The sequence below is a fragment of the Tamandua tetradactyla genome, chromosome 24 (assembly GCF_023851605.1).
Source record: "Tamandua tetradactyla isolate mTamTet1 chromosome 24, mTamTet1.pri, whole genome shotgun sequence".
Classification (NCBI taxonomy): domain Eukaryota; kingdom Metazoa; phylum Chordata; class Mammalia; order Pilosa; family Myrmecophagidae; genus Tamandua; species Tamandua tetradactyla.
Window position 1 is genome coordinate 2,313,330 of NC_135350.1, and position 217,451 is coordinate 2,530,780.

Below are 217,451 nucleotides of genomic sequence, written 5' to 3' on the forward strand. Positions count from 1 at the left end.
TCATAGAATGAGTTAGGTAGCTTTCCCTCCTCTTCAATGTTTTTGAAGAATTTGGTCAGTATTGGTACTAATTCTTTCTTGAGTGCTTGGTAGAATTCACATGTGAAGCCGTCTAGTCCTGGACTTTTCTTTTTTGGGAGCTTCTTGATGACTGATTCAATCTCTTTACTTGTGGTTGGTCTGTTGACATCATCTATTTCTTCTCGAGTCAGTGTTGGTAGTTCATATCTTTCTAGGAAGTTGTCCATTTCACCTATGTTGTCTAGTTTATTAGCATATAGTTGCTCATAGTATCTTCTCACTACTTCCGTTATTTCTGTGGGGTCAGCAGTTATGTCTCCTCTTCCATTTCTGATTTAATTTATTTGCATCCTCTCTCTTTTTCTTTTTGTCAACCAAGCTAAAGGTACATCGATTTTATTGATTTTCTCAAAGAACCAACTTTTGGTTTGTTTTTTTTTTTATTGTTTTCATGTTCTCAATTTCATTTATTTCTGCTGTACTCTTCATTCCTTTTTTTGATTTGGGATTGGTTTGCTATTCTTTCTCTAAATCTTCCAAGTGAGCAGTTAATTCCTCAATTTTAGCTCTTTCTTTTGTTTTAATATAGGCATTTAAAGGAATAAATTTCCCTCTTAGCACTGCTTTTTCTGCATTCCATACATTTTGATATGTTGTGTTTTCATTTTCATTTGCCTTGAGTGATTTATGATTTCTCTTGCAATTTCTTCTTTGACACACTGGTTGTTTAAGAGTGTGTTATTTAACCTCCATATATTTGTGAATTTTCTGGCCCTCTATCTGTTGTTGATTTCCAACTTCATTCCATTATGATACGAGAAAGTGTTTCATATGATTTCAGCCTTTTAAAAATTATAGAGACTTGCTTTGTGACCCGGTGTATGGTCTATCCTTGAAAATAATCCATGAGTATCTAAGAAGAAGGTGTATCCTGCTGTTGTGGGGTGTAATGTTCTGTAAATGTCTGTTAAGTATAGTTCTTTTGTTGTACTATTCAAATTCTCTGCTTCTTTATTGACCCTCTGTCTAGATGCTCTATCCATTGATGAGAGTAGGGAATTGAGGTCTGCAACTATTATGGTAGAGGCTTCTATTTCTCCCTTCTGTGTTGTCAGTGTTTACCTCATGTACTTGAAGCACTCTGGCTCAGTGCGTACATATTTATGATTGTTATGTCTTGTTGAATTGTTCCTTTTATGAATACATATTGCCCTTCTTTATCTCTTTTACAGGTAGTACTTTCTTCTAGTATTTTGCCTTTTGGATTTTATATATCATATTTATTTTTTTTTTCTTTTTACTTACTTACTCATAGTCTTCATTTCTACACTCTTCTCCAGTGCTTTCTTTCCTGCTTTTTCCTATCTGCCTGTAGTGCTCCCTTTAGTATTTCTTACAGAGCTGGTCTTCTTGGTCACAAAGTTGCTCAGTGATTGTTTGTCTGAAAATATTTTAATCTCTCCATTATTTGTGAAGGACAATTTTGCTGGATATAGAATTCTTGTTTGGCAGTATTTCTCCTTTAGAATCTTAAATATATCATACCTCTGCCTTCTCACCTCCATGGTTTCTGCTGAGAAATCCACACATAGTCTTATTGGTCTTCCCTTGTATATGATGGATTGCTTTTCTCTTGCTACTTTCAAAATTCTCTGTTTTTCTTTGACATCTGGCAGTCTGATTAGTAAGGGTCTCAGAGTATGTCTATTTGGATCTGTAGTTATCAGTGATTATTTCCTCCATTAGTCTTTCCTCTCCTTTTCCCTTCTCTTCTTCTTCTGGAATACCCACAACATGGATATTCATGTGCTTCATGTTGTCATTCAATTCCCTGAGACCCTGCTCATATTTTTTCATTCTTTTCCCTATATTTTCTTTTGTGTGCCAGATTTCAGACTTCTAGTCCTCTAGTTCACTAATGCTTTCTTCTCCCTCTTCAAATCTATTGTTGTAGGTTTCCAGTGTTTTTTTTTTTCATTTCTTCTATTGTACCTTTCATTTCCGTAAGTTCTGCCATTTGTTTTTTCGAACTTTTGAGTTCTTCTTTTTGTTCACCCAATTTTTTTTATATCTTCCCTCAACTCATTGATTTGATTTTGGGTGATATTTTCCATGTCTGTTCAAACATTCTAAATTAGTTGTTTGAATTCCTGTATCTCATTTGAATTGTTGGTTTGCTGCTTTTACTGGGCCATACCTTCAATTTTCCTAGTATGACTCATTATTTTTTGCTTATGCCTAGGCATTTGATTTCCTTAATTAATTTATTCTGGAGATTGCTTTCACTCTTTTACCTAGGATTTTCTTGATGGATGGCTTTGTTCTCTATCTGTTCTTTGACATTTATTTCAACTTATTTTAGGCCTTATATTAGCTAGAGAAACAGAATCAGCAGGAGATATCCATAAATATAAAATTTATAAAAGTGTCTGTAGGGCAAGCCATGAGCTGGCAGCTCCAATGAAGGTCCTCAACAGATTCTCAGGAGAAACTAGCTAGGAAACTGTGGGGATATAAGAGTCCAAAATCCATAGGGCAGTCTGCGAGCTGGCAGCTCCAATGAAGGTCCTCATTGAACTCTCAGGAGAAGCTGGCTGGCAGAAGCAGGAAAAGTAGTTGTCTCTTCCAAATCCTCCTTAAAACTTTCCAGTGATTAGATTAAGCATCACTCATTGCAGAAGACACTTCCCTTAGCTGATTCACAATCAGCTGGAGGTGCAGCCAATATGGTCATGATTAAGTCCATGAAATGTCCTCACAGCAGCAGACAGGGCAGCACTTTTCTTACCAGACAACTGAGCCCCACCACCTGGCCAAGTTGACACATGAACCTGACCATCACAGTCCACCCCTTGTCAACTTGGCAGCTATACTCATCATCTTAAACCATATTTAATCTATAAATAGAAAACAATAGCAGACACATTTTCCTTACCTAACAATACTCAACTGTCCCACATAAACAGAAATGCTTAAATGTCTCCAGAATGGGGTGCAAGTCCTTAAACTTCTTAAACTTGATACCTTACAACTTAAATACTATATCATGAATAAAACAGCTTATGTCATATGATAAAGGGGATAAAATAAAGAGGAAAACAAAAGATATTTGATTTTGTACAAATACATAGATACTAATTAACAAGCAAGGAAGAAATATTCATACCATTACAGTACTTGTTTCTGTAACTGATCACGTGGTTGTAGTTCATATTTACCACTACCTTCTTCCACTACCCAGTCCATTTCCTTTACCCTCAGCAAACACCTCAGTTGGCCATGGTTATTTGCCTTGTGGGGTGACCCAAACCTTCATTCCTAAAGTTTTAGAGCCATTGGTAGTCCTGCATGGATTAGGTTGTTGCAGTTTTCCGTTGGTTTTTTTTATTCAATAAACATAATTAGCAGGTTTATTGAGATATATTAACACACCACACAATCCCTCTCAAGTATACAATGAATGGCAAACAATAACACAGCATGGTTGTTCATTCATCACCACAGTTAATTTTAGATCACTTTCATTAACCAAAAAAAAAAAATTCTATAGCCCTTATTTCCTCTTATTATTGACTCTTAGCATTGGTGTGGCACAGTTGTTACTGTTGACAATAGAATATTAAAATATTACTGTTAACTATAACCCATAGTTTGCAATAGTTGCATTTGTTCCACATGCCACTCAATTACTTCTTGCAATAGTGATGTACATTTGATCTAGTTCGTGGAAGAACATTTTTATATTTGTATTATTAGTCACAGTCATCATCCACCACAAGGATCACAGTATTATACAGTACCATGTTTTTTTCCTCTACTTTTCCTTCTGGTGTCATACATGACTCTAAATTTCCCATTTCAGCAACAAGCATATAATTTAGTGCTGTTAATTAAGCTCAACATAATGGGCTATTATCACCTCTATTAATTTCCAAACATTGAAATTCAACCTAGCTAAATATTATGAACACATTATGCATCTACTTTCCATTCTGTACCTTCATTCTATTTCCTGGAATCTATATGCTGGATTTTAACTTTATGAATTTACTTATTGTAGTGCATTCATATTAGTGAGATCATGTATTTGTCCTCTATGTGTGACTTATTTCACTCAAATTAATGTTGTCAAGGTTCATCCATATTACATGCTTCAGGACGTAATTCTATCTTACTGCAGAGTAATATTCAATCATATGTGTATACCACATATTGTTTATCCAGTCATTGGTTGACAAAGAAACTTGGGCTGCTTCCTTCTATTGGCAATTGTGAATGTGTGCTATGAAAATCAGTGTGCAAATGCCTCTTTGCATACCTCCTTTCAGTTCTTTTGAGTATATACCAAATATCAGGACTGAAGTTCTATACTTAGTTTCCTGAGGAACAGCCAAACTGTCATCCACAGTGGCTATACCATTTTATATTCCCATTAATAATGAATAAGTGTTCCTATTTCTTCACATCCTCACCAACACTTGTAGTTTTATATTTGTTTAATAGTGGCCATTTTGGTAGGTGTGACTTGATATCTGATTGTGGTTTTGATTCACATTTTCCTAAAAGCTACTAATGTTGAGCATCCTTCTTTGATAAACAGCATAGCTTCTTCATGTGTTTCCAGGAAATTGGAAATTTCAGCAACAAGCATATAATTTAGTGCTCTTAATTAAACTCAACATAATGGGCTACTATCACCTCTATTAATTTCTAAACATTGAAATTCAACCTAGCCAAATATTATGAACACATTATGCATCTGCTTTCCATTCCGTACCCTCATCTATTTCCTGGAATTGTCTCAAATTGTTGTCACAAAATTCTTCATAATATCCTTTTATTATCATTTTTATTTCTATGGGGTCTGTAGTAATGACCCCACTCTCAAATTTTTATTTTATCTATCTGTATCTTCATTTTTTTGTCAGCATACCTAAAGGATTGTCAATTTTACTTATCTCAAGGAAAAAAACTTGAGTTTTTGTTGATCCTCTCCATTCTATTTTCTCAATTTCACTTATTTCTCCTTTGTTATTTCTTTCCCTCTGCTTATTTTGGGATTAGTTTGCATCTCTTTTTCTTGTTCCTCCAGATTTGCAGTTCTCTAATTTAATTTCTTCCTTTTTAAATTTAGATATTTAGGGATATAAATTTCCATCTCAGCACCTTCTTCACTGCATCCCATAAGTTTTGATATGTTATCTTCTCATTTTCATACATCTCAAAATATTTGCTAATTTATATTGCAATTTCCTCTTTGAGCTTTGGTAAACAGTATGTTGTTTATAACATTCACATATTTGTGAATATTCCTGATCACCACCTGTTATTAATTTCCAGCTTCATTCCATTGTGATAACAGAAAGTAGTTTGAATGCTTTCAATATTTTTAAATTTATTGACACTTGTTTCTTGAGCTAATTTATGGTCTATCCTGGAGAATGATCTATGGGCATTTGAGAAGAAGGTATGTCCTGTTTAGAGGTGTAATGTTATGTAAATGACTGTTAGGTCTAGTTCATTTATCATGTTATTCATGTTCTTTGTTTCTTCACGATCCTCTCACTTGAGATATTTTATTCATGAAAGTGATGTATTGAAGCCTCCAAAAATTATTGTAAAGACTTTAATTCTCCCTTCAGTTTTACCAGTGTTTGCCTCTTGCATTTTGGGCCTCAATGGTTAGGTGCATAAATGTTTATGATTGTTTATTTCTTTTGGTGGATTGGCCTTTTTAATATAAAATGTTCTTCCTTGTCTCAGAAAATTTTTGTCCTTGAAGTCTATTTTGTCCACTATTGTATACCTACCTTAGCTATTTTTTTATTACTGCTTGCATGGAATAACTCTTCCAGCCTTTCATCTATTTGTATCCTTGGGTGTAAGGTGAGTCTGTTACAGGTAGCATATAAATAGATCATTTTTTTTTATCCATTTTACCAATCTATGTCTTTTGATTGGATAATTTAGTACATTAACAATGTTCTTACTCTTAAGGCAGTATTTACTTCACTCACCTTATCGTTTGGCTTTAAAATGTCCTATTACTTCTTTTTTGCTCTTTTCCATTGGTTTTAACCATGAGGCACGGTATTACTAAGAGATGCCCTAGGGGATCTCCTATATTCCAGGAAAACTCTTCTTTACTTCCATTGTGTAGAAACGGTCCTATTTCTCCCTAATAGGGTCAGTCACCCCAGCCAGTAACGTAATCCCCTTTTTAACTTGTTGATCCAGAGGCATGAGTAGCCCAATGTGACCAAGTGGCAGCCTTAGATTCCAGGTAAATGGAATCACTGTTGTTTCTCCTGGTGGAAGCACTCCCCATTTTGGAATTAAAACCTTGCAGACCAGCAGAGCAGGGACAGGAAGCAAAAAATGTCCAAGTGGATCACTAGAGGTAATAGTGAGTGGTGCCACTTCCTTTTCCACCTCTTGACTCCTGGCTATGGGAGAAATCGCACCATACAGTGGACACTGATTCAGAGAATACACAGCCTCCTGGAGAACATGACCTCATCCCTGCAATGTATTGCCACCTAGTTGGCACTGTAGTTGAGTTTTCAAAGGCCATTCCACCATTCAATCACCGATCAACCCAGCTGCTTCTGGATGATGGGGAACATGGTAACACAAGAATATTCCATGAGCATTTGCCCTTTCCTGCACTTCATTTGTAGTGAAGTTGGTTTCTTGATCAGAAGCAGTGCTGTGTGGAATATCATGCCAATGGATAAGGCATTCCATATATCCATGGATGGTACTTTTGACAGAAGCATTGCATGTAGGAAAAGCAAATCTATATCCAGAGTATGTCTATTACAGTTAGAATAAATTGCTGCCCCTTCCATGATTTAAGTGGTCCAATGTAATCAACTTGCCACCATATAGCTGGCTAGTCACCTCAGGAAATGGTTCCATATCGGGGGCTGAGTATAAGTCTCTGCTGCTGGCAGATTGGGCACTCAGCAGTGGCTGAAGCCAGCTCAGCCTTGGTGAGTGGAAGTCCATATTGCTGAGCCCATGCATAACCTCCATCCCTACCATCATGACCACGTTGTTCATGAGCCCATTGGGCAATGACAGGTTTTGCTGGTGAAAGAGGCTGACTTGTATCCACAGAATGGGCCATCTTATCCACTTGATTATTAAAACATTCCTCTGCTCTTCCTCTGAAGTCACCCTCTGGTGTGCATTCATGTGGAACACAAATATCTTCATGTTTTTAGCCCACTCAGAAAGGTCTATCCACATACCTCTTCCCCACTAATCTTCCCTCTTTCTCACTAATCTTCCAATCATGCTCTTTCCAAGTCCCTGACCATCTAGCCAAACCATTAGCAACAGTCCATGAGCCAATATACATATGCACCTCTGGTCAGTTCTCTTTCCAAGCAAAATGAACAACCAGGTGCACCACTCAAAGTTCCAACCACTGGGAAGATTTTCTCTCACCACTGTCCTTCACGGACATCCTGGAAATGGATTGTAGTGTTGTAGTTATCCACTTTCAGGTGGTATTTGCCTATCATGCAGAACCACCTGTAAACTAGGCCTGGATTTTCTCTTCCTCAATCAATTCACTATAAAGAACTCCCCAAGAAGCCATAGCTCTGGTCTGGGAAAGAGAAGGTAATATGGCAGGAGTGCAGACCATGGGCATTTGGGCTACTTCCTCATGTAACTTGCTTGTGCCTTCAGGACCTGCTCTGGCCCTATCTCACATATACCATTTCCATTTTATGATGGAGTGCTGCTGTACATGCCCAATTTCATGGCTTGATGGTCGGACAACACCCAGCTCATGATAGGCAGCTCAGGTCTCATGGTAACTTGGTGGCCCATGGTTAAGCGTTCAGTCTCTACTAAGGCCCAGTAGCAGGCCAAAAGCTGTTTCTCAAAAGGAGAGTAATTATCTGCAACAGATGGTAAGGCTTTGCTCCAAAATCCTAAGGACCTGCACTGTGATTCCCCTATAGGGGCCTACCAAAGGCTCCAAACAGCATCTCTACTTTCCACTGACACTGGAACACCATTGGATCTGCTGAGCTATATGGTCCAAGTTGCAGGGCAGCTTGCACAGCAGCCTGGACCTGTCACAGAGCCTCCTCTTGTCCAGGTCCCCACTCAAAATTAGCTGTTTTTCTGGCAACTCAGTAAATGGGCTGGAGTAGCACACCAAAAATGAGGAATGTGTTGTTGCTAAAATCCAAAGAGACCACTAGGTATTGTGCCTCCTTTTTGATTGTAGGAGGAGCCAGATGCAGGAACTTATCCTTCACCTTAAAAGGGATATATTGAAATGCCCCACACCACTGGACACCTAGAAATTTCACTGAGGTGGAAGGCCCCTATATTTTTCTTAGATTTATCTCCCATCCTCTGACACACAAATTCCTTACCAGTAAGTCTAGAGTAGTTGCTACTTCTTGCTCACTAGGTCCAATCAACATGGTATCATCAATATAATGAACCAATGTGATGTCTTGGGGAAGGAGAACCGATCAAGGTCCCTTTGGACATGATTTGGCATAGGGCTGGAGAGTTGATATATCCCTGAGGTAGGATAGTAGAAGTATATTGCTGATCTTGTCAGCTGAAAGCAAACTGTTTCTGGCGAGCTATTGAAAAAAAAGTGTTTGCCAGATCAATAGCTGTATACCAAGTACCAGGGGATGTGTTGATTTGCTCAAGCAATGATACCACATCCAGAATAACAGCTGCAATTGGAATCACCACCTGGTTGAGTTTATGGATAATCTACTGTCATCCTCCAAGGCCCATCTGTTTTCTGCACAGGCCAAATAGGAACACTGAATGGGGATGTGGTGGGAATCACCACCCCTGCATCCTTCATGTCCTTGAGAATGGCACTAATCATTGCAATCCCTCCAGGAATCTGGTATTGCTTCTGATTTACTATTTTGCTAGGTAGGGGCAATTTTAGCAGCTTCCACTTGGCCTTTCCTACTGTAATAGCTCTCACTCCATGAGTCAGAGAGCCAATCTGGGGATTCTGCCAGTTGTTCAGTATTTCTATTCCAATTATGCATTCCAGAACCAGGGAAATATATACAGAATGGGTCTGACGACACACTGGACCCACTTTGAGGCAGACCTGATCAAAAACTCCATTGATCACCTGAGCTCCATAAGCTCCCACTCTGACTGGTGAACCAGAGTAATGTTTTGGGTCCCCTAAAATTAATGTCACTTCTGAACCACTGTCTAATAATCCCCCAAATATCTTATCATTTCCTTTTCCCCAACACACAGTTACCCTGATAACAGGTCATAGGTCTCCTTAGGGAAAGCTTGGAAGATTAACAGTATAAATTTGTGGCAGTGTGACAGGATCCTCTCCCAAAGGGACCTGGCCTTCCCCTCATTCAAGGAGCTTTGGGTCTGTAAACTGTCTCAAGTCTGGAATTTGATTAAGAGGCTATGACTCCCTGTTTTTGTAATTCAAGTTAGACTTCTGTTCACTTAACCTAGAACTCTTCTGCTTATACAGCTCAAACAAGAGTTTAGTAGACTACCCATCTATTGTACTTCTAGGTACCCCATGATCTACTAGCCAATACCACAAGTTTCTGTCAGTCAGATTATTCTGATTCCTACTTTGAGTCTGCTGTCCATTATGATAGCCATGTCCACCTTGTCTCTTGCTGTTAAGTGCTGCCACCTGGCTTCTGCCAACTCGGGATCTGATCATCCCCATTGTGTTTAAGGATTGCAGCTCAGTGACAGCAGTTCCCACAGTAATATCTGACCTACAAGGGAAGAGTGACTACAGATCTTTTCAGGGATGATGGAGCTAGTCTCACAAATTTATTTCTCACAATTTTGGTAAAAAGTGCATTCTCTGGATATTCCTGGGTTGTATGAGCAGACTTTCCATTATAAATCCACTTTAACCTTCTAATCTTTCTAAGTCATTGGATCCCCTCATCTACATTATATCAGGCCAGTTCTGGCATTTCAGCCTCAGGTAATGTTTGCCACCTTTTGATCCATGTTTCAGCCAACCATCCAAACAAACTGTTAGGGCCTTTTCTAACCCCTCAAGCTATAACAGTGAAGGCAGAATCTCTGCTTGGTGGGCCCATATCAATAAATGAAGCCTGATCCAGCTTTATATATTCCTTCCACCATTATCCCTCACCCCTAAAATCCATTCCCACACATATTCCCCTGGTTTCTGTCTATACAAATTGGAAAGCTTACGCAGTTCTTTTGTAGTATAGTGTACCTCCTCATGGTTGACACTTTGTACCTCACCTTTTGGGGCCTGTTGGGACTTCAGTCTAGGTATAGGTCTGGAAGAAAAGAGGGGTGGTGGGGGTGGGTCATGTAAAGAATTAGAAGTGTCTTCCAAGCCTATTACTTCAGGTCATTCATTGAAGTTTCATCTGGTGAAACAGGATTAATCACTCCAGGTACAGAAGCAAGGACTGTTTCCCCTTTTACTAATTAAGTGCTTCACAAGCACTGAAGGGTTAATCCCCTCAGGTGGAGGTTGGGTGGCCAACTCCTCAGGGTAGGATGGAGGTGGGGTAGCTGTGTCCTCATGGCAGACTATTACAGGGTTATCTAGAAAAGATTCAGCATGATATAGGGTTTCAAGGTCTCCATAGTCATCATTATCAATAGCCATCCCGTTTTTCAAGGCCCACTCCTTTCCAATCAATGCCCTCACTTTAAAGGTAGACACCATGCACGGTTGAGATTTCAGTTTATGTTGTAAAGTTGCTACTCTAACAGTGAGACTCTGAGTCTGATTTTCAGAGATCTCAAGTCTGTGGCTACAGGAAATAAGATTTTCCTTCAGAGCACTCATAGAAACTTTTACATCTGTCATGCAGCATGTAAGCTTCTCATTTGAAGCCTTCAGCTCATCCCTTTCCCTCATCAATGTATCCAGAATATCTAACAACAACCAGCCAACCTCTTTATACCTCTTAATTTACAAAACTCTGTAAAGTGTCAAAAACATTTTCACCCAGAGCCTGGCCTCATGTAAGTGTACAATTAGCAGAATCAAATAGTGATATTTTGACTCTCTTTTGCCAGTTCACATCATGGACTGGCAGTGTCATCCTGGTCACAGGAAATAGATTCATTAGAGCCTTTGGGTTTAGTCAGAGTAGAAAATCAGTTGTAAAAACCCATTTTTAAGATTCTATTTCTTAGGAAGCACTCCCAGGCCAAGCTGTATTAGCTAGGGTTCTCTAGAGAAACAGAATCTGCAGGAGATATCTGTAAATATAAAAGTAAAAAGTGTCTCACATAACCATGAGAATATAAGAGTCCAATGTCTATAGGGCAGGCCACAATCTGGCAGCTCCAGTGAAGGTCCTCAGCGAAGTCTCAGGAGAGGCTGGCTGGCTGAAACAGGAAAAGTGATAGTCTCTTCTGAATTCTCCTTAAAAGCTTTCCAGTGATTAGATTAAGCATCACTCATTGCAAAATACCCTCACTTTATGCTGCTAATGCTGCTAATGTGGTCATGATTTAAGTCCATGAATGTCCCCATAGCAACAGACAGGTCAGCACTTTCCTGACCAGACAGCCAGGCACCACTACCTGGCCGAGTCAACACATGAACCTGACCATGACAGACGTCTAGCATAGGTTCTGTTTAACTGATCTGAATTTTTCAGTTCTTTTTTTTTTTCTTATGTTTCTTGTCCTGCCTATATGTAGCCTTTTTTTTTTCTTTGATGTGAGTCTCTTCAGATATTATATACAGTCAGATTTTCCCAGACTGTACTGGCCTCCTCTCAGGAGGAAAGAGTTGCCTGCATCAGTTTTCCCTGAGGGTAGACCTAGCAGGTTTTCAAACTTTCCTATGGAGCCTCTAGACTCTGTGCTTTTCCTATCCTGCCCAGCATGTGGTGATTTCCACCCATGGCTTCCCTCCAGCATAAAGTGATGTGATGCCTTTAACTTTAGCAGACACTCCCCTATGGGGGGTGTGATTGAGACAGAGGTGAGGTTGTAGGTTGGCTTTAATCCCTTCAGTTTTCCATCCCCTGGGGCATGAATTCCTTGGAGGGATTCCACTTGAGCTGGACCCCACCTTTCTTTTGGGGAAGGTACAGCCTTTAAGGAATTAACTCCTTTCACCTTACGAGTTACATTGTCTCTCAGACAAGCTTAATTCTGCCCTTGCCTGGGGCATTGCTGGAGCCTGAGAAGCTTCCAGTTCTATCTAATGAACTGTTAAGAAGTAGAAGAAAGCATGGGAGATGACCCCCAGGGATGAGCCTGGCCCTGGCATCATGGGATCAACAATGCCATCCTGACCAAAAGGGGGAAAAGAGGTGTTACAAATAAGGTATCAGTGGCTGAGAGAGTTCAAATAGATTTGAGAGGCTATACCGGAGGTCTCTGTTACACATGCTACAATTAAACATTGCTACGTATCATAACTTGCCAAACTGCAACCAAAACCATTCCTGCCAATCCTAAGGAACATCTAGGACACTATATAAGATTCTACAAAGTTTCCATGCACTATGGTAACTCTTCAAAACCTACAAACTCCAGATGGGTCCCTGGACCAGATAGGTCCTGAAATGCAGAGGGGCCAGCCCTTTCAGAACAGCAATTTGTTCCATGCTCCTATCCCATATGATCCACAGCCCCTTCCAACATGAAAAAATTAAAATGGGCACAGCCCAAATTCCCATAAAGAGTGGGAGAAAGATCAAAGGTGGTGGTGGAGTTATACAGAGAAAGTCAAGTTTAACAAATGAGTATGAGTATGGAATCACTATATTGATAATTTTTTTAGCCTCCACTACCTTAGAGAAGCCAGAAATAAAAATCTAAAATTTTGGAATTGCAACCCATTCTGAAATATGTTCTACAACTAACTATTGTGATGTAATTTGAAATTTATTGCTTTCATGTATGTATGTTATTTAAAGAGAAGGAAGAGTATAACAGAGAAGATAGGATTTAACAAATGAGTATGAGTGCTGAATCATATCGATATTTCTGTTGGTCTCCATTGTGTTGGAGCAGCTAAAAAAAGAAAAAGAAGTATCATGAAACTGTAGCCCATACCAAACTTTAAAATCTGTTATATAACCACTTGTTGACATGTACTTGGAAATTTATTGCTTTTCTATATATGTGTTATATTTCACAATAAAAAAAACATTAACAAAACAAAACAAAACACCTTTTCAGAGTTGTTCCCTGATCATCAGGTTGGTATGTGGCTCTCTGTATCTCCAGCTCTTCAGGCTATATGTGCCCCCTTTTCTTTTTTTTTTCTTTCTTTTTTTTTTTTTCACATGGGCAGGCACCGGGAATCAAACTCGGGTCCTCTGGCATGGCAGACAAGCATTCTTGCCTGGTGAGCCACCATGGCACGCCCAGTGCCCCCTTTTCTTGAGGTCCAGACCTTTTCCAGTATTTTGTCTGTCCAGCTCAGAAAGCCCCCTTTTTTTTCTGTTAGCCCCACTTTTCTCTGCTGGGGCAAAAACTCCTAGTACCTTTAGTGCTTATTCCAGGTTTATCTGAGCTGAGGACCTATTTTCAGTAGTTAGAATTTGTTAATCAATTCTGCAATTGGAGCTTGGATCAGCAAAACCTTTGCTGCTGGTAAACTCTGTTTCTTTTTGCCTTGGGGAATCAGCCTGCTGGTTCCCTTGGGGGAGGGGCACCAGCCTCCATGGCCTGCGAATTCACAGCTCTGTGTGGGGTCTCAGCCTGTCTACCTGGTCCAGCCTGGTGTATGCTGTGTGTCTGGTCACTGATGTGACTGCAGCAGATGTTCTGTACTGTTTCTGGTTATTTACTAGCTGCTCTGAAGGACAAACTAAATCCCACACTTCACAAAATTGCTATCTTCCCTTCCTTTATTAAAGCTCTTATCCCTCAGTCAGGTCTTGCTAGTATGTCCATCTTACAGATGGGTAACTATATGATGAAGTACCTCATCCTGGCCAGTGAGTAGCAGAACAAGGCTTTAATCACAGGCAGCTTTGATTCAGAGACCACCTTTTGAATCCTTATACTGATCTGACTCTTGGTGTAGGAAGAGATGAGGTCCCTCTGATTCACAGTTCCATTTACAGGAATTTATTCTAAGGAGAACTAATCAACCGTGTTGTTGCAAAGATTTTTATTGCAACTTGGATTATAGTAGTTAAAAATTTTAAGTATCCAAAGTGATACAGCATATTTTAGGTGTTAAGACTCCAAGGGTCCAGGAGTCAGATCTGGCCCAGATCCTGTCTCTCCCGCCTCCTATGACACCTTAGGCAAGCATGGACCTGCTTGCTCCAGTCCTTTTCTGTAACATTGATCTGTGAAATACAACCTACTTCGTGGGAACTGAAAATAGGATGAAGCTGTTTTCTGGATGACTAAGCTAAAGATGCGCTTGCATAAAAACTATCTTTGAAGTGCTCCAAATTTATGACAGTATAATTATACAAATAAATCTGAAAGGGATAAAGCCATGTTATGCTATTGACATGATGGATTCTATCTTTAAGAGGATATCAGATTATTTATTGATTAAACATGCTATTGGATGATACAAAACTTCATTTTCCATCTGTAGTTTTATATGGTACTATTATTCACTTTAGATACATTGCATAGGATGTGCCAACAATCATTTTTATAACCAAAAAAACCTGTAAGTCATAACACAGTAACTGTTAAACTACACCAAGGTTTCTGAAGACAGAAGGCTTCTCTGCCCACAAGCAGTCTTCTAAGATTGTAAATGAATTTTGAATGGAAACTGGCAGCACCATAAAGGAATTCTAACTTCATTCTGTTTATCAAGAGGGCTTCAGAGTAGACTAATTTTACATAGCATATTTTTAAAAAGGTACATTTATTCAGCATCATAATCAGACTACTACATTTAGCAATCAACAACATGAATGCAAAAAAAAAAACTACATTAAAATGCTTTGTTGGAATGCTTTATACTTTCTAAAGAACAGAAACTAAAATAACCTGTTATAAAAGTAGTCACAAATACAGTCCTCATGGTTTTTTATTTTTTGCACATATATGAGTATTGTATAAAGCATGTCTTCTATGTAGCAGCTAAGCCCTGCCACCACTGTGCTTGGCTGAGTTCACAAACCTGTTGTAACTTGTAGCTTTCCCATCACTGCATTAGCCCTCCTCTCCTGCTACACTTTGTTACCTGGTGTAATTAAAACATTTGGCCACTGCCATAGCTACTGCGGCTGCTGGAAGCACCACAGCCACCTTGGTTTCATGATTTGGCAAAATATTGGCCTCCACCACCATAACGGCCAGAGCTCTGCCTTCAAAGTTTCCCCCCTTCATGGGTCCAAAATTTGAAGGCTGATTGTTATAATTGCCAAAATCATTGTAGCTTCTGCCACCTCCAAAATTACATCCATCATTAACAAGTCCATTATAGTCATCCTCATTGCCACCATATGCACCACCACCTCGTATGCCACCATACCCACCACAACCACTGAAGTTTCTTCCACAATCAAAGTTGTAATTTCCAACAGAACAACTTCCACAACCACTACCAAAGTTTCCAGAACAACTTTGACCTCTTTGACTGAATGAAGCACTGCCCATCTCTTGCTTAGACAGGACTTTCCTTACCACAATTGGTCACTCAACTGTGGTATTTCTGAATGACAATCTTATCCACAGTCATGGTCATCAAAGGTTACAAAAGCAAAGGCTCTCTTCTTGCCACTGCTTTGGTCACCATCACTTCAATCACTTCAGTTTTCCCATACTGTTCAAAATAATCTCTTAGGTGATACTCTTCAGTGTCCTCTTCAATGCCACCAACAAAGATCCTTTTCACAGTTAAGGCTTTTTTGAGACAGCCTTCTTTGATTCTACAGCACTTCCATCCTCGGTGTGGCCTTGCATTCATGGCAGCATCCACCCCCTCCACAGTGGTGTAAGTGACAAACCCAAAGCCTCTGGAGCACTTGATGTCTGGATCTGTCATTACCACATAGTCCATGAGTGTTCCCCATTGCTCTAAATGGCTCCACAGACTCATCGGTTGTTTCAAAAGTTAACCCTCTGTGAAAGAGCTTTCACAGCTGGTCAGACTCTTTAGGGAGTGGCTGGAAAGACTGATGATGCTTACTCAGTGGTGTCCATGGGCAGAAAGGGTAAGCTAATGAACCTGTTTAGTGGCTTCAGTCTTGAGTGGATTGAAGTTTGGAAAACCTTGAGGGAAATTATAAGCAGTAAAAATTAAAAAATGATTTACAGCAATTCCGATGAGACAGGAAGTCTCCAGCCTACCTCTTTCTGAAAAACATCAGAAAATGCATTTTCCAAAGATCAACATTCTCTGGCTCTGGAGGAGGTTCTGCTGCTTGTGTCCACTGAGATAAGGCCTCCTACTGTCTGCTCTAACTCAGAGATGCAAGCTCACCAAGCATGCCTCTATTTTGTTGGTCCCAGGGATTATCCTATCTGCTTCTACATCACTTTAACATTGATGTAATTGTTGAAGTTTTTCCACCAGAGGCATAAGAGACACAGCTTTCATGGAACAATTTCTTAGACACGAGAGTGGCTTTGAATCCCACCTCTTCCACTGGTGGGAAGATTTAGTTCTCTATCTACTTGAGGAACAGAATGAAGGATCATGTTTTGAAACTGTTATTCTTACTGTAACTATGTTCTAATATTGTACTGTCTTTCTTTTGAAATTTGGAAGATAGGAGAAACTATGTTTCCAGTTCAATATTTGGAACAAAGCAATCTATTGAATCTTTTTTTTTACATGGGCAGGCACCGGGAATCGAACCTGGGTCCTCTGGTAAGGCAGGCAAGCGTTCTTGCCACTGAGCCACCATGGCCTGCCCTCTATTGAATCTTTACATAACCATTCTCATGAGAAAAAAAAATTGCTGCTTCTTGGCTCATTTAAAGAAACTCCATAATCTACAGAAATGTAGAACAATTAAATTATGACTGTTGCAATATGGTGGGGCTCATTTAAGATCAAAGTGCCAGTAAAAATTTTTGCTGCCCAGTAGATATTGGGAAACTATATTGGATGCCCCTGATGATCTGTAACACTGGCATGAGCATGTAGTAACAAGCACTACATTCTAGAACATACTGATCCTAGTTAGTATTTTTTGTCAACTTTTAAATGCAGGTTCTGCCTCCATAATCTTCCTGGGACAGATTCAACCCCCTCTGATGCCAACCCAGGCTTCCCTCTTGGTCCATGGCTAATTGGTTACTGGTTGTAGTAGCTGGTGAGAGATGAGAGGGAGATATATTTGTACAAAGTGTGCACCAGAAGAGAGAGCCAGAAAAATGCTCAATGTACATGAGGTAGGATGTTAACACATAGGATTTTTATTATTTAGGAAATACCACTACTACTAGAAAAGTAACACTGTCAGGATCCAGTCAGGGAAATGGGGCTCATGCCAGGTACCTCAATAGGGGAAATTTAATTTAGGAACATGTTATTTGTCCTGAAATCTTGGGGGCTCTGTGTATTTCTGTCCCACAGTGGCTTTACCATCAAGCTGTTTCATTCCACTAAGGAGGAATGAAGTAAACACAGATCATTTTTAATTGCTTCTTTTTTAGGAATATTATTTTCACATCCACTTGAAAAAAACACCTGTTTAACATGTTCATTCTAAAACCCTTTCCTTATTCACTTTACCTATGCAACTTTCATTCAGAAAAATACTCAATTGTAAAATCAATAATACACATTTTGGATTTTTTCTAACATAAAAATTTTAAATTCCAGTTATTTTACCACCCAGAGATAACACTTCTGAAATTTTGGTTTAAATGCTAATAAAAAAACTTACGCATGATCCTTATGTCTTGTCATCAGCTCTTTTTTTTCAGTGAACATATTTTGTTCTCTTCCTACTTGATTAAATATTCTTCAGAAAATTTCCCTTTGATTACTGGAATACATTCCATGGCTAATTTTTCCCCATTATTGAAGATTGAAATTATTTCCAATTCTTTATTTCAAATATAGCTATAACATAATATTCCTAAACATTTTCTGCATCTTTAATTAGTTCCAAACCTAAGAAAAAATCTTAATCTCTTTTTCTGTCTCTTTTTAATAATATTAGAGGTTGGGGACACAGCTCTCTAATCATAACTTATATACTAATGTGGTGGGTTAAATCTGTGTGAACCCCAGAAAAACTTGTTCTTAAATTTGATCCATCTGTGTGGATTGTAAGTGGAACCTTTAGATGAGGCTACATTAGTTAAGAGGTAATCCATCTCATTCAGGATGGCTCTTAATGCTATTACTGGACTCCTTTATAAGAGAATGGAAAGCAAACAGAGAGAAAGCCATGGACTCAAGAAGCTGAAATCCAAAATACCCAGGAAAGAAGGGAGAGACAAGAAGATTCCACCATGTGCCTCGCCATGTGGCAGAGAAGCCAGGGGTTCCCAGTAGCCAGTCTTCCAGAAGAAAGCATCACCTTGATGATGCATTGATTTGGATATTTACCCTGTCTCAAAGTAGTAAGCTAATAAATTCCCATTGTTTAAGCCAATCCATCTCATGGTATTTGCTGGAGCATCCTAGGAAATGAAAATAACTAATAATGTGGGGGAGGTCTGGGAGGATTTATGTACCCTAGAAAAGCCATGTTTTTATCCTAATCCCATTTTGTAAAGGCAGCCATTTCTTTTAATCCCTGTTCAGCATGTTGGAAACTTTAATTAGGTTATCTCCATGGAGACTTGATTAGGTGGAAATGTGTCTCTACCCACTCCAGGTGGGTCTTGATTACTTTCCCAGAATTCTTTAAAACAGGAAGCATTTTTGGAAAAGCTTTGAGATTCTGAGAGAGCAGAGAATGACAAGAGAGAAAGTCACAAGAGTTTGAGAGACAGAGTTCCTCAGCCTTTGGAGATGAAAGAGAATGCCCCTAGGGGAGCTTCATGAAACTAGAGGGCTGGAGAGGAAGCTAGCAGACACCATGTTCACCATGTGCCTTTCCACTTGAGGGAGAGACCCTGAACTTCACTGGCCTTCTTGAATCAAGCTTTCTTTCCCTGGATGCCTTAGATTGGACATTTCCATAGACTTGCTTTAACTGGGATATTTTCATGGCTTTAGAACTGTAAACTTGTAACTTATTAAATTCCCCTTTTTAAGAGCCATTCCATTTTTGGTATATTGCATTCTGGCAGCTAGCAAATTAGAACAATTTGACATCTTAAAGATAAAGGAAAATTGACTTTCAGAAAGATGGCAGAATAGGATAGGCTGAGTTCACCCCTGCTCAAAGGAACATCTAGAGAATTGACAGCACAGCAATTCTAAGGTACAAATGCCCTCAGAGTCATCTACACTAGATATAGAGGTCCTAGATGAAAAAGCTGAGGAACTGAGATACAGAGAACAGAAGACCATCTAGCTAGTGCAAAGAGCCTAAAGCACCTCTTTGCAAACAGAGGCCCGAAGGCTTCAGGAGTTCACAGACAGGGAGATGAGGATTAGGAAGTAAGCCAAGCCATGATCCTTGAATATGCCACACATCCGAGCCCTGCCTCCCACTAACCCCAATGACCTTTGTCCTGCCCCCTGTACCACAGGAACACCCATACCTCATCCCTGGGACCCATGCATCCTCACCCCACCCCATTGCCCTGCATGCAGACACATCCGTGCCCCACCCACCCCCATATCCACATACCTGCTCCTTATCCCTCAACCCCTGCATCCTGCCCCCAAACCATGCATGTGTGCACCCACATCCTGCCTACCAATAATCATGACACATGCCCCCACCCCCTGCACATGCACCCACATCCTGAGCCCCTGCACCTGACCTCTACTTCCTGAACCCCATGCCCTGCTACCCATGATCCCCAAGCTCCATGTGTACACAAGCACTCTGCCCATGTACCTGTCCCCATGCACCATTGCCATGCCCTTCTGCTTTCTGTGTCCTGCCCACACAAACACACACCACAACCCCCCATGCCCCAAGCACCCATAGAGCATGCCCACTCTGCCTCCTGTTCTGCCCTGCCTCCATGTTCCCCATGCCATGCCCTGCCTGTGTGCTTCAAGGTCTGCCTGAGCTGTACACCACCTTCACAGTCCCCACACTGCCTCCCACAGCCCCATACCCACCCCGTGCTCATAGGCACCAGGGTAGTGCTCCCACCCCACACCCTGTGCCCTGCCCAAGCCCATCCTGCACATACAAAACCTTAGTCTACTGAGGGAAATCAACTTCCAAAGTAACCCTATCAAGATAATTAAATGCTTGAAGGCAACAGAAAATCACAAAGCATATGAAGATGCAGACAAGTATAGCCCAGCCTATTGATCAAATTAAAACATCAGATGAAACACAGACTTTCAAACAACTAATCAAAGATGTTCACACAACACTATTGAATCAATTCAATGGGTTGGCTAATGACATAAAGGAGATTAGGAAGACAATAGAAGAGCATAAAGAGGAATTTGAAAGAATAAATAGAGAAATGGCAGATGTCACAGGGATGAAATACACTGTAGACCAATAAAGAAATAAACTAGAGACACACAACAGCAGATTTGAAGAGGCAGGAGAAAGAATAAGTGAAATAGAAGACAGGACAAGTGATTTCAAACACACAAAAGAACAAAGGGCAAAAAGATGAAAAAATTTGAACTGGATCTGAGGGAAATAATGGATAATGTGGAGTGCACAAATATAAGAATCATCAGGTCCCAGAAAGAAAAAAGGAGAGTGTGGTAGTTAGATTCAGTTGTCAACTTGGCCAGGTGAAAGCACCTAGTTCTGTTGCTGTGGACATGAGCCAATTGTAGGTGAATTTCATCTGTTGCTAATTACATCCGCAGTCGGCTAGGAGGCGTGTCTGCTGCAATGAGTGACGTTTAACTTAATTGGCTTGTGCTTAAATGAGAGAACGCAATGTAGCACAGTCTAGCAGCCTGGCATTCCTCATCTCAGCACTTGCAGCTCAGCTCGGGCCCTTGGAGATGGAGAAAGAAATCACCCCGGGCAAAGTTGTTGGAACCCAGGGGCCTGGAGAGAAGACCAGCAGAGACCATCCTGTGCCTTCCACGTAAGAAAGAACCTCAGTGGAAAGTTAGCTGCCTTTCCTCTGAAGAACCAACAAAATAAATCCCCTTTTATTAAAAGCCAATCCGTCTCTGGTGTGTTGTGTTCCGGCAGCTAGCAAACCAGAACAGAGAGTAAAAGGCAAGGAAGATTAGTTGAGGAGATAATGGGGGAAAACTTCCCAACACTGATAAAAGACATAAATATGGAAATCCAGGAGCCCAATGAACCACAAATAGAGTAAAAATCCAAATAAACCTACTCCAGGACACATACTAATCAGTCTGTCAAATGTTGAAGAGAAGCAGAAAATCCTGAAAGAAGCAAGAGAAAAGCTATATAGCATATACAAGGGAACCACATAACAGGCACATTGGAGGTGAGAAGGCAGTGGTATGATATATTTAAGATCCTGAAAGAAAAGACTTCCAGCCAAGAATTCTATACCCAGACATATCCTTTAAAAGTGAGGGAGAGATTGAAGTTTTTATAGACAAATGCTGAGAGAATTTGTCAACAAGAGACTGGCCTTACAAGAAATACTAAAGGACGTTCTATTAGCTGAAAAAAAAAAAAAAAAAGCCAGGAGAGAGCGGTCTGGAAGAGGGCACAGAATTGAAGAGTACCAGTAAGGGTAACTTAAAGGATAAAAAGAGACAGAGGGAAAAGAATATATGAATCTGACAAAATCAAAAAGATAAGATGGTGGATTCAAGAAAGGCCTTTACAGTAATAATTTAATGTTAATGGACTAAACTCACCAATTAAAAGATGTACATTGGCAGAATGGACTAAGAAATATGATCCATCTGTATGCTGCTGCTTACAAGAGACTCATTTTAGAACCAAGGATACAAGTAGATTGGAAGTGAAAGGATGGAAAAACATATTCCATGCAAGCTGTAACCAAAAGAAAGCAGGAGTAGCTATACTTATATCAGATAAAATAGTCTTTAAATGTATAGAAGCCATAAGAAAGTTGAGAGCATGGGTTATCTGGATGGAGCCTGTTGTAAAAGGTCTTAGATTATAGACCTTTATAGCAGTCACATCTATTCTGGAGTTGTAAATGTTATTTTTAAATTCTGAGGTACTGAGGTATTTGTGTATGACCTGGTCATTCCCCAAAGTTTCAGGTATTTATGTGACACCTGAGACTCAGAGTTAAAGCTCTTAAGCTATGAAAGTCAAAATTACCCCATATAGCAACTGTTAAAAAAGTTGAAAAAGTGGTCAGATTTGAACTAGTGATATGAAAGAAGCTGATCTGGATAAGGCTAAGGTAAATTATAACACAGGGTAAAGGATGATATGGTCTATATTTTAAAACTTCAACTTCTGTGTAAGATCAAAGGAAGAGATGTTTATTTGGTGCAAAATTTATATTTTGGATAGCATGTTATCTAATTTAACTTGTATGGTCAGTTTATTCTTACACCATAATCACCTGGAATCTTGAATAAAGCATGAGATCTAGTCGGTTTGTACATGTTAATGTGATTCCCTGATACACACCTGAGTAATTTGGACAGAGAATAAAAGAGTATTTGCAACGTTCCCTTGGAGGGGTGGGGAGAAAGGAGGAAATATTAAACTTCCCCATCTGGGGAGTTCCTGATATTCTTGCAAACAGTGGAGACAACCAGTTCAACAGGCTGAACCCTCAATCTTGGGGCTCTCCCCTATGAAACCTATTCCTGTAAATGAGAAGCTAAGCCTACTTATAATTATGCCTAGAAGTCACTCCAGAGAACCTCTTTTTTGCTCAGATGTGGCCTATGTCTTAAAGCCAATTCAGCAGGTAAACTCACTGCCCTTCCCCCCTATGTGGGACATGACTCCCAGGGGTGTAAATCTCCCTGGAAATGAGTGACAGAACTCATGATGAGCCAGGACCCAGCATTATGGGATTGAAAAAGCCTTTTTGACCAAAAGGGGGAAGAGAAAAATAAGACAAAATGAAGTGTCAGTGGCTGAGAAATTTCAAACAGTAGAGAGGTTATCCTGGTTATTCTTATGCATTACATAGATATCATTTTTTAGTTTATGGTGTATCAGAGTGGCTGAAGGGAAGTACCTGAAACTGTTGAGCTGTGTTCCAGTGGCCCTGATTCTTGAAGATGATTGTATAACTATACAGCTCTTACAATGTGACCTGTGAAAACCTTGTGTCTGATGCTCGTTTTATCCAGGGTATGGACAGATGAGTTAAAAAAAAAAAAAAGGATAAAAAGCAAATAAATAATAGGAGGGAGAAAGTATAAAAAGTTGGACAGATGGAAATATTAGTGGTCAATGAGAGAGAAGGGTAAGGGGTATGGGATGGATGAGTTTTTCTTTTTCTTTCTTTTCCTGGAATGATGCAAATGTTCTAAAAACAATCATGATGATGAATATGCAATATGATGACATTGTGAGCCATTAAACATATACTATGGATGGACTGTATGTGTGTGAAGATTTCTCAATAAAAGTATTTTTTAAAAACTGAAGGAGAGTTAGATGTTTCAACAATAATAGTTGGAGAGTTCAATACATCACTCTCTTATATAGGTAGAACAATCAGACAGAGGATCAACAAGGAAATAGAGAACTTAAGCAATTTGATAAATGAATTAGACCTAATATATATCATTAAGCTACAAAACACCAGGATATATATTCTCCTCTAAGGCTCATGAAATGTTCTCCAGGTTAGATCATATGCTGGGGCACAACACAGGTCTTTATTAATTTTAAAAGATTGGAATTATTCAGAATCCTTTCTCTGATCACAATGGAATGAAGCTAAAAATCAATAGCCACCAAAGAACCAGAACTTTCACAAATATGTGGGGATTAAGTAATGCACTCTTGAACAACCAGTGGGTTGGGTGCATGGGTGTTTCAGTGGTAGAATGCTCACCTTCCATGCAGAGACTCAGGTTCAATTCTCAGACCATGCACATAAAAAAAAAAAAAGAATAAAAAATTGTTAGAGAAGTTGGTAACTGTCTGGAGACAAATGAAAATAAGAATGTGACATATCAGAATTTATGGGATGTGAAAAAGGCAGTGCTGAGGAGAAATTTTATTGCCCTAAATGCCTAAATTTAAAAAGAGAAAGAGCAAAAATTGAGGACTTAACTGCTCACCTGGAGGAACTAGAGAATGAACAACAAACTAACGCCAAAGCAAACAGAAGAGGAGAAATAACAAATATTAAAGTAGAATTTGGGTGCATGGGTAGTTCAGTTGTAAAGCAGAATTAAATGAATTGGAGAGCAAAGAACAAAAGAAAGAATCATAAAAATTTTGACAAACTCAATAAAATCAATGGGCCCCTAGCCAGGCTGACAAAGAGGAAAAGAGAGAGGATGCAAATAAACAAAATCAGAAATGAGATGGGGTCATGATCTTGGACCCTGAAGAAATTTTTTTAAAAATCATAAGAAGATACTATGAACAATTATACATCAACAAACTAGACAACTTAGATGAAATGGACAAATTCCTAAAACCATACAAACAAGCTACACTGACCCAAGAAGAATTAGAAGATCTCAACAAACCAAATACAAGTAAAAAGAGTCAATCAGTCATCAAAAATACTCCTACATCTAGAAACCTACAACCTCAGATGGGTCCCTGGACCAGATAAGTTCTGAAACCTAGAGGCCCAGCCTCTCCAAAACATCAGATACTTGCATCTCCCTACCCCAATTATTGACAGACCCTTCTAACATGAAAAATTTAGAATGGCCATAGTCCAAGCACCCTAAAGAGATGGATAGAAAGATCAAAGGTGATGGTGGAGTTATACAACAGAGAAGATAGGATTTGACAAATGAATATGATTGCTGAATCATTAAATTGATGTATCTTTTAGTCTCCAGTATCTTAGAGCAACTAGAAGTAGAAACTTAAAATTGTGGAATTGTAAACCCATATCAAACTCTGAAATATGCTCTACAACTAACTGTGGTGCTGTACTTTGAAATTTATTGCTTTTTTGTATATATGTTATTTTTCACAAAATTTTTTTTAAAAAGTCAATTGTGATGATTAAAAAAATGCCTTCTAGCCTCCAATATTCTGGAGCAGCTAGAAGGAAAAATCTGAGAGGGATCATATGGTAGCCCATAACAAACTCTGGGATCTGTTCTGTAACTACTTATTGAAGAGTGCTTTGAAAACTATTGCTTTTTTATTTCTTTGCTTTGTATATATGTTTTATTATACAATAAAAAAGTTTTAAAAAAAGATAACATTTGTTCACTATTTCTTCCTAAATATCTCAGTATACTCCTTGATTACTTCTGTCTTTATTTGAATACTTAAAAGAAAGTGTTTTCAAGGTGGGTCTTTGTATAGCATATCTGTGGTCTTGCATGCCTGAATACATTTATATTATTTGAATAAATATTTGGCAAGATATAGAATACTAATTTAAAATTATTTTCCTTCAGTATTTTTAAATTATTACACTAAATTCCCTACCCTTTTCTCTATTTCAATAAATGATCTGATATCAAACAGAAAATATATATATTCCTACAAAGAAGAGCTCAGGGCCAGATGGCTTCACAAGGGAATTTTATCAAACATTCAAAAAAGAACTAACACCAATCCTGCTCAAACTTTTCCAAAAAGTTGAGGAACAAGGAACATTACCTAACTCATTTTATGAAGCTAACAAAACTCTAATTCCAAAACCGGGTAAATACACTTTAAGAAAGGAAAACAAAGGCCAATCTCCCTAATTGACATAGATGCTAAAGTTCTCAACAAAATATGAGTAAATTGAATCCAATGACACATTAAAAGAATTATACACCATGACCAGGTAGGGTTTATACCAGGAATGCAAGGGTGGTTCAACACAAGAAAATCAATCAGTGTAATACAGCACATTAACAAATCAAAAGGGAAAAATCACATGATTATTTCGATTGATGCTAAAAATGCACTCATCAAAATTCAACATGCTTTTCTGATAAAAACATTTCAAAAGGTAGAAATCAAAGGATACTTCCTCAATATAATAAAAGGCATATATGACGCCAGCATCAAACTCAATGATGAGAGACTGAAAGCTTTTCCCCTAAGATCAGGAATGAGACAAGGAAGCCCACTGTCACTACTATTATTCAACATTATACTAGAAGTTCTAGCTAGAGGTATTAAGCAGGGAAAAGAAATAAAAGGCATCCAAATCAGAAAGGAAGAAGTAAAACTTTCATTGTTTGCAGATGACATGATACTGTTCTTGGAAAATCCTCAGAAATCTATGACAACGTTTCTTGAGCTAATAAGCAAATTCAGCAAAGTGGCAGGATACAAGATTAGTGCAAAAAAAAAATCAGTAATGTTTCTATACACCAGCAATGACCTAACTAAGGAGTCAATTAAGGAAAAAATTTCATTCAAAATAGCCACTAAAAGAATCAAGTATGTAGGAATAAACTTAACTAGGAATATAAAGGACCTGTACAGGGAAAACTACATAATATTTCTGAAATAAATCAAAGAAGACCTAAATAGGTGGAAAGACATTCCCTACTCATCGATAAGAAGGTTAAATGTAGTTAAGATGTCAATTCTAATCAAATTGATCTACAAATTCAATGCAATATAAATCCAAATCCCAATAACCTACTTTGAAGACTTGGAAAAACTAGTTATCAAATTCATTTGGCAGGGAAAGAGAACTCAAATGCCTAAAAATATCCTAAAAAAGAAGAACAAAGTGGGAGGGTTAACACTTTCTGATCTTAAAGCTTATTATAAAGCCACAGTGTTCAAACAGAATGGCACTGCCACAAATTATTGACCAGTGGAATTGAATCAAGAGTGTGAAAATAGGCCACCAAGTCTAGGCTCAACTGATCTTTGACAAGTCTCCCAAATCCACTGAACTGGGACAAAGTAATCTTTTCAATAAAGGGATATGGGAGAACTGGATATCAATTACCAAAAATGAATGAGGACCCTTACCTTACACTCTGTACAAAAATTGTCTCAAAGTATATCAGAGACATTAATATAAGAACCAGTACCATAAATCTCCTAAAAGAAAATATAGGGAAACATCTTCAAGACCTAGTAATAGGAGGTAGCATCGTAAACCTTACACCCAAAGTATAAGATATGAAAGAAAAAGCAGTTAAATGGGAACTCCTCAAAATCAAATGCTTTTGCACCTTAAAAGTCTTTGTGAAAAAAGGTCAAGAGGCAGCCAACTCAACGGGAGAAAATATTTAAAAATAACATGTCAGGTAAAGGTTTGATATCCTGTATACATAAAGAAATCATATAACTCAACAACAAAAGAACAAACAACCTAATTATAAAATGGGCTAAAGATATGAATAGACAGTTTTCCAAAGAGCAAATGCAGATTACTATAAAAAAACACATGAAGAAATGCTCATTTTCACTGGCTATAAGGGAAATGTAGATCAAGACTACAATGAGATACCACCTCACACCTATAAGAATGGCTGCTATTAAACAAATAGGAAACTACAAATATTGGAGAGGATGTGGAGAAATTGGAACACTTATGCACTGCTGGTGGGAATGTATATTGGTATAGCTGCTATGGAAGACAGTTTGGCAGTTCCTTAGAAAACTAAATATTGAATTGTCCTATGACCTCGCAATAGCACTACTCAGCATATACCCAGAAGAGCTGAAAGCAGTGACACAAACAGACATTTGCACTGATGTTCATAGCAACATTATTCACAATTCTAAAATATGGAAACAAGCCCATCAACAGGGAAATGGATAAACAAAATGTGGTATACACGTATGATGGAATTTTATGCAGCAGTAAGACAAAATGACGTCCTGAAGCACATGACAAGATGGGTGAAACTTGGGTACATAATGCTGAGTGAAATAAGCCAAACACAAAACAATAGATACTGTATGATTCCACTTTTATGACCTTGGTAAAAGTAAACTCAGTGGATTATAATACAGAATATAGGGGACCTAGAGATACACAGATGCTAAAGTTGGGTAAATGGTTAGCTAATGAGGTTGAACTTAAATGTAAGGGAATGGATAGAAGTGAAGGCAGTCATTGGTGGGTCTATAAATAATATTACCATATCAAAGGTGAACATGATTGAAAGGAGTTGTATAGAGCCATGTATTCCACTGCTTAACTCAACAAATATAAATAAATTCTTGCGTGAACTACTTCAAAGGTATGAATCTTGTACAAATAGTTTATAATGTTGGGGTATAGGAAGGAAACTACTATTGTGTGCTATGCTCTATGTTTAACAGGAAAACATTAACAGTATCACAGCAATACCAGGGGTATTTTAGAGGTGACAAGGGGTAAATAATTGCAGGGGAAGGACAAGAGTTAAGTAGAGGTTTGGATTTTCTGTTTGATGAGGGTATGTTTATTGGTTATTTTTCTCTTGGGAGCAATGAAAACTGTCTAAAATTGAGAGTGTTAATGATTATGCCACTAGGTGAGGATAATGTGAGAAATGGACTGTTGACTTTGGACATTATACATGCCATCCAATGGATGGAGGTGGCTGAAGGATAAACTACTGAGAAGTAGAATGGCAAACTGTGTTGTATACGTATGATAGAATATTGTGCTGCTACAGAAAAGAAAGAAGTTGTGAGGCACGCAATGAAGGGAACAAATCTGGGGGTCATAATGTGATGCAAAATAAGCCAGAAACAAAAGAGCAAACATTGTATGGTCTCATTTAGAAAACATTTATAAGAAAATCGGGGCCTAGAATGTAAGCTCTTATACCAATCATATTTAGTCTGGGGCTGTAATTGTTATTTTGAGATTTTGAGAGGCTGTGCTATATATATATAACCTGGCATTTCCCTCGAACTTTGGGTACCTGTGTGACACCTAAGACTCAGAGTAGGAGTTCTGCAGGTCTGAAAGGCAGCATGGCCACATCCAACAACTGTTAAAGAAATTGAAAAAGAGATCAGACTTCAATGAGATAAGATTGAAGTCAATTGAGTCAGGACTAAGGTAAATCAGAATACAGGGTAAGGAGGACATTGTCTTTTAGAAGATCACCTAACCTACTCTGTGAGACCAAAGGAAGAGAGGTTTATTTTGTCCAAAACCTAAATTTTCTATAGCACATAATGTAACTCAACCTGTCTGAATAGATCATTTAAACAACCCAAATGCGTGGAGCCCAGAATGGGAATGAGGGCTTGTAGTTCTCTACAGCTTAATGTAATGCCCAGATACATCCCAGAGTATGTTGAACAAATGATTGAAAAGTATTGGCAAAGTCCCTGGAGAGACAGGAGAAAAAATATGAAACTATGAAACTTTACTGCCCGGGAAACTCCTGAAACTGTTCCTAAATTATTAGGGACGCCCATGTCAATAGGCCAAACCCTTGATTTTAAGGCTTGTTCTTGTGAAGCTTATTTATGTAGCAGAGAAGCTAAGCCTACCTATAGTTACACCTTAGAGTTGCTTCCAGAGGACCTTTTTGTTACTCTAATGTGGACTCTCTCTCTCTCTAAGCCCAGCTCTGCTACTGGGACACAACAGCTAGGGGTGAAATTCTTCCTGGCAACATGGGATATGACTCCCAGGGATGAGCCTGGCCTTGGTACCGTGGGATCAACAATGCCATCCTGACCAAAAAGGGGAAAAGAATTGTAACAAGTTATCAGTGGCTGAAGGAGTTCAAGCAGAGTCAAGAGGCTATTCTGGAGGCTACTCTTATGCAAGCTTCAGTTAGACATTGCTGTTTATCATGTTTTGCCAAATCCCAACCAAACACATTCCTGCCAACCCTAAAGAACACCTAGGGCTTTATCTGACATTCTACAGAATTTCCACGTACTATGATTACTTTCCAGAAACCTATAACCTCCAGATGAGTTCCTAGGCCAGATAAATCCTGAAACCCAGAGGGGTCAGCCTCTCCAGGTCATCATCTAGCTCTGTCCCCCTATCCCATATTATCGACATCTCTTTCTAACATGAAAAAATTAAAATGGACATAGCCCAAATACCCCGAAAGAGTGGGAGAAAGATCAAAGGAGAATGTGGAGTTATAACAGTGAAGATAGAGGATTTAACAAATGAGTATAAGTGCTGAATCATTATATTGATATTTTTTCAGTCTCCAGTATCTTGAAGCAGCTAGACCAAAAAACCTAAAACTGTGGAACTGTAACCCATACCAAACTCTGAAATCTGTTCTATAACTAACTGTTGCACTGTGGTTTGAAATTTATTGCTTTTTTTGTATATAATTTTTCACAATAAAAAAAGGAAAATTATAACTTTATATGAATAGATAAAAGAAATTATCCATGCTAGCAACTTCTAAAGAGCTTGATCATGTTCTTAAGGCCCTTAAATGGTCTCAAAAAAGGATCCACCTATCAGTTCATTTCTCTCTAAATGAGCCCAATTTTCTTTAGTATCAAAGTTCAGGAAAAAATTTTTATCATTTATATAGAACCTCCACTATTTTTAATATTATAATAAAAAAATCTTTCTGCTGTTTCTTGAATAAATTGCATTTCAATATTTTTCTATTTCTTTGAATAAGTTGCACTTCAGTTAAAAATAAACCTGGATATTTATCCTTGATCTTACCATTTCTAACAGAAAATTTATTCAGAGATGCCCAAATACGTAATTTCAAAAGAACTTTTAGGAATACTATTTGCTTATAAGAAAAGAACTTCCAATATTTCAAAAAGTAAGCCATATTTATTTAGTTTTATATTTCATAAATCATATATTGCCAAATAATATTGTGCTTCAATAAATAATTCATCAGATAAAATATGAACACTGTCTTTTCTAAGAGATGTACATGTGTATGTACGTGCATGTGCATGTTTATTAGTGATTAGATACGTAGAGTTTTTGAAGAGTCTGGTCATTAGAAATTGTTACCATGATCCTGAACTTATGTCAATTTCCAAAAGGAGGTTATAAGCCACAATAGTGAAGACCCTGAGCAAGCTGTTCTTCGCCCTGCTTTATTTTTTCTTCATAACATTTATCACTACTGGCTTATTATATATTTATGTGTCTTTAGTTTATTGTGTACCATCTTTCACTAGACAGTAAGCACCATGGGATGTAATTCACTGCTTTATTTAGAGCCTGGCAATAGTAGGTACTCAATAAATGTGTCAATTGAATGAAAGAATGAATGATTTGATAGAATAGAAGCAACATACAACAAAATATTGCAAATTCTGTAAATAGGCCCAAGCTAAATATCATGTGTGTCATATTTTTATTATATCTTTAAAAATTGAAGGTGTGAATGCAAACCATAACAAACTTTGAAAAAAAATTGAAGGTAATTACACACAGGAAAGAAATATGAATCTCAAAACTTATTTAAAAGAAGATCTTTTTTCCTTCCTGGTAAATTAAAGTGTGATGCTTTAAAAAATTATGAAGGAGACTAAGCTCTTTAAATCAAGTAGCATTACTGAAGATTTTAGAATGTGGTTAGTCTGACCTTTATGGAAAGTCATAAATATGTTTTTCATTTATGACAGGCTTAATTTGCTGTCCTCTTAATAAGTAAATTAAAACTACTGCACCATAAAAAGTATCTCCTGGCAGTGAATAATGTATAATTAAAATCTCCAAAATATAAAGAGTCACAATAATTCAAAGATTAATTTTTTAAGCCTTTCTAGAGAGATAAGCTTACAAAAAAATAAGAAGATGGCCAGAGTAAAGCTTTGCCTGGTTTTCTTCTCCAACAATTGTTAGGCCTATATAGAAACACATTTGTCACAGTGTTTAACATAAGTTCCCAAAGCTCAGTGATGGAAGGGAATAGAATAGATTTTAAGCAAATGTTTATTAAAATATACAACTGTGTTCATTGTTGATTATTGGACCTCCAAAGCAAACAAATTTAAACACTCAATAATAGGAATAACTATTTCTGTTTTTGTTTATCATTTATAAAAGAAGTACAAATGAGTTTGGAAACAATAGACAAAGAATCATCAACCACAATTGGCCCTACAACTGAAGTGGTATTTTATGTATCACTGAGAGGTGAACCAGTTGCTATACTCATGCCCTTGAATATTATCTTTTCCACTCTAGCCCTCCTTTTCCAGACCCCTTTTTCTACCTTTCTCACCAAAGTCACACCACATACTTGAACATATGCACCCTTCTGTCTTTGATATAAAGAAATTGCCCTAAAGCTTATTGATGGCAAATTATCTTTATGAAAATACCTATCCATAAATATTTCATTAGAACAATTAGAACCATAGCTGCTCATTGGCACTTCATGCCATATGAATAAAAAAATAATTTCCTCACCATGTTCTAAAATACCTGCCTTAAAAGAAAGAAATTATTTTTGCCTCTCCTGCAGACAACAGAGTATTTGTAATACTGTGAGAGTAGGAAGAGGCATACTGTTTTAGATGCAAGCATCAAAATCAATTCTGACAAAATCAAGCAAATAAAAACATCTGTTGAAATGACAGCAGATAACTCACAAAATGGGTAGCTCATTAGAAAAATAGATTCAGAAATGGATAGAACCTACAAAGCAGCTCTAGGGTGAGGGGATTCAGGCTATAGGCACTCCTAGAATCTCTCCCTGTGTTCCAACTGGTATGCGTGAGCTGCCAGCCATCTTTCCTATCTCTGTTTCAGATGTTTAAGATTCAAAATCCCAGGAAAAAGACAACCTGATTTGGCCTTGTGTATCAATTAAAGTGACCAATGCTCCAAAATACAGTGGTTTGTGAATTCTTATTGTCATGGTTAGGGACAGGTGTCAACTTGGCCAAGTTGTGGTACCTGTTTATCTGATTGGGCAAGTGCTGGCCTGTCTGTTGCAATGAGGACATTTCATAGGATTAGGTCATGATCATGTCAGCTGCATCCACAGCTGATTCCATTTGTAATCAGCCAAAGGGGAGTGCCTTCTGCAATTAGTGATGCTAAATCTAATCATGGGAAGCCCTTTAAGGAGGACTCAGAGGAGACAGGTTCCATTCCTGCTTTGGCTGGTGAGCCTCTCCTGTGGAGTTCATCCAGGTCATCCGTCAGAGTCATCGGCTTCGCAGCCTGCCCTGTGGATTTTGGACTCTGTGTTCCTATGGTCACATGAGACACTTTCATAAATTTTATATTTGCAAGTGTTCCCTGTTGATTCTGTTTCTCTAGAGAACCCTAACTAATACATCTTGGTACCAGGAGTGGTTCTTAAGAAACAGAATCTTAAAAATGGGTTTTTATGAATGGTTTTCTACTCTGACTGGACTCAGAGACACTAAGGACTCTGATTCCCACAATCAGAATGACACTCCCAATTCATGGAGTGAGTTGGCAAAGGAGATAGTCAAAATATCATCATTCGATTCTCCTAATGCTTCGCTTGTATGAAGCCAGACTATGGGGGATAATGTTTTTGACACCTTTACAGAGTTTTGTAGAAATAAGAGTTATAGAGATGTTGGTTGGTTGTTGTTAGATACACTGGCTACATTAAGGGGTGAAAGGGATGGGCTTAAGGCTTCAAACGAGAAGCTTAAGCGCCGTCTGAAAGATGTAGACATTTCTATGAGTATCCTGAAGGAAAATCTTATTTCCTGTAGCCGTAGACTTGAGATCTCTGAAAATCAGACTCAGAATCTTATTGTTAGAGTAGCAACTTTACAACGTAAACTGAAATCTCAGTCTTGCATGGTGTCTGCCATCAAAGTGAGGGCATTGATTGGAAAGGAGTGGGACCCTGAAAAATGGGATGGTGACATATGTATTGATAATGATGTTGGGGGTGAGGTTGAAACCCTAGACCATGCTGAACCTTCTCTAGATAACCCTGTAATAGTCTGCCCGGAGGACATAGCCACCCCACCTCCAGCCTGCCTTGAGGAATTGGCCACCCAACCTCCTCCTGGAGGGATTAGCCCTAGAGTTATTAATCTTGTTTCACCAGATGAAACTGCAAATGAAGGCCCTAAAGCAAATGGCCTGGAAGATATTTCTAATTCTTTTCATAACCCACCCCCACAACCCCTCATTTCTTCTAGACCTATAACTAGACTAAAGTCCCAACAGGCCCCTAAAGGTGAGGTACAAAGTATCACACATGAGGAGGTACATAATACTCCAAAAGAACTGTGTGAGTTTTCCAATTTATATAGACAGAAATCAGGGGAATATGTGTGGCAATGGATTTTAAGAGTGTGGGATAATGGTGGGAGGAATATAAGGCTGGATCAGGCTGAATTTATTGATATGGGCCCACTAAGCAGAGATTCTGCATTCAATGTTATAGCTAGAGCAGTTAGAAAAGGTGTTAACAGCTTGTTTGGGTGGTTGGTTGAAACATGGATCAAAAGGTGGCCAACATTACCTGAGGTTGAAATGCCAGAACTGCCCTGGTATAATGTAGATGAGGGGATCCAGAGGCTTAGAGAGATTGGGATGTTAGAGTGGATTTATCATGCAAAGCCTGCTCTTACACCCCAGGAATGTCCAGAGGATGCACCTTTTACCAGAACAGTGAGAAATAAGTTTGTGAGACTAGCACCATCATCCCTCAAGAGCTCTGTGGTTGCACTTCTCTGTAGGTCAGATATTACTGTAGGAACTGCTGTCACTGAGCTGGAATCCTTAAACACAGTGGGGATGACAGGATCCCGAGTTGGCAGAAGCCAGGTGGCAGCACTTAATCGCCAAAGACAGGGTAGACGTGGCTATTATAATAGACAACAAACTCAAAGGAGGCATCAAAATTATATAACATGTAGAGATTTGTGGCATTGGCTAGTAAATCATGGGGTACCTAGAAATACAATAGAAGGGCAATCTACTAAATTCTTGTTGGAGCTGTATAAACAAAAGAGTTCTAGGTCAAGTGAACAGAAGTCTAACCTGAATTACAAAAACACAGAGTCACAGCCCCTTAATCAATTTCCAGATTTGAAACAGTTTACAGACCCAGAGCCCCTTGAATGAAGGGGAGGCCAGGTCCCTATGGGGGAGAAACCTGTTACACTGCCACAAATTTATACTGTTAATCTTCCTCTAAGTCTTCCCCAAGGAGACCAACGGCCTTTTACCAGGGTAACTGTGCATTGGGGAAAAGGAAATGATCAGATATTTCGGGGATTATTAGACACTTGTTCAGAAGTGACATTAATTCCAGGGGACCCAAAACGTCACTCTGGACCATCAGTCAGAGTGGGGGCTTATGGAGGCCAGGTGATCAATGGAGTTTTAGCTCAGGTCCATCTCACAGTGGGTCCAGTGGGCCCCCGGACCCATCCTGTAGTTATTTCCCCAGTTCTGGAATGTATAATTGGCATAGACATACTGAGAAACTGGCAGAATCCCCACGTTGGTTCTCTAACTCGTGCAGTGAGGGCTATTATGGTGGGAAAGGCCAAGTGGAAGCCACTAGAACTGCCCCTACCAAGCAAAATAATAAATCAGAAGCAATACCGTATTCCTGGAGGGATTGCAGAGATTACTGCCACTCTTAAGGACTTGAAAGATGCAGGGGTGGTGATTCCCACCACATCCCCCTTCAACTCTCCTATTTGGCCTGTGCGGAAAACAGATGGGTCTTGGAGAATGACAGTGGATTATCGTAAACTCAACCAGGTGGTAACTCCAATTGCAGCTGCTGTTCCAGATGTAGTATCATTGCTTGAGCAAATCAATACATCCCCTGGTACCTGGTATGCAGCTATTGATCTGGCAAATGCTTTTTTCTCAATAGCTATTAGTAAGGACCACCAGAAACAGTTCACTTTCAGCTGGTAAGGTCAGCAATATACTTTCACTGTCCTACCTCAGGGGTATATCAACTCTCCAGCCCTATGTCATAATCTTGTTCGCAGAGACCTTTATCATTTCTGCCTCCCAGAAGACATCACACTGCTCCATTATATTGATGATATCATGTTGATTGGACCTAGTGAGCAAGAAGTAGCAACTACTCTAGATTTACTGGTAAGGCATTCGCGTGTCAGAGGATGGGAGATAAATCCAACAAAAATACAGGGGCCTTCCACCTCAGTAAAATTTCTAGGTGTCCAGTGGTGTGGGGTATGTCGAGATATCCCTTCTAAGGTGAAGGATAAACTGCTGCATCTGGCCCCTCCCACAACCAAAAAAGAGGCACAATGCCTAGTTGGTCTTTTTGGATTTTGGTGACAACATATTCCAAATTCCAAATTTCATTTGGGTGTGCTACTCCGGCCCATTTATCAAGTGACCAGAAAAGCTGCTAATTTTGAGTGGGGACCTGGACAAGAGGAGGCTCTGCGACAGGTCCAGGCTGCTGTACAAGCTGCTCTGCCACTTGGGCCGTATGATCCAGCAGATCCAGTGGTACTGGAAGTGTCAGTGGCAAATAGAGATGCTGTCTGGAGCCTTTGGCAGGCCCCTATAGGAGAATCACAACGCAGACCCTTAGGATTTTGGAGCAAAGCCTTACCATCTGCTGCAGATAACTACTCTCCTTTTGAGAAACAGCTTTTGGCCTGCCACTGGGCCTTAGTAGAGACTGAACGCTTAACCATGGGCCACCAAGTTACCATGAGACCTGAGTTGCCTATCATGAGTTGGGTGCTGTCTGACCCACCAAGCCATAAAGTTGGGCGTGCACAGCAGCACTCTATTGTAAAATGGAAATGGTATATACGAGATAGAGCCAGAGCAGGTCCTGAAGGCACAAGTAAGTTACATGAGGAAGTGGCCCAAATGCCCATGGTTTCCACTCCTGCTGCCACATTACCTTCTCTTTCCCAGACCAGAGCTATGGCCTCTTGGGGAGTTCCTTACAGTGAATTGACTGAGGAAGAAAAAATTCGGGCCTAGTTTACAGATGGTTCAGCACAATATTCAGGTACCACCCGAAAGTGGACAGCTGCAGCATTACAACCCCTTTCTGGGGTGTCCTTGAAGGACAGTGGTGAGGGGAAATCCTCCCAGTGGGCAGAACTTCAAGCAGTGCACCTGGTTGTTCATTTTGCTTGGAAGGAAAACTGGCCAGAGGTGCGTTTGTATACTGACTCATGGGCTGTTGCTAATGGTTTGGCTGGATGGTCAGGAACTTGGAAAGACCATAATTGGAAAATTGGTTACAAAGAGGTCTGGGGAAGAAGTATGTGGATAGACCTTTCTTAGTGGGCTAAAAACATGAACATATTTGTATTCCATGTGAATGCACACCAGAGGGTGACTTCAGCAGAGGAAGATTTTAATAATCAAGTGGATAAGATGACCCGTTCTGTGGATACCAGTCAGCCTCTTTCCCCAGCAACTCCTGTCATTGCCCAATGGGCTCATGAACAAAGTGGTCATGGTGGTAGGGATGGAGGTTATGCATGGGCTCAGCAACATGGACTTCCACTCACCAAGGCTGACCTGGCTACAGCCACTGCTGAGTGCCCAATCTGCCAGCAGCAGAGACCCACACTCAGCCCCCGATATGGCACCATTCCCCGAGGCGACCAGCCAGCTACATGGTGGCAGGTTGATTACGTTGGACCACTCCCTTCATGGAAGGGGCAGCGATTTGTTCTAACTGGAATAGACACATACTCTGGATATGGGCTTGCTTTCCCTGCACTCAATGCTTCCGCCAAAACTACCATCCGTGGGCTTACAGAATGCCTTATCCATCGTCATGGTATTCCACATAGCATTGCTTCGGATCAAGGAACACACTTCACAGCAAATGAAGTGCGGGAATGGGCACATGCTCATGGAATTCTCTGGTCTTACCATGTTCCCCATCATCTAGAAGCAGCTGTATTGATAGAATGGGGGAATGGCCTTTTCAAAACTCAATTATGGTGCCAACTAGGTGGCAAAAACTTGAAAGGCTGGGGTAATGTTCTCCAGGAAGCTGTGTATGCTCTGAATCAGCATCTGCTGTATGGTGCTGTTTCTCCCATAGCCAGGATCCATGGGTCCAGGAACCAAGGGGTGGAAATGGGTGTGGTGCCACTCACTATTACCCCTAGTGATCCACTAGGAAAATCTTTGCTTCCTGTCCCTGCTACCCTGAGTTCTGCTGGTCTACAGGTTTTAGTTCCAAAATGGGGTGTGCTTTCTTCAGGAGAAACAACAGTGATACCACTGAACTGGAAGTTAAGATTGCCACCTGGCCACTTTGGGCTACTTATGCCTCTGGATCAACATGTCAAGAAGGGGATTACATTATTGTCTGGGGTAATTGACCCTGACTATCAGAAGGAAGTAGGACTGCAACTACATAATGGAGGTAAAGAAGAGTTTTCTTGGAATATAGGAGATACCCTGGGGCGTCTATTAGTACTACCATGCCCTGTGATTAAAATCAATGGAAAACTGCAACAACACAATCCAGGCAGGAATACTAATGGCTCTGAAACTTCAGGAATGAAGGTTTGGGTCACCCCACCAGGCAAAGAACCACAGCCAGCTGAAGTGCTTGCTGAGGGGAAAGGGAACATGGAATGGGTAGTGGAAGAAGGTAGTGATAAATATGAACTTTGACCACGTGATCAGTTACAGAAACGAGGACTGTAATGCTGTTTTGTTTGTGTTATACTATTTAAGTTGTAAGATATAAAGTTTAAGAATGAATGTTGCCCAAGGATTTGCACCCTATTCTGGAGAGATTTAATGTGTTTCTCCTGCATATAATGAGTTATATGCAGGACAGTTGTGTATTGTCAGGTAAAAGAAAAAAAATATGTGCTTATTTGTTTTCATTTGGAAATTAAGTATGGTCTAAGGTGATAAATATATAGGTGCCAAGTTGACAAGGGGTGGACTGTCATGGTTAGGGACAGGTGTCAACTTGGCCAAGCTGTGGTACCTGTTTATCTGATTGGGCAAGTGTAGGCTTGTCTGTTGCAATGAGGACATTTCATAGGATTAGGTCATGATCACGTCAGCTGCATGCACAGCTGATTCCATTTGTAATCAGCCAAAGGGGAGTGTCTTCTGCAATTAGTGATGCTAAATCTAATCATGGGAAGCCTTTTAAGGAGGGCTCAGAGGAGACAGGCTCCATTCCTGCTTTGGCTGGTGAGCCTTTCCTATGGAGTTCATCCAGGTCATCCGTCAGAGTCATCGGCTTCGCAGTCTGCCCTGTGGATTTTGGACTCTGTGTTCCTATGGTCACGTGAGACACTTTTGTAAATTTTATATTTGCAAGTGTTCCCTGTTGATTCTGTTTCTCTAGAGAACCCTAACTAATACACTTATGAATTTCCAGAGTAGCTTTTGCTCTTCTTGAGCTGACAGGGTGCTTTTCTAACTTGTCCTTTTACTGAGGTTTATCTTCAGCTTTGGGCAAGAATTGCAGCACCAGCCTAAAGGCCTATTTGGGTATTAAATCCCAAAACCTGGGCGGGTCAGGGTGGATCAGCAGGCAGAGCTTGCCTGCCATGCCAGAGACCCAGGTTTGATTCCCGGTGTCTGCCCATGCAGGAAAAACAAAACAAAACAAAAAACACCTGTTCTAGTTTGCTAGCTGCTAGAATGCAACACACCAGAGATGGACTGGCTTTTAATAAAAGGGGAATCATGTAGTTAAAAATGTATAGTTCTTCAGAGGAAAGGCAGTTAACTTTCATCTGAGGTTCTTTCTTACACGGGAAGGCACAGGGTGATCTCTGCTGGCCTTCTTTCCAGGCCTCTGGGTTCCAACAACTTTCCCCAGGGTGACATTTTGCATTTCCAAAGGCCTGGGCCAGGCTGCGAATGCTGAGATGAGGTATGCTGAGCTGTTTGGGCTGTGCTATGTTGCGCTCTCCCATTTAAACTTCCAGCCAATTAAATCAAACATCATTCATTGCAGCAGGCACACCTCCTAGCTGACTACAGATGTAATCAGTAAGATGAGGTTCACATGTCATTGGCTCATGTCCACAGCAATAGAAGTAGGCACCTTCACCTGGCCAAGTTGACACCTGAACCTAACTACCACAACACCCAAAACCTTTGTGCATTGTATCATCTTCCCCACAAAGACGTGTTGGAATCCTAACCCTTGGTCCTATGGACAGTAGCTCATATGTAAACAAGATATAAGATGAGACCAAACTGAATCAGAGTGAGCCTTATTCTAATATGACTGCAGACCTTAAAAGTAGGGGAATTTGGACATGGTAATAGGAGTGAGGGGGAAATAGTAAGAGACAGCTCCCCATGTCATTGAGGAGAGACTGAGATGGACAGCAGCAAGCCGCCACAGGAACACTATAGAATTTGATGAAAGCACAACCTGCCAATACCTTCCTTTTGGACTTCTAGCTTCCCAAACTGTGAGATAATACATTTCTGTTTTAAGCGAACCAGTCTGTGGTATTTGTTCTACCAGCCTGGTAAATTACAGCATCCCTTATTCACTGAATCCAACGAAGCCTTCAGCAGTTTCAAAATACAGTAAACTTTTAGCAGTGTTTATCCCTCTCATTTGCAATTTCCTCTTAATTTGTTGATCCTTGGAGATTTCTCTAATTTTCTTCTAAGCTCATCTATGCACTTAAAAGGACATTTGTTATATTCTATCCAAATAGATAAATGCCTTAATGTTTTGTAGTAGGATGGTTTTAAGATCACCTAGAGCTTATGGATATGGAAATCCTCCACAACCTTCAAGCACTTACTCAAAAAAAAAAATTCTAAGTACTTGACATATGTTAAGCGCTGCACTAGGTCAAGAGATAGATCTCTTACTCTCCTTTAAGAGCTTATAATATAAATGCCTGCCCTTCGCTTTTTTTTTTTTTTGGCCTGTTCTACTATTCCCAAATAGGCATCTTAAAAGACTACTATTTCATGGTGACACCTCTGCCTAGGATTCACTTTCTCCATTTTCTCACCTATTTCTATCTTGCACATCTTTCCTTCATCCAGAGTTTCTTGAGTGTATGCAAACATACCAGGCACTCAGCTAGGTTCCAGGGATGTAAAGACAAGCTAAAACCCTTGCTTTCAACAAACTGACAGCTATTTAAGCCCCAATTATGCCACCTCTCTACCTAGCTTTCCTTAATTCCCCAGACAGAATTTAAACATTTCTTCTTCTGCACTCTCACAGCATTTTGTTTATACCTTTTCATTCAGTACTCCCTTGCTGTTATTTGTTTTATTTAGAACAATTATGAAAAAAATCTTATTTGCCTTAACAGATCATATGAGATGTGACCCAAAAGAAGAAATCCACTCATGAGTCTTAATGAACCACATTGGGGTTAGATCTCTATGACCTGTGGGTCCCTTGGGATTTAGTTTTGAGAAAGCTCAAGCAATTCTAAATTTCTCTGCATAAGAAAGGGGTGGTAATTGGGATTTAAAAGCTGCATAGGGAGGCTTCCATGTCAAGATGGCGGCTTAACAACGTGCGTGTTTTAGTTCGTCCTCCAGAACAACTGTTAAATAACCAGAAACAGTACAGAACAGCTCCTGGGGCCATGTCAGTGACCAGACACACAGCGTACCCCAGTCTGGACCAGCTGGACCGGCTGCGAGCACCCCCCAAAACCGTGAGTTCCCAAAGCTGTGGCGGCCAGTGCCCCTCCCCCACAGGCCACCTCCCAGAGGGGAAAGGAAAGGACTTTACCAGCAGCAGTGACTGGGCACAATCAAATGCCAATTGTGGAACTAATTAACAAATTCTGACTACTAAAAATAGGCCCCCAGCTTAGGTGAACCAGATCAAAGCGGAGGTTGCTCATTTTTGCCCCGGCACCAAGGGGGCAGGACTGACAGAAAAAGGGGGAAAAAAAAGAAGGAAACAGGTATTTGTGGCTGTGTATCTACAAAGGCTTGACTGCCTCTGGATACAGCGGCAGAACTTTTCAGGCTGCAACTGCCCCAGGCATAGGCAGAAGTGAGCTCTTTTGGGGGCTTATCTGGAGCCTGTGTCTTCCCCAGGGGAGGGGTGAAGCCCCACCCAGGTGGAATCCCTCCATCAAGGAATTCAGACACCAGGGCTTGGTAATTTGAAGCCATTAAAACCAGCCTACAACCTCTCCCCTGTCTCCACCACGCCCCCAGCAGGGAGAGTCTGCCAAAGTTAAAGGTACTGCATCATCTTATGCTGGTGGGACCTGCAGTCAGACAAGCGCCACATACTGGGCAGCATAAGAAAAACAGAGTCCAGAGACTTCACAGGAATCTCTTTCAACCTGCTGGGTCTCATGCTCAGGGAAAACCGACGCAGGTGACTGTTTCCTCCTGATAGGAGGCCAGTTTGGTCTGGGAAAACCTGGCTGGGGTATATAATATCTAAGCAGACCCTCCTAAGTGTGTGTGTGTGGGAAGGCGCCACACAAGCAGGGCAAGAAACAAGAAAACAAGAACTGAAAAATTCTCCTCTGTTAAACAAAACTTAAGCTAAATGTTCAGATAAAGCTGAACAGAATGTCAAAGATAGACAACAAATTCATCCAGCAAGAAAACCCTAGATAAAAGAAGTGAAAGCAATCTCCAGAATAAACTAATTAAGGTAATTAAATGCCTAGATGCCAGCAAAAAATAACAAATCACACTAAGGAAATTGAAGATATGGCCCAGTCAAAGGAACAAACCAACAATTCAAATGACATACAGGAGCTGAAACAACTAATTCAGAATATACGAACAGACATGGAAAACCTCATCAAAAACCAAATCAAGGAATTGAGGGAGGATATAAAAAAGGCAAGGAAGGAACAAAAAGAAGAAACTGAAAGTCTGAAAAACAAATCACAGAACTTATGGGAATGAAGGACACAGTAGAAGAGATGAAAAAAACAATGGAAATCCACAATGGTAGATTTCGAGAGGCAGAACATAGGATTAATGAACCAGAGAACAGAATATCTGAAATCCAACAAGAAACAGAAACTGTAAGAAAAAAAATGGAAAAATATGAGCAGGGACTCAGGGAATTGAAAGACAATATGAAGCGCATGAATATATGTGTTGTGGGTGTCCCAGAAGGAGAGGAGAATGGAAAGGGAGGAGAAAGACTAATGGAGGAAATTATCACTGAAAATTTCCCAACTCTTATGAAAGACTTAAGATTCCAGATCCAAGAGGTGCAGCATACCCCAAAGAGAACAGATCCAAATAGACATACTCCAAGACATTTAATAATCAGAATGTCCAAGGTCAAAGAGAAAGAGAGGATCTTGAAAGCAGCAAGAGAAAAGCAATCCATCACATACAAGGGAAGCCCAATAAGACTATGCGCAGATCTCTCAGCAGAAACCATGGAGGCGAGAAGACAGTGGGATAATATATTTAAATTATTAAAAGTGAAAAACTGCCAACCAAGAATTCTATATCCAGAAAAATTGTCCTTCAAAAATGAGGGAGAGATTAAAACATTTTCAGACAAAAAATCACTGAGAGAATTTGTGACCAAGAGACCAGCTCTGCAAGAAATACTAAAGGGAACACTAGAGACAGATATGAAGACAGAAGAGAGAGGTGTGGAGAAGAGTGTAGAAAGGGAGACTATGAGTAAAGGTAAAAGGAAGGAAAATTAGATATGACATATAAAATCCAGAAGGCAAAATAGTAGAAGAAAGTACTACCCATACAGTAATAACACTGAATGTTAGTGGATTAAACTCTCCAATCAAAAGACATAGTCTGACAGAATAGTTTAAAAAACAGGACCCATGTATATGCTGTCTCTACTCAAAGGTCATGAGGCCAAGGACACAAATGGACATTTACATGTTTATAGCAGCATTATTAACAATTACCAAGTGATGGAAACAGCCAAAATGTCCATCAACAGACAGTTGACTAAACAAACTGTGACATTTACATAAGATGGAATATTATGCAGCTGTAAGACAGAATAAAGTTATGAAGTATGTAACAACATGAATGGACCTTAAGGACATTATGCTGAGTGTGATTAGCCAGAAACAAAAGGATAAATACTGTATGGTCTCACTGACATGAACTGACGTTAGTGAATAAACTTAGAATATTTCCTTGGTAACAGAGACCATCAGGAGATAGAAATAGGGTGAGATATTGGGCGATTGGAGCTGAAGGGATACAGATTGTGCAACAGGACTGAATATAAAATCTCAGATATGGACAGCACAATACTACCTAACAGTAAAATAAATTTAGTTTGAAATGCTAGTGGTAAATGAAAGCGAGCAGTAAGGGGTATGGTATGTATAATATTTTTTTCTCTGTTATCATTTTATTTCTTTTTCTGTTGTCTTTTTATTTCTTTTTCTAAATTGATGCAAATGTTCTAAGAAATGATGAATATGCAACTATGTGATGATATTAAGAATTACCGATTGTATATGTAGAATGGAATGATCTCTTAATGTTTTGTTTGTTAATTTTTTTAATTAATAAAAAAAGTTTAAAAAAAAAGCTGCATAGGAAAAGGAACAAGAGAGGTCCATCTTTGGACTGGTTTGGAAGAGATTAGGAAACAAATACCTAACAGGAGAGCTAAATAAACATTTTTTATGCCCACACCTTCTCCAACTAGACTACGCTGGAAGCTCCATGAAGATAGGAACCCATTTCCCTTGTATTCACTTGTATTCATCTTTTCATCTTCCAAGTGCCTAGAATTATGTCCTCCCTACAGCAGGTTCTCAATAGTTGTTTGTTTAACTCAGACATAACAAGAGAACCATATCATTCAACCAGGGCCAGAGTTATACAAGCTTCAAGGTCTTGCAGATAATTCAGTGCAACTCCTTCACTTGGCACCACAGGAAATGGAGGACAAAACAGAATAAATAGCATGCCCCACACCATTGGGTTTATTAACAGATGGCAAATTAATGATCAAACTTTTTAATATGCTGCCTTACTTTCACTGTTTCTTGAGTAGGTCTTCTTCCAGCCCAGTTTAAACCTTTTGCACTAGCATTTCCCTTTGATTGGCATGGTCTACACCAAGTATTTAAACTCCTTTTGTCTTTTACGCTCAATTCCTGAGGAAACCTTTATTGATAACCAAGTCTAAAGTCATCTTTAGCTACCTTCTATTACATCACCATTTATTCTTCTCAGCCATTATTCATTTGTGATATTTTATTTCATTTGTGTGTTCCCCTCCCCTCCCCACCACACACACACACACTCACAAGCACCTGTGCCCATGCTCATATTAGAATGTAATCTCCATAATAGCAGAAACCCTCTCTGTCATGTCTAACCACTGTATCCTCAAAGCCTAGACTAGTCCCTGGACCAAACATCAATGATGCTCAAGAGAAATTATTTATTGACTTCTCTAGGATGTTGCAAAGGTTACTATTTTGAAAAGGAATTATTGATCAAAAATTTGTTATGCCCTTCCCCTGGAATGTAATTAAGAAAGGAAAAATTCATAAAATTTTTTAAATTTTAAAATGGTGATAACCAAAATCATTACTATCAAGTGTGCTTCATTAACATGCTAAGATTGAGAGGTAAATGTCATGACATGATCATGTGTTATATGCTAACTTTATAATATATTGGCAACTGTTTATTTATTTATCCTTCTGTGGTACTTAGATTCAGTTGTCAACTTGGCCAGGTGAAGGCACCTAGTTCTGTTGTTGTGGACATGAGCCAATGGTACGTGAACCTCATCTGTTGCTCATTACATCTGCAGTCGGCTAGGAGGCATACCTGCTGCAATGAATGATGTTTGACTTAATTGGCTGGTGTTTAAATGAGAGAGCACAATGTTGCACAGCCTAAGCAGCTCAGCACAACTCATCTCAGCACTCACATTCTCGGCCCAGGCCTTTGGAGATGCAGAAAGAAACCACCCAGGGGAAAGTTGTTGGAACCCAGAGGCCTGGAGAGAAGGCCAGCAGAGATCACCCTGTGCCTTCCCGTGTAAGAAAGAACCTCAGTTGAAAGTTAGCTGCCTTTCCTCTGAAGAAATAATGAAATAAATCCCCTTTTATTAAAAGTCAGTCCATCTCTGGTGTGTTGCACTCTGGCAGCTAGCAAACTAGAACACCTTCTATTGGGTTGTTTGTTTTTTTTTTTTGAGACTAATGGATTTTTGGAGTACAAATATACACTATTCATATAAAGGAGAAGGAATGTTGCACTAAAATAAATATTGAACTGAGAGTCTGACATCTTTATTTCTAGCCGTATCTTTACTACAATATAAGTGTATAGATTTGAAATCATTTAACTTGTTTGTACCTCAATTTCATTATTTGTAAAATGATGTGATTATACTGGATAATTTATCAAATTCTTTTCCAGCAATCAAATCTACAGTTCTATAATTTTGAACCCAATTTTACTGGTTTAGAAAGAAATGTGTGCAATTGTTAGATCTTCATAATAAGGTTTTTCTATTCTTTATAAATGCCAAGTTCTTAAGTGAGTCATTAATCATACAGTTATAATATTGTACTAGTAATTTGATTATGTAGTCTCTCCTAGGTTTCTATTTTATAATGGAGTTTCAAGAATTGAACTACATAGAATTTGCCCTAACCTTAGGCAAGATGAGTAGTTGACTCTCTTTAAATGTTTGCTAAATTTCTATGTTGAATCTACTATGGAGAAAGGAAAGATAATATAGCAACCCCCAATCATTTTTAAGAAGAAAAATAAAACTGGATCTAGGAAAGTAAAGGACATGATTGAAAAGGGTAAATAATGCATTTGACAAATTTAAAGCTACTGTACTTAATCAGGAGTCATCAAGAGTCAACAGTTTATAAATCAACCTCATTGTTTATGCTGAGTATTGTCAAAAATCTAGCTGCCTCATTTTAAAATCACCAACATGATAAATTAAAATATACAAATAATTTAATCAGAAAAAGAAATATTTTCAGAGCCCATGATATTTATAAAATAAATCTTATGCAAATCAGTAATTGCATTAGAACATAAAGTCAAGAATCCAGTATAAAGAGTAACAGCTAAAGGAAAATGCTGATTTATTTTAACAAATCCTTAGGGATCTTGAGTGTCATATACTTGAAGAAATTGCTTTAGAAAGTTTAGCTACCTACATTGTCTCACCTTCCTGACTTGTCACAGTCCTTATTATACACATACACCCAAAAAAGTAAAAATATTTTTACTATATTTAGAGTAAAAATTTAGGAAATATATTAGGAAAACTGTGCCTGAGCTATAAAGAGGAAAATGTTTCATCTCTTCAGGCATTCAAATGGGAAAAGACAAACGGTAATAACCCAATAGACAGCTTTGCTCATTAAGAACATTTTAGGTTTTGATTGATTCTGTGAGGTATAATGCTTTGATTTATTTCCATTTAAATTGCCATTTATGGACATTTGAATGATGATTAAATGGCTCCTGTGGATGTAATTTATTTGATTTGATTTTGGTGCCATTTCTCTATAGGAATAAAACTAGCATAAAGGGAGTCTCTAAAGAGGCATCAGAGACCTCAGTACTGGTCAACCATTTGGCATCTTTCTAATTATCTTTTCTTTTCTGTAATTTAGAATATTTAATCCATTGGACTCTCCAGTGAGACTCCGGGGTATCCTCTACTGTAAAATATTTGTGGCAGACTTACTCTATACAATTTATTTTGTATGATATAATGAAAAGACTGAGGAAAAGGGATTTGTTAACTTACTGTACATTCACTGCATAGTCAAATCTTACCTATTCAGTGGCTGATTCTCCCACTTGGAGATTATACTAGTATTTTGTTTCTATTCTGTTGCAGGCTACTCATTTCACTGATTATTACCATGTCTGTCAAGAGTGGTTGGACAATGTGATTGTGAAAATCTTGTGTCTGATGCTCCTTTTTTCCAGGGCATGGACAGATGAGTACAAAAACATGGATAATAAATAAATAAATAATAGGGGGGAAACAGGGTAAAATGAATTGGAAATTCTAGTGGTCAATGAGAGGGAGGGATGAAGGACTTGGGATGTATGAGTTTTTTCTTTTTTCTTTTTATTTCTGTTTCTGGAGTAATGCAGATGTTCTAAAAATGATCATGGTGATGAATACACAACTATGTGATAATATTGTAGCTACTGATTGTACACCATGTATGGACTATATGTGTGTGAAGATTTGTCAATAAAAATATGTTTTTTAAAAAAAAGTGGTTTGAAGATGGCATAAAGCAGGAGGATCATGTTGTTCGTCATTTTGCTATTTCTTGGCAGATTTTAATAAAATCTTCAATGAAAGAGGAGATTGAAGCTTGTGTGTAATTAGATTATCAATGGATTTTGGTGTTCCATTTTCTATATTATTCTCTCTCCCAAGGATAATTAAAAGTTGTCTATGCATGTTTTGAAAATCTTAAGGTAAGAATGAGAACATGGTTATGCACATTAAACATTTTGTAGGTATCATTCTACAAAAAAAGTCTACTAATTTACATGTCCCGTTAATGGTATATGAAAGTTCCTTCCCTTCCAAACTTCACCAAGCAACACTGTATTTTTTCTCCAGTCAGATTGTTGAAAAAATTGTCCTTAACTATTGACTGTTTTAAGGACTCCATATTTTAGAAATAGTTACATAAATACATCCAGACATTTCCATGTAAAGAGATAAATTCCACAGAAGAGGAGTTTGGGGGGAAGGTTAGAGGGAGAGGGATATTAAATAATACAAATATGGGATATTAAATATTACTCTAACATTATGAAATGTTTCTTTGAAATTTATTATAGGTAGAAACTTCTGTTCAGAAGTTGAAAAATAAGTAAAGAGACTATGATTTCACATTTGCTACAAATATTTAATATTAGTTTATAACCTTATATTAGCTAGGATTCTCTAGAGAAACAGAATCAACAGGAAATATCTGTAGATATAAAATTCATAAAAGTGTCTCACACAACCATAGAATGTAGAGTCCAAAATCTGTAGGGCAGGCTGTGAAGCTGATGACTCCAATGAAGGGTCTGGATGAACTCCATAGGAGAGGCTTGCTGGCTAAAACAGGAAGAAGCTGTCTCTTCTGAATCCTCCTTAAAAGCCTTCCAGTGATTAGATTAAATGTCACTCATTGCAGGAGACACTCCCCTTAGCTGATTACAAATGGAATCAGCTGTGGATGCAGCCCATGTGATCATGATTTAATTCTATGAAATGTCCTCATATAACAGACAGGCCAGCACTTGCCCAAGCAGACAAACAGGTACCACCACCTGGCCAAGTTGACACATGAACTTGACCATGACAAACCTTATGGTAGTTATATTGTTATTTCAATATTAAATACCACTAGTAGCTAGTACAGTAAAACCATTTAGACATATTCCAGGCATATAAATTAATTAGTTAGAAAATTAAATAAGATGTAGCATCTTATGTCATAAAACAAGGGTAAGGAATATACCAAAAGCTTTCTTACATATTACCACCAGTAGTTTATTTTTTCTCCACTATTCAGTCCTCTTTTCCCAGAATCATTTCCTTTGGGATTATTTAAAATAGAGAAAATTGGGGGAATGATCAGAATCTTCAACAATGGGAGATTGTAACTGAATATTAAGCAGCCATTAAAATGGAAGTTTCGTGAAAACTGTAATTGTAAGGAAAATATTCAATACAATGATAAAATGAGTGAAAAAGTTAGAGAACAAAACAGCAAACACAGTATGATTTCAATTTTCGCTCTCGCCCACTGGGGGAAGAGAGAAATGAGGGAAATAGAAGAAAAGAGATGGAGAGGAGAAATTGAAAGATACGCTTATTTAACACATCAAAAAAGGAGTAAAAGGAAATCAAATCAACAAAATGCTAACAATTATTTCTAGTCCGTGGCATATGAGAATTTTAATTTTCTAAGCTTTTCTTTATGTTTGGTGTTTTCTACAATGATAGTTTCTTTTAATTTTTGTTAATAAAAGAAATACAAATATACTTATATCTGTATTCATGCATCTATGTTCTGTAGAAATTTGATTATGCTATCTCTCCACAAAATTAGTATTTCATTAGAGAAGGGACTCTTGCTTATTCAGTTTTGTATTCCCTACACATAGTGCTTAACAAATGTTTCTTAAATTTCAAACTGTATAAAGCAAGAAACAAAACAGAACAACAACAAAAAAATCCCATGATACAATGAACCCATGACTGAGTATGCTCATCCTCTTGATTTCCAAATTTAAACATTTCCCATACTTGTTATTTGTCTATTTATCTAATCTGTCAATCTGTCATCTATTTATCTGTCTCACTCTACATGTATCTATCCATCTATCTACCTACTGTATTATTTAGCACCCGCAAATGCTTCTGACTGTATATTTCCTACAGAAGAATACTATTCTACATATACAAAAATAATGTGACCTTATCACAATCAAGAAAATTAACGTTGATGTAGTGATGTTGTAGATTATACCACCCATATTAAAATTTCCAAAATCACCCAATAATAACATATGGCTTAAAAAAAATCCAAGACCCAAAGAAGGATCAGGCATTGCAATTACTTGATGAGTTTTTCTTATTCTAGAAATGTTCTTTTTTTTTTTCCTTGACTTTCATTTAACTGATATTTTTCTTTTGAAGCATCCAGGCCAGGTGTTGACAGAATGTCCCCCAGTTTCATTTTGTCTTATTGTTTCCTCATGATTAAGAATCAGTTTAAGCATTTTGATAAGAATATTACAAAGATGGTCTAATGTCGTTTTCAAATGCAGTTTGTTCCATTATACTTATTTTCTTATCTTCTGATGTGTGTGCTGGTTTGAAGCTGTATGTGCCCCAGAAGGGATCAGGTTCTTGGAGCTGGTCCACTGTGTGAGTGCACACCTATTGCAGGTGGGACCTCTGACGAGGTTGCTTCAGTTGAGGAGTGCCCAGGGCGGGTCTTAATCCTCATACTGGAGTCCTTTTTAAGAGGATAAAATTCAGAGAAACTCACAGAATAAAAACTCCAGAGAAGCTGAGAGAGGAAGACACTGAAGCCGGAAGCTGGTGGGAACAACCGGGAGAGAAGGGTGAGACCAGCAGATGTCCCCATTTGCCTGGCCCTGTGACAGGGGAGCTGAGGATTGCTGGTAGCTGCTCTTCAGGGAGACAGTATTGTCCTGTTGATGCATAAATTTGGATATTTTTCATGGCCTCAGAACTGCAAACTTGTAAGTGAATAAATACCCTTTGTAAACACTAGTCCATTTCATGTATATTGCATTTTGTCAGCTTTTGCAAACCAAAACAACACGTATTTAAAGTGCTATAATTCCTTCCAACCACCATCATAGTTGTGTCCCACAACTCTGGTTAAGAAAACATTTCATTCAGCCTAAATTTCAACTTCCATTTTGGGTTCCTCTTTAACTCATAAATTATGTACATATGTGTTTTGACATTCCAAACAAATAATTTCCCCCTTTAGTGTCTTATTGTTATTTTTAAATTTGTATTTTGAAATAATTGGAATTATTGGAAATATACTTAAAAGTTGCAGAAATGGTACAAAAAGCTCCCAAATAACCTTCACCTAGATTATCTAATTAACATTAAAGAATGATTTAAGAAACAAATCACACCACCCTCCCCCTGTCTACATGGGACATGACTCCCAAGGGTGTGGACCTCCCTGGCAACGTGGGACCAAAATCCTAGAATGAGCTGAGATTCAGCATCAAGGGATTGAGAAAAACTTCTCCACCCAGAGGGGGAAGAGTGAAATGAGACAAAGTGTCAATGGCTGAGAGATTCCAAATAGAGTTGAGAGGTTATCCTGGAGGTTATTCTTACCCATTAAGTAGATATCACCTTGTTATACAAGATGTAATGGAGAGGCTGGAGGGAACTGCATGAAAATGTAGAGCTGTGTTCCAGTAGCCATGTTTCTTGAAGATGATTATATAATGATATAGCTTTCACAATGTGACTGTGTGATGGTGAAAACCTTGTGTCTAATGCTCCTTTTATCTACCTTGTCAACAGATGAGTAGAACATATGGAATAAAAATAAATAATAGGCGGAACAAATGTTAAAATAAATTTAGTTTGAAATGCTAGTGATCAATGAAAGGAAGGGGTAAGCGGTGTAGTATGTATAATTTTTTTCTGTTTTTGTTTTATTTCTTTTTCTGAATAGATGCAAATATTCCAAGAAATGAGCATGATGATGAATATGCAACTATGTGATGATGTCGTGAATTACTGATTATATATGTAGAACAGAATGATCAAAATAAGAATGTTTGCATTTGTTTGGGTGTTTTTGTGATATTAAAAAGTTTTTTTTAATTAAAAAAAGTAAGAAAAAAATCACAGACATGATACCTTATTACTCCTTAATATTTCAGAGTGTATTTCCTAAATATAATGACACTCTCCTACATAGCCATTCTCCAACTATCAGAATCATTGTTTCAATATTACCATGTGTTCTGGTTTGAAAGGATTTATGTGCCATAGAAAAGCCATGCTTTAATCCTTATCAGTCTTGTGAGAGCAATGGTTTCTTCTAATCCATACTCAGTGCTACAGGCTGGAAACTTGATTAGGTCATATCCACAGAGATGTGACTTGATCAAGTGTGGGTATTAAACTTGATTAGATGGAGACATGTCTCCAACCATTCTACGTGAGTCTTGATTAGTTTACTGGAATCCTATAAAAAAGGAGATATTTCAGAGAGAATTCCTTTTGAGAATGAGGAGAGAGCTGCCGAACCACGACAAGATAAGAGATCTACAGCCTTTGGAGATGAAGAAGGAAAGAGCGAGCCTCCCAGGGGCTTCATGAGCAAGAGGCCTGGAAAGAAAGTGAGCAGATGCCACCATGTTCGCCATGTGCCCTTCCAACTGACAGAGAAATGCTGACCGTCATTTGCCTTCTTGAACCAGGGTTATCTGTCCCTGGATGCCTTAATTTGGACATTTTTATGGACTTGCTTTAATTGGAACATTGTCATAGCCCTAGAACTAGCAACTTATTAAATCCCCCTTTTCAAAAGCCATTCCAATTCTGGTATATTGCATTCCAGCAGCTAGCAAACTAGAACTCCAACTAATCCACTGACCCCATTCGTACTATACCGATTGTCCCACAATGTCCTTTATAGAGTCACATGTCGCATTTAGTTAATATGTGGTTTTTTAAAAAATCGTTTCCTTCTGAAACATTTCCTCAATCTTTCTCTGTCTTTCATGACCTTGTAACTTTTGTGAAGAGTTATTTTACAGAGATCCCCCATTTTGTTAGTGTTTTCTTATCATTTGTGCATTTTGGCAGAAATTTCACATCAGTGTTGTGCTCTTCTCAATGCATCATATTAAGACACACAAAATAATGATTTGCCCCATATCTGATGATAGTGGTGTAGCCCAGGTTTCTCCACTTTAAAATTAATTAATGAGGATGTTGTCCTTCTTAGTAATTAACAAGATGCTCTGAGACTATGTAAATATCCTATTCCTCCTCATGCTTCCATCCATCACTTTTAGCATTTTTACAATTATACCTACTTGGGTAAGTTATTACTGTAATGGTGATGTTTTAGTTCCATAATTATTTCTAGACTTTTGAAGTGACATTTTACTCTAGAGATTACCCTTTGTGGTAGATTGAATCATGTCCCCACAAAGACAAGTTCAAATCCCAATCCCTGCTCCTGTGGGTGAAAATATTATCTTCAAGTACTGACTAATTAACATAATTAATTAATATTATTATAGATTTATAAATACCTACTTTCCTTAAAGGGTTTTAATCCATTATCATTGCTATTTGTCATTTGATCTCACTTTCCAGCACCATGTCTTATAGTTCCTTCTCCTGCCTCAAGCATGTCTCCAAGTCTCCTAGCTGTAGTGGAAGGCTCATTTCCTTCTGCACTAGGTGAGGTGCTGGAGAGACAGGAGAGCTGTAGTCTGTCTTATATCATCTGTCATACATCAGCTTCTCAGAAAAACTGAAATCAGACCTCACTTCCAGATCATCATTTATTTTACTACTCAAATTGTCTTTTACTTGGCCAGTGGAGCCCTTCCAATCTAGTTCCTGTGTTCTTTTGATATGCCCCCATTATTCTTTACCCCTTCTTTGCTTTCTGGTGCAATAAAATGTTCCTGCCCCCATCCTGGAATCAGCCATTTCTCTCAGGAGAACCTGCTTCCTTTTAGTGGAGAATGAATTTTAGAAAACTAGATATGTGCTTATTTCTAAAGGGATTTCTTCACTTCGGGGACCTCTCCATGGACAGAGTTAGGACATATACACATGTGTCTATGGATGTATAGCTATATATATGTACAACTACAGATACATTTATCCCTGTTTATATAATTATGTCTGTGTCTAGCTATTATTTGTCTGCCTATCTATTGAACTATTTATTTAAAACTGCAAGTTTAAATATTCAATCAGAGTGCTAATTATTTAGGCATTTCCTCTTTCCATATTTGTATTCCTCTTTCCTTGCTCCCATTATCTTCAGTTCTCTCTGTATGTAACCAGATCTTTGGACCATGCTACCTGAAAGTCAGCTTGATGAATGGAATAGAGGAAGAAAAAAGGAGGAAAATGGAGGAAGAAAGAAGGAGGAAAGGACAATTAGAAAGCTTGGCTTCAGACATTTCAAGATTTCCCTATTGGCGGGGGGCACTTGGAAAAATGCAGCTATTAAAGGGGAAGAGGAACATGGATTAAGTTTTCTCATTAGGTTAAGATGGTGTCTGCCAGATTTTTCCGATTCTAAAGGGACCATTTTACTGGGTAATCAATCAGAAACATGTGGCTAATTCTTTGATTCTGTGAATGTCCTGTTCCCCAACAATATCTTAACTGCCATCCATTGATGATCTTTTCCTGAATGGCTGCAAAATGGCAATTTACTAATTCTATCATTTCCTTCTGCCTTTATTACCTGACATTCTTCTGTGAAGGGAGCCTCTCTTTCTCCCATCCATCCTTTTCTTTAAGTATCACTATAAATTCATGTATTTTTTTCCACCACCAGAGCAATTTATTTCTTCAAAAGTGCAATTTGACAGTTTATTTTCAATGAGATAGGCTTGGTTGGATGATATAAACATGATACATTCCTTGAAAGAAAGCAACTGTGCTATCAGATATTTTACAAAATACTTTGGTAACATTTTCTCAGCCTCGTGTCAACACTTTTTTAATTTTTTTTTTTTACTTTTTTATTGTATAATATAACATATATACAAAACAAAGAAAGAAAAAAACATAGTTTTCAAAGCACTCTTCAACAAATAGTCACAGGACAGATCCCAGAGTCTGTCATAGGCTACCATGTGATCCTCTCAGATTTTTCCCTTTAGCCGCTCCAGAATATAGGAGGCCAGAAGGCACAAACATTCCTTCCGTCATCACAATCTAGTCTTTCCTCCTCCCTTCTGTAAAAAATAACATACATACAAGTGTCATAGTCAGGCTCATGTGTCATCTTGGCCAGGTGGTGGTGTCTTGTCATCTGGTCAGGCAAGTGCTGGCCTGTCTGTTGTTATGAGGACATTACATGGACTTAAATTATGAGCACATCAGCTGTCCACAGCTGATTGCATTTGTAATCAGCTAAGGGGGGTGTCTTCTGAAATGAGTGACACTTAATCTAATCACTGGAAGGCTTTTAAGGGGGTTCGGCAGCCAACCTCTCCTGTGGAGTTCATCCAGACCTGTCATCGCAGTTGCCAGCTTCATAGCCTGTCCTATGGACACTTTCATTCTTGTGGTTGCCCAACCAGCCTCTCCTGAGAGTTCATTGTGGAACTTCATTGGTGTTACGAGCTTGCAGCCTGCCCTACAGACCTTGGACTCTTATTCCCATGGTTATGTGAGACACTTTTATAAATTTTATATCTATGGATATCTTCTGCTGATTCTGTTTCTCTAGAGAATGCTAACTATTACACTGGGTCATAGGGCAACTCAGTATTTAGTTTTCCAAGGAACCACAAAAATATCTTCCATAGTGGCTGTACTATTTATACATTCCCACCAGCAGTACCTAAGTGTCCCAATTTCTTCACATCCTCTCCAACATTTATAGTTTCCTATTTGTTTAATAGCAGTCATTCTTATGTGTGAGGTGGTATCTCATTGAGTTCTTGATCTGCATTTCCCTTATAGCCAATGAAAATGAGGATCTCTTCATGTGCTTTTGAGCCATCTGTATTTGCTCTTCAGAAAAATGTCTATTCATATCTTTAGCCCATTTTATAATTGGGTTGTTTATTCTTTTCTTGTCGAGTTGTATGATTTCTTTGTGTATACAGGATATCAAACATTTGTCTGAAATGTGATTTCCAAATATTTCCTCCCATTGAGTTGGCTGCCTCTTGACCTCCTTTTCCACAAAGTCTTTTGACTTTGTGTAGAAGCATTTGATTTTGAGGAGCAACCATTTATCTATTTTTTCTTTTGTTGCTTGTGCTTTGGGTGTAAAGTTTAGGAAGCTACCTCCTATTACTAGGTCTTGAAGATGTTTCCCTACATTTTCTTCTAGAAGCTTTATGGTGCTAGTTCTTATACTTAGGTGTTTGATCCACTTTGAGTTAACTTTTGTACAGAGTGTAAGATAGGGATCCTCTTTCATTCTTTTGGCTATCGATATCCAGTTCTTCCATGCCCAATTATTGAAAAGACTATTTCATCCCAGTTCAGTGGATTTGGGGGCCTGGTAAGAAATCAGTTGATTATAGATTTCATGGTCTATTTCTGCACTCTTGAATTGATTCCATTGGTCAATACTTCTGTCTTTGTTGCAGTACTGTGCTGTTTTGAGCACTGTGACTTTATAATAGGTTTTAAAGTCAGGGAGTATTAATCCTCCCACTTAGTCCTTCTTTTTTAGGATGCTTTTTGCTATTCGTGGTCTCCTTCCCTTCTGGATGAACTAACTTTTCCAAGTCTCCAAAGTAGGTTGTTGGAATTTTGATTGGTACTGTGTTGAATATGTAGATCAATTGGGGGAGAATTGACATCTTAACTATATTTAGCCTTCTTACCCATGAGCAGGGAATTTCTTTCCATCTATTTGTATCTTTGATTTCTTTTAGCAATATTATGTAGTTTTCTGTGTATAAGTCTTTTATGTCCCCAGTTAAGTTCATTCCTAACTTAAGTTTCTATTTTGAATGAAATTTTAGTTACTATTTGGAATGGAATTTTTTCCTTAACTGACTCCTCAGTTAGGTCATTGCTTGTGTATAGAAACATTGTTGATTTTTGCACATTAATTTTATATCCCACCACCTTGCTGAATTTGTTTATTAGCTCAAGTAACTTTGCTGTAGATTTCTCAGGATCTTCCAAGTATAGTATAATGTCACCTGCAAATAATGAAAATTTTACTTCTTCCTTTCCAATTTGGATGCCTTTTATTTCTTTGTCCTGCCTGATTGCTCTAGCTAGAACTTCTAGCACAATGTTGAATAATAGTGGTGACAGTTGTCATCCTAGTCTCATTCCTGATCTTAGGCAGAAAGCTTTCAGTCTCTCTCCATTGAGTACAACACTGGCTTTTGGTTCTTCATATATTCCCTTTATCATATTGAGGTAGTTACCACTAATTTCTATCTTTTGAAGTGTTTTTATCAGAAAAAAGATGTTGAATTTTGTTGAATGCTTTTTCAACATCAATCAAGATGATCATGTGATTTTTTCCCTTTTGATTTATTACTGTACTGTATTACATTAATTGATTTTCTTGTGTCAAACTATCCTTGTATTCCTTGTATAAACCCCATTTTGTCATGGTGTATAATTCTTTTAATGCGTTGTTGGATTTGGCTGGCTAATATTTTGCCAAGAATTTTTGCATCTATGTTCATTAGGGAGATTGGCCTGTAGTTTTTCTTTCTTGTAGCATCTTTACCCAGTTTGGGTATTTAAAGGATATTAGCTTCATAAAATGAGTTAGGTAGAGTTCCTTTTTTCCTCAAATTTTTGGAAAAGCTTAAGCAGGATTGGTGTTAGTTCTACTTTGGAATGTTTGATAAACTTCCCCTGTGAAACCATCTGGCCCTGGTCTTTTCTTTGTAGGAATATTTTTGATGACTGATTGAATTTCTTTACTTGTGATTGACTTGTTGAGATTTTCTATTTCTTCCTCAGTTAGTGTAGCTTGTTTCTGTGTTTCCAGGAATTTGTTTCTGTGTTTCCAGGAATTTGTCCATTTCATTGAAGTTGTCTAGTTTGTTGGCATATAGTTGTTCATAGTATCCTCTTATGATTTCTTTTGTTCCTGGGGTCTGTGGTAACGCATCCCTTCTCATTTCTGTTTTTGTTTATTTGTATCCTCTCTCTTTTTACCTTTGTCAGTCTTGCCAGTGGCCCATCAATTTTATTGATTTTCTCAAAGAACTAGCTTTTGGTTTTATTGATTCTTTCTATTGTTATTTTGTTCTCCCATTCATTTATCTCTGCTTTAATCTTTATTTCTTGTCTTCTATTTGCTTTGGGGTTAGTTTGCTGTTCTTTCTCAAGTTCCTTCAGTTGAGCTGTTAAGTACTCATGTTTGCTCTTTCTCATTTTTACAACATAGACATTTAAGGCAATAAATTTCTCTCTCAGCACAGCCTTTGCCTCATCCCATAAGTTGTCATGGTGTATTCTCATTTTCATTCATTTCCAGATAACTGCTGATTTCTCTAGCAATTTCTTCTTTGACCCACTGGTTGTTTAAAAGTGTATTTACTCTCCAAATATTTGTGAATGTTCTCATTCTTTAGTGGTTATTGAACTCTGGCTTCATTCCATTGTGATCATAGAAAACGCTTTAAATAATTATGATGTTTTAAAATTTATAAAGACCTGTTTTGTGTCCCAGCATATGATCTATCCTGGAGAATGTTCCATAAGCACTAGAGAAAAATACATATCCTTGTGTTTTAGGGTGCAATGACCTATATATGTCTGCTAGGTCTAATTCATTTATTAAGTTGTTTAACTTCCCTATTTCCTTGTTGATCTTCTATCTTGTTCTACTTATAGAGGAGAGTGATGTTTTGAAGTCTACTACTATTATTGTTGAAACATCTATCACTCCCTTCAGTTTTGCCAAAGTCTGTCTCATGTACTTTGAGCTCCTTAATTGGGAGCATAAACATTTATGATTGTTTTATCTTCTTGGTGAATTGAACCTTTATTTAGTGTATGGTGTCCTTCTTTGCCTCTTATGATGTCTTTACATTTAAAGGCTATTTTATCTGATATAGTATAACTACTCCTGCTTTCTTTTGGTTACAACTTTCATGGAAAATCTTTTTTCCATCCTTTCACTTTCAGTCTATTTGTATCTTTGTGTTTAAAATGAGTCTCTTTTAAGCAGCATATAGCTGGATTATGTTTCTTAATCCATTTTGCCATTCTGTATCTTTTAATTGGTAAATTTAGTCCATTAACATTCGAAGTTATTACTGAAAAGGCATTTCTTGAATCTACCATCTTATCTTTTTTTATTTTAGTTGTCAGATCTATATATTCTTTTCCCTCTTTCTCTTTGTATTAGTTAAATTACTCTTAGTGGTGTTCTTCAATTCTGAGCCCTCCTCTAGACCTCACTCTCCTGTCTTTTTTCTTCAGCTGGAAGAACTCCTTTTAGTATTTCTTGTAGGGCCAGTCGCTTGTTGACAAATTCTTTCAGGACTTCTTTGTCTCTGAAAACTTTAATCTCTCCCTCAGTTTTGAAGGACAATTTGGCTGGGTACAGAATTCTTGGCTGGAAGTCTTTCTCTTTCAGGATCTTGAATATATCATATCACTGCCATCTCGCTTCCAGGATGTTAGTTGAGTGTGAATTGGTTTCCTTTGTATGTGGTAGATTGTTTTTCTATTGCCCATTTTAGGATTTTCTGCTTCTCTCCAACATTTGACAGACTGATTAGTATGTGTCTTGGGGAAGGTCTATTTGGAATTATTCTGTTTGGAGTTCTTTGAGCTTCTTTGACTTGTATATTTATGTCCTTTATAAGGGTTGGGAAATTTTCTCCCATTATATTCTCAACTACTCTTCCTAGCCCTTTACTCCTCTCTCCTCCTTCTGGAACACCAATGATTCTTATATTTGTGTGCGTTGTTTTGTCCATCACTTCCCTGAGATCCAATTCAAATTTTTCCATCTTTTTTTGCTATTTGCTGGTTTGAGTGTTTGATATCAGTTATCCTGCCCTCTAGTTCATGTATTCTTTCTCCTGCCTCTTCAGATCTGCTGTTGTGTTTCTCTTGTTTGTTTTTTATTGGGTCAGCAGAATCTTTAATCTCTGTGATATCTGCTATTTTTCTATTTATTCTTTCAAATTCTTCTATGCTCTTCTAGTGTTTTCTTTTACATATATATTTTTTCTCTTTTTTCTCTAGTGTCTTCTTGATCTCCTTTATATCATTAGCTATCCCGCTTCTTTTATTTAGTAGAGTTACATGAACATCTTTGATTAGTTACTCCAACGTCTGTGTCTTCTCTGGTGTTTTAATTTGATTGTTAGACTAGGCTATATCTGTCTGCATTGTGATATGCTTAGTGATCTGCTGTTTTTGTCACATGTAAATATCTTGATTTTTTACTTTGGAAGTTGATTTCCCTCAATAGTCTAAAGCCTTGTGTTTACGGGATGGATGTGTAACAGAATGCAGGGTAAGAGGTGGGGCATAGCAGTGCAGTGATGCATTGCAGCGCAGATATAGGTGCAGGTTGGGGATGTTATGCCTGTGCTTGTGAATGTGGGTACCAGTGACTGGGGAGGATGTAGCTGTGTGGGTGCACCAGTCTGGGGTGTAACCCTGGTGTGTGCTGGTCTAGGATGTGGGCCATGTATTTCTTTTTAAATTAAATATTCTATAATACAGTTTATTTTGTTACTATCAAATTCAAACTTTGTCAGTAGATGCTCCTTCAATCTAACTTGTGTGTCCTTTTCAAATGCCCTTACATTATTTGAGCACTTCCTTATTGTCTGGCACCGTAAAATATTTCTTTTTTTCACTTCAAAGTATTTTGAAGTACTTGTACTCTCCTAATTTTCACAAACCTTCATTTAATTCTCACAACTATATTGTTATCATACCCATTTTAAAGATGAAGTAAATGAGGGTCATAATAATAGTATTTATATGACAAGGCAAGGTGGATCAAATGCAATAATGTAAGTCAAAGTCCTCTGCATGATTATTCTGTAAACCTATAACTTCTCTAATAAAATACTATCCTAGATAAAATGCACTGTATATGTATGTATGTCACCATGACCTATAGTCACTCTATTTATTTACTCAATCAATGACCACTTATGAAATATCTACTAAGAATCATCTGCTATGTTAGATGTTAAGTATAAAATTCAATAATGTATATAAAAATACCAGTTTTTAAAATATCATATTCACATATTTAGGTGTTTATAAATACTTGGAAAAAAATTTTTGGAGTGTCATACAATGGAAATATGTAAGCTACATATGTAGTTTTGAATTTCCCAAGAGATACATTAGAAAAGTGAAAAAAAATGAAAATTAATTTAATGATATATTTTATTTTACCGAACATATTTAAAATATTACCATTACAACATGTAAATATAAAGCAATTATCAATGATATTAATAGAAAGTCTTCAAAATCCATTGTGTATTTTGCACTTATCGCATCTCAACTAGGACAAGCTACACCCTAAGTGCACAACAGTCACATGTGTCTAGTGGCATCTGTGTTGACTGAACACCTGAGGTCTAGAAAAGTGCAGAAGAATCTCCTGGGAGACAGGAGAGTGAGAGAGATTTACTTTTTTCTATGCATAATTTTGTACTTTTGATTTTTGTATTTGTTATATACACAGAGAAATATGAAAAAAGTAAATCGGTAAAATAAAAGCATCACATTTTTATGCATGTGTGTATGTGTGGGTTCTTCCGAGTTAATAGTTCTTAACCAGGGGCACTTTCGGCCCCCTGGGAACGTTTGGTATTGTCTGGAGATATTGTGGTGTGTGTGTGTGTGTGTGTGTGTGTGTGTGTGAGAGAGAGAGAGAGAGAGGGAGAGGGAGAGAGCTACTGGCATCTAGTGGATAGAGGCCGGGCATGTGGCTGTACATCCTACAATGCACTCTGTAAAAAAGAGTGATCTGGTCAAAAAATGTCAGTAGTGCTGAGGCCAAGAAGCGCTATTCTATGTATTCAAAAAGTAGAAATTTCAATGTCTCCTAGTTATGAGGCACTGTGCAAAGCCCTGGCTATGGATGGAGGGACCACACAACCCCATATCCCAGTGGCTCATAGTCTAGTGAAGGAGAGAGATGGGAGCAAATAATTGCAGGAATACAATAAATTCTAGAGTAGAGCATCGACAAGGCATTAAGGAAGAGCTAAAGAATCTATAAACATATTAAATAACTAGAAAGCCACTATTTTGGTACAACATCAATTTCAGAAGTTATTCTGAATCCTCCAGGTTGGGGATCTGACACTTTATTCAAAGCTGTACTGTCCCTGTGTACCAATATACTGTTAATAAATGAGATACTTGACAGGGGCCCTTAATTTGGTTACAACAACTGTTAACTCTATTTCCGAGCCAAGTTGCACATTTTGGAACTTTAAATGAACTCAGTGATGTATCTTAGAAAGAATGTATAGGTCGTGACTAATGTTGTTGCTGTCTGAGAGAGACGGCTGTCTTTTATAAGTACAACGGTCCAAAGGATTATCATGTTTTGCATATTTTCCCCCACAGATATCTCCCTTTTCTGACAGGCTTATAAGTTCACTCTTTTTCATCACCAATCAGAGAAGCTAGACAAAGTTCAGATTTCAAAATCCATTAGCTTTGTTTAGGTTTTTAATAACCTCAATGCTCTCCTATTTTTGCTTTTTGAGCTTAGTTTTTCAGCAGTGAGCTCTTACAGTGCTGTATCAGTCTTTTTGAGGATTAGCAGACATCTCTTAAGGCAGCCCAGGGCAGTGGTTAGCGCACAAGTACTTTAGCATCTGCTAAGGCCTTGCTTTGAATTTCACATTCACCTCTGAACATAAAGTTTCTTATCTCTGAACCTCAGGAGTCTTATGTAGAATGTCTGTGTTGCAGGGGTTACAAGGTTGATTAAATAAGATAACATATATTAAGTACATCTATCATTTGCAGTATTTAATCAAGTGATGGGGACAGTTATTATCTAAATGGCACAAAACAAAAGCAGATTCTTAAGCCACCAGTCTGAATAGTGCTCGAGATTTTTTACATTAGTATCTTTTTGTCAGTGCTCTTCTAAAAAAAAAAAAGGAGTGATTTCATTTTATTTCACACCTTTGTTAATTAAATGGAGAAACTTGAGTACTGTTCTGGCATTGTGACTTGAGTTATTTCACATTTGTGTTTGTGATTCATTTCCAAATGCCTCTCTCCACTGTGCTGTTAGCTCTTGTCTTTTGACGTTTGTAGACTATGCATCTTCCCAGCTAAATTCACATTCTTTACTTAAAACCCAACCGGGATTTTTTTCTGAAATTTTCCCTTGCACCCTCGTTACCACACCAACTAAACTTCACTAGCTAGTAACCTAAATCTCTTTAGCAACAAGATGATCCTCAATAGCCTGAAGAAATAAACTGCCTTCTACAAAGCTCATTTATAGACTAAAACAAAAGGCTTCTTCTTGATTGTAATATCAACAGACCAAGTGATTGTAATGTCACTGTGGCCAAAATGCAGCTGGATTTTTGTGGGCCTTCTAGAAAAGTTGAAATGAAATCTTACGGTTACACCACACACATTTTATAATTTAAATCTTGAAGTTTTTTTTTAACTCAAAAACTGAAGTAGTAAATTTCATTATGTTTTTGTGGAAAGATATACTGTAGTAAATACTGTTCTAGAAACTCTCATATTTCTTTTCTACCCTGTGAAAAAAATATCCATTTACTATTAACTTAAAAATGCAATTTTTTGCTAATGTCTTAAGATGTTGATGTTTTATACCTGCCTATTGCAATGATACTACAATGATAAGATTAAAGATTAGAGAAGTTTAAATAACAAAGAATGTTGTCTTTGTTAAGATCAATATTAGTAGAAATAATGTGAGTAGAATCATGCATAAATAAAACGCAAACTATTTATTTCACGGTCTAATGACGTCAGAAGATGATTATGGCTCCAAACCATCAAGGGAAATGAAGGAACTCCAAGATTAGTAGGGGTTTTTTTTTGTAGTAGGGAAGACCTGATGTCTCTCTTTCCCTTAGTCTTACAGAGGAAGATGAGAAACAGATCCAGGGCCCCTTTCATCTTTTTTTCCTCCTGTTTTTCCCTTTATTCTATCCCTCAGGGGAAAATTTTAGAGAAGGCCTGTCCATTACACAATAGATTTCAAAAGAAGGATTTTTTTTTCTTTAATTATAGGGCATGCATATGGAAAAGAAAAATAGAAAGAGGGAGAACAGTTCCAGGCTGAGTAAACTGCAGAAAAGAAAACTTCACTGAAGTAAATGGGCGTGGGAGGAAACAAAGAGAGCATTCAAGAAAAAAAGTGACTGGAAAAAAATGAGGGCAGAACAATGGGGGAATGAAGATGCTTGGGAATCATCATAGACATTCAAAGCATCCAAGGGATACTTTCTTTTTTCCCCAAAAGGAAGTGCTCAAGTTGATTCTTGATATCAAGTTCTGAAAGCTGTGGGAGAATGTCGTTGGCCATATACCCAGAAGGATTTGAGCCACTTGGCAAGCTTCTCATCAGAAGCATCTGTCTCAACCTGTTACTCACCTTCACGTCTTTCCTGGTCTAGAATTTACATCTCTCATTCCTTTGGGTGACACACCAAGGTGGATGTTTGTTTTAAAAAGTCACAGTTAAGATTCTCAGGGATAGGGAATAGGCCTGGAGGGTTCTTTTAGTCTAATCACAAAGGAATTTATAAAATTAACTTGAAATACCAAGAGCCTGATAGGGTCCGTGAGGAGGTGTTTGTGGTGAGGGAACAGCAGGGAAAGCTTGTAGCCCAGTCGGTACATTCCTTCTGGGTCTGAAGGGGAGCAGGTCTGGGACGGAATTTGGGAGGTGTGCTGGGGAGGGGAAAAGCGTGTCTGAAGTGAAGACTATGGAAAAGCAAGGAGTACAGATTTCTTTTTTTACGTAGTGATTTTACATAGGCCTTGCCTTGTTTTGTTGCCTGTAGATAGCCAAAACTGGAATGGACCTGGATGGGGGCTCCTCCCTGCCTTGTGCAGGCTGGAATGAAAAGGTACAGATATTATATGGCTGCTCTTTATAAGATCCATTGGAAGAAACAAATGACCCTTTTGAAGGTCTTCACCTAAGCTTTGGGCTAATACCTTAAGGGACTACATGCTCACTGAATGGGCTCTGAAAACTGAGTGGGATCAAAATTGATTGGTTCAAACTCGAGGGTGATCATTTAGATTAGGGTTTTCTAGTGTTTGAAACTTAAGGCAAAGTGTTGTGGAATTCAGAAAGATAGTCTTTATTTTTGACAATGAGGGCAGTTTTTAAAAAATATTCTTATTGAGAAATCTTAACACACAAACGTTCTATACATGGTTTACAATCAGTGGCTCACAATATCATCACATAGTTGTGTTTTCATCATCATGATCATTTTTTTTAGAACATTTGCATCACTCCAGAAATAGAGAGAAAAAAAGAAAAAAAAAACTTATAGATCCCATACCCCTTACCTCTCCATCTCACTGATCACTAGTATTTCCATCTATCCAAATTACTTTACCCTTTGACCCCCTATTATTTATTTGTTTTTTATACATATTTTTTACTCATCTGTCCATGTCTTGAAGAAAAAGACCATCAGACACAAGTTTTTCACAATCACATAGTCACATTTTAAAAGCTTTATCATTACACAGTTGTCTTCAAGAATCAAGGCTACTGGAACACAGCTCAACAGTTTTAGGAACTTCCCTCCAGCCACTCCAATACACCATAAACTAAAAAGGGATATCTATATAATGCATAAGAATAACCTCCAGGATAACCTCTCAACTCTGTTTGAAATTTCTTAGCCAGTGAAACTTCATTTTGTCTCATTTTCTCACTTTCCCCTTTTGGCCAAGAAGGCTTTCTCAATTCCTTGATGCAGGGACCCAGCTCATCCCGGGAGTCCTGTCCCACATTGCCAGTGAAATTTATACCCCTGGGAGTCATGTCCTATGTGAGGGGGAGAACAGTGAGTTCACCTGCTGAGTTGGCCTAGAGAGAGAACCCACATCTGAGCAACAAAAGAGGTTCTCTAGGGGTCAGAGGGCAATTCTTTTAATTCCCCATTATGAGCTGGAGTCCTCTGGAAGAATTTTCATAAGAAAAAAAAATATGGGCCTTGATGAATTGGTAAGATTTAGATAGATGGAAAAGAGAAGGAAGACAGTCATTGGTTCATTCATTTATTCTTTCAAGAAATATTTACAGAGCATCTATGAGCATTGTGCAAACACCAGGAATTCAGTGTGAACAGAAGTGGGTAAGATCGCTGCACTAAGGAAGTTTACCTTCTAGAGAGCAGAGTCAGACAATAAACGTGTAAAGGACCAAGGTCATTTCATATATTGGTAAGTGACACGAAGGAAAGGAAAAGTCTAATGGGTTAGAGAGAGGTCTGAGGTGAGGTTGGTGGCCAGTGTTTTAGCTAGGGAGTGGAGAGGCCACCTAAGGAGGTGATACTTGATGAGATATAAGAGATGGAGAGCTGGGCATTAGCAGAGCCGTGGAAGAGTGCGCTTAGCAGAGGGAGTGGCAAGCACACTCCTCCTATTGCAAGGAGAAGTTTAAAGCACAAGTAACCTTGATAAATTGGAGGAATAAAATAGGCAACAACAAAATACAATGTGACCAAAGAAAAGTAAACATAAGACAGAAGGTTTAAGACAAAGTCGTCAGAGTGGGCCACAAAGAAACTCTTTAATTGCAAGAAGAATTTAAAGAGAAGATTAAAGGAGGAGACAGCTGTGATCTAGAGAAGATTCTGAATAAGGCAGAGTCCCTTAAACCAGCATTGCTCTGTGCTGAAGTGGACAAGGAGGACGACTTTAGGGTATAGCACCTCCATTAATAGTAAAGGCAGAAGTTAGAATGTGGGTGGCACCCCACATGCTTCAGTTAAAAATAGATTAGAAAAAAAATAGATTAGAGGCAAAACCTGTATGGGCAGTGATCTGTCTTAACTGCAATGTTGTGGTTGCCACAGTTAATGTTTGAAACCCAGAAGAAAATGGGGGTGATTATTTTCATTAAAAAAAAATTTAGATACATAGCAGATAAAACTCAACAGCCCAACAAAGTGTCTTACAGTTTTAAAAAGTAAAAAAAAAAAAAAAAAGTTAAAACTCTTGCATGGCCACAAGCAAAAGTGTCTGTATAATAATTTATTCCTTTGGTGTATGTAACATTTCATTTGTTTTGTGTTTCAAAGGCTTAACAACAAGGTTAGTTTGATCTAAATTCCTTTGACTACAAATTTAAGGACAAGGAAGGTTCACTTCCTCCCCAAAGAGGTTGAGATTTAAATTTTTAAATACATGTTATTTACTGAACTTCATAGCCCCAATTAAAACACCAAGGTTTTTTTTAAAGGTTAACATGTTCTCAAGTTTCTATAACAACTTTTCCTGAACAGTTCCACATCACACTGAATTATGAAACTGCTTTTTGATGCATGCTTTGGTTGTGAAAAAAATCTTTTGCCCCCCTAATCATATTTAGCAAATATTTGGTATTTTGTACACTTTGGCACGACATCCATCCAAAGTGGCGATGTCATCCATAGATGCAGCTCAGGCAGTAGCAAAGGACTGAGCTGTTAAATGACAGGGTAGAATTTGAGATATTCACTGGTTGCCAATCTGTGTGCTGTCCACAATACAACACAGTATTCCCCTATTTAAATGCCTCAGTGACAATACAAAGAAAAAATTATTTACTAGTGTTAAAAAAAGAATTAGTAAATTCGGCTTAGGAATGGTCACCATAATTAAAACATCCCTCTCTCCTGTTGGGTCAGTTAACCATAAACCTGCAAAGGAAACCGGTTAACTTCCAAAGAGTGTGGTGGAGGGGCCCTGGGGCATGAAAGGGGAATAAAGTAGTTTGCAGCTAATTCTAACATTTCTGGGAGCCTTATAAATGTTATTCATCTGAGGTCGAAGAAAAGAAATTTCTTCTAAGGCCATTGGCCTGTTATTATTCAGAAATTCATGCAGAATCCTAAGCTGAGCCATATTAGAAATTTCAGAAACAAGCAATCTTTGTTTTCCCTTTCTTACCAACAAAATAATCAGTGATGGGTAGGAGCTCTTTCAGGTCACACTTATGGATCACTATTGTCTCTTGGCAGAGATTATGTTTGTTCTTAAGAATCAACCGTTTGTTACCACAGAGGGCAATGTTTAGCTGGCTCTTGGGCAGGCTAAATTTAACTGTTTTATTTTATTTTTTACAGAAGTTGTGGATTTAAAGAGAAATAAGGCATAAAATCCAGGATTCTCACATACCACCCCACCACCAGCAATTTGCTTTGGTGTGGAACATTTGTTACAATTTATAATCATGCATTTTTATAAGTGTACTATTAATTAAGGGCCAAAGTTTAACGAAGAGTTCACTATTCATAGTGTAGTCCCATGGATTTTAAAAAATTGCATTCTGTTATCCTATATACAATCTAACATTTCCCCTTTTAATCATATTCAGATATGTATTTCCATACTGATAATTGCCTTCACAAAACTGTGCTACCATTATCACCATCCATTAACAAAACATTTCCATCATTCCCAATAAGGAACCCTGTATATTCTAAGCCTTGATTTCCCATTCCCTATCTCCACCCCATCTCCTGGTAGCCTATATTCTGGATTCTGACTCTGATAAGTTTTATGATTCTCATTGTTTCAAATCAGTGAGCTAATATAATATTTGTCCTTGTGTGTCTGGCTTATTTCATTCAATATGATGTCTTTAAGGGTCACCCATGTTGTCGGTTGTATCTGGACTTCACTCCTTCTTAGAGTTGACTAATATTCCATTGTATGCATACAGCACATTTTATTTATCCATTTGTAGGATGATGCACACTTGGGTTGTGTCTATCTTTTGGCAATTGTGGATAATACCACTGTGAACATCAGTATGTAAAAAACTGTGCTAGTCCCTGCTTTCAATTCTTTTGGATATATATCCAGTAGAGGGATTGTCAGGTCATATTGTAGTTCTATTTATCTTTCTGAGTTACCACCAGATTGTCTTCCACCACAGCTACACCAATTTACATTCCCATCAGCAACAAATGAGTGTTACAGTTTTTCCACAACTTTTCTAAAACTTGCTATTTTCTTTTTTTTTTCTTTAATAGCAGCCATTCTGATGGATGTGAAATGGTATCTCACTGTGGTTTTGATTTTCATTTCACTGATGGCTAATAATGTTGAGCATCATTCTGGACATTTGTATTATCTTCTTTGAAGAAACATCTATTCAAGTATTTTGCCCATTTTTTAATTAGGTTGTTTGTCTTTTTGTTGTTAAGTTGAAGGTTTTCTTTATATATAGTGGGTATTAATCCTTTATTGCATATGTGGTTTCCAAATATTTTAATATTTTCTCCCATTGTGTAGGTTGCCTTTTTATTTTCATGATAAAGTCCTTTGAGGAATAAAAGATTTTTGTTTTGATGAAGTACCATTTATCTATTTTATCGTTTGTTGCTTGTGTTCTGGGTGTAAAGTCTAATAAGCAACTGCCTAACACAAGATCCTAAAGATACTTCCCTATATTTTCTCCTAGGAGTTTATTAGTTCTAGCTCCAAATATGTATTTATGTCTTTGGTACATTTTGAGTTGATTTTTGTATATGGTATGAGGTAAGGGCCCTCTTTCTTTCTTTTATTTTTACAAATGGAGATCCATTTTCCCCAGTTCCATTTGTTGAAGAGGTTGTTCTTTCCTAATTGAGTGGTCTTTGCCGCCTTGTCAAAAATCAGTTGACTATAAATGTGAGGGTTGATTTCTGAGCTCTTAATTCTATTCTATTAGTCTATATTTCTTGTGCTAGAAATATGCTCTTTTTGTTGATATGGCTTTGAAATAAGTTTTAAGCTCTGGAAGTGAGTCACCCAACTTCCTTACTCTTTTACAAGATGGCTTTAGTTATTTGGGACCCCTTACTCTTCCATATGACTTTGATAATTGGCTTTTCCATTTCTGCAAAAAGGTTGTTAGAATTTGTATTTGGATTACATTGTATTATACATTGCTTTGGGTAATACTGACATTTTAAAATATTTAGTCTTCCAAACCATGACCACAGAATATCCTTCCATTTATTTAAGCAATGTTTTATAGTCTTCTGTGTAGGAATCCTTCACAGCCTTGGTTGGACTTATTCCTAGATATTTGATTCTTTTAGTTGCTTTTGTAAATGGAATTCTAAAAAATTTCTTCTTCCAAATATTCATTGCTTATGTATAGGAAAACTACAGTCTTTTGGGTGTTGATCATATACCCTGCTACTTTGTTGAATTCATTTATTAGTTCTAGGAGCTTTGTTGTGAATTTTTCAAGATTTTACAAATGTGGGTCATATTATCTGCAAATAAGGAAAATTTTACTTCTTTCTTTCGAATTTGTCCTTTTGTTTCTTTTTCATGCCTCATTTCTCTGACTATAGCTTCCAGTACAATGGTGGATAGCAAGGATGACAGTGGGCATCCTTGTCTTGTTCCTGATCTTAGGGAGAAAGTTTTCAGCTTTCACCATTTAATGGGATGTTAGCTGAGGACTTTTAAAATGTGCCCTTTGTGATGTTGAGGAAATTTTTCCCTCTAGTCCTAGTGTTTTGTGCATTTTTATCAAGAAAGGACACTGGATTTTGTTAAATACATTTTGTGCATCAATTGAGATAAACATATATATATTTTTTCCTTCATTCTGTTAATGTGGTATATTGCATTAATTGATTTTCTATGTTGAATCAACGTTGCATACCAGGGATAAATCCCACTTGATCATGGCTTATAATTATTTTAATATGCTGTTGGATTCAGTTTGCTAGTATTTTGTTAAGGATTTTTTGCCTCTATATTCATAAGAGATATTGGTCTATAGTTTTCTTTTCTTGTGGTATTTTATCCAGCTTTTGGTATCAGGGTGATATTGGCCTCATAGAATTTTGGGAATGTTTTGGAAGAGTTTGAGCAGAATTGGAGTTAAGTCTTCTTGGAATGTTGGCACAGTTCCTCTATGAAGCCATCTGGTCCTGGGCTTTTCTTTATTGGGAGGTTTTTGATGACTGATTCGATTTCTTTACTGTAATTGGTTTGTTGGGATCTTCTGTTTCTTTTTTAGTCAATACAAGTAGTTTGTGTGTTTCTAAGAATTTGTCCATTTTAACTAGGTTATCTTATTTATTGGCATACAATTGTCATAGTATCCACTTATAATCCTTTTTTTATTTTAGTAGGGTTGATAGTAATGTCTCCCTTTCATTTCTGATTTTTGTTATTTATATCCTCTCTGTTTCTGTGAGTCTAGTTAAAGGTTTGCAGATTTTATTGATCTTTCCAAAGGACTAACTTTTGGTTTTGCTGATTCTCTGTATTGTTTTTGTTTGTTTTCTATGTCATTTATCTCCACTCTAATCTTTGTTATTTCCTTCCTTCTGCTTGTCTTTGGTTTAGTTTTTTTCTTCTTTTTTCTAGTTCTTCTGGTTTTGAGGTTAGGCCTCTAATTTGACTAACTATTCTTAATCCTGAAATTTCATCAAAACACACCCAAGACCTACCTCTCCTACCTCCTTCTCAGAAGACAGACTAGTGACCCAGTCTGTGGCCAAATCCATGTGAAAGCACAGAAGTCATAGGGAAGTCCTAAAGTTCTTTTCCCTTCTTCTCATCTTAACTTCAGATTTCCCATTTTGCACATATATATATATAGTGATTACAGTATTTTATTTAATATATGTATTATAATAAGCCCAATATCTCAGCTTGTAAATCAAAGCACATTATATTCACCATGTACAAAAGTGAGCTCAACATTTTTCTCTTCCCAAGCCAAATTGCTCATACTCTTTAGTCCATTGTGTAAGTGATTGAAATTACCACATAACTATCATCGTCACCAAATTAGAAACTTAGAAAAATTAGTATCTTTACTCAGGTATTTGCATCCATTGTATTTGTGAGAAAATTTTGTCAGTATCTCACAAAAAAGCATGTCCAAAATCTCATAACTTCTCTGTCAACTCTGCCACCAATATCATTGTATTTATCTTTTAATAATAAAAATAATAGCAATTATTATTACTTTAATGAAAGTCACAAATTTATCCATTTATCTGGAACTTACTATATACCAGACACCATTATTGCATTATTTCATTTAATCATCAAATTATTAGGCCTATGGTAAGTATTATCATTACCATCATTTTATAGATGAGAAAGCTGAACTAAAAGAAGTGAAGTAACTTGCCAATATATCAAGCAATAAGAAGCAAAGCCAAGTTTTGAACAGGAACTTGTTCTGAGTCACCTGCTGAGTCTGGGCTCTTAACAACTACATCCCATTTACAGTTACAGTTCCACAATTTTAGGTTTTTACTTCTAGCTGCTCTAAAATACTGGAGACTAAAAGTGATATCAATTTAATAATTCAACATTCAAATTCAATTGAATATGAATATCTTCTGTGTACATATCTTCTCTGTATAACCCCACCATCACCTTTGATCTTTACATCCCTCTCTTTAGGGGTGTTTGGGCTATGGCAATTCTAAATTTTTGATATTAGAAGGGTCTGTCACTAATATGGGGTAGGGAGATGGAACTATCTGATATTCTGGAGAGTCTGGGCCCTCTAGGTTTCAGGAATTACTTGGACCAGGGACCCATCTGGAGGTTATAGGCTTCTGGAAAGTTACTCCAGTGCATGGAATCCTGTGGAATCTTATATATTGCTCTAGGTGTTGTTTAGAATTGGCTGGAATGGTCTTGGTTGGGGGTTGGCAGGTTATGATAGCAGCAATGTCTAACTGAAGTTTGCATAAGAGTAACCTCCAGAGTAGCCTCTCAACTCCATTTAAACTCTCTCTGCACTGATACTTTATTAATTACGCTTCTTTTCCCCCTTTTTGTCAGAATATAATTATTGATCCCACAGTGCCAGGTCTGGATTCATTCCTGGGAGTTCTCTCACATGTCACCAGGGAGACTTTCACCCCTGGATGTCATGTCCCATGTAGGGGGGAGGGCAATGATTTCACTTACAGAGCTGGGCTTAGACAGACTGAGGCCACCTCTGAGCAACAACAGAGGTCCTCCAGAAGTAATTCTTTGGCATGCCTATAAGTAGGCTAAGCTTCTCCGCTACCTGCATAAGCTTCACAAGAGTAAGCCTCATGATTGAGGCCATGGCCTATTGATTTATGTGTCCCTAGAGTTTGACACATTATTAGGGGATTCCATGATGGTAAAGTTTAATAGTTCCATATCCTTTCTCCCATCCCTCAGGGGACTTTGCCAATACTTTCTGATAATCTTCTTGATATACTAGCATATATCCAGGCATTATAATAATCTATACAGGATTAAAGGACCTCTTTCTTATTTTGTGCTCTGTGTTTCAATTGTTCAAATGAGTTATCCAGATAGGTTCAATTAGATTATGCACTACAGAAATTTCAGTTCTAGACCAAATAAACCTTTTTTTCATTGGTCTCAAAGAGTACGTGTATTCTAAAATATAGACACTGTCTTCCTTATCCCTATGTTCTAAATTACTTTAACCCCAACCTGTTTGGCTTCATTCTTATCTCTAAATATCAGGTTATATATATAAAACAGCCTCTCAAAAATCCTAAAATAATAATCACCACTCCAGACTTAATGTGTCTGCTCTAAAAGCTTACAGTCTAGGCCACTGTTTTCTTATAAGCATTTTCTAAAGATGATCATACCAATCCTGTTCTTTTGTTTCTGGCTTATATTGTCTCACCAAATGTCCCACATGTTCATTTACATCATTGCATGCCTCAAGACTTTGCTCCTTTTTGTAGCAGCAGAACCTTCGTTCATAAGCATAAGCCATCATTCCCCAATCTACTTCTCCATCAGTGCATCCTTTAGCCAACATTATGCTGTTCATAAAAGTGGAATCATACAGTATTTATTTTTTTGTGTCTGGCTAATTTCACTCAGCATTATGTCCTCAAGGCTCATCCATCTTTTCATGTGCTTCAGGATGTCATTTTGTTTTACTCTTGCATATATTCCATCATATGTATATATCACATTTTGTGATCCACTTGTCCGTTGATGGGCATTTGGTTTGTTTCCAACTTTTGGTTATTGTGAATAATGCTTCTATGAATATCAGTGTGCAAATGTCTGTTTGTGTCATTGCTTTCAGCTCTTCTGGGTATATATCAAATAGTGCTATTGCTAGGTCAGAGGGCAACTCAATATTTAGTGTCCTAAGGAACCATCAAATAGTATTCCATAGTGGTTGCACCCTCATACATTCCCACCCGCAGTGCATAAGTGTTGCAGTTTCTCCACATTCTCTGCAACATTTGTAGTTTCCTGTTTGCTTAATAGCAGCCATTCTTATAGGTGTAAGGTGGTATCTCATTGTAGTCTTGAGCTGCATTTACCTTATAGCTAATGAAAATGAGCATCTCTTCATGTGCTTTTCAGCCATCTTTATTTGCTCTTCAGAAAAATGCCTATTCATGTTTTTAGCCCATTTTATAATGGAGTTGTTTGTTCTTTTGTTGTTGAGTTGTAGATATAGGAAAAAAACCTTTGTCTCATATGTGACTTCCAAATATTTACTCCCATTGAGTTGGCTGACTCTTCACCTTCTTGACAAAGTCTTTTGAGGTGCAGAAGCATTTGATTTTGAGAAGTTCCCATTTATTTATTTTTTCTTTTGTTGCTTGTACTTTGGGTGTAAAGATTAGGAAACTACCTCCTATTACTAGATCTTGAAGATGTTTCCCTATATTTTCTTCTTGAAGCTTTATGATGCTAGTTCTTATATTTAGCTGTTTGATCCACTTTGACTTAATTTTTGTGTAGTGTGTAAGATAGGGGTCCTCTTTCATTCTTTTGGCTATTGATATCCACTTCTTCCATGCCCAATTATTGAAAAGACTATTTTGTCCCAGTTCACAGGACAGGATTTGGGGGCCTTGTCAAAAATAAGTTGACCATAGATTTAGTGATCTATTTCTGCACTCTTGTGTTGATTCCATTGGTAAATGCTTCTATCTTTGTGCCAGTACCATGCTGTTTTGACCACTGTGGCTTTATAATAGGTTTTAAAGTCAGATATGAGTTGTACGATGCTGACTACCAGTTTTTCATATATTCCCTTTATGATATTGAGGTAGTTTTCTTTGATTCCAATCTTTTATAGTGTTTTTATCAGAAAAAGACGTTGAATTTTGTCAAATGTTTTTCAAAATCAATCAAGATGATCATGTGATTTTTCCCTTTCAATTTGTTAATGTGCTGTATAACATTAATTGATTTTCTTGCATTGAACCATTCTTTAATGTCCTGTTGGATTTGATTTGCTAATATTTTATTGAGAATTTTTGCATCTATTTTCATTAGGAAGACTGGCCTGCAGTTTTCCTTTCTTATAATCTTTACCCAGTTTTGATATTAAAATGATATTAGATTCATAAAATGAGTTAGGTAGAGTTCCTTTTTCCTCAATTTTTTGAAAATGTTTGAGCAGGATTGGTGTTTGTTCTTTGTGAAATGTTAGACAAAATTCCCTGTGAGGCCTTTCTTCCTGGGCTCTTTTTGTAGGAAGATTTTTGATCACTGATTGAATCTCTTTACTTGTGATTGATTTGTTGAGATCTTCTATTCCTTCTTGAGTCAGTGTAGCTTGTTAGTGTGTCTCCAGGAATTTTTCCATTTCATCTAAGATGTCCTAGGTTTTTGGTGTATAGTTGTTCATAGTATCCTCTTATGATTTCTTTTACTCCTTTAGGGTCTGTGGTAATGCACCCCTTCTCATTACTCATTTTGTTTATTTGCATCTTCTCTCTTTTTTTCTTTGTCAGTCTTGCTAGTGGCCCATCAATTTTATTGATTTTCTTACAAAAGAACCAACTTTTGGTTTTATTGATTGTTTCTATTGTTCTTTTGTTTTCTCATTCTTTTTTTTTTTTTTTTTTTTTTTTTTTACATGGGCAGGCACCAGGAATTGAACCCAGGTCCTCGGGCATGGCAGGCAAGCATTCTTACCTGCTGAGCCACCATGGCCCGCCCTGTTTTCTCATTCATTTATCTCTGCTTTAATCTTTCTTATTTCTCTTCTCATATTTACTTTGGCATTAGGTTGTTGTCCTTTCTCAATTTCCTCCAGGTGAGCAGTTAAGTCTTCAAGTTTTGCTCTTTCTTGTTTATTACTATAGGCATTTAGGGTAATAAATTTCCCTCTCAGCTCAGCCTTTGCTGCATACCATAAGTTCGGATAAGTTGTATCCTCATTTTCATTCATCTGCAATAGCTACTGATTTCTCTAGCAATTTCTTCGTTGACCCTCTGGTTGTTTAAGAGTGTCTTGTTTATCTTCTTATATTTGTGAATGTTCTCATTTTGTAGTGGTCATTGAGATCCAGTTTCATCCCATTGTGATCAGAAAAAGTACTTTGAATAATTTCAATGTTTTTAAATTTATAAAGACCTGTTTTGTGCCCCAGCATATGATCTATCCTGGAGAATATTCCATGAGCACTAGAGAAAAAAAAAAATAACCTTGTGCTTTGGGTTGCAATGCTCTATATATGTCTGCTAGGTCTAATTCATTTATCAAGTTATTCAACTTTCCTGTTTCCTTGTTGATCTTCTGTCTCATTGTTCTATCTATAGAAGAGAGTGATGTTTTGAAGTCTCCTACTACTATTGTTGAAACATCTATCACTCTGTTCTAGTTTGCTAGCTGCCAGAATGCAATATACCAGAAACAGAATGGCTTTTAAAAAGGGGAATTTAATCAGATGCTAGTTTACAGTTCTAAGGCTGAAAATATGTCCCAATTAAAACAAGTCTATAGAAATGTCCAACCTAAGGCATCCAGGGAAAGATACCTTGGTTCAAGAAGGTCGATGAAGTTCAGGGTTTCTCTCTTAAGTGGAAGGGCACATGGCAAGCACAGAGTTTCTCTTTCATCTGGAAAAGCACACGGTGAACATGGTCAGCGTTCCTCTCTCATCTGGAAGGACACAAGGCGAACACGGCATCATCTGCTAGCTTCTTCTCTCCTGGCTTCTGGTTTCATGAAGCTCCCCAAGAGGCATTTTCTTTCTTCATCTCCAAAGGTCTCTGGCTCATGGACTCTCTACTTCATGGTGCTGCAGCATTCTCTGCTCTCTCCGAATCTCTCATTCTCCAAATGTTTCCTCGTATAGGATTTCAGAAACTAATCAAGACCCACCCAAATGGGTGAGGGCATGTCATCACCTAACCCAGCTTAACAACAGCAATCTGTAATTGATCTAATTACAGATTCAAACATGCGATATTGAATAGGGATAATTCTGCCTTTATGAAATGGGATTTAGATTATAACATGGCTTTTCTAGGGGACATACATCCTTTCAAACCAGCACACACTCCCTTCAGTTTTGCCAATGTCTATCTCATGTACTTTAGAGCTCCTTGACTGGGAGCATAAACATTTATGATTGTTATACCTTCTTAGTGAATTGACCCTTTAATTAATCTATAGTGTCCTTCTTTGTCTCTTATGATGTCTTTACATTTAAACTCTATTTTGTCCGATATTAGTATAGCTATTCCTGCTTTCTTTTGGTTACAACTTGCGTGGAAAATCTTTTTCCATCCTTTTACTCTCAATCTATTTGTATTCTTATGTCTAAGATGTGTCCCTTGAAGCGGCATATAGCTGGATTATGTTTCTTAATCCATTCTGCATCTTTTAATTGGTAAATTTAGTCCATTAGCATTCAAAGTTATTACTGAAAAGGCATTCCTTAAATCGACCATTGTATCTTTTTTTGTTTTATTTGTCTGATCTATATATCATTTTCCCACTTTCTCTTTGTATTCGTTAAATTAAACTTAGTGGTACTGTACAATTCTGTGCCCTCCTCCAGATCTCCGTCTCCTGTCTTTTTTCTTCAGCTGGCAGAACTCCTTTTAGTATTTCTTGTAGAGCCGGTCTCTTGTTGACAAATTCTTTCAGGACTTCTTTGTAAAAACTTTAATCTCTCCCTCAGTTTTGAAGGACAATTTGGCTCTGTACAGAATTCTTGGCTGGAAGTCTTTCTCTTTCAGGATCTTGAATATATCATACCACTGCCTTCTCACCTCCAGGGTGCTAGTTGAGTAGTCTGAACTCAGTGTTATTTGGTTTCCCTTGCATGTAGTAGATTGTTTTCTACTGCCCATTTTAGGATTTTCTGCTTCTCTTCAACATTTAACAGACTGAGTAGTATGTGTCTTGGGGAAGTCCTATTTGGATTTATTCTTTTTGGAGTTCACTGGATTTCTTTAACTTATATATTTATATACTTTATGAGGATTGGGAAGGTTTCCCCCATTATATCCTCAACTACTCTTCCTAGCCCTTTACTCCTCTCTTCTCCTTCTGGGACACCAATGATTCTTATATTTGTGCACTTTGTTTTATCTATCACTTCCCTGAGATCCAATTCAACTTTTTCCATCTTTTTAGCCATTTGCTGTTTTGCATCTTTGAATTCAGTTATCCTGTCCTCTAAATTACTTATTCTTTCTTCTGTTTCTTCAAATCTGGTGTTGTGTGCCTCTAGTATGTTTTTCATTTGGTCAACAGAGTCTTTAATCTATGTGATATCCATTATTTTTCTATTTATTCTTTCAAAGTCCTCTTTATGCTCTTCTACTGTCTTCCTGATCTCCTTTGTGTCATTTGCTATCCCTCCTACTTTATTGAGTAGAGTTGTATGAACAACTTTGATTAGTTGTTCCAATGTCTGTGTCTCCTCTGGTGTTTAATTTGGTTATTAAGCAGGGCTATATCTGTCTGCATTGTGATATGCTTAGTGATCTTCTGCTGTCTTTGTCACATATAAATATCTCTATTGATTTATTTTGGGAGTTGATTTCTTTCAGTAGTCTAAGGCCTTGTATTTGTGGGATGGTTGTACAGCAGGGAGCAGGGCATGGGGTGGAGCACTCAGTGCAGTGATTGTTTCAGGGCAGGTATGGGCACAGGTGGGGATGTTACACTGGTCCTTGTGGAAGTGGGCGCCCAGTGGCCAGGGAGAATATAGCTGTGTGGGTGCCCCAGTTTGGGGGACGTAACCCTGGTGTGCACTGATTTAAGGCATGGGGCTCTTTGTGTGCATGCATAGAGCTGGGGCAGCAGGTCAGGTTATCCCTTCATGGATTAAGAGCTAATGTGACCTGCCTGCGCAGGTCAGCAGTTTCTCAGAGCTGGGAAGTGTGGCTGAGTGCTGTGCACATGTGCAGTTCTAGGACTGCTGTAAACTGTGGTTCCCAGAGCTGCATGACGTGATTGGGGGCTGTGTACATGCACCATTCTAGGAGTGCTGTAAACTGAGGTGCAGAGTTTGGGGCGGGGTTGGGGATGAGGCTGTGTGACTCTTTGGGCAGGGGCAGCCTGGGTATGGAGGTCAGTGCCTGCAGCCTTTATGCACCGGCCACAGCCTGCAGGGAACAGGGAGTGGGGAGATAGTGCTCAGGAGGGGTGCAAGAGAGTTGGGTTGGGCTATACTTGGGGTGAGGTGTGATGCAGGTACGTGTGTTGGGGGTGGTGGGGTGGGGGCACCTGGAGCATGGGAAATGGGAGTGGGTGATAGGGTTCAGGTGCGTGGGGTATGAGGTGAGTCGTGGGTCATGGGGCTGCACTGGTGGGAGTAGCACACTGAAGGAACGCAGCCTGGCTTGCTTCCTAGTCCCTGGCTCCCATCCGTGCACTCCTGCGGGCTCTGCGCCTCCACGCCAGGCTCCAACTTTCTGTCTCTCAGTTCCTTGGCCTCTGCAACCAGGGCTGCAGCATGTGGTGCAGAAGGCTCTCCCAGGTCAGCCGCACTCCCGAATTGCCACCTCAGTTGCCCTCCTGTCCCTTCCTCTAACTTCTCCATGGAGCAGGGTTAATCTCTAGCTAGTCTATTCAGCCATCTTCCCAGAAGTTGCTCCCCTTTAATTCTTATAATTATCTTTGGACACTTAGAAAAGTTAATTAACTCACCCAAATGGTCAAATTGATAAGCTAATGCGATGGATTTGAACCTAAGCACCCTGAGCCAATAGCCTGTGTTGGTAATTGTCAAATTATACCACTGAATTTTTAAAGAATTATTCTTATTGACCAATCTTCACACACATATAGTCCATACATGGTGTACAATCAATGGCTCACAATATCATCACATAGTTGTGTATTCAATGCTATGATCATTTTGAGAACATTTTCATCACTCCAGAAGAATAAAAACAAAATAGAAAAAAATCATACATAGCTACCAATTTCTTTTACCCTTATGCCCCCTATTATTTATTTAATTTTTATCTATATATTTTTACTCATCTGTCCAAACCCTGGATAAAAGGAACATCAGACACAAAGTTTTCACAATCACAAGTCACATTATTAAAGTCATAGCTTTGTACAATTGTCTTCAAGAATCAAGCTCAACAGTTTCAGGTATTTCCTTCCGGCCACTCCAAAACACCGTAAACTAAAAAGGGGATATCTATATAACACTTAAGAATAACTTCCAGGATAATCTTTCAACTCTGTTTGAAATCTCTCAGCCACTGGCACTTTACTTTACCTCATTTCTCTCTTCTTGCTTTTGGTCAAGAAGGCTTTCTCAATCCCATGATGCTGGGTCCCAGCTCATCCCAGGACTTCTGGTCCACATTGCCAGGGAGAGTTACACCCCTGGGAGTCATGGCCCACATAGGAGGGAACCATGAAAATGTGCATATGTGATGACTTCACAGTCAAGTTAGGTGTTCAGCTCAGTGTCAAGGGGTGACATCTCATTGGCTGTAATATTTCCATTTGGATGTCCACATTTCCATCTGGATATCACATTTCACTGACCTATTTTCTGACAAAGATAAAAACAAAATGTACTGGGAAGATACACATTTGTTGTAAAATAAAATATCCTAAGTGGGCTCAGTTTTCTTTATTTTGCTTAACATTTACCATAAAAATTTCGCTTTGCGGAGAAAACAATAATCTGTATTTTACTACAGTCTTTGCATTTATTTCCTGTCAACCATCTCACAAATGTAAGCTGCTGACCATCAAGAGGTAGGGGATAGATCAGTAAAAATTAGTTATTAAGAAGGTTGCAATAGGTAATGATGATCTGGTAATGAATAGGATCTAATACGTCCCTCAAGGAGCTTACTTAACAGTCCATGCAAATCCATCTGACCACTTGAGAAAAATTCTCCTTCATAAATTCTTACTTCATAGAGTAAGCTTGTGCTCAGGTGTGAAATTCAGTCTCTAAGGACCTGAATATTTCAAGTACTAGTTTTCTAGTTTTTATGGCTACAGTGCTACAATTCAGTAAAACCTCCTTCCAGTCTTCAGTATGAAATATTTTGCAGGTTAATGAAGTCTACAAAGATTTTTGCCTTTGAGAAATGATGAACTGAGCATCTGTATTGAAATATATAGTTGAAAATAACAATTAGGAGCATTCTGTCAAAAGTTTTTGATAATTAGGGTAATTCTGGTAGAAGTAAAACTTTCTTGCTTTCTTCTATAATGTAGTATAATGTACATTTACTAACTGTATAGATTTAAGGAAGTTGATTGAACTCTCTAAGTCCCAGTTTATTATTATTATTATTTCTGTAAGATAATAATGCCTATATCATAGGATTTGCAGAGGATTAATCACTTCATATTAAATGAGTGATTGATAATGTGTCAAGTACAGGTGCTTGAACAGAGCAAATGCTCAATTAATATCAGCTTATTATTTTACCTTAACTGTCGAGACAGTCACTGTAACCCTGCCTCTGCCATCTAAGTTTTATGCTGCAAAAACAAGCTTTGAATATGACCTAAGCTTTTAAAGGCAGACAAATTTGAAGGAATGAGGATGCATTTAGAAATCTGATATGTATTCATTATGTACAATCATTCACTATTTTCATTTATTAGATTTAAGGTTTACAATTCTTCTTTATGTTTTTTTCATGACTGTTAGTTCATCTAAAGTTTGATTTGGCATTCACAGTACAATTCAGTTTGGAACAAAACATGTTAAGTACTTAGTGATGTACACAAAAAGAGAAAGCAATCTTGGATTCATTCTTTGGAAATGAAAAACAGGCAACTGAGAACATTTTCCATTACTCTAGAGTTATTTAACTTTATGTATAATAAAGTATAGATAATTAAAGTTTCCTTTGAAATATAGTAGTGTTAAAAACCATTTCTTTTTTCAACTTTATACTTTTCTAAAATACCGAAGCCATTCAGTTTCTCCCCTGAATATAACACCAGTTCATTTTTGCTGATTTAAATATAGTAATTTATTTTCCGTTCAGCATTGTTATTAAGACTGCTTAATATCTTGCAACTTCATGGGCGCTGTAGGCTAGAGAGAAGCTATATATATGAAAGGGAAATCCTTGCAATCTCCTGTATTTGTGAGACAAATGCACTGTGATTGTCTGAGTACCCTGATTGATTCTATATTTATGTAACTTATTCTAACCACTAAGGACACTTTAAAAAAATGGTTTCACTTCAAGTCAACTTCAGATATTTTTGCAGTCTGTGTAAATTGCAATTCTTCTGGTTCAAGGCCTGTGAAATTGTTAATACTGACCTATTTTCTGACAAAGATAAAAACAAAATGTACTGGGAAGATACACATTTGTTGTAAAATAAAATATCCTAAATGGGCTCAGTTTTCTTTGTTTTGCTTAACATTTACCATAAAAATTTCGCTTTGCAGAGAAAACAATAATCTGTATTTTACTACAATCTATGCATTTATTTCCTGTCAACCATGTCACAAATGCAAGCTGCTGACCATCAAGAGGTAGGGGATAGATCAGTAAAAATTAGGTATTAAGAAGGTTGTACTAGGTAATGATGATCTGGTAATGGATAAGATCTAATACGTCCCTCAAGGAGCTTACTTACAGTCCATACAAATCCATCTAACCACTTGAGAAAAATTCTCCTTCATAATGAAAAAGTCAGTCCATATTCAAGTGGTCAAAATGGCTGCTACTAACTGGGTGTATAATGAATGCAGTTTACTCTGTGCTCTCTCTCTCTCTCTCTTTTTAATGATCTTTATCAAATATATTTTGAAAACAAAATAAGAAAGAAAATTGCAAAGTACAAAGCTATAGCTTTCAGAAAGTATTATATATCCTAGTTGAAGCTGAAGATCATGGCATTATCTTCTTAAAACTCGTTATTTTCAAGTTTTGTGTTGATTTTTGGTGTTTAAACATTTTAAGCTCTTCACCTCAAGACATTTATTTCATAACAGGTCTCTTCCTTCTGCTTTAATAATTATATGCCTGTTACGTGAATTAAATTCCAAAAGTTAAGATCTTTCATAGTTATTGTTGATGCTTTGAAATAATTTATTTGAAATTATGAAGGCAAGCATTCTATAAGACACGTACATTACATTAACAGCCATTCTTTGACAGTACAAAACCTTACAAGTTTCCTATTTTTAGACTCCTAGATGGAACCCAGTATCTTCCATGAACTTTCTTTGTTCAGGCTCAGCTGTGTTCTCAAAATAAGTAATGTTATGTGCCAACTACCTTCTTTCTTCTTGAACTGCCTGACTAGCCATGTTTCATCTTTCTAATGACCATTTGATAACAAAGAACATTAAATCATACATAGAGGTTTCCACATTGGGTAGAGGATTCTAAGTCTTCTAAAAATAAAGACTAGTCTAGGGTAGCATCATATTTTTAATGCACTCAGTTTTTTTTATTACACAACTCAGCTATAAATACTGCCAATGAGTCTCTGTTTCAAAACTGTATCTATCTTTCAGTACCAAAATGAGAGCATATGTCTTTCACAGTGTAACTGTTTTATGACTGTGGGGAGTGGGGAAAAATTGTTTCCTATTCCAGCTCTATCAGCAAAAAATTGTTTCCTATTCCAGCTCTATCAGCAAAGTTTGTTTCTAGATACAATAGCTGTATCATACATGAATATAAGGTTTTTGATGCTTTAGAGTTTTTTTTTTGTTGTTGTTGGGGTGGGAGTGGATTGGAAAGCAATAGAAACTTGTGTAGCTTAATTTCTTGGACAGGAAACTTACTGTTGCATTACCAAAAGTGGGATTTGTTTGTTTTATAGATAGTGAGTACAATTTAATGGATAACGTTTTGTAGTCTTCGCATTAAATTGAGCTATGGCTGTTTTCATTCTGTTTCATGTTTCTTTGTCTTCAGCATTACTTTAAAGGGGACCAGGCTTATAAGTGATATAATTTCAGGAGGCATCTTTCTTATGCAAACCCCTCTTCCCCTGGGACTCAGTTCAAAGATTGCCAGAAACCCCATAATTCCTCTGTCCATTCCAAGCATTCTTTGTCTCTATTACAATGTTAATAACTCAAGGCTAGTTGATACATTGTTTATAAGGCAACTGGTACATGGGGAGCCTTCTACTAGGAGTCTGGATACCTGAATTCATTGATCAAATCTTTTTTCTTCTTGCAAGTAGACAAATAACAGAACAGGACTGTATCTGCAATTGTGGGTAAATGGAAGCTCTTTTGCTTAGAGCCAACTGCTTTATTTAAAATAATTATGTAGATGACAATGCACTCTCTCTCAAGATCTTAGCATTTGAGCAAAACATAGAGCCACACTACAAATACAGTATCTGTTTAAACTCTCTGTTGTTAGAGAAATGTAGCAGATTATCACTGCAGCTGCCAGTGTCCAGGATGGTGGGCAATGATCCCTGCCTCCTGGTACAGTCCCCTCTTACATAGTACCAGGGCTGGTTTACAATGTGAGCAAGAGACTACGGTAGAAGTGGTGGCAAATAGCTTCCAGGACTAAGTTCTAAAAGATATTGTTGCTTCTGTCTTTCATGGCCACTTTCTTGCTCTCTTGGATCATTTGCTCTACGGGAAGCCAGTGCCACATTGTAAGCAGCACTCTGGAGAGGTTCATGTGGCAAGGAAAAGAGAATTCTCTTGCCAAGAGCTGTAATGAGTTAGCCCTCAGGTGACTGCATGACCATCTGTATATATGTATATTGGCTTTAAATTTTTTTATTGTGAAATATAACATATATACAAAAAGCACTAAATTTCCAAGAACATTTTAACAAGTACTTATAGAACAGATTTTAAAGTTTGGTATGGGTTACAGTTCCATGAAATTTTTTTTTGTTGTTGTTCTAGCTGCTCGAAGACACTGGAGACCAACAGAAATATCAATATAATGATTCAGCACTCATACTCATTTGTTAAGCCTGACCTTCTTTGTATAACTCCACCATCACTTTTGATCTTTCTCCCACTCTTTAAGGGTATTTGGGCTATGCCCATTCTAGCTTTTTCATGTTGGAAGGGGCTGTTGATAATATGGGGCTAGGAGATGGAACTTGCTGGTGTTCTGGAAAGGCTGGCCCCTCTGCATTTCAGGACTTATCTGGTCCAAGGACCCATCTGGAGGTTGTAGGTTTTGGAGAGTTACCCTAGTGCATGGAACCTTTGTAGACTCTTATATAATGCCCTAGGGATTCTTTAGGATTGGCTGGAATAGTTTTGGTTGGGGTTGGGCAAGTTAGACAGGTAGTAATGTCTAACTCAGGCATGCATAAGAGTGACCTTCAGAGTAGCTTCTCAACTCTATTTGAACTCTCTCAGTCATGGATACCTTATTTGTTACATTTCTTTTCTTTCTTTTGGTCAGGATTGCATTGTTGATCCCAAGGTGCCAGGGCCAGGCTCATCTCTGGGGGTCATCTCCTGTGCCACTAGGGGGACTTGCAACTGCGGACCATCAATATCTTGATTGCTATTTCGTGAGAAACCTTGAGCAAGAACCATCCTGCTAAGCCATGTTCTGATTCCTGACCCTCAGAAAATGTGTGAGATAAGTGTTTGCTGTTATAAGCCACTAAGTTGTGGGGGAATTTGTTTTGTGGCTATAGCTAAGTACTATATTTATGCACAGACATAGTCCTATTTATCATTAAGTGGTATATGTCTGGAATTTATAGTCTGGAATACCCTGGAATCTTCATGAAATACACCATAACTTATCTTGCAATTCCTACCATTTAAGAAAGTAGAAACTAGGTGTGGTAGACTCCTCAAATGCTTACAAAATCCAGGCAAATGAGGGCCTTGGTGAAATTAGGACAGCTTTCTAGGTCTAAGGGGGATTTGGGTTCTGATGTTGCTGGATTTTTAAAAATTTTTCAACGGGCAGTAAATATGAGTTGATCACTTCCTAAGCATCCATTACACCTCATATAATTAGTCCGAGTTAATCATAGTAAGTATGTCTTTCCTGCCAGGGAATGTATCAGGAACAAGCATGTGACCCAATTCCGGCTAATGAGGTGTGGGGAGAAATCTCCTTTTCCAAAAGGTTTCTTTGTTTCTACAAGAGGTAGAAACAGAAACCTCTACAAGAGGTACAGAATGAATAAATCTCTTTTTTTCCTATAAGTAGGGCTCTATATACATATGGTGCCCTGCCCTGTGCTGGAGCCTAAACATTAAGACGATGCCAAAGGATAAGCAGAGATGGAAAGAGTCTAGAACCTTGATAGTATGTTTAAATTCTAATGCAAGCAACCCTGGGAAACTTGGTACTTCCTGTTGTGTGAGATAAGACATTCCTTTAAAATTATTTTTCATTTTAGGGCAGTTTGAGTTGACATTTCTTTTACTTGCAGCCAAAAGCATTCTAACAGACATAGAGGGAAGCTGGTGATCCATAATTTTATTGCAAGCTCATGATTTTTAAATAATAGCATGAAATTCAATTTTCAAATGATTCCGTGTCACACAAAATATATCTGGACTGCATGTCCATCTTGTTAGCTGCTAGTTTGTGATCTCATTTATTTATAAACACCTACTCCACCATATTGTAACAAAATAACACAGGCTCATTCCTATTTTATTGAAGGCCTCATTTCTCAATGACTGTCTATTGGCTGCCATTTAAGGGGCAGTCACTGCAGAGTGCATGATTCCTTCCACGGAGGAGTTGATAATGAGACAACTCTGGAGCAGTATGATCAGCTTGATGGTGGAAGTTTGGTGTATACAGTATGCCAGGCTTACACAGATTTTGAGAACAGAATTTGATTAGAGAAGGTTTCACAGCTTGAATAGAACTTTAAAGTATGGAGAATTTTGTCAAGCTACAAGAGCTTTAGTTGACTTTGTGCTCATTGTATAAAAGTCACATGCTATGTGGCTGTGATAAAGCAGATGCAATCATAGTGTGGTATCAGAAGCACAGGTGACACCTTTTTTCTGTACTGGTCAAATAATATCTGAGTTTAGTTATTAATTTATGAGCTACAGTTTAAAAATGAGGATATTGTCACTCTTGGGTTCAAGCAAAGTAGGGGTCCCATCATAAGGCATGAAAATAAGAAATGGTAGAAGGAACGATGGGTATATTTAGTTTGGAAAGAGAAAAAAAGCCCTGATATTGTCTTCACATAAATAATAGTCTTTAAATCAGTGTTTAGCACTTATAATATTTCTAATTTTTACAACTTTGCAAAGTAGAATTGTTATCTCCATATTATAGGCAGGAAAGTAAGGAGGTTAGCAGTGACGGGCAGACAACAGGGAATCCAGTATTCCTAAATCTTATGTCCATACTGTATCCACCAACCCCAGCCCATCCCCAGCCAATGAGTTCCCCAGGGGACATTTATGTGTAGATGCAAAGCTCTTACAATTAGTTGGGGCTTTGCTCCTAAACCCCAAAGTAATTTCCTAATAGCTAAGCCAAACCGGCTGAGCTGCTTCTCTTATTCCCTTTTAACCTCAATCCAAAAGACATGCCAAGAAAATGGAGGGACAATGGAGCACTGATTATTTATGATCATGCAGACTTATTTAAAGCTCTCCCAATAATGCTACCAAGGGACCCTAGCAATGTGGGCAGGTATAGTTCCTGGATCTGGGGCTCCAAATCAGCACATCTTCTTTCTCTTGAGATTGGATGGAAGGAAGTAGGGGGAGAAAGGAGCATTCGGCATTCCCTGAAAGCCACAAAATAATAAATAATTTAACAGGAACAGGAACGTAGGTCTACTGAATTCCAAAACCGTTACCCTCCAATCCCACCCTCCATCAATAAGATCGCAACCAGAACCACAGCCAGATTGCTTCTAGATCAGTGGGAGGGAAGATTTTTCCAAATATTAGGATAAAGATGGAGTGTGTTGGCTCCTAAGTAGGATGTTCACCACTGTGGTAAAATACGTTCCTAATCTTAATTCATTACTGTGGGTGTGAACTCATTTATTTAAATAAGACCTTTGGATAAGGTTATTTTTAGTTAATATGTGGCCAACTGAATTTGGATGGGTCTTAATCCTACTACCAGAGGCTTTACAGAGAAGGTCACAGAGGAAAACACAAGAAGAGCAGAAGTTAGAAGTCAATGGAACCTTAAAGAGAACGTAGAAGATGTCACCATGTGAGTTGCCACCTGTGCCGGTTTGAATCCCATGTACCCTAGAAAAGCCAAGTTCTTTAATCCTCATTCAGTATTGCTGGGTAGGATTTTCTTTTTTTATTGTTTCCATGAAGATGTGTCTCTACCCATTCAAGGTGGGTTTGCTCACTGAAACCCTTTAAGAGGAAACCATTTTGAAAAAAGCTTTAGAGCCCACACCGCTGGAGACCTTTGGAGATGAAGAAGGAAAATGCCCGCGGGGTAGTTTCATGAAACAAGAAGCCTGGAGAGAAACCTAGCAGATGTCACCATATTCACCATGTCCTTTTCCAGTGGAGAGAGAAACCTTGAACATCATCAGCCTTCTTGAACCAAGGTATCTTCTCCTGGATGCCTTAGATTGGACATTTCTATGATCTTGCTTTAATTCGGACATTTTCACAGCTTTAGGACATGTAAATTTGCAACTTAATAAATTTCCTCTTTTAAAAGCCATTTTGTTTCTAGTATGTTGCATCCCGGCAGCTTGCAAACTAGAGCACCATGTGACAGAAATCCAAGGACCAAACGATTGCTGGCAGCTAACCACTGTCTTGGGAGAGAAAACATCTCCTTGCTGACACCTCAGTTTTGCACTTCTAGCCTCAAAAGTATAAGCCAGTAAATTTCCATTGTGTAGGTCAACCCATTGTATGGTATTTGTGTTAGCAGATACACCCACCAATAGGTTTCAAGAAATAGTTTTAGGTGTATTTGTCAGGAAGTTCTGGAAAGGATTCTTGCATTTGAACAACAATTGGACTTCTAAATCCTTTTCAACACTTAGTCTGTGATTCCAGGATCCCTGGCAAGCAGTTCTACTGCTGCTTCTCTTTCAATCTGTCTGCTCTTTTTCACATATGGCCTCAGCCCACTTGCAACTAGAAGGTTGAGGGGTTTGAAAACCATTCATTATATTTAGGCAAACTTCTTCAGAAAAGTGTTCTAACTCAAAAGACTTAGCATTTCTTTGGTTTTCGAAAATAAAACTGTTGGGAGATAGAGAAGAGAGGTTAAAAAGCTCAAGTGAGCAGAGCTAGAGCATCCCCATAATTGTCATCAGCCTCAGAGGGGAAATGATTAAGGTGCAGTCAGGGGCAGAAGTGTGACAGGGAGGGAATCTGAACATATTCCTTGCTTCATTGAGGCAGATTTTTACAGAGTAACTTAGGGTGAGGGGCCAGGAAGTCAAATGCAGTTATTGAGACGCCACCACAAGGGGCATTTAATGAGCTCTCTGCTCAACAGCATGCATGCGCTGACTGGGTTATCTTCACTGGCCTGTAATACAAGTCCTATTACTGCCCCCGCATCACGAAAGACGAGCCTTTGACTTAGTGAGGCTAGGAAACTTGTCTAAGATCCCACAGTTGGTAAGAGCCAGGGCCTTGTCTTGAATACCTATTTGATTGCAAGACCAAATGTACTGAGTTAAGTTGAATTTTAAAAAATAAATTCCAAGTAAAAAAAAATTTGTTTTATAAAAATTCAATCTTGAACAGTGAGAAAAATGAGGTCACGTGACTTTTATGAACATGATGGATGCCATGAGTTGCATAGAGCTATTCTTCCCCCCTTGGACACCTTGTATAAGGCTGACAGCCCATATAAGGGCTGTTGCAATGGGCGGTCCTGGGATGTCTTCAAGGTTGGGCTTGGGCAGAGAGGAGTGCGACTTTAAGCTTTACCTTCACTGCCAGAAATCTCTGCTCATAGGGGTCTCTGGGCCTGAATCACTGTTCAGTTCATTTAGCAATTCATCATTTATTTTTCTAGGTCTTTCTCTTATATTTTCTTAAACTTTTAATTAAGTATCTGTTATAAGTTGAATTAGGTCAAAAAGATACGTCCGAGTCCTAACCTTCAGTACCTGTGAAAGTGACCTTGTTTGGAAATAGGGCCTTTGCAGATGCAATCAAGTTAGGATGACGCCATATTAGATTAGGATGGTGCTAATCCAGTGACTGGTGTCCTTATAAGAAGAGAGATATTTGGACACTGAGCAGACACACACACAGGCAGAGGAGAACTTCATTTGAAGACAGAGGCAGAGATTGGAGTGATGCATCTATGAGCCAAGGAATACCAAGAATTGTCAGCAGCCACTCTCTAAAATCCTGAAAATGTCTTGTAATTTTGAATCTCCCACAGTCTCTTGGCAGGTCTTCATAATATTTTATTTTTTTTCCTTTGATGTGAAAAAGCAATATTCAGTGTTCTTTTAATGATTTTTTCTTTTTGCACTCGGATTTGTAAAAGTAAATACAGCTTTTATACCATCTGTTTAAAAGTTTGTAGCTTTTCCAAATGCAGGCTGTGTCCAAATTGTAAATGGGCTCTTTCCAGAAGTTAACTTGTAAAAATTTTTTTTGGAACACTAAAAATAGTATCATACATGTTGGTTGTATTTCAAAATCAAGCTACATTAGGGCTAGTCAGTCCATGTGCACGTGAAATGCAATTAGCCTCTAAACCCATAGAAAATGAAGTGCTCATATATAACACAGTTGCCATGGGAAAGTGCAGATATGCAGATATATGCATACCCCACCTCCGTTCCCAAGACCACCAGCTCCCCCTGCTCTGATATGTGTACAAGACTCCCCTCTTCACTTCCCTAAGCGCCAGGTTGTTCTGGGTCTAGAATCTACCAGAACAGGCTGTGAGGTTGAGGGAGCCGAGCTCTTGGGTCCCAAATCAATAAGGTTGCTTGAGAGAATGGAAGGTTCTGGAGATGACAAGGAGGATATGGAGGCCTCCTTGGGACTTCCAAGTGTTGTGATAGGGAGTGATTGAAGATGTAATTTCCTTCTTTCTCTTCCTTTTCCTTGTTCCTTTGTTGCTGCTGAAGGAAGAAAAAGTCAAATAAAGAATCAGCAGGTATGATAAGAGGAAGTTGTCTCCACTTTTTCTTTGATTTGGATATCTGTGATAGAGGTTGATAAGAGTCTGAGAAGAGAGCTGCTGCTAGATGGGGGCCAAGTCCAGGCAGAAGAAGAGGATTTCTCTTTGAACCCAACCCCTCACCCACCGCCACCACACTATGATGTGAGGGGGGTGAGAGGGAAATGATTTTAGGAATTGGATATGGGAAGGGAAGTCCTAAACATTTGTATTTTAGCAGCAGCAAAGAGAAATGAAAGAAGAGAAAGAACGAAAATATTAGCAGGGCAGGGAAGAAGTAATATGTAAAGAACAGGTCTGTTTAAATCATACTTTGTGAAATAAGAGAGCGAAAACTGAATTGAAGCCCCCCCCAAATGATAGCCAATGAAATAAATGCCATTTTATTTTTTAAGAAAGGTATGTCCTAAAACTTCAGTGATCAAATCCAGATGTGGAATTTTCTGTGGCTAACTCAACGTTGTACATATTAACTTCATGGTCTGTTAAATGTAAGTAGGCCTGAGAGAATCTCCAGCTTCTCTTAGGTGCTGGGAGTTGGAGGAGGGGCCGGACTGCCTAGGGGACTCTCCTCTCTTAACTTGGTTCCGACAGTCTTTCTTGGAGGTGCAGATGTAGGAAGTGCAAAGGTGACTGGTGTGGCAGCCAGTCAGGGAAGGGAGAAAAGCGAGGTCCAAGGAAGCTGGCCAGAATCCCACGATGTCCTTTCTCTGGGCCACCAAGTGCCTATCACTCCCTAGGCCTCAGGAAACTCCTAACAACTGCAACCTTAATTCCAACTTTGGATATAAAGTAAGACAGAAGGGATAATTGGAAAGGACAAGGGCTGACTCCTATTAAAATTGCCACCTGTTGAACCATGACTCTGTGAATGGTGAGGTCTGGAGACCCTTAAATAGACCTCCCCTAAATATATATTTTATCCTTCACTCCCTTCCAAAAGTACAGTTATAACTATAATTTTGGAGCTGGTTAAGTAATATCAAAAAACAAAGTAGGGGATAAAAGCTTCTTGAATTATTTGACATTCCTGGAATCCTAACATCATTCATTCTACCCAATTGTCTCTGGTCAAATCAAGTATTTCATTAATAGCAGTGAAGAAAAAAAAATGTAACAAAAAGAAAGAAAGAAAAACCAATGAAGATGATGCATGAAAGTTAAACAAAGATGGATTATTTGAAGCTAGATGTAGGGAATTAATTCAATTCCTAATAGAAATGTAGCATTAACAATAAACTTCAAATTTTACTCCAGTTTTCTTTGGGGTAGATTAGATTATGGAACAGTATTCCTGCCCCCCCCCGACCCCCCACCCGCACCCTCCAGCGAAATGTACTTACAAACTTCTTTATGGACTTCCTTTTCCTTGTTTAACTTTAGTGACATAAACAGAGCAAATGAAAGGGGAAATCTTTAAAAAATTTCCAACTCCAGTGACCTTTTAAATCTGAAGCCAAATGTTTTGGGGGGAGGTGGGGGTGAGGGGTGGGGGTGGTGTTGAAAGGGCCATACTAAGCCAAGGTCAAGCCTATGGTGACACCTCAAAATTGTGGCCAGGCAGAGTCCACTTTAGAGAGGCAAGCAGGTAAGCTCAACTCTGTCCCTTTCCCCGGCAGGAGCGAGGCAGGTGTGCGAGGTGGCTAGGACAGAGACTGGGACAGATGAAGTCTTCTCTGGTTAGAGAGGAAATCTGGTATTAAGAGGGCCTCGCTGAATCCCAATAATAACCAAACAACTGGTGCTGTCCGGGGCAGGAAAGTGGGAGGCAGGAAGCAGAAAGGCTCATGCTCCAAGCCCTGAGTTGGTTCAGGAATTTAATCTCAGCAAATATTTATTGGAGCTGAATAAGTGTCAGGCACCGTGTTAAGCACCAGGATATAAAGCTGAGTGAAAAGCAGTGTTGTCCTTGAGGAATCCAAGTTCAGCAAAACGGCTCGAACATTCCGCATGGCATTGGATAACGTTCATCCTCGGAGTTGCCATCCACATCCATCCATACTTTTTAAAAGATTCTTTAAAAAAGAAAAGCAGATGAGGGCCGCGATGGAAAGGGGTGCGGGGTGTGGGTGAAGAAGAGAAGGCTGCCCTGACTGCTGCCAGCCGCCGGGCTGTGGTGACACTGCCTGCTGGCAAGGGGCCTGCAATACCGGTCCCTGCTTTGGCACGCTCGGGCTTGGCTCGGGCACAGCGAGGTCGCGGCCGTTCCCGCAGCTGGCCCGGCCGAAGGGCTGGGAGCCGGGAGCCGGCCGCGCCGACTTCCCGCTGCGCCGCGAGGCTGCGCACCCGGCGCCCACGGCCAGGGGGCAGTTTCCCGGCTTGTGCTCCGGCCGGCTCCCCCGGCTCAGACACTCCCACCAGCGGGTCGGGTCAGCGGGTTCTCGTTCCCCGATCCTCTCCCCCACGCGGGTGTCAGCCGAACTCAGGATCGCACCTCTCCAGACGGCTCCGGGCTGCCCAGACGGCCAACGCCCCTGGAGCCGCGAGCAGAGGCGCGGCGCGGAACCTGCGGCCGGAGGCGAAGGGGAGGAGGTCCGCGCGCGGGGGCGGGAGGGGCTGGAGTGGGGGACTCGAGGGACGCTGCAGCCCCGCCCCGCCCCCTCCTCTCTCGGGTTTAGGACCCGAGGAGCTGGGGAGCATGGACCAGGTATCGCGGTGCTGGCACCATGACGCTCACGCGCTTGGTGGTAGCTCTGATTTTAGGGGCGATCCCCGAAGTGACCAGCAGTGATCCGGTCCTCATTTACTCCCGCCGCCACCGCCATCCGTCCCCTCCGGGAACCCCGCACCCTTATTATGTCCCGGCGCGGCGGCGGCAGGAGCAGCGGACGCCTCCGCAGCCCCCTGTCCCCGGCGTCCCGCGTCTCCTGCCCGCGCCCCATGCCCAGCGCCTGCGCGTCCTCCACGCGGGGCACACGGTTCGGCGGCATCCCGGTGGCTGCCCCGCGGGAGAGCTGTGGGTCAACGTGACGGACTTCGGCGCCGCTTGTCTGCGCTGGGCAGAGGTACCCCCCTTCCTGGAGCGGTCACCCCCGGCAGGCTGGGCTCAATTGCGAGGTCAGCGCCACAACTTTTGCCGGAGTCCAGACGGCGCGGGCAGACCCTGGTGCTTCCACGGAACCGCCCACGGCACGGCGGACTGGGGCTACTGCGGCTGCACACCCAGTAAGTGACCTGGCGGCCGCCCCTGCAATCCGGACTGGCCGGAGCCAGCCTGGCCTGGGGCGGGCGTAGGTGTCTCTTGGAGGGGGTGGGCTGCGGGTTTGCAGGGAAGGATGTGGTGATGGGCTGCCGCCGAGTTACCAGCAGAATACACTGGTGCCGTGAGTGTCACTGAGCACGGAGTGTTTTGTGGGTGAAGGTTGTCAGGGGTGATGGTTTCTATGCAAGTTGCTGCGAGCTAGGTTCCTCTGTCTTCTGGCCACTGTGTATGCGCGCGCGCTTTTTGGGTGAGTGTGCGCTGAATAGCTTGTCTTGGGAGTGTAACCATATTTCCATAAAAGAGACAAAGCAAAGAAAGAGGTAAAATTGATAATTACGCGTTTTGGAAAGGGTAATACCAAATTTACTGCGACAATCAATAACCACACCCCTCTCCCATAGACCCCACTTTGGAAAAATGTAAAGTTTTGTCTTAATCCCACCTTTGACCTTTCTTTGAAGAAATACCGCAAAAGTTGCCTTAAAAAAAAGTTTTGTAAAATTAAATATTTTAAGAGACCCTGAGCTAAACCACAATTTGTCAAAATGATGTTCGCCTTCTGGGGCGGGTTCTAGTACACATCATCAACAAGTGAAGAAAAGAGAGAAAGGGAAAATAGGTGAACTAGGGAAACAAATTGATATAATCAAGAGCAGTTTTCTAGAACTTCAGCAATTAGCCTTATAGGTTTTATATATAAGGAAGGCCGGATTAGCTACTAACATCAGGAGAAAAAGTTGGTAAGACGCTCTCGTTTTTTGGTAATAATAATAATAATTTTAATTGCCATGGATAATCTGTCTTTTAACAATGCCTCATTTTGAATTGTTGGGGTTTTGTTTAATATCAGAGTTTTTTCTTTTATTTTCACAATTGGGGAAGAAAAACTAGGTCTTTCAGAGTTTGAATGTCCCTTAAAAGGTTTTGGACAGTTTTCCATCCAAGCAGTGGGGTGGGGGTTCCTGAATTGAAATCCTGGAACATACTGGTCTTGGTACCTTTTAGGAGGCTAGCTTTCACTATGGCATTCGTTTCCTACAGAAATTGTATTCATCTTTGCCTTCAGTTGCATTAGTGCTTTGGGTTAAAGGAAAGTGATAGGAAGGTTAAGACAAATTATTCTTCATCCTAGAGAATGAAGTCATCGCTACATTCATGTTTCATGGACAGAATGCCAATGTGGCTATAAAAAATTTGAGGTGACATCAAGCAAAAGAGCCCTTGCATTGTCTTATTATTTACTGTAGGAGATTATTTGTAACAAAATCTCATGTTTGGCAAACATTTGTCTTTTTTTTCATTTATTCTTAGTTTTATAAGTGGATAAGGGTGCAAAAATTAGGGAATAAATGTGTGGAAAATAATATATAAATCTTCCTTAATATATATGAGCACATATTTTTAAAAAAAGAATGGAATTGAAAGTTAAAATTATTTTCAGTGATCTATTGCTCTCTTTCTGACACAAAACTCTTTAAAGCTTTTATTTTAAATGCGAAATGGTTTGCCCTTGAATTTCCACCCACACCCGTTAGTTGAATAGACATTTAAACCAAACAGCAGCACAGACTCTTTACAATGCCTTTGTGTTGATAGCTCACTCACCAGCCATAACCCCAAACACTGCCTTTTCGTTTTGCTTACTTCCTGAAGTAAAATGATTGAGCACAACAGAAACAAAAAGAAACCACCCAAGTTGGAAGATAAATACACTTCCCGCCACCCCAACAACAATAAAAAGAGATTGTAATAATTGAATTATTTTCAGAGACTTAGTTCTGATATCCAAAGCCTCCCACTTCATCTGTCATTTACCCTTCAGGTGCTGGTTACACAAAACCCACACTTTCAGAATGACGGGTGTGTTCTGAATCTTAAGGCTTTCCTGACACACATTTCAGTTAGGTGTGTGAGCTAGACACATCATTGGATGGCAAAAAGAGTTTTAGAAAACACTGGGGTCAGTTTTGGCTCCACTGTTAACTATGCAGTGTTGGTTAAGACTCGGAGCTCTTAGAGATTGTGCTTCTTATCTGAAGAAAAGCGTGTTTGGAATAGATTAATGCGAAGGAACTTTCCAGCTCTGAGCATGCACACAAAATGCCCTGGCATGCTCAGGACTTACTGAGCATTCATTCTGTGCCAGATGCCCGGCTAAGCACTTTAAGTGTGTTTTCTCATTTAATTCTCAAAAAAAACTTCATAAGATATTTCCTGTTTTACAGATGAAGATACCAGAAGGCATATGATAGAAGTGAAAGAGAAAATAAGGTTAAATATGCACATGCATTTTCACTTTACAGTTCATTTTGCACTAGTTCCTTGCACTTATTCACACTTATAGAAATATCTGTGCTGTCTAGTGATCCTCTTTGTGCAGCTTGTAGACTAGTTTAAAATGAAGAGAGAAAGGGAATTATGTTTGGTCCGATGCAAAGGATTTCCAGTCTTTTATGATCTTAAAATCTTCAGTATGTTTTTTCCTTCATGAAAAAACAATGACAAAAGAAAACAAGAATGTATGGGAATGAGATCCCTCCTTTAAAAATAAAATGGCAACCAGTATTTTAGAGCAGCTATAGGTAAAAACCTGAAATTGTAACCTATGTCAAAGTCTGAAATATGTTCTACAACTAATTGTGGTGCTGTGCTTGGAAATTTATAGCTTTTTTGTATATATGTCATTGTTCACAAAAAAAAGAAGGAAATAAAAGTCGATTGTGATGATAAAAAAGTTTTTAAGCCCTTTACCCTTCTATATTCTGGAGCAGTTAGAAGGAAAATATGAGAGGATCGTATGGTAGCCCATGACAAACTCTGGGATCTGTCCTGTAACCACTTTCTAGAGAATGCTTTAAAAACTATTGCTTTTTATTTCTTTGCTTTGTATATATGTTATACTATACAATTAAAAAGGTTTAAATAAATAAATAAATACTTTCAAATAAAAAAATAAATAAAGCGGCAGCAAGAGTCATGTATCAAGAAAAATGGGGAAGTTGGTGCCTTCACTGTAGAGAGTAAGTTGAAGCCAAGCTGAAGAGGCAGGGAGGGGACAAATGAGGCAGTCTTAGAGCCAGGCCCCTCAGGTGAGTCTCGGCAGGGTGTGGGCTGGGTGAGACCTGTAGAGGGTGCAATGATTCAAATGTCTGGGAGGGGAAGGGTGATGCTTGGGTCCTAATTGCATGAGACTTGCAAATTAATACAGAAGAAGTGTTCAAGGTCACTGGAACACCCCAAATCAGCCCAGGGAGATGGTTCTCAAAGTGAGCAGCAGATTGACCTGGCGACTTGGTAAAATGCAGGCTACATAACTTTCTTTTTGGGCTTGGGAATGTGCACTTCCATCGAGCAGACAAGGTGATACACTGATGACGCTCAGCCACAGTCAGGGAGAAACCACGGGAAGGTATCAAAACCCACCCAGAATGGGTGGTGGTGGGTGGTGATGTAGACTAACTGAGCTCACCATCCTGTGACTTAACCCTGCTCGGTTTAGGAGCAGGCCTAAGCCATGCTGATGCTAACTTTGTGTGCGTTTTTAGAAAGTGGCACGACTGATTTTTGTATCTTCATTGTGAGATAATAACAACGTGGCTCACCAGAATGTGAGTGTTAAGTAAATGAGCCAGGTTATTCTCATACTTCTACAACCGGAATTAACAGGCAACTTGATTGCCCCCATCCTGTGAAAGAATAGTTTGCAGTGTACTTTTTCGAGCTCCTTAGTGAAAGGGGAAAATCACTTTCCCAAACTTTGGTTGACCTGTCAGTTAGGCCACATGCTTGATGCTGACTTGTACTAGGAGTTCCTCTTTGTTACAAGCAGCCAAGGGGAGATCAACCTTTAAGGCTGGTGACTGATGGGTAAAAGTGGTAGAATAAATGATAATTTACTAATGATTGTGATTGTGCTAGAGAGAATGATTCATGGAGCTGACTTCTTGTCATGTCACATTAACCTGTTTTTTTACCTTCCCAACCCAAAACCTCTATGTTGAAGTAGAGAAAGTGAACATATGGGCGGAGTACTCGTTTACAGGTTGTAATCTTTGAAGTTCATCTGTTGTTTGAAGGGACTGTTAATTAAAAAGTTGGCTGAAAGCTGTCCCATTTTTTTTTCAGTGCTACATCTTGAGTCTGTATGGCAGGTGCTTAAAAGCATTTATTAGACAATACCAGTTTTGATACATTTCCTGGCTGGATTTTAAATATTGAGCTCAATCTGCTTTTCAGGCAAAGGCAGATGTAAAATAATTTTGATTTGGGGTGTTATCTGGTTCTTCTCTAGTGTGGAGATTCTTTTTTAACTGGAAAATGAGATATTCAGTTACAATAAACTTTTTTTTTGAGTTATTATTCCGGGGTATAAACATATGTGGTTACTGCTCTTTTGTGTGTTAAGACAACCTTTGCAAAAGTAATTTGATTTATAACTGTGTGGGAAAATCTGAACATCAAACAGTAAGGGAAGTGGCACCTTCATTTAGTGGCTATTACCCTCTCACTAAAGTGAAAATTGGAAAGATTTTATATATATATAATGGAAAAATGCTTATGATAATGTTAAGGGGGAGAGATGGACCTCGACTTTATATACATTTTGACTAACTGCAAAAATACAGATGCTTATGGAAAATTTGGAGGAGGAAACAAATGATGATGCTGTGCTTGCCTCATGGGTATGGCTGGGATCAGTTAGGATGGTTTTGCCAGCAAAAAACAGAGGACCCCCTTCAAAATGACTGAAACAGTAAGGAGATGCGTTATCTATGTTACAAGACGTTCCTCCAGCATGGTACAAAAGGGCTCCAGCTTCACTTCTCTGCCACTCTCATGGCTCCTCTACCTCTCTCTGAGTGTGGCTTTTTTCCTTAGCTTGGTGGCATGGTGGCTGGAGCTGCTCCAGGCTTCACAGGGAGCTAGAACAACACGCAGGGAGTGAGAGGGCCTCTCATCATGTACGTCACTTTGGAAGGGCGAGGGAACCTCCCCAGAATTTCTCACCCACACTTCCTTCCACATTTTACTGGTCGAGACTAGATCATGTGTCCCTTCCATGTGCCTCTTTTTTCCTTTAAACTCGATTACCATAATTGGCTAGATGAAGCAGGGTGAACCTCTAAATCAGTGTGGATTCTACTGGCCAGAAGGAAGAGGGCTAGTTGCTGAGAAGAACCAACTAAGCAAAGGAGTATGATTGGAGTTGGTCCTTATATTTGGGAAACATAATGCAATTAAAAAAGTAGTAATAAATAATTTGAAAAGTTGTACTGTAAAATGCTATGTTCAATTTTTTAGCCATATCTAAATGAATAACAATTAGACCCTGGCTTGATTGGTAAAACATGTTTTCTTGTTTTAAGATGTTATTTGCATGACTGGCAAATTTACCTCTGATATAAATAATTCCATAATTGTTTAGAATAGTTCAGTTGTTAAGTAAACATGGTTTTAATTCTATTTTTAAGTTGTCTTTTTTTTAAACTTGTTAAGAAAGCAGTCCTCTGAAAGTTCTCGCTTTAGTCTGCATGGTAAGAGGAGCTTGATTTAGCACCAAATGAACAATTGATCTAAACTCTGGTCTATGTGATTGATACGCTGTTGTCAGAAAACCAGGAAATGCTTATTTTGTCTCTAGCATAGCAGTCTACCTCTTCCAGGGCAGTCTCTTCTCCCCTTCTACTTCTTTCAGCAAATCAGCATAACAATATTAGTAAAAAGTTTATTATATGCAAAGTAGTAAAGTAATGGGATTGTTCCTCCTACAGTTCACACATGAAAATTTAGACTCAATACCATTTTTTTTTTGCGTGGGTAGGTACCGGGAATCAAACCCAGGTTTCCCCGCATGGCAGGCAAGGAATCTGCCTGCTGAACCACTGTGGCCCCACCCTAGCCTCAGCACTTTTTATTTGATTTATCAGAAGGAACATAGAATAAAAAATGCTGATTCTAGCACAAGGCAAGGATATATTTCATTCATTTATTTAAAGTTTATTGAGTTTACACTAGATACAGGAATTATAAAGATGAATAAAAATTACTTATGTCTTCTGGCTGAGGACACCCACTTTTCCTTTGATACCTACCTTCTGGGAGACAGATAAGAGGATTATTATTAGTGTAGTTTAATTTCATCGCTCAGTGCTGTATCATAAAGCAGGAATACTATACCATTTTCTTATTGCACATAGTTAAGGGACCCACAATTTGTGAAATTTTCTACTAAGGATAAATGCATACATTATGAGTATACCATAACTTAACCATAGATAGAGGCTGCGTCTTTTGCATAATATTATATAACTGTTAAAACCAGGAAATAATTTATAAGATTTATATATTTCTAATAAGTACAATGTAAATAGGTAAAATTTCTTATTCAGAGGATGCCCTCTCATTTAGAACCAGACCACTTCAGATTTTTCTCATCAATAAAGGTATACACATGACTAATAAATGAACAATAAATATGAATTATAGATGTGAACTAATGGAGGCAAATAGAGTTCAATTGGATGTTGGTTCAGGAAAATGATCTGTATATTTTAAGATTATTTGATTTCGTTTTGCTCTGGGATGATTTGAATAAAATCTATTTTACAATGCTAGAAGAAGTTTAAGTTATAGGTAAATATAATTATAGATAAAAATAGTAAAACTTCGTCCTGTCAAATAGGGTGTAGAAGTAAAATAACTTCAAAATTAATTAGTAGTCACTACTTTACTTGAAAAATTCAAATAAAATCTCCTCAAATCAATTGTTCTCAGAAATTGTGATTTTTGGGGGATATATTTCATAATTAAGATAAGAAATGGTTACTTAGTATATTTTCTCATAATGTTGCATCTGGTATAAGACATAACGTTATGTTTAATTTACTTGTCAGATATGTATGCTAAAGTATGCAACATGTAATGGATTACTTTCTATTCTTCTTGAATAGTTTATAAGCTAAAATTTCTATAATACTAACAGTTTTAAAGTGTCCTTTTTATGTACTTAATATTTTATTTTTAAAAATAATTTTTGATAGGTTATCGTAAAACTAAAACCAACATGAGAGATCTGTAATATATCAGAAAAGAAAGGTTTCTTTAGTGATTCATTTATTTGTCCATCCATCCTTCTACTCTGCAGTGTGATGGAGCTAGCCTGCAGTAGCTTATGAAAGCTGACTTAAATTTTTAGGGAATTTGTGAACTGGCTGTTAAATACAACAATATTAAAATTCAATTATTTAAATTGGCAATTAAAAACAAAGGAAGGGCGGGCCACTGTGGCTCAGCAGGCAAGAGTTCTCCCTTGCTATGCCGGAGACCCAGGTTCAATTCCGGGTACCTGTCCATGCAAAAAAAATTAAAAATAAAAAAAAAGGTACAAACACTCAAAAATTCATTAACTTCTAATTATTTTACTATGTATTACTATTATTTCTGTATCTGAGTTTATATACATCTATTTTATCTGTATGGTGGAAACACTATGCAATGGAATGCTGCTGGACCTCTTTCCTATATTTGGCATTCAGTTGAATATTATTACTTTAGTGGCTGAGTTAGTCATGGTAGGAATATTTATAGCACAGATGTAAGTGCTACAATTTAGAGCCCTTCTTCACACCCCTGCTTGGAGAGCTGGTTCTTAATGCTTACCAGCGCACCACTGCTTCCACCCTGAGCATTAACTGTGGGCCATAAAGTGTAGTTTTTGTCAAGAATATGAACAGTGATGTTACATTTTTGGCTTACAGCATGCGTTATTTCTATCCACCACCACAACAGAAATATCTGAAATTATTTTGTGCATCACTCATTAAAAGATGAGAAAGAATTAGTGTCTTTTTTTCACTCCATCAGATAAACTGTGATTCTAAAAAATTAAGATTAATTGTTAGCAATTCTATTCAGAAAATACTCCTGTGGTGGGTCTTAGCTTTTACTGTTTTTTTTTCTTTCTCTTCGAATAACTGAATACAATTTTCTCAGGACAATTTAATAGTTAACTAAATGGGCATGTCTTTCATTTACTTTATGTTGGAATAAGTTGGATTCCCTTGATCCATTTGGTTCTTTTGCTAATTTTAAAAAATTTTTTATTTGTTTATTTTTAACTTTTTTATTGTATAACATAACATATATACAAAGGAAAGAAAGAAGAAAGCATTAGTTTTTGACGTACTCTTCAACAAGTAGTTATAGGACAGAGCCCAGAGTTTGTCATGGGCTACCAAACCATCCTCTCAGATTTTCCTTCTAGCTGTTTCAGAACATTGGAGGCTAGAAGAAATATATGTATTTTTTATCATCACTTTTTTTTTTCTTTTTTGTGAAAAATGACATAAATACAAAAAAGCAATAACTTTCAAAGCAGAGCACAACAATTAGTTGTTGAACAGATTTCAGAATTTGGTATGAGTTGTAATTCCACAATTTTAGGTTTTTGCTTCTAGCTACTCTAAAATACTGGAGACGAAAAGACGATATCAGTTTAGTGATTCAGCAATAATACTCGTTTGTTAAACCCTACCTTCTCTTTATAACTTCACCAGCACCTTTGGTCTTTCTCCCACTCTTTAGGGGTATTTGGGCTATGTCCATTCTAACTTTTTCATGTTGGAAGGGGCAGTCAATAATATGGAATAGGAGAATGAAACTAGTTGATGTTCTAGAGAGGTTGTCCCCTCTAAGTTTTCAGGACTTATCTGGTCCAGGGACCCATCCGGAGGTTTCTGGAAAGTTACTCTAGTGCGTGGGACTCGTGTGGAATCTTATATATTGCCCTATGTGTTCTTTAGGATTGGCTGGAATGGTATTGATTGGGGTTTGGCAAGTTATGACGGGTACCAAGGTCTAACTGAAGCTTGCATAAAAATGACCTCCAGACTCTCTCAACCACTGACACCTTGTTTGTTACACTTCTTTTCCCCCTTTTAGTCAGGATGGAATTATTGATCCCACCATGCCAGGGCCAGACTCATCCCTGGGAGTATCTCCCACCTCGCCAAGGAGACTTTCACCCCTGGATGTCATGTTCCATGTAGGGGGAGGGCAATGAGTTCACTTGCAGGGTTGGACTTAGAGAAAGAGACTTCATCTGAGCAACAAAAAAGGTCCTCCAGAGGTGACTCTTAGGCATGCCTATAGGCAGGCTAAACTTATCCATTATATACATAAACTTCCCAAGAGCAAGACATACGATTAAGGGCCTGGCCTGCTGATTTGGGTGTCCCTAATGTTTGGCACAGTATCTGGGGGTTCCCTGGTGGTGAAGTTTAATAATATCATGATTTTTCTCCCATTCCTCAAGGGACTTTGCCAATACTTTTTGACTATCTGCTTAATACACTCTGGGATGTATCCAGACATTACATTAAGCTCTACAGGATTCAAGGCCCTCATTCTTACTCTGGGCTCACTGGGTTTGGATTATTTAAATGATCCATCCAGGCAGGTTGAGTTAGATCATGTGCTACAGAAAACTTAGGTTCTGAACATAGTAAGACTTTCTTCCTTTGGTCTCAGAGTAGGTGAAGTTTTAAAATACAGGCAATGTCTTCCTTACCCCTGTGTTCTGAATCATCTTAATCCTGACCTGACTAGCTTTGCTCTCATCTCTAAATCCCGGGTTATACATATATAAAACAGCCCTTCAAAATCCGGAAATAACAATCGCCACTCGGAGCTAAATGTGACTGCTGTAAGAGCTCATAGTCTAGGTCCCAATTTTCTTATAAGTATTTTCTAAAAGAGATCCTGCGGTATTTGCTCTTTTGTTTCTGTGAATGAAATGTCCCACATGTTCATCCACATTATGGCATGCCTCACAACCTCGTTTCTTTTTGTAGCACAGCATGTTCAATCATATGTTTACACCCTCGTTTGCCAATACTACTTCTCAGTCAGTACATCTTTCAGCCACCTCCTTCTTTTTTGCTTTAGTATATTTTAAACAAAATATTTAAACTAGAATAGTTTCCATCAAATTGGAACTTGAGTATCTCTAAGATGGTGCAGCTCTACATCCATTGGGGGTGGTAGAGGCATTGACTTAGATAATGAAGAGCATCTCAAGTGCTTGGCTGGAGTAGGAGTGTGTAACGGAAGGAGGGATCAGTTCTTGATAACAAATGATTGTGACAGTTGAGCAATATTTGCCAAAAGAAAGAATCTGGACTAGAACTTATCTGCAGCATTTAATTACTAATTAAATTTAGTGGTTTAATAGAAATTTGTTCATCTGGCTTTGACCTCTGTGGGTTTATTTAGTGTTTCATTCTGTTTCTCTTTCATTGAGCTAAGGAGACTTCCTCTTCCCCACTTTGTAATTTTGCATCTATGTATTTGTACAAAAGTAATATCCTCCAACAAATTTGTACAGCGTGGAATGAATCAGCTGCAATTGTACGATCAGCTTGAAACGCAGGATCACCAGAAGGTCACTTGCCTGCTGTTCTGCTGTGTACAGAACTTCTTCAGGCTTCTTTAAGCTTCTGTTCACATAAAATGTCTGCTAGATGAGTTGCAATATTTCAGCTATGTTAAGCCAGCATGGCATAACATAAAATAATATCTGAATTTTTTAGTGTTGCTTGCCATGTTGCCTATCTCCGTGTGGGTTTGGAGGCAGTGGAAGGGGCAGGAATCTGTGAGCTAGTTGGTCTGGGCTTTGCAACTGTCCACTTGCTTTGGCCCGCAGCTTCCTGATCCATTAACGAAGGGAAATGAATTACAGTGAAGAACTCTAATTTATTTTAGAATTCTGAATTTAAAATGAACAAATTTTAAATTACCTACCCCTTCAATGACTCATGCCAATTTTCCTCTCTTGATTAAGAGCAGTACAATATTTTGCTCCATTTATTATTGTCCAATTATTATTGTCAAACTTTGAATTTGTTGGAAGAAATAAGGTATATTTTTCTTAAAAAATTAAAATTTAAAAACTTAAAATGGAAAATAATAATGGTAGATGACTAGGTCATTGCAAATGAAATTATGGGACTATTTGCGAATCTATTATTTTTGGAAAATTATTTTCAAGCCATATATAAAAACTTTGAGATATGCAAAATACTCCAGAATTTTTTTGTAGGATTTATGTTTCATTACTTATGAAATGAAGACCATCATCGGGGACTTTTAACAGAATTTTGTGAAATTTTTAAGTTGCCCAAGTTTGATTTAATCTCTGCTTAAGTGTCTCAATTGCTGCTCGCTCTCCCCCCGCTCCCACAGCCCCCCTAAACCTGCTCTGCAAACCACTCCCATTGATAAAAGGTATGTAGGGTCATCCATGCTTAGGGCATAAGACTTAAAATGTTACCTTTTTCAGGGGTGCTTGAATTTAAATGTTGGCTCTTTTAAAGACTGAAAAGAATGACTCAAATGCTCAACTATTGGCAGCTTACTGGGTGTGGTAGATAAGGGGAAGCAAATTTCCAGGGAGATTCATTATACTAAACCACTCTACCCCATGGCAATTTTTGTAAGACTAACATTAGGCAATGTTTGCAAACTGAAACCTTTTTGAAATTATGGTCATAGCCTTTAGAATTTTCAAGACTATAGTTTGAGGTTAACAGAGGGAAAAAGCACATTACTCACCCCCCTTTTTTTTCTAGTGGATGAACAAATCAAATAGAAGGAAGATAAAATACAGCAAATCATAGTTATTTTATTAGCAGAACGTTGAACTTTTGTTTCTATTGTTTCTTTTCTATTATCTCATTTGAAAATGGAAGATAATATGTAAGTGATAAGAACTCCATATATGATGTAATCTAATATTTGGGATGTAACATCAGACATGAGTCATCGCCTTCAATATTTCCGTATAAAATTTATAATTGTCTGTTTGCTTAGATAAAAAAAGTATAATTAGTATTGATATCTGGATGTTAATTTTTAAAAAAGCTTGTTAAATCTTCATTTAAAGAAAGAAGCGCATGCTGTGGACAATGCAAGATGAATCAATCTCAGCGGCTCTCTGACTTAAATGTAAATATCATATTAACTGAGAATGGGATCAGTATGCTCAAATGATTTTATGCTCTTAAAAGCTCTGGGGATTCTTTTCCACTTTAGGGTCCATGCAACTTTGCAGTGGCAAAATGAATTTGACTTCAACTTCTGTGTGAGACCAAAGGGAGAGATATTTTTTTTAGTGGAAATTTATATTTTGGGGAGTACATTATCCAATTTAACTTGTATGGTCAGTTTATTTGAACACCATAATTACATGGAATCTTGAATAGGGCGTGTGTTGGTTTTGAAGGATTATGTGCCCTAGAAAAGCCATGTTTCAATCCTGATACATTTGGTGGAGGTAGCAGTTTCTTTTAATCCCTATTCAGCACTGTAGAAACTTGATCAGATTATCTCCATAGAGATGTGACATGCCCAATTGTGGGTATTGACATTTGGTCAGAGAAGATGTGACTTCACTCGTCCCAGGTGGGTCTTGATTAGTTTCCTGGAATCCTTTAAGAAGGAACCATTTTGGAAAACTCTTCAGGACCATGAGAATTATGAGAGCCCCCACAGCCAGGGACCTTTGGAGATGAAGATACGCCCCTGGGGGGGTGTCATGAAACCAGAAGCCTGGAGAGGAAGCGAGCAGATGTTGCCATGTTTGCCATGTTTGCTGTATGCCTTTCCAGCTGAGAGAGAAACCCTGAACTTGGGTGAAGGTAACCTTTTGTTGGTGCCTTTATTCGGACATTTTTATAAACTTTCTTTAATTGTGATATTTTCATGGCCTTAGAACTGTAAAGTTGCAATTTAATAAATTCCTCCTTTTAAAAGCCTATGTGTTTCTGATATATCACATTCTGGCAGCTAGCAAACTAGAACACATACGGTCCATAAATGGTATACAATCGATGGCTCATAATGTCATCACATAGTTGTGTATTCATCACTATGATTATTTTTAGAGCAGTTGCATCACTCCAGAAGAAGAAATAAAAAAGAAAGAGAAAAAACTCATACATCCCGTACCCCTTAGGGCCGCTCTCTCTCATTGACCACTGCTATTTCAATCTACCCAATTTATTTTACCCTTTATCCTCCCTATCATTTATCGATTTTTTTATCCCTATTTTTTTTACTCATGTGTCCATACCCTGGATAAAAGGAGCATCAGACACAAGGTTTTCACAATCACATAGTCATATTGTAAAAGCTATATAGTTATACAACCATCTTCAGGAATCAAGGCTACTGGAATACAGCTCAACAGTTTCAAGTACTTCCCTCTAGCACTCCAATATACCAGAAACTAAGAAAAGATGTCTTTATAGTGCCTAAGAATAACCTCCAGGATAACCTCTCAACTCTGTTTAAAATCTCTTAGACACTGAAACTTTATTTTGTCTCATTTCTCTCTTCCCCCTTTTGGTCAAGAATCTTTCTCAGACCCATGGTGCCAGGTCCCGGCTCATCCCTAGGTTCTGTCCTATGTTGCCAGGGAGGTTTACACCCCTGGGAGTCATGTTCCACATAGGGGGAAAAGTCAGTGAGTTCCATAGGGGTGAGCCCCAAGATTGAGGGCTCAGAATATTGGATGGGTTGTCCCCACTGCTTGTGAGAATATCAGGAATTCCCCAGATGGGGAAGTTGAATATTTCCTCCTTTCTCCCCAGTCCCCCAAGGGGACTTTGTAAATACTTTTTTAATCACTACCTGTTATGGTCAGGTTCATGTGTCAACTTGGCCAAGTGGTGGTTGGGCAAGTGCTGGCTTGTCTGTTGTGATGAGGACATTTCATAGAATTAAATCATGAGCATGTCAGCTGCATCCACAGCTGATTCCATTTGTAATCAGCCAAAGGGGCGTGTCTTCTGCAATGAGTGGTGCTTAATCTAATCGCTGAAGGCCTTATAAGGAGGATTCAGAAGAGACAGGCTCTTCCTGTTTCGGCTGGTGAGCTTCTCCTGTGGTGTTTGTCCAGACCCTCCATCGGAATCGTCAGCTCCACAGTCTACTCTGCGGATTTTGAACTCTGCCTTCCTGTGGTCACTTGAGACACTTTTATAAATTTTATATTTGCGGGTATTCCCTGTTGATTCTGTTTCTCTAGAGAACCCTAACTAATACACTGCCCAAATTACTCTGGGATATATCAGGTATCACATTAACCTGGACAAAGCAACAAAATGTCACGCCCTACTCAAGATTCTATGTACTTAACGGTGTTCAACTAAACTGACCATACAGGTTAAATTAGGTAATGCACTACCCAAAATACAAATTTTGCACCAAAGAAACATCTTTCCCTTTGGTCTCACACAGAAGTTGAAGTTTTAAAATATGGTTCATATCATCCTTTACTCTGTATTCTTATTTACCTTAATCCTATCCAGATCAGCTTCATTCATATCTCTAGTGAAGTTTGATCCCATTTTCAACAGTTCCTGTATAGGGTAATGCTGACTTTCAGAGCTTCAGAGCTCTAACTCAGTCTCAGGTATCACATATATACCCAAAGTTTCAGGGAATGACCAGGTTATATACAAACAGCTCAGTATCTTAGAATTTAGAAATAACCCAACTCCTGAATATATGTGACTGCTGTAATAGTTTATAATCTACGACCCTTTACAATAAGCCCCAACCTGGTAACCCATGCTCTCAGCTTTAGTTCACTGAGTTTCGTATATGCTGCCACCTTGTTTTTAACTTTTTACTTTTAGCTATCCACAAATTCCATTATGTGTGAGTGTGTGTGTATGTGTGTGTGTAAAGGAGGCGATGTTTCCTTGTGCTCTCATCCTGAGATAGGTAAGAGGTGTTGTCTTGGGTCTCAGCTTTCTGCACTGAGGAGGTCCTGGGGAGACGGCAGCTCCCATCAACTCAGCAGTGCCCTGCCGTCCTCACAGGCTGGCATGACGGCCAGAGGCCCTCCGTAACTGTGGGCATTCCATTTAAGAATGCGTCAGGGTCATTGTGTCCTGACCTCTGTCAGTTCTCACCCCTGTGTACTTTGTGCCATGTTTCTTCAGCCGTGGAAGGCTTCGTTTTGGTGCAGTTTCATTGCTGTTCTCATTGTCCTGCCTTGGCTTCTGATTTATTTATATTTTCTAATTGTACATACCATGATTTTTCTGGTTTTCGTCACCAGAGATCTTTAGAATACATGGAAAAATATCTTGTGATTAAAAAAATGTATATCTAAAAGCTTGAAAAAAGTTTGTAATTTACAACACCAGTGAATGGTAAAATTTGATATGATGATATAAATGAAGATTTTAGACAAATCCAGTCAAAGCAGTAAAAATTTTAATTTGCCTTCTTTCTTTCTTGCCACTGAGGTGGTAAGAAATGGGTATTTGATAAAGACCTTAAAGGCATACATTTTGTTCAAATTATCAGATTATTTGATGCTATTAAAACAGCAAATAGTTTGTGTAAAATGATATTAGTAATTTTTTAAATAATGAGAGTTAGTATAAATCAGGATTAAAAAAGTAGTAAGGCCAGAACCCATAAAGTTTATGGAATTTCAGTTACTGATTTGACAATGAATATTTTGCCTTGCAAGAAGCCATTGGCAGGTGGGCAGATCACAAAGAACATTGATTTGATGCCTTTTCTCTTGAGGACAAGTAGATAAAACAAATTTGTATCTGGTGTCAGTGTCTTTCTTTATATGCATCCCTGCAGGTGCTTTTATTACCCCTGAAATCAGGAAAGAATACGTTTTTCTTTGAGACCCAGACATAAAGAGAATAAGAATAATATCATGGAGATGTGAACTATAGTGATGAAAGAATATAAGCTATTATTCTGCAAACATAAACTTCAGAGAAGTTGATCTTTTTGCTTAGATCATCTCTTAGTTGTTCATTTAAAAACTGTACAATAACACCAGGGCAACTCAGCTTAACTGCTGTTAGGGTATTCACATTTTAGATAGGCCTCAAATACTTAACTGTATGCTTGGTGGAAACTGTAGCATGCAAACAATTCTAGAAATTACCATGTTAATCAGATAAGCATGTAATCCTTTGTATTTAATATCAATTTGTATACCTTAGAGTTTACTTATAAAATAGGTGTATTAGATGAGCCGAAAATAAAGCCCATCTGAATATTATGCTAATATTTGGTTTTGACGTCTTACTAGCAAATAATATATATGAGGTTTGAGAAATTGTAAATCAATGACTTCTCTTGACATTGTCTTGCTTAGATGTAGTGATAATCATTTAAAAAATGCTAGCCTAGAATATTGGAGTCAGAAAGAATTTCCAAGTATCTTCAATTTTTTCACATTAGAAAACAGAGTCTTAGAGAGACTTAGGGGAGTTGCAGATGATGTAGATGAGAATCTAAGCTTCATTGGGTCTCCTGTTGCACTTCTTCCAAAGTCCCCCTGGACTCTCCTTTTATATATGAAACACTTGCCCATTTTCCTCTAAAAATAGCCAGGTAGTAAAGGCATTTACATATCAATAGTTCATAAAGATTGATCAAAAGTTTACAATAGGTAATCAACCCACATCTAGTCTGGCATTTCCATGTCCTTGACATTTATGTGATCTAGCCTTTCTTTTCTTCCATGTCCATCTTGGTTGATTTCTTCTATTTTTTTTAAGTCCAAATGATTTGATAAAAATATTTCACCTACATTTCTAAACCTGATAGTGATCGTTCTACTTTCAGTGGAAAAGGGATAGAAAAACAAACACTGTTTTCTGGACTGGGCCTTATTCCCATTTATTGGAACAATATCTGTTGCCAAGGAGTTGAAGAAAATATACTGTTTTGTGAAAAAGACATCTGGCAGGGTGGGGTGTATCCTCAGAAGATGGTAGCTACTGTCACGTGTAGTTTTCCCATGGTGGAAAAAAAAAAAAGATTCAGATGTTTAGCCTTCCCTGTGTTTTAAACATAGCTCCAGATGATAAAACTGCCTTAGTTAAATCATTTCCTGGAAGAGTTTAAAAATGACATAAGCCTGAATTACTAAACTCCACATTGTATTTAAATAAATTCAATGAGTGTGTCTAACATCATGAATGCCGTTTGATTTTCAGATAGTTTCTTCTTTTAAAAATATCCCTATTTAATATAATTTGCATATAGAAGTATATTCTGTATATATAATATATCATATCCTACTGTATTAGAAATACATATTTTGTGATGGAAACTCGTGATGGAATCAAGATGAAAAGTCATCTGAAACCAAATATTAAATATAACTATGATAGAATATTTTCACTTTGTTGAAGGGAATTTTTTTTAATTTTTTTTTATTAATCAAAAAAAAGAAAAGAAATTAACACAACATTTAGAAATCATTCCATTCTGCACATGCACTCAGTAATTCTTAGTTTCATCACATAGATGTATGATCATCATTTCTTAGTACATTTGCATCGATTTAGGAAAAGAACAGCAAAACAGCAGAAAAAGATATAGAATGTTAATATAGAGAAGAGAATTAAAATAATAATACTAATAAAAGAAATATATATATATAAAAAAGGAAAAAGAGAAAAACAAAAACAAAAGATACAAACAAACAAACAAACAAAAAACTATATTTCAGGTGCAGCTTCATTAAGTGTTCCAACATAGTTACATTACACTTAGGTATTATTGTGCTGTCCATTTTTGAGTTTTTGTATCTAGTCCTGTTGCACAGTCTGTATCCCTTCAGCTCCAATTACCCATTATCTTACCCTGTTTCTAACTCCTGCTGGTCTCTGCCACCAATGATATATTCCAAGCTGATTCTCGAAAGTCGGTTCACATAAGTAGGACCATACAGTATTTGTCCTTTAGTTCCCGGCTAGACTCACTCAGCATAATGTTCTCTAGGTCCATCCATGTTATTACATGCTTCATAAGTTTAGTCTGTCTTAAAGCTGCATAATATTCCATCGTAGGTATACGCCACAGTTTGTTTAGCCACTCGTCTGTTGATGGACATTTTGGCTGTTTCCATCTCTTTGCAATTGTAGATAATGCTGCTATAAACACTGGTGTGCAAATGTTCGTCTGTGTCTTTGCCCTTAAGTCCTTTGAGTAGATACCTAGCAGTGGTATTGCTGGGTCGTAATCCATTCTGCCATTCTATGTCTTTTGATTGGGAAATTCAGTCCATTAACTTTTAGTGTTATTACTGTTTGGATAATATTTTCCTCTACCATTTTGGCTTTTGTATTATATATATCATATCTGATTTTCCTTCTTTCTACACTTTACTCCATACCTCTCTCTTCTGTCTTTTCGTATCTGACTCTAGTGCTCCCTTTAGTATTTCTTGCAGAGCTGGTCTCTTGGTCACAAATTCTCTCAGTGACTTTTTGTCTATAAATGTTTTAATTTCTCCTTCATTTTTGAAGGACAATTTTGCTGGATATAGAAGTCTTGGTTGGCAGTTTTTCTCTTTTAGTAATTTAAATATATCATCCCACTGTCTTCTAGCTTCCATGGTTTCTGCTGAGAAATCTACACATAGTCTTATTTGGTTTCCCTTGTATGTGACGGATTGTTTTTCTCTTGCTGCTTTCAAGATCCTCTCTTTCTCTTTGACCTCTGACATTCTAAGTAGTAAGTGTCTTGGAGAACGCCTATTTGGGTCTATTCTCTTTGGGGTGCGCTGCACTTCTTGGATCTGTAAATTTAGGTCTTTCATAAGAGTTGGGAAATTTTCAGTGATAATTTCTTCCATTAGTTTTTCTCCTCCTTTTCCCTTCTCTTCTCCTTCTGGGACACCCACAACACGTATATTTGTGCGCTCCATATTGTCATTCAGTTCCTTGATCCCCTGCTCAAGTTTTTCCATTCTTTTCCCTATAGTTTCTGTTTCTTTTTGGAATTCAGATGTTCCATCCTCCAGTTCACTAATTGTAGCTTCTGTCTCTTTAGATCTACCATTGTAGGTATCCATTGTTTTTTCCATTTTTTCTTCTTTGTCCTTCACTCCCATAAGTTCTGTGATTTGTTTTTTCAGATTTTCTATTTCTTCTTTTTGTTCAGCCCATGTCTTCTTCATGTCCTCCCTCAATTTATTGATTTGGTTTTTGAAGAGTTTTTCCATTTCTGTTCGTATATTCAGCATTAGTTGTCTCAGCTCCTGTATCTCATTTGAACTATTGGTTTGTTCCTTTGACTGGGCAATATCTTCAATTTTCCGAGCGTGATCCGTTATCTTCTGCTGGCATCTGGGCATTTAATCAGATTTCCCTGGGTTTGGGACCCAGCTGGTTGAAAGGTTTTTCTGTGAAATCTCTGGGCTCTGTTTTTCTTTTCCTGCCCAGTAGGTGGCGCTCGTGGTGCTCGTCTGTCTGCGGGGCCCACCAGTAAAAGATGCTGTGGCTCCTTTAACTTGCCAATCCGAATCTCGCAGTCGGCCCGGGAAACCGCGCATGGGGGGGGCTGGCCGGCCGCCCCGGCTTGGGGGAGTGCCAGTCCAAATTGCCCAGCTGGCCCGAGACGCCAAGCGTGGCGGGAGGGCCCCGCTATCCAACGTTCCCAGTTAGACCGGGGAGCCACGTGCGTGGAGGGGACCCCAGTCGCCCCAGCCGGGAAAACGCGTGCCCCTCGAGTATCTCAACACAGCCGATTCTCCCTGCCCGTTCAGCTGTTCCAGAATGGGGTACGCTGTCTTTTTGGTCTCTGTCATGGCTCCGGGAGCTGTTTCGTATTGTTTCTGTTTCTTTAGTTGCTTTTCTGGAGGAGGAACTAAGACCCGCGCGTCTTACTAAGCCGCCATCTTCTCCGGAAGTAGTGTTGAAGGGAATTTAATCATGATATCTACATCTTTCTTTGAGTTGTAGGTAGCATATTCCCTAGACATGGGCTGCTCCCTTGGGTAAGGACTTCTTCCAAGCACGAAATACTTCAGGATGTGGCGATTAGTAGTATGATTTCAATGTGTATAAATATATCTATGTTCATGCGAATGTGGGTAGAAAAGGGAATAACTGCCTTTCAGAATTGCTGGTGGGTTTTTGGTGGATCATGATATATTTTAATGTGTGACTCCAACTTGAGATACCCCATTCTCTTGGTACTCTTTTTTTTTTTGCATTTTCTTTTGGGGTAGAAACATTACCAGATGTCACAGGGGGGTGGTTTCTGTTTGATTCCGAGTAAAGAAGAGGAATAGAAAAGATCCTACTACAAAACATGCAGGGACCCAGCTTAGAGTCATTCCTGTAAATTGGCTGCAGAAGCAAATGGAGGTGATGTGCAGATGGGTTCTGTTGGGAAGCTCAACATGGCGGAGGGGCATGTCAAAGCTTGATGTAAATTTTTCCTTTTCTTCTTTTAATTCTCCATGGTTGGGTGAAACTGCTTTTGCCAGGTATGTGTTTATGAAAGGCTGCTTCAAGGATGATGTAACTTGGGTCCAATAAACTGAACTGCTTTTTTTGAGATTACTGGTTTTCCACTGTGTGCAACTTGATTAATAGGATACCTGACATTTTCAAATGATGACATATATAAAATCTTGAAAACCATTTTTTTCTTTCAGGATATTTATCTATTTTCTTTTCTCCTTTTACTCTCTATAATCTATTCATCTGTTTTTGCTCTGGTTGCAAAGATCATTTTAAAGTAGTTGTAAACACATAGGAAGATTGAGATCAATTAGGAGTGAAAATGAAAAATAAATTCCCTCATGGTAAATGAAATGAGGACATGAAATCAAATATCTCAAACCAATATTGAGTCTACTTTAAGGCTGGGGAAGACCTTTAACACATTCTTTTAGTTTAAGAATTCCATTTAGTATTTTTTCATCAACTACTTGTTGCTTTTCCAACACTTACAAAGAAGATCTTATACAACTGTTGGATATATATACTAGCAACAATCTAAATGAAAAAGTCTGGAGAGCTTTATTTATTTACAAGTAAAACATAAGTCAACAGAGAGACTGAGTTTCCAAGAAGGCCAAGATAATCTTATTTTATACTGCACTGACAGAAATACAGTGTTAGCAGAAAGAAGATGATGGGCCCCTTTCTGACTTACCATGGTCGGAACACATTTGGAGTTACAACTTGATTTAAAAGGACAGTGACATTATCCAGAAGAGCATAACCAATCAGTATGGGGGTGAAGAGTAACCAACTTAAGGCCCTTGTATGTTTTTTCCTATCATTTTCTCTGTACTTTCCAAGCTTTTTTTGAGGGGGTGGTGGTGCATGGTCCAAGAATTAAACCCGGTCTCCTGCATGTAAGGCGAGCATTCTACTGCTGAACCACCCTTGCACCCTTTCCAAGCTTTTTAAAGGAAAAATAAATGTAAGTCAAAAATTGATTGTTTCCATCATTCATCTGTTAGTTACTATAAGAAACTGATACACAATATTGGGAAGAACAATTATATTTATTCACTCTGTACTTATCCTACTGCAACTCTTAAGTGTTAATTGATTTATGTAAGTAAATTATGTTAAAAGTGGCAGAAAGCAAAATATGGAAATATTCACTGATCTGGGTCTTTGTAGCAAAACTCAAGTATGATAATTGAATATAAGTGCAGCTATCCAAATACAATTTACCCGTGACCACTTACACTATGAAAGAATTAGAAGCATATTGCATGTGGATAAGTGATTAGTTTTTGGCAAAAGGTTGCAGTAAGCTTCCTAATAAGGACCCGTGCACACCCTTTATTTCAGAAAAATTGGGCAGCCTTACTGATTCCCAGACCTCTTCAGCTTTGTGCATATGCTTTCGTACACACTGCTCATGTGGCCTGAATTGCAGTCTCCCCATCTCTAACTTTCAAAATTCTATCCCTCGATCACGAACTGCTTTTTGTAGATTAGTCAGATGTCTGTTTCAACCTGATTAATAAGATGTCTGACATTTTCAAGGGGTGAGTAAGTAAAATCTGCTCTTCAGATAGCAGCTTTTTCATAAGGGGTTCCCTGATAATCACCCCCAACTGGGGGTAAGTGCGTTCTCTTCCAGAGCCCTGTAGGGTTTTCTGATAATCTCTAGTCTGCACTCATTTCACCCATGTCTTTAGGTTGTAAACTTCTTGAGGGCAGGATCTGTTTAGGGCCCCTCTGGACACTCTGCAGCACCTAGTGCAACACCCTATACACAGCAGATAACTAATCTTTGTTAAACAGAATGGAATGAATGAACATGTCTAATTATTTTTCCTAGTTTGGGATATTCTTTGTTTAGCTAGCACTTGCCCGTGCATTCAGGCAGTCAACAAATATTTATTGCATACTTTCTATATGGTAGGCACTGTTCCAGGTCTGTGAATATAGAGGTGAAAGCGAAAGACAGTGTTTCTGTCCTCAATTCCAGCTGGGACGAAGTAGACAATTGGCAGTTTTAGGTACGATTGAACACTATGGGGAAGACAATTAGGCAATGCAGTAGAAAGTGCCTTGAGATGCTATTTTAGCTAAAGTAGCCTGGGCAGGCTTCCTGAAGAAGGGACATTTCAGAGTTGAGAACTCCGTTGAGAAGGTGGCAGGCATGTAGAGATCTGTGGGAGCATTATTCCAAGCAGAAGGAACAGCAAGTACAAGGGCCCTGAGGTAAGAATCAACTTGGAGTGTTTATGGACTAGAAGGAAGACGGCAATGCAGCTGTGGCCTAGCGAAGGAGGCCAGAGGTGGGGAGAGAAATTCAGAGATGTCATGACTAGATCGGGATATTGTAGACTGTGATAAGAAATTTGCAATAGGAAGTCTTTGGTGGTTCTTCATAGAAGAAGTGGATGTGAACTGATTCATACCTAAATGAATCTGCAGTACTGTTTTTGAAGGTATGGCCAGGATATTCACCAACCTGGAATAATGAATTATAATGACTTCTGTAAATATAAAAATAATTCTGGACTGAAAATAAGTGTTACAGATATAAATGCCATTATTAATAGTTGCATGTTGGTAATGCTTAAGTTACTGTAAATAAAAAAGAAGACAATGTTACCACCATAGTAGTATAACATGTTTCTGGTAAACTGCAGCTTTTCAGTGTATCTTCTCTGGATTCTGAGGTTTTTGGGAGAAAAGTAGATGTAGACCACTCCTATTTAATGTAATTTGTGTGAATGTAATTTATTCGGAGTGTTTTAATAGATCAAGATTCCCATATTTATATATTAGAGATATATATGGGTGTGTCTATATCACTGAAGTGGCTTAATAAATATTGTTTAGTTATTGAAAATGGCAAAAAAATAGAACCTACCTAATTTTCTTCCTCAATTTAAATGCATAGGTTTAGTTTGTTTTCACCTTCACCTTCCCCAGGTCCGACGTTGCCCGTGGTGCGCCTTGCCGGGGGACGCAGTGCCTCTGAAGGCCGAGTGGAGCTCTACCATGCCGGGCAGTGGGGAACCGTCTGTGATGACCAGTGGGATGATGCAGATGCAGAAGTGATCTGCAGGCAGCTTGGCCTGAGGTTTGCTTTGTTTTTCACATCTATTATTTCCATAACCGAAGGCAGGTGTTATTTGTTTAAATTGCACATTTCCTTGAACAACTAGAAAAAGTCACCTTTTGATCTCTGTACCAGGCTGTAGGCTCCCTATAGAGAGTTTATGTGTACTCCATAGGTCTAACCTGTTTAGTATCAGAAATATATTGATTTTATATTCCTAAGACTCTAAGTCTTTTACTGGTTTTCATGAGTAGCCTTTATCTTCCTCGCTGGTAACGATCAGTACTGGGGAACCGCAGTGACTTAAACAAGGTCATATGATGAAGCACTAGTGGAGTTAGGCTGTAATAGAAGCTTAACTCCTCTCTCCCAAACACTGCCTAAACTTTTGAACTTTGCTTTCTTATTTGTTAGGCATGTGCTAGAATAAAGGCTGCATAAGGGAAATACTTCTCATGTACGGTATGGAAATGAAGCACGTGCAATAAAACTGCAGCATGTAATTCACCATTCCCTGTTGCCTCGGTTGAGATTATTCTGAAATATTATACCATAATTAGGGATCTTCTAGTTTTTGTTTTTGGCACTGGCAAAAGTGTCTTTAAAATTATATTAAGGGGTCTTTTAAAAGTTAATATTTTACTTTAAATTTGAAAAAAATGTTCTATTTAGCATTTTGAGGGGGAGCTGCAGAGACCTCTTGAGATTAAAGCTCTTCTGTCCATTATCATTTTGTTCAATTAAGCATAATCCTTGACACTGGAACCTGATTTATGAAACTCAAATCTCATATACTCATTTTCTTTTTTTGCAATTGATTTCCTCTCTTTTTCAAAACTGTTTCTGTTGAAGTGCTTTAAAATGAACTGCAGACATTTTAACATTTTACCTTTAAGCACTTCAGTGCTCATCTCTTAAAAATGACAATATTGTCCGAAACAGCCAAATTATCATGATCACAACTAATATAATTGAAAATTATTCTTAACATTGTTGAGTATTCCATTATATTCAAATTTCCATAATTGTCCTCACATTGTCCTTTACAGCTGATTTGAATAAGCAGAATTTAGTCCAGGACCTTGCAATGCATTTGAATGTCATGTGCCTTAAGTTTTTCTTCATCTAGAGCAGACTCTTTTTTTCTTGAAGACACTGACTTATTGAAGAGACCAGGATAGTTGCTCTGGCGAATGTCCCGCCTTCTGGGTTTGTTTCATTTCTTCCTGCTGGTGTCATTTAGTTTACTCTTCTGGTTCTCGTGATTCCTGAAATTGGAGGTGAGGTCCAAAGGCTTGATTAGTTGAAAGTAAACATTTTGGCTGGAAATCGTCACAGGTGATATGTTCTCATCTGGCATCTCATCAGGAGCCAGAGAATACCTCTGTTTCTATCTACCCCCTGTGAGTCTAAGATTGAGCCCTGGGCTATGGCGGTGTCAGCCTATTTCTTCCATTGTAAAGTTACAATTCCCCCTGTAACTGATTCTGTGACCTGACTGCTAATGCGCGGTTCATGTCTGGGACAGAAGCAAGTGTAGCAAATCCTGTGTCTGCTGGACTTAATTACCTTGCGATGGTAGGTAATTTTTTTGCTACCATCATCTTCGTCAGACAGGACAGAAACAGGGCCGATCAGTTCCTTTCGAGAAAACTGTAATTAATTAAAGTTTTGAGTTGAGATTTTTAAATGTTCTGATTAGGTATTAATTTCAAGACCAATTTTCCTCAAATTGCCAGGGGTTGCTGCTGTAGTCAGCACAGCAGAAGTTACAAGCATGGATTCTGTATTCAGAATGACTGGATTTGAATCCTACTTCTGGACTTGAGGAAAGTTATAGAACATCTCTTAGTCATCGTTTCCTCCTCTAGAGGGTATTTTCTAATTTATAGGGTCTAGTGTTTATAAAGCAGTTAGCTCATATTGTTAAGTATACAATAAACAATAGGTAACAAGGCCAGTCTAATTAGGGACTATTGTTTTTGAAAGATATAGTTAAACATTCGAAGTAAACTGAGCATTTAATGGAAAGATCATCAAACTCTATTCATCTATCCCAGAACTTCTGTTTAGTTAGCTGTATCTACGAATTTCATCTTTTTAAAACACTCTAATAAACGTTCATGTCTGTTCACTGGTTTAGCAACTATATGTTCAATGGTGTGTTAAATAATTTCGATGTTAATTACTAAGGCACTTATGCGTTTGCCAAAAATTATGTTAGGCTATAGTAGTGGCATATTTAATATTGCCACTTGCAGTATATAGATTACTCTAAATTTAAATTTAAGCCAAATCTGTTTATTGTTATTAATATAATTCTATAAGAAAAGGAAAACTTTTGCTGTTTAGAAAAATGCATAGAAAATGTAAATGATACACTGTAGATAATTGAATTACATTTGCAGTTGTAGAAGTGATTCCAAAAATTCATGTTGTAATGTAGAGTTCTTTCTTATGGTCAAAGTTTTTTTTCACTTATAGAAAGTTATTAAACCAAAAGCTATGTTGACAAACAATATTATGTAGAAAGCATATAGAGATAAAGTCATAAGAAAGACTACATTAGTGGTGAATACATGCTTAGGTTATGCAAAAGTATTGCGTCCTTCTCAAACATTAGCTCATTGGGATCATTTACATGAGAGGATTAATGCTTGGAAAAGTGAGTAAAGGAATAATATCTCTAAAAGTACAGGCAGCAAAGTTCCCCCAGAAGCCTATGCAACAACTAACATTTCAACTTTGTAGAGATTTGGTTTTTTACAAGTACTCTGATGCTTTGAGCTGACATTGTTCATTTACGTTTCTTTCACTTGATTTTATAGTTCTCTCATAAGTTTGCATTGGAACAATATTCTGCAACTCCTTTTCCTTTATAATTTGTTTTGCTCACTTAAAGGCTAAGTACTTTCAGATGAAAGTAATAGCATATGGTTGATAGCAGACAGCATAATTGTTGTCTCAATTTATGATTTGTTTTTAAGTAAATTTCATCTCAGTTGTATTTGCTTTGTTGAATTCCCGGAGGGAAACTACATCATGCTTCCTTGGAGTGGTGCTTACAGTTTCTTTGTGAGATGCTGTCTTTTTTGACCCTTCTCTTTTAATGATGTCTAGATTTTGGTAGCTGGCAGACTTCCTCAGTACAAAAGGAATTACTGTACTTATGGAGCTTAAATCTGATTAGTCCAGAATGTGGAGAAAGATGAGGGAAAGAAAAGAAGGCCAGATGCTACAAAATTAGATAACTTGAGAATGCATATGCACCCAGTGAAATTTCTGGTGTAGATATTTTAATAAGAATTTCTTTTTGTGTGCATAACATTAAAAGCATTTTCCTATGTCTTTCACAGCTCTTGTAACCATTACTGTAACACTGTATTATATTGTGTGGATGTGCCATAGTTTCCATAGAAACTTTTAAATTCTGGAACTTTTTCCACCTTAGTTTCTTTTTTTAATGTAAAATTATCGTAATAGAACCATATTCTTGAGGGGTAGAATAAAAATTCTTAAAACTGCTTCTTTACTCTTATTTACTGTTTATTTAAAGTTTTAAAAGATGTTTCATTAACTTTATGATCAAGACAACCTGGAATCTCTGAACTGGAAAGAGACTTTAATAGAGAAAGTTACTCCCAGTGAGAATACCCGGTGCCTCTGAAGTCACAGTTAGGGAGAGGCAGTCTTGAGGTTCATGGTTTCTAAGTTAAGGTTTTTTCTTTCATGTTATGCTACTAAAAACTAGGCAGGGGTCAGTGCAACAGTGGCTCAGCAGGCAGACTTCTCGCCTGCCATGCCGGAGACCTGGGTTTGATTCCCAGTGCCTGCCCATGCAAAAAAAAAATAGGCAGGTGTTAATACATACATAGGGGTTGAGAGAAATGGGGAGGCCGAGAAAGAAAGTTAATTTTAGGGAGTAAATGATAATGACCATGTTTTAGATAGACTGGATTTCAGGGGCTATAGAACATCAATTCAAATGCCCCAGGATGCTGTAAGGTAGTGAAGTGTTTCAGTACTTAGCTTTACCACCTAATAGCCTCACAATCTTGGGCAAATTATTTAACTGCTGGACCTCAATTTTCTCATTTGTAAACTGGGATAATAATATCATGGGGTAATAGGGAGGATTAGACCAGTGTTTTCATATGGTAAATGTATGATATACATTAAATATCACTGTCAGAGATAGAGGGCATTGTTTTATAGAAAAAAAACTAGGATATCGATCATTAAAAATGAGTTTTTCTTCCATAGTTTACAAATGTCACAAATAGATTTGCAGTTAAAAAAAACCATTCTTTTAAAACCTAACAAATAATTTTCTTGCACAGTATAGCTGCCTAGCAGTATTGTGTGTCAACCTCAAAGTCGAGGCTAAGTTTGGGGATCAAGTTAGTCAGATGGTGCTATTTATTCAGCCTTTCTGAAAATTAACAACAGCAACTTTAAACCAGTACAGTTGGTTTAGCTAAACTGGCTTAAGAATGTTTTGAGAAAGGATTCGACAAATATCAATTCAGTAAGTGTTTATCGAGGACTGTTATTATGTAGGTCAAATAACAGTACACAGAAAATAACAACTCAATTTATTATGTCAGAGCAATCCCACTCCAGGATTTCATCTGGGACAGAACAGTAAGAAAGTAGGCCAGCACTGGAGCTATTGCAGCAGCTGAACTGTCAGGGCTGGGGTGGGTAGATAAATTTCCATAATGAAAGGTCGAAGAACCCATAGCGTTATCTGATTCTGAATTCTCATAGCACTTACTTTGACTTACTTTTTTTTTTTAGTTAAATGTTGCTTTTCGCAGTTGTAAAATCTCTTTAAGAATAAGGTCATCAGTTTCCTTGGGATTCTCCTGAAAGCCCAGTGCAGTCCAGGGCACCAGGGTGTATTACCAACTGGCTGAAGGAATGGGGATAAGTATTAATAATTTTAAAATTTACTCTTGATTTTCATAACTCAAAAATTGGCCTAGAAAACCTAGCTTGTCTTACATCATAATTGGCTGGGTAATGTTTTTATTCTTAAGTTTGTTCTATTAGTTTTTAAATTGCAGATCATTTCATTTTTATTGAACATTTTGTGCAATCATTAAAATATTTATGAAACAATGGGAAAAATACAAAAATGTGTAAGGAAGAAAATGAAACAGCTGGTGGTGTTTGGAGAGTGCATTTCCACAGCTTCTACCCTCCCATCCTGTATTCTTCCTCAAGGAAGGCACACGATTCAGACAATTAATCAGGCCTTTTGCTTTTTCCTAGAACCTGTGTCACATGGTCATTGACATATTTGTAACACAGTATGTTTCAGTGCCCTGACCTCAGCTTATCTGGGGTCACTCCCAAACAGTGGATGATTTTAGGGTTTTTCCTTTGTGGGATTGGGGATAGTATAGTTTATCTTCAACCACAGAAGTGCACTTAAAGGGCAGGGAGTGTCTGTCCCATTTCCCCCATCCTCCTGGCATGTGGCTTAATCCAGAACTTCTCCCTCCGTACCCCCAAATCCCTTGGCAGTGCAAGATGACGAGGCGCCCCACCCTCACCCCTGGAGGGGCGAGGCAGGTGAGGAGTGCTGGGTGGCGGGGCAGCAGGCAGAGGCCAAGTACTCATAGTTCCCCCATTCCCAGCCCTGATTACCCTGTGCCCAGGCCATGAGGGAGGGCAGGGGTCAACTCTAGGGTTTCTGGTGGTGGTGACGGCTCTTCCCCCACTCAGGAACCTCAAGGTGAGCTCCCCACACCTTTTCCCTGGTACTCATAAACCGTGCAGTCTGGGAAGGAGAGGACCTCAGCACTCCACCCGCCCAAGGCGTCTTCCCATGTGATACGGAGGAATGGGGAAGAGGTGGTCTTTTGCCTGCAGAAAATGGGTAGGGAATGAGTGGTTATAAAGGGAGGGAAGAGGGGAGAACTGAGCCCACCTGTGGGAGGTCCCGAGGGTAGGTTCAGCTCTTGTCTGTCCCCACCCCATCTCCTCCCTCAGGCCCAGAATAACTGAGAAGTTAGTACGGGAGGTGAGGAGCCTTGGGAGAGCTGAGCCTGCTGCTGGGAAGCCGGGCGGAGGGAGGCCGGGGACTGGCTCATGTCCCGTCACTCAAGCTCTGACCTTCCAGAACAAGTTGAATCTGAGGAACACACAGGGAAAGCGCCTTAGCCTCCATAGTCTATGAAAATGGTTCCAGTCTGCTGAATCTGAAAATACGGTAGGTAAAAATCCGCACATGGTGTCTGAATTTGACCACTAGTGGAGTTTGTCATGTGTCCAGGGGTCATGGGTAATTACTAGTCAGTGAACAGTTTGACCCTTCAATTGCCCTATATTTTTAAATTGCTTGTTTTGCCTTTCATTATAATAACAATATTATTGTTAATAATTTCAAGGAATTTGGGGGGTTGCTATTATGTATCACAAATATTCCTTTCAGCCTGTTGGCTTATCTTTTGACTCTGATTATGGTGTATTTTGCTGTCAGTAGTTTTAAATTTGTATGTGGTTAAGTGTCACTTTTTTTTTTTGCTTGACCTCAGAATTTCCTTTCTTGCTCAGGAAATCCTCCTTATCCCAAGATTATAAGAACTATGTTCCTATTATTTTATCCTAATAACTTTTTCGTTTTGTCTTTCTTTCCTCTTCCTTTCCTCCCTCCTTCTTCCTTCCTTTTCTCCCTCCCGTCTTTCAATATTTAGGTCTTCAAACCATCTGGAATTTATTTTATTTCTGTTATGAGCTTAGGACCAAACTTTGAATTCCCACATTGGTCCCCATTTCCCTATAGCACCTAATCCCAGTGCAATGAATTTGAGCCCATTGAAATGTTCTTTGATAGATATTTCTCTTCCCTGGCACTCATCCCAGGGCAGAGATCCAGGGAGGCTGTTACCCTGCTTTTCTCTAAAGCTTCTTAACTGGCTGCTCCATGACCTGCATCAGCCATCTTCGCTCCTCCAGCTTTCCTCCTCCTCTAACTCTCAGTGTTATCTAACTCAGTTTTTATTTTTGCTTTCATTAATCTCTTTCCTGTAGAGTAGGGGTTGTCAAACTTTTTCTGTAAAGAACCAGACTGAACATTTTAGACTTTGCAACTATTCAACTCTGCCACTGCAGCGCAAGAGGAGCCTCAGACAATAGGTAAGGAATGAGTAGGCTTTTTTTCCAGTAAAACTTAATTTCTGAAGAATGGAATTTGAATTTCATATGATTTTCATGTCCCAAACTGTGTTCTTCTTTTGAGTTCGTCAACTATTGAAAACGGTAAAAACCATTCTTAACTCACAGGCTACATAAAAAAGGTGGTTGGGGGCAGTGTGACGGTGTCTCAGTGGCAGAATTGTCGATTGCCATGCCAGGGACCTGGGTTCGATTCCCAGTGCCTGCCCACACAAACAAGCAAACAAACAAACAAACAAAAATGGTGGCCGGCATTGCCCACCCCCCTACGTGGTACATGACATCCAGACATGAAAGTCTCCCTGGCAACGTGGGAGATGATGCCCAAGGACGACTCCAGACCCGGCACCGTGAGATCAACAATTCCATCCTGACCAAATGGGGGGAAAGAAGTGTAATTAATGAAGTATCAGTGGCAGAGAGAGTTCAAATAGAGTTGAGAGGCTACTCTGGAGGTTGCTCTTATGCAAGCTTCAGGTAGACATTTCTGCCTGTCATAACTTGCCAACCCCCAACCAGGACCATTCCAGCCAATCCTAAAGAAAACCTAAGGCAATTTAAAAGATTCTACAAGGTTTCCAGGCGCTAGAATAACTTTCCAGAAACCTACAACCTCCAGATGGGTCCCTGGTCCAGATAAGTCCCGACACTGAGCCCAGCCTCTCCAGAACATCAGATAGTTCTATCTCCTTACCTGATATTAGTGACAGACCTTTCCAATATCAAAAATTTAGAATTGCCATAGCCCAGACAACCCCAGTGAGAGGTATGGAAAGATCAAAGGTGATGGTGGAATTATACAGAGCAGATAGGACTTAACAAATGAATATGAATGCTGAATCATTAAATTGATATCTTTTAGTCTCCAGTATCTTAGAGCAGCTAGAAGTAAAAATCTTAAATTGTGAAATTGTAACCCACGTCAAACTCTGAAATATATTCTACATCTAATTGTGGTGTTGTGCTTTGAAATTTATGGCTTTTTGTGTATATGTTATTGTTCACAAAAAAAGAAGGAAAAAAGTCGATTGTGATGATAAAAAAGTATTTAAGCACCCTAACATTCTATAATCTGGAGTAGCTAGAAAGAAAAATATGAAAGAATCGTATGGTAGCCCATGACAGACTCTAGGATCTGTCCTGGAACCAATTTTTGAAGAGTGCTTTGAAAATTATTGCTTTTTTATTTCTTTGCTTTGTATATATGTTATACTATACAATAAAAAAAGTTTAAAAAAAAAAAGGTACCTGAAGGTAGATTTGCCATAGATTTGCCCACTGGTTGATGGTTTGTTGACCTCTGCACTAGAGTAGGGGCTGCTTTAAAAGGCTGCTTCTCTCCCACCTTAGATTCTCCCTTTAAAAAGGAGCCACTGATCTAAGGCACACAGTTCCAAGCATTTCCCTTCTTTTTTAAGCCAACATTTGCATAAAGATTAACATATTTGAAACAACATATTTTAATTATTCAAGCCCCCCAAAGTCTGGGAATTACTCGCAGCCAGTACATAACTAGAGTTTTATTCTCTGTGGATTTTAAACAGTTCTCTTGTTCAATTTAGTGTAAATGTTGTATGAAAATATTTTCTTTGGGAGTATTCCACTGTGTCATCTTTAAAACATTTAAATTTCTTCGTAGTCGGTACACTGCTATTGTAAGATCATTTTGGCTTAAAATGTTTTTCTAGGAATGTAAATGCTTCCATTACAAAATAAAAGTTTGTTTTAGCCACTACTGTGTTTAATTTTCTATAAAATATTATGTATGCATTGACCCATTCGAAAATGTTTGCCTCTCATTATCTGATTATGTCCTTGCCAGAAGAATCAGAAGTTGAGTAGTTTAAGTCATAACTTAAACTTTTGGGCCATCTTCTTATAATCCTTAAATAAATAAATAAAAACACATTTGTCTAATGTCTTATAGGCTACAAATTACTTCCATAATATTCTCATAAAATTTCTTTCAATAAATAATTTAATACAAATTAACAAACAAAAGAATCAGCAACCTGTAAGAATTTAAATGACTTCTTTTTAACCACTGCCCCAGACCACCTCTCAGGGAATGGGGGAAGCTGAAAACTGTGGTGGTGATTTTGACTAAATACCAAGTGGTCTTTAGATAAACTGCTTGGCAGGAAAGATGTGTCCTTCATTCACTGTCAAATGTGGGGTGGGCTGGAGTGGGGTTTGGGGGACAACCCCTTTTAACAGTGCCAAAAAAGGGAAAGGGAACTTACTTTTACTGAGCTCCTACTTTGCATCAGAGTTTTAAGTTTTACAATCCTGAAGGTAGCCATTATCAACTTGTTGTTCAGACCAAGCATCTTAGGCCTGGAAGATTTTCGTAGCTTCCCCATGGTAACACGGCTTGTTAAAGGCAGAGTTCAGGTTTGAACCCGAAGACCTGTTTCCATAGCTTCCTCTTCAAGGATTCAGCTTGAAGAGGATAAACTTTAGGCATGGTCAGTAATATATGCACTATTTTTATTTTTATTTATTTTTATATGAACTATTTAAACACGTCTATTGTACTAGGCATATGGAGACACATTTTGAAACAACGGAAAACTTTGTTTTAAAACTTCTTGTTAAAAATAAAATAAATAAATAAAAAATAAATTTAAAAAGTCTTGTTAGTTAGGCATTTGTGACCTCTCCAGAGGACTGGAAATTGGCTTTCTGTCTTGTCATCATATTTCCATAGCAAAAAATTCATTCGCGATTTTGACAATATCATTTGTTTTAAGATTCTTTGTTTTTTTTTTTTTCTTTCATGTTTGTCTTATTACTTTGGTGCTACAAATACCAGATAGCGATTCAAGTGTCAGAATTCTAGGTTTCAAAATTTTAACTCCACCAAAATATTTTCCTTGAGCAATCTGCTTTTCCTTTCCTCTCATCTCCACACCTTCTCCGACACACATTCCTTATTCTTCCTCTTGGCACAGTCTTTGAATCTTAAACAGAAAGTGAGTCTGGTGATAACAGAACATTCCCTAAGTATTTGCTTTAATGGTATTTAAAGAGGTATTTATCTTTCAGTTGTTTTGACTTTTTCAGATGTGTATTCTCTTAAAAGAAACATCCATATTGTTTAGTAAAATCAGTCAAATGAGCTCTTTTCATCATCACAAAGTTGACATACAGTACTACCATTAATGGGATATATAACCATTTAGCAAACTAACTTTTCTCCAATGTATTTTGGTTGTAAAAACTTCGAGATAGTTTTAGTGTTATTAGAAAAGGACCACTAAAATAATCAGTAGAAAATAGATACAATAACAGTGAAAACCAAGCAAGCTATCTGTCATCTATCTATGACCTACCTACTATCTGTCTACAAACTAAAAAGCTAAAAGGGGCTGAATATGCAGTTTCTGAGGTCATTAATCATTTTGACAAGTGGTCATGAATTTCTTCAACAAAATCAGGGTTTTTAGAATACAGTATGAGTTTGAATTGTGAGAGATATAAATTTGGCACAAATGAAAGATCCCAATGAAGAGATACTTTAGCTGGAAATAGATTCAATTATGAGTAGCAGAGAACTCAAGATAACAACAGCTTAAACAAGACAGAAGTATATTTTTCAAGAAAAGAGATCAGAGGTAGCCAACCTAAGGCTGGTAGGGCAGTTTTTCAGTCATCAGGATACTAGAGCCTTACTTGTTGGCAGTTCTACCATACTTAACAAGGCGCCTGGTGACCCAAGACAGCTTCTTAAGCTCCAGCCAGTCAGCAGGAAGGAGGTAGTGGAACAAGGTCACTTCCTGAAAGTGTTACATTACACGTTAGCCTTCATTTCACTGGTCAAAACTCAGTCATCTGGAAAGAGGGGAAGCTGGGAAATGTAGCTTTTGCTGTGGGTAATCACTGCCCTCCTAACAATGTGAGGCTCCATTATTTATGAAGAAAGGAAGGTTACCTAATGGGGTATAGGTAGCAGCCTCTGGAACATGTTTAACAGCTGGACATACCCAACGAAACAAACAACAAAAGAAATACAGAAAGTATGCATGGTTTATGGAGTGAGTTGATAAGGGAAAGTGTGGATTAATCATAACTATGTCTTTATCAGGGGCAAAGGAAACTAGCCAGACCAACCTTTGATGTCTAATACAGAAATCTTATGCTCTTATGTTTTGTTCAGTGGTATCGCCAAAGCATGGAACCAGGCATATTTTGGGGAAGGATCTGGTCCAGTAATGTTGGACGAAGTACGCTGTACCGGGAATGAGCTTTCTATTGAGCAGTGTCCAAAGAGTTCCTGGGGAGAACATAATTGTGGCCATAAAGAAGATGCTGGAGTGTCCTGTACCCCTCTAACAGGTGAGGATTTCACCCAATTAGTATGCCAACCCTTGTCCCCAGCATCACTTGAGCTTGCCACATCTGCCATGTTCTTCAATGTAGCTAATATTATTAAATGAACTTATCAACAAAGTCCCCAAAGAAAACAAACAAAAATATTCTAACCCAAATTGGAAATTAAAATGCAGTATCTGGATTCAACAATTCAGAAATATTTCTGAATTTTTCATTTTAAGTCTATCTAGTCCTGTAATGTTAGAACAGAAAATATGATTTTGTTGTAATATATAATACTCAATATTCAAAATCAGTGTATAATAGTAAATTTCAGATGGTAAGTGTTATAATGATATAGTCAATTTGTCTGTTAACTTGTATTGGCTCTCAGAATGTGTTTATAATTAGTAAAACTGGATTGATGGGATCATTGATTAAAACACACTTAAAAAGTATTTTTTAAAATCATTTTTAAATTTTTTAAAAAATATAACAACAAACAAATGCAAACATTCTTAATTTATGATCATTCCATTCTACATATATAATCAGTAATTCACAATATCATCACATAGTTGCATATTCATCATCATGATCATTTCTTTAGAACATCTGCATCAATTCAGAAAAATAAATAAAAAGACAATAGAAAAAAAAATCATACATACCATACCCCTTACCCCTACCTTTCATTGATCACTAGCATTTCAATCTAAATTTATTTTAACATTTTTCCCCCTATTATTTATTTTTATTCCATGTGTTTTACTTGTCTGTTGATAAGGTAGATAAAAGGAGCATCAGACACAAGGTTTTCACAATCACACAGTCACATTGTGAAAGCTATATCATTATGCAACCATCTTCAAGAAACATGGCTATTGGAACACAGCTTTACATTTTCAGGCAGTTCTCTCCAACCTCTCCATTACATCTTGGCTAGCATGGTGATGTCTACTTAATGCATAAGAATAACCTCCAGGATAACCTCTTGACACTGTTTGGAATCTCTCAGCCATTGACATTTTATTTTATCTTATTTCTCTCTTCCCCTTTTTGGTAGAGAATATTTTCTCAATCCCTTGATGCCGAGTCTCAGCTCATTCTAGGGGGTTCCCAATCCCTTGATGCTAAATCTCAGCTCAATCTAGGATTTCTGTCCCATGTTGCCAGGAAGGTCCACACCCCTGGGAGTCATTCCCAAGTAGACAGGGGGAAGGCAGTGAGTTTGCTTGCTGTGTTGGCTGGAGAGAGAGAGAGGCCACATCTGAGCAACAAAAGAGTTCTCTTGGGGGTGACTCTTAGGCCTAATTTTAAGTAGACTTCACCTATCCTTTTTGGGGTTAAGTTTCATATGAACAAATCCCAAGATTGGGGGCTCAGCCTATAGCTTTGGTTGCCCGCACTGCTTATGAGAATATCAAGAATTCAAATTGGGAAAGTTGAATTTTCCCCTGTTCTCACCATTCCCCGAAGGGGACTTTGCATATACGTTTTTATTCACTGTTCAAGTCACTGTGATTTATCAGGACATCACTCTGGACAAACCAACAAAATCTCATGCCCTACTCAAGGTTCCATGCACTTATGGTATTCAATTAATCTGTCTACATAAATTATATTAGGAAATGCACTGGTCAAAATATAAATTTTGTACCAAATAAACATTTTTTGTAAAGCATACTTTTAAGAGATCAAGTTAACTTTGCTGCTATCCCAAATCAGAGCATGCCTGTCAAAATGTCATGTGTTATAAGAGAGCATATGGGAATGCATGTACACATTTGGGGAGAGAAAGAGCACAATGATCAGGCAAGTGAAATTTGGGGTCACAAATCCATTGCTTCCATAGTAAAAAGAACTTGAAAAAAATTGTTGATTTAATTTGTTCCCTAAAATAAAGAACAAAGAAAAAACCTCCTTGAGCCTACCAAGTATTGACTTGATGTCCTGTTCACTTATTTCAAACCATGTTGCTACTTTTACTAACAAAGCAATAAATTTATATTTACTATTAATAACAATTCATAAGACAATTTTTTAATAGTGGAGAAAGCTTTGGGCCAGGAAAGAAGACGTGGCTTCTTGATCCCCAGTCCCTTGTTAGGACACATAATTTAAGCCAGGCTCATCTTCTTGAGCTTCTGTTTCATTCTTTTTCCAATGTGGATAACAATACTTGCTCTATCGGCCTTGTAGTATTACTGTGATGGTCGAATAGGATAATATGGATAACAGTGATTTGCAAACTATAAAGTATGATCTAATAATTGGTCTGTTTTAGCAAAGAGACCTGCATTAGTTTTAAAAGAGATTTATGAAAAGTTTGACTTTCACCCAAGATCATTTACATGTCTCACTGGAGGGTGTTTGGATTATTTTGCATTGACATGCTAAGTGACTCTTCAGCCACAATAGCTTTTTTCTGTCTTCATATTTCAGTATTTTTCATTTGCAGCTAAAATTTTGAACTATTTCTGTTACTATGCTTTCTTAGTCTTAAAATTTAAATGATCAACATTGTTCAGAATTGAAGAGATTGAAGATACATGAATTTCTGAAATATTGTTGAATCCAGAGAAATGTGGATTTTTTTAAACAATGTTGCAGTGCATTTTTTCTACTCAGAAAAAGGGAGTACAAACAAAACAGAAATAATATATTAGAACAGATATGCATTATGCCAAACTTCAGAACAATTCAATGACCTCAGGACTTCGTAAAGCACAGTCCTAATATAAGTTTAATAAAAGACCTAGAGAGAGGCCTGATTTTGGTGGTGATATTTCTGGTGAAATGGAAATGCTGTTTTGACTTTCTGTGAGAACTGGGTTGCTTATCTCTCTAAGATGGGGTACTTTTTCATCCCAGATGGGGCGCTCAGACTTACAGGTGGAAAGGAAAGCTGTGAGGGTCGTCTGGAAGTGTACTACAGGGGACAGTGGGGCACTGTCTGTGACGACGGCTGGACTGAACTGAATACGTACGTCGTTTGCCGACTGCTGGGATTTAAGTAAGATCTGTTTCTCTTATTGAGGCAGCTAAATTATATTTTTTTAAAGTCTCATTTTGTAATCCCTACTTGTAATTTTCTGATTTCTATATTTTAAATACAAGTTATCTGTCATCTATTTACCTATATGCTATTTACTATCAACCACCTACCTACCTGTCTTCTATATCTACTCATCTAATCTCCGTGTTTCTATCTATGTATCTTATGTATCTGTCTCTGGCAATGCAACAATAAAAAACAATAATATATTCTAAGATGATGAGTAAGCATCTCTTGCTGTTTTTCTCATTTACCTTTTTTTCTGCCACCACCCTTCTTGAATAATTGATGGAAGCTGTGAGTGACTTCTAGGTCCCTTGTGTCTTTTCAAGTAAGACTGTATACTTTGAATACTGGATTTTATTCTGATGTATCACTACTATTGGCTATTGTTAGTTCTGACATCATTATTTCTAAAATTGCAAAGAAGTCCAGTGTTAAATGCTTTGGTGTTACATTATTGCCTCTCTCAGAATGTGGTTATAATTATCACTTTTATTTGAGAAAAACAGCCCTCTTGTCATGAGATGACCTTCAGAACTCACCCTTGACCTCACTCTCTTAAAGCTGAGTACCACCCTTTGGGAAATATATTTCTTGTCATACACATAATGCATTCCAGAGTAAAGACTTAAGTTGGTCGACGTGACTGCAAATGATGTCTTTGAGTTAATATTTAAATGAGGCCCATGAATGCCCATTCTTTTTTGCTTTCCATATTTCTGTCATGCTTGAAGTAAATGTCTCATACTTTAAAATGATTGGCACAATTATTCCATTTCAGCTTGAGGTAGGGTTAATTGCAAGCATTCACTCGACCTTAAACTTGTACCTTTAATTCATGCTAGACAATGTCTTTGTTTTACACTTACTTTTAAATTTATAAAAGTAATATAAAACAGATAAAGTTTGGAAAAGAGAAAAAAATTACCTACAGCTTTTCCAATCTTACATCATCACTATTATATTTTGTGTATATAATTTTATATCAGCTTTGGTAGTGGACATGTTAATTTTTGTATTCTGCTTTTTTCATATTGCTATTTAGTCATAATTTTTAATGATAAATAATTGTTATTGAGTGTGTAGACAATAATTTACTTAATTCTTAGGTTAGTTTAATTTTTTCCTTTTGTAACTCAAGAGATCATATACAGTTGCACATAATTTCCTAATATTTTGAATTTTCTTTGGCAATGTAATTATTACAATTATTGGGTCAAGGAATATGACATAATAGCTAAATAGATATGGACATTTAAAAATAATAATTATTTAATAGATGCTGTCTCATCTTCAGGTAAATCCTTGAACGATAAATGTATCCTGTTTCACAGATTTAGAGCTTTGTAAATCATATTATTTATTATTTATGTTTATACTTCCTTCCTTATTAATGAAAACAATTAAGTGACACTTACTTTTTATCCATTTTTTATTTAAAAAATACGCTGTTTTTCTTGCATATAGAGTATCAGAACTTAGTGTTCTAAAATTGTTCTTAATAATATGTGTTAAATATTCTAACTAATTGTTTTAGACAGCTGTATAAGCATGTGCTACATTTACTCTTGGTTTACAGAGGAATGTCTGAAAAAGAGTGTTCTTTCAGTATGAGAAAGAGGGTAAACTTTTAGTTTCTTTGTACAAATGAATTTCCAAAGTAAAATAACTTCCTGTTTATCTGTTATATGGTTGATATGGACAGATTGATAATCAGGTTGATGCCTTTTGTGGAAAAATGGTGTAAATTGAAAATGATAGCAATATGGGATTTAGGTTAATTGCTTTTCTATTTAAAAAAGCCTTCAAATGATTAACTAAAAGTTGCATTTTTTTGCATTGTTTTATTAAAATGTTTATCTTGTTAAAAATTATTTAATTTAAAATAAATAAGTGATCAGGAAAACAATTAGGAAAATTCATGCCAGATATTAACATCTCTTTACATTGTTAGTACAGAAATGATAGCATCCATTGAGGGAAATGATTGATGTAAGATTTATGAGTAAGAGAGAAATGTTTTAGAACTGAAATTCACTTCAAAAAGGACCTTTTAGTTCAGTGATTTCTGGAGTTTTGGATTTTACTTTTGAAAAAAGAAGACAAAATTGGGTGGAAGATGAAAGAAATTACAGACCACTTAGTTAACAATTTTTTATTTTGCAGATCTTTTCTATTTCTACACCATATACGTCTATTATATTTACATTTAGAGTTTTTTTGTAGACAGTTTTACAAAGTTAATTGGGACCCAAATATACTTGAACTTACATAATCTTATGAAAAGCTAAGAAATTGTCATTTTTTCATTTTGATAGGTTGAAATCCAAATTTTGTGGTGGATTGGGTGCAGTGCTTGAGGAATCACTAAACTAATACACTTTTTTTTTATTTTTTATTTTGGAGACGTGGATACCAATAAGGCTTAGAAAAGCAGTTAAAGCCAAATGCACACAAGTTGTTCATCAGAGGCAAACACAAAATGAGTTTTCTTGCTTTCTGGTTCACTGTGTTCCTTCCATGGCACTATATCAATAACCAGGAATTCCAGGTTATCTTTTTCTGCATTCTCTTCGGTAGACATGTTAAATTATAGACCATACACAGAAGTAAATGAGGAAAAAGCCTTAAGTATCCATCTGCCACCCACTAAATCAATAAAAATTGTTAAGATGATCAAAATATGAGATGAAGTGAACAGTGCTCTTAGAACTGAGTCCTCAACACAGGCGAAAGAATATTTACTTATCCTTTGAAGTCATGACTCTTAGATTGTTTGCTTTATGTTCTGTGGTTCTTAAAGCAAAAGACAGCAATCCTATGCAAAATGTTTATTTTATTGCCACAGATATGGCAAACAAATTTCTGCAATCCATTTTGAAGAAAGCACAGGGCCCATATGGTTGGATGACATCAGCTGCTCCGGAAAGGAAACCAGCTTCCTTCAGTGTTCCCGGCCACCGTGGGGAAGGCACGACTGCAGCCATCGGGAGGATGTGGGTGTCGCTTGCTACCCTGGCAGAGGTGGACGCAGATTCTCCATGGGTGAGAACTTACCCCAGCCCTTGAGTAACCATAACTCAGTAGCTGCTGCTCCTTCCATCACTGCTGGTCTGGGGACTGAAGCGTATCTCATCTTGGCTTGGTAGAAGTGTATTTCCCATAATTCTAATTCTCAGTAGTCATATGCACAGAAAAATAGCCTTTTGTGACCCTAAATAAATAAATTTCACCAATGTTATGAAATTCACTCAAGATTTGTCTTCTTACCCGGAGGCCTAAGTTTCTCACGTAAAACGTTTATAATCCTGTGCATCTGAAATGTGAAATAAGAAGCTGCAGTGTCCATTCCCCTATTTCTTGGTCGCCCATACTGATTCCTATTTACCTTGGATTCTAATAAGCATTAGGAACAGAATTAAAAATAATACACAGCCATACCTCTTCCCCTTTGATTCATTTCTTCTTTAATCCTGAGACCCTGTCATTCATTGCTCCCAGTTATGCCTTGTCTTGTCCTGAGCTCTTTCATGTTTTCAGGGGGCTCCTGAATGGCTCTTTCATTGTTATCAGTAATAGCCAACCCATCTTTATAAGACATCCTATTATGTTTGAAAGCCATCGCCTTTGGACTTGTAGTCTGATAAAAGAGAACTGGCCCCTCTCACAGACTTGAAATATTTACAGATTAAGATCTTGTGAGCACAGGGCAACTAAACATCCTTTATAAACAGCATTTCAAGAGGAGGGCAGAATAAATATGAATGAAAAATATAGAGATAAATATTCAAAAGACTTGTCAGGAGGCTACTATACCTCTGTTATATATCTATATATGTATTAATTTATGATTAGGTGCTGATGAGTTGAAATCACCACAGGTTCTCCTCACTTTTGACCCCAGAGTTGAGTCAACCCCTCTTGCAGCTTCCTACTTTAAGACAGTGAAGCCAAAATCTTCAGGTTATAATAATAACAAAACTTTTTGAATCTCACCGTTGAATGCTAACGATGTAGCATACATTAAATTTGTCAAAGCATATGTTTGCCAAAGCCTGGTCCTCTAAACTGTGAGATCACACATTCCATCAAGGAGAGATACAGTGTTCACTTCATACCTTTCAGGTCACATTTCCAATTTTTTTGTCTTTTCATTTGTCCACCTTCTCCTGGCTCCCCTTCTTCTTATGGAGAATGTGCCATCCTCCCAGGGTTGTGTGATCAATGATTGCACACGTTTTGCTAGACGTGGATCTTCTCAGCCCCAGATGGCAGGTATTTGGGAAACTATTCAGATGTGCTTTTTTAGCAAAATGCTGTGATCTTATCCTCTGAAGGCCTGTGTGGTTAGATAATACCTGCATGGTTAGGACAGCTAATCTTTTCAGTCATCCTGAAAGTGTTTTTAATTCTAGGACCCTGGATGTATTTTTTTAATTGAAAATGCTGAGAGCAATAATTAATAAAATATATGATCATTATTAAAATTCTCTTTGGTTCTAATCTTAGTAATGTATCTATTAACTGGAGTCCTTTGTCCAAAGAACATTATATCTGAGCCAAATACCCTTTTGGGATAGAATCATATTAACATTTCTTCATTCAAAGAGATAATTACTTTCCCACTTACCAAAAAGTGCTGGATATTTAAAAGAGGAGATCATGGAATAGTGATATAAACAATGACATTTAAGAAACAATGGAGAGGTCTTATTGCTTTGGCAGTACGGTAATGAGCTGTTGGGCTATGATTATTTTTAGCTATTTGAACTATCACTTAAGAACATTAACTTAAAATGTGAACAAAACTGTTCTCAAAACATTTGTTGCAGCTCACTAGACACTTTCTGTATTTGGATCTGGGTAGATGGAATGCTCAAGAGAAATACTCTATATCAGTAAAAGTAATCCTAGTAAGAACACAGCTAATGTCTGTGTGAAATTGGGGGAAATTTCTGGAATGATAATTATGCTGATTTCTCATTTTAATATACCATTAATTCTAAGGTTCAAAGTTAGACCTAAGAGATTTCTTTTATAGTAAACTTGTCTCATAGCCAATTTTATGGTATAAACTTAGACTTTTATTATTTAGGCTAGATTTTAATAGCTTTCTAGGAAATTATTATTTTTGAAAGATATATGAGATCAAAGAAAAAACTAAATTAAGAAAGTTCTAATAGAAATCAAAGTTTGTGATGTATAATTAAAGATGCCATATACCTATGGGACTGCTTAATTTTCCCAAACACTTTACATGTTTTTTAAGATTTTAGAAATAATGATAAGATTCCCAGGCAATGCACCCCCCCAAAAAATCTAGAAGTAAAGAATGTTTCATATCATTACAACAATAACAACAAAACCAAACGGTGGGATGGTGTAGACAGATGGCTTTTTAGACAGAATGGCTTTTGTCATTCAACTGTCTTTTAAGCATGGAAAAGCCAATGGTTTTGTAAAATGAGTGTCTAAAATTTGGTTCAGAAATAGTTTATGAATTGTGTTTAAAAAATTTTTTTTCCTGGTGTGTGGTCCAGGAATCGAACCCAGGTCTCCTGCATGAAAGGCGAGCATTCTACCACGGAGCCACCTGTGCAGTATGAATTGTGTTTTAAAAACATACACTGGGGCTTTACATTTACATGAACTAGGCATTTTCTAAAAAAAATAATTTTAATAGAATTCTTATTTTTATGGTTCATGAACAAGTAACATAAAACTGCTAGAATGGAACATGAAGATCTAATTCAATGTGCGTATATTTTCTTAATTTGGGGCCAAAGATCCCAAAATGTAAAAATTGAAAACCTTGAGAAAATAGTTTCATTTGTTTGAATTTGGCTTTTGGGGTTACTTTTTTTTTTGTCTTTTAAAGAACCCTAAAATTTCAGAATACAGTAATAAGAATTATAAAGTTTCAAATACAATATATTTTGACATAACTAATATGAAGCAGTGTATAGGCTAGGTATCCAATAGCTATTTGTTGATTGAATGAACTCTACAAATGCAAGTAGCATGTTGCTCAGAAAGGGGATGAAAGAGGAAGGCACATGAACCTGATTTTGGCAGCTGTTGTTTCGAGCAGTCCAACTCTGGGACATCCGTCTCTACTTTGCGCTGGCGAAGCTACTACCCTGCCTGTCCACGAGAGGAGCATCATCAGGGACAGAAGCCAGGGATGGAGACGTAAAAATGGATCAGAGGAATAAAAGCAGGATGTGTCTGTCTTACTAACAAGATTTTCTTTCACTTAACAAATGCCAATCCAGTAACTTCAATTTGTCAATAGGGTTGAGTTAACATTTATCAGATGATGTTTTGTTTTGTAGCTGCCTACTTCCACCTCTTTAGTGGCTCAGGAGGCTTGGTTCTCCTGATATTTCACCAGTGCCCCATTACATCCCTGAAGTCCTTACCACTAAGTCTTGGGGACCCTGCAGTTCAGATCCTTCGGTATCTAGGAAATCACAGTGCACAAGCTGCAGTCAGGGCTTCCAGTTAAACAACATCACATCTATTAATGTTGATAGAGAGATGGGGCATGTTACAAATCACTTCATTTAAATAGTTGAAGTAAAACTCAATTTACAGATCAGTTTCTCAACTTTTAAGTTTTAGTAATTTTTGTGGTTTAAGCACTTCCTTTGCAATTGGTAGTAAATGGGAAGTTTTAAATGGAAACTATCCCTGTTGGGTGCCTTTCCTTTTTTTAAAATTCTTCTTCCTTCACAGACATTAGACCATTTCAGTTACCTGTAACAGGCCCAGGATATATAATTTTATTCTTTTCTTGAACTTTTACTTTGGAGTATCAATACTTGGTTATGTTCACAGATAAATAAATAGGCATAAAACAAAAGTAAATGTAAGTTGATGTTATTTTGCTATTTAGAAGTTAGTTAATAAAGTAATCCACACTTTTAAAGTGCTATGAGACTCATTCATTCATTCATTCTTTGTTCACCAGCATTCATTCTTTATTCATTCAACAAACTATCACATGTCCTCTATATGCCGGGCACTATTCCGAGTGCTGGGGATAAAAGTTAAGCATGATGAGCACGTTGATCTCAAGGCTTCAAAAGATACAGTAAAAGTGGATATAATACTTTATTGACATCTCTTCTCTCTCTCAAAAGCAGTACTTTCCTGCTGTTATAAAAGTAATTGTATTTTCTGAAGTCTTTTTTGCTTTAACATCATTTCAATCATTTAACTTTTCGAATACTTTGAATTGTGACTTAGGTTTTCCCATCAGACTGATGGATGGAGAAAATAAGAAAGAAGGACGAGTGGAAGTTTTTATCAATGGCCAGTGGGGAACAATTTGCGATGATGGCTGGTCTGATAAGAATGCAGCTGTGATCTGTCGACAACTTGGCTACAAGTAAGGAAAACCTAATTGGTTAGGATGGTTCCTTGATAAACATTACTGATTTTTTAGGCTTCTTCTAATGAGCTACTTTAAACCTATAATTAATTTCTATTATTTAATTAAAATAATAGCAGCAGCATGCTCATTTGATTAAGAATTATAGAGAAGTACTAAGTAGAGTGTGTTTAAGGTTTTCCATCTTCTTATAAGAAATATGCATTATATTACATGAGAAATCTGATAACAAACTAGTCTAATAACTCTGACTGTACAAAATGTTGCTTCCTTTAGCCAAAGGCATTCATTTGTTTTTGGTGATTCATCTTATGCCATTGTAACCTTGTGAAGGACTCTTTAGTTATTGAAATTATATCTATGCTTCTGTTCACTGTCTGAGCATATGAAAGAAATAGAATGGGAAATTTAGATGGGCATAAGTTTTTAGAATTGAAATACAATTTATTATCAAGGAATTTGAAAGCCACTGCTCATATACCATGTGTTCCAGGAACTTCTTTAGTCCTTATGAATCAGATGGGCCTAGGTACGAGGAAAGCCATTGGACATCCATGAATTTTCATTTGATTTCCTCACAACTTATTACGTCAGGTTACCTGTCTTCTAACTCTTGGAAATAGTGAATTGTGAAGCTGTCCATGAGCATTCCCAATTCTTTCCCCACATCAGACAAATTGGAAAGGTCAAACTGTAGGACAAAAATAAAATATATTAAAGAATTGAGGAGAATCTCAAAAATCTGTTGAGAGTGAGTAATCGGCTTCAATGGCATATCAATCATTTTTTCCTCCCTTCCTTCCTTTCTCTCTCTCTCTCTCTCTCTCTCTCTCTTTTTTTGGCTTTCAACTTGATTGAAAAGAACAAGAGTTAAATTTTTTTTTAAATATTTAATCATTTTTCCCCTGAAAATTCTTTTGTAATTGATTTGATTTGTAAATTTGAGAAGGCTTGAAACAGGGTGGGAGAAACTTGCAGATAATATGTTTCAGGCTTCTGTCCTTTTTGTTTCCTGGCTTGGATTTTGAGCACTTCATTTGGGTGTGCCTTAACTTAGAACCACGTCCATCAGCAGGAGAACCCCCTCCTCAGATGTATTGCTTGTGTTACATGAATGATGATAGCTCTAGTAGCCCTCTGGTGTTCAGTTGAAGATGCTGAGGCTGTGGTCTTCCACCTCCTGAAGACCATGGCATGGCCAAGCACTGATCTCTGGGTCCCCTCTTTGGTGAATTTGGATCTCTGGGTCCCCTCTTTGAGCTGCTGTTTCATCCCACCTTGACCATGGAAGGCCGCAGCCATTGTTTCAACCATACCCCCAACAGGAAAGGAGGTAAAGGAGGTTTAAAGACTCAGTGCATCCTTAGGGTGCACTGGGGGAACAGTTTGCAGAAGGGCACCATCTGCTGGGCAGGCCAGGGAAGTGCAGCTTTGGGGACTTGTCAAAAAGACTTTTGGGACCTTTCCTGACCCTCTCCCCAAGCTCTTTAGAGATGGTCTGTATCTTCTTCTTGGGTCTCTGGCCCTGTTTTGGTGGGAAACATTGGGAACATTCTCTCCTCCCAGAATTTGCCCTCCAGGCAAAAGCACTTAGAGATCATGATAGGAATGTAAAAAACCAGAGGTACAAAACAGGAACAAACAGAATAGATCAAGATTCAGAGAAGGAACAGAGGAAAGAAAGCTTTCCCTGAGGGTGAAACAATTAAACAAATACTGCAATCTTAAAAATTGTACTGCATAGTCAGGATGAGAATAAGATGAAGAGGAGCTGAAAAAAATCTTATCAGTTAAACATGGGCTATATTAAAGGTCTAAAATAAGTTGAACCGAAGTATCAAAGAAGAGCCTTAGCTCAAAGCCAATCAACAATAAAACCCAACTCAAGAGACAGAAACTAAACTTCAGACTAAACTCATCAAGATTATCAGATGCCTAGACATCAGCAAAAAAATAACAAGCCATTCTAAGAAACAGGAAGATATGGCCCAAAGGAACAAATTAAAACTTTGGAGAAGACACAGAATTTGGAACAAATAATCACAGATATTCAAACAAATGCCCTAAAGCAACTCAAGGATGAAGGAAAATATGGCTAAAGAGAGAAAAGATATTAAGAAAACACCGGGTAAGTATTAAGAATCTGAAAGTATGAAAGTTGAAAGTATGAAAACAAACATAACAGAAATTATGGGAATGAAAGGTACAATAGAAGAGATTTAAAATACACTCGAGGCATACAACAACGAATTTGAACAGGCGGAAGAAAGAATCAGCAAACTAGAAGATAGGACAGTTGGAATCTTACAGATGGAAGAACAGATAGAGAAAAGAATGGAGACATTGAGCAGGGCCTCAGGGATCTGAATGACAGCAAAGAGTTCACAAAAGTGTCGCTGGTGTCCAGAAGGAGGAAAGAAGGGAAAAGGGCCAGAAAGAATGTTTGAGGAAATAACCGCCCCAGATTTCTCAACTCTTATGACAGACATAAATATACGTGAAGCTCAACGTACTCCAAACAGAATAAATCCTAATAGATCTACTCTGAGACACATACTAATCAGATTAACAAATGCCACAGATAAAGAGGAATTCTGAAAGTAGCAAGAGAAAAGCAATTTGTCACATACAAGGAAACTGCATGTAAGATTAAGGGCCAGTTTCTTATCAGAAACTGAAGAAGCAAGAAGGCAGTGATTTATTATATTTAGGTACTGAAAGAGAAAAACTGCCAGCCAAGAATTCTTTATCCAGCAAAACAGTCTTTTAAAAATGAGGGAGAGTTTAAAATATTCACAGATAAAAAGAAATTGAGAGAAGTCATCAATAAGAGACCTGACCTACAAGAAATACTAAAGAGAATTCTGCAGGCTGAAAGGAAGATGTAGGAGAGAGAGGCTTGGAGTAGAGTGTAGAAATGAAGATTATCAGTAAGAATAACTAAAAGGGTAAAATGAGAGACCAAATAAGATATGATATATAAAAGCCAAAGGATAAAATGGTTGGCAGAAGTACTGCCTTTACAGTAATAAAATTGAATAATTGGCAGAAATGGATAAAAAAATGTATGCTCCAAATATATGCTGTCTACAAGAGACTCAACTTAGACAAAAAGACATAAGTTGAAAGTGAAAGGCTGGAAAACAGTATTCCACACAAACAGTAATAAAAAACAAGCTTGGGTAGCTATATTAATAGCAGACAAAATAAACTTTAAGTGCAAAACTGTTATAAATTCTGCCGGTTTGAAGAAAAACCACATCCTTTAATCCTTATTCAGTATTGCTGGGTGGGATCTTTTTGAATATCCATGGAGATGTGATCCACCCAGTTGTGGGTGGTAACTTTTGATTAGGTGGTTTCCATGGAGATGTGTCTCCACCCACTCAAGGTGGGGTTGCTTGCTGGAGTCCTTTAAGAGGGAAACATTTTGAAAAGAACTTTAGAACTAGGAGAGCCCACGCAGCCAGAGACCTTTGGGGAAGAAAGAAAATGCCCCTGGGGAAGCCATTGAGGAAGCTGGTGGAGAAAGCTGGCAGATGTCTCCAAGTGCCTCTCCAGCTCACAGAGGGGTTCCAGACCCACTGGTTTTTCTTGAATCAAAGTATCTTTTCCTGGATACCTTAGTTTGGACATTTTCACAGCCTTAGAACTGTAGACTTAAAACTTAATAAATTCCCCCTTTAAAAAGCCATTCCATTTCTGATATATTGCATTCTGGCAGCTTTTACAAACTAGACAAGAAACTAAGAAGGACATTATATATTAATAAAAGGGGCAATGTACCAAGAAAAAATAACAATCATACATGTTTGCACCTAACTATGGTGCCCCTAAGTAAATGAGGTAAACACTGGCAAAACTGTAGGGAGAAATAGACATCTCTACCAAAATATTTGGAGATTTCAATACACCAGTCTTATCAATAGATAGACCATCTATACAGGGGGTCAATGAAGAAACAAATAACTTGAATAATACCATAAATGAGCTAATGCTAATAAACACATACAGAACATTGCACCCTAAAACAACAGGATATAGACTCTTAAGTGCTTATGAATGGTTCTTGAGGTTAGACCACATGTTCTAACACAAAACAAGTGTCAATAAATTTAAAATGATTGAACTTATACAAAGCACGTTCTCTGACCATAATGGGATGAAACTGGAAATCAGTAACAGACAGAAGTGGAAAATCCACAAATATATAGAGGGTTAAACAACATGCTCTTAAACAATCAGTGGGTCAAAGAAAAAAATGCAAGAGAAATTACTAAATACCTTGAGACAAATGAAAATTAGAACACAACATATCAAAATTATAGGATGCAGCAAAGGCAGTGCTGTGAAGGAAATTTTACAGCCCTAAACACCTACATTAAAAAAGAGGAAGGGGGGTACAAGTGTAGTTCAGTGGTAGAATTCTAGCCTGCCGTGTGGGAAATCTGGGTTCGATTCCTGGCCCATGCACTTCCCAAACAAACAAGCAAACAGAGGAAAAACCAAACAACAACAACAAAATTCACAAACGGTGCTTCAATAAGGGGATACTCACATAGAAAAAGAATGAAATGTGACCCCCCACCATACGGCATACAAAGAAAAGAAAAAGAAAAAAAAAAAGGAGACAAAATCAAAGATCTAACAGCACACCTACAGGAAGTAGAAAAAGAACAGCAAACCAATTCCAGAGCAAGCAGAAGGAAAGAAACAAGGAAGATAAGAATAGAAATAAATGAAATTGACAATAAAAAAAAACCAGAAAGAAGTAAAAAAACCAAAAGTTGGTGCTTTGAGAAGATCAATAAAATTAAACTTTTAGCTAGACTGAAAAGGAAGGAAAGAGAAAAGATGCAAATAAAATCAGAAATGAGAGTGCGAACATTATTATTACCCCACAGAAATAAAAAGCTACCATGAATGACTGTATGCCAGTAAATTAGACAACTTAGATGCAATGGAAAAATTCCTAAAAACACACACAAAAAAGCGTCTAGAAGAAATGAAAGCCCTCCACAGATTAATTACAAGTAAAAAGATTGAATTGGTCATCAAAACCCTCTCCACACACAAAAAGCCCACAACCAGATGGCTTCACAGGTGAATTCTATCAGTCATTCCAAGAATACCAATGCTTCTCAGTCTCTTTCAAAGAATTGAACAAGGAACACTATCTAACTCATTTTATGAGACCAACATTACCCTAGAACCAAAGCCAGGTAAAATTACTACAAGAACAGAAAATTACAGACCAATTTCTCTAATGATTATAGATGAAAAAATCCTCAACAAAATACTTGCAAATTGAATCCAACAACACATTAAAATAATTATACACCATGATCAAGGTGTTTTATCCCAGGTATGCAAGGGTGGTTCAATAGAAGAAAATCAATTAATGTAACACAACACATTAACAAATCAAATGGGAAAAACCATATGGTTATCTCTATTAACACAGAAAAGACATTTGACAAGATCCAGCATCCTTTCACAATAAAAACACTTAGAACCTAGAAATAGAAGGAAATTTCCCCAACATAATAAAGGTCATATATGAGAAACCAGCAGCTAACATTGTATTCAATGATGAAAGACTGAAAGTTTTCCCTCTAAGAGCTGGAACAAGACTACCTTCTGTCACCACTGTTGTTCAACAGTGTGCTAGAAGTTCTAGCATAAGGAGTTAGGCAAGAAAAAGAAATAAAAGACATCAAAATTGGAAAGGAAGAAGTAAAACTTTCACTATTTGCAGATGACATGATCATAAATGTAGAAAGTCCTGAAAAATCTACAGCAAAGCTATTAGAGCTAATAAACAAGTTCAGCAAAGTGACAGGATATGAAATTAACACATAAATGTCAGTAGGGTTTCTACACACTAAAATCTGAGGAAATCAAGAAAAAAATCCATTTGCAATAGCAATTAAAATAATCAAATATCTAGGAATAAATGTAACCAGGATGTAAAGGATTTCTGTGCAGAAAAATATAAAACATTTCTGCAATAAATCAAAGAATATTTAAATAGATGGAAGGACATTTCATGTTCATAGATTGAAAGACTTGAGTATTTTTTAAAATGTCAGTTTCCATCCAAAGTGTTTTACAGATTCAATGCAAAACCAATCAAAATTCCAACAGGCTACTTCACATAAGTGGAAAGACCAATCATCAAATTTATTTGGAAGGATAAAATATCCTGAATAGCCAAAAACATCTTGAAAATGAGGAACAAAGTTGGAGGACTCTTATTTCCTGATGTTAGAGCATATTACAATGCTCCAGTTGTAAAAATAGCATACCATTGGCCTAAAGATAGATATATTGACCAACGGAATAGAATTGAGGGTGTAGAAATAGACCCTTGCATCACTGTCCAATGGATATTTTAAAAGGTTGCTATGACCACTCAACTGAGACAGAATAGTCTCTTCAACAAATGTTACTGGGAGAACTGGATATCTGTATGCGAAAGAATGAGAGAGGACCCCTATCTCACACCTTATAAAAAATTAACTCGAAATGGATCAAAGACCTAAATATAAGAAATAGGACCATAAAACTCTCAAAGGAAATTTAAGGAAGAATCTTCAAGATCTTGTGGTAGGCAATAGTATCTCAGATTTTGCAGCCAAAGTACAAGCAACCAAAGAAAACTAAATAAGTAAATGAGAACTCCTCAAAATCATACTTCAAACTTGAGTATTTGGCTTGGGGCAAGATGGTGGTTTAGTGAGGTGTGGAATTTAGTTTGTCCTCCAGAGAGGCTAGTAAATAGCCAGGAACTATGCAGAACAACTGCTGGGGCCACATCAGTGACAGGACACATAGTATACACCAATCTGGACAAGCTGGACCAGCTGAAACCACACACAGAACTGAAAGTCTCCCAAGCCACAGATGCCAGCGCCCCTTCCCCATGGGCATAGCAGCCTGCTTCCCCCAGGGGAAAGGAAACAGACTTTACTAGCAGCAAGGGCTTAGCTCAGCTAAGCGCCATTTGTGGAATTAATTAACAAATTCTGACTACTGAAAATAGGCTCCCAGCTCAGATAAACCTGGAATAAACAGTAAAGGATACTAGGAGTTTTTGCTCTAGCAGGGAGGGGGCAGGACTGATTGAAAAAAACAAAACAAAAGAGAAGCTTTTTGAGTCAGAGGGCACAAAATACTTGAAAAGGGCTGACCCTAGAAAAAGGGGCACATATAGCCTCATGATAAATAAAGTCATGTACCAACTTAAGATCTTGATTGACAAATCCGATGAGCTGGCATCCTGCTCTGAAATGGATTTTTTGGGGGGGTTTGTTTCTGCTTCTTAACAGCTCATTAAATAGAACTGGAAGCTTCTCAGGCTCCAGCAGTGCCCCAGGCAAGGGTAGAATTAAGCTTGTCTGAGAGACAAAGTAACTAGTCAGGTGAAAGAAGTTAATTCCCTAAAGGCTGTACCTTCCCCAAGAGAAAGGTGGGGTCCAGCTCAAGTGGAATGCATCCCTTGAAGGATTCAGACCCCAGGGACTGGAAAACTGAAGCAATTAAAGCCAGCCTACAACCTCACCTCTGTCTTGACAACACCCCCAGTAGGGAGAGTCTACTGGAGTTAAAGGTGCTGCATCACTTTATGCTGGTGGGATCCACAGACAGACAAGCACTACATGCTGGGCAGGATGGGAAAAGCACAGAGTCTAGAGGCTTCATAGGAAAGTCTGTCAATCTGCTGGCTCTCACTCTCAGGGAAAACTGATGCAGGTGACTCTTTCCTGCTGAGAGGAGGCCAGTCTGGTCTGGGAAAATCTGATTGGAGTCTATAATACCTAAGCAGAGCCTTCTTAAAAAGTAAAGGCTCCATATAGTCAGAACAAGAAACAGAAAATAAGAACTGAAAAATTCTGATCAGTTAAATGGAACCTATGCTAGAGGTCTAGAATAAGTTGAACTGAATGTCAAAGAGCAGATAGAGGACAAAGTCATCCAGCAAGAAAGTCCAGGTGAAAGAGTGAAAACAATCTCCAGAATAAACTAATCAAGGAAATCAAATGCCTAGAGATGCCAGCAAAAAATAATGAGTTAAATTAGGAAAATTGAAGATATGACCCAGTAAAAGGAACAAACCAATAATTCAAGTGAGATATAGGAGTTAAAATAACTAATTCAGGATGTTGAAACAGACATGGAAAATCTCATCAAAAATCAAATCAATGTGTTGAGGGGGGATATAAAGCAGGCATTGGGAGGGTACTTCCAGGTTGAGATGGCTGCTTAACAATGTGTGCGTTTTAGTTCGTCCTCCGGAACAACTACTACATAACCAGAAACAGTACAGAACAGCTCCTGGGGCCATGTCAGTGACCAGACACACAACATACCCCAGTCTGGACCAGCTGGACCGGCTGCAAGCACCCCCCAGAACTGTGAGTTCCCAAAGCTGCGGTGGCCAGCACCCCTCCCCCACAGGCCACTTCCCAGAGGGGAAAGGAAAGGACTTTACCAGCAGCAGGGACTGGGCACAATCAAACGCCAATTGTGGAACTAATTAACAAATTCTGAATACTAAAAATAGGCCCCCAGCTTAGGTGAACCTGATCAAAGCAGAGGTTGCTCATTTTTGCCCCGGCGCCAAGGGGCAGTACTGACAGAAAAAGGGGGAAAAAAAGAAGGAAACAGAGGTTTTTGTGGCTGTGTATCTACAAAGGCTTAACTGCCTCTGGATACAGCGGCAGGACTTTTCAGGCTGCAACTGCCCCAGGCATAGGCAGAAGTGAGCTCTTTTGGGGGCTTGTCTGGAGCCTGTACCTTCCCCAGGGGAGGGGTGAAGCCCAACTCAGGTGGAATCCCTCCATCAAGGAATTCAGACACCAGGTCTTGGTAATTTGAAGCCATTAAAACCAGCCTACAACCTCTCCTCTGTCTCCACCACGCCCCCAGCAGGGAGAGTCTGCCAAAGTTAAAGGTACTGCATCATCTTATGCTGGTGGGACCTGCAGTCAGACAAGCGCCACATACTGGGCAGGATAAGAAAAACAGAGTCCAGAGACTTCACAGAAATGTCTTTCAACCTGTTGGGTCTCACCCTGAGGGAAAACTGACACAGGTGACTCTTTCCTCTTGATAGGAGGCCAGTTTGGTCTGGGAAAATCTGACTGGGGTCTATAATATCTAAGTAGACCCTCCTAAGTGTGTGTGTGGGGGAAGGCACCACACAAGCAGGGCAAGAAACAAGAAAACAAGAACTGAAAAATTCTCCTCTGTTAAACAAAACTTAAGCTAAAGGTCCAGATAAAGCTGAACGGAATGTCAAAGAACAGATAGACAACAAATTCATCCAGCAAGAAAACCCTAGATAAAAGAAGTGAAAGCAATCTCCAGAATAAACTAATTGAGGTAATTAAATGCCTAGATGCCAGCAAAAAATAACAAATCACACTAGGAAAGTTGAAGATATGGCCCAGTCAAAGGAACAAACCAACAATTCAAATGACATACAGGAGCTAAAACAATTAATTCAGGATGTACGAACAGACATGGAAAACCTCATCAGAAACCAAATCAATGAATTGAGGGAGGATATAAAGAAGGCAAGGAAAGAACAAAAAGAAGAAACTGAAAGTCTGAAAAAACAAATCACAGAGCTTATGGGAATGAAAGACACAGAAGAAGAAATGAAAAAAAAACAATGGAAACCTACAATGGTAGACTTCGAGAGACAGAACATAGGATTTCAAAACTGGAGGACAGAACATCTGAAATCCAACAAGAAACAGAAACTATAGGGGAAAAAATGAAAAAATATGAGCAGGGACTCAGGGAATTGAAAGACAATAAGAAGCACGCAAATATACATGTTGTGGGTGTCCCAGAAGGAGAAGAGAAGGGAAAAGGAGGAGAAAAACTAATGGAGGAAATTATCACCGAAAATTTCCCAACTCTTATGAAAGACTTAAAATTACAGATCCAAGAAGTGCAGTGTACCCCAAAGAGAATAGATCCAAATAGACATACTCCAAGACGTTTAATAATCAGAATGTCAGAGGTCAAAGAGAAAGAGAGGATCTTGAAAACAGCAAGAGAAAAGCAATCCGTCACATACAAGGGAAGCCCAATAAGAGTATGCGCAGATCTCTCAGCAGAAACCATGGAGGCGAGAAGACAGAGGGATAATATATTTAAACTATTAAAAGAGAAAAACTGCCGACCAAGAATTCTATATCCAGCAAAACTGTCCTTCAAAAATGAGGGAGAAATTAAACATTTTCAGACAAAAAATCACTGAGAGAATTTGTGACCAAGAGACCAGCTCTGCAAGAAATACTAAAGGGAACACTAGACAGATACAAAGACAGAAGAGAGAGGTGTGGAGAAGAGTGTAGAAAGGAAGACTATGAGTAAAGGTAAAAAGAGGGAAAATTAGATATGACATACAAAATCCAGAAAGCAAAATAGTAGAAGAAAGTACTACCCATGCAGTAATAACACTGAATGTTAATGGATTAAACTTTCCAATCAAAAGACATAGTCTGGCAGAATGGATTAAAAAACAGGACCCATCTATATACTGTCTCTACTCAAAGGACACGAGGCCAAGGACACAAATGGACATTTACACACCAATATTTATAGCAGCATTATTAACAATTGCCAAGAGATGGAAACAGCCAAAATGTCCATCAACAGACAGTTGACTACATTTACATAAGATGGAATGTTATGTAGCTGTAAGACAGAATAAAGTTATGAAGTATGTAACAACATGAATTTACCTTGAGGACATTATGCTGGGTGTGATTAACCAGAAACAAAAGGACAAAAGTACTGTATGGTCTCACTGATGTGAACTGGCATTAGTGAATAAACTTGAAATATTTCCTTGGTAACAGAGACCATCAGGAGATGGAGATAGGGTGAGATATTGGGTGATTGGAGCTGAAGGGATACAGATTGTGCAACAGGACTGAATATAAAAACTCAGAAATGGACAGCACAATACTACCTAACTGTAATGTAATTATGTTAAAACACTGAATGAAGCTGCATGTGAGAATGATAGAGGGAGGAGGACTGGGGACATAGATGAAATCAGGAAGAAAGATAGATGGTAAAGATCAAGATGGTATAATCTAGGAATGCCTAGAGTGTATAATGATGGTGAAATGTACAATGTACAAATTTTAAAAATGGTTTGCATGAGGAAGAACAAAGGAATGACATCATTGCAGGGTGCTGAAAATAGATGATAATACTTTAAAATGTATGTCACCTTATGTGTAAGACCAAAGCAAAAAATGTTTATTTGTTACATAATTTAGATTTTGACTAGAGCATTTCCTAATATAACTCATGTAGATAGTTTGATTGAATGTCATAAGTACTTGGAATCTCAGGTAGGACATGAGATTTTGTTGGTTTGTCCAGAGTGATGATCATTGACTGGTAAAGTATTTGCAAGCCCCCTTCGGGGAATGGTGAGAGTGGGGAGAAATTCAACTTCCCCAAATATTCTCACAAGCAGTGTGGACAACCAAAGCTATAGACTGAGCCCCCAGTCTTGGGGTTTGTTCATATGAAACTTAACTCCACAAAGGATAGGTCAAGTATACTTAAAATTTAGGCCTAAGAGTCACCCCCAAGAGAGCCTCTTTTGTTGCTCAGATGTGGCCTCTTTCTCCAGCCAACATGACGAGCAGTCTCACCACCCTTCCCCTATCTGCGTGGAACATGACTCCCAGGGATGTGGACCTCCCTGGCAACGTGGGACAGATATCCTGGAATGAGCTGAGACTCAGTATCAAGGGACTGAGAAAAACCCTAGAATGAGCTGAGAATTAACATCAAGGGATTGAGAGAACCTTCTTGACCAAAGGGGGAAGAGTGAAATGAGACTAAGTGTCAATGGCTGAGAGATTCCAAACAGAGTTGAGAGGTTATCCTGGAGGTTATTCTTATGCATTAAGTAGATATCACCTTGTTGTTCAAGATGTAGTGGAGAGGCTGGAGGGAACTGCCTGCAGGTTTGGAGCTGTGTTCCAGTAGCCATGTTTCTTGATGATGACTGAACAGTGATATAGCTTTCACAATGAGACTCTGTGAATATGAAAACCTTGTGTCTGATGCTCCTTTTAGCTACTATATCAACAGAAGAGTAGAACATATGGAATAAAAATAAATAATGGGGGGAACAAATGTTAAAATAAATTTTGTTTGAAATGCTAGTGGTAAATGAAAGCGAGGGGTAAGGGGTATGGTATGTATAATCTTTTTTTTTTCTGTTATCGTTTTATTTCTTTTTCTGTTGTCTTTTTATTTCTTTTTCTAAATCGATGCAAATGTTCTAAGAAATGATGAATATGCAAGTATGTGATGATATTAAGAATTACTGATTGTATATGTAGAGTGGATATCTTAATGTTTTGCATGTTAAGTTTTTTAATTAATAAAAAAAGTTAAAAAAAAGAAAAAGAAACAAAAAAAATGACCTTCACACTAAGAAAAAAAAAAAAAAGAAGGCATTGGGTGAACAAAACGAATAAATCAAAAGTTTGAATAAACAAATTACAGAACTTATGGAAGGCACAGTAGAAGAGATGAAAAAAAAAACAATGGAAACCTACAAGAATAGATCTGAAGAGGCAGAGAAAGTATTAGTGAACTAGAGGACCATACATCTGAAATCCGACACACAACAGAAAATGTAGGGAAAAATATGGAAAAATATGAGCAAGGTCTCAGGGAATTGAATGACAACGTGAAGTGCATGGATATATGTGTTCTGGTTGTCCCAAAAGAAGAGAAGGGAAAAGAAGGAGAAAGAATGTTCTTGTTTGTTAGCTGCTGGAATATAATATACCAGAAATGGAATGGCTTTTAAAAAGGGGAATTTAATAAGTTGCAAGTTAACAGTTTTCAGGCCATGGAAATATCCCAGTTAAAGCAAGTCTATAGATTTGTCCAATCTAAGGCATCCAGGGAAAGATGCCTTGATTCAAGAAGGCTGATGAAGTTCAGGGTTTCTCTCTCAAGTGGAAAGGCACATGGCAAACATGGTCAAGGTTTCTGTCTTGACTTGAAGGGCATATGGTGAACATGGCGTCGTCATCTAGCTTCCTCTCCAGCTCCCTGGTAGGTGTTTTCCTTCTTCATCTCCAAAAGTCACTGGCTGGTGGACTTTGCTTCATGGTTCTGCAGTGTTCTGTGTTGTGGGTTTCCCATGGCTCTTTCTTCTTTGTTCTTTCTGAATCTTCTGCCTTCTCCAAAATACTTTTATGGGATTCCAGTAAACTAATCAAGACCCATCTGGAATGGGTAGATACATGTCTCCACCCAATCCAGTTTAACACCCACTCTTGAGTGAGTCACGTCTCCATGGAGATAATCTAATTAAAGTTCCCAACATACAGTACTGAATAGGGATTAGAAGAAACAGCTGCCTTTATAAAATGGGATTAGGATAAAAACATGGCTTTTCTAAGGTACAGTCATCCTTTCAAACTGGCTCAAAGACCAATGGAGGAAATTATTACTGAAAATTTTTTTTGAAACACATAAGATTACAGATCCAAGAAGTTCAGTGTATTCCAAACAGAATAGAGCCAAATAGACATACTCCAAGATACTTACTAACAAACTGTCAGATGTCAAAGAGAAATAGAGAATTTTGAAAGGAGCAAGAGAAAGTTCATCACATACAAGAGAAGCCCAATAAGACTATGTTTGGATTTCTCAGCAGAAACCATGGAGGCAAGAAGGCAGTGGTATGTCATATTTAAGATTCTAAAAGAGAAAAACTGCCAACCAAGAATTCCATATTCAGCAAAATTGTCCTTCAAAAATGAAGGGGTGATTAAAACATTTTCAGACAAACAATCACTGAGAGAATTTGTGACCAAGAGACCAGCTCTGCAAGAAATACTAAAGGGAACACATCAGGAAGATAGGAAAAGGCAGGAAAGAGAGGTGTGGAGAAGAGTGTAGGAATGAAGACTATCAGTAAAGGTAAAAAGAGAAAAAAACAGATATGACATATAAAATCCAAAAGGCAGGGGTATGTGAGGGTAGCTCAGTAGAAGAATTCTTGCCTGCCATTTGGGAGACCTGGGTTGATTCCCAGCCCATGCACTTCCCAAAAAAACAAACAAAAGCCAAAATTCAACAAATGGTGCTCCAATAAAGGGATACTCATACAGAAAAAGAATGAAATATGACCCCTTATGCAGCATACAAAGGCCAAAAAAAAAAAAAATTCCAAAAGGCAAAATGATAGAAGCATGGCCTTTGCAGTAATAGCATTAAATGTTAATGGATTAAACTACCCAATCAAAAGACAAACTGATAGACTGCATTAAGAAAACAGGACCCATCTATATGCTGTCTATAGGAGACGCATTTTAATTGTCATTTTTTTTCTTTTTTGCATGGGCAGGCACCAGGAATAGAACCCTGGTCTCTGACATGGCAGGTGAGACCTCTGCCACTGTACTGCCATTGCCTACCCTACAGGAGACTCATTTTAAACTCAAGGACAAAAATAGGTTGAAAGTGAAAGGTTGGGAAAAGATATTTCATGAAAAGAACAAAAAGAAAAGAGCAGAAGTAGCTATACTAATATCTGACAAATTAGACTTCAAATGTAAAATAATTAAAAGAAATAAAGAAGGACACTATGTATTAATAAAAGGAACAATTCAACCAGAAGACATAGCAATCATATATATTTGTGCACCGACCCAGAGTGCTCCAAGATACATGAGGCAAACACTGAAAAGAGAAATAGACCCATCTACCATAATAGTTGGACACTTCAATTCCCGACTCTCATCAATGAATGGAACATCTAGAGGATCAATAAAGAAATGGAATTTGAATAATACAATAAATGAACTAGACTTAACAGACATTTATAGAACATTACACCCCAAAACATCAGAATACATATTTTTCTCAAGTGCTCTTGGATCATTCTGAAGGATAGACCATATGCTGGGTCACAAAGCAAGTCTTGATACATTTAAAAAGATTGAAATCATACAAAACACTTTTTTGGATCATAAAGGAATGAAGTTGGAAATAATAACAGGCAAAGTGCCAGAAAATTCACGAATATATGGAGGCTCAACAACACACTCTAACAACCAGTGGGTGAAGAAAGAAATTACAAGAGAAATCAGTAAATATCTTGAGGCAAATGAAAATGAAAACACAACATTTGAAAATTTATGGGATACATAAAGGCAGTGCTAAGAGGGAAATTTATTTCCTCAAATGCCTATATCACAAAGAAGAAAGAGCAAAAATTATGGAATTAAGGGTTCACTTGGAAGAACTAGGGAAAGAACACCAAACTAACCCCAAAGCAAACAAAAGGAAAGAAATAATGAAGATTAGAGCAGAAATAAATGAAATTGAGAACATGAAAACAATTGAGAAATCAACAAAACCAGAAGTTGGTTCTGTGAGAAAATCAATAAAATTGATGGACTCTTAGCTAGGTTGACAAAAAGAAGAGATGTAAATAAATAAAATCAAATATGGAAGAGCAGACATAATTACTGACTAGGCAAAAATAAAGGAGGCAATGCCAGGATACTATGAGCAGCTATATGCTAATAAACTAGACATCATAGATGAAATGGAAAAATTCCTAGAAAGGCATGAGCCACTAACATTGACTCAAGAAGAAATAGATGACCTCAACAAACCAATCACAAGTCAAGAGATTGAATCAATCATCAGGAAGCCCCCCAAAAAGAAAAGTCCAGGACCAGATGGCTTCACATGTAAATTCTACCAAGCATTCAAGAAAGAATTAGTACCAATCCTGCTCAAACTCTTCAAAAAAACTGAAGAGGAGGAAAGGCTACCTAACTCATTCTATGACGCCAACATCATCCTTATACCAAAGCCAGACAATAACACCACAAGAGAAGAAAATTACAGACCAACTTCTCTAATGAATACAGATGCAAAAATCCTCAACAAAATTATTGCAAATCATATCCAGCAGCACATTTACAGAATTATATACTATGACCAAGTGAGATTTATTCCAGGTGTGCAAGGATGGTTCAGCAGAAAAAAATCAATTAATGTAATACCACCATATCAACAAGTCACAGCAGAAAAACCACATGTTCATCTCAATTGATTCAGAAAAGGCATTTGACAAAATTCAACATCCTTTCTTGGTGAAAACACTTCAAAGGAGAGGAAGAGAGGGAACTTCCTCAACATAATAAAGGGGATATATGAAAAACCCATAGCTAACATTATCCTTGATGGGGAAGGATGGCACGCTTTCCCCCTAAGATCAGGAACTGTCACCATTGCTGTTCAACACTGTGCTGGGAGTTCTAGCCAGAGCCATTAGACAAGAAAAAGAAATAAAAGCCGTCTGAAATAGAAAAGAAGAAGTAAAACTCTCACTGTTAGCAGATGATATGATACAATATGTTGAAAATCCCCAAAAATCCACAACAAAGCTAATAAAGCTAATAAATGAGTACAGCGAAGGGGCAGGGTATAAGGTCAACATCCAAAAATCAGAAGTGTTTCTATACACTAGTAATGTGCAATCTGAGGAAGAAATTAAGAAAAAAATTCCATTTACAATTGCAACCAAAAGAACAAAATATTTAGGAATAAATTTGACTAAGGATACAAAAGATCAGAAAACTACAAGAAATTGCTAAAGCAATCATGGAAGACCTAAATAAATGGAAGGGCATACCATGTTCATGGATTGGCCGTCTAAATGTAGTTAAGATGTCAATTCTACAAAAATTGATTTATTGATTCAATGCAATGCCAATTAAAATCCCAAAACCTGACTTTGCAGAAGTAGAACAAACAATAACCAAAGTTGTTTGGAAGGGCAGGAAGTGCCCCGAATAGCTAAAAATATCTTGAGAAAGAAAAATGAAGTGGGACGTCTCACACCCCTGACTTTAAAGCTTATTATAAAGCTACTGTGGTCAAAACAGCATGGTATTGGCATAAGGATGGATGTACTGACCAGTGGAATTGAATAGAGTGTTCAGATATAGACCCTCTCATTTATGGCTAATTGATCTTTGATAAGGCAGTCAAGTCAATTCATCTGGGACAGAGCAGCCTTTTCAATAAATGTTGCTTGGAGAACTGAATATCCATATGCAAAAGGATGAAAGAGGATCCATATCACACAGCCTATACCAATATTAACTCAAAATGGATCAAAGACCTAAACACTAGAGCTAAGACCATAGAACTTTTATAAGAAAATGTAGGGAAATATTTAATAAAACTTGCCATTGGAGGTGGTTTCCTATAGCTCTTAAACCCAAAGCATGAACATTGAAGAAAGAAAGAAATAGATAAATGGGAACTCCTCAAAATTAAACACTTTTGTGCATCAAAGAAGTTTGTCAAGAAAGTAAAAGGGCAGCCTGTGCAATGTGAGACAGTATTTGGAAACCACATATCAGGTACGGGTTTAGTATCCAGAATATATAGATTCTTCAACTCAACAACAAACAGACAAACACCCAATTAAAAAAATGAACAAAAGACATGAACAGACATTCCTCAGAAGAAGAAATACAAATGGCTAAAAGGCACATGTAAAGATGCTCAACTTCACTGGCTATTAGGACAATACAAATCAAATCCACGCTGAGATATCATTTAACTCCACTAGAATGGCCTTTATAAAAAACAACAACAACAACAAAAAACCCAGAAAATGACAAGTGCTGGAATGGATGTGGAGAAAGAGGCACATTTATCCACTGTTGGTGGGAATGTAAAATGGTACAACCGCTATGGAAGGCCGTTTGGTGGTTCCTCAGGAAGCTAAATATAGAATTGCCATATGGTCCAGCAATCTCATTGCTAGGTATCTAGTTAGAGGACATGAGGGCAAGGACACAAATGGACATTTGCACACCAACATTTATAGCAGCATTCTTTATAATTGCCAAGAGATGGAAATACCCAAATGACCATCAACGGATGAGTGGCTCAACAAGCTGCGATATATACATATGAAGAAATATCACGCAGCTGTAAGACAGAATAAAGTCATGAAGCATGTAACAACATAGATGGATCTTGAGGATATTATGCTGAGTGAATTTAGCCAGAAACAAAAGGCAAGTACTGTATGGTCTCACTGATAGGAACTAACAATGAGTGAAGTTGGGGAATTGAAGTTAAGAACACAGGTTATCAGGAGATAGAAATAGGGTAGAGATTGGGTAATTGGTGCTGAAGGAATACAGATTGTGCAACAGGACTGATTGTAGAAATTCAGAAATGGATAGCACAGTACTACCTGATTGTAGCACAATAATGTATGTACACTGAAAGAAACAGAATGTGAGTATGATAAAGGGAGAAGGGCTTGGGGCATGTATGAAACCAGAAGGAAAGGTAGAGGATAAAGACTAAGATGGTATAATTTAGAAATGCCTACAGTATACAATGATCGTGATTAAATGTACAAATTTAAAAGGTTTTTGCATGAAGAAGAACAAAGGAATGCCAGTATTACAGGGTGTTGAAAATAGGTGTTATATAGGAAAAGTACAATTCATGTAAGCTAGGAACTATAGTCAACAGTAACATTGTAATATGCTTCCACTGAATGTAACAAAGGCATTATGCCAAAACTAAATGTCAACAGGCGGGGGGGATGGAAAGGGGTATAGATGTGGAGAAATAGTAACACTCATTCACTGCTAGTGGGAATGTAAATAGTACAGCTGCTGTGGAAGACGGTTTGATACTTCCTTGGGAAGCTAAGTACAGAGTTGCCTTATGACCTGGCAATCCTGCTTTTTGGGATATACCCAGAATTTCTGAAAAGAGTGATGTGAACGGACGTTTTTACACTGATGTTATAGTGGCATTATTCACAATTGCCAAAAGATGGAAGCAATGGAAGTGTCCAACACCCGATGAATGAATAAACAAAATGTGGTGTATGATGGAATATTATTCGGCAGCAAGAAGGAATGAATTCCTGAAGTATGTGACAACATGGAAGAACCTTGAGGACTTTAGATTGAGTGAAATAAGCCAGACACTCGAGGACAAATATTACACGATCTCACTGATATGAACTAATGATAATGGGCAAACTTACAAAGTTAGAATCTAGAATATAGGTTGCCAGGTGATAAAATGGGGGTAGGGAATGTGGATTTGATGCTTAATTTGTGCAGAATTTCTATTTAGATCAATTATAAATATTCAGATAGTGGTGATGGTAGCTCATTATTTTTACTGCAATTAACATCACTGAATTGTGTTTGTGAGTGCGGTTGAAGGGGATGGTTTTGGGTTGTGTATTACTAGAAGGAAAATTAGAAGTGAAAATATGGGACCATATAACAGTGAACCCTGTTATGGGTGGCAGGATATGGTTAATAGTGCAAATATAAGTATACTTTCATCAATTATAACAAATATGTTGACAAGGTGTTAATAATAGAGTGATATATGGGGGACAATATACTTAAACTATGAACCATAGTTAACAATAATATTTACTGTTCTTCTATCAATTGCAACAAAGGTGCTACAGTAATATAAAAGGTCAACAGTAGGGAGAATATGGGAATGTTGTATTTTTTACATGACTTTTCTATAAACCTATAATTTTTCTAATTAGAAAAAAAACAATAATTTTAAAAATTATGCTAAGTGAAAGAAACTAGACATAAAATATTATATATTGTATGATTCCACTTATATAAAACATAAAAAAATAAATTTATAAAGACTGAATTAAATTGGTGGCTTTGTAGGGTTGGGGAAAGGTAGAGGGATTGAGTAGGGACTGCTAAGGGATGCGGGGTTTTTCTTTTGGGAGTAATAAAATGTTCTAAAATTGATGTGGTAATGAATGTACAACTTGGTGATCATACTAAAAGTCATGAGTTGTACACTTTGGATGAATTGGTAAGGTATCTGAATATATCTCAAAAAATTGCTTTAAGAAATGGCCTGATTTATTTAATAGGAATTCCAGAGATCTGTCCCCCAGCCAGCTATATCATGTTTAAAGATTAGTCTTTGGAAACATCGAGAATCAAAATAGCATTTTCATAATGGGTAGAACAGAAAAGAATTAAAACCAGAAAATATGAATGGTAGCTAATGCAGATACACTTAAAGTGCACAGAAAAATAAAAGGCATTATTTGATGATGTATTTCCTAATGTCTGACAAAATCGAGCATATAAACATTGTTTTTAGAGAGTTGAGGGAGAAGGTATTGTAATCAGTTAAATTCCTTTAGATAGATTAAAGAGCTGTGATGGAAATGCCATTGTATTTGAACTTTGTGTGACATTTGTATTTGTTTCAGTATGACATTATTTTTGAACTGCATATTTATCAGAGCAGTATGCCTTAAAAGGAATTCAAAAATTATTTACTCCCACTAGTTTAGCAGATATTTAAATTAAGCATATTTAATTTTTATCTTACATTTAAGTAGCCGCAAAGAACTTAGTTTCTGGCATATTTGTATATGACATTTCAAAATAAAACAGTTACATCCCTCTTAATTATAACCAGTGGAATATAAATATCATAGTGGTTTGATACTTTCACCATCATTCACTTGAAAAATACACGAACGAGTTCTTCTTTGACCTTCAGAAATTTTACATAGTTCATTTTTCTCCTTGAAATTGTAGAATACATTTTTTTTGCCGTAGAATCCTGATGTAATATACTATTATGCTTAAAGTGTATGTGTATGGATAAAGAGAGAGAAATTAAATTCTTCTATCAAGTTCCTCCCTGGATTTTACAATTTATCATGAATAACAGATTGAAAAACAATAACAAAAAATAAAATTTGAGAAATAATTGTAAAGAATAGAAAATAATAGTTTACCCAAAACTCTCACTTCTTAAGTAGACAGATGGGTTGGGTTCACGGTGGTTGGACTAATGAGGCTTCCCTGATATATATTTAAAATTATTCTTTTGGCCATGCTACAGGCTTTTAAACCTTGGAGCCATGTACTGTGGTAGGATTGGGGATGAGTATGAGATAAGACTTTCTTCTGTGTAGGGGGAGAAGGAACATTTGAAGGAAACTTGATCTCGATTTCACCAGGATCAGTTTTCAGATGCAATCCACACGAAATCTGAAGGTCTGAGAACTGGTTCCCTTAGAGTCCGTGTACTTCTTGGAAAGTTGCCATCTCTTCCCAGAAGTTTACCCAGTTTAAAGACGAATGTATTAGAGCTTATGTCGCATTGAAATCTCACCTACCAATTACTGGATAGCTGTGGCCAAGTAGGAAGTCTCTTCCTTTTACTTATCTTTATCATGTACTTTTATTAGTTAAAATAGTCTCTGCTTATTTATTTATTAAAAATGGTGCCTTCTTTTTAGTTTGTAACTGAAAAATTATTACTAAGTCATCCTTTTGTTTTATTAATTAGTCTATTTTCATTTTTGTATGGTGAAATATAGCATATATAGAAAAAAGCAATAAATTAAAGTACATTTTAGCAAGTAGTTTTAGAACAGATTTCAAAGTATGCTGTGGGTTACAGTTCTACAATTTCAGGTGTTTCCTTCTAGCTGCTCTAAGACGCAGGAAACTAAAAAGAAATATCAGTATAATGATTCTGTAGTCATACTCAATTATTAAACTCTATCTTCCTTGATAACAACTTCTTTGATCATTCTCCCACTCTTTAGGGATATTTGGGCAATGCCACTGTAACTTCTTCATGCTGAAAAGGAATATCAACATTATGAGGTGGAGGGATACAATTGGTTGATGTTCTTGGAGAGACTGGTAACTACGGTTTTAGGGCTTATGTGACCTAGGGACTATATTGGGGTTATAGGTTTCTGAAAAATAAACTAGTGAGTGAAATATTTATAGAGTCTTAGATAGAGTCCTGAGTATTCTTTAGGGTTTACAGGAATACTGTTTGTTGGGCTTGGCTTATTATCATGGCAATTAGTAATATTTAGCTGAAGCTTGCGTAAGAGTAACCTCCAGAATAACCTCTTGGATCTATTTGAAATCTCTTAGTCCCTGATCTCTTACTTTGTTACATTCAGATATGCATTGTCACTCCCATGGTACCAGGGCCAGGCTCATCCCTGGGAGTCATGTCCCACATGGGGGGAAATGTAATGATTTTACTTACAGAGCTGGGCATTGAGAGAGAGAAGCCACATTGAGCAACAAAAGAGGTTCTCTGGTAGTAACTGTTAGGAATCATTACAGGTAGGCTTAGGTTCTCCATTACAGATTTAAGTTTCATAAGAGCAAGCCTCAAGATTAAGGGCTTGTGAAGTTGAGAGCATGTGTTATCAGGTTGGGGCCTATTGTAAAGGGTCCTAGATTGTAAGCTGTTACAGAAGTCACATATATTCAGGAGAAGTAACTGTTATTTCTAAATTCTGAAATACTGAGCAGTTTGTATATAACCTGGCCATTCCCAGAAACTTTGGGTATTTATGTGACACCCAAGACTCAGAGTTAGAGCTCTGATGCTATGAAAGAAAGTCAGCAGTACCCACATAGGAACTGTTTAAAAAGTTGGAAAAGGAATCAGACTTCGACTGGAGATACGAATGAAGCTGATCTGGATAGGACTAAGGTACATTAGGATACAGGGTAAAGGATGATATGGTCCATATTTTAAAACTTCAACTTCTGTTTGAAACCAAAAGGAGAGATGTTTATTTGGTACAAAATATATATTTTGAGTAGTGCATTTCCTAATTTAACTTGTATGGTCAATTTAATGGATCACCATAAGTACATGGAATCTTGAATAGGGTATGAGCTTTTGTTGCTTTGTCCAGGTTAGTGTGATGCCCCGATGTGTCCCACAGTAATTTGGGTAATGAATAAAGAAGTGTTTGCAAAGTCCCTTGTGGTACTAGGGAGAAAGCAGGAAATATTCAACTTCCTAATTTGGGGAATTCCTGATATTCTCGCAAGCAGTGGGGACAACCAAATCAATAGACTGAGCCCTCAATCTTGGGGTTCACTGCTATGGAACTTATTCCTGCAAAGGATAGACTAAGCTGACTTAAAATTAGGCCTAAGAGTCACCCCCAGTGAACCTCTTTTGTTGCTCAGATGTGGCCTCTCTCTCTCTAAGCCAATTCAGCAGGTGAACTCACTGATTTCCCCTCTACATGGGACATGACTCCCAGGGGTATAAATTTCCCTGGCAATGTGGGACAGAACTGGGATGAACTGGGACCCAGAATCATGGGACTGAGAAAGCGTTCTTGACCAAAAGGGGGAAGAGAGAAATGAGACAAAATAAATTTTCAGTGGCTGAGAGATTTCAAACAGAGTTAGGAGGTTATCCTAGAGATTCTTCTTATGCATTATATAGATATCCCCTTTTAGTTCATGGTATATTGGAGCGGCTAGAGGGAAGTAATTGAAACTGTTGTCCTGTGTTCCAGTAGCCTTGATTCTTGAAGATGACTGTATAACAATATGACATTTACAGTGTGACTGTGTGATTGTGGAAACCTTATGTCTGATGCCCCCTTTATGCAGACTATGGACAGATAAGTAAAAAAAAAATGTATAAAATAAATAAATAATGGGGGGATAATAAGGGGATAAACCCTTATTTTAATAAGGGTTAAAATAAATTGAGTAGATGGAAATACCAGTATCAATGAGAGGGAGGGGTAAGGGGTATGCGATGTATGAGCTTTCTCTTTTTTCTTTTTATTTCTTTTAGAATGATACAAATTTTCTAAAAAATGATCATGATGATGAATACACAACTATGTGATGATACTGTGAGCCATTGATTGTACACCATGTAGGGACTATATGTGTGTGAAGATTGGTCAATAAAAATATTTAGGGAAAAAAAAGATCATAGGCTTAGCCTGTTAAGTTGGGGAGTCTCTAATGTTTGAGAGAGTATCAGGGATTTCCCAGGTGGGAAAGTTTTTTTCTTAATACAGCTTTATTGAGATACATTCACACCATACAGACCATCTGAAGTATATGATCATTGGCTCACAGTATCATCATGTAGTTGTGCATATATCCCCATGATCAATTTTGGAACATTTTCATTACTCCAGAAAGGAAATAAAAATAAAAAATAAAACCCAAATCCTCCTGTACCCCTTATCTCTCCCTCCCCATGTACTGATAGTATTGGTGTGGTACATTTGTTAACTGTTAATGAAAGAATATTAAACTATTACTGCTAACCACAGTCTGTAGTTTGCAATCGGTACATTTTTCCCCATGTATCCATCTGTTATTTTTTTTTTAACATTTGTTCCCCTTTTATTTATTTGTTTTCAATCCATATGTTTTACTCATCTGTCCATATCATATATAAAAGGAGCATCACACACAAGGTTTTCACAATCACATAGTCGTATTGTGAAAGCTCTATCATTATACAGTCATCTTCAAGAAACATGGCTACTGGAACACACCTCTACAGTTTCAGGTACTTTCCTCTAGCCTCTCTAATACACCTTAGACTAAAAAGGGGATATCTATATAATGTGTAACAATAACCTCCAGGATAATCTCTCGACTCTGAAATATCTCAGCCACTGACATTTTATTTTGTCTCATTTCTGTCCTCCCCTTTCGGTCGAGAAGGTTTTCTCAATCTCTTGATGCTGAGTCCCAGCTCATTCTAGGATTTCTGTCCTATGTTGTCAGGGAGGTTTACACCCCGAGAGTCATGTCCCATGAAGAGAGGGGGAGGGTAGTGAGTTTGCTTGCAGTGTTGGCTGAGAGAGAGATTGGCCACATCTAAGCAACAAAAGAGGTTTTCTGCGGGTGACTCTCAGGCCTAATTTTCAGTAGGCTTAGCCTATTCTTTGCGGGGATAAGTTTCATATGAACAAAACCCAAGATTGAGGGCTTGGCCTACTGAATTGGTTGTCTGCTTGCAAGAATATCAGGAATTCTCCAAATGAAGAAGTTGAATTTTCCCCCTTTCTCAACATTCCCCCAAGGGGACTTTGCAATTACTTTTTATTTATTTATTTATTAAACATAACGACAAACATTCTTACCATATAATTATTCCATTCTTGATATATAATCAGTAACTCACAATATCATCACATAGTTGTATATTCACCATCATGATCATTTCTTAGAACATTTGCATCAATTCAGAAAAAGAAATAAAAAGAAATAAACAGAAAAAAATTCATACATACCAGATGGGAAAGTTTAATGGCTCCATATATTTTTTCTCTAATCCCTCAAGGACTTTGCCAGTAGTTTTTAATGATCTGCCTAACATACTCTAGAATGTATCTGGGTATTAAATTAGCTGTACAGAATTGCAAGACCGCATTCCCAATTCTAGGTACCATGCATGGGTTTAGGTTATTTAACTGAACTGGCCAGACAGGTAAAGTTAGATTAACAGAAAAATTAGGTTTTGGACAAAATAAACCTCTCTTCCTTTGGGTTTCATATAGTAGGTGAAGTTCTAAAGTACAGACAAAATCATCCTTTACCCTGTATTCTGATTTACCTTAGTCCCGACCTGGTCAGCTTTGTTCTTATCTCTAACTGAATCCTGATTTGTTTTTTGGTTTCTTTAACAGTTGTTGTATGTAGCAATGCTGACTGTCAGAGCCGTAGAACTCTAGCTCTGAATCTTAGGTCTCACACAGGTACCCACAATTTCAGGTAAGTACCAGGTTATGCACATATAGCACAGCGTCTCAGGACTTAGAAATAACTTATAAAGCTCTGGAATAAATGTGACTGCTATAAGAGTTTACAATCTAGGCCCGATTTTATTATGAGTATTTTCTAAAAGAGATTATACAATATCTGCCCTTTTGATTCTGTCTTGTTTTGCTCAACATAATGTCCTTGTGGTTGATTCACCTTGTTGCATGCTTCTGTTCCTTTCTGTAGCTTTACAATAGTCCATCATATGTTGTATGCTTACTTTTACCTGACAAATTTTGTGCTACGTTTATCATGCTATGCCTGTGTAACCTTCTGGATTTTGATTTGCAAGATTAATCCAATTTTCTATTTTCTTTCCTTTCTCTAGTGGAAATAGAAAGTTCAGTATTCTATGATCACTTTACTAGTAGTTTTCTTTATATATATATATATATATATATATTTACCTTTTTATTGTATATAATATATCTACAAAGCAAAGAAATTAAAAGGCAATAGTTTTCAAAGTGCTCTTCCAACAAATGGTTCCAGGACAGATCCCAGAGTTTGTCATGGGCTACCATTGAATCCTCTCATAGTTTTCCTTCTAGGTGCTCCAGAATATAGGAGGTTAGAGGGCTTAAATATTTTTTTATCATCAGAATTGACTTTTTTTTTTTTAACTTTTTTTATTGTATAATATAACATGTATACAAAGCAAAGAAATAAAAAAGTTATAGTTTTCAAAACACTCTTCAAAAAGTGGCTACAAGACAGATCCCAGAGTTTGTCATGGGCTACCATATGATCCTCTCATATTTTCCTTCTAGCTGTTTCAGAATATAGGAACTAGAGGGCTTCAATATTTTTTTATCATCACAGTCAACATTTTTCCTTCATTTTTGTGAAAAATAATATACATACAAAAAAGTTATAAATTTCAAGGCACAGCACCACAATTAGATGTAGAACGTATTTCAGACTTTGATATGGGTTACAATTTCACAATTTTGGGTTTTTACTTCTAGCTGGTCTAAAATACTGGAGACTAAACGATATCAACTTAGTGATTTAGCATTCTTATTCATTTATTAAATCTATCTTCTTTGTATAACTCCAGCATAAACTTTGATCTTTCCATCCCTCTCTTTAGGGGTGTTTGGGCTATGGCAATTCTAAATTTTTGATATTGGAAGGGTCCGTCACTAATGTGGGGTAGGGAGATGGAACTATCTAACGTACTGGAGAGGTTGGGCTAGGTTTCAGGACTTATCTGGACTAGGTACCCATCTGGAGGTTGTAGGTTTCTGGCAAGTTACTCTAGTGCCTGGAACCCTTGTGAAATCTTATAAATTGCCCTAGGCATTTTTTAGGATTGGCTGGAATGGTCCCAGTTTGGGGTTGGCAGGTTATGATAGGGAGCAAGGTCTAACTGAAGCTTGCATAATAGCAACCTCCAAAATAGCCTCTCGACTCTATCTGAATTCTCTCTGCCACTGATACTTTATTAATTACACTTCTTTTCCCCCATTTGGTCAGGATGGAATTGTTGATCCCACAGTGCCAGGTCTGGATTCATCCCTGGCAGTCATCTCCCATGTTGCCAGGGAGACTTTCACCCCTGGATGTCATGTCCCACATAGTGGGGAGGGCAGTGATTTCACTTACAGAGTTAGGCTTAGAGAGACTGAGACCACACCTGAGCAACAACAGAGGTCCTCCAGAAGTAACTCTTAGACATGCCTATAGGTAGGCTAAGCTTATATACTACTACATAAGCTTTGCAAGAGTAAGCCTCGTGATCGAGGGCATGGCCTATTGATTTGGGTGTCCCTAAAGTTTGACACAGTATCAGGGGATTCCCTGATTGTAAGGTTTAATAGTTCCATAGTCATTCTCCCTTCCTCAGGGGACTTTGCTAATGCTTTTTGATTATCTGCCTAATATACTCTAGATGTTTCCAGGCATTACAATAATCTATACAAGATTAAAAGACCTCTTTCTCATTCTGTGCTCTGTGTTTCAGTTGTTCAAATGAGCTATACAGGTAGGCTGAATTAGATTATGCACCACAGAAAATTTCTCTTCCAGATCCAATAAGACTTTCTTCCATTGGTCTCAAAGAGTATGTGTGGTTCTGAAATATAGACACTATCTTCCTTACCCCTATGCTCTGAATTACTTTAACCCCAACCTTTGGCTTCATTCTTATCTCTAAATATTAGGTTATATATACAAAACAGTCTCTCAAAATCCAGAAATAATAATCACTCTGCTCTAAAAGCTTACAGTTTAGGCCCCTGTTTTTTATAAGCATTTTTCAGAGGTGACCATACTATTCCTGTTCTTTTGTTTCTGGCTTATTTTGTCTCACCGATGTCCCACATGTTCATTCACATCATTGCATGCCTCATGACTTTTTTCCTATTTGCAGCAGCACATCCTTTGTTCATAAGTATACACCATCGTACGCTAGTCTACTTCTCTGTCAGTGCATCCTTCAGCCACTTGTGTTCCTTGGGAATCATGTAGATGGTCCAAAGTCCACAGTCCATCAACATTCTCAATTTTAGATAAATTTCATTGTTCCCAAGAGAAAGAAAACCAATAAACACACCCACGCCAAATAGGAAGTCTAAACCTCCTCTTAACTCTTGTCCCTCCCCCCAGTTTTAGCTCTGCTGTTGCTGTGGTAGTTCTGATGGTTTCCTTTTGAACATAGTTCATAGAATGCAATAGCAGTTTTCCCCCATACCCTGAACTTAAACACTCTTTCTACAAGAATCATATCTTTGAAGTAATTCTTGTGAGAACTAATTCATATTTCTAGTGTTAATCAGTGGGGCACATAGGTCTATACAACCCCTTTCAATCTTGTTCATCTTCTATGTGGTAACATTACTTATAGACCCACTGGGAAACCACCTTCACTCCTATCTATTCCCTTAATTTGGAGTTCAACCTCATCAGCTAAGGGTTCACCCATCTCTAGCTGCTATGTATCTCTAAGTCCCCTATATTCTGTATTATAAGCCTCTGATTATACCTTTATGCTAGTCATAAAAGTGGAATCATACAGGATAGCCTTTTGTGCCTGGCTAACTTCACTCAGCATTATGTCTTCATGGCTCATCTGTTTTGACATGTGCTTCAGGACATCATTTTGTCTTACTGCTGCATAATATTCCATCATATGTATATACCACGTTTTGTTGATCCACTTTTCTGTTGATGGGCATTTGGTTTGTTTCCATCTTTTGGCGATTGTGAATAATGCAGCTATGAACATCAGTGTGAAAATGTCTGTTTGTGTCATTGCTTTCAGTTCTTCTGGGTGTATACCAAGTAGTGCTATTGCTGGGTCATAGGGCAACTTGATATTTAATTTCCTAAGGAACTGCCGAACAGTCTTCCATAGTGGCTGCACCATTATACATTCCCACCAGCAGTGTATAAGTATCCCAGTTTCTCCACATCTTCTCTAACATTTATAGTTTCCTGTTTGTTAATAGGAGCCATTCTTTTAGGTGTGAGGTGGTATCTCATTGTAGTTTTGATCTGCATTTCCCTTACAACCAATGAAAATGAGCATTTTTTGTGTGCTTTTAGCCATCTGTATTTGCTCTTCAGAAGAATGCCTATCCATATCTTTTGCCCATTTTATAATTGGGTTGTTTGTTCTTTTGTTGTTGAGTTGTATGATTTCTTTGTACAAACAGTAAATCAAATCTTTGTCTGATATGTGATTTTCAAACATTTTATCTTATTGATTTGGCTGCTTCTTCACCTTTTGAACAAAGTCTTTTGAGGTTCAGAAGCATTTGATTTTGAGAAATTTCCATTTATTTATTTTTTCTTTTGTTGTTTGTGCTTTGGGTGTAAAGTTTAGGAAGCTACCTCCTATTACTAGGTCTTGAAGATGTTTCCCTACATTTTCTTCTAGAAGCTTTATGGTGCTAGTTCTTATATTTAAGTGTTTGATCCATTTTGAATTAATTTTTGTGTAGGGAGTAAGATAGAGGTCCTCCTTCATTCTGTTGGCTATTGATACCCAGTTCTTGCATGCCTAATTACTGAAAAGACTATTTTGTCCCGGTTCAGAGGATTTGGGGGCCTTGTAAAAAATCTGTTGATCATAGATTTGGTGGTCTATTTCTGTACTCTCGATTAGATTCCATTGGTCAGTGCTTCTGTCTTTGTGCCAGTACCATGCTGTTTTGACCACTGTTGCTTTATAATAGGTTTTAAAGTCAGTGAGTGTTAATCCTCCCCTTTCATTCTTCTTTTTTAGGATGCTTTTAGTTATTCAAGGTCTCTTTCCCTTCCAGATGAATTTGGTAGTTAGCTTTTTCAAATCTTCAAAGTATGTTGCTGGAATTTTGATTGGTACTGTGTTGAATCTGTAGATCAATTTGTGCAGAATAGACATCTTAATTATATTCAGCCTTCCTAGCCATTAGCAGGGAATGTCTTTCCACCTATTTAGATCTCTTTTTATTTCTTTTAGCAATGTTATGTAGCTTTCTGTGTACATGTCCTTTACATCCCTAGTTAAGGTCATTCCTAAGTACTTGATTCTTTTAGTTGCTATTTTAAATGGATTTTTTTTTCCTTAACTGACTTCTCAGCTAGGTCATTTCTTGTGTATAGAAATGTTACTGAGTTCTGCGAATTAATTTTATATCACAACACCTTGCTGAATTTGTTTATTAGCTCAAGTAACTTTGGGATGTATGGTATCATATCATCTGCAGATAATGAGAGTTTTACTTCTTTCCAATTTGGATGCCTTTTATTCCTTTGTCCTGCCTGATTGCTCTAGCTGGAACTCCTAGCACAATGTTGAATAATAGTGGTGACAGTGAGCAATGTTGTCTTGTACCTGATCTTATGGGAAAGCTGTCAGCCTTTCTCCATTGTGTATGATGCTGGCTAATTTTTTTTCATATATTCTCTTTATCATATTGAGGTAGTTTCTTTTGTTTCCTATCTTTTGGAGTGTTATTATCAGAAAAGGATGCTGAATTTTGTCGAATGCTTTTTCATCATCAATAGAGATGATCATGTGATTTTTCCCTTTCGATTTGTTAATGTGCTGTATTACATTAATTGTTTTTCTTGTGTCAAACCATCCTTGCATTCCTGGTATAAATCCATTTGATCATGGTGTATAATTCTTTTAATGTGTTGTTGGATTCAATTTGCTAATGTTTTATTGGGAATTTTTGCATCTATTTTCATTAGGGAGATTGGCCTGTAGTTTTTCTTTCTTATAGTATCTTTACCTTGTTTTGGTATTATAATGATATTAGCTTCATAAAATGAGTTAGGTAGAGTTCCCTTTTCTTCAATTTTCTGGAAAAGTTTGAGCAAAATAGGTGTTAGTTCTTTTTGGAATGTTTGATAAACATCTGTCCTGTGGAGCCATCTGTCCCTGGGCTTTTCTTTGTAGGAAGCTTTCTGATGACTGATCGAATCTCTTTACTTGTGATTGGCTTATTGAGATCTTCTATTTCTTCCTGAGTCAGTGTAACTTGTTTGTGCATCTCCAGGAATTTATCCATTTTATCTAAGTTGTCTAGCTTTTTGGCATATAGATTTTCATAGTATCCTCTTATGATTTCTTTTATTTCTTCAGGGTCTATGGTAACAACTCTCTTCTCATTTCTGATTTTGTTTATTTGCATCCTCTCTCTTTTTTTCTTTGTCAGTTTTGCTAGTGGCCCATCATTTTATTGATTTTCTCAAAGAACCAATTTTCAGTTTTATTGATTCTTTCTGTTGTTCTTTTGTTCTCCCATTCTTTTATCTCTTCTTTAATCTTTCCTATTTCTCTTCTATTTGCTTTGGGATTAGTTTGCTGTTTTTTCTCAATTTCCTCCAGGTATGCTGTTAAGTCCTTGATTTTTGGTCTTCTTATTTTTTAATATAGGCGATTTAGGGCCATAAATTTCCCTCTCAGCACAGCCTTTGCCACACCCCATAAGTTCTGATATGTTGTATTCTCATTTTCATTCATCTCCAGATAGCTACTGATTTCTCTAGCACTTTGACCCACTGGTAAGAGTGTTATTTAATCTCCATATATTTGTGAATGTTCTTATTCTTCGGTGGAATTGAGATCCAGCTTCATTCCATTGTGATCATAGAAAGTGCTTTGAATTCCGGGTAGATGGTGGCTTAACAACGTGCGCGTTTTAGTTCGTCCTCCAGAACAACTACTAAATAACCAGAAACAGTACAGAACAGCTCCTGGGGCCACATCAGTGACCAGACACACAGCATACCCCAGTCTGGACCAGCTGGACCGGCTGCGAGCACCCCCCCGAACTGTAAGTTCCCAAAGCTACTGTGGTGGCCAGTGCCCCTCCCCCACAGGCCGCTTCCCAGAGGGGAAAGGAAAGGACTTTACCAGCAAGCAGCAGGGACTGGGCACAATCAAACGCCAGTTGTGGAACTAATTAACAAATTCTGACTACTAAAAATAGGCCCTCAGCTTAGGTGAACCTGATCAAAGCAGAGATTGCTCATTTTTGCCCCGGCACCAAGGGGGCAGTACTGACAGAAAAAGGGGAGAAAAAAAAAAGAAGGAAACAGTGGTTTTTGTGGCTGTGTATCTACAAAGGCTTGACTGCCTCTGGATACAGCAGCAGGCCTTTTCAGGCTGCAACTGCCCCAGGCATAGGCAGAAGTGAGCTCTTTTGGGGGCTTGTCTGGAGCCTGTACCTTCCCCAGGGGAGGGGTGAAGCCCAACTCAGGTGGAATCCCTCCATCAAGGAATTCAGACACCAGGGCTTGGTAATTTGAAGCCATTAAAACCAGCCTACAACCTCTTCTCTGTCTCCACCACGCCCCCAGCAGGGAGAGTCTGCCAAAGTTAAAGGTACCGCATCATCTTATGCTAGTGGGACCTGCAGTCAGACAAGCGCCACACACAGGGCAGGATAAGAAAAACAGAGTCCAGAGACTTCACAGGAAAGTCTTTCAACCTGCTGGGTCTCACCCTCAGGGAAAACCCACGCAGGTGACTCTTTCCTCCTGATAGGAAGCCAGTTTGGTCTGGGAAAACCTGGCTGGGGTATATAATATCTAAGTAGACCCTCCTAAGTGTGTGTGTGTGGGAAGGCGCCACACAAGCAGGGCAAGAAACAAGAAAACAAGAACTGAAAAATTCTCCTCTGTTAAACAAAACTTAAGCTAAAGGTCCAGATAAAGCTGAACGGAATGTCAAAAAACAGATAGACAACAAATTCATCCAGCAAGAAAACCCTAGATAAAAGAAGTGAAAGCAATCTCCAGAATAAACTAATGTCTAGACACCAGCAAAAAATAACAAATCACACTAGGAAAATTGAAGATATGGCCCAATCAAAGGAACAAACCAACAATTCAAATGACATACAGGAGCTGAAACAATTAATTCAGAATATATGAACAGACATGGAAAACCTCATCAAAAACCAAATCAATGAATTGAGGTAGGATATAAAAGAAGGCAAGGAAAGAACAAAAAGAAGAAACTGAAAGTCTGAGAAAATAAATCACAGAACTTATGGGAATGAAAGACACAGTAGAAGAGATGAAAAAAACAATGGAAACTTACAATGGTAGATTTCAAGAGACAGAACATAGGATTTCAAAACTGGAGGACAGAACATCTGAAATCCAACAAGAAACAGAAACTATAGGGAAAAAAAAGAAAAATATGAGCAGGGACTCAGGGAATTGAAAGACAATATGAAGCGCATGAATATACGTGTTGTGGGTGTCCCGGAAGGAGAAGAGAAGGGAAAAGGAGGAGAAAAACTAATGGAGGAAATTATCACTGAAAATTTCCCAACTCTTATGAAAGACTTAAAATTACAGATCCAAGAAGTGCAGTGCACCCCAAAGAGAATAGATCCAAATAGACACACTCCAAGACATTTAATAATCAGAATGTCAGAAGTCAAAGAGAAAGAGAGGATCTTGAAAGCAGCAAGAGAAAGGCAATCCATCACATACAAGGGAAGCCCAATAAGACTATGCGCAGATCTCTCAGCAGAAACCATGGAGGTGAGAAGACAGTAGGATGATATATTTAAACTATTAAAAGAGAAAAACTGCCCAACCAAGAATTCTGTATCCAGCAAAACTGTCCTTCAAAAATGAGGGAGAAATTAAAACATTTTCAGATAAAAAAATCACTGAGAGAATTTGTGACCAAGAGACCAGCTCTGCAAAAAATACTAAAGGGAACACTAGAGACAGACACGAAGACAGAAGAGAGAGGTGTGGAGAAGAGTGTAGAAAGGAAGACTATGAGTAAAGGTAAAAAGAAGGAAAATTAGATATGACATATAAAATCCAGAAGGCAAAATAGTAGAAGAAAGTACTACCCATGCAGTAATAACACTGAATGTTAATGGATTAAACTTTCCAATCAAAAGACATAGTCTGGCAGAATGGATTAAAAAACAGGACCCATATATATGCTGTCTCTACTCAAAGGACACGAGGCCAAGGACACAAATGGACATTTACACACCAATGTTTATAGCAGCATTATTAACAATTACCAAGAGATGGAAACAGCCAAAATGTCCATCAACAGACAGTTGGCTAAACAAACTGGGACATTTACATAAGATGGAATATTATGCAGCTCTAAGAAAGAATAAAGTAACAACATGAATGGACCTTCAGGACATTATGCTGAGTGAGATTAGCCAGAAACAAAAGGACAAATACTGTATGGTCTCACTGATATGAACTGACATTAGTGAATAAACTTGGAATATTTCCTTGGTAACAGAGACCATCAGGAGATAGAAATAGGATGAGATATTGGGTAATTGGAGCTGAAGGGATACAGACTGTGCAACAGGACTGAATATAAAAACTCAGAAATGGACAGCACAATACTACCTAACTGTAATGTAATTATGTTAAAACACTGAATGAAGCTGCATGTGAGAATGATAGAGGGAGGAGGGCTGGGGACATAAATGAAATCAGGAAGAAAGATAGATGGTAAAGATCGAGATGGTATAATCTAGGAATGCCTAGAGTGTATAATAATAGTGAAATGTACAATGTACAAATTTTAAAAATGTTTTTGCATGAGGAAGAACAAAGGAATGTCATTATTGCAGGATGCTGAAAATAGATGATAATCAATACTTTAAAATGTCACCTTATGTGTGAGATTAAAGCAAAAAATGTTTATTTGTTACAAAATTTAGATTTTGACTAGAGCATTTCCTAATATAACTCATGTAGATAGTTTGATTGAATGTCATAAGTATTTGGAATCTCAGGTAGGACATGAGATTTTGTTGGTTTGTCCAGAGTGATGCCCCGATGAATCCCAGAGTGATTTGATCAGTGACTGGAAAAGTATTTGCAAGCCCCCTTCCGGGAATGGTGAGAGTGGGGAGAAATTCAACTTCCCCAAGTCGAATTCTTGATATTCTCACAAGCAATGTGGAACCAAAGCTATAGGCTGAGCCCCCAGTCTTGGGGTTTGTTCATATGAAACTTAACCCCACAAAGGATAGGTCAAGTCTACTTAAAATTTAGGCCTAAGAGTCACCCCCAAGAGAGCCTCTTTTGTTGCTCAGATGTGGCCCCTCTCTCCAGCCAACACAACAAGCAGACTTACCACCCTCCCCCTGTCTACATGGGACATGACTCCCAGGGGTGTGGACCTTCCTGGCAACGTGGGACAGAAATCCTGGAATGAGCTGAGACTCAGCATCAAGGGACTGAGAAAAACCCTAGAATGAGCTGAAAATTAACATCAAGGGATTGAGAGAACCTTCTTGACCAAAGGGGGAAGAGTGAAATGAGACTAAGTGTCAATGGCTGAGAGATTCCAAACAGAGTTGAGAGGTTATCCTGGAGGTTATTCTTATGCATTAAGTAGATATCACCTCGTTGTTCAAGATGTAGTGGAGAGGCTGGAGGGAACTGCCTGAAAATGTAGAGCTGTGTTCCAGTAGCCATGTTTCTTGATGATGATTAAACAATGATATAGCTTTCACGATGAGACTCTGTGAATGTGAAAACTTTGTGTCTGATGCTCCTTTTAGCTACTATATCAACAGAAGAGTAGAACATATGGAATAAAAATAAATAATAGGGGGAACAAATGTTAAAATAAATTTATTTTGAAATGCTAGTGGTAAATGAATGCGAGGGGTAAGGGGTATGGTATGTATAATCTTTTTTTTTCTCTGTTATCGTTTTATTTCCTTTTCTGTTGTCTTTTTATTTCTTTTTCTAAATCGATGCAAATGTTCTAAGAAATGATGAATATGCACGTATGTGATGATATTAAGAATTACTGATTGTATATGTAGAATGGAATGATCTCTTAATGTTTTGTTTGTTAATTTTTTTTAATTAATAAAAAAAGTTAAAAAAAAAAGAAAAGAAAGTGCTTTGAATAATTCCAGTGTTTTGAAACTTATAAAGACCTGTTTTGTGCCTCAGCATATGATTTATCCTGGAGAATGTTCCATGAGCACTTGAGAAGAATGTATATCCCTGTGCTTTGGGGTGTAATGATCTGTATATTTTCTGTTAGGTCTAATTCATTTACCAAGTTATTTAACTTCTCTTTTTCCTTGTTGATCTTATGTCTGGTTGTTCTATCTATAGAGTAGAGTGGTGTATTGAAGTCTCCTAATATTACTGTTGACACATCTATCACTCCCTTCAGTTTTCCAATGTCTGTTTCATGTACTTTGGCGCTCCTTGATTGGGAGCATAAACATTTATGATTGTTATGTCTTCTTGCTGAATTGACCCTTTAATTAGTATATAGTGTCCTTCTTTGTCTCTTATGTCTTTACATTTAAAATCTACTTTGTCTGATATTAGTATAGCTACTCCTGCTTTCTTTTGGTTACAACTTGTGTGGAAAATCTTTTTCCATCCTTTCACTTTCAATCAATTTCTATCCTTGCATCTAAAATGTGTCTCTTGTAAGCAACATATAGCTAGATTATGTTTCTTAGTTCATTATGCCATTCTATATCTTTTAATTGGTATGTTTAGTCCATTAACATTCATAGTTATTATTGAAAAAGTATTTCTAGATTCCACCATGTCATCTTTTAAATTTTATTTTTCAGATCTATATATTCTTTTCCTCTCTCTCTTTGTATTCTTTAAATCCTTAGTGGTACTCTTCAATTCTGTGCCCTCCTCCGGAACTCCCTCTCCTGCCTTTTTTTTCAGCTGCAGAACTTTTAGTATTTTTTATATGGCTGGTCTCTTGTTGACAAATTCTTTCGGGACTTCTTTGTCTGTGAAACTTTAATCTGTCTCTCAGTTTTGAAGGACAATTTGGCTGGATACAGAATTCTTCACTGGAAGTCTTTCTCTTTCAAGATCTTGAATATATCATACCACTGCCTTCTCACCTCCAGGGTGTTAGTTGAGTAGTCTGAACTCAGTCTTATTTGATTTCCCTTGTATGTAGTAGATTGTTTTCCTTTTGCCACTTTCAGGATTTTCTGCTACTCTTCAACATTTGACATTTAATCAGTATTAGTATGTGCTTTACGAAGGCTTATTTAGATTTATTCTGTTTGAAGTTCATTGAGCTTCTTTGACTTGTATATTTGTGCCCTTTATGTGGTTTGGGAAGTTTTCCTCCTTTATATCTTCAACTACTCTTCCCGGTCCTTTATTCCTCTCTTCTCCTTCTGGGACACCAATGGTTCTTATATTTGGGTGCTTTGTTTTGCCTATCATTTTCTTGAGATCCAATTCAACTTTTTTCCATCTTTTTTGCCATTTGCTGTTTTGCATCTTCGAAGTCAGTTATCATGTTCTCTATATCACTTAGTCTTTCTTTTGTCTCTTCAAATCTGGTGTTGTGTGCCTCTAGCATGTTTTTTATTTGGTCAACAGAGTCTTTAATCTGCATATTATCCACTGTTTTTCTATTTATTCTTTCAAATTCTACTTCATGCTCTTCTACTGTCTTCTCGATCTCCTTTATGTCATTAGCTATCCCACTTATTTTATTAAGTAGAGCTGTATGAACATCTTTGATTAGTTGTTCCAGTGTCTGTGTCTCCTCTGGTGTTTTAATTTGGTCATTAGATGGGACTATATCTGTCTGCATTTGATATGCTTAGTGATCTGCTGTCTTTGTCGCATGTAAATATCTTGATTGATTTACTTTGTGAGTTGATTTCTTTCAGTAGTCTAAGGCCTTATGTATGCAAGATGGTTGTGTAGCAGGGAGCCGGGTATGGGGTGGGGCCCTAAGTGCAGTGATTTGTTTCAGGGCAGTATAGGCAGAAGTGTACCAGTTTGGGGGGCTTAACCCTGGTGTGCCCTGGTCTAAGGCATAGGGCCCTTTGTGTGCATGCATAGAGCTGCATCAGCAGGTAGGCATTATACCTTCATGGACGGGGCAGATTTGACCTGGCTGCGCAGGTTGGCACTTTCTCAGAGCTGGGAATTGAGGCCAAGGACTGTGTACATGTGTGGTTCTAGGACTGCTGTAAAGTGCCATTCCCAGAGCTGAATGATGTGACGGGGGCCCATGTGCATGCACAGGCCTGGGTGTGCCATAAATGGATGCACAGAGCTCAGTGTGGGGTGGAATGAGGCTGTGTGATATGATGGGCAGTTAGTGCCCATGGCCTTTATGCACTGGCAACAGCCTGCAGGGAACAAAGAGGGGGAGGTAGTGCTCAGGAGCGGTGCAGTAGAGGTGAGCTGGGCTGCACTTGGGGTGGGGGTGTGGGGCAGGTACATGCACTGGGGGCTGGTGGAGTGGGGGTGCCCGGAGTGTGGGGAATGTGAGTGGGTGATGGGGTTCAGGTGTGTGGGGTGTAGGGTGAGTTGCCGGTCATGGGGCTGTGCTGGTGAGGGTAGCGTGCCCAGGGAACATGGCCTGGCTTACTTCCTAGTCCAGGATCCCATCTGTGCACTCCATGGGCTCCACGCCTCTGCGCCAGGCTCCAGCTTTGTGCCTCTCAGTTCCTTGACCTTTGCAACCCGGGGTGCCCTAAGTGGTGCAGAAGGCTCTCCCAGGTCAGCTGCACTCCTGAATCACAATCTTACTTGCCCACCTGTTCCTTCTCTAACTTTTCCATGGAGCAGGGCTAATCTTGAGCTGCTTTGTTTGGCCATCTTCCTGGAAGTCCAATTTTGTTTATAGTTTTAATTAAAATACTAAAGTTTTCATTTTCTTACTATTTGAAAAATTGTTGTTACTTTTCTTTCCTAAAGAAGACCAAGACATTTGGCATATGGTTATTTACTGATTACCTTTACCCATCCACATATCTAGGACTGATGAGAATCATCTGGAATTTTGGTTACAGAATGCTATTAATTTTTTTATTTTCTTTAAATTATGCCTGTTTGAATTTCAGAACATCTTACTTTATTATCCTTTATTGTCAGCACCTATTTCCAATTTTTAAAAAATAATAATAAAATAAATAATCTCTGAAATTCTGACAAAGAAAAAGGAGAAAACTACAAATAAACATTAGAAAGAGAAAAGGAATATAAATACAAGTATAAAGAAGATTTTAAAAACTGTAGAAGAATACTATGAAGTATGTTTACCAACAAATTTTGAAATGTAGATGAAATGGACAATTATCAAGAAAACTATATTGTCAACAAAAAATATAATTTTCAAAATTGATGCAAGAGATAGAAAACCCAAGTAGATCAGTGACCATGGAAGAAATGACTCTGGATGTTTTGCTGAAAATTTTTTATCTAACTTCAAGACACAGATAATTTCTGAGTTACATAAATTTATGCACTGTGAAGAAATAGATGGAAATCATTCCATTCATTTTATGAGGCTAATGTAATTTTGATTTTGAAACTAGACAAGATAAGTACATAAAAAAGAAAAAATATGCCTCAGTTGCATGAATCTATATGCGAAAATTGTAAAAACATTATCAAATTAAGTCAGTGTATTAAAAAAACAATGTACTAAAAACAATTTCAGTTTATTGCAGGAATGCAAGAGTGGCTCAGACCTTTAATTAATGTAATTCAGCCTGTCATCTATAAATGAAAACAAATGCAGTCATCTCAATAATGTTGAAAAGTTGTATGATAAAATTACTTCTTCCTCATGTCTTCTAGGGAAATGGGAATAAAATAAAATTACCTTAATTTCATACCAGAAATAAACATCAAGTAGGAGTAAACAAGTATGTCTTTTGTTATTGCAGTGTCTCAGTACTGTCAGGAGATCCTGATCATCTTTAAGAATTGAGATTCAGTATTGAAATGAAAAAATCTGAATTTATATATGAATAATATGATTTTCTCCCTAGAAAACCTGAGATAATTACCTGGAATGGCATTATAATTAGCATTTACTATTGTAACAAGAGAACAGTAAATATTTTTAAAAATCAACAGTGTTCCTATATGCTAGGTAGAAAATAAAAAAGAAAATAACTCATTTATAGAAGCTGCAAAAGCTAAAAAAAAAAATCTAGGAATAAATGGCACATGAATTGACACCTATGTTAAAAAAGTAAATCTTTACTAAAGCTTGAAGACCTTTTAAGTGAAGAGACATTTCACAATCCTGAATGGAAAGACAGAATACAATTGAATCTATATATTAAATATTGTTCTAATGAAAATCTTTCTTTTCTTGATTTGGGTTGGGAGTGGAGAGGGGTACTTAACTTCCAAATTCATCTGAAATGAAAAACGTGATACTGGCACAGAAACAGGCAAAAAGGTCACTAACAGTAGCTACAGCACTGGATCTCAATTTTGGTTGCACGTTTAAAACACTTGGAGACTTAAAAAAAAATTCCCCATGCCTGGTCCCACTCTCATGGATTCTATTTTAATTGATCTGAAGTGGCACTCAGGCTCGCTATATATTTAAAAGCTCCCAGAGATAATTCTAATGTATAGCCAAGATAGGAAATTGCTGAACTGTGGAGATCAGTAAATGGGCAGTGTACATATAGCATGATAGGTAAGTAAATTTAAAAATCATTTCAAAGTAGCAGGAAAAGTTATTGGGACAATTGAAAATCACTTCAGGGACAAAATAAAGTTAGAGCCCTCATTAACACTAAACTGAGATAAATTCCATGTGGATCATGAGTGATATATAAAATAAAACAGAAAAATTAAATAAATATTTCTTTAAATGGTTACGTTTTAATTATACAAATTTTTAAATGCAAACTTGCTTTCCAAAAACTTGCCCTGTATTTCGCAATATATACTAAAAATCTTAAAAAATGTTTATACCTTTTGGTCAAAAATTCCATTTCTCAGAAGAAATCTAAGCAGTCCACAAAGATTTATCTATAAGGATATATATATGCGTGTGTGTGTAAAAAATATTAAAACTTTAAAACAATCTAAGTGTGCAACACTGGGAAGATAAATTATGATTTTCTACACCAAAGTTTCATGCAGAACTACCTAATCAAAATCACCTGGGTTTTTTTAAAAAGTAGAGTCTTAATTCTCACCTCTTATCCACTTACTGAAAACCAACACAAGTGGCTTTTAATCACTCTGAAGTTTGAGATTCACTAATCTATACAGTGATGGTTTTTTTTTTTAACCATTAAACATCTTGGTTAACCATTTCATACATACTACGATGGCTTTCATTTTTTTAAAAAAAAAAGGAAAATAACAAGTGTTACAAAGGATGTGGTAAATAGGAAGCCTCATGCATTGCTGGTGGGAATGTAAAATCATGGAAAAGCTATGTGAAAGCAGCTCAGCAGTTCCTCAGAAAGCTGAGATAGAATTACCATATGAGCTGGCAATGCCACTTGTAGGTATGTATTCAAAAGAATTAAAAGCAAGGATGTGGATAGATATTTGCACACTGACGTTCATAGCGACATTACTCACAATTGCCGAAAGGTGGAAGCAACCCAAGTGTCCATCAACAGATGAATGGATCGACAAAACGTGGTATGTACATACAGTGGAATATTATTCAGCTGTAAAAAGGAATACAGCAACATACGACCACATGGATGAACCTTGATGGCATCATGTTGCATGAAATAAGCCAGACACAAAGCACAAATATTATCTGATTTCAGCTATATGAAATATTTAGAATAAGCAAGTACATAGTGAGAGATGGTCAAAAGTAAGTTAGTGGGGGCAGGAGCGTGTGTGTGTGTGTGTGTGTGTGTGTGTGTGTGTGTGTGTGTTCGTGGAGGAGGATTAGGGACTTATTGCTTAATGGATGCAGAGTTTCAGTTTGGGATGATAGAAGAGTAAAACAATATATTGTAAATGTAATTAATATCACTGAATTTCTGTTGTTATCACAATAAAATTTCTAAAAAAAATCACAGTATTTTCCCCATAAATATACATTGGAAAGAAATGTACCCAAATGCCAGTCCAAATGCTAGCACAAAAAATGCTAGTGTGGTATTGGTTTTTTGGTACTTTCTTTTTCATTTTATAAATTTGATACAATAAATATTTATTATTTATATAATCATTAAATGAGTTTTATATAAACAAGATTTACTTCTAAGAGTATCTTTAGAGTGAGCTGCTTGGGGACAGCAGTCTGTGATTGTAAACATTTTTAATGGGATAAATCTCATTTTTGTTTGCAATTATGTCTAAGCAGCAGTTACCATTGCAGAGGTAATAACTAGATTTATTTGTGAAATCAAATACAAGTGCTGCCATATACAAGCATCTGAAACTAGATCTCATTGCTGAAATGTAATGATTTAATCTCAAAATTTTCTTGGCAATATTATACCATATCTTTAAGAGGGTATAAAATGCTAAGGTGAATATTTTCCTACTTAATCTAGAGTTTAGGACTATCATGAGTTTTCTACATACCATTAAACATGACTTTCTTAGTACAAGCTAAATAAGCTGTGTTGGGTGTGAAAACAAGGGAGATATGGTATAATTACTTCTCTTATTTAGTTCCTTAATGTTTTTCAGGGGACAGTCATTAAAAGATTTTTTAACACATACAGATGCTAATTTTAATATACGAAAGTTAAATAATATGACAGAATAAGAGTACATGCTGTAATTTCTTCAGATGTATGATTGCCTGAGTCTCCACATCCTCAGGAATGCTCTGTTTCCAGGGGTCCCGCTAGAGCGAGAACCATGGCTTATTTTGGGGAAGGAAAAGGACCCATACACATGGATAACGTGAAGTGCACAGGAATCGAGAGGTCCCTGGCTGACTGTATTAAACAAGATATTGGAAGACATAACTGCCGCCACAGTGAAGATGCAGGCGTTATTTGTGATTATTTTGGCAAGAAAGCATCAGGTAACAGTAATAAAGGTAAGTCACCTGCTGGAGCCTTATACAAGTCAAAGAATACTATTTGTCAGTTCACTATCGAGCGGTATTTTGAGAACAAAAATTCCACAAACTAGAACTTATACACTCCCTTGTTCCTTGTGTTATTTTATTTTATTTTTTACATGGGCAGGCACCGGGAATCAAACCCGGGTCCTCTGGCATGGCAGGTGAGCATTCTTGCCTGCTGAGCCACCATGGCCCACCCTCCTTGTGTTATTTTAAAGGCATTGGTTCTTGACAAACTTGCCTAGGTGGGGCTTACAGTGAAGGCAAGGTTTAGGGGCAGGATTCCTATAAATCCATCCCTTCTCTAAATATAATAAAAACTGCCAGATTTGTTGCTATCCTTGAAGAATCAGAATTGAGATTTACATCATAAAAAGAAAGAAAGAAATGAAAATATAAAGACTAATCATAGGAAGGCACTTCTTACACTCCTAACATTTTTAAGCAACAGGGTTATTTTAAGGAATGGATTGCAAAAATAAAATGATCTTTGTAAATTTTAATCTCTGAAATCTAAAAAAAAAAATAGAGAAATGAGAAGTAGTCTGCTGGTAGAGTACAGTAAATAGATGTTTCATACCTTGAAAAACAGAATAGTTCTTAAAAGTTCTGGGTAAAGTTAAATTTTAGTAAAGAAATACTTCCTTAATTGAATGAGGGGTAGAACTAGCTATTTTGGAGAAATTTGTGGTCCTATTTTATGAAAAGAACTATCAATCTTTATTTATCTGGATTGAAAAGTCATGTTTTTAATACGTTAGGTTTTCTTAAAATCAGGTACATCTATATTTGAAGGTTTTTTTCTAACGTCTGTCAGTGATGGCCAAAGACAATAGAGGTATGCCTATATGCTTTTCACTTTATTGCACTTTGCAGATAATTGCATTTTTTACAAATTGAAGGTTTGTGGCAATCATGCATCGTGCAGGTCTGTCAGTGCCGTTTTTCCAACAGGTGCTCACTTTTGTTTCTGTTTGTCACATTTTGGTAATTCTTGCTATATTATTAACTTTTTCATTATCATTATATCTATTACGGTGATGTGTGATCCATGATCTCTGATGTTACTATTGTAATTATTTTGGGATGCCATGAACCATGCCCATATAAGATGGCAAGCTTAGTTGACAGATGTGTGTGTTTTGACTGCTCCTGCCATTTTCCCTGTCTCTCTTCATGTCCTTGGGCTCCCCATTCTCTGGAGGGTGAGACACACGATATTGAAATTAGGTCAGTTTATAACCCTACACTGGTCTCTGTGTTCAAGTGAAATGAAGAGTTGCCCATCTCTCACTTTGAATCAAAAGCTAGAGGTGAATAAGCTTAGTGAAAGAGGCATGCCGAAAGCTGGGAAAGGCAAAGGCTAGGTCTTTTGGGCTAAGCAGTTAGCCAAGTTGTGAACTCAAAGGAAAAGTTCTTGAATGAAATTAAAAGTGTATCCCGGTGAACACTTGAATGATAAAGCAGAAAAGCCTTATGGTTGATATGGAGAAAATTTTGATGGTCTGGATAGAAGATCAAACCAGTCACAACATTCTCTTAAACCAAAGTTTAATGCCGAACAAGGCTATAACTTTCTTCAGTTCTGTGAAGGCTGAGAGAGGTGAGGAAGCAGCAGAAGAGAAGTCTGAAGCTAGCAGAGGTTGATTCATGAGGCTTAAAGAAAGAAACCATCTCCATAACATAAAAGAGCAAGGTGAAGTGGCAAGTGCTCATGTAGAAGCTGCAGCAAGTAATCCAGAAGATCGAGCTAAGAAAATTGATGAAGGTGGCTACACTGAACAACAGGTTTTCAGTGGTGATGAAAAAACCTTATATTGAAGGAAGATGCCATCTAGGACTTTTCATAGTCAATACTTGTCTTCAAAGTTTCAACGGGCAGGTGACTCTCTTGTTAGGGGCTAATGCAGCTTGTGACTTCAAGTAGAAGGCAATGCTCATTTACCATTTCACAAATCTTAGGGCCCTTAAGCATTACACTAAATCTACTCTGCCTGTGCTCTATACATGGAACAACAAAGCTTGGATGACAGCACATCTGTTCACAACATAATTTACTAAGTCCACTATTGAGACCTACTGCTGAGAAAAAAGATTCCTTTCAAAAGATTACTGTTCATTGACAATGCACCTGGTCACCCAGTTGCCCTGATTGAGATGCACAAAGAGATGAATGTTATTTTCATGCCTCTTACACAGCATCCTTTCTGCAGACACTGGATCAAGAAATAATTTTGACTTTCAAGTCTTATTATCTGAGAAATACATTGCTTAAGGCTTTAGCTTCCATTGAGAGTGACTGATTCCTCTAATAGATGGGAGCAAAGTCAATTCCAAACCCGGAAAGGATTTGGAATCCTGTCTAGATGATGCCATTAAGAACATTTGTGATTCATGAGAGGAGGTCGAAGAAATCAACATCTACAGAAGTTTGGAAGAAGTTGATTCCACTTCTCACAGATGACTTTGAGGGGTTCAAGACTTCAGTGGGGAAAGTAACTGCAGATGTGGTAGAAATAGCAAGTGGGCTAGAAGTAGAAGTAGAGCTTGGAGACGGACAGAATTGCTGCAATCTTCTTATGGATGAGCAAAGATAGTGGTTTTTAGAGAAACTACTCCTGGTGAAGATGCTGTGAACGTTGTTGAAATAACAACAAAGGATTACGATGTTACATTAACTTAGTTGATAAAACAGCACCAGGGTTTGAGAGGAGTGACTCCAATTTTGAAAGAAGTTCTACTGTGGGTAAAATGTTATCAAACCGCATTTCATGCCACTGGGAAAATTTTCATGAAAGGAAGAGTTGATAGATGCAGCAAACTTCATCGTGTGTCTTATAACAAGAAATTGCCACACCACCCCAACTTTCAGCAACCACCACCCTGATCAGTCAATAGCCATCAACAGCAAGGCAAGACCCTCCACTAGCAAAAGGATTACGACTCACTGGATGCTCAGATGATTATTGTTTAGCAATAAAATATTTTTAAGTTAAGGTATGTGCATATATTAGCAATTTAATGCTATTGTGCACTTAATAGACTACAGTATAGTGTAAATATAACTTTTACATGCACTGAGAAACTAAAAAATTCATGTGACTTGCCCTTTTGCAATATTCACTTTATTGCAGTCGCCTGGAACCGAATCTGCAATCTCTCTGAGGTATGCCTGCACAGTAAATGGACTGGAGGTTGCTAATATGATTCTGCACTCTTTGAAGGGCTTATGGGTGTGGAGAGGAATATTTAAAACTCTTTGTGTTTTGTTTTACTTTCTATGCCCTAAATACATAAAATGCATAAAAATGTGGTAAGCCAATTTTTCCTAAATATGGATTACCACTTAATTTATTAAATCATCTTCGATTATTTAAACTGCAGTTACAAAATGAATATTACTAATTCTTTGGATTATATCCAGTGTCTTAAGCAGTAAAAAGAAAACCATAAAAATTCAATACTTCTACAGATTTTACTACACTGTTATGTAAACCTGTTCTAAATTATGAAATACCATGGGTTTACTTCTTCTTTTATTTCTTCATTTTTAGATGCCTTCCTAAAGTTGTAGCTGTACTTATTCTGTTATCTTTTTAAGGTTACAGCAGTGTTACCATACTTCAAAAAGATTTCAGTCTTAGATCAGTTAAGCTACAGAATCTGGCCAATTAACCTGTTGATTTTGTATTGAGTATCAGGACTGGCGGGTGACTTCTATAAGATGATTCAAACTTGAGTCATCTGATGGGATACTTTTATAAACTATTTTCATTTTGCTTTTTAATTTTTTATTATAATAGTGAATTTTATGGCTTTAAATGGTAGTTTTAGTATCTTGCAATCTGGCACTCTGCCCCAGAATGATGTAAACTTTAAATTTTGCCTGCTCCCTATTACATCACTTCTTGTCCTAGAGTTGGTTTGGAGTATTATTGGAAACGTATGTCTTTCTCATAGCTTATAATTTGTCGTGCCATCTAGAGGTCTCCTCTCCTAAGAGATGAGAGTTAAAAAAAACTTCACATCATGTCTCGGAGACCATTGGCAAATTCATCATCTTGTTACACATTGTTGAACTTCTTTTCCTTTCAAGAAATAACTAGCATTGATTTGCCCATTGGACTCCTTTCCACCTGGCTATTATGAGATCATTTGTGCTGATTAGGTCATCTGTTCTTGGTACAATCCCCACCCTTTCTTCTCATACGGATTGGAAAAAAAATAGTATGTATATCCATACATTATTATGCACATATACTTACACAAAGAAATAAGATGTCCCATCTGAATTACTGAAATTATTTTTAAGACTAGTCATCTCATTATATTCACCCTTCTTTTGTACACCCCACCTTTTCACATATTTTTTATTTAGCACTTCTCTTTTGTATGTCTTTACAATTTCATTCCATTCACAAGATCAACTTATTTATGCTGCCTCTTATGTTCCATTAACTCTGGGATCTTTGAAAGCAACCTTTTTCCCCAGTAACAGGATACTTCAGATCCACTTAAATTTTACCCTGCTCTGGTGTATGGGATTTATTACTGAAAGAAAAGTAGATTTCTTTCATTTCAGAGGAATGTGAGAAACTAAATCTGTACATTGTGCTACACAGTGGGTAAAAGTGCTGTTGCTGTTGGGCCACTTCTAGTAATAGAATTAGAAAAATTTAGATATATTTTAGACCGTGAACTCCCATTAATGTTACTAATTCACGTACTTTATTTTCTTACGTTAGGATGTTTTTGGACCACCAAGATATTCTATCACATTAGAGTTGCAGGATCATTTATTGGTGAGACAGTTTTCACCAAGAATTTAGAATCAGAATACCTTAGAGGAAGTTAAGAATCTTTACATTTTTTTTTTATTTTTATTTTTTAAATAAGGGGTTTAGGAGGAGAGGGGTTTCTTGGTGGTGAAAAACTTGGGGACCAGTAATTCTTAACATCATCACATAGATGCATGATCATCATTTCTTAGTACATTTGCATTGATTTAGGACAAGAACTAGCAAAACAACAGAAAAAGATATAGAATGTTAATATAGAGAAAAAAATAAAAATAATAATAATAGTAAAAAAAAGACACAAACAAACAAACAAACAGACAAACCAAAAAATAAATAAATAAATAAAAAACTTGGGAACCCCTGGAATAGTTCATTCTTATGGACCAAATTAATGGTATTAAATTGTAAACCATACACCTTCTCGCATTGTTAATAAACAGAGAGGTAAGTATGATTAGTTGTTTTCACATTTATTTACATATTTATTTTCAAGAAATTCCTATGGTATTATCAAGAGTAAGTATTTCTGGTTAGCATGAGATAACTAAAATTATTTTAAGACTTGATATAGTCTATCAAAGAGCAAAGTGATTTGGTATTTGAGTTAACCTGTGCAACCTCATGAAGAGAAATCTAGAGTTTTAGTTCATGCTGGAACTTAAAGTATTGGAGGATGCCTATTTCAACCTTCCTAGAACCCTGGAGGTTCTTTCAGTTCTTCCTTCTCCATGAGATTGTCCTCAGTCACCAACGGAAGTGATTATTCTCTTCTTGGAACGCCAGTGCTGATGATTTGAACTATTTATTTGGCATTAAGTATACAATATTTGTATTTGTGGATATATGTAGGTATGTACAACTTTGCCCTCACCCCCTACTTCTTGAGATGTATCTCTGGACAAGGGGGGCTTGTATCTTCACTGCTTGTACTGGGACAGTCACATTTCCACTTTTGTGGTGCTTTCTCTGGTTCCTAGTTAGAATGTCCACTGTTCTGTAACTCATTCGATTCTTAGGAGGTTTTGCAAGCATAATTCTTCTTAATGGAGAGTAAACGAGCATTCAGTTATGCACAGGGGTCTTTTGTGCAACAAAGACAAAAATCTATGTAGGGACGCAACCTTTCAGGTGCCCGGGAGCTTCCGCTGGGTCAGCGCCGTCAGGGTCCCGCCGCGGCGCTTGGTCGTAGCCACGTGGTCAGTTGTGCACCCCAGCGGCCGAGCTCCCTTCCGTGTCCTCTGGTTGGTCCTGGAGGATCTGGGCGCTGCCCCGATGGGGACCCCTGCCGGATGCTCATCCGCCGAGCGGGTGGTGTCGTGAGGGACCTGCGGCCAGGTGGTGCGGGACTTCCGTCGCGGCTCCAAGCAGCTGGGCATCCCTACAGCTAACTTACCTGAACAGGTAGTCGATAATCTTTCAGCTGATCTAGTCACTGGCATTTATTGTGGTTGGGCCAGCATTGGAAGTGGAAATGTCCATAAGATGGTGGTGAGCATAGGATGGAACCCATACTATGAGAGTAGAAAAAGTCCATGAAAACTCACATCATATATACCTTCAAAGACTTCTATGGGGAAATGCTCAATGTGGCCATCTTTGGCTACCTCAAGGCCAGAGAGAAGAACTTTGATTCTTTAGAATTACGTATTTCAGCAATTCAGGGTGATATTGATGAAGCTTAGAAACAACCAAAATTACCAGAACACTAGAAAGTAAAAGAAGACACTTTCTTCTGGGTTCCTAATAGCAAAATGATAAATGGCCACTGCTGAGAAAACTTTTCATTTATTCATTCACTGTTTCCTTGTATTTCACTGCTCATAACTACACAGTCTCATGCTGGTGATATTTTAAAAATCAATCTTTTGCCTGCAGCTGTGAATTAGTTTAAACAGTACAATGTGATTACTGTATTTATGCTTCAGCTGTTTAATTAAACCCATCATGCCACAGTAATAAAAAGATTTCATTTAAAATTCAAGATTGTTTTTATGTAATTTGTTAATTAAAAACTCGAAGCATTCTAAAATGTACCACTTAGAAAGGTCTTAAATTTCTTATGATGGAAATAAAACATATATATAATGGGTAAAAAGTTTGAGATGAGGCATGATTCTTAAAATACCAGTATGTATAAAGGTACTGGTATAGCGTGTGCTGCTAAACAGAGAGGCTTGTAGAAATGCATTAAAGAGAGGTCTGGTAGTCTATTATAAGCCTAAGAGGGAAAAATCCAGACTTTGTATTTTTTCTAATTATATATTGATTTTTTTTACATTAATATAGTTTATTATAGACATGAAGACTCGTGAAATTTCATTTCAGTCATTTCCTTCATGAGGTGAAATCATTGTACTCTCTGTTCCATTCCATTTGAACCTGTCGTAATTCTAAATGGTCTTACTCCTTCCATTATTTTATTTTTTAATAAAATAAAAGAAAAAGAAAAATCTGTAGTTTTCAAATCTGTAGTTCTCATTTTTTGTGTTGGATAACATTTTTCTCCTTAAGAGAAGATACTCCTGTTCTTCAGCATTTTTTTTTGATGGTTCTTTTTTCCTTAAAACAGTTATCAGTGTCGAGTTTTTCATTTTGTTTCTTTCCATTTAGATCAGCTTACAACTGTACACTCACAGAAGACTGAATCTACATTTACCATTCCATCCTTTCACTCTATGAGCAGTGATGACCACACATATCTGCATTGTGCTTTTAGGAAAAAAAACTTCTGTAGTTTCTTCAAAGTTTAGTTGAACATATAGCAGTTCATTTATATATACCATTTTTTATGCCAGTTTCTTCAAGAACACAAAATTCTTGGGACTCCTCTCCCCTGGAAATATTTAAGAGTCAGTTCAACTATGAAATAAATCTTTTTCATGTAATTACGAGCCTGAAAAAAATCTAAACTCTGTAGTTTGTATGTTCGATGCTAGACTAATGAATGTCTGGGTGAAAAGCATATAGTTTTCTTTATCTCATACATTTTCCTTCCTGCTAACTATGTGATTTTTGGCTGTTTGAGTCTTTGTTTATATAGGGAGAAATTTGAAATTGATATTTGGGAAGTTAAGGTTACAAATTGCTTTGGGCCTCTGAAATACTATGTTGTATCATTTTTCACTTGAGCCCTGGATTTGTTGGAAAGGAGGAGCAGGATATAGAAGGTAATTTTAAAAGATGAAACAACTCATTATAAATAAGTTTCCCTGATCTGCATAAATGAATTAGAATAAAGTAAATAGAAAAACATCTAAAGTCACATTGGATTATTGGGAAAAATGGATAAATTCATTTGGTTCTATTTTACTTGATGGTGCGTGACTTTGTGGCAAACCGTGTGTGGCATTTTCCATTTATTTATAAAAATATTTAGAAAATGTAATTTAATGTTAGAAATAAAATACTTGAACAACAACAAAAAGATATGTAAAATATAGGTGTCTTGCTCATGAAATCTCAACTATAGGAGAGCCAAGACAGGTACATAATTATTTGTAACACCAGGCAGAATAAAGGAAAGTGATATGGGGGCATAAAGGATAAAGAGTTTGCATCCTCTTGGAATCAGGTAAAGTTTCCTAATGGAGTAGGCATTTGAAATAATGCTTTAAGGAGAGATGGAATTTTGTCAGGTAGAGCAGAGGGGCTGGAAAATATGCCAAGCATAAAGAGCAGCACCAACAAAGGTGTGGAATTAAGAACACGCTGGGAAAAGGTATTCAGCTTGGTGAAATATGGGTGTGATTAAACAGGATTTGTGAGGCACTATGCTTTATGCTTTATATATATTATCTCTTTGGTTCTCCAGACATCCATGAAAAATGGGTATTATACCTGTGTTGAGGAAACTGTAATGCAAAATGTTAGCAACTTGACCAGTGTCACCCAACTACCAAGTGGCAGAGCTGGTATTGGGACCCAAGCGGCTTGGCCGCAATGTCCTAAATGGTGGCCTTTTCTCTTAGCAAAGCCTGCAAAGGAGTTTGGGGCTTATTATGAAGGTTCTTGAAGACCAGGCTCTGCAGATACAAAATTATACTCACTCCTGAAGTCCCCGGTTCACCGCCTCCCTTCATCAGTCATTCCTCTGAGCTGCACACAATATTACCCCTACTTCCTACAACACAGTTAGGCATTTAATTATCAACTAGTTTACACTGTCCTTTACTAGTTTGATTTGTATGCATACTGTCCCTGTGCTGGTTTGAAAGGAAGTATGCCCCCTAAGAAAAGCCATGTTTTAATATAAATCCCATTTCTTAAAGGTAGAATAATCTCTATTCAATACTGTATGTTTGAAACTGCAATGAGATTATCTCCCTGGATGATGTGATTTAGTCAAGAGTGGTTGTTAAACTGGATTAGGGGATGACATGTCTCCACCCATTTGAGTGGGTCTTGATTAGTTTCTGAAGTCCTATAAAAGAGGAAACATTATGGAGAATGAGAGATTCAGAGAGATTCCGAGAGAGCAACACTACAAGGCAGAGAGTCCACCAGCCAGCCACCTTTGGAGATGAAGAAGGAAAACGCCTCCCAGGAAGCTTCATGAAATAGGAAGCCAGGAGAGAAATCTAGCAGATGACGCCGTGTTCGCCATGTGCCCTTCCAGCTGAGAGAGAAGCCCTGACTGTGTTCGCCATGTGCCTTCTCACTTGAGAGAGAAACCCTGAACTTCATCGGCCTTCTTGAACCAAGGTATCTTTCCCTAGATGCCTTTGATTGGACATTTCTTTAGACTTGTTTTAATTGGGACATTTTCTCGGCCTTAGAACTGTAAACTAGCAACTCATTAAATTCCCCTTTTTAAAAGCCATTCCGTTCCTGGTATATTGCCTTCCAGCAGCTAGCAAACTAGAACAGTCCCCCTAAATAGAGTTTAGATTTTCTGAAAGCCTGTGCAAAGCTGAGCACTTGGTAGATATTTGGTAAATACATGGCTTGTGAAATATGTGAAAATTTCCATGATGATGGAATTTCACTGTATTTCCTAGCAGAAGTAAGTCCTTAGGCAAGCATATGAGATTGTCTGGATACTTACATATAAAAAAGTATTTTGTATGTGCTTGACAGAATACTGTTATCTTGGGAAGTTTGACTACACACCCGAAATTATAGTTTGCCTCTTAAATTTTCTCAGCAAACCCTTCCCGTGTATTAATGCACTATGCAAGTAAATACAAATGCAGATTCGACTTCTCTCTTGGGAATGTGCTTTGCTCCTTTGTTTACATCTTTATATGTGGCTTGGAATGGCATGTATGAAAAGCGAGTAATTTAGACAATTACTGTCTTTACAGTTCTCTTGTTTGGATTAATGTCCCTGAACTCCAAAGTAGCCTCTGTAATCAGCAGAGAAGGAGATACAAGGATTCACAAGGAGGACATACTGGACAGGCCAGCTATTCAGCAGCCCATGAAACTTTCTCAGAGCTGAACGAAAGGAAGCTTCCTAAAGTTTCTCAATTGCTTGCAAATTATTGCCGCCTTGGTTAAATGAGGCAACGACTTTTCATTTTTATTATAAGAAAACTATCATAATTTGCAGAGCAATGGCCCTTTAAATTAGAGGCGGGAGAAGCAGGAAGATGTGCAGACGTTCTCACTGTTCTGTCAGCAGTGTGACGGTCTAATGTGACGGTGTGGTCACTGACCTGTCTCTGCTCTAGGCCCCCTTTCTTCCGCCTGTGGTCTGAGATTGCTGCGTCGGAGGCAGAAGAGGATTGTTGGTGGGAGAAATTCTTTAAGGTAAAAGGTTTTTCAAAAGAGATTTTCCATATTATAGAATTATTTGTATATATTTATATGTATCTGGGTTGCAAACTGGGCATTTTCTACTATCAGTGAGGGATTTATTTTAAACATTTTATTTTCTAAATTAATGATAAATTCCATGGAAAATTTCATGGTCCCTTGACCTACATTTATCTTATATTGGTCAAAATTCTTATACCACTGTACCCCAATTTATGAAAAGATGGGTTGCTGAAAAAGTATGTGGCAGAAACAAAATGATTTAACCAGGAATTTGAAAAAAAATGTCTGACAACAGAGCTTCATTTGATTTAGAACATGTTTGTTTCAGGCTTGTTTCATTTTAATATTTTTGTTTGTTGGATTTGCTGATTTGTGAAGAAAAACCAGCACTTTATTTGTTTATTAAATAGTTTCAGACAGCTTAGGTGAGGTAGAATGAGGAGAGGCATTATATTTTCAAATTATGAAATATAAAAAATGCAAAACTATTTCCCAATGTGTCAGGTAGGTGGGCCGCACGCATAAAGATGCCTGTAATCAATCTTCAGAGTTGTTGGGATGCAGTCTGCTCAGAGTTGAAGGGGCATGATTTTCAAAATAAGAAGGGACCTTATGTCATACAGTCTCTTTATACTCCTTTGCCGTAACCCCCAAGCTTTCTAAATCATTGCCTTAGCCAATGCTTTCCTTTGCTTTTCTGTCTTTTGATTGTGTTGATGTGTGTCTGGTTTCCTTCTTAGGGGTGGCTGGCCATGGCAAGTTTCCCTCCGGCTGAAATCATCCCATGGAGATGGCAGACTGCTTTGTGGGGCCACACTCCTGAGTAGCTGCTGGGTCCTTACAGCAGCACATTGCTTCAAGAGGTATGTGTTCACCTTTCCAATCAACTCATTTTGGCTCTTAGTTGCCAGATCTCCCTATCTATTCTGCATGTCAGAGACTTGGGGTGTCACAGCCAGGCTATAGGCCTTCCCTCTCTGTGCCAGTGGCATTGAAGAAGTGAGGGAGATGACTGTCTCAGTTTGCCAGGGCTGCTGTATAATGTCCCACAGATTGGTTGGCTGGAAACCACAGAAATGTATTATTTGACAGTTCTAGAGGCTGGAAGTCTGAATCAAGGGGTTGGGAGGGCCATGCTTCCTCTGAAGTTTGTAGCATTCTGATAATGGCCAGAGCAGTCCGCAGTGTCCTTTGGTTTGTGGCATCTCAACTTCTGCCTGTCACATGGCTGTCTCTATATCTCTCTTACTGTGTCCAGATTTCCTTTCCTTACAAGAACTCCAGTTTTATGGGATTAGCACTAACCCTAATCCAGTTTGGCCTCACCTTAACTAATAACATCTTCAAAGATCCTATTTCTAAATAGGATCACAGTTATGGGACCTGGGGCTGAGAACTTGAACATGTGTTTATTTCATTCTTTTTTCGTGTCAATCCAAAACAGTGACATAAAGATCAAAGAGAGCATTCAGGAAGCTACTGCCCTTAGTGGTAAAGCAAACTCTGGGTTTAGGGAGAAGAGAAGATGGCTCATAGGAGCTATGTTAGTGCTTCCCCCAAAACATATCTCAGGGTAAAATCATATCCTCAGACAAGATCTCAGACTACGTAATTATGAATGCTAAGGAATAGATAGTGTAGTTTTAGTGTTTTTGATTCTTCGAGTCTTCTTGAGGCTTGTCTTTTAGAGCTCTCTGTTTTCACTCCCTAGAAAATCAGGTGGTATCAGTTTTATTCTTAGCATTTATATAGCTACTCCTGGTTATTTTCTCTTGTCTTAAACATTTTATTAGTTGGATCTGCGGTCTTCACAGTTCACAGGGGCAATCACATGTAGAAAATCAGTCCCTAAGCTCAAGGTGGCAGAGCCCACAATAAATCCCAGCTCTCTTTTCTCCTTGTCCATTGGTCTTTCTTGGGTCCTGGTTAATGGCCATTTCCTTAGAATGAATTTTGGTATTTAAAAATATATACCAAATAGGATTTAAAAAATAAAATAAATAATAGGGGGAACAAATGTTAAAATAAATTGGGTAGAGGGAAATACTAGTGGTCAATGAGAGGGAGAAGTAAGGGGTATGGTATGTATGAGTTTTTCTGAGTGATGTCAATGTTCTGAGAAGTGATCACAGTGATGAATATACGGCTAGGTGATGATGTTGTGAGCCACGGATTGCACACCAAGTGTGGAATGGTCATATGTTAAGAATGTTCATATTGTATGTTGATTGGTTTTATTAATAAAAATTTAAAAAAATATATACCAATGTTTGGCAAAATATTGATAATTATTGTAGTTAGGTTATAAGTACATGGAGCTTCATTGTACTATACTCTCATTTTGTGTGTTTGAAGGTTGTCATAATAAGATGTTTTTAAAAATGTGTAGTATATTGTTAGAAAAGTTCTTTCAAATGAAAATGTGTTTTATATTCTTCATATATGATATCATATGTACATACCTTTGTTTCATTATGTATTTGAAATACATTGATGTAGATTTTGTTCATTTGCTTGTACTGCCATATGAGTTTTAACTCCTACTATAATATCAAACCACAGTTTGTTTATTCTCCTACCTCCGGAGAGTTAGGTGGTTTCAGTTTTTTCACAATTGAAAAACAGTGGTGCAACGGGTGGTGCAACGGTGGCTCGGTGGCAGAATTCTCTCCTGCCATGCCAGAAATCTGGGTTCAATTCCCAGTGCCTGCCCATCCAAAAACAAACAAACAAACAAACCAGTATCACCTGTGTACTCACCCCGCCCCTCCAAAAAACATGCTGCAGTAATGGGATAGTCACATGGAAAAAGAATGAAATGAGACCTCTCCATACAGCATAGAAAAAATATATACATTAAAACAACAACAACAAAAACAATGTTGTAGTAAATGTCCATATACCATGTGGGGACATTATGCTGCATCCTGGACTACAGGCTCCCTTCAGTTTTACTATGTACTACCAGTTTACTCTCTAAAGCAGGTGTTCCAGTTTATATCACAGCCTTATATAGGTTCATGTTTATGTACCTCTCCACCTAAACTTGATGTTACCAAAATTTTTAAGTTTGGCAGATCTTAGAGTTTTTGAATTTCTTTTTAATTACATTTCTCCTGTTAATGTTTTAAATTCTTTGTATTCTTTACCCCATTTTTCTATTTGTCTTTTTATAATTGATTTTGTAGAGTTTTGCTTATGTTCTGTGTTCAAAGCCTGTGTTGTTAGGTGTTACACATATCTTTTCCCAGTCTTAGAAATGTTCTTTTACTTTGCTTATAGTCTAATTTCCAAAAAAAATACATTAAATTTTAATATGTTTAAATGTGTCAATCTTTTAACGCTAGACAAAAGCATTTGATATTTTACTTTAAAAGTCTTTTCCTGGCCCATTTAATGAAGACACTCTTATTTTTTCTTAAAGTTTTACAGTTTTGCTTTTCATATTTAGGTTTTTAATCTACCTACTGTTTATTTTTGTGTATGGTATGAGAAATATTCTACTGAGTCTTTGGAGTTGTGATCTGGAGGTTTGTGTTTCTACCAGGTTCCCCAGATAAGCCTTACATACGCTCAAGTTTAAGATCCACTGGCTTAGAGAATAGAAAAAAATGTGATCTGTACCTGTGATAAATTTTTATGGAGATAAATATAATGAAGTTGACAGAACCCTTATCCTTGTCCTATTCAACATATTAATCACTAAACTCTAATAGGACACTGGTGAGTTTATTATATCTTCAGATGCCAGGAAACTGGGAGGGCACACTAACATGTAGGAAGATAGGAACGTGGTGGCAGAGATCTTGCTGGGCTGATCTAACAGGCAGTATGGCTCCCTTTAGTTCCAGGAAACAAGGCTTAAATATAACATAAGAAAAAAAGATTCATGAGTTTTAGTGTCTTACAGTCTTAATATGAGTTAGCAATGCAATGTGGTTGCCCATGAAGTTAGTTCAGAGTTGGGTTGCACTGACAGAAGAATGGTGTTCAGACAAAGCGGTAACAAGCCTTGCATTCTCGAGTGCTGGGCTTAAGCAAGCCATTGTGGGAGAGTAAAGCGCTGTGCTCAGTTCTGGGTGCCACACCTATGAAAAAGAAACATGGTGCTTCCACGAGGGCTGGCAGAAAGGGGAGATGTATCCCAACCATTTTGAAGGAACTGGGGCTGCTTAAGCTTGAATGGAGAATATTTAAGGGATCACATAGTTAGCTTTTTAAAAATATTTGATCCCTGCTTGAATGGAATCAGAGTAGATTTGAGGACCTGTTAAAGGGAGATAATTTTTATTTTAACAAGTAAGAAAGCGTTTAAAGTTGTTATTGTTTAATTTTTATTCCTTAAGCCAGTCTCCTAGTGGATAGTCCAAAGATAGAATGGGCCATACGTGGATGGAAAAGTGAGTTCTGTTATGGGGTCTGTTCAGAGAGAGGATGGGCTCATATATTCATAGAGAGGCCAAGTGTAGATAATGTCTGATGATTAGAGCATAGATGTGAGAAAGCAGAAGGAATGCTTGAAGGATGGCAGGTGTTAGCTGAACAGCACATCTTAGGTTTGTGTAGTAGAGTTAGAAAGGAGCTGGGAAGGCCAGGAATGCTAGAATTTCTATTTCGTTCTCTGGGCAGTGGGAAACCATTGAAAATTTTTCAACCTTAAATATGATCAAAGAGGAATTTTAGGGGATGAATAATTTGGAGATGTACAAGATAGATCTGAGGTGGTAAAGCAAAATTCTTAATCTAGAGTTCTGTGAATGAGCTTGAAATTATATAAAACATCTGTGCAAATGTGCTTATGTGTCCTTTTTCTCCAGTGACTCAAATTGGTACATCACCAAATGATTAAGGACAACCAGGGTAAAAAGTGGAGGGAAAACAGTTATAAGCCTATTGTAATAATAAAGATAGAAGGTGGAAAAGGAAAGAAAGAGAGAGAAGGTAGAGACCTCATGACAGAAATCAGTAGAACTTGGTACAGAGTATAACAGAAGGAGACAAGTTCTGGCTGTCAAGAACAGTGTTACAGTGATAGATCCTCCAACTATTAATTGGTTAACTCTGCAGAAAACCGTTTAACTTCTCTGAGCCTCAGCTTTCTCATCTGTAAAATGAGAGAATTAACGTTTCACAGTGTAGCTATGAGGAACAAATGGTCTGCATTGCATGTAAAAGTTATTTTTTTAATTATAAGATTCAAAACAAATGCTGGTTAGTATTATGCTGGGGTTCAGAGATAGAGAGTAATCATGAAATACTAGAAAAAGTAGGGAATTAAGAATTATTTTGTTTTACTTACTAGTGGAGAAGAGTAAGGTAGGAAACGAGATAACCTTGGGGAAACCTGTTTTGAGGTTTAGAGTTTAGGCAAAATGATTCTTCAGGAGGTTACATTTAGATTATCCTCTTCTTGTTCAAAACTCCTTGTCTCTGTTTAAAGTTATAGACTTAGGAGTTCAAGGCTTAAAGTATTGAACTGGGGAAGTTGCCCCCAAAATTTCACTTGAGCTTGAAAACTTTGATCTGATGTTTGGGTTCCTTGGAAGGTCATTTTTAAAAAAAGATACACATTTGGATTTATTTGTTTATGGATAATTATTCTTCCCATAATCTGCTCCTTCTAGATTATTGCTTAAAGTCAGTAATTGTCTCAACTGTGTTTATAAACCAGTGTCCAGTGTATTATTTGGCACAGAGTAGATGCTCCTAAGTGATTGTTGCATGATGGAAGTAGGGCTCAGCTTCAGATAGTGGATACATTTAAGAATGCTGGTCTCTTTAGAGAATAGTGGTATTTCAAGCTCAGATCAACAGATAACTTGTTCCATATGTCATTCCGAATTTCTTACCATTATCTGTGTAGTATAAGGTAAAGGCAATTGATAAAATTGCACAGGGGAAGACTGTCGTATTTTGATATGCTTTAGATATAACATAAAACTCTTTTAATGTGAGTAGAGGAAAATTGCTTTGCCAATGTGTTAAATATCCATCTGACTTGGTCTGTAACCTTTATCAGATTTTATAGATTCCCTGTTTCATAGGCCTAAGGAGGCTGCACTCACATCTTTATTGCGGTAAGTTTATTAAAAGGCAAAGGGTGAGTTACCAGTGATTAGAACAAGCACCAAATTTTGTTTTTCTGGTTCAGGGACATTGTGTTAAAACAACCTTCTTTAATCACTAAAAACATTGAAATTTATAATTTAGATTTCCTACTGAATTGTGGCAACTGTAACGAAGAAGCAGTATAGTCAGGCTCTGAGAGGTTACTTTCTTTTTTAGATTTCTTGGGAGGTGAAAAGATATTTTATTCTAAGGTAAGTTCCCCTGCCTGCTAGTAGGGAACCTGAATTTCATATTTGGAAATTAGCTCTCCCACCCCTCTATTTCTTTCTATTTGTATTTCCAATGCTTTTTTGACTACCAGACTTCTGCATACATAAAGGTTTCTGCTTATCGGGCCTCCCTTGGCACCTAGTTCTTACAGTTTTGATGTGGGCCGGTGCTCCAGAGTGACCATATCTGAACAATAAGGCATAGATTAATATGATCAAAGTTATTTTATTATATGGATGAGCGTTCTTTGTTTTGCCTTCTTAGAATAGTCACTATTTTATATAATCTTCCTATCAGAAAAATATCATATAGGGATGGTGGCCTGGGGAGGATGAGATCAGAATGCAATTACTTCAGCTTCAACAGCCTCAGTTACACTCTTTTCATGTAAAATAGTCTCTTTACGTGATGAAGGTAACTTATTAGAAGGCTGGTAGTGGTCTAGTAACTCCAACTCTTATTTCTCAAGTGTGCCCTATGACTTTCACAAATTGTGAGGGATCCAAGACCTTTCTGTGCCAATATAACAAGGGTTAACTATTGGCAAATCACTATTTAAGAGACTTCTATCTTTCATTTTTCATGTCTTTCCTGGTGTTAGTACAATACAGACTTTGGAATGCAATATCCTGTTGGCAGGTTAATGTGGAAACTCAGACAATTTAAGTTTTTTGTATTTGTCCCACGAATCTTATACAACATAAATGGCTTATTTTTGTTGTTTGTTTGTTCTGAATCACAACCATAAGTACCATGAAATGACACTCTTTCTACAATGTTGCAGCAGTATGATTGAGAGAAAAACACTTAAATAGTAAGCTACAATTTCTTGTTCTGATAAGAAATGCAATTTTGGAGGAATGTACTTGTAAAAAAGTCCTCTCATTTCTGTAATTCTACTCCATATTTGATTTGTTCAACATTATAACTTCACCTGGTTTTATCTTTTTAATTTTTTTACCTAGAAACATGATAGCAGCTGGAAATTATGAGATTGTTGATCCAAAAATAAGAAATGTCCAGATCTTTGTAATTAGAAAGAAGAGCCACTGAGGTAGTGAGACTTTTTAAGGACACAGTGTATCAGTTACATATATGTTCCAACATGACTAATAGCAGATTTCTTAAGAACATGGTCTGAAGGCACATAATCATGCAGAAATCATTTCCTGAGCACACACACATATTTATGTAAGGCACAGTGCAAGATTCTGCAAAGTAGGACACTTCTCCTCAGGCAAGTAGAACCATTCACACAGACTGAACTTCAGTCAACCACTTGTGCGTTTCATGTAGACAGCAGAGAAAAACAGATTCTAGTAATAGATATGCATAAACTGAGGTAAAATGTTTTCTTGTACTGACGACTCCATGTGGAGAACACACATACAGAATATGACCAGACACCCTGATGGTTAACTCTTCCACTTTTTATTCTGCTAATTTTTGTTGTTCTTTATTTGTTTTGCCTCCTTAGAATTGTCACTATTTTATATAATCTTCCTATCTTTATTTTAACCCCAGAGTCTTAGGGAAATGGGGTGTTGGATTTTACTAAACTCCTGGTCTCAGATCCTTTCTTGCTCGAGCTTGTCTGGGAATTTCAGCCAATTTCATTTGAGGGGGAGTTGAAAGCATTTCAGCAAGCAAACAACTGAATGAGTGTCAGCCAAATCCTGAAATGTTTGTTTTAAAAGCATTTTTGGATATCATAATCGAAAGTCTACCAAAATAACATGATCTTAAAATATGTTTTGAAAAAGAAGATCCCTTTATGTTTCCTTGAGAGGTCTGGAACCATAATAAATCTAAACATTTAGCCAAAGTGTTAAACCTGAAGTATACAATCACACCCATAGGAGAGGTAAAGCTAGAAGACAAATATTTGATTGGCAAACTAATCCAGTCTCATGTCAGATGCTCTTTAAATCCTAAGCAGTAAATCTATTCTAAAAATAATCCAAGTTAGAGGAGTTCGGGAATCACTATATGGGTTTAGTAGGCCCCGTTTCCTTATATCAGGATAACTTAAAAATATTGGCACTAATATAGAACTTAGTTTTGACAAGAATAGTGCTTATTTTCCTTCTTGTCAGGAATTTAATTTAGTATTTAATATTAACTCCAGATTTTTGAGCATGCTAATTCTAGGGTATACTGGAAAATACCTGCATAAAACTCCTTGATCAGAGAACACATTGTATGTATAGAAGGTTTACGCTTTTTACATTTTTCTTGTATCTATGAGTAGTCTTTTAGCATGCTCACTTCACCAAATGAAATTCCGGACATGCAGAGGCAGGAGTTTTGTGCATATATACCTTTAAGAGTCCTTGGTTCATTGGTTCTCAATCTTGATTGTGAATTTGAACATCTGTGTTCCTACTCCAGCCCTATTAATTTATACTTTCTGAGATTGTGGGTCCTGGATATTTGTATATTTTAAATGCGATATAGATCATTTTGTTGTACAGCTAGGGTTAACAAGAACATTAGATCTTTGTGGAAATTTTTTTATAAAATGGAAACTTCAGTGATGGTTTTGTTACAAGATAGGAATTGGTTAGATAGTCCTTTGGTTTCAGTAAATTAGGGATGTTTAGTATGTGTACATGGAAGATTCAGAAGAGACAGTTCCTCTTCCTGCTTCGGCCAGCGAGCCTCTCCTGTGGAGTTCATCCAGACCCTTCATCAGTTGTCAGCCTCACCACTTGCCCTACAGATTGTGGACTCTTCCATTCCTACGGCTGTCCAGCCATCCTCTCCTGAGAGTTCACTGAGGACCTTCATCGGAGTTACCAGCTTGCAGCCTGCCCTACAAACCTTGGACTCTACGTTTCCATGGTAGTGAGACACTTTTATAAAGTTTATATCTACGGATATTTCCTGCTGATTCAGTTTCTCTAGAGAACCCTAGGTAATATAGCACATTAAGGTAAGATAACCCAAGACTTTATCACCGAGATTACTCTTTTTTTAATTAAAAATTTTTTTAAAAACTGCAGTATAAAACATGAACATTCTTACTATATGATCATTCCATTCTTGGTATATAATCAATACTTCACAATATCATCACACAGTTGTATTATATTCATCATTGACTACTAGTATTTCCATCTACCCAATATATTTTAGCTTTTGTTTCCCCTATTGTTTTTTCCTATACTCCTCACCCGTCCCTTTAATTGATCACTAGCATTTCAATCTACTAAATTTATTTTAACATTTGTTCCCATTATTTATTTATTTTTAATCCATGTTCTACTCATCTGTCCATACCATAGATAAAAGGAGAATCAGACACAAGGTTTTCACAATCACACAGTCACATTGTGAAAGCTATATCATTATACAATCATCTTTAAGAAACATGGCTACTGGAACACAGCTCTACATTTTCAGGTACTTCCCTCTAGCCTCTCTTACATACCTTAACTAACATTGCCAGGAAGGTCCACACCCCTGGAAGTCATGTCCCATGTAGAGAGGGGGAGGGCAGTGAATTTGCTTGTCGTGTTGGCTGAGAGAGGCCACATCTGAGCAACAAAAGAGGTTCTCTGGGGGGGCTCTTAGGCCTAATTTTAAGTAGGTTTAGTCTATCCTATGTGGGAATAATTTTCATATGAACAAACCCCAAGATTAAGGGCTAAACCTATTGCTTTGGTTGTCTTCACTACTTGTGAGAACATCAGGAATTCTCCACATGGAGAAGTTTAATTTCCCCCCTTTCTCACCATTCCCCCAAGGGGACTTTGCAAATACTTTTTATTCACTGTTCAAATTACTTTGGGATTTATTGGGACATCACTCTGGACAAACCTACAAAATCTCATGTCCTATTCAAGGTTCCGTGTACTTATGGTGTTCAATTAATCTATCCACATAAGTTATATTAGAAAATACACTAGTCAAAATATAAATTTTGTACCAAATAAATTTTTTGCTTTAGTTTCACACATAAGTTAAAGCTTTAATATATGAATTACCACCTATTTCAACACCCTGCAATATTTGACATTCCTTTGTTCTTCCTCATGCAAAAACATTTTTTTAATTTATACATTTAGTGACTATCATTGTACACTCTAGGTATTCCTAGATTATACCATGAGATTACTTTAAAAAAAAATCTTTGATGTGGTAATATCCTGCTTCTTTATTTACTGTTCACACAAGACCCAATTTTTAAAGATATTGCAGGATAGATTTATACAGCCATTTATACAGATGAAAAGACCATTTTAGTTAAGTTTGCCACAGCTCTTTTTCACAGAATGGAAAACAATTTTGCACCAAGTCTTTAATTTTTAGGTTGAACAGTAATGTGTTTATCTTAAAGGATATAAAGCTGACATCTAAAGGGAATAGGTCATTATTCAAGCATAAAGATTGCTCATAAACAATGTAAGAGACTGCATTAAAGATATAAAATAAAGTATGATGCTTAATTTACGCAAAATTATCTCTGACTAGTTCTAATAGAAATATAATGTAAGCCATACATTGAAGTCATTTATGTAACTTTAAATTTTCTTGTAGCCACATTAAGAAAAGCTTAAAAAAAAACTACACAGGTGAAATTAATTTTAATAATTATTTTATCTAATCCAGTATATCAAAAAATTATCATTTCAAAATGTAATTTATAAAAATTATTGAGATATTTAGTATTCTCATTATCTATCGAGATAATATATTTACTATTCCTTTCTCATGTGAAATCTTCAAAATTCTTTGTATATTTTATAGTTTTAGTACATCTCAATTCAGACTAACCACATTTCAAGTGCTCAGTAGCCACATGTGGCTAGTAGCTAACATAACGGACAACATAGTTTTTAGGAAGTTTTTGAAATTCCACCCCAATGATATATAAATCATTTCAGCCCTTTCAAGAGTGCATTGACAATTATTCTTGTTAGAAAGGTGTTAAATCATTTGGTGTTTTACTTGAAATACCTGGATATATTGTTAATAAGGCATATTATATTTTTATAGCATACTAGTAATATTAGTACTCATAAAGCAGAAGTGAGAATTCTTTAAATATCTGATGGGGTAGATTGGATCATATACCCCCAAAAAAGACTTACAGACTTTCCTTAATCTGCTTGTTAATCATAATCAGCATTCCTGTAGGTGTGACTGCATGTGTAAATAGGACCTTTTGAAGATGTTATTAATTAAGGTATGACCAAATTGAATCAGGATGGTTCTTAGTCGACATTGCTGAAGGTCTTAAAGACAGAGAAAATTTGGAAGCAGTCAATGGAAAGCATAAACAGAGAAAAACCAGAAGATACAGGCAGGCACCAGAGCCACAGGAGGAAAGAATGAAGTGGATCACCGTGTGATGGACAGCTGTCATTGCCAGAATACCACCAGCTCTGGGAAAAGAAAGCACGACCTTGCTCATGTCTTGATCTGGGATTTCTGTCCTCTGAAACCATGAGCAAACAGTTCTTGTGGTTTACAGCTAGCCCATTGGGTGGTGTTTGTCATAGCAGCCTTGGCAAACTGAGACATTCCCATAGCTAGTAATTGTTACATTTTCCAGATGTGAAATGATCCTAAACTGTCCTTAAATTTTGAAGTGGAACCACCAGAGGACAGTCTCTATGCACAATATATGAAAAGTTTTCTGAACTTTAAAGATACATGATTTAAATTTGAAAATGAAAAGTCTCATGGAATCACAAGAAATTATTATTTTAGATCTATAGTAATTGACTATACAAGCCAAATCATTTTTTTGCACTGTTTACAGTTTTTTGACCTGACATAATTAAGAAAATTCTTTCATATATGGAAGGTGGAGAATCCTATTTAAGGCTACTAAAATATTTAGGTCTCTCATAATCTCCAGGAATTTTATAGGAGTAAATGAAAGACTATATTGTAAGTAGGCAGCCACTAGCAACTCCAAGCTTTTAAGTATCTTTTTTAAGCTCACATTCAAGTTTATTTCTTGTATCTAGTAGAAGACTCTCAAGTTTTAGTCAAAAAGTCACAGTGAGATGATTCACTCTGTGATTTTCACCTTTAACAGTCAGATTCATCATTAAGTAGGTAGAAGTTGAAACCAGAGTCCAAGTTTTGGCAGATAAAAGGAAAGATAGACTGAGAGTTTTATAGAAGAGTAATTATAGTAACAAACAATGGAATCCAAGCCAGGCAAGAAGGAAAATCATGAGTACAGTGAGGTGAAATGAAAAACTAGTGTTTTCGCTAGTGGTCAAAGGATTGAAGTCCAGCTGGGATTGACATCCTCTAAGATAGGAGACAGTACACCAAATATATGAGGCTTGAAATCAAGACTTCAGAAGTGTGTAGTATTTGGTTAAAAAATGGGTCTAGATCTCACCTTGGCCGTGGGTGGTTAAGATGAGACACAGAATATGCTCATTACAAATGAGGAAGTCAGGGAACTAAAAGGGAAAAGTACTGGAAATTAAGACATCAAGAATGTGGTCATTAAGTCATTAAATTGTGGTAGATAGGAAGACTGTGAAAAGGTGCTATGATTTTCAGTGAAAAAGACGGCATAATCAGGAGGTGGGGTTGGGTCATGTATTTCAGGTCAATGATTCTCAACTTGGGATGATTTGTCCCCTAGGGAACATTTGGCAATGGCTGGAGCCATTTATGGCTTTCACAGCTGAGGGGGTATTACTGTCATCTAACGTACAGAGGCCAGAGTTGTTTCTAACATCTTACAATACACAGGACTGCTCCTCACACAAATTACCTACTTCAAAATCTTAATGGTGCTGAGGCTAAGAAACCCTGCAGTAGATGAATATATTAGAGTCAAGGTTTGGTGGCTGGAAAATAGGCTGGGAACTATCAATCTATATCCATCTATCTATCTTTATTTTTTGGCTTTGGTAGACTGTGGGAATCAACCTGGGTCTCCCACATGGCAGGCGAGAGTTCTGCCACTGAGCCACTATTGCACCACCTGGAACTATCAATCTAGAAAATACTGTGATTCAATTTTAATTGATTAGCTTCTTATGGAAAAAAGTATTAACATTAAAGATAGACATTTGTTCCTTCACTAATTCAACAAATATATATTGCATTCCTACATAATGGAATACACCTATTCCAAGTGCTTAAGATCCATTGCTGAACAAAACAAAGATTCCAAGCCTTGAACACCTTTCATTCAAACAGGAGACAGAGAAAAATAAAAATAAGTAGTAGTAAATTAGATCATTTGGTAGAAAGCAGTAAGTGCTTAAAAAAAAAAAAGGAAAATAAAGGATATTGGGTGTGCTGGAAGATAGGAGGGGGAGAGAGGTGTTGTAATTTTCAATATGGGTGTGCCAGAGTGAGCCTTATTGAGGTGACATCTGAGAAAGATTTAAGAGACGAGAGAATATAATGATTACATTGACCTGAAAATAATTTTGGTCTGCATTTAATTCACAGCGAAGTCTTGTGGTTGAATCCACCTACTAGAAGTGCAGTGGACTTGTGCTAAGCACTCTGAGGGGTGCAAAGCTAGATCAGACAGTTTCTGACTTCGTGGAGCTTCAGGATGAACTAACAATCTTGCACATGAAAGAAAAATGAAGACAGCAAATACAAGACAGCAATCTTTCCCTCTACAATTTGTCCATCTTTTGATCCTTTTTTTTTTTTAGTGGGAGAAACAAGCAGCTAACAATTAGTCCCTATCTTCTGCTTATTCTCCACATTTGCTCTTTCTCAGAAAAGAGAGCTTAAGAGTAGAAGGCAATGTGGATTAAATAGTGATGTGAGTGCAGGAAAGAGGTGATGACGGTGGGTTTTGAAGTCGAAGACCAGGAGCAATGGGTCAGAGAAATGAAAAGAAAGGTTAAATTTACAAGAGCTAATGACTTGAAGAAATGCTTACATTTCTTCATTCACCTTCCTTGCTGACTTTGCCACTCTTCAGTGTCTGAAACAAGTCCCTCATTTAGTTCTCTGCCTCTCAGGTATGGTAACAGCACAAGGAACTATGCTGTTCGAGTTGGGGATTATCATACTCTGGTGCCTGAGGAGTTCGAAGAAGAAATTGGAGTCCAACAGATAGTGATTCACCGAGAGTATCGACCAGACAGCAGTGACTATGACATTGCCCTGGTTAAATTACAAGGACCAGAAGAGCAGTGTGCCAGATTCAGCAATCACGTCTTGCCAGCCTGTTTACCACGCTGGAGAGAGAGGCCACAGAAAACAGCCCCCAATTGTTACATAACAGGATGGGGAGACACAGGTAATACAAATAATGCACTTTGTGCCTGCTATTATCCACTTATTTGGGTGTGCAATGGACAGTAAAATCTTAAATGGGTTCAGGCTTTAGTGGTGTTTGGAAATACTGCTGTGAGAAATGCATGCATGTAATTTGGATTTACATCTTGAGAAGAGAACTCAGTTGTCTTTAATGCAAGGGTGGAATATGTGACTTTTTCCTGGTTGGAGCTTAAGGGGTAAAGAATCCTCCACTTTTAGTACCCCCCCACCCCCAGAGAGGGGACAAGGGAAAAATTTTAAAACCCTACTCCAAGACTTGTGCCTGGCAGTCTGTATTTTTAGAGCTCTTCTAGATGATTTTGATGTAGCCCGTCCAACAACGGGCTTTGGCAACAACTGTTGGTATTTTTTCGCAAACCAAATAATGTGGAGAATTCCTAAATATACATACAATACACAAAAACAGAGCTGCTGGGGTTGATTGGGGACCCAAACCACTCATTTCTCCTTCACCCTAACCCCCTCCCCAGCAAGAGCAGGGTGCTAGCATATACTCCTCTAAGGTAAATGCAGCTGTAGAGTTGAAGCCACGTGTTATCAGCTAAGTGCTTGCTCAGGATGGACCCTGAAGAGCAGACCTGAGATTTCACTTGGAAAAAGTGCTTAATTCGCAAATGACTGCTGAATAAAGAGAATTGACAGGTTCTTCTTTGTTAAAAATAATCATAGAGAATTTTACTCTTGAATAGTGTTGAACAAGTGTATCTCCACAGGTGATGAGTGTCAGTAGGGTTTAATTTAGTATGCATCTGTTTATTTTATCCCATATTACATGAAATCTGGATTTTAGACATACACTACTTCAAAGCAGTGACACTGAGAACATTTTGGACTCTCTTTAAAGCACTGGTACCAATCCTCATAACAAAATTGCAGAAGGAAACATTTTCTATTATAATGACAATCAGGTAAAGGTAATAGCATCCTCTGTATACTATGGTGATCCCTGAGGCAAATCAGTTCTCAGAAGTGTATCTGGAAGAATTATGATTACTTCGTAAGGGAAGGTTCAGTCCCCTTTGGACATATTTAAATTGATACAAATAATCAAGGAATTGAACAGAATGAGTGTCATTGTGGACTAATTATTCCAGTTGAGTTAACAGGATCAGAGAATGGTGGAATCTATATCCAAGGAAAGGATAACATGTAAGATAAACCTTTTAGCTACTGAAGAATGAGCAAATGGCTTACCAGCAGATGAACTATCACTCAAGTAGTATTTGTGTATGGTAAACTATGTGCAGTGTTTCTGAATGTTTAAGAAATGTGTTTCTATTCAGAAGTTACTGCCACTTTGTGCTTATTTGTCATTTACAATTAATCCCCCAAATTTGATTAAATAGATTTACCTCAGGGGAATTGATGTGCTATTACAAAATAAGCATGCATGCATTCTTAGTGTTTCAATATAGAGAATTTAAATATTAACTTGTACACAAATATATCCTTTAGGTTTAATCTCTAGAGCCAAATCCATAAATAATTATTCCTAAAAAGTGATACTAAGATTAGTGAAGGGTAAGAGTATATTTAAGTGCCAAGGTTCAGACAGTTAATGACATTACATGCCATTTATAATTATCATTCATTTTAAACTAATGCCACATAGGATTTTTCTCCAAGAACATTAAATGTGCATTAAAATGCTAAATGTAGCTCTTTTCAGTAAGATTGTTAGCTGGAATCTCATTGACTAATTCAGATATTTGGTCTGAGTAGGGCGAGCCTATTCAAGAACTCTACAACAAGCAGCCATCCCCTTACTTCCCAAGAGATTCTGTGAACAACGTTATAAAGGTCGGTTTACAGGGAGGATGCTGTGTGCTGGAAACCTCCACGAACGCAAACGTGCAGACAGTTGCCAAGGAGACAGCGGAGGCCCGCTCATGTGTGAACGGCCTGGAGAGAGCTGGGTTGTGTTCGGGGTAACCTCCTGGGGTTATGGCTGTGGAGTCAAGGGTTCTCCTGGTGTCTATACCAAAGTTTCAGCCTTTGTGCCTTGGATAAAGAGTGTCATCAAACTGTAATTCATGAAGACTTCAGGAGAAAAGTTTAAGAACCTGATGGAAAATTGTTCAACCTCCAATCTGCTCAGCCACAGATGACAACTAAGGAGATCTGAGAGCCATGTTTGTTTTATGACATTTGTGGTAAACATACTGGCAAAAAAAAAATTCAGGTTATATACCCCTTAATGCTTTTGAACTTGTGATGTGAACATTTAGGGTTACAGATAAGTTTTTTGCTATAAGGCTCTTTGGTGTATGCCCGCATTTGATATGATGGAAAAAGTAAAGGTAAGAGTGGCATTCCTTTCTATGTATGTAAAAGGCTGACATGTGAAGATAAACCACAGCCCAAAAGGGAATTCCACTATAAACTCAAACCAGAATAGGCTCAAGCCACAGGACGTATACACACAGCACATTCCTGAATTCAGTGGTTTGGTATTTCGAAGCCAAGTGTCCATGTATGAACACTATGGAAATCCAAATAGAAAAAATAGATTTTAAAACTACAGTACCTATAATAATATACTTTATTATAAGTTAGCAAAATTTTAAGGGATTAACTTCTTATAGCCTAATAAAAGAATGCTTCCAATTAGGTGTTGGATATACAAGCTAACTTATTCACCAAATTTATAATTCATCAATATGAAGGCTTAAAATGCCAGTCTCTCAGCATTCAAGTTGCACATTGCAGTTTTCAATACCACATCCTTAAGATACTCATCTATCCCTTAGTCAAATCTTATTTCCATACTTTATTAAAAATCAAACTATAACTAATTGGCCACAAGGGAACTTTTATAAATTTTTTTCCAAAGAATACTTCTTTGGTTGCAACAGTATAAAATCACCCTTGTTAAACTACATTAGCATTGCTGGTCTTCAAAGTCTTAAACTTAGAATCATTGGTTTTGAAAGCAAAACTCCACATATAAGAGGGATGGTACCGATTACATATGCAACTAATTCCTAGATGACTTAATCACCTCTAATTTATAACACCAAATAAACTTCCACCACACACCAGGTTTTCTGAACCATGGCAGAAGACTGCCACCTACTGCAATTCTCTGGTACCCCACCTATTCATTCCTTAACACTGCTGATACACCTCAACCTGACACTATTAAAAATGTTTTCCCCTCTACAAACTGGAAAATTCCTACCCACGTTTCAATGCATATGCCTACATTGTATGTGCTAAATACTGCATATGTGGCTCATACAACTTATTGACAACTTGTAAAATGGGGAAACACGCTTAGAACTCAAGGTAATAGGAAAAAGCTCTACCACACTGTGCCCTCATGAGCCTCAACACTGACAATGGCAGTTCTCCTCCTCGACCACCTCCACTTTTCAGTTAGTTATCACTACGCACCCTCATTAAGACACTCCTAGTAGCAATGCAAGATCTTTGCATAAGAGATGGAAATATGAAAGGTACACCCTCTCCAGATTTGGGTAATCCTTCCTGAATGGTATTGTAGGCCCTCCCCCAAATCCCAGCCAGTGCCAGTCACCATGCAGGGCTTTTACCTTCCGTGTTCAAAACGGAAGCTTGTTGTCCCCCATTAAATGTAAAACTGGTGCTAATCTACAGGTGCTGTATAGTTTACTCCACTGCAAAGCCACGTGTCAGGTAGAAAAGCCTGTAACTTTAACAAAGGAAAAACTTCAATACAGGTGAGAAAAAGCATTCTTTATTGAGCCTGCCTCCAGTAGTGCTGGTACAATGTAAACCGGTGGCCGGCAAACTTGGTAAGGAAAGTAAACATCTCAGAAAGCAGTCCATAAGTGGGCATGGTTGTTCCAAGAAAACTTTTGAAAAAAGGCAGCCTGCAGTTCGCTGAACCTTAACACATGGTTAATGAAATGCCTTTATTATAGCTAATTTTGTCATAACTCTTAAGCGTTTTTTAATACAAGTGTTCAATGCAAGTTTGTGTAAATAAAGTGCATTAATACCCTACAATGCATGTTCATTTTACCTTCCCACTTTCACCTATTAATCATCCAAGTGTTTACCCAATGAATCAAGCATTTTATCCTACTATAAGAAAGGGTTTTATTTTGTTTCAAAACCGTACTATATTTAACATCTAGGCCCCTATTAAAAATATAGCCCCCCCCCCCCCAGTTCCCAGATTATCCCGAATATAACCCAAATTCACGTCTGAGGATCCACCGGCAGGATGTATGTCACTTCTATCATTTTGGATTTCTTGACATCTGTGAAAGACAACCAGCATTATAAAATCCACATCTTAAGACTGTCCGGTACACTGCTTAAGTTTTAAGCTAATCCAATTACTCTGCATCTGGGTGGCTATTCACTCAATTACAAAACGCTGGAAGAATGGGCACTTCAGCTTTCCAATTCCTTTGTAAGAATTCGAGAGTTTTGCCACGCAAAGGAGGACTCCAAGAGACGTTCTCTCATGCAACACGCAAGGGGTTTACTTACCACACATGCGTGGGGCTCACTGAACACGCAGGAACAGAGAGAGAGAGAGCCCCGAGCCTGGGTTTGGGGAAGCTTTTAAGGGGTAGGATGGGGGGGGGGGGTGAGGGTCGAGCATGAGTCACAGGTGCTTCATGCAAGAAGCAGATAAACATTTTTACAACAAGCATTTCTCGCACATGAGTCATGGGAGTTGCTTCATCCAAGAAGCAGATAACCGCCCCTGAGAAGTCCCGGGTTGTTTTTCTTAGCCTGATGGGGCCCATAACTCTTTCCTTTACAATTCTTAACTCACACCAAATGCATAGCAGTGAATATAAAATGACACAAATGCTTTTTCTGGATATTTCTACCATTCAGAAGCTAAAATATATGTAAATAGCTAAATTAAGCAGAAAAATCAGCTACTGTTAAGTTTTATAAAATCCTTCTTTACACCTTAGGTTCAGGTTAACCAAAAAATAACAAAAGGAAACGTACCTCGTTAAACTTTCAGTCACACCTATCACAAGCATTAGTCCATCTTCCTAGAAACATTTGAAAATTAATTAGAAAATCTTGCATAGTAACTCAAAATACTCGATTTTTCAGTGAAGAATGTTACTTGTGCAAGTCAGAATCTGATACCAATTAAATGGTGACAGCTTTGCCAATAAACAAGAATATGCTCTTCCATGGCTAGGAAGGGAGACTGCCACGGTTGACAGGTCCCAAAGATACATGGACACAAAATCCAGAAGTGACCGGCACGCGCAGCCTCGATGTTACTCACCCTCCGGAGATGACTTTCCTAAGTCTCGGGGTGTTAGAGTCAGGACGACCACATGTCACCGGCCACACCGACGAACGAATCCCTCTCCCTCAAGTCCACGAGACCCTTTTCCCAGGACAGCTCTTGGGCCCGGGCCGCTCCTCCTGGAGTTCAGGCTTCAGGGTCGCACGTGGCCGCCGCGCGACTGAAAGCGCATCTAAGTACGTCCAGGCTCGCGACCCTAAACTCCTCCCAGACTGGCCGCAGCTACCCCGACAACGCCAATCTTCCTCCATTTTAATAACGCCAGAAAGTTCCGCCTTAATCACCGCTAAGGCACCTGTAAAGCAGTCGTGCACACGCACACACTCAACCTCGCCACTTCCCGGGGCCAAAAGGCCGCACGCTTCGGCGCACGCGTTCTTATAGCGCTGATGACGTTTCCGGAAAACGCGCCACGCGGGGCGGAGCCTCCACGATTTCTCCCTCCGCCGCAGGCCGCCACGGTCCCACCCCTTCCGGTGGCCGCTCTTCCCACAGGGCCCGACCCCCTCCCCTGCCCAGCACGTCGGTCGGGATTTGTCGCCTGGGCCCAGGAGCCAACGCGCTCTCGCGAGACCGCGCGATTCTGAGGCTTGCGAGCGCGGAAGGCTGAGGAGGGCGAGAAGGCTGAGGGGGGCGAGAAGGCTGAGGGGGGCGAGAAGGCTGAGGGGGGCGGGAAGGCTGAGGGGGGCGAGAAGGCTGAGGGGGGCGGGAAGGCTGAGGGGGGCGGGAAGGCTGAGGGGGGCGGGAAGGCTGAGGGGGGCGGGAAGGCTGAGGGGGGCGGGAAGGCTGAGGGGGGCGGGAAGGCTGAGGGGGGCGAGAAGGCTGAGGGGGGCGAGAAGGCTGAGGGGGCTGAGAAGGCTGAGGAGCGCGAGAAGGCTGAGGGGGGCGAGAAGGCTGTTGGTTGCTTAGTGTGTACTGTGAGGTAGTCAGTTTACAAGTGGTGGTTATTCCTGACTCACCAGGTCAGACAGCTCTACAGGTTCTGCCGGAGCTGCTCCTTGAGTGCCTGTGTCGGAGCCCCCGCGGCTCTTGTCCTCCCTTCTTGCTCCCTTGTTGCCGGCCCTGTCCTTTAGCGGTCTGCGGAGTCCGTTGGCCGGTCCGTGTTGCCGGCCTCGCCCACGGTCTGTTTCACCTCGGGTTAGAGAAGGGAGACGTGGGCCCCGCGCGCCGGGAGTCCTGTGAGGGGCCCGTCCACTGCCGGGGCTGTGCCCCCGACCCCCGCTCCGGGACCCCGCTCCGGGACCCCCGCTCCGGGACCCCCGCTCCGGGACCCCCGCTCCGGGACCCCCGCTCCGGGACCCCCGCTCCGGACTCCCGCTCCGGACTCCCGCTCCGGACCCCCGCTCCGGGACCCCCGCTCCGGACCCCCGCTCCGGGACCCCCGCTCCGGACCCCCGCTCCGGGACCCCCGCCGGGTCCGGGACCCCCGCCGGGTCCGGGACCCCCGCCGGGTCCGGGACCCCCGCTCCGGACCCCCGCTCCGGGACCCCCGCTCCGGACCCCCGCTCCGGGACCCCCGCTCCAGGACCCCGCTCCGGACCCCCGCTCCAGGACCCCGCTCCGGACCCCCGCTCCGGACCCCCGCTCCGGGACCCCCGCTCCAGGACCCCGCTCCGGACCCCCGCTCCAGGACCCCGCTCCGGACCCCCGCTCCGGACCCCCGCTCCGGGACCCCCGCTCCGGACCCCCGCTCCGGGACCCCCGCTCCGGGACCCCGCTCCGGACCCTCGCTCCGGGACCCCGCTCCGGACCCTCGCTCCGGGACCCCCGCTCCGGACCCCCGCTCCGGACCCCCGCTCCCGGGTCTCAGCCCTGCGTGGGTCGCAGGGCGCGGTTGGATTGGTCGGTGCCATCGCCTTTGTGAAGGAGACTCCGAGACGTTTTAAGAAGGGATTTAGTCCTAGATTGATGCTGATGAAATGCGGCTAACCTTATTTCCGGTTTTCCTCTTGGTTTTTCTTCGTTGTGAAGAAAGGAGGAGTCGGGAAAGTTTTACTTCGCGACGGGCCGCCTGTGACAGCAGCTTGCAGGAAATGGTGCCAGGAAGGGTGAATAATAGGCTGCAGGCAGATCCGCTGAAGGCTGATGAAATCATTACAAGCCTTTTGGGGAAAGAATTTAAATAGAGGAAAAACTGCTGTTACGGTTAAAGCTGCATGGGCAAGTTTACAGAAGATAAACCTTAATTGGAGATAACCAAAGCTTTTTCTGCAGTTCACCTTGCCTCATCCCGTCTTATGTCCTCTCAGTCTAACCTTAGTTTACTCACTTTATCTCACTTAATCACACTGCTGAACTGAAAGAATGATTCAATAACTATAAATACTGAATCGCGGTTGGGAGTTTTTCAGTATTACATTCAATTTAGAGATAAGATCGCCAAGTAATAATCCACTTCTGCTAAGTGTTAAGGTCTTATGGAGGAAGATTTCAATGAATTTCCCTTTGGGTTAAGGGGCCGCATCAGCAATGAGTGTGTGTGTACTGGCTTCCGTAATGGAGCTTTGTGCTTTGGCCAGTGTGGAATACAATGTAGTAAAGATCTGCCCCTTTCTGCCTGTGCGTTTTTGTTTATGTTCTTATGTTCATCTTGAAGGTCCTACCAACTGTTTTCATCTGTCAAATTTCTACTCCGCTTTCAAAGCTTTGTTCAAAAATTTGTTCTGTAAAACTTTGTATTAGTCCAACTGGGTTGATTTTTTTTCCCTCTCCTTTGACATGCTAAAGTACTTATATTTTTCTTCTCATATTCTATTTTTAATCATAAGAGTTTATGTACTCATCGTCTTTATTATATTGTAACCTCCTTGCAGACAGGGACTGAGCCTTGACTTATCTCAAGTGCCTACCAGAATGTTTTGCATTAAATAAATATTCAATTTCATCATCAAAGCCCTTGAGGTATTCAATATATATTTCTGGAATTGAACATGTTTTATATTTATTTTTAAAAAGCCAGCTTGAGTATGGGCTGTGCTTAGAACTTGCTTTCAAAGGGTAGAGTGAGGAAAGGAGGAAGAAGCATAACTTTACGGTGGCAAAGTCTGGCAAACAATCTCAGTCAGAAGATTGTGTTGTGTTCTGGTGGTGACTTGCTGGCAATCCATTACTCAGACTCTACCTCTGTCACCTGACTTTTTGTCTCCTTTCAACTCCTACTCCTGTGTCCAAGTTTCCTATAGTGCTGTAGACATGGTGGATTAAGAACCATCCTGATTTTAAATTTGGCCTCATCCTAAGATCTTCAAAGATCCTATTTACAAACGACTTGACATCCACAGGATGAGGAGTTAGGAGTTGCACGTGTTTTTGTGAGGGCCATGAGTCCATAACACCAGTCTATCCGTTAGAAAAACATCACACAGAATCAAATTGAGTGTGGACAATGGTGGCTCAGTGGCAGAATTCTCACCTGCCATGCTGGAGACCCAGGTTTGATTCCTGGAGACTGCCCATGCCAAAAACAAAACAAAACAAAAAATCAAATTGACAGGCATTCTGTAGAATACGAGATCAGCACTCAAAACTGTCAAGGTCATGAAAAACAGGAAAAGTTTGAGAAACACATTAGAAGAGATGAGACATGATGAGTAAATACAATGTGGCATTCAGGTTGGGATTCTGGAGCAGAAAAAAGACATTAATAGGAAACTAGTGAAATTTGAATGAAGTATGGTATAGTGCTCTACCAATATTGATCCTTAATTGTGACAAATGTAACATGGTATTG

General features: G+C 38.0%; 1 protein-coding gene, 1 long non-coding RNA gene, 1 other non-coding gene and 2 pseudogenes across 3 annotated transcripts; 2 read left to right on the forward strand and 3 right to left on the reverse strand.

Moving 5' to 3' along the window:
* Positions 1 to 15,160: 15,160 nt before the first annotated feature.
* LOC143668414 (heterogeneous nuclear ribonucleoprotein A1-like 3) lies at positions 15,161 to 16,072 on the reverse strand (annotated as a pseudogene).
* A 77,866-nt stretch (positions 16,073 to 93,938) lies between these two features.
* PRSS12 (serine protease 12) lies at positions 93,939 to 210,787 on the forward strand. The gene is made up of 11 exons (XM_077142444.1): positions 93,939 to 94,861; positions 118,157 to 118,307; positions 129,631 to 129,809; positions 132,660 to 132,801; positions 135,695 to 135,891; positions 140,098 to 140,239; positions 183,024 to 183,229; positions 193,728 to 193,806; positions 194,556 to 194,678; positions 208,125 to 208,405; positions 210,169 to 210,787. The coding sequence occupies exons 1-11, from the start codon at positions 94,363 to 94,365 to the stop codon at positions 210,474 to 210,476; spliced, it is 2,307 nt and encodes a 768-aa protein (XP_076998559.1). The 5' UTR covers positions 93,939 to 94,362; the 3' UTR covers positions 210,477 to 210,787.
* LOC143668491 (riboflavin kinase pseudogene) lies at positions 184,907 to 193,741 on the forward strand (annotated as a pseudogene).
* Positions 203,182 to 214,087, reverse strand: LOC143668003 (uncharacterized). Its single transcript, XR_013168234.1, has 3 exons — positions 213,698 to 214,087; positions 213,406 to 213,452; positions 203,182 to 212,693 (listed from the first exon to the last, which is right to left on the reverse strand). It is a non-coding gene; the product is annotated as an uncharacterized LOC143668003 (long non-coding RNA).
* Positions 213,521 to 213,651, reverse strand: LOC143668619 (small nucleolar RNA SNORA24). Its single transcript, XR_013168486.1, has one exon. It is a non-coding gene; the product is annotated as a small nucleolar RNA SNORA24 (small nucleolar RNA).
* Positions 214,088 to 217,451: the final 3,364 nt, after the last annotated feature.

What these genes read in the sequence shown, in the direction of transcription:
- PRSS12 (XM_077142444.1), top strand. Translation starts at nt 94,363, where the DNA reads ATGACGCTCACGCGCTTGGTGGTAGCTCTGATTTTAGGGGCGATCCCC. An exon ending in TGCCGACTGCTGGGATTTAA is followed by an intron (nt 132,802 to 135,694) that starts GTAAGATCTGTT and finishes TTATTGCCACAG; the next exon opens with ATATGGCAAACAAATTTCTG. An exon ending in TGTCGACAACTTGGCTACAA is followed by an intron (nt 140,240 to 183,023) that starts GTAAGGAAAACC and finishes CTCTGTTTCCAG; the next exon opens with GGGTCCCGCTAGAGCGAGAA.